Source organism: Telmatherina bonti (genome assembly GCF_933228915.1).
Source record: "Telmatherina bonti genome assembly, chromosome: 10".
Lineage (NCBI taxonomy): Eukaryota > Metazoa > Chordata > Actinopteri > Atheriniformes > Telmatherinidae > Telmatherina > Telmatherina bonti.
The window spans coordinates 8,652,442-8,940,799 of NC_136628.1; the positions used below are offsets into that span (position 1 = coordinate 8,652,442).

The 288,358-nt window shown below is 42.5% G+C and overlaps 2 protein-coding genes across 4 annotated transcripts; one reads left to right on the forward strand and one right to left on the reverse strand.

The window, feature by feature from the left end:
- Positions 1-3,012: 3,012 nt before the first annotated feature.
- Positions 3,013-18,560, forward strand: LOC306761428 (14-3-3 protein epsilon). Of its 2 annotated transcripts, XM_079247580.1 has the most exons (7): positions 3,014-3,238; positions 12,042-12,241; positions 12,649-12,755; positions 14,023-14,229; positions 15,182-15,318; positions 15,509-15,560; positions 17,484-18,560. In XM_079247580.1, the coding sequence occupies exons 1-6, from the start codon at positions 3,175-3,177 to the stop codon at positions 15,514-15,516; spliced, it is 723 nt and encodes a 240-aa protein (XP_079103706.1). In that variant the 5' UTR covers positions 3,014-3,174; the 3' UTR covers positions 15,517-15,560; positions 17,484-18,560. The 2 variants fall into 2 exon arrangements, with proteins under 2 accessions (XP_079103705.1, XP_079103706.1); XM_079247579.1 differs by lacking the exon at positions 15,509-15,560 and having other exon boundaries at positions 3,013-3,238.
- Positions 18,561-29,844: 11,284 nt separating this feature from the next.
- LOC306761636 (glutamate receptor 4) lies at positions 29,845-242,162 on the reverse strand (the record flags this gene model as incomplete). 2 transcript variants are annotated; one of them, XM_079247885.1, is made up of 17 exons in its annotated part: positions 29,845-30,009; positions 33,689-33,826; positions 37,739-37,853; positions 45,587-45,834; positions 48,727-48,925; positions 70,568-70,941; positions 75,400-75,606; positions 87,953-88,063; positions 93,026-93,130; positions 93,920-94,087; positions 99,202-99,360; positions 101,796-101,849; positions 109,952-110,136; positions 135,424-135,663; positions 235,298-235,456; positions 241,761-241,868; positions 242,077-242,162. In XM_079247885.1, the coding sequence occupies 16 exons, from the start codon at positions 241,849-241,851 to the stop codon at positions 29,845-29,847; spliced, it is 2,718 nt and encodes a 905-aa protein (XP_079104011.1). The 2 variants fall into 2 exon arrangements, with proteins under 2 accessions (XP_079104011.1, XP_079104012.1); XM_079247886.1 differs by lacking the exons at positions 29,845-30,009; positions 33,689-33,826; positions 37,739-37,853; ... (3 more) ...; positions 75,400-75,606; positions 242,077-242,162 and adding an exon at positions 87,341-87,373 and having other exon boundaries at positions 241,761-241,851.
- Positions 242,163-288,358: the final 46,196 nt, after the last annotated feature.

Sequence of the window (288,358 nt, forward strand, 5' to 3'; positions counted from 1 at the left end):
TTCTCTGTGCAGATGAAATGGAGAGAAGATCATCAGTTTTTATCAACGTTTAGTTGCAGAAAGTTCTTTTTCTTCTTTTTTATAACTTTATTTTTTCAGGGAGATAGAACAAAGCAATCATTCTTTATGTATTATTTATCTTTTTATCTTTATATTCTTTATATATATTTCTTTATATATCTCAATATTCCAGGATACGTTTCAGTGATATTAATCTTGTACTTATTGCAATCCCTTTCATTTTAAAAACTTTTTAAAGAAATGTAAATGTTTATATAAGAACACATGAACACAGAGGGCTGACTCTCACTTATTTATTCATAGAGATAATTTACAGCGCCTTCTATTTGGTAATTCTGTTGAAAACACATCTTTTAGAAGGGTAACTAAAGAAAATCTGGTCTCCGTGGGCCAATATACCTTACCCATTTTATCCACCATCTTATGAGATGTCAGCTTTTCCATGATGTAAATATCATGTATGATTTTGTATCAATCATCCAATCTTGGAGCATCTGTTGTATCAGAGCCTTCTTCCCTCCTACTAGTTGTATTCTCTGTAAATACTTGTCTGTTGCACATTTAGTAAGTCGTACTGCAGCTCCCAAATACAATGTAAAAACATCAAATGTAAAGAAAGTTGTTTTTCATCCAGTCGTTGATAAACTACAAATCAAATCAAGACTTTATTTATATAGTACGTTTCATACAGAAGCATTTCATACTCGCGCAGCCCAAACACACAACCGCACCTTTCCCTTGATCAAAATAAAACAACCTTCAGAATTCTATGTCTGTATCTGCTTTGACATTGCTGCGAGGAAACGATATCTTCCGTCCAAATCAGGAGCTGCCCCAAGAATGACTACTGGAGACAGGAAAATCCCAGGCCGGAGCAGGTCCGGGCCCACACCACAGCCAAAAGGCTGCAGTACAGGACCCCCCGCCACCAACCCCGCGCCACAATGACCCCGCTGATCAAACAGACGCAAGTCCTGGCGAGGAGGATCCCCATGAGGAAAACACTGGAGCCAAAAAGTTAAAATTATAAAAAAGAAAGAAAACATGAGATCAAATAACTAAATATAAATATGAGAATAAACCTATATTTCTGCAAAACAACAATTAGAACAATAAAATTAAACTTAAATAAAATAGAAATACATTAAAATTACATAAGTCATTAATTTAGGTAAATCAAAGTTACATAAAAGATGATTAAAGAAAATGCTGAAAAGCTGAACAGGACCAATCAGGTATATCGTACCTATACCTGTATACCTGTAACCGTCACGTTTAGTTTATACGAGTAGAGATTTCACAGTTTGATGTTGTGATGTTTTCTTCTGATGTCCTTTCTAGAAACCAAGTGTCTCATCACGGATGTGAACTGAATGACTCAATGTCGTCAGTTGCTTTCTTACTGTTTGGACAAAAACTCTGACTTCTGTTTCTGATGAGTTTACTTTCTGAAACTTTGATATCTTCCTTGTTCAACCTGCATGTTTCCTTTCCAATTTTATTTCTTCTTGCTCCACTTTGCTGGGAGCACTGGGAGCCAGACTTTTCTTACACAAATGTTGGATGAATTTTTTAAGTCTTATAGTTTATACAGGAGTTTTTAGTCCCCCCCCCCCTCATGTTTTATAAATGCTTTGTCAGGTGCTTAGACAGGACAAAGTTGCGTCCTGTAATACAAGTCATTCTCTATATATTCTGCACATTTTGAGTCTTCCTGCACCAATATAGGCTAGGAATGACCCTTTTTTTATGTAAACAAGCTGCTGTTTTGCCCACTGCTTCCCTTTTTTTATGTTTTTGTAAAAGAAGCCCTTTAAATATAATGCAATCTAAAAAAAAGAGAGACATTTTAATGGAATAAAAAAAAATAGCTGAATGAACAAGGAATAAATGTAGTGATTCCACATTTTTCCAGTGGCTGCATGTCACAAGTCAACTATGACAGCAGAAATAGTTTCTGTCTGGTGTGTATATTTCCAGTTTAATATTACTTAAAAATAAATACGTAAAAATAAATAAATATGGTGTGACCGAGTTTTTGAGGGTGTTTAAACTTCAGAGGGGTAATACAGTTGTGCTCATATTTATTCATACCCTTTCATAAAAGAAGGAAAAAAACAGCTGCCTGTAAAATAAGCTGAAATTGACTAAAGTAATAAAAAAATTAAAAATTTATGAAAATCATTACATTATTTTCTAATTCTGCTTCAATGGAAATATTTTTTTTTAAAAAGCAAACAAATCAGATAATTTATTACATATTACATCACTCATAAACCAATATTTAGTTGAACAATCCTTTAATGTCCTGCTACAGTCTCTCTCTCTTGATCTCTCTCTTATCCCCCCTCCCCCAATAACAGTGTTGCATCATTAACATGTATGTCTCCTGTCTCAGCAGGTCTCCCTGGCCGGGAGTGGCAGTTCCTTTTGTCTGTTTTCTTTCTGTCCTCTTCCCCCCACACAGCAGAGGTTGCCTGTCCTTGAGCCGGGTTCTGCCGGAGGTTTCCTTCCTGTTAAAAGGGAGTTTTTTCCTTCCCACTGTTGCCAGTGTGCTTGCTCAGGATGGGAGATTGAGTTGGAGCCTCCAACTCAATCTGTTGAATTTGCTTTCATTAGGTTTTTTTCCCTGCCTGTAAAGCGTCTTGAGATGGCATTGCTGTGATTTGACGCTATATAAATAAAGCTGAATTGAACATTTCTGTTCCTCTTAATCAGACTTCTCCACCTGCTGACAGGTATTTTGTCCCACTGTTCAACAGAAAAGTGCTCTAATTTGTCCAGGACCAATGTGTTGTTTTTTTTTTTCTTTCTTCAACTCAATTAAATGAAAAAACAGTGTCTTATATTACTAAATTATATTTTTACAAATTTTTATTTATTGTTCCTTTTTTTAAGTGTTCAGTTATTTGAGTGACTGTTGTAAATTCAGTCTCTAATGAAAGGGTGTATTTTTGGGGAGGGTGGAGGCGTGGAAGAAGCATGGACTTCCCGGATGGAGCAGCGACGCCATCTTTACGCCAGCGCTACCGGTGGGTCTTCGGCTCAGCGGAGCGACAGAGCTGTTGCTGATCCACCACCAGGAACAGTCGAGGAGCCGATATTCTCCCATTTCCACCGGGACCACACGACAAGCCCCGCTACACAGGCACCATGGCAGACAGAGAGAACTTAGTTTACCAGGCAAAGCTCGCCGAACAAGCGGAGCGATATGACGGTAAGGCACTGGACGCAGAACGCCTGGCCCTTTCTCTCCCCCCTCTGTCTCCCTGCGCAGGGGGCTTGGAGACGCAGGTAAAGCAGTCCGCATGGATTTGTTGGGTGATAGGAGACAAAATGGCGGAGATTTTCCCTCCCCAATGAAACAAAAAAGCCTTTAAATGCATTTAATTGAAAGCAGAAACACCACCAGCGTGTCGGAAAGCGAGCCCCGTTGTGTGCCGTGGTGTTCAGTGAACAGTTATGTTAGTGACTCTGAACGAAGCTAGTCCCCCCTGTTAGTTAGCGCTAGTTAGCAAGCTCACCAAGTTGCTAACTAGCTGGATAGCCTCTCCTCAGTACCGACACGCGTCACGCCAAACATCATTAAAAAATGAAGTCCACACCCCATCCACCATGGCTTCCACACAAACTGGGTTTATTAAGCATTTGCAAGGCTCTATTTTATTCAACAAGCAGAGGAATATTCCTAGAAACCAGCCGCAGTCGGCGCGCGCACACCGCCCCCACCGGGTCCTTTAACCGGTCTTAGATTTCCACCGTTTGATACAAAAATGGCCTTATACCAACTGTTACTAATAATAATAGTATCATTTACGAAACCAGGTGTGAAACGTAAAGAATTGGTTATTTTTGCTGCACTTACTTCTGGATCAGGACTTCAGTCCTGCAAACTGCGGGTCGATTTTTAGGGCTGTGAGGAAATGCTTGTGTCCCGATTCGATTACGATTTTTTGGGTGACGATTTGATTTAAATTGCGATTCTCACAATTCCTAGATATTGCTGATTTTTGTAGATTAAAAACAACAACAACAAAAAAAATGTATAAAACTTTTTTTTTTTTTTGCTCGCCATTTTCATAATTTCAATCAGGAAAAACACAGTAGCCAGATCATCATTCTGCTGCTATAATTCCCAAGAAGACAAGTAAAAAGATCAATAAAAATAATAAAAATGACAAAAATTTTAAAATGGATTATTTTTATTTACCTGGAAAAAAAAAACTTTTTTTTCCCAAAACAAAAATTGTGAAGCAAAATATTCCAATTTTCGATTTTTCAATTAGATTATCCCACCCCTAATATTTATTCAGCTGTATTGTTGTTTTAAATGGTACATTGGCTTGGCTCTCGGTCTGAGTCTGACTCAACAGGATGTTTGAACAGTTAAAAAAAAAAAAAGTCAGCAATGTTGTCATTTATTTCATTTTTGCAATTAATATTTTAAATGTCTTACATTTTGTGAAGTTAAAAACTTTATTGTTACACTGGAAAGAGGAAAATAAACACAAATACATAAAGCAAAACCAACTGTTACGGTTAATACCATTACAACCATTACATTAATTCACCGTTACCAGTACAGGTAATAATAAGGTTTGTCATCTCAGAGCTGTTTACTGCATTATGTTTATTAGTGTATGTCGAGTTTGATCATGATATAATTTATTGATTCGATGGATAACAATTTGACATTTACTTGTGTCACAGATTGTGCCTTCAGGTGTAGATTTAACAAATCACTTTAATTCACATCAAATCACAGAAAGCAGCAAAAATATCCAAACATTTAGTTCCTGATCTTAATCACACAACAAGTTATCATAGTTAAACATCTTATCTTTTAAAATAGTGTGTTCCTTATGAAATAAGACATGTTGGTTGAAAGAACAAATCTGATGGAAACAATTTAACGTGTACTTTATTAAACATGTTTGTTAAATGATGACTGTATAAGGGCTTTGATCAGGGATTTCAGTTAGTATTGATGCTGTTGACTTGATTGTCACTGAATATATGTAGACCAGGACTGTCAACTCATTATTGTTCAGGGATCACAACTCAAGTAAAATGCAATATTAACTTTTTTTTTTATAATAAAAAAATGTTTTAGTACCAGGGTGTTCAAAGCTGCAGGTTTAGGATGTTTCCTGTTACAACACCAGAATCAGACTAACGGGACTTCCATTTGAATGAGAAAACATGTAAAACTTGGAGGACTGCAGTCTTTGTGGACCCGAGCTGAACTCGTCTAAGTGAAAAGAAATACACATGCATTATAGGGCTGTGACGATATGCTTTTGTCCCGATTTGATTTCAATTTTTCTGGTGCCGATTAGAATCGCAATTTAAATCGCACAATTCTTTGATATTGCTGATTTTTGTATATAAAATTTATTTTGCTCGTCATTTTTCTTGATTTCAATTAGGAAAAAAAAACAACACAGTTGCCAGATCATTGTTCTGCTGCCATAATGCACAAGAAGAGAAGTTAAAAGATTACTAAAATAATAAAAATGACAAATTTTTATAATATATTATCTTGATTTGTTTAAATAAAAATAAATTTTTAACAAAAAAATTGATTTTTAAAACTGAAGCAAAAAAAAAAAAATCCAGATTTTAAATTTTTTTTAAATTACATTTTCCCACCCGGAATGCATTATCAAGATCAGTGTTTCCTAAGGTGTTTTTCTGCTGCCTTGGCAGCCTCTGTGAGGAGTTGTGGGGGCGTAAACAAGACACTTGACTGCAGGTTTGCCTTTAACAAATTAAGTTGTATGTTAAAATAGTTTTTTTTGTTTGTTTTTAAAGGCCGAGACTAAAAATAATAAAACAAACTTATGAAAATGAAAACAAATTACTGAGTCAGTGGCAAAATTTGCACCCAGATCGAGAGCACAAATTTTATTTTCTAATATCTTATAGAAGAGCTCCAAGGCCCTGTTGTAGGGAAACTGTGAGGCTGCACCCCCCTGCAATCTCTTTCTCAGGTTAGTCTTTACCTACAAATAGAAACGAGGATGAGATTCTCTCAGCTTTTTACTTCCCAATCATTTTCAAGTTTCTAGTTTGTGATTATATTTAATTTCTCACTTAAGCGCCATCCTCCAGTGCAGAAGTGCATAAAACTGCAGTTCCCCCTTCATCCACTAGGGGCTTTAAAACAGCAAATCCCCATAGACTCCCATGTTAAAAAGACCAACTTCACAGCAGAAATAAACATGTTTACAGCAGAAATAAACATGTTTACAGCAGAAATAAACATGTTTACAGCAGAAATAAACATGTTTACAGCCTGGTTCAAAAATCCATTTTAGGTTTAATATGTCAGGTTTACCTTCATGACAACTTACAAGTTAACACTTATTATCAAAAACAAACCATGAGAAAGTTTAAACAATATTTAGCTTCATTTAGCCTGGAACTGGAAAATCCAGCGTTCTACATTATTTTTACATGAATTTGTCAAAGCTGGAAGATATTTTACCTCATCTGTGTAGTAAACCTGATCATCCGAAACTCGCCTCTGAATAGAAGCAAAAAAAGATATCATCCTACCATGGAAATGTTTTAAAACGTAAATAAATAAAACTTTTCGCAGACCGCCTGGTGGGCCTGACTGGAACCTGCACCATATGTCTGAAACCCTCGTGTTGTTACGCCCTCATCAGATGTGTTTTACTCAGATCCAGCAGATCTGCCCTTTCAGACTTCTTCTTTCACCTAAAACCAGCTGATTCCTGCAAGTCAGCCTGCGCCCAGTGAAATGTTACATATCCAGAACCATGAAAAACTGGTTTTAATGCAGCTCTGTTGGAAACCACAACAGGGTCTTTCTTCAAGGTAGCCATCGTTGTTTTTATGGAGATATTTTCCATCATTTTGTCTCGTATGAAAAGTCATTAACGATTAAACTGTCCAGGCTTCACACATCCAGCTCTCCCTGCTCCGTTTGTCTGAAAAATGCAGAAAAATAACCTTTTCCCAGAAAGAGAAGTCTGTACCGTCACACATCTTTTTAGCTGATGCTGGCGTGTTTCAGTTTCACACCATTCATCTGTTTTCAGTCTTTATCTGCACATTTTCTCTTCTCAAACTTGATTTAACAAAGCAGGTAATGATCTCATAAACAGACCGGTCGGGGATATTTTATAAGCTGATGGCTTTCAGAGATTTTTAAGATGAAAAGCTTTGATTTAAAGTGAGTGAGGTGGAAATCAGAACGTCACCACAGATGGCGGCAAATAATTGCTGTTCAGATGAATCGCCGCAGTACATTTTCCCTACGATCACAGTGGTGTCGTTGTCTCAATACATTCTTCATGATCGTCTCCATTTTGATGGAGTTTTGTCTTTAAAATATACTAATGTTCAAATATCAGCCTCTGACTCCGCCCTCATGTTCAGATGTGGTAACTTCAGGCTCCAGAAGGATGAAGATACCTAACGTGACGATGTCACAGTCGCCTAATTTTACACAACTGATAACAGTTACGGGTATAGATAAAAGAAAAGACCAAGGTGTGATTGTTCAGGTCGGATCAGCAGTCTGTAAAGGTGTTGCAGAGAAAGGAAGAAATGCACCCATGTTTCACCTCCCGCAGGTTGACCAGCAGCTTTGTACGATAAAGTCCAGGAACTGGGCTGCATGATATTCCTGTTTACTAAAAGTAACATTGAAATGAAATGTTCTGTCATTTAGTTTGATTTTTTTCAACTTGCTTTGGACTTTAGTGCAGCATGGAAGTTTTAACGTTGCATGACACAAAAGAGAACATTATTGTAATATTAATATTACAATAATTCGGAGAAATTCGCTGCATCTTTCTGCCTCTACAAGAATCCAGCGACCCTTCATCAGACGAAGCGGTTAGGATGAATGAATGAATATTAGGACTGTGACGATATGGTTTTGTTTCGATTCCGATTTTTTTCGGTGCTGATTCGATTTAAATTGCGTTTCTAAAAATTCTTTGATATTGCTAATTTTTGTAGATTAAAAACAAAAACAAAAAATGTGTGAAACTTTTTTTGCTCGTCATTTTTCCTTATTTCATTCAGAAAAAAACAGAGTAGCCAGACCATCATTCTGTGACTATAACACAAGAGAAGACAAGTAAAAAGATCAATAAAAACAATAAAAAATGGCCAAAATTTCATAATGGATTTTTTTTATTATAAAAAATCAATTTTGAAATTGTGAAGCAAATAATCCCTATTTTTGAATTGAATATATATATATATATATATATATATATATATATATATATATATATATATATATAATGTATATGTGTGTGTGTAGAGAGAGAGAGAGAATTACCTTCCCTCTCTTTATCATCTTCCCACATTTCTCCAGTTAGACACTGTCTAACTGGGTCAACGTCCTGCTCCCTCTTAGCGTTTAGCTTGATGTCATCCATGTACAGCGTATGTTTTTGACCGTCTGGCTGGAACCAGGCTGCATCACTTTTAGCATTCAAGTAATTTACATTTAACGTAATTCTTCATTTCTTAAGGTTAATCTGACAAAGTACACAATTATTGCTGACAACAGCAAAACCACTCCAGAAATGCTTTATTACCTCCTTCAACATCTTCCTATAGTTAAAATGAATCCCCAGAGAAACGACCTGTTCGGTTTACTACTGACTTCTTAACAGCAGAACCCCCCCACCACCCCGCCCTGGACTCTGCTGTATATTCTTATTTTAAGCAACATGATATTAAATCAGGCTGAAGATTTGAAATGACAGCGGTTCCTTGTGTTGGCTGGGATCCTGGCATCCCTCCATGGGTGCTGAGTGCCGTGTAAATGCATTAGAGGCGCTTCAATGTGGGCAGCGTCCTAGTCCTTCCATTATGACAATGCAGAGGGAGGCTCAGCTCCGAGTTTAAATGGTTAAAGATTGAATTAGTTGCTTGTTCACCATAAATGAAACCAGACATAACGTATAGAAATCCATTTTTTTTTTAGATGTGTAACGTTACTCCATCAACCTGGTAAAGCTCAAGATAATTCATCCCCCGCTGCTTCATCTGGGCAAAGAGACACCGGCTGCATCAGATGAAGCTTCGTGTCTAAATCAGGGGTGTCCAAAGTCGGTCCTCTGGGGTCACCGTCCTGCAGGTTTTCCATGTATCCCTGCTCCAACACACCTGGCTTCCATTAAATGGACCAAACAACCAATTAATTCCTGCACAATGACTGATTAGTTTGATTCAGGTGTGTTGTAGCAGGGATGCATGGAAAACCTGCATGACTGTGGCCTTCGAGGACCGGAGCTGGACACCCCTGGTCTAAATCCTTTAGGATATCATCAAACTGTGCTTTTAATTGTTCATATTTGGCCTCTAAATGAAGGTAAAAGCGTTCATTAATGTCTTTAAAAGACACTTGACAGCAGATTTGCCTTCAACAAATTTTTAAGTTGTATGTTAAGACAGTTTTTTTTTTTTTAAAGGCTGATACTAAAAATAATAAATAAAACAAACTTAAGTCAATGAAAACAAATGACTAAATCAGTGGCAAAGTTTGCACTGTTTTTTAAAAGACACATAACAAACATTAATAAATACTTGAACAAATTTTTCTAGAATTATTCTGAAATGCATCTGATAAAATTAAATAAAAATATGAATTTTATACATTAATATGTAACACACTGAATGTTTGGTTTCAGCCTCGTTTCCTTCACAGCAGAGAAGAGAAATGTTAGTTACCTTCTGAAAAAGCAGATTTTTCTCTTCAGTGTTTCCACCGAAGGGAACGACCAGCGTTCTCTCCTGAATTGGCTCCGTTACGGTGGAAAAACACTGAAATGCTGCCTAATTATCGTAATAAACACTGTGGTGCATAAATGTTTGGACAGTGCCGGTAATTTATCGAGTCAGATTCCTCTGGTCACAACTCACTGCTGCCCTCCTGATCTGTGATGGGTTGAATTTGCCTCTGCTTGAGTACAATGGAGGAGCTTTCTATGCCTGTGCCCCGCAGCGTTTTAACTAAAGCAGTGATGTCTTTCTGTGGAGGAACTACGAGTTAAAAGAAGTTTACGTTGAGGCTCCTGGCCCGCTGAAAACAGCTGACTTGATACGGAACCAGATCCATAAACTACAAAAACCCCTTTTTCCTGCACGTAAACCACAGTTCAGAGGGAATTACAGACATACTCCACGTAGAGCAGTTTAACCCAACATGACCAGTGGAAGAAGATGGCAGAATTACAGCTTCTTGTTTGTTTAGAAGTTTCTGCAACGTTTTCCTTTTGTTCTGTTGGACTCCAGAACGGACATCTCCTATAAAACGGATACATTTTCCACCACTTTGGCTTTTTACGTAGCGACACCCGGCTCTTCACTGGGCTGGCTCAGAAATGTGTCCGATTGTGGTGAATCCGCCGCAGCTTCTGGTCTTCATCGGGAATGTCAGACGTGTCGTCTGTGGTCCAGTTTGGAGCAGTAAACTAGAAATGCAGAACGTCTTCAGGGAGGTGGAGGGATGATGGGCTGCAGCAGTGGGAGAGGATTTACCAGCTGCGTTTACCCAAATCCCAGCAGTTTCTGAAATTTACATTCTGCTGCTTCGCCATCCATTTCATTAAAATGTCTCTTTAGCTGCGAAGCAAACTGTGTTTTCATGTGTAAATGACCAGAAAGAATCTGGCCGACATTTAGACCAGAATAAGGACGTCACAGTTACAGATGTCACAAAGTGTTTTCCAGTGTTATAAATGTGTTAAATCACATAAACATCTAGGGGCAGGAAAGTCGAATCAAAAAATTGGAAATCAGGATTTTTTTTTTTTTATATATATATAGATTTTTTTTGTAAAAAAAAAGTCTATTTTTTAAATTTTTAAATAAAATTTTTGTCTTTTTATTGATCTTTGGGTATTACAGCAGCAGCAGAATGATGATCTGGCTGCTGTGTTGTTTTTTCCTCATTGAAATCAAGAAAAACGAGGGGAAAAAAAAAGTTTTGTACATTTATTTAGTTTTTAATCTACAAAAATCAGCAATATCAAAAACTTGTGAGAATCGCAATTTAAATCGAATCGGCACCTAAAAAATCCGAATCGAATCGGGACACAAACATATCCTCACAGCCCTATAAACATCCCTTACACGCCCTTTTAGTTTTATCATTCCTGTCATTGGCAACTTCATAAACTAATATGATGATAATGCAGATTAACTCTCAGAGAAAACGGATAAAAGGCTTCAGTCTGCCCGAACAGATTTCTTTCTGGGAAAATTTGCTTTTCAACTTATCTTTTGGAGAATTTAGAAAACCGTGTCGCTAGCTGTGACTTCCAGCGGCCTTTTATAAGTCTCACTGCTGTTTGGGACACTGCTAGATCATAATGATGATAAATAACAATATTTCACGGTGATTATCACTTTAAAAAAAAGGCGTCATGTTCAACAGTGAAGCTGTCAGAACCGATTTGTTCTATTTTTCTGTTTGATTTTGTGGCGTTCAGTCACCAAACCAGACCGCAGTTATACATAATTACAAATAAAAATTTCATTTCAGTGTCACTTTAATGTCATTTATAGCTACGTGGGTATCCTGCAGGTGGTGAAACATTTTCCCTCCAACTACTTATGTCAGCTTTACCGGCAGGTGAGCCGTCCTTTGCTGAATAACCCTGACTTTACTTTCTATGACATGGTTTCCCTCTCCAACGCGCCTCTTCTGCAGGTATTTAGCAGTAGCGTGGTCTTCATTCTGTGATACGGTTCAGACATAATCCCTCATGTAAAATGTCAGCATTGAGGGATCTTTACTATTAATTAGCCACAATGTTTAATGGAGAAACGACTCAGTTTTATGTATCAGGCCAGAGATCTGGTGCAGACCGAGACGTCTGGAGAAGTCTGCAAGTCTTTCTGACATGAGCAGGACTAGCATGCTAACAGTTGCTAACAGCTAATGGCAGGATGGCTGAAGGTCCCAGTCAGAGCAGATGATTTCACGCCCACTTTCAACGCTGTGTCTCTGTGTGTCTCAGAAATGGTGGAGTCCATGAAGAAGGTGGCCAGTATGGACGTGGAGCTGACGGTGGAGGAGAGGAACCTGCTGTCGGTGGCGTATAAGAATGTGATCGGAGCCAGAAGAGCCTCGTGGAGGATAATCAGTAGCCTCGAACAGAAAGAAGAAAACAAAGGCGGCGAGGACAAACTAAAGATGATCCGTGAATACAGGAAAACGGTCAGACTTGTTTTCACTTCACTGTTTTCATTTAATTCTCTAAAATCCTGGAGCAAATCTTCCTTTTTTTTTGTTTGTTTGACACAAAAGTCATGGAAAAGTGCTGCGGATAGCTCGCTTTCAGATGGCTGTGGTGGGAAAACCAGGCTGGAAGGATTTCTTTTCCACAATTCCTTAATTGGACACCATAATAGAAGCATAATTTAGATAAAATTGATCTTAAAAGTGGTGTTTCTGCTTGTTTTATTCAATAGAGATAAGTGTAGTAATCACCAGTTATTTTAGGGTTTTAAACTCAAACCACTCGCCACAAAGAAACAAATCGGAAGAATACGTGACTAAATCAGCTGGTTTGGAAGCAAAATCCAGTAATGGTTCCCAGTTCATTTGTGTGTTTTGGTCTGCAGGTTGAGAAGGAGCTGAAGTCGATCTGCAACGACATTCTGGATGTACTGGACAAGCACCTCATCTTAGCTGCAACCACGGGAGAGTCCAAGGTTTTCTATTACAAAATGTAGGTGTGACGTCATGGTTGTGCTCTCTGGTCAGTCTGGTCAGACATCTGTCTGCATGAACACACAGATGACAGACAAGTTGATGTCCAGGCTGCCGTCTGACTGAGGAGCGGCTGCAGTTTGGTCCTCTTCATCCAGTCAGAGTTTAACGCTTCTAGTTCAGCAAAATGGATCTGCTTGCTTAAGCATGACTCAATGTTGGTGAATTAAAAGATTCAGATCATCAGTTTCAGAGTTAATGAATATTCAGACATCGTTTTCACACATTTGTCCAGAAACTGCTTTCTGCTACTCTTACCTTTTCCCTGTCTTATGGTAGTCAATAAAAGACCACATTCTCATCTGAAATGATGCATTTTCCCGTTTAAGCAATGCAAAACACTTGGATTAAGTAGTTTTCAGTCTTTGAAGATTATATTAAAAGCTTTTTCAGGATCAGTTTTAGGGCTGCAAGGATTCGTCGACAATAAAAATTCGATGTGTCGTGTTATAAACGCTCACAACGGCTTTGCTGATAAAACACTGCGCCAGGCAACTTAACGCCATTTACCAACCACGACTTTTCAGACAGTATAAGAACTCTAAACACCACGCAAACGACGCAAAGTCCCACAGGAAGGGCACGGGGCAGTATTGTCATTTTGTGCAGCGTCGTCTTAACCAACGAAGAACTGAAAACCGATGGCGGCGCAACCCAAACAGTCGAGTGAAAACAGCTTTAGATCTCATGCTTAGAAAGTTTGGGAGTTTTTCCAGCTAAACAACCTGTCCAAAAAGGTGAAATGTGTAGTCTGCCATGCAGAGTTGACGTACCACGGCAGCACGAGAGTCATGCACGTGAAGAGAAAGCCGAATGGTTTCTGCTAGCATTCCGGATGGGTAAGTCAGCATTACCCAGTAGTTAGGTAGTTTGTCATACCTGTAAAGTATCTCATTTTGGCGCAGAAACTCCCGTTTTTTAAGGTGTTTTTCCCAAAGGGGTCCTTCCTGGATAGTTATTTTCCTGGAAATTTCTCGGATTATGTAACGGGGAGAAAATAAACCGACATGAGGTGACAAATCTCTGTATCCAACTGGTTTAGGAGTCATTTTACTTGACTGGAAATCGGGGTGATATTCATTTGATGCAAATGAAGAAAGTGGAGTAAAAGATACTGGAGCCTGTTAACAAGAAGCCGCATCAATTGGAGTTCAGTGTTGAGTGAATTCAGTGTTGCCGTATGTTCGTAGGCTGATCCCTGTGACCTTTTTGTTTCCCCTGCGCAGGAAGGGAGATTACCACAGGTACCTGGCAGAGTTCGCCACAGGCAACGACAGGAAGGAGGCAGCTGAGAACAGCTTGGTAGCTTACAAAGCTGCAAGCGACATCGCCATGATCGAACTCCCTCCAACGCATCCGATTCGCCTGGGATTGGCCCTTAACTTTTCTGTTTTCTATTATGAAATTCTCAACTCGCCAGACCGTGCTTGCAGGTGAGTGAATGTTTTTCTAACTCCCCTGTTTAAAAGTAATTTAATCTCAAAATTCGGCATATTTAGGGGCGTGTCCTTTTGATTGACAGGTACCCGATCTCCCGCTTCAAGTCAGAAGAACGTAGAACAACGGCGGTTTTTAGCCAGTTAACAGCGTGACTTAGCTTTAGCCCGTTTACCTCCGTTAGCTGGTTAGCTGCTGTTATCTCCGAGTTAGCTCTTAGCTACGGAAAGCTCGGAGTTCGCTCGATGTCAATCATCCACCATGACGCTCACAGGCCCCCTCTCAGCTCCACCTCTTTGCCCATATTTGTATTTTCCGGGAGAGACGACACGCATGTCCCTGCCAAGATGTCGATGGTAGGAACCGCCCACCGAGCTTCAATTTAGCTCTTCAGAAACCTACGGGTGATGTCACAGAGGCTCCGTCCATCTTTTTATGTACGGTCTATGGTCATGTCTTAGCAGAGCAAGCTGAAGCAGGAAACATGTAAAACCTGCTGGACAAGAGCTGGAGACCCCCGCCATCAAAGAAAACGGGTGACTGAGACGTTCCAGGACATATTTCTCAACCAGCGTTGGTTGACTTGGAGGGGGGGGACCACCAGTTCCTGCTGCAGAGAAACGTCCCCACGTCCTTGATTCATGTCCATGTTTGACCGTTAGTTATCGTGCTCCGTATGTCCACACAGTCCAGGTCGCTAGAAGTCGCCCTAAACTCCGGAGCCAGACCCAAACTCCTCCTGGCTTCCTCTGGTCCACTTCCTGATGTTCCCTGTTTGTGTGAAGACCTTGTTTATGTGTGGACTTCTTCCAGCCTCCAGCAGGTCATCCTGTTGGTGTCCTGCAAACCCCCCCCCCTCCCCGCGCCTGTCCTTCGTGGTTAAACTTGCTGTCATGCGGATTGTTCTGCTTCTCTTGAGGCATGATGATCTCCATCTTGTGTCTCCAGGTTGGCGAAGGAAGCGTTTGACAACGCCATAGCAGAACTGGATACGCTGAGCGAGGAAAGCTATAAGGACTCAACACTTATCATGCAGTTGCTACGCGACAACTTGACACTATGGACCTCAGACGTTCAGGGGGACGGTAAGAAAACGCCGCTTCCTCTCCTGCTTCTGATGCTTTTAAAGCCAACAGTTGCACCGAAATAAAAACCAAACTTGTCTCTGGTCTCCTGAACGCTGTGGTTTTTCTAATCATTGCTTTTTGTTTGCAGCCTCCGACTCCGTACTCACAGCCTCCTCTAACCTTCATCTCCCCCCTCATTCCTCTTTAGATTCTTAAGGACAGCCATCTTTCTTCCCTCTTCTCCGTTATTCCAGTGTTTTGTAAGTCATTCCTTCTGTCTTGAGCTCTTTTCACCGTGACTCCTGTCGCACCGCCCGAACCTTCCCTCACTAACGTCCTCACAGCACCGAGCCTGAAGGGAAAACCAGACTAACCGCTACACTAACCGCAAGGCTTCCTCCTCCACCGTCATTCTCCTGCACGTTTGGAACAGAAATGCTCGGTTTCGTTGTCTCAAGTCGTCCATGAGTCGTTTCAAGTTTTCATTTCTCACCAGGAAAACGTAGAAAATCCTGCTCAGTGTTTGGTTCTCAGATCTATTCACTTTAGATCCCAGACGACGACTGGACTGGGAACCACTGGTTCAGTAGTCCCAGTTCTGTCTGATTGAATTGGTCCCATCCTGGTTTTAACAACCAATCTGATGTGTAACACGAGATCTTTGTTACCAAACTGGTGTGAAACTGGGCAACAACTATCGTTAGTTGGCCTTTTTCCCCCACCAGGGGGCGCTGCAGCTTTATGGTCACCTGATGCACGCCCCGCTGGCCTCTCAGGTAAACGGAAACACAACATAACCTGGAAATAAATAAAAACCCGGCGCAAACTGAGGGGGTGAGATGACCTCCACCATCAGGATGGTTTTCAGAAGCCGCCATCTGACTGGGAATACCGCCGCGTCACCAGGAATGTAGAAATGTGGAAAAAGCTTGCAGCTGCCTCACTCCCCTCGCGTGCACAGAAAGTGAGACGTGACAAACGGCGGCGACAGCACACCGTCTCCTGCAGCGTTCTCACGTCCCGGTTAACTCAGGCGCTAACGAGCACAGTTGCGCTTTCTATTTTAATCAGGATGGATTCCAGCCTTTTGTCATCCATGCCTCTTAATTCTTCATCACACGGATGGCTGTGCTGTCTCTATGGTAACCTCTCTAAGCAACCAGTTGTACAGGTTCACAGGGCATCCCACCCTGGGGAGGAAAGGGAAGTCTGGGTTTCCCTGCTGCCTCCTCGACCTGACCTGGATAAGCGGCAGAAGATGGATGGATGTTACCGGTACTGATGAAGCTGAAAACTCGCTTCGCTCTGTGGCGACGACGACTACGATCTCACTGTTTCAGACCTCGGCTAGTCAGAGAGGAGCTTCTATGTCTGCACAGCGGCAGATGATGTCATGCTTGTTTCCAGGACAGTTTTTTCCTGATAAGTCTGCAGGGAACCTGTTCACATCTGATCCTCCCATCTTCCACTTCCCTGAGCTCATGCTGGTCATAGATTCAGGAGGGATCCTGGGAGATTCCCAATCCAAAAGGGATTCCTGCAGCCGGACCTGGTCTGTCTCCTCCCAGTAGGTCATGTCTGGAAAACCTCCAGGCAACCAGGATGGATCCTGATCAGAACCCGAAGTACCTCAGCTGACAAGCTTTCATTATGGAGGAGCAGCTGTGTGCCGATTTCCCTCTGATCGCCTTCCAAAGGAAACTCATCTCAGTATGACCTCCTCCTTCCTGTCTGGGGCCAGGCTCCCAGTTCAGCTCCCAGTTCAGCTCCAACAGCTCGATGCTGACGGCGCTCCGATCCATGACACGCTCCATCCCAACGCCGTTCACAAACAAAACCCAGAGATTTCCGAAATACTTTCATCTGACCGTAGCGGCGCAACTGGCAGGAAGGAACCAGTAGTTTTAAAGTGCCGTTCACGGCGTTAAGCTGCGGCCAATCAGCCGTAACCATGAGGTAAAACCGCCGCTGCTGTCGCCTGCCGCCGGACTACAGATGGTTTAGGTCCAGGTTTTATCATGAGGAAGAGCCGATGCAGCGTTTAGTCAAACGTTTGATCCTGATGTGAAAGGAAATCGGGTTTTTCTGCAGGTGTTTGAAGCAAAGAGCATTCTGGGAAACGTAGCGTTTAAAACGACCCGAACAACCAGAATGACTGCTGCATGTTCTCCTTGTCTCCTCAGCTGAAGAACAGAACAAAGAAGCACTGCAAGACGCGGAGGATGAAGCCCAGTGAGACTGAACAGCCCCAGACGAGCCTCCTCTTCCTCCTCCACTCCTCCCAGCACGAGCTCCCGTCGCCATCCACACTTTCCAGCTGCGTCTCCTCTCTCTACCTTCTCCATTTCCACCTGTCTGTCCCGCCTTCTCCTCCTCGTATGCACGCCATTTCCCCGTCCCCCTGGGGGACGTTTCCACCCCCCGGGGAGGGGGTGGGGGTTCGCCCTCCTACCCGTTCTGCAAGCCCGTTCCCTTTAAGGTTCATGTCCTGTTTTACGGTTTTTATTTTGCTTTACTTTGCTGTTTCATCTGTTGCCAAGTCCGCTTGCCTGTATCTGTAACACACATATGCAAGACGTTAATTTAAAGACGAAACTTTGCTGGTTTTTCCTGCGTATGTGTTTATAAACGGCATCTCGTCCACGCTGTCGGTTTTCAAACACTTCGGTCGACACATTTCGGGAATAAAGCAGCGGTGGGAGGTTTAAAAGGGATGCGTTGAAGCTTTTAGGAAGAACTAAGTGCCCTCTTTTTACTTTCTGGTTACCAGACCTACCCCTGCAGCCCCCCCTCCCCATCCACCCCCACCTCCGAGCACCACTGACCTCTGCTCTCGTCCACCATCGGACCAAGTATTGTGCTGCGAGGCTGTAGCGACGTTCGCTAAAGGCAGATAGTTGAGTAATGGCTTTTTAACAGCGGAAACGCGCGCGCGCGCGCGTGTGTGTGTGTGTGTGTGTGTGTGTGTGAGAGAGTGTGTATATGTCCGTGTGAGAGGGGAACGCTCAACACTTGATTGTAATGCAGTTTTTGCATCGGCACTATCTAAAACCAGTTTGGGAAATGGAGGCCTGCTGTATCTTTACTCCCCCGACTCTTTCAGGTTTCCTCCTCTCATCTCTTTTCCCTCGTTTCTTTTCTGTAAGCGTAACGTGAATCTGATTTGTACTACTGGATATTCTCACCGGAGCCACAAGTACCATCTGTATTCTTACCGAAACACAGCATGGAATTAACATTAAACTTCAGAATGAAAATGTTGCATCTTTGTCTGATATTTTTATTTGTTTTAATCTGATCTTCAGCCACCAGAGGGCAGCGATGTTTCACACACGGCAGGCTCGATCAGTCCAGTTTCTGGGAGGTGAAACCATGAAGAGCACGGAGGTCTAGAGCTGGGTTTTTCATCCACACTAGTGTGCCGTGAGAGATTATCAGGTGTCCTCTGACAAATTACCCAAATTCACCTAAATGGTCTAAAAAGCACCTGTGTGTTCATCCAAATAGCTGCCAGTGAAAGATAAAACTCCTCGTGTTTTTTTTAAATTTTTTTTTTGTTTCTGTTTAAGAGGCTTTGACGAGATGGAATTTAAATTAACAATATGGACTTTATTTAAAAAAACAAAAAAACATTTTCTGGTATTTCTTGTTTTTAAGTGAAAAAAGTGCCTTAGCTTAAAGGTGGAGTATGTAAGATTTTCAATATTAAAAAAAAAAAAAAAAAAAATTAACCAAAAAAAATAACTAAAACCGTTTAGTTTTTTTAAACATGAAGGTTCCAGTCTGTCCATATTTGATGTTATTAAATTACAAGTTTAATTAATTAATGACAAAAACCCTTCTTAAATGTTTGCCTACCAGTAAAAAAAAAAGTGCTTTTTGTCATTTGTCATTAAACTTGTAATTTAATAACATCAAATATGGACAGATTGGAACGTACATCTTTAAAAAAAAAAAAAAAAAAAAAAAAAAAAAAACTGTAATTATGAATGTAGTTATTTTATATTTTTTTTTTAAAAAAAATTGAAAATCTTACATACTCCACCTTTTTTAAAAAAAAAAAAAAAAAAAAAAAAAAGTTGAAAAAGTTGTCCAGAGAGATGCAAAGAGGTTTCACTCTGTAGATGGACACGATGGTGAGGAAGAGGAGCGAGGACATGAATATTTAGGACATGAATATTCGTACCAGCGCCTAAAAGCCACAATAATTAAAAGAAATCTTCAATATGGTCTGAATTTGCTCGTTGACGTGTCGGGGAATTAATGATGGTGAAATGCAGCGATGCGTCACTCCGGAGGAAAAACCCCAGACGGTTCAGCTGCTCTACATGTAAAATCAGACAACTACACATCTTTTAACCACCAGGTTGATTCTTTCACACCAGTATAACCAGTTAGTGATCCACAGGACAAACTAGTGGTTCCCAGTTGGGCTCCATGGAGGAAAAAGGGGAAAACTTTTCTCCTTCTGACTTCACAGAAGTGACTTTACTTTGTATGATGATGTCAGGATTACTTCCACACGTGTGGAAATGTACACGCATGTACATTCCAGTGACCTGCAGATCCTCTGGATGTTTCACTGCAGGATAGCAGGGACTAAATGTTTTATAGATTGAGGTCTGGAAGTTGTAATACATGTAAGGAGTAATAAATATGTTAAAACAAAGAAAGTGTTTATATACTGTAGATGAAAATAATAAACTATAAATGATAAAATATCAATTCTTTTATACAAAGTTGTAAAAATATGAAATAATTACCACCTGAGCAGGTGTAGAAAATTTCCTTCTATTCATAATTGTTAATATATTAATTATATAATCCTTTTAATTTAATCATTACAGTTCATCCTTATTAAAAATGTCACACAGTACTCATGCCTTTATTTTTAATTTTCACCATATTGTGTTTTATAATCGGGCGTGTTGATGAAGGACTCCATGATGAGACAGAATGTTATGTTCTGACAGGATCATTCCCATTCATCCCAGTTTGGGGCAAATGCCAGACATAAAATCATTTTCCTCTCCAGCTCTTCGGATTCCTCATGGCAGTCTGTGTGACGGTTCTCCGTGTATCTCCATGTATTTGTAAGTCATTGTAATAAATAAAGTTCTGTCAGCTTGATAATTATTTAAATAAATGAAAAAATTGGGTTAAAATCCCACTAAAGTATCACAGATTATAAGATCTACTTTAGACATTAAGGATTGTTTGCATATAAGCGCGACACACACACCAGGCAGTTTTTCCTATTTAATGAAACATATGTGCTTTTGGCCGTTTATTGTTTGTATGGGTTTTTTTTTCTGGAACTTGGCCAGAAAAACTTCTCATTTATTGTAAGTAAGAATTTGTCTTAAAGTGACATAATGTACGATATACTTCCATCTCAGGCTGAAATCTCATTCATTCATTCATCATCCTAACCGCTTAGTCTGATGAAAGGTCGGGGGGAAGCTGGAGCCTATCCCAGCAGTCTTTGGGTGAAAGGCAGGGTACACCCTGGACCGCACGCCAGTCCATCACAGGGCCACACAGAGATACAACCACTCAGACCTATATGGGCAATGTAGAGTGACCAGTTGACCTAATATGCACGTCTTTGGACGGTGGGAGGAAGCCGAAATGCTCGGAGAGAACCGTGCAGCCAATGCTGAAATCTCATTCAAACCAAGAATGCTTTCTACCTTTCCTAGCGCCAGTTGCAGCAATGGTGGCCTCCGTGGACCAAAAGCCTCAACATTAGCTGCATTCACATTGAAGTTTTTGGCTAAATAAAGGAGATATTTTAGAAAATGTTGGCATAATTACAGTTTGCAGGAGTTTCCAGTGAATGGTGCTTAATAGAAAAGCCCTAAATCAGCTGGTTTATGGCAGGTGTCCAGGTAGCATCGTTTCAGGTTTTCCACTTGCTGTGGAGGATTTCTACACCCTTTTAAACATCCATCTATCCATCCATACACCCTCCCCTTCTCTGGGGTTGGGTTGCGGTGGGCAACAGCCAAGCATAATCCCTCCAGTGTCCTGGGCCACCCTTCAAAATTTTTGAAACAGGCCGACATTGGTGAATTGTTTGAGTCTGGTTTCAAGCCTTTTCACAGCACTGAAGCGGCTCTAAGAGTTTTTAAGTGGCATTCTTTTAAACCTTGATTCCGGTAACTGTGTCTTTTTAATGCTCTTAGACCTAACAGCAGCGTTTGATACAACAGATCAGCGGTTCTCAACCTTTTTGTAACACAATACCCCTTGTAAAATATTTATTCAGCCAAGCGCCTCCTAATCACTGCAAAGTATTCTTGGTTAAGAACATGAAATACAGCATTTTGTGATTTGTGTTGTTACGGCCCCCGATGGAGTTTGTCCAGGGGAACAAAGGGGTGGCAACATTAACTCAAGGAAACCAGGAAGATGCACAGAAAAGAAGGCTTTATTTAGGACCCAATTGTCCTTAAAAAGTATTAGTAAGTAAGGAAGGAGTCAAACCCAACAACAAAAGCATAAACCAAAGCTGGTAGCACCAACCCAGCTATAATCACAAAAATGTTCACTAAACACCAAACAGTCCCAATCATTCACTCTCAGTGAACGAGTGGCAAGCTGTGGGACCAAGACTCAACCAAAAACAGCTGCCCCGAACGAAGGTCGTTGACAGTCTTTATTCTGGTGCTCAGCAGAAGGTTCGGCGTGTGGGCGACCAATCAGCATCGAGCACATCAGTCTGAGGGCCAGGAAGAAAACCAGGTGTATCCAATCTGATGATGATTTGAAAGGTGAATCAGCTAGATGACAGACCATGGGCCGGAACAGTGTTTGGTTTATTAAACTTTAACCGTGCAAAACAATAATTGTTTTGCACGTCTCTACTACGCTTCAACCAGGACTCTGTTTGTGTTGTCAAGGCAACAGTGACTGACGGATATGCTTTGGCTCCCGTCGGAATGTGGGATTTTGGGAGGAATGAAATGTTGTGAATCTAAATGTAAATTCAGTTTATAAATGTACACTTACATATAACGAAATATATTAAAAATTGATAAAAATTTTTTTACATAAATATATCTTTATGGATGTTTTAAAAAAAAAAAAAAAAAAGATATATGTTTTAAAAAAAAAATTCACGTACCCCCTGGAATGCCTTAAAGTACCCCCAGGGGAACACGTACCCCCACATCACGTCTCGAGCACTGTTTAGGTATTAAAGGCGCTCTTTTGGACTGGTTTAAATCGTACCTCACTGCTAGATGTTTCTGTGTGCAGCTGGAGCAGTTCAACTCTTCAGTGGCCCCGCTGACCTGCGGGGTTCCCCAAGGGTCAGTTTTGGGCCCTCTGCTATTCTCTCTTTATAAGCTGCCCCGGGTGTCAGTACTTAGGAGACATGATATTCCCTTTCACTGCTTTGCAGATGATGTGCAGGTTTACGTGCCATTAAAGGTTACTTCTAAGAAATCTCTTCATGCTCTATTTAACTGCATGAGGGACATCAAGACATGGATGGACATAAATTTCTTAAGAAGAAAGGAAAATTTGGGGTGTCTCCAGTTCTTTTGGCTAATTAGCACCCCATATAACACCACAGGCCAGAAATCTGTGTGTCATTATTGATGGGACACTTAAACTGGACAAGCAGATCAGCTCAGTCGTTAAGGCTGGCTTCTTTCAGCTTCGGATATGAGCCAAAGTTAAACCTTACCTGATGAAGACTGATTTGGAAAAAGTTATCCATGGATTTATCATATCACGGACTACTGTATGCCGGTATGAGTTGTCTTCAGCTTACGGAAGAGTATTAGGGCCAATGAATAAAAAAAAATTAATTCTGAGAAAAAAGTCAGAATTCTGACTTTAATCTCAGAAAATCCCCCTATTTCAAGTGGTTAGTTTGCTTGTTGGTGAATAAGAATCTGGATCCTCAGTTTCAAATACAAAAGCTGTGTATGCAGTAGTCCCAAAAATGTCTTCTGATGTGCAGTAATACAGTACAGTACTGTTGTACTTTCACAACAATAGGAACAATTCTAAATGAATTATTTTTGCGTTTTCCTGCAAAAGGATACACAGATCTAAAATGGATAAAGTTGACAGCACGTTAACTCATAATGACTTACTCCATGTGGCAAATGTAACTAATCTTTTTTAATATTACACTGATCAAAGTCAGAAAACAAATTACACCAGCGTTTGTGAATAACCAATACAGGTGCGTATGTTCATAGGTTCTTGAAAGTTCATTCATTCATTCATTTGCATAATCTTTTTGGACAGTGTGCGATATAATACAATCATTTATTCAGTCATTCAGTCATTAATTCATTCATTTTTCTAACCCGTTTAATCCAAGTAAATGTCGCGGGGAAACTGGAGCCTATCCCAGCAGCCTTCGGGCGAGAGGCAGGGAACACTGAGAAAAAAGTCAGAATTCTGTGATGAAAGTCAGAATTCTCTCAATCAAGTACTGACCAGGCCCAACTCTGCTTAACTTCCGAGATCAAACGAGATTGGGCGTTTTCAGGGTGGTGTGGCCGTAATTGTGTCCAAACTCTGGGCTGCACGGTGGCACAGTGGTTAGCACTGTGGCCTCACAGCAAGGTTGCTGGTTCAATACTCAGCTGGGGCAAGGCTTGGACAGTGGCCTTTCTGTGTGGAGTTTGCATTTTCTCCCCATGTATGGGTGGGTTCTCTCCAGGCAGGGCCGGATCAAAAGTGCAAAGGCCCCTGGGTCCAGAGTGGTGAAGGGGCCCCCTTCTCCACTGCAACATAGTGAAAATTCTGACTAATACACCGTAAAACAACATTTCTAACATCTCTCAGCCAATGGTACCAGTAGCAATGCTCTAGGCACTGTGGTTTAACAATGTGGCTTTTATGTACATTTAGTTTCATGTCCAAACTGCTGGTGTTTGCCCTACATGGGGTCCCTCATGGACCCCAAGTGGATGTGGGCCCCTGGGCCTGTGCCCATAATGCCCATTGGATAATCAGGCCATGTCCTCGGGATGTCTCCGGGTATTCCGGCTTCCTCCCACCGTCCAAAGACATGCATGTTAGTTTAATTAATTGCTCTAAATCGCCCATAGGAGTGAGTATGAGTGGCTGTCTGTCTCTGTGTGGCCCTTTGATGGACTGGCGAGCTGTCCAGGTTGTACGCTATCTTTTGCCCAAAGACTCCTTGGATAGGCTCCAGCTTCCCTGCGACCCTTAATCGGACTAAGCGGTTGGATAATGAATGAATGAATGAATGACTGGCTTGGCACCACAGCATTTGTGACTTTGCTGTATTTGATACTTTTTGCTTCCTCTTGGCCAGGACTCCCTTGAAAAAGAGGTTTTTAATCTCAATGGGACTTTCCTGGTTAAATAAAGGAAAATAAATAAATAATTTATCCGACCTTGGTAACATTCATCAACCCTCTAGAGCCCTTAGGTCAGCTGACCAGATGGTCTTGGGCGTTCCTAGATCCCTAATGACATCGAGAGGAGATCGAGCTTTTGAAGTTGTGGGTCCCACATAATGGTTGGTTTCTATTATAGAATATGTATGAATTGGCTTGAAATGATGTATATGTTGATTTGTGTATGTAAAGTGCCCTGTGACAACATTGTTGTGAAGTGGCGTTATACAAATAAAGTTAATTCGAATTACCTTTGGATGTACGGCCTGCAAATAGCCTTTTAATTTTTAAAACTCGTCCAAACACCCACCTGTTTACCCTTCGGCTGAGCAGTTCATTATTTCTGTTTCTTCTGTTTTTATCTTTTGCTTTTTTTTTCTATTGTCAAATATTTTCCACCACACCGGATCCCCTCAGCTGAAACTTTACCTTACTTATTCAATGTAAAACTCTGCATTACATGTTGTGTGCTATCAAGGAATGAGGTCATATTTGTCTCTTTATCTTATTTTTTATTATGTGTAGAAAGGTTTCCGTTTCCTCCTCTGTCCACACATCCTGCAGCATCTTTACCTGAAACAAGACCCCCTAAATCACATCTGGTGATGTGTAAATGTAAACAAATAAACATTATTATTGCCAGATGCTTTTATATGGACACGCCAGCTCATGAAAGCGTAAAGATGTATTTGAGATTTTTTCTGAATGTTTCCAGTAGTTTTTGCTTCATTTAGGTTTAGCATAAATCTGTGGTTGATGGAAAGCAGCTGCTGATGCACGTCGTCCCATACTTCATGGAGTTTCCAGTCAGGTGAGGAGGTTCCTCATGTCATAAATGCTGCAAACTGCTTTGCCATCCTCAGTGTGTTACCGTGTAGCAGCTACAGTCGGATAATGGACTCACGTATCAAAGTAATAATATCGCTCTACAACATGCTGTAATTCTCAGAACTATGTACTAATTATCTGGGTTTTATCATCTATTTACATTTTAATTTATCAGAGCTCAATGATTCAACGCCTGCAATATGGAGCCAAATCTCTGGGGAACATTTCCACCTTGTTATCCATCTCACTAATAATGAAAGGGGGTCTGACCCGGTACTGGAAGGTAAACCTGAAAAAGTTCATTATTAAAACTTTATTTACCATACAAAAGCATTAAAGGGACATTGCGTCACATGTTCTGTTGTTTACTGCATTTCTATGTGTGTTATTTTTGGCGTACTATGACCTGTGCTTATAACCTGACACATTCTGGTTGTAGGTTACGGTTAGGCTGATGGGGAAGTGACAGTAGATAAGTGCGAGAGACTCACTAAAATCTGTTCAGTTGCCGTTTACCACAATGCAGGAGCCGTTTTCCCCACAGACGAGACGAAGAAAAGGGAAGTTGAAAGGCAGCGTCACCAGAGCCAGTTGCAGAGCCATGATGAGAATCTCCCGTCCCACCACGTCCCAAAGCTGTTCTGCTGGACCGAGATCAGGGACTTTATGTGCAAACGACACATAAGTGGGGATTTTACAGAAAAATACTTGATGTGGATCTGATCGTACAGTCTGCTGTGAGAGTTCATACCCCACCCAAACTCACAAAGTACCAAAACGCACCTTTATGAACAGATACTGTAAACTGCCTGAAGTCAGATGGACATAACTTTATGCATTTACACCTGATCTACAAAACTAAACCACAGTTAACCTCATTTCCTTGCAGATATTATGGCCTAACAAACTTCCATTACCTAAAATGCATGAAAATTGATCAGTTTTCTCTGTTTACGTCACGTTAAGATGATCACACAGCATGACATGATCTTATTGTTCCTGGTGAGGCAGCACCACGTCGGTTCCTGCAGGAATGAATGGTCTGGTTCAGTCCCAAAGTGTCGTTAGGATCCAACTCGGTGTGGATCAGTATCTGGTCAGACAGGTTTCCTTCAGCAGCCAAGGTTGACATGACTTAGATCTCTGCGCCTCTTTTTACTTCATTTTGGATTTAGCAGTTTGTAAACTGCCTGTAAATACCATGGGATCCCACTTCCCAGCTCCTTGTTTAGAGACTGTGGCATTATAAATCACCAATGAAGATAAAATAGATTATCTATCTTGATGTTATAAAAAAACAATTGTATGCCAGAGTGATCATTACAGAGAAACCTCATTATTTAGAATATATTCTAAATGAAAATCAATAAAATCAAACTTCAGCTCCTCCTGAATAATACAAATTATTTCACACAAAAACAAGCAGTAAAACAAAACACAGATTACTCCAGTAAATCTGCAAAACTTTTATATTTAAGTAAATCTTAAAACATTTAAACTGACTGCCGAACTCATGCAAAGCATGCTGGGAAGCTCCGCCCACCGTTCAGAGTGTGTGTTGTTAGTTCATCCTTTTCCCGTCTCTGATTCAACCACGTCAGTTCTGTAATATGTTCCACTTTTTTGTTTATAATTTTACTTTTGTGGTGTGTTTGTTCTTGTTATTTAGGCTAAAAAGCACAAGAATGCTGTGTAATTATTATTTTCATGTAGGGAGGAGGCGGTTCTGAAGCTGCACTCGTTTCCACTCGTTGGTTTTATCTATGAAAGATGGAAGCGTAAAAAAAAAGTCATGAACCTGAATATTTTTGGGCCTTGCTACTTTTCTACGTTTGGTTGTACATCGCCTTTCAGTATGAAATCCACACCAGTCTTTGTGCGTGAGGCTCCTGGTGACTGTGGAGGCCGTTGGAGGACAGTGAACTCATCGTCATGGTGGAGATGATGTGAGCTTTGTGACATGGTGCATCATCCTGCTGGAAGTTTCCATCAGAAGATGCTACACTGTGCTCAGAAAGGGATGGACATGGTCAGCAGCAGGACTCAGGTAGGCTGTGGAGGTTAAACCATGTCATACTGGTACTAAGGGGACCAAAGTGGGACCAGAAAACCTCCCCCCACCATTCCAGCAGCAGCAGCCTGAAGCGTTGATCCTGACGGCAGGATGGATCCATGTCTTCATGATGTTTCCAGCAGATTCTGATCCTACCATGTGAATGTGGAGCTGAACTGGAGACTCATCAGACCAGCAACGTTTCTCCATCTTCTATTGTCCAGTTCTGGTGAGTCTGTGTGAATTGTAGCCTCAGCTTCCTGTTCTTACTGACAGGAGGGAACCCGCTGTGGTCTTCTGCTGCTGGAGACCATCTGCTTCCAGGCTGGACGTGTTGTGTTCAGAGATGATGTTCTGCAGATCTTGGTTGGAACCAGTGCTCACTGGACTTCCTGTTGTCTTTCCATCGTCTCCAACCAGTCTGACCGTTCTCCTCTCATCTCTGACATCAACAGCTGGATGTTTTCTCTTCTTCAGACCTTCTTTGTAAACTGTAGAGATGGTTTAGACCAACAACACACCCGTCTTCAAGTCACTTAAATCTCTTTTCTTCCTCAGTTGGAACTTCAGCAACTCGTCTTCATCACGTCTGCCCGACTACTTGCATTTAGTTGCTGATAAAAGCAAGCGAACAGATAAAGTGGATGATGAGCGTCCAGTTGGAGTCAGATGAAGGTGCCAACATCTGAAGGTCTGACGTGCGAGTATCCGAGGTTTAGGTAACGCTTCTGAGTTTCAGTTATTTTATTTAAATCAGTATCTCCAAAAATGAGTCGATACATCGTGATCTGAAATTCATTTTACTTAAAAAAGATCAAAATAAAGATGTACATTGAAACCAAAAGGAGACGCCATATTACACTTCAGCTCTAAAGACAGATGGCAGGACAAGAATGCAGGACCTGGACTATTTCAGCTGGTCTCCCCCCGCCCGCCGTCCCCACATGGCGGGGGGGAATGAACCAGATCAGAGCTGGGAATGATCTTAGAACCAGTACCATGCTCCGTCTCTAGGTCGGTGTCGCTGAAGATGCGGCGTCTCGTACCTTTTTGCAGATTGTCCCACCGTTTCCAGAAGAGACGGATCCCAGAGGATCCACTTCTGCTGCGGCGTGTTTGACCTCCCCGGAGAATCCACAGTGATTCAGCACTTCCACGTCTCCTCAAACAAACAAACTTTACCAGCCTTTTCCTCCCAACGACTTTAAAGTTCAGGTTTGGACAAACGTCTCCACACAAGTCCAACCAGAGAGGACTCCACCGTCACAGTAAAACCAGGAAAACAGCTTCTGTTTCATCGTACAAAAAATAGCTCAAAGAATGAAAAAAATAGTCGTTACTCCAGCTGCAGAAAGCAGCTCTCTGGGTCTACGTCTGCACAGTGAGGGGGTGTGGCTTAAGGATTGGGGGTGGAGCTAGTTAACATTCATTGTTGAATATATTTATTATTAATTCTTATGCAACAGGTATCAGAGTATTTGGGCAGTCGATACCCTTCACATTTAAAAGAGATTGAATGTTTCTATATAATACAAGACAAATCTGAAGACGACGTCTTCGCGCGGCGTCGTCCGTTTTCTTTATTGCGATGAATAAAATCTTTAAAGATGATTTACAAAAAAAAGAACTGTTTCTTCACTACAATATCTGCTATGTACATCTGTTTAAAAAGCAAGCACGGTGGAGGCTATTTACAGCTAATCTCATTTTGTTTTGCACGGAATATACATATTTACTTATTTTCACAGTTTTCTAGATTTCATCTTATATTCAGTATCAATAGATTTTACTTTAGTTTTGTATGAATACAAATATTTTTCATGTTTATCGTGACGGCGTTCGGCGTCGCTCGCTGATATCTGGTGTGATTGTTGTCTGTCTGTTGACAAACGCTGATCCGTTTGAAAACAATCTCGCTCACGGTTTTCAGTTTTTTCGCCAAATTCACAGCAGTCAAAACCAAAAAGAGAAAAGCAGTTCGAAGTTTCAAGTTTACAGTTTTCTGGTCTTCGTCTTTATCATGTCTCATGATATTCTTCATTTCCGTCACGTCCGTGTGGCCTCACAGTTAAAAACAAACAAAGAGAAAAAGAAATAAATAAAGGTTGATCTGCTTGTGGTTTCCTCAGACCTGGGAGAGAAGTCACCTCTGACCTCCCGTCTGGAGGACGCCTGTCGGCTGCGTGAGTCCTGCTTCTTTTCCGGTTGTTGTTGTCTGTTTTTCTTCTTCTTGTCGTTGCAATAAGGCACTTGAGAGGTTTTTGGTTTTCAAGGAAGCTCAGAGGAGACCAGGGCCAGGCCGGAGCTCTGGCGGATGGGAGGCCCGGCGTGGACGGCCTTGGGACAGTCGGGCGTCAGGACTCGTCCGTTCTCCCCAACGCTGCCCGTGATGGACAGACGGGCCTTGTTCCTCATGGCTTCTGTGAAGGTTAGCTGAGGAGAGACAAAGGTGGAGGTTTGTGGATGGAGGAGGTGGACGTAAAAACACTGAAACTGTTGCAGATTGGAGTTCCATTAACGTCTGTGCGGTCCAGAATTTAGTCCAGAACTAGAGTCTCGCTAGAAAATAAAAGAATCTCTTGGGTTTGATACTAAATAAGTTTGATCATTTAGACACATTTCCAGAAGAGAAATTAATTCAGATTAAAAAAAATAATGTTGCATTAACTCAAAGAAATTTTTTCCAAAAATGTCCCGTAAATAAAGAAAAAGCCTGTAAAATAATAAATAAAATATTTTAAAAAGCAGCCAATGAATGCCAGACATATGACTGACTACAATAAAACAACTCAGTGTTTTTTATTTCTAGGAGCAAATGGAGGGAATCTTCTGAGTAAAGACATGAGGAAAATTTAATAAACCCCTTTTATGCTGTTCATATCAGATTCTGAGACCTTTTGCATCATTTTGAAGTAAAAACTTTACTCAAAACTCTGTTGAATGCAATCTGATGCTTGTCTTCTGCCCCCTGGTGGAGACCTTTTGCCATACAATAATTTTGACATCACACGTTAATGAACAGTAAACATTATTATTATTATTATTATTATTATTAATACTACTACTACTACTAATAAGATAAATGTTTAATAAAAATGTTTATAATAATAATATTAATTATTATTATTATTATCATATTTATTAAAAAATTATTTTGAAGGACTAAATTAAATATGTAGATTTTTAAACATGCGCTTTTTCTCTCCATTATTTTCTTGAGTTGTGCTTTAAAGGGTTTTAAAAATATAAATCTGTTTGTTTTTGGTGGTAACTCGTCAGATGATGTGGGTTTCAGCTGACCAGCTGCGGAGAGCTGAACATGCTGAATGACATGAAGGGTTCACCAGGTGCTGTGTTTACAGACGGACCAGACAGGCTGCACCCTCTCATGATGAAGGATTTCTACGTCTGAAGCTTCTTGTTCATTAACACACATCAGTGCTTTTCAACCTTTGTTGAGCCAAAGAATTTTTTTTTCTTCATTAAAAAGACCACGGGGCACAACACAAAGAGAAAATGTTGAAAAATGAAACTCTGTAACCTTCATGAACATGTGAAGTTGTTCCTGTCATGATGTCTTGAATAAAAATCAAAGAAAAAGGCATTTTATTATCGTTCATATTTCAGTGTGAAACCTGGGTCTGTTTGGACAGAGCTGGTATTTTTACACCAGGTAGGTGACACAGTGTAATTTCCCATTGCACACCTGACAGTCCACCAAGGTGCATGAATGTGTGTCTGTGGCACAGTGGTTGAAAAACACTGATCCGGATCCTTCCATGTGGGTTGGGTTAAGTCATCTGCCGAACTGAGTTTAAATTTCTGAAAACATTTTGCTCTCATCCAGAAGAGTTTTTCCTGGTTTGACGGAGATTTTTCCTCAGTAGCCTGTAAAACTTTTAGTGTTTATGTTAAAGGCTTGGATAGAGAAGACGGGGAATCGATCCCCGCCTAGCGACCAGAGCATCCTGCATCCAGGCAGACTGATGACACCCAGCTTCCTGCAACCAGTCTGGACCAGTATGGGATGGCGCGCTTTTTTGTGTTTTAACAGGAAAAACCTGCTCATGGTGCGGACCTTAACTGTACTGGTCTAAATTTTAGCCACAGGGGCGGAGCTTGACAAGCTGCAATCCTATGATTGGTAGAAAGAATTACGACTTCTTGTGCGACTCAGCAATCAGAACAAAGCAGGAACATCTCCGTGTTTAAGTACACACTGGATTTATGGTTGTTTATCAGCACCAAGTCAGAATTTTTATCACTTCATTAATGTTTTTAGTTGTTTTATTAACCTGCATGCGGTTAAAGAGACAGTATTCAGGGAATGAGATTTTTCGGGGAATGTGGGTGTGTGTGTGTGCGTGGGTGTGGGGGGGTTGTTTGCTCTATGTCCTTGTGTGTGTGTGAGTGTGTGGAAAGCTTGTGTCTTTATTATTTTTAAATGCCTTGTTATCCACTGTTTGTTTTAATCCTTATGACTTGATTTTATCTTGTAAAGCACTTTGTGTTGCCCGTGGCATGAAAAGTGCTCAAGAAATAAAGTTTGATTTGATTTGATTTGTTTAAAGCCAAACTGCTGGACGTCCAACATGCACCTCCTTCTGGTTCTTGTTTGTTTTAAGTCAACGATGTCATCGTACAGCGATGACATCACTATAAGCAATATATGATAATAGTTTAAACTGGATGTCATGCTGATTTTAGAGGAATTAGATGCATATTTTTATAAGATGGTGGAATCTAAATACTGTGTTTGATCAGTTAAAACACAATCCTGTTAACAGAATGAAAGCTTGATATTATAGATGACTTTATAATTACAGATAATGTATTATTTGTGCTATGTGTGTGTATTCATCGCCTCCAATCTGCAAACAGCTGCATTTAAGTCAGAAAAGGCTTCAGAAGAGACATCAGCTCCGTTATGACATATAAACCCATCAGTGACGGGATCATTACACAGTTGCAGGCAGGGGGACAGGGAAGCTGACGAAGCAACAGTCAAGCTAATGAAGAGTTTGTGCTGATGGGGGACACATAATCACGCTGGACAAGATATACACTGACTGAGGACACGTCTGGAAGTCTAATGACTGGGACCTGTGTGAAATATGCAGAGCAGAGAATTCACATCGATAAAGTCGTCTCCTCTGGAGGGTCGTGTCTACCTCCCAGTACGTGCTGGTTTATCGTCTGCTCCTGGCTTCTCGCTAAATATCTCATGCTGTGTTAAGTTTACACTCCATCGCTGCTTTGTCCCGTAGCTACAGCCTGGTGTTCTGGTCCTCACAGGGAGGCAAAGACCGCATGAAGACGCTTCAGGCTTATCATGTACATGTGAGATGGACAAATGGCATGTCCTCACAGGTGAAGAGGTGTGTGTACAGGTAAGATATTGGTCCTCATTTATCATGTCTTTCCTCCCTGCAGCTATGCAAAGTGTTAAATTTAATGTTTACTGTCAACACTTAGAAATAATGTGATTTTTATGCCAATGAAACTCTTCCTTCTTCCTCAGCCATTGATGAAAGCAATCAATCACCTGTCTAACACTGGCGTGAACTTCCTGCCGAGTTCATGGTGACTAATGCCTGTTTGCTTTTGAAACTGGTCTCACGGTTTGATAAATGACCTCTGCCGCCAGTGGAGGCGACTTCATAACTGAGGATGACTCATCGCTTCCTGTCACACTGAGAAAGAGCTCAAAACGCAGACTGGGACATCACATGACCACATGGTGAGCAGATAGGACAGAGAAGTGGGAAGCATTTTGCCACTGGTCACGACAGTCACTCAGCATGGTGAAGCTAGCATGGGGGACATGACGGTTCACTTACAGTCTCTGTGCAGGGAGCTAGCGAAGGGGGGAGCAAAGGCTTGAGAGGACCTTCTATGAAAACCCCATCTACATCTTATCAGCTTCCCCGTCGCTGCCATAAGCATTGAACACCTCACTAAACTCGGCTAGGTTTTGGATGCTGGGCCGTGGACTCTGGTTTTGGCTAGGCTCTGGGCTATGGCGGGGGCTGCCTGAGCGGCAGGGGTAACAGTGGGATCGGGGACGGTTGTAACGGGGGTGTTGGGACTGGGGTTGGGTCTGCGCCTCCACCTTCATTCTCTTGGCCTCGTTGCGTGACTTGTAGCAGAATTCGATGAGGGCCACCAGCATGGCCAGGCCCAGGCCCCCGACGAGGATGTAGAAGACCCCCGCCACGTTGCTCAGGCTGAGGGCCTGGGAGGACTTGTCCTGCAAGCCGGCCGGGAGAGGAACAAAAGCTAAAGTCAGCGCTAGTTTTAGCAGAGGTGGCACACAATCACTGAACACATACTGGTGAGGGTCATTTGGAAAAAACTCACATCAAACACACACACTCTCACGCACAGAGCATCTTAACCTTTCACTGCACTAACTTTAACCTACTAGTTAATGCAGCAGTCATGTTGTTAACCATCTTCTTCTTCTCTAAACAAGTCAGTTTAACCAAATTCCAAACAGGAAATTTTCTCACTTCTCCTGCAGGGATGTTCATTTGCAACCAATGGAAGTTTCCTTCATCACAGTAAAGATCAAGGAAAAATGCAGCTTTTTACCAGTTTAACCAGGTTTCCTGATTTACCCCAAATTTTGGAGTAAAAATTTGGAGTAGATTATGGACCCCGTTAAAGGTCCATTCATGCTCTACGCTGAAGACGAATACGTTGCACTTCGTCTTATGTGCAGAATTTGGTTAGTTTTGATTTGTTTGCAAATTTGTCCCGACAGAAATGGCGTAGTACCACCAAGCACCACAGGGGCAGTAGGGCTGGACGATACGACCAAAATATCATATCACGATATCGCTCATTTTATATCCCCATAATGATATACATTGCAATATAAAATTGTTTGTGTAGTTTAGTGTCAGTCATCAGTTATGTGTCAGATGTGCTTGGTAACAGCAGCAGTGATCTCCTTCCATTTGGGGGAACTATGGCTGTATGACGTTTCATGGGTGAACGCCTATTGAAGCGTTTACATCTGGAGTTTATTATTAACTTTCACTCCACTTGATGCTGCTTTTGGTCGTTGACTCTATTCTTTATTCTGTAATCTTTATCCTGATATTCTTGGCAGGTAAGAAAATGAGTTAGTTGTGTCGGAGTCCGTTGTTGGGACTGTGAGCTAGTCTGTTGTCGGTTCCACGTCGGTCTTTTTATATCCAAACCGCATCCATGCGACAGAAATTTCCTTCTTTTATGAACAAACTCATCAGTTTGGGTTGGCTGGTCATCTTTTAGTGAATTATCCTGCTCTGAAACACATTTGCTACCGTCTTCCTCCATGTTTGTTTATATATTGCAGCATGCCGTAAAGCGCATCTTGACGTAAAATTCTGCAGTAAAGCACCTTATCGTGGCATAAGCGATAGAGCCTCACATGAAACGATAGACGTTTTCTATCTTCCAAACGATATATATCGTCACATCGCCCAGCCTTAGGGGGGCAATGTTGAGCAGTATATCCAATGCAAAGAAAGGCAAGTTTATTTTCAAAGCACAATTCAGGGTGCTTTAAAGAGATTCAAAGTGCTTCAGTATAGCTGACGTGTGATCCTCCTGACAGAAACACAGAAGAAGCAGCTGGGACTGTGACTGCGCTGCCGCTTCTCATTTCTACTTCTGAGCAAGAACATCAGCATGATCTCCTCCGCCATTACCACGTTTACTCGAAGGTGAGCTCTCAATACTGCACTGCCCCCTGGTGGATATGCTGCCTAATGACGTATGAAGGGAAGTATGAGGGCAGTGACATTTCATTCAAACCTGTTTACACAAATAAAGGCTCATTTACACTCTACTTTTAAGATCTATAGAGAATATCCATCTCTTCTGTCCTTCTTTGCATAATATGACATTTTCTAGATGTGTCCCCCGATACAGCAAACAAAGCAATAACACCAGAAACTATAGGGGACAGTGTTGAGCAGTACAATTTCTTTGAAAGGAACAAAGAAGGACCACGCAGACCACGTCCATAATGCCGCTGCCCCTTTAAATGTTAAATGTTTCATTCTGCGAATAAACACCATCATAAACACCCGGAAAGACGCCATGTTAGTTGTATGAAACTGAACTCGAAACTCAACGGTGAAGTCTACGCTCCTGTCTGATGGATGTTGCCTAGCAACAAGAGTGCATGGAACGTATCAGCATACGTAAATGGATTTTAAATATTTAGATTAAATATAAACAACTGCATTTATTTCTTTAACAATTTTGACTTTTAAAAAAATTATTTATTTGTTCATTTGTTAAAAATTCTTAAAAATATATCAATTTAAATGACAGGTTGTAATACACATCTACAAAAAAAACCCTTTGAAATAAATGGCGAGCTGTCCAGGGTGTACCCTGCCTTTCGCCCAAAGACTGCTGGGATAGGCCCCAGCTTCCCCGCGACCCTTCATCGGACTAAGTGGTTAGGATAATGAAAGAATAAATTAGAAAATGATCAGAGAGGGTATGTACATCTTTGCAAGCCACTGCATTTCTAATTTAGAGCCACAGACTTTAAACTAAGCTGACAGATGTTGCTGATCTGAGCTCTTCTTACTCGTTTGACTGGTATTCACCTGGCATTCTACACAATCCGTGTCTTTGTTTCTGGGAAACTTTTTCATCCTTCAGATGAAATCATCAGCTGTAAAGTGAGAAAAACCTGTTTCTGTGATTTTGGAGAAACTGGCCCTTTAATCCCCTCCATGCATGTTAACAGGCTGCCTGTTGACATTCACCATTTCAAGCCCTTTTTATTCAAATGAATGCAGCCGATCTCTCTGAGGTCTGACTCTTGTCCCTAACGGCAAGGTTATCTCTTCTGATAAATCACTCACATCCTTCAGGTTCATTCAATCCATGACCTCTTGCCACAAACATCTGCCCTGTCGTGCTTTGTCTGGTTTGCAGGTGATGTGTGTCCTGTGATGTGTGCTATAAAGGACATGGCTGATGTTGACGGTGCATGCTGCTTTGTTTAAAATGAGGCAGCTCTCTCCATGCTCCAGTGCATCAGTAACGATAATCGGTCTTGAGTGTGCTGCTATAGCTGAGGCATACAGAACTACTGACATCCTGTGTGACAGACAGTCTGAGCATGCTTTCGGCCCATCTTTGGGGATGACCAGTGTTTGTGTGAGTCTTTCTCTGCAGCTGCAACAAGAAGCTCGGCTGCTGTGAAACCAGTATTCGTGTTCATGCCTTGTGTCTGTCATGCTGTGTCCCTCAGGCTAAGCTTCTACCTGCATGTCTGTCTCTGGCTGTTTCTCACACTTCTTATGATGCACCTCATCAGCCAGCCTGCCGTAATAACAGAACAGTACTGCCAGCGCGACAACAGTGTGCATAGAGACAAAGAGAGGAGGGGAGGCTCCCAGGCTGGTGGAGACTGACCTTACTTCCAGAGTCCTTGGGTCCACACTCCCCTTTATCGTACCACCATTTGTTTTTCAGTTTGTCTAAGACTCCTGCTTCACTCAGTTTCAATACGGCAAGGTTTACAGGCGTTCTTCAAATCACGGGGGGGCAGGGAAGGGTGGGGTGGGGAAAATAACATAAATAACATCATAGGACATGTTATTTTATGTTATTCAATCAAAAGAAGCCCAACAAGAGCAGCTCAGTACTCTTCACAAAGTGACGAAGCCAAAAAGGGGTCCCACTTGAGTTACATGTCTCTTTGCTCATCGACTGAGAGGACTGGGTTTACTGGGAGATATCTAGGGGGAGGGGGCAGAGCTAACAGACATATATATATATATATATACACGTGGGACCCTGGCTGCATCGCTTTTCTGGAACGGGAACATACTGCCGGGACCTTTCACGCTACAACCAATCGGCTAATACTGTTGAACCAGAACTATTGGCTCAGTTCTGCTCCCTGCTGCATCAAAACCACCCAAACCCGTCACCAATACCCAGGTTTACCCCCCCCCCCCCGTTAGCAGAGCAGCGAATATTTCTGCTTCAGCAGTACTTGCCCTCACCCCCAGTTAAAACCCAGTTCCCAAACGATCCGCGTTCCTCTACACAATCGACCCGGCAGATGCTCCTGTTACCAACAAACATTTCTCTTTTACCCACATTAAGGTCACATGGGCATAGCGACATAGCGGCTAACCTTCTCGCCACCGCCTCCGCTGCCACACTCTCCTTTGTCGTACCACCACTTGTTTTTCAATTTGTCCAACAGGCCTTGTTCATTGAGTTTTAACACTGCCAGGTTAACTGCACTTCTTGAAAACGATAAAACATATTTGGTGAGAGGGGTGAGTATGCTGTCCAATTTGGGAGGGAAGGAAGAGAGGGGGAGGGGGAAGGGAGGAGCAGCAGTAAGTGAGGGACAAGGGTGGATAAGTGCATTAATCCCATTCAAAGGTCCGAACCCGCGCTAAAACCAAATCTCTCTCCCTCTTTCTGCTTTCTTATGCAAAACAAAGCCGCTTGTGTTGATATTTTAATCAAACTTTATAGTCTGCTGGTGATTTTCCAGACATTTCCAGACTGTTTTAGCATTAGCGTTTGCTAGCTAGCTAAAACTAATTTAAAAAAAAAAAAAAAAAAAAGCAGGTGAAATGTCAGCAATAAAAACTTTTGCTGCTTCTCCAGCTAACTTTCACTCCAAGATCATCTCATGCAGACACGTGGGCACATTCCTATGGTATCTTGTTCCTACAGCGGCCACTTACGTGGACAGAACTTTTCAGCTCTTATGTCCAAAATCCTGTTTACAGCTGAGCTGGGGGTGTTATAATTTTGTATGTGGGGCATTTTGTTTTTATCTTAATTGGGTCACAACAAGCCCAAACAGCAAGGTGAAACAAAAATACATGTAAAAAAACTGCTTGGGCCTTTAGGAGTTAATGCAATGGTTGGGACCCCCATGGGCAAGGCTGGAGTATCCAATGGGCATGATGGGCCCACGCCCACTTGACGCCCATTTGGGGCCCATATTGGGAAAACACCAGCAGTTTGGACATGAAACTAAATGTAAATAAAAGCCAGATAGTTACCCCACAGTGTCTAGTGTATTGCTATTGGTACCACTGGCTGAGAGATGTTAGAAATGTCTTTGCACACTTTATCATTCACAATTTTCACAAGGTTGCAGTGGGAAAGGGGGTCCCAGGAACACTCTTGGCCCAGGGGCCTTTACACTTTTAATCCAGCCCTGTCCTTGAGCCATCATATTCTTGCCAACCAGGAAGGTTTGTATTGAAAATGTCTAGAAAAGTGTCATGAGGTTATGTTTTTCTGTGTCCTTTGTTCCTGGTTTCCTGTGTTATTTTGTAGTTTGTTCCTGTTTTGCCTTTGTCCGTTTTCAGTAGTTTACCTGGGTTCATTCAGTTAATTTGTTTCCCCTGTGTCTTCTTGTGTTCTGTTCATTCACAATTTTCACAAGGTTGTGCGAGGGAAGGGGGGCCCATGGGACACTCTGGGCCCAGGGGCCTTTCCACTTTTAATCAGGCCCTGCCAATGGGGACTAGGGGTCTCCAGATAATTGTAAAAAAAATATTTAATTTGTGATTTTCACTGTCAAAATTAAATAATTAATATGGAGATAAATTGAAATAAGTATCTTAGTTTTTTTTTAATACTTTAAGACATATCCCTTTCATGCATAGTGATCACTATAGCAGACACCTATCTACAAGCTTTTCTCTTGCATTTATTTATGAATAAGGATGGTTTGTTGGTAAATAAGCCACTTCAGTGGATGTTAGTGAGTCATCCAATACATTACCATTCACTGAAGAATAAATAAATACATGGCATATCTTAACCTAAATGCATACATTGTAATTACAGTAGTTTATCTTTGCAATAAATAGGAAAAGAAAATGATACAACTACATTTTGTAAAATAATTACATAATATAATTATGGATGTATGCTTTATACATATAAAATACATTTAAATAAATTAATAAATTGAATAAATGCAAAATATCACAATTAAACAAAAAGTATCATTGCATATGTCTGTAGAGGTAAAATACTGTGTTTATGCATGAAAAGGATAAACAACAAAGTTAATTCAGATCATTTTATAAATGTAAATATGGCATTATCTCAGTGAGAGTTATAGATTTTAGGAATGTAAGTGCTTTGTCACAGCAGCAAAAACTGCTTTATGCTCATTATTCATAAAAACTGACAGTTTTAGAAGTTTAGAAGATGAATCATGAACAAGTACTCTTCATGTTGGGGCGGGCATCACGAACACCAGTGTATGTTATCTTGGTGTAAACGTTGGACAACTCATGTGTTAATGCACAGGGTCTCCCTGTGATGACGTTGTATAAGAGCTGTGGAGCTCAGTAGTTCTTCATGGATGTGATAACAGATACAGTGTGACTGCTGCCAAATATTCTCTGCTTGTGACGTGACTAAAAAACTGAGTTAGCTGTCTGAAATGTTAAACGTTGTGTCTATTTTAACCATCATTTTACCCGAAAGCTGGCAAAGATGTTTGTATCTGAAGCTAAAAAAACAGGTTGGTGTTTTCTTTTTAACCTAAACTATTTTGTTTCCAATAAGTCACTGTAGTTCTGGTTAAAAAAAAACCTAAACAAGTACCATTAACAATGTATTTTTCTGTTAAACCTAAGTAGTTATGTTCCCACAGACACAGTGTGCATTAAAAGTAGAAATGTGAGTTTACCTTATGACAATTTGCTGAAAAAGTTAAAAATCAGTTACTTTACTCTTCTCTTTAATCCTGCAAGGGCTTAAGATGATGTAAGCAGCAGGTAAGGGGAGAAAATGCTAAAAGTTTTCTTGCTAAAATTTCCATTTTCCAGCAAAACTTCCTGCATCTAAACTAATGTGTAACTTTGTGGAGGCCTTGAAGAGAAAGTCGGTTCCTCTGAGTAAACTTTGCTTCACTTAAAAGCATCACAAGCCAGACAAGTTGGCAACCGCTTGCCATGGGAAGGAAATTATCCAGTCTAAAAGATTACATTTTGGCAATCAGCAGCGTCGGTCCCAAAGTATCTGCACCAGCCAACTCCCCGAGAAACAGACACCTCCAAACAATTTGGACCTGCTTTACATACGTCTGTGTGCGTCAGCCAACTCAAATCTCACAGGATTGTCTGAGTATTAAGTTATTAAGGAAAATCACCATTAACTTGCAAAAGCTGCCCTTGAAAAGCGTTTTAAAATAAGTGTGCATCATAATTTGATGGGATTTTCTACTGAAGGCTGCTGTAGCGATGTCTGGCGATAGCACAGCGAGAGGGAGAGATTTGCCTCAGCGTGCGTTCTGACCCACTTCATTTATTTGTATCATTGTGAAAAAATAAAGAACATTCAGCAATGGGAGTGGATTAGAAAACAGAAACCGGCACAGCTAATATTCCCGTTGAAGCTGGCGATTTTCACTGTGGAGCCGTGTGAAATAGCAGCTTTGACCAACAATGCCGCCAGCTCTTGATGCTGCTGGTGTGTTTCCTTGCTGATATCCAGACAAGTGGCTGACAGAAGACGATAATCCCCCAAAACAAGGTGGAGGCCTGGAGGGGAGGACTACCCTGATCTGTCAGGGACTCTTTCTGGTCAAAGCAGCGCCTGGAAACTGTCACCAGCCTGGCTGCAAATCAAACCAGCTGCTTTACCGTGGGCTGGTGTGCAGAGGACTTTACAGAAAACAGCCGACAGGGTTTAATTAACTGTGAAGAGTTGGTCCCTTTGGAACAAATGACTTCATTAAAACACAATAAGCACATATTTATTGCATTCTGTACGATACCGATCCACAAAAAAGTTGGGAGGTTGTTTAAAATATAAACAGAATTTGATGATTTGCACATCTAGTTAACCTTTGCTTTATTGTTTAGCATCGTTAGCATTTCCTCTTCTTTAAAACTTCTGTCTGTAAACATCTTGAAAGCGAGGAGAGCAGTTTGTGGAGTTTTAGTAGAGGAGCGTTGTCTGGTGTACAGTCCTGGATATGATGTGACCTTGCTGGATTTCTTCTTTCATGATGCTCCAGATGTTTTGTACTGGTGAAAGATCTGGACTACAGGCAGACCAGTTCAGCAGCTGGACTCTTCTCCTGTAAAGCCATGCTGTTGTGATGTGATTATGTGGTTTAGTGTTGCGTTGATGAAATCTACAAGAGCTTCCCTGAAAAAAACCTAAAACATCTGTGTATTTTTCAGTACTGCTGCTCACGACATCAGCACTATTTAATTATTGAATTGATGAGGAATTATTATTATTATTGTTATTATTATTAATGTTACTATTACGATTATTATTATTGTCCTCCTCAGTATGTATATGTATGTATATGTGTGTATGTATGTATAGGTATGCACGTGTATTTTCTTTTATTTTTTTACTTTGTTCAAAATAAATAAACTAGCTAAAGTAACCCCATCCCATTAAAGATGTACGCTGATAACAAGCTGGATGATCCCTGCAGAAGACCACCAACATCCAGTCTTGTCCTATGCATACAGAGATTCCTTCAGATCATCTGAATCTCCTGATGAAACTCTTCACTGCAGATGGTGGGACCTTCAAAGTCTGAGGAACATTTTTTCCTGAAATCTTTAGAGCATGTTTGTCTCAGATTGGTGAAGTTCTGTCCATCTTTTCATAAAAGCAACTCTTCCTCTCTGCAGTGCTCCTCTTATATCCAGTTGTTATTAACCTGTTTCCAGTTAAACTAGTCATATTACTAACCTGTTCCCAGTTAAACTAGTCATATTACTAACCTGTTCCCAGTTAAACTAGTCATATTACTAATCTGTTCCCAGTTAAACTAGTCATATTACTAATCTGTTTTCAGTTAAACTAGTCCTGTTACTAACCTGTTCCCCGTTAAACTAGTCATGTTACTAATCTGTTTCCAGTTAAACTAGTCCTGTTACTAACCTGTCCCCAGTTAAACTAGTCCTGTTACTAACCTGTTCCCAGTTAAACTAGTCATATTACTAATCTGTTCCCAGTTAAACTAGTCATATTACTAATCTGTTTTCAGTTAAACTAGTCCTGTTACTAACCTGTTCCCCGTTAAACTAGTCATGTTACTAATCTGTTTCCAGTTAAACTAGTCCTGTTACTAACCTCTCCCCAGTTAAACTAGTCCTGTTACTAACCTGTTCCCCGTTAAACTAGTCATGTTACTAATCTGTTTCCAGTTAAACTAGTCATATTACTAATCTGTTTCCAGTTAAACTAGTCCTGTTACTAACCTGTTGCCAGTTAAACTAGTCCTGTTACTAACCTGTTGCCAATTAAACTTGTTATATTATTAACCTGTTCCCCGTTAAACTAGTCATGTTACTAAACTGTTCCCAGTTAAACTAGTCCTGTTACTAACCTGTTCCCCGTTAAACTAGTCATGTTACTAATCTGTTTCCAGTTAAACTAGTCCGGTTACTAACCTGTTCCCAGTTAAACTAGTCATATTACTAATCTGTTTCCAGTTAAACTAGTCCTGTTACTAACCTGTTGCCAGTTAAACTAGTCCTGTTACTAACCTGTTGCCAGTCAAACTAGTCATATTGATAACCCGTTCCCAGTTAAACTAGTCCTGTTACTAACCTGTCCCCAGTTAAACTAGTCATATTACTAATCTGTTCCCAGTTAAACTAGTCATGTTACTAACCTGTTCCCAGTTAAGCTAGTCCTGTTACTAACCTGTTGCCAGTTAAACTAGTCCGGTTACTAACCTGTTGCCAATTAAACTAGTTATATTATTAACCTGTTCCCAGTTAAACTAGTCACGTTATTCATCTGTTGCCAGTTAAACTAGTCATAATACTAATTTGTCCCCAGTTAAACTAGTCCTGTTACTAACCTGTTCCCCGTTAAATTGGTCATGTTACTAACCTGTTCCCAGTTAAACTAGTCATTTTACTAATCTGTTTCCAGTTAAACTAGTCATGTTACTAACTTGTTCCCAGTTAAACTAGTCATATTACTAATCTGTTTCCAGTTAAACTAGTCCTGTTACTAACCTGTTCCTCGTTAAATTGGTCATGTTACTAACCTGTTCCCAGTTAAACTAGTCATGTTACTAACTTGTTCCCAGTTAAACTAGTCATATTACTAATCTGTTTCCAGTTAAACTAGTCATATTACTAATCTGTTTTCAGTTAAACTAGTCCTGTTACTAACCTGTTCCCCGTTAAACTAGTCATGTTACTAATCTGTTTCCAGTTAAACTAGTCCTGTTACTAACCTGTCCCCAGTTAAACTAGTCCTGTTACTAACCTGTTCCCCATTAAACTACTCATGTTACTAATCTGTTTCCAGTTAAACTAGTCCTGTTACTAACCTGTCCCCAGTTAAACTAGTCCTGTTACTAACCTGTTCCCCATTAAACTACTCATGTTACTAATCTGTTTCCAGTTAAACTAGTCCTGTTACTAACCTGTCCCCAGTTAAACTAGTCCTGTTACTAACCTGTTCCCAGTTAAACTAGTCATGTTACTAACCTGTTCCCAGTTAAGCTAGTCCTGTTACTAACCTGTTGCCAGTTAAACTAGTCCGGTTACTAACCTGTTGCCAATTAAACTAGTTATATTATTAACCTGTTCCCAGTTAAACTAGTCACGTTATTCATCTGTTGCCAGTTAAACTAGTCATATTACTAATCTGTTCCCAGTTAAACTAGTCATGTTACTAACCTGTTCCCAGTTAAGCTAGTCCTGTTACTAACCTGTTGCCAGTTAAACTAGTCCGGTTACTAACCTGTTGCCAATTAAACTAGTTATATTATTAACCTGTCCCCAGTTAAACTAGTCCTGTTACTAACCTGTCCCCAGTTAAACTAGTCCTGTTACTAACCTGTTCCCAGTTAAGCTAGTCCTGTTACTAACCTGTTGCCAGTTAAACTAGTCCGGTTACTAACCTGTTGCCAATTAAACTAGTTATATTATTAACCTGTTCCCAGTTAAACTAGTCACGTTATTCATCTGTTGCCAGTTAAACTAGTCATAATACTAATTTGTCCCCAGTTAAACTAGTCCTGTTACTAACCTGTTCCTCGTTAAATTGGTCATGTTACTAACCTGTTCCCAGTTAAACTAGTCATGTTACTAACCGGTTCCCAGTTAACCAGATTAGTTGTGTCTGACTTCCTTTTCCAGGAGACAAACAGAAGCGTTTTGCTCCTCTTCCATCTTCTTGTCGCTGCCATGAAATACGTTGTTAATGTTTCTATCGGGAATAATTTATGTGTTGATGACATGTGCAACTCATTCCCTTCTGCTTTTATTTACATTTTACAGCATAAATACTCGCTCTATGATGTCTAGAGCGCTCATCAAAAGGGCTCTGTTTGTTGTGTGCTGATCCTCTCTTACCTACCCAGGAATAAAGCGAAGAGAAAGCTATTTGAACACACATACAGCGTTGCCTTTGGTGGAGCCTGTGCCGGCAGGCTTCGATCGCTGAGTGTCCTGACTGGAAGAGCAAACTCTACACAATGATGTTCATGTGTTTTTCAGCTCGTCTGTAAATTCCTCTGTGTGCAGGAGGAGTGAAAAGTCGCCAGAGCTGAGCATTCAGACGGCTCCCAGAAGTCATCGCAGCCTCAGTTAACACGTTAAGTAGCATCAGACTAATCACACTTTCAGTTTAAAATGCAGACTATCTGGTAAATAAGACATTTTCAGGAGAATAAAGTTTGCTACATGCCAATGAAACACATCTGCCCAAAAAGCAAGCACAAGCACAGAAGACTTACCTGGAGAGGAGATCTGTAAGGGAGAGAAAACCAAATACACCCCCCAGCTCCCCCTCCGCATCATCACAATGAAGCTCCACATGCATGCAACATATAGAGATGTGTAAAAGCTGCTCTGGAACAAAACACATAAAAATGCCCCCAAACACCCACCCACCCACGCTGGACAGTAAGTGGAGACAGAGATAGAAAGGCGGCACATCAGGGAAGGTGGAATACCATAACAACACGTAGAACATATTGTTACACTATTCCACCCACCTTAACTGTGAACCCTTGGGTGTGGCGACTCCGTAGCCTTTGGAGTCCAAGTTTCCTCCGACTTTCATGGTGTCGCAGGGCTTGCGCTGCTCTGTGTACTCGTTCATGGTGGACTCCAGCAGGAAGGCGTATTTTCCTTTGGACTTGCGGACCCGGGCCACCCCCTCGGCGGTGGTCTTGGTGAAGACTGTGGGTTCAGCAGACTTCATGTACCCCCACATCTTCTCGTAGACAGCAATCTTGGAGCGCTGTGGGGGTTATGAGGGGGGTGGAGGTTCAAAGGTAGACGTGGTGTGAGAGAAAGAGAAAACGGCTGCATGCAGATCAGAGTGGTGCTTAGATTTCTACTTACATCCCAAATCTCGCAGGATCAAGGTTAGAAATTTCTTTTCTTTCTTTTTCTTATTTTTAAGGTGACAGAACATACCCCTACGCTCACTTTCTTATGTCTTTATACCGTCTTTTTACTTCATCTACTGTTCACATCATTTCACCAACATTAACTTCTTATTAAATTCCATAAATCGTTTCTTTGTGTGGCGCCAGATTTCTCAGCTGTAGGTCGTTTAACCAACATTTGTTGGTTTCATCAACCAACAATTCCAATTCCAGAGTTAAACATCTCTTTGTCCTTCTTCTCCAAACTCACCATGCTGCAAACCACAAAATGCAGAGAACTCTCATATAAATGGAGAATCTGCAACACAGTTTGCACATCTGCATTTACGCAGTCACTCTCAGTAAGTCGTCCGCAAACTGTGGTTCAGTCCCACATGCAAAATTCTAGATCGCACGCGCAAATTCAGATCCAAGTAGATCTGGCCCTGTGTTTTATTTAGCCTAGCTGTCTCCCAATGCCCCGCCCCCCCGGGCATTGTAAGGGAACATTATTATCCATAGCCTTTGTTTGTATTAACTATTTGGTAGCCTAAATTAGATGGAAATAATCAAACATATATGCATTGATTTGTTGTGATTCTGCTGTATTTTGTAGTCTCTGCACATAAGGTATAAAACATTGTATTCATTTGAGGCCTGTTGGAATGTGCAGAATATAGGAAGGTTTACTCCCGAGCTTGTTGGCATGGACACAGAAAGAGTTTTCTTTGAAGTTTATCTGATTTGTGTTAGCCTGACTTCGCTCAAATCTTAAGTTAGAAGTGCAGGTGTTTTATGTGTAGATACAGCTCAGCTTTGCAGGATTCTTTGTGATCTGCCCAGCAACTAGGAGGGGGTCAAGTATAACTTATAATCTTGTGTTACTTCTGCATCTGCAGAGAGCTCTCTCCACCAGTTTGTGTGATTACATGTGAATAAAAAACCAACGAAGACAGCTTTGACTCATTTACTCCCATCCACGAAGATTTTCCAGAACAGCATAACTCTCCTGCACCCTCCTAGGTGATGCACCCCCCCCAGTCTGAGCTCCACTGGAATATGGAATTGTTCTTATTTCTTTCTTAATCCTGAGACTCTTGCAGTGAAAAGAACCACAGGTGTTGCATTAAAAGCTAAGTGAAGCAAGGTTGCAGCCAGTGAAGGAGGAAAATAAAATAAAAGTTGTGTGTCCACAGTGTCTCTAAAACATGGCAAAGTGCTTTTGTTCAGAGGAACTTTCTGCAAAACATGGTGCGAAACATCTCCGACGCTCATTTTTACTGCTCATTTATGAATCTGAGCGAAACATCAGGAAGTCTTGCAGCAAATCAAAGTGAAGGATTTCAGATGTTTGTTGAACAGTTTGTGCATCATGCAGGTTTGCATGAACAAGACCCCGAGATATTTAAACTCCTCCACTTGAGGCAGGACCTGACTCCCGACCCAGAGAGGGCAATCCACCCTATTCCGGCTGAGGACCATGGTCTCAGATTTGGAGGTGCTGATTCTCATCCCAGCCGCTTCACACTCGGCCGCGAATCGCTCAAGCGAGAGCTGGAGATCACGACCAGATGAAGCCAACAGGACCACGTCATCTGCAAAAAGCAGGGACCCAATCCTGAGGCCGCCAAGTCGGATCCCCTCAACACCTCGGCTGCACCTAGAAATTCTGTCCATATAAGTTATGAACAGAATCGGTGATGAAGGGCAGCCTTGGCGGAGTCCAACCCTCACCGGAAACAAATCCGACTTACTACCGGCAATGTGGACCAAGCTCTGACACCTGTGGTATGTTCCTACCCTCACCTACGGTCATGAGCTGTGGGTCGTGACCGAAACAACAAGATCTCGGCGGCTGAAATGAGTTTCCTCCGCAGGGTGGCCGGGCTCTCCCTTAGAGATAGGGTGAGGAGCTCGGTCATCCGGGAGGAGAACAGAGTAGAGCCGCTGCTCCTCCGCATTGAGAGGAACCAGTTGAGGTGGCTCGGGCATCTGGTCAGGATGCCTCCTGGACCTCCCTGGTGAGGTGTTCCAGGCACGTCCCTCTGGGAGGAGACCCCGGGGAAGACCCAGGACACGCTGGAGGGATTATATCTCTCGGCTGGCCTGGGAACGCCTTGGGATCTCCCCGCAGAGTTGGCAAATGTGGCTGCGGAGAGGGAAGTCTGGGCTTCCCTGCTGCCCCCGCGACCCGACCCCGGATAAGCGTTCAGAAGATGGATGGATGGCATGTCTGCAGAACATAAACACATCTGCAAAACATAATAAAACTGCAACATGCAGCATGAGTCGTTCCCCTTTCGGCTTGTCCGTCTGAAGGGGTCGCCACAGTGAATCATTGCTCGGGTAAATTGGCACGTTTAACGCTGGACGCCCTTCCCGATGCAAACCCCTGCATTTATCTGGCCTTGGGACCGGCCCTCAGAGAACAATACCCCTCGGGCTGCAGCAGCAACATGAAGCATGGGATTTAAAACTGTTGTGCCAAAGAAGAAAACATTTATAAAAATGTGCCTTTTCCTTCAGTCCTGCAGCATTTGACATCCACAAAGTGCACAGAGTGCCCGGGCCTGACAGCTGAGTAGAAAAGAGTAAATCTGAATCTAATGTTCCTGATGCAGGACATGATCGCGACACCCCCCCAGAAATAACATTTAAACATTTCACAGTGATTGCATTAAATGTGTCTCCCTGACAGAAAGGCTACTGGGTACCCCTACCTTTCGGGGAGCAGACCACTAACCCCGGCAACGCCAACTCACCCTGAAGAACTCTTTGGTGGAGCCGGAGTCCAGAGTGCCGTAAGCGATGTCTGTCTGCTTGGCCAGATCCTCGGCGCTCTCGATTGGGGAAACCATCCGCTCCACAGTGAGGAAAGCAGCCAGGTTTGCCGTGTAGGACGAGATGATGATGAGGGTGAAGAACCACCAGACTCCTCCCACAATTCGCCCCGATAACGATCTTATAGAGGGGAAAGGAAGGACGAGGAAAGAACGGGGGGGGGGGGGGGGGGGGGGGGGGGGGGGGGGGGGGTTTAAAAAGAGGAGGGGAATAAAGAGGATGGACAGGATTAAAGTAAGAGGAACGGAAATGATGGGATGTAGAAGGAAATGATGGTTTGAGAGTTTTACGGGGCGGGAAGGAGAATGAGATAAACAGAAACAGTCAGGAGTGAGGTGTAATGCTGGTCTACCGCCACAAGGTGGAGCTCTGACAACACTCAGTGCTGCCTGAGCTGTATTTACCTCTGATTAGATCATAACCCCCCCATGCTTGTGTTGACCAGCTTTGGTAAAGTAAAGGTGTAAGCTGCTCCCGTCCCTCCCTTCACACCCCCTCTTTTTGTTTACCGGTAGGATGAAAAGAGCTGCAGGTCCCCTGGCCGGCAGATCAGCAGCACTGCTCTTTTCTTCTGTTTTTCTTTTCTCCCCCCCCCCCCCCCCCCCCCCCCCCCCCCCCCCCCCCTCTCTCTCTCTCTCGCTCGGGGGGGAGAGAGATAGCTCACTGCTCAGGAGCAGCAGAAGGTCGTGAGGAGAATCTTAAACCATAAATGCTGCATTGAGGAGAACAAACAAGATCTCCCTTTGGTGCAAATCAAACAGCAGAGGCTACAAACCCCTCAGGCCTCCATGTCAGATGGTTAGAGATGGGGAGGAGACGGGCATCTGCAACACTCGCCGTTTCCTTGGATGCTATTTCATCGCCTTATTGCAGGCTCGTCAAATTCCATTGTTCGCAGTATACACACAGGACAGTTTACACACAGGACAGTTTACAAAAACATCCTTTGGTTCAGCTGACTCTCCATGTCTGCCCTGTGGCCTGATGCTTAAACGTTGGAAAAAACTCTGATTATCAGCCGAGCTGAACAACTGTTCTGAGCAGGCGTTAAGGGCTACTTTAAAAGCTTTTAATAAATCACAGTTCTGGCTGAAAAAGCAAAATAATCACAGAGGAAGCCTCCGTTTTTCGCGGTCAGTTCAGATGCAAGAGCCTGAGGCGGCCGAGGCTGCAGCCGGTAGGAAATGCTGCAGTGGAGCATGTCTCCAACACACACACAGGGAACTCTGCCCATGAAATAGACTTATTGATGTATTAGCTCTGGATTTGAATACAAATGACTCTTTCTCTCGCTTCAACCCCATTTCTCCCCTCTCCTTCAGAGTCTATTTCCGTGGCATTTGAGCAGAGCGAATTTAACTGTAAAATAGCGACGAAAGAGGTAGAGGGTGTGCCGGAGAAGATGCATGGATGGGTCTCATCCCTTCCCGCCGTTATTTCCTTTTCCTTCCTGCCAAAAATCCTCTCATTCTCTGCATCCGACTGCCCCATCCCTCTCTCTGTCGCCCTGCTTTTTGCATCCAGAGCAGCAGTGGATTTTGGGAGTGTAATAAAGGGACCAGAGGAGGCGAGTCTCTTTGCCATCCCTCCAACTCTCTGTGCTGTGTGTTCGCTGGCTGATACCACTGACTTTGATCCACAGTGACACACTGCTGTGTCTTGATGGGCCTGCAGTAAACAGAGGCAGAAAGGGGGGGGCTTTTCCAGCCCTTGTCAGTATTTTCTTTTTTCCACATTATCTTCTAACTGTTTGTGGACGATATAATTAATCATAGCAGCGACATTTGACTCATTTTAAGCCACTTTGATTCGTCTCTGAGATGCGTTTCATCAAACCTCATTGTGTTAAAGTTTAGGCGTAAAACTTCAGAGACAGTTGCTACGTTTACATGGGAGTTTTAATTCCTCTTTAATGCAAAATAAAAGTTAATTCTGCTTAAAACGACCACGTACACAAATTTATGTTCTGAATTAAACTTAATTCCGATTTAAGTGTTTGGTTTAATCGTATTTTAATTCCGAACTATTTAATTCCTCTGTTATGTAAATCTTAATTCGCTCTAAGTTTTTTTTTTTTTTTTTTTTTTTTTAAAGTCGTGTCTTGTCCAGCATTTAAGCACGCAGAATGACGGTCTGGATGCTGTGTTCTGCTGAGCAAGTTTACTTTGCCAAGGGGAGCATTACTGGTATGATGATCCCCTTAATTTTAATGTTATATCTTTATTTATTTAGTATAATTGTAATAATTCGCTCTAAGTTAATTCTGGTCGTTCTGAGCATGTTCGTTACCTTGTCCTGTCCCGATGACGCGCGTCGTTTTGCCTCCCGTGTTCGGTGGTTTATCTTCCTTCTCCTCCTCAGTTGCTGCAGAAAGTGAAGTAGTATGCTGGTGTTGAGCTGCTACTTCACATTTATAATAAAAATAGCAGCGAAACTGGTTCTTATTATGTAGTTTTTACAAGTTACGACTGAAAAGATGAGAAGCAGGGAGCCAACTTTGTTTATTTCCGGTATACGTCATACGTCACGTGAACGCTCTGTCCAATCAGAACCCTTCCCAACCCGCCGCTCTAAAGAGGAATTAAGTGAGGACGTGTTTCATGTAAACCTTCATTTAGAATTATTATTTTCATGTAAACTCGTAGGAGACTACGTTAATTCAGAATTATTTAATTCTGAATTATTAATTCCGAATGAAAAAACATGTAACCGTACCAACTGTTAAAAAAACAGCAGCTGCGTTTCCATTAAATTTTTCACACAATGAAAGAGATTTTTTTAAGTTTCGACAAACAAGGATTACATTTTGCAGGTGTTTAGTGCATAAGCCTCAGTTGTCGTAAAATCTTGTCAGCAGGACGAGACCATGCATTAATATTGCAGCTTATGCAAGGTAGCCATGTATCGTTATTTTGGGGTGTTATATTTGCTGCGGAGAATTTGCTACAACTGTTTTAAACTTCTCTCCCTAATTTTCTTTTCTAAAACTCTAAATTTTTCTGCTGTTTGTTCCACACCGCGCCATTGTTAGTGGAAATGAACTGGTCATGACCCCCAACGTCACGTCCGTGGACATGTAAACGCGAAAAAAGGGTTTCCATTGCAGTTTTGTGATATATTTCTTTATCAAAACGTCTAAAAAAAAAAGATACATCATGAGAGGGTACTTTTTTTTTTAAAGCTATATTTCAGTCTAATTTTGAAATGTAGCCGTTTCCATTCACGCTTTTATTGAGATATTTATTTTTTGTGCCATTCAAGGTGTCATGGAAACACACCTTGAGACTAGATATTAATAATGTCTTATTTTCTAATGCAGTTTTTGTATGAGCTGTTTGGTTTTGTCTGCTTTAATAATATCCAAAGGAAGTTTGTAGCCTCGACTCCAGAGTCTACATGCATCATGTTCACCAGCAGGGACAGATGAACTGTGCGTCTTTACGCATTTGGGTGCATTTTTATATCCGATCATTTCATGTTCGATACATCTGCAGATGGAGGAAACACCCTGATCAGCTTAATGATGGGCCACCAAGTGATTTTAATTGCAATTATTTATTTAGACCTTTATTAGTACGGCAGCTACTGTCCGACTTATTAACTGCGTGATCTGGCTTTTATAACATGTAGGACTGCTTCGTTGCAGAACATATTTTAGTGGTTGACGTTTTATGTGGAGGAGTAAATATCAAATATGGATTTTCTCAAGTTTTTGCAAATGCTGTTAATGAACAACATTCTGTGTAAAAGTTTATATTTTATTTTGAACAAATTTCTCAAACTTCACACCATTTCTTTGGTTTTATTTCTGCCTTTGGTGTTGCCATTTCGCATTTCTCCAGATGTTGTGCGTATGCCAGGGTCAGGGTTGGTGTGAAGGTAGGGACGTTTTACCGCCAAGTTGTGTTTTTATAAATCCCAAAAGGTGACGATAATTGCCGTACGGCGGGTTTTGTACGTGCGACAGCTTTATAAATGAGACCCCTGGTCTGAGTGCTCTCATGCGCCCCCTAGTGGAATAATCTGGTATTATGCACAGTAGAAAGGGAAGTATATGAAAAACGATGTTCATGACTGAGCCAGAACCTGCAAATTCATGAAGTTTGTGAGTTTATTCTTAGTCTCAGATCTTATTTGTACTGCTGCATATTTTTTGTGTTGGGTGTTTAATTATGTTGTTGTAGCATCCTGATTTCATCCTGTGAACTGTTGGCCTGTGTGCTTGTTGTCTTGCATGTGCAGGTTCACAAACACACGATAAATAAACAATCCCCTCGCATCACGTCATGTGTTTTACAAGGTTTCCGCTGTTAAACTGTGAGTGGATTGGGTTCACTCACTGAGAACAAATCAAGAGTGAGATTAATTAAACTAATACAGGGTTGATATTGGAATGACTCCAGATCACTTTGTACTGGAAAAGTTGGGCCCCAAGGTCAACAAGGCTAAGACCCCCTGGTCTGTTCCCACTTATCCCAGTACAGGATCACAGGAGCCAATCCTAGCTGCTGTCAGACAGGTGTTAGGGGACAAACACCCACTTCAGAAGAATTTAGAAACACTGACTTGACCAGGATGTTTGGTTTGGACTGCGAAATGACACGCAAGGGGAGAACATGCAAACTCCCCGCCGGGGTTCAAACCAGGAACCTTCTGGCTGCGAGGTGATGGTGGAAACCACACAACTGTGTGTGCAGTTTGTGCTGCATGCAGTACGTATCAGTATAAGCGATGTCCACCCCCAACTGGCTTCCCATTCACATTCTGGATCCGCAGGAGGTTTTCCTCCCAGTTAAATGGGAGGTTTTACCCTCCGCTGTCACCCTGCCGATGCTCAGGATGGAGGGTTAAATCACACAGAAGACGAGATGCAGACAAGCCAGGTGAGTAAATTTCACTAACTATGCCAGGGATGTCCAAAGTCAGTCCTCCCACGGCCGATGTCCTGCATGTTTTCCATGTATCCCAGCTCCAACACACCTGGCTCGCATGAAATGGATCCAACAGCCGATGAAGTTCTGCAAAATGACTCATGATTCATTTCAGGCAGGTGTGTTGGAGCAGGGATACACAGAAAACCTGCAGGATTGTGGCTCCAGAACTAGACACACCTGAACTAGACTGATGTGGACCTAATAATGGTTTTGTTCTAACTGGAATGAAACTGGAATAAAACTGACTGGTTTGAGTTCAGGTGAGTTTGTTGGGAATTTGTGCAATAAAAATAAAACAGAACTGATCGAACTATTTCATGCTTTAGCTCTTTATAACACACACACACACACACACACACACACACACACACACACACACACAAAGAATTATGTCAATGTAAAACTCAGATGTAATAAAAATAAATAAATAGAAGTGTTCTAGGAAAGCTTAATGATATATGAGGTCCGTTTTCCCAGGAGTGGAGGAAACGGGAGAGCTGATACGGAAAAAACATTTGAAGAAATAAACTGGAAACAAAAGAGAATTGGCTGCGGTGTTGATTCTTCAGTCCAGTGAGCCTCGGGGTATAAAAAAATAACTCGGTGTAGAAAAAGAGGAACATTTTCACACCAATTAGTCAGTTTTTTCCGCCCAATTAGCAGAAGTTTAAATCATTTAAAAGTATTAAAAAGAAGTAAAACATGGCTGGTGGAGCGTGAGAAGAACTAAACTTTAAGCTGCACATGCCGTTCATGAAATAAATATATTCATTTATCACAAAAGAACAGCTTGTTCTATTTACACAGAGCATACATTATGTGACCATATGTTGGTTCAGCCTCACTGAGCTTTATAATTTAAATCTAATAGTCTCCAAATGTGTCAAACAGAAGCAGCTGCTGCAGCAGAAAATCATCATGAATCTGTTTGACGTGGCTGAAAAAGCTCATCTCACAAAGAGCGCACATCGCAGCTTCAAAGCTCCACTGGAACAATCAGCACAGAGAATATGCTGCATGTGTAATCATCTGGCCACGCGGCGGGAAGTCATTTGCGAGTTTATTTTTCTTCATATCTAAAGCCATAAAAACAGCGTGTCTTTGAGAAAATACGGCGGAGAAGCTTCAGAGATAATAAGGAAGATGAAAGCAAAGCAAATCTCCCATCAGGGTTAAATAAAAGCAGGTTTTGGTCGGAGTTGCTGACCAGACGGCGAGTCCCACAAAGCGTCTGCTGCAGAGATGACCGGCTGCAGAGCACGCTTTCCACGGGATGCGTGGGATGTTTGTTGCTTTGAGAAGACTGCGTTGAGGGAGAAAGGCGTGGAAAGACAGACGCATCTTCGTCCTTGAGCGGAGCCTAAATAAATGAGAAGCTGCCGGGATGATCCACACTGTTTTGACTTCTTCATGACAAAGCGTCAAACTTCCCCTCTGCCTCATGGGCCGTCCTCGGCTGCTGCTTCCCAAGCTGGTCTCTGATCATCAGCTTGCAGGGCAGGAAGCACCAGTCCTCCCAGTCGACTAAACACTGACAACCTGAAGCCACTACCAGAAAACATGGAATGAAAATGTTCAATGTTCCAGTGGGATTCCAGTCCGTTGCCAAGAGGGGTGCATCTTACGGGTCTGGTACATCGCCAGGTCCCCGGAGACAAGCCGGCAACCATGAAGGGCTGGTAGTACACTGCATCCTGGATAGTTTCTGATAATCCCAACTCTCTGACATAATTAGGCTGTTTTCTTTTCTTTTTTTTTTTTTGACTGAACAACAGATGTCAGTCCCTCACAGCAGGACTGAGCTGCCAGCCGTCTCACAGCCAGTAAAATCGCCACGCTGGTTTCTTTTTGTTGCTTGCTGTCAGTTTCAGGGCCTCAACGTGACACGTTACAGTCTGTAAACCTGTTTCTGGACAGAAAATGGGAGCGATACCAGTCTTTAGCACCCGATGCTACAGGTTTGGGTTTCCATCTGCCCTCTGAAGCTGACATATACCTGCAACTTTCATTAAAAACTTTTACAGTTTTACTCTAAAGGCTTTTCTGACCTGCTGTTCAAAAGGCCTTAAATTCACCCCGATCGATGAGACTCTAACCGAGATTATGATGACACAAATATAAGCATTTGTATTTTACTCTTCTTCAACTCTTCTGAGCAAATTTTAAAGTTTTATTGATTGTTTTTAAGTGTTTAAACTCCACGGAACCACCCTATCTTATGGATCTACTGCAGCCTTATGTCCCTCCCAGAACCCTGAGGTCAGCTGATCAGCTCTTCCAAAAGCCAAGCTAAAGACCAGGGGAGACAGAGCCTTCGCTGTGGCTGGACCTGGACTTTGGAACAGTCTTCCTCTGTCTGTGAGGTCCGCTCAGCAGAGGAGGCAATTCCTGGTCCAGAAAGTAAAAGTCCTGTCCAGCAGATGTTCCGACCAGTCACCAAACCAGCTGAATTTATTGAGTTTATTTGTCAGGAGAACAAGTCTGTTAGTGAAAACACCTGTTCTAAATGTGCAGGTAGATCCAAAAACATGGCAGGACTTTTACTTTCTGGACCAGGAATTGCCTCCTCTGCCGCTCAGCCTGTCGGCCAATTCAAGTCCAGACTAAGAACTCATCTTTTTTCCTTGGCCTTTCATCAATTAAACTAGCTTTTTGGGGTATACCCTGGCTTTTTATACTGCTTTTATACTGTTTTGTTTGAATTTTTTTTTTTGTTGTATTTTTACTATTTTTTGTTTAATCACCCTAAGTTTTATTTTTATATTTTTATTGTACTTTAAATAATTTTATCTGTATTTTCTGTACTGTGAGTCACTTTGGTCAGCAGGGGCTGTTTTAAATGTGCTATATAGATAAAATGAAATTGAATTGAATTGGAAAAAAAAATACTCACACCCTTGAAGGTGTTCACAGTTAGCTAACACCATGTTGTTGGCATTGGTGTTAAGTCAGCAGTGTTCAGTAAACACAGAAAAACATGTCTGCAAGGTTTTTATGCTGTTATGTTGTGGCTTTGGTCTGCAGAACAGCTTTGTGTTTTTCCCAGTTTCACCTGTAACAACACGACGGCTACATCCAGCCTTCATCCTAAATCTCACTAAAAAACAGGAAGTCCTGGAAGAAAAATAGCAGGACATTCATTCATTTTTGTACCACTTAGTTCAACTGAGGGTTAGGGAGAAGCTGGAGTTTATCCCACTATTTACTACATGAGGCAGGTGACCACAGACTGTATATAAAGAGAGATGGACGCCACCCGTTTCTGAAGGTTTCTGAAGAGCTAAATTGAAGCTCGGTGGGCGGTTCCTACCATCGCCATCTTGGCAGGGGCATGCGCGTCGTCTCGCCCAGAAAATACAAAAATGGGCAAAGAGGTGGAGCTGAGAGGGGGGCTATGTGCGTGGGGGTGGATAATTGACATTGAGCAGACTCCAAAATTCCTGTAGCTAAGAGCTTACCGAGCTAACAGGAGCTAACCAGCTAATGGAGATAAGCGGGATTAAGCTAAATCAAGATGTTAACCGGCTAAAAACTGCCGTTGTTCTACGTTCTTCTTACTTGAAGCGGGAGATCGGGTACCTGTCAATCAAAAGGACACACCCCTAAATATGCCGAAATTCGAGATTAAATTGCTATTACTTTAAACGGGCGAGTTAGAAAAAAATGTACTCCCCCCACAGTTGTCATGAAGTTTAACCTGACCTATTAAACCTAAAATAGATTTTTGTACCAGGCTGTAAACATGTTTATTCCTGCTGTGAAGTTGGTCTTTTCAACATGGGAGTCTATGGGGATTCGCTCTGTTTTGGGGCCCCTAGTGGATGAAGGGGGAACTGCAGTTTTATGCACTTCTGCATAGGCTTCACTTTTTACCGCTGGAGATTGCCGCTTGCAGGTGACCCCAGGACAAGCCGCCAGTCAATCATAGTTAGCATTGTATTGTAAATTCTACAGTATTTGCCCTGTTGCATTCACAGACATGTCTGTTAGCCTGAAAACCGACCGTTCTGTACCTTTGTGAGCCTGTTACGTTCATGGAATGAAAGAAAAGAGAGAATATTTAAACCGAATGCAAATATTTACTTGAACTGGCCACAAATGATTGAATTAAGTTTAAATAAGACCAGTTTTTTGATTTCCAGCATAGTTTTAACTCCCAGTGAAGCGCATACATCCTTCTTTGGATTTGGCCATCTAGCCGCGATGACGCGGCATCGCCACCATCAGCATTAAACCACGTGGATCAGAGGTGGCGGCGGCTTGCAGGTCCTGCACTTTCCTCTGCACCATCAATCTGCGATACCATGGATTTCCTTTCCGATATGATACCAAGTAAAATTCAAGCCAGATACAATCCAATATCGACATTTTGTAAAAGAACTTAGAAAGTTTACTTCAAGCAGTGTAAACTGAGGGGGAAAATACTGATTTTGCCTTAAATTACCATCAAACGTCTCACTAAATATATACACAATAACTGCTAATTAGTTTGACGAATGAGAATAATTGTTGTCATTATCTATCAATTGAATATTTTTCCATATCTTTAATGATTTTAAACCCCACAACATCAATTTTACTGACTGTTTAATGACCTCCAGCCTCTGCAGAATGCTTGCTGACTAAATCCAGACCTGTTGCACTGATATGAGCTGATCTCAGGGAAAAATATAAGTCCAGCTGAACTCATACAGACATTTATTATTTTCATAAACAGTTAATACTGTATATTATTAAACAGGATGCATTAGCCTGCAGAATGGGCAGAACTCTTAACATAAAAATCCTGAACCTTGCAGACGTTGAAAATCAATTTCCAGAATTCAGCATCAGAGATACATAGTTTCACATGTTCTCCCTCTATAGGACCAGATAGTACCAGGTAGTACCAGGTAGGACCAGGTAGTACCAGATAGTACCTAGTAGTACCAGGTAGTACCAGGTAGTACCAGAAAGTACCTAGTAGTACCAGGTAGGACCAGGTAGGACCAGATAGTACTACGTAGTACCAGGTAGGACCAGGTAGGACCAGATAGTACCAGATAGTACCTAGTAGTACCAGGTAGGACCAGGTAGGACCAGATAGTACTACGTAGTACCTGGTAGTACCAGGTAGTACCAGGTAGTACCAGGTAGTACCTGGTACTACCAGGCAGTACCAGGTAGTACCAGGTAGTACCACGTAGTACCAGGTTGTACCAGGTAGTACCTGGTACTACCAGGTAGTACCAGGTACTACCAGGTAGTACCAGGTAGTACCTGGTACTACCAGGTAGTACCAGGTAGTACCAGGTAGTACCTGGTACTACCAGGCAGTACCAGGTAGTACCAGGTAGTACCAGGTTGTACCAGATAGTACCAGGTAGTACCAGGCAGTACCAGGTAGTACCACGTAGTACCAGGTAGTACCAGGTTGTACCAGGTTGTACCAGATAGTACCAGGTAGTACCAGGCAGTACCAGGTAGTACCACGTAGTACCAGGTAGTACCAGGTTGTACCAGGTTGTACCAGGTACCTGCCTGTCTCCTCTTGCTTGTCATAACGGTGTCATTTTCTTTCTCACGATGCTACATCAGGCCTTATTTACATGAATATGGAAGGCGGAAGAAAAAGTAGTTCCAACCAATTGTGTAGAATTTGATCCAGATATTATTTACTTTCTACTGTAGTCCAGTTTCTGTAATAAACTATATATCAACACCAAATGACAAAATGATCAATATTCTAACATGAAAATCGTTTCCAGAACAGAAGCAGCTGGTATCGGAGAATCCGCACACAGAGTTATCATTCAAACAGAGCAGAACATCTCATCTGTATTGTTTAAATAGAAACACAAGCAGGGTCAAAATCCCACAAGGTTAAATTCCGGCTGGCCATGGATTTCCCATCAGCCTTTGCACACTAGCTACAATGGATTTGTGAATCTGGAGAAAAGTGTGTGAGATTTGTTCACTTCACTGTTGAACTTTGAGAATCTAATAGGACTCGAGATATAATTAAATTAGAGACGAGGTTCTTGTTCCCACAATGCAATGCACAGATGAATAAAATACGAGTAAAACTTCTGAAAAAATGGAAAATTCCTGAAATCTTTCCTGCTCATTTGGTCCTGTTTTCACAGACTTTACATGATGAGCTGTGAGGATGAATTTGGTGAGAAGATCTTTCAGCTCACCTTCATCATCATCATGCTGTGTGGGCTGAACTTTATCTGGTTGGACTGTAAGCTCAGTTTCAACTCATTCTGTCAAACTTCTAAAACCGTCATCGGGACTGATGGGAAGCGCGTCGTGCTCCACTCGGCTACATGACCTTCGGACAAAAACATCTTCAGAAAATCAGGAAGAAACAAGCTCAATTTTATACAATTTACTCTGTTAACATGGAAAACAAAAAGTGACAACTTTTTCAGAATTACACCCTTCTTTGTACGTGTTTTTATCTCGCTCAAAATGCAGAATAAGCGAGTAGATCAGTGTTTTTCAACCTTTTTTGAGCCAAGATACACTTTTTTTTCAAATCAAAATCAAATCAATTCAAATTCACTTTATTTATCCGTTAGGAACTTCATTTGCGGGTAGAGCACAACCATGACAAATAAAATAAAAAGAGACATGTCCACACACACATTTTTTACAGAAAAATCACAGAGCACACCACAAACCAAAATGTTTTGTTTAAAAAAAAAAAACAGTCAATTTTATTCATATAAAGTCCATCTCATCACAGCCTACTGAATAGGAATCAGATAAACACAAGTAGAAGGAATTTTATTATCTTTCACTGGGGCCTGTTTGGACGAACACAGAGCTGCTTTTTAGACCAAATAGGTGAAATTGGCAAATTTTTCAAGGCACACCTGATGATCTCCCATGGCACACTAGCGTGCCACGGCACAGTAGTTGGAAAAACACTGGAGTAGATCTTATACGTTTAACTAGAAACAGGACCTTTTATCTCCGGTGGAACCAGTAACTTTATATCCCAGAGATCAAACCTGCTGGATTCCTGGTTTATTCAGGACCGTCATTCTAATCCAGCCATTAATCATGATCTTTCAGTAGCCAGAAACAATTTTACTTCTTTTATCTATAAAAAGAAATATCTAAATAAAAGAAAACTAGTTTGAAGATTTAAATCAAGTCTCCTCAAGGCCGTCTTTAAATGCCAGAAATGTTTGTTTTTGATGGAAACAGCCTCGTTAGCAGCGGCTACCGTCACATCCAAGACAAGGACGCGAAATCGCTGCTTGTCTTTAAAGCTAAAGGCCACAACTACATGCAGATGCAACGAAAGGCTCCAGCGCAGCCAATAATTTGCAAGAATAGCGCCGCAAATCAAGCCAGTGAGAGGAGGGCTAATGTGAGCAATAAGCCAAGCTGCAGAGAGTCAGCTGGGTAACATTAGCTAATTGCTTCTGCATTAATAGAATAGTGGGAACGTAGCATTTAGGCTACTTCACACACAGCTGTTTTCAGCCTAAATATGCAACTCAAATGAAAAGTTATGCTTCATCTGCAGCTATCAGGAAATCAACATCAGCACCAATCAGTCCATGACGACGACTCGGCACAAGAGACAAAGAGGCGGGAAGTGACTGAAAACACCTGGAACGGCCATGAACAATCACACCTGCGCTGCGAGGCGACGCAGGTGTCTGCCTTGATGTTTGCGTTGACGTTTGTGACATCCTGCAGTCAGAAGAGAAAACACCAGAATAAATTTGCTTCTATTCAGCTGGGATTTGTAGTCAATTAAAAGGACTGTGGTGTCACCGTTTCATTTAAGCTCCCTTCTTCTCCAGTTTCCACAGAGACATTACCATCGGAGACTGGGATATTAATCACTGAATTAATTATTATGGGCGCCTTGAGGGAGCAGAAGGGGGTATTAACCCTTATTAAGAGACAGAGTGAGAATGAGAGGAAGGCGTTCTGTGCTATTTCAAGCTCCACCGTTCCTGTTCCTGTGTTGTAAAATTAGTCAAAAAAAAAGGGAAAGTGGTTATTTTAGTGAGATGATAGAATCAGAGTAGAAATTCAGGAGGCTGAATGAGAATCTAAAGCAGAACATTTTTATTTAGTCTCAGGCATAATTTTATCATTTCATCCAGTTTTAGCAACAAAATAAAATGTTAAAGCAGATTATTTTAATGAGAATATAAAATGTAAAAGTAATATATTATTAAATTTAGGGATGCACCAAGTGTGTGTACTCGTACTTGGTTTTCATAAAAGTGCACTGATACCACGACCGATACCCGATACCACACTAGTCAAGCCAGCGCAGATGTGTTTGATGACATGCTTTGGACGTGTTTAATAAGAAATAAATGCATTGGATGTTAAAATGTGATGTTTTTTGTTACACTAAAAGCCAGATCTTTGTTTCAAAACCACACATTTATAGTTGTATTTAGGTAAAATGTGCCAAATCAGAATAAAACTTGTTGAAATTGTTAGATCTATAATGTTATTATATTTGTATTAGTGAAGTAACTTCAGAAAGGATGGGTCATTTATTACAACCTAATGAAATATTACACAATAATTACAATAATAACCAATAATGCTCACATCAACAGATTTGGTATCGGCAAATATCAGTATCGGCTGATATTCAAATTTCAGATATTGGTGCCGGATCGGAACTCCCAAAAAGTGGATCGGTGCGTCCCTAATTGAATTGTTTCTACTAAATCTGTGAAATCAGTGTACATTTATTCATCTGCATGTCATCTGACTAAAATCTTTAATCGGATTTATCTGCAGGATACATGTGGAATATGATAAATCAACTTTCTGAAATATGACAGAAAAATGTCCATTTTCTTTGTTTTTGGAATGAAAAAATAAGGGAATATGTTACTTGAACATTTGTTTTCTTTTCTTCATGCCAAAATCAAATGATAGTATTAACAAAACTGAAAGTAGAAACACATAACACTGTAAGTCAAATCAGCCATTTTCTCAGCTTTAACGCCAGAGGTGACACTTGCTTTCCACTGGAGGAGGTTTGTATTTGGTTAGTTTTGAATCACAGCAGAAAAACCAAGAAAGCTGTGATATAATAGATGGTATATACGGAATGAAGGAAATTTATTTATCTAGCAACTTTCCCAGATAAAAAAAGAAAGTAATTTACAATGAATAAGAATAAAACACATAAAGATGTAAAAACACATGGACACAATCATAAAAGGCCTAGCTTGACTTAAAGCCGGTGTACCCAAGTCTGGTCCTCGAGATCTACGATCCTGCAACCTGCTGTTGTCCAACAAACCAAATAGCTGAAATATCTCTTCTGCATGTCTTGCAACAGCAAAAATGCAGAAGCGGCGACTTTCCGCTTCATGCTTTTCTGTGTTAACCACGCCCACTTCAAATGTCCGACCTTATGAAGCGCCTCCCATCAACACATTAAACTTGTTTACCTCACAGAATATTCAATAGTAGAACAGTGTTTTGCTTATTTAAGCAATATTCTTTATATCTATATTTTTTTCAACTTCAAACTGGACAAAAGATTAAGTTTCTCCATTTTGCTTGGTTCACTATTAGCCATATTTATTAATGCCTACATCGCTCAATGAGGTGTTTGGGGTTAGAATGCGTATTTTGACAGGCCTATAATGAACCTGAATTCATTATCTCGCTGCTGTCGTCTGTATCTGTGATGTGAATGAGGAGAAAAGAAAATTAAATTTTTAAATTTTGTCCCCTATAACACTGTTATATTTCTTAAAATGTGCCAGTCAATTCATTTCCATCTCAGATTAAAGGTTCATTTATTCATTGAACCAATAACCAATTAGTCAACTGGAAGGTACCAGATGTCTCATGGGCGGGATGTGACAAATAAATTTGTATTTTGCTCAGTCTCTTTTCCAGGTACCTACACATGTTACTCACCAGTGGAAAGCCAAGGTCCCTAAGATGTGGATGATGTTCATCATTCATTGTTCATCTTTCATCATAACTAATTCACACCAGTCGCAGATGCAGTTTGTCTTCAAGCAGGGGTGTCCAGCTCCAGTCCTCGAGGTCCACAATCCTGCAGGCGTTCCATGCATCCCTGTTCCAAAGCACATGAGTCAAACTAATCACTCAATGTGCAGAACTTCTTTGGCTTTTGGGTTCAGTGAATGAAATCAGGTGTGTTGGAACAGGGAGACATGGAAAACCCGCAGGACAGCAGCCTTCCAGGACAGACTTTGGGTACCCTTGTCTCAAAGACACACTACAGAACTTTTCCATGTTTCCGTCACATGCCCCCTATCGCTCTCCATGTACTCCGGCTTCCTCCCACTGTCCAAAGACATGCATGTTAGGTTAATTGGGTACTCTACATTGCCCCTAGGAGTGAGTGGGAGTGGGAGTGTTTGTTTGTCTCTGTGTGTCCCTGCGATGGACTGGCGAGCTGTCCAGGGTGTACCCTGCCTTTCGCCCAAACACTGCTGGGATAGGCTCCAGCTTCCCCATGACCCTGAATTGGATTAAGCGGTTAGGAAATGAATGCCCCCTATCGATGGCTAATTCGGCATCCATCTTGCATCATACCTGACCTGCTAGCTCTCTCCACCCAGCTAAAGACGATCTTACGGTGACTCGTGTTGTCTCTTTCTCTCTTTTAATCTTGTTGCGTTTCTTTGCTGAATCAGCGACGTTGCGTGTTCAACACAACCAGTGAAGCGAACAGTCACGTCACATCCCGGATGTAAAAGTTTTATAGCGCTGGGCAGCTGCGGCTCTAGAAATACACATGATTGATGTCACTGTGTCATCGAACAAGTCTAGGATGCAGAGTTTTAAGGTAAAAAAGTTACATAATGCGTCTTTAAAGCCTTTAGTTTTCTTCAGTAGCAGCTGATGTTCCTGTTACTTCAGCATGAGTACAGTAAAAGTAGGACAGTAAAATAGTTGCTCGACAACAGGTCCTTTATCCATAAAAACCTGAATTAGGTGACAACTGAAGAATTTTACTGGGTTAACTTGACAGCTGTGACAGTTTTGCACCCGTAGCTCATATTAGAACATTAACTTTAGCATGCTAGCTTTAGCAGGGATTTCAGGATGGTTGTTGTGCAAATGCTTTCAACAGTAACAGTAGCTCCACAGTCGGAAAACACTTCTTGTTCTCAACGAAAAAATGTGTCTATGTGTCTGCTCTTCTGTTTGTTCCAGTGTTTACATTTCTTGCATTTGTTTCATGACAGTACATTGATGGTAACAGGATGCTCTGATTTTGCTATATTGTAGTATGCAGGATGCAAACTGCTGCAAAATCTGCAGCAGAAAAATTCTGAAGTGCACCATTGCATAGACATGTCTAAATGAAATAAAAGATTTTCTCACAAAACAGATCAGACCATTTCTTCTTTTCAAACAGGTTTTGCCCTTCTACTGGGCAAAAAAATCAAATGGTTTTATCGTAAAGAAGCACCTAAAAAAGGATTAAACAAGATAAACTTAGCTATAATACTGTTTACTTGCACTTAAATAGTACCATGTAACAATAAAGCCTGATTCAAAGCTCACATGCTACATGCTAGCATAAAACACTATGTGACTTTATATTTAGTAAAATATGAAATGTAAATTAATGGATGAATATGAGCTGACAACTCACTTTACACACACATCTTAATGCAGTTAACTTACTCCATAGTTTTGAAATGTGTGACTTTCCACTTAACTAATTTTGTCTGATTCGATGTTGTCTCAGCGGAAAATTTGCATATTGTTGTTTTTTTAAATTTATTTGTCAAAGTATAAAAACATTTTAAGTATCTGTGCTCAAGCGTAAGTTTTTATTTATTCATTGTCCAAGAAAAACAGCTAAAAAGGATCGATCAGTGAAATCTGTTCAGCGAGTTTCCAGAAGTATCCTTTTACTCAACACTTGGGACAAAAGTTACACTGCAAAAACTCAGCCTTAAAAAAACAAGAAAAAAATATACAAAAATTAGATAAATGTTGCTTAAAATAAGATAAATTATCTGCCAACAGAACAAGAAAATTTAGCTTGTCAAGACTTCCCAAAACAAGTAAAAATATTCTTAAAACAAGAGGAATTCTCTGGCATAAAAACTAAGAATTATCTCACCTTTAAAAAAATAAGCATATGTGTACTCAATTTAAGATTTTTAATCTTACTTAGATTTCAGTTTTTGCAGTGTATCCTCACAAACTTTCTCCTGCATGAGATTTAGAGGAACTCTGAGCAAGTTTAGAAGATGTTCTGGCATGGCTTGCAGACGTAGCTGACATAAACTGACTCGACTGTCATGAAAACGACCCAAATTAACCTCACCAAAAGCTGCTCCTTCAACACAATCCCAAATGTCATCAAGCTAGAAAATGCTTGAGGCAAAGCGTCCGGCTCGTGGACGTCTGACGTGGCCTGTTGGGGTGTGGTAGACGCATTAGTTGACACCTAAAGAATTTCAGGCGCTGAGTTGCATGCAGATGAAGTTTCCACCACTCAGCCAGCTTCTTACTGTAACACATGAATGAACGCTGGAGCCCAAGTTCGTCCCTTTCACCCCTGCCCTTGTCACGTCCTCGGTGCCATCTAATCTTCCTGTGTGAAGGGATTTGCATGTTGCTCTGTCAGGCTAAACTGGAGTGGAAGCCCTCCTGGGCTTGTGGGGGCTCTGTGCTGATGGATTGGGAGAGGCCCATGGGATTAGCAGTGACAGGTGGAAAGCAGCGGGGACCACAGCCAGAGACAGAGAGGGGTTGAAATGTAGACTTTCCATTCTAGTGCTGACATTGTTGTGCAGCTTTAAAGCCCTTATCTGCAGAACACAGGCAGAGATGCGGCGGGCAGCGGTGGTTATGGTGGCGAAGAGAGGGGGGTGGTCTGCACACATGTGAACAAAGCAGGTGTACTCCTTGGATAAGTGTGCTTAATCACAGTCACAGACCTGCTATTATCTCCTATAGGTTGCTTACGTGAGGCCGGGCTATAATTTGGAAGGTGCTTTAATGTACCTCAGGATCCGCCATCTTGTGTGTTTCTCTGCTTCCCTCTGGTGTGGCTGAGGCTGAAAGATACAGGCTGGTTTGGTTTGTCCTTTCATTTCCTAATATCTTACCAACTCTATTAGAGAACAAGTTTTAAAAGGGCTTAAAACAGATAAAAGAAACACTATATGACAAACTTTAAATAACTATAGGAGCCATTACAGCAGTTGCTTAAAATAACCCAAGCAAAGCAGCTGCGGGAACTTTAAGCTTGACAAAGCCATTCAAACTGCTGAGAAAGGCTTTGCAGAAAATGAGAAACCACTGAGAATTACTGGCTTTACCGAGCCACAGGCTTCACTATGTCTCAGAGCAGAGAGTACGAGGAAAGACAGGAAGCTCTTTCATCGCAAAGACTCAAGTCGCACGATAAACAGCACAAGCGCCAATTCTCCACCCTTCCAACCCATGCCACGTTTACTGGATACGGATCTGCTGGTCTGATAGAGATGCACAATTTGGGTGCAGAAATTTTAGCAAAGGGAGGAGAAGTCACAGACACGTAATGGAAGACACATGTTTCATACAAACACGACGGCTAATGCACCTCCGACTGGAATAAACAGACACACAACCGTTGAAGCTAATGCACATCAAGACTATGTTCTGAACAACAGACGGTCAGGCGGTGAGGAACAATACTGCTGAAGATGAGGAAGGAGAGTTAATGTCAATACGAGCTGATTTAAACACATATGCACAGACAATATAACACCACAGCTCTTATTTACTACCTTTGTTATCTGTTCATGCAAGTATAAGTGACATGGAGCTACAGTGGTAAGATCGCTGTGTTTAAATCCCAGCTTAAAGGAAAAGTTCAACATTTTGGGAAACTTATGTGGAAAAAATCAATCAGTCCGACGTCTTTGATGTAATCTAGTTTGTTTTAACATAAATATGGAATCAGATTAGTTTCAGAATTTCCAAGAAAAACTTTTGAAAACTCAAGCAAAAAAGGAATGCGCCCCTGAAAAGAGCCCGCCATGAAAGGTTTGTGTCAGAAATCAAACCAAACAATCAAGAATCAAAACCAAAGACTGTGAAGCGCAACCAAATGGAGAGAAGAGAGAAAGAAGAAGAGGAAACTGCAAACAAAACTACTCGATTTAAGTAAATAAAAGCCGAGTAGTTTTCATGATGACTGATAATTTTTGATTTTGAGATCATTTATTTTACTTACGTTTTAGAAAGTTTTGGTTTTAATTGTTGTTTTTTGCTTGAGTTTTAAAAAGTTTTGCTTGTAGATTCTGAAAAAAATCTGATTCCATACATAAAGACTAACAAGAGAAGGAAAATATTAGATTGACTAGTTATTACAACTTATAAGTTCAGTTATAAGCCATGTTAATAATGGTACTGTCTCTTTAGATGCAGCAAGAAGAGATGCTGCAGAGCAGGGGTGCCCAAACTGTGGCCTCCAAGGGCCAAACTAAAAATGATCCATCGAGCCACGGGCCAAACGCTGCAGCTTTATGGTTGAAACACAAGTAAGTGTATAAAGTTATTTTAATATCGTTGAATAGTAAATACAGTGTATTTTTTTCCTATCTGAGCAAAAAAAATGTTCCATAAAAAATCAATATGGCAACAGAACAATGAAGCCATACTTAGAGGGGCAAGAAACAATATTTACAACCACTAAACTGCAACCAAGTGCAACATGTTATCAACAAGAAAGCGCATATTGAAAAAGGCAAGTTGCTGATACTTAATGGGACACATGAAGTCGATCTTTGGACATTACCAGTCTTACCACGTTAGGTTGCACCTGGCTCTCAGACAAGGTGAACGTGTCACTGAGGTGTGAGTCAGTCAGGGTCCCTCTGAGTCTGGACTTATTGAGGTTCATGACACTAAAAGTATTGTCTTTTCATCAAGCTTTGTAGGGTATTAACATAAAGAGTGACTAAGGGGCCAAAAGCAAAGTGCTAGCGTGCTGATTTTGGCCCATGGGCCCCACTTTGGGCACCCCTGCTGTAGAGAGGAGTTCGGCCATGAAGGCTATGGCTAGATGAAAAGAGGAGCTTCTCAAAAATCTGCTCAAGAGAACTGGATTAAAACACCGTCAGGAACATTTTTCTTGCGGTTTTCAGCTCCAGAGAATTAGTTGAAAAAAAGAAAATCTCTTCTCTTTTTACATAATAAAACTTAAAGTTAATTTATTTAGGAATATCTCAAATATTCTGATTTCAAAGTAAAGATAACATGATGCATCACTAAATCTGAAGCATCCAGAGATTAACACCTGCAGTAGTGATGTATTGGACATCATCCACCCCAGTTACTGCTCTACTCTACACTGCATGATGACATCATACATAGTTAGTTATAAAACAATGTTCAGTCAGTGCTGGATGGTGTACCGGTTCATACCGGAAAGAAGTTTTCATTTTTGTCACGAAATGAATTTTTCTGCCTTTAACAGTCTGAACAACACTGAGAAAGTGGTGCAGGGAGAAACTGTTTGAGGGGGGACCTTTGTCACTGCTGCACCAATAAAACCTGCAGCAGAGCAGCAGTTTGAGGGGGGACCTTTTTCACTGCTGCACCAATAAAACCTGCAGCAGAGCAGCAGTTTGAGGGGGGACCTTTTTCACTGCTGCACCAATAAAACCTGCAGCAGAGCAGCAGTTTGAGGGGGGACCTTTTTCACTGCTGCACCAATAAAACCTGCAGCAGAGCAGCAGTTTGAGGGGGGGACCTTTTTCACTGCTGCACCAATAAAACCTGCAGCAGAGCAGCAGTTTGAGGGGGGGACCTTTTTCACTGCTGCACCAATAAACCCTGCAGCTGGGCAGCAGTTTGATACAAAGTAATGTAAAAGTGGCCACAACATGAGTAAAAACCCCTCAATGTGGAAAAACAATCAATGAAATTTATGAAAATCATTTAATTATCAAATCGTAGCATCCTGAATCGTAATCCAATTGAATGATTTCCGCTGCAGGTTAAACAAACAAACTTCGTCCACTTTAAAGCATGTGTGAGTTGCCATTTTTGTCTTAATCTTTTATCCTTTGGATACTTGTTATTTTCATTTTCTTATAGTTGTTGTTTAATAATCTTCAGCTGTTTTTTGTTCTTTAATCATTCTTATTTGTTCTGTTTTATCCTTTTCCATTGTGCAGCACTTTGCTCAGGTGTTATGTTGTTTTTTTAAAGTGCTTTATAAATAAAATAGCAGGGTACTGAAGATGGACACCTCTGTTATTGTTACCAGTCGTCACACAGCAGGAGGATATAAACAGTGTGTTCAGTTTTTATCTGAGCTTTGACGTCTCACTGTCTCTCTGCAGAACAGAGCTTAAGCTCCAGTTTCACACTTTTTTTTAATGTCTAATGTAAATATTTCCCAAAAAGGCAGAACTAGTCCTTTAAATGCATAGCACATGTAAAAATATCTATTTAGCAGCCAAATTAAAATAAACTTTGGTGTTAAAACTATTTGCTTTTTAAGTGCCAGAGATGTTTAGTGTGACTGAACCCTTCAGGACTAAAGACACATTTATAGTTTCTTTCTTCCTCGTCGCCTGTCACAGCGGGGCGTCCACACTCGCTCCGTTTCCATTTGCTTCAATCAAACACGTTTGACATAATGACCACGGCCTTAATTAGATTGACAAGCGAGGAATTTAAGCACACAGCGCTGACACAGAGAGAGCACCAAGTCATCGCTGTGATTGTCCACACTGACACTCCGGCATGTCTGGAATATCACTGGAGGACATGCAGTTTCCTGTGGGAGCGGTTTTAGTGGACTTGGTGTGGAGGTGAAAGGCTTATGCGGTCTTACCTTGGGGAGATGTCACAGCCCTGCTGCATGAAGGCGCCCAGGGAGAACCAGAGAGAGTTGAAGATGCCAAATTCATTGGGGGGCTGGTCGCTTGGCGGACCGTCGGTGCCCTCTTCGGGCTCCTCGGTGTGCCATTCGTACGGGCTGAAGCGGCTGACCAGGAAGAGCACCACGCTCACACCGATATAGGCGAACACGATGCACATCCAGATCTCGTAGGCCAACGGGTCCAGGAAGGAGAACACCCCCGGTTTAGATTTTTGGGGCTTCTTGATCATAATGGAGATACCCAGCGACATGAAGGGTTTGGAGAAATCAATCACCTCCTCCCGGACTAACGTGATAGTCAAAGGGGCCACAGCGATTTCCGCTTTCTGTAGGACGAATCAAAGCAAACAAGCACCATTTAGCCTCAGATTCAAAATCCTAAACGTCAACAAAAGATTTACCAGCTTCTTCTTCATCTCCTGTAATTACGGCAGCGCTCTCGTCATGAACTTCTTTCTTGAATTAACAAAGAGCAAGAAGTGAAATGGAAGAAATGCTCTCTCCGGTGATCAAAGGCTTAGCTGAAAGTCTTGGAGAATCAGCAGGAAGGATGAAATAATACACTACAGAAATATGCTTACAGCACAGGAAAGGAAAAAAAAAAGTGGGGATATGACTACTTTTCCAGTCTACAGCTGTGGAAAAGTGCATACCAACTTGCAGAAAATCCACAAACCAGATTAGCCTCAGCAACACTCGTGACCTTGTCTGCCTGGCTGGGGAGCAAAGGGCTTACTATCAGCCAGATTTTAAAGTTTCATTACGGCCATCTGACACTTATGGAGCGGAGAAAAACAGGGCCGGGGGGGAAAGAAAATGAAAGAGATTTAAGTTCTTACATCCTCAGCAAAACGCACTAAGATGACAGCCTCGGGGCATGTAGCACGGCGGGTTAAAAAGAGGCTGGGCTCTTGTGGAAGCGTGCATCTTTTCAGGGAGAGGCGAGAGGAAATGAACGGTGTAGGTGGGAAAGTGCTGACAAACGTTCCCGTGAATGCTGCATGGCGTGTTTTCACACACCTTTGCCTGACTTTCTCCGCTCTCTGTCCAACTCACTTTGTTTTATTGTCAGTCCTCCTTACTTTAACCTCCGTGTCAAGTGGAAATGTGGTCACCTTGAAAAAAAATTGCAATCCCTCCATATTTAACTTTGATAGAAGACTTTGAGAGGCAGATAAGTGGAAAAGGTATAAAAGGGCCATTTCTGGCTGGAGATTCATGTGGTCCAAATAGTCCAAACCTGTGTGAAGACAGCTGTGCTCTGACAAAATACAATTTAGCTTTTCCTGTTAAAGGATTTGTACTAAAGTAATTTGGCCCAGCACTTCCTCTGGCCGAAGCAAATCTCTGGAACAGGATGTGTTTCTGCTCACAGAGCTGCTTCCTTGGTTTTTCACCAACCTGCACAGACTTTACACGGAAAGTGCAGAGTGGAGCTTGATGAGACTTGACACATCCCAAACTGTGCCTGCTTGCAGTCGCTGCAGTCCACTTCACAGTGAGTCACTGCAAAGAGGCACAGGCGAGAAAAATGCCAAAAAACTCGTCAGCAAGCAAGAGTTTTTGGTTTCAAACAACATGAGACGGATCAGTTTTATCCTGCGTGGAAGGTCGAAATAAATGCTAAATGCAAAATCACAAAAAACTCCAAAAATCGTAGAAATCTAATGACCATCCTGTTTATCTGCTCTTTAACATAAATATCTAACCAGCCAATCACAAGCCAGCATGTAGTCATGTAGACGTGGTGAAGACGACTCGCTGGAGTTCAAAATGAGCTTCAGAATGGGGAAGAAAGAAGATTTAAGACTGTGAACGTAGCATGAAGTCAGAGGAGAATGGACAGACTGGTTGGAAATGATTGAAGGGCAACTGGAAGTCAGATAAGCACTGGTTATGTTGCTGGTCTGAAGCTCCACATTCAGATGGTACGCTAAGAATCTGTCGGAAACATCATGACAACATGGATCCATCCTGCCGTCAGGATCAAGGCTTCAGGCTGCTGCTGCTGGAATGGTGGGGGGAGGTTTTCTGGTCCCACTTTGGTCCCCTTAGTACCAGTATGACATGGTTTAACCAGCACAGCCTACCTGAGTCCTGCTGCTGACCATGTCCATCCCTTTCTGAGCACAGTGTAGCATCTTCTGATGGAAACTTCCAGCAGGATGATGCACCATGTCACAAAGCTCACATCATCTCCACCATGACGATGAGTTCACTGTCCTCCAACGGCCTCCACAGTCACCAGATCTCATGGAGGTGCAACAGCTGTGTGAATCTTCATGTCAATGTGGAGCAAAATCTCCAGACTGGCTGATCAGTCACATCAAGAATGAAGGCAGTTCTGAAGGAAAAAGGGGTCCAACTCGGTACTAGTAGGTGTACCTGATGAAGAGGACGGTGGTTGGAGATTGATGTATTATTACATCCTTAGTTACTTGGTGAAGGTTAAACATCTACTTTTTACATCGACTGAAGAAGAAAACACTGAAATTAGACCTCCACTAAGAGTACATTATTTATTCAGAAAAAGCTCCTTCTGTCCTCAAAAATATTCCAGCATAAGCAGAAAAGAGGCTCAGAAATCCCTTCATTTCCTCGTGTCCACATCTCTGCATCTCCTTGATCCATATCAAGGTCAGCAGCAGAAAGACGTCACGGCTAAATAAAATGCCATCTCTTTAACAGGCTGCAGATTTCCTCCTGAAGCCTTAAAGCTCCGACCCCCCCAGCGCTACTTTAACAACACTGCACTATTTGCACATTTATTCCAGATGGGTTTAATTATTTACAACAAAGAACACATGATAACAGTGCTGCAGATGCTTTGGAGGATAATTAAGCAGATCAAGAAATATACCGCAAACAAACCTGCTAAGGAACAACACAAACATTAAGTAATCATAAGTGTGAAACTTAACGTGGAACAAAAATGCATTAATCATAGTAATATGTGAATTCTTTTTATGTTTAAATCCATTTTTATACAACTTTCTTTTAAACTGTATGATCATTTTAGTTGCATTAGACCATATTTACACATTTTCAGCAACATTGTTAAGAGCTCACCTGAAATCATTCACACTTTGAAGGGATGACTTTGTCTGGTTAAAAGCAAATCATTTGAGTTTAATTCAAAAGGACAAAGTGGAGTTTTTTTTTAATGAATTCAATCAACATAAAGTCCTGATCAAACCAGAAAAACTAAATTTAAGTAAAGAAGTTCTTCATGTCAGCACTAAAACTGCTGGGATCCATGATGGACTGAGTGTGTTCTGCGGTTTCTGATGACGCTTCAGGATCGAGCTTATTGCAGTCTAACCTGCAGGCGGTTGATTGGATGGGCTCCTGGGAGTTTGAAGACCTGATCTGCACCTTGAGCTCTTAGTTTACATCTACAAGTTGTCCTTTAACGATCTTTCATTGGCCTGTCGGCCCAAAGTTTCCCAGCAGAGCTTGGGAACGTACCAAGATCATCTTCTTCAACGGCTGTTATGATCCATGTTTGGTATCATCTCTCATAGTTTCCACAGATGTCACTGTGACATTACAGCAGCTTTGTGAAACGTCAGCAGTTTGTCATCTTATGTTTATTAAAGGATAAATATATTTCATTGCTCATATTATTACATTAATAGGAAGCTAACCCATTAAATATTAATAATTTATTAGAAAGGGAGTGGGATAATATGAGTTTTTACTTCCTTCCACTCCTTTTTGGATATGCAAATAGAAGGTGTAGTTGTCATTAATGTTTGCTTTATGCTTTATTTCTTTCTTTCTATTCATTTATGTCTGTCCATTAATGTATGATTATTGCTTACTAACACCATGGTCAGTGATAATTCTAATGACAACTGGCGTGCATTGTTTTCATGTATACGCACATGTAGTTCTGTGAGTTCAATTACTGTAAAGGCGTCACCATAGGAACGTGTTAATCACCTGATTCAGATCAGCTGATTTTAACAGGTGAGAGAAACAAGCTGTAGCCTGACAGCTGTTGTTTCACATAAAAACTACATTAAGGCCGATGTGAAATAGTTCCTATACTTTAGCATATTTAGCAAGTGTTGTAAAATAGAAATAAAAAATTGTTATAAAATGTTTACTATGTGGGACCATGGTATAAGCGGTAAAGAACTCGGATCCGTGCATTAGATGGTTATAATGCACGTCTCCGCTGAACGCCATGGCATTAGATGGCTCCTCATTGTTTAATTATGGCAAGCCAAAGGGGCCAACATTTGCCACTGAAATAGCACGTTTGCATCACAGTGCTGTAAAATATGCCATTTTCCTTCACAAAACACATTTTTTATGGCTAAAATACGCTGTTTTGATAAACGTCATAAAAACAACACTCTGTACAGGAACTGTACGCATCTAAGTGCCATAAAATGGCGCTTTTTACACGTGGTCATCCTCATCCTCACAGGTGATGCCAAACACCGACAGCAGTGGCTTCCACCAGCAGGTCGTTTTGCTTTGCTGTCCTGTATGAACTACTTAGAAACAGCCTGAACAACATGTCAATGAGCTGAAAGATGTGGACCAGATGTCTAAAATCCCTGCATCCCAGTCTTTGTATTCAGCACTTAAAGCTCGATGAACTGTTGGAGATTCACAGAAGCAGTTTGAGTTTGTTTCACCTGCCTAACAAGCTGAGAAAAGATGAGCTAGTTGTTCAATAATTTGTTCGTAGAGTTAAAGCTTTAATGCTGTGAATCCTGTAAGGCATAAAACACTTCTGCTTAAAGACTGAACAGAAGCAGGGTGCTTACCCCGTACACCAGCTCCCCGACCATGCCGTTCCAGATCTTCGTCTCTGGGTCCCTGGCGCCGTACTTTCCATCAGGGACGATAGAGATTTTATATTTGATTCCGATGTGTTTGGCGATCTCCGAAGCCAGATCCACGCAGTAACCTTCGTACTGGTCGTTGCCTTCGTACATCTCCCAGTTCTTCTTTAGCATCACATAGGGACCCTCCTACACAGATGACCAGTGAACCAAACAATCAGACAGACGTACACAGAGATATGAGGGCTCACACAGTCACACACCAACAAAAAATTAAAACAAGAGTTGAAATCCAGCTTTTAACACCAACTATATGAAGATGAAAGGTACCCTGCTGAGTTTTATTCACAGTAGTGGTACTATGAAGCAATCATTTAATAAAAGTAGTCTGTCCAAGGTGAGCAGCAAGCATACTGGAGGAGAAAATGCACATATATGCTGATGACTACATGCTATTCCTCTAAATGACAAATGGTGGCAGTACAGCTTGAAAAGACAGATGTGGCAGAAGAAATTTGCAGACTAGAAAACATGAACTTAACAATGCGTTTCATGAAATATTAACTGACTAAACAAGAAAATATCTGTTTCAGACATATCATGTCAAACAACAGGACATACTGAGTGAGAAAACGTGATATTGATCATTAGAAGTAAAACCCTCTGAAGAGGTTAATTACATCAAAACAAATGTCTTTAAAGTTTGTTATATTACCATAATTGTACTGGGAAACATAGTGTTTACCTTATTATGGAGGACCAGAAAGAAACAGGCAGAAAACATGGAGTTTTACTGGCTTCATTATGGTTATTTTGCAGGACAAAAATTGTATTTAAGAATCTGAATTCTTTAAAAGACAATATATAGTTTTGTCTTTAAGTACCTGCAAGGCAAATTATTTTGGAGGTGTTGTGTGTTTATTATAAAATCCCAGCAGGGACCATTAGCGTTCTCTGATGAAGGGGTTTTCTGCTGTAGTGAGCAAGAAATAATTGATTGAAAACAACCAGACCGACATTAGAAATTACTGGAAAATTACTGATCTCTGACACCATAAAGATAATCGAAGAAAAAAAAACAGATCTGGATTGAATCTTGCCAGATGCAACCATTTGAAAATGAAAGTGTACTTGTGGCCTGATCAAAAACACATCAGCATCCTCCAGCTGTGGTGGCAAACAGCTGCATTCATGATCCACCTTGAATTAAATCTCTTTACAATTTTCCCCTTATGACACATTCCCAAACACTCAGTTACAATACAAGATGCTTGAGTAACATCTGGGGACAGTTTAGGGTTTAGTCTTTAATTCAAGGACACTTCAGCATGTGGACCAGAGGAGCCGAGGAGCAAAATGCTAACCGTGTGATTAGTGAGCGACCTGCTCTGCTTTCCAGAGCAGGAGGCATGGTGTTGGGGTTGTGTTTGAGCTGCATACCAAACAGCGGAGTTGACTTGCGTCAACATACCAGTTAAGAGATAAATGGGCCAAAAGGATTGATCCAAACTGAAAATACCAAATTCAATGTGGACACAGTGTGATGCAAGTACAGCTGATGAGTGAGGAGATAAATTTAAACAAAATCACATGGTGGTTGGTAGAAAGAAGGTAGCCTGGCAAGCCAGACTCTCTCAGTGTACCAGTGTAGAGTCTGGGGACTAACTCGCATCAATGGATTTTTAGGGCGGGACAAACAAGTGTGGAGTTAACCAATCAGAAAAATGGCGAACTTGACATCAGTAAAGCGGCAGCCTACAATGTTCGGAAGTGTTCAGTAGCGCGAATGCAACAGAAGAAAATAAACATGGCGTGCAGTACAGAAGACATAAATGACCTGTGTCGTCGTTGCTGTAAAAATCTAAGGCTACATGGCGTTATTGGAAACTCTGTGTTGCTTTTTGAACCTAATCGTAAGTCAGAAGCTAATCCCGCTACGTCCGCGCGCCATCTTGAATGTTATGAAGAATACGTGGTGACGCAAGGCACGAGGCAAGAGTCTCAGATCAACCAATCAGAGTGGCCGGTTTGTTTAAGACTGATGCGAATCTCTGTGTCCAGACTGAGTCGCTCTGCAATCTGGCTTGCCAGGCTAGAAAGAAGGCTGGTCACAAAAAAAAAAAAAGAGGAAGACGAGGACGCTGTTGAGAAAAGAAGAGGCGAGAAAATTTAAACATTTAAGACATGTAAAAAAAAAAAAAAAGAGTTACAGTTTCAATCAGATCATTTTAAATGTGATCAAAGCTAAAGTTGCTTTGTTTTTTGTTAGAAAAGAGAGAGCTGTTGTTTGGCATTTTTGTCATTCCAGTGCCGGGAATTAATCCTACGCACTTTAAATAGTTTTTACTCTAAAAACGTCAGTAAAAACTATTTAAAGAAGTGTGTTGGATTAAATGCATACAGATATAAAATCTGAATTATTTTCCCAAAGAAAACCTGCTTCTGATCCCTGGAGGAAGTGTAGTATCATCTGCACATTTATCTAAACACAACTCCTTCCCCAGCTCACACATGAACATGCACGCTTATCAATCAATCAAAGGTACTTTGTCTGTCCCCGGGGGGAAATTCAGGTTATGTGTTGTCCTGCAAGTTTAAGGTGCAGTCGGACCAGGATAGTCTGGTCTTGGTTTAGCACAACATTTTTCTGGACTAAGTCTGCGCAACTCAAACTAATCAGGCAGTTTGAAGAACAAATTCCAATCCTCCGCAGAGGGGGCGCTGCACCAAGAATTACTGAAGAACATGAGACACCTGTGATGGACCGGGGACATGTCCAGAGTGTACCTGCCTCTCGCCCAATGATTGCTGGGATAGACTCCACCTCCCCCGCGACCCTTAAGCCGTTTGGATAATGAATGATTGAACACAAGAAACACAAACAATGAAGAAGAAACTTTGTTCATCTATTGGTTAATGCAGCTTGTGTTTCCACCATATATGCACATCGTCCCACACCCAATTATGTTTTTGTTGTGTTTACCCACAATGCACTTTGCCTTCCTGTATTTTGTCCACTTGAAGCAGACAGAGGTCGGTATTTACAGGCAGACCGAGTCTGTTTCTTTGTGCATTTACAGTTCCCAAAACAAAGCGGACTATCTGAGGAAACGGATTGGGATCGCAACGGCTGGCCTTTAAACACACAGTTATGTGCTAAATACCACCACTATGTTGCTGTTTGTCAGTTTGTCTTCTCGTAGGTGCTGCTGTAGGTCTGGTTGCTCTAAGTATATTTTACAGTTTTATCTGTTTTCCATCTGTTTTCCAACTCTCCCCCCTTCCCTCGTCCACTTGTCAGGTGTGTCAGGTTCAGAACAAACATGAAACCCATGAAAAACAAAAATAAAGAACACTCAAGTAAGAAGAGGACCCTTATGTCCACAGAGCTTCATTTCCTTTATGTCCATTTGGAAAGCTAATTAGTTTGGTACAACATGGCAGCCGGATCATCATTCTGCTGCCATGATGCTGAACAGCATCCAGGTAAAATAGAAAAAATCTGGCTGTTGTTGCTGCGGATCGAATAAAGTTGTTTTAGAGTCCTGATTATGTTAAATCAGCATGTGATCTCATATTGACTTCTGGCACCGGAATAAAATATAATTAAATCCAAAATGTATGGTGGAGGAATTTATGACGATAACACAGACTGAACTGTTATTGGCTGCATGTCATACAGATCAAACCCGGTCACAGGAGAAGTAGATGTTTTTTATTCATTATTCTTTATTTCTCTCATAACAACACATTTACATTGATTTATTTTTAAATTAAACATTCATTTCTACAACATTAAACAGGACAAAACATGTTTCATATCCACCAGTTTTAACAGTGAATAACCTGCAGCAGGGAAGGTAAACTGTGGTCCTCCAGGTCCTGCAGGTTTTCCATGTTTCCCTGCTTCAACTCTCATTGTGCAGAACTTAACAACATGCTGTTGGATCTATTCAGCTGAACCAGGTGTGTTGGAGCGGGGAAACATCTAAAACCTGCAGGACTGTGACCTTCACTGACTTACAGTAAAAAACAACAATAAACATGAACATCTAACAATAAACCTCACTGTTCGCTGAAGACATCCTGGGAGTTCGCACGAACTTTCCTTTTTACATTTATTATGTACACAGGAGTGTAAATTTGAGCAGATACTTTTAGCGTTCACTTTTATTAATCATCAGGAGATTATTTTCTATCTGAGCTGTGGAGATGCTTAACTGCGAGTCAAAATAAGCAGATTAATCAATCAGAAATGTATGAAAATTCTTTAAATTAGATGGTTTTTGTTGACCTTGTGGGGTGGGACGGGAGATTCAGGATGATCTCATCCTGTACATGCAGAGCATAAACCAGCTAGTTTAGGCGGAAAGGAGCATTAATGAGGCAGAGACTCTGAGAAACCCAAAGCAACCAAGCAGGAATAGATGCAAACATAAAGCAAACGAGAGGTGAGAAAAAAGCTGCAACCACAGCGGATGACTTACTAAAAAAAACCAGTTAGTTCAAACAGTGAAGGTAATCAGTGGTGGCTGCATCTCTCCACACTGTGACCAGCGGTAACTTCTACATCATTAGATCGGCTGCTCCTTGGAAAGCAACCTAAACGTAAGCCTGCCATGCTTTTTTCTCTGCTCATATTTCCAAACAAATGACTTTTGTCATGCAAGGCCGCATGTTGCATATTGAGAACAGGAGCAATTGCTTCTGGAGATGTGTTTGCGTGACATTGCCCCGGGCCAAAGCAAGTAACTCCTCGGTGCGGGGGGAATGAAAACGCTCGACTTAGCCTGCAGCATAACTAAATGTTACCGTAAAGCATAATGAGAGGCCGATTTACCCGTGTCACATCAGAATACAGCAGCCGTCAACAGAAGTGGATGTTTTATTGGTTTTACATGAAATTATTTACATTTTGTGCAGTGCTAGAAAGTGCAGCTCGGTTTGTGGTTATTTTGTCTTCATGTTTTTATTAGTTGTTGTCTCTACGTGTTGTGTATTGTTACGGATGGATCGCCTGCAGGATCCATCCTCGCTTCCCATTGGCATTCTCAAAGTGCAACCCTGAATTTCGAGAGGCCGACTCCTCGCCTCGCCTCTGCAAACTCCCAACAGAACAGCAACAGCAACACTTATTGATCTAAAATGAAGACAGATTTGACACTTTATGGTTTATTTTTCTACTTTAAGCCTTTTCAGCAGCACATCGAGTCCGAGCATTTTCTCAACATAAAGAGAAAGTTTCCAAATGAAATTCTCCAGGAGCAGAAGGAATTGCTTTTCTCTTTCAGGAGGGAAGATTAACAGATATTGTCTTGCTGTATGGCCATAAAGCACAGCAGATGCTGCAAGTCACCCCTGGAGAGGTCCAGCTGCAACACTTTTTACCCTGTTTGAGCTTTCACCAGATAAATGTTCACTAAAAATATGAACCAGGAACATTTCTAACAAACGACACTGTCGACAGACTAGATGTCAGTCAGAATAAAAACTAAAACAGAAATAAATAAACAAATAAACACAATGCTCCAACAGCAGCAGAGAAAACAAGGTTTAGAACTGAATGAGTTAGAGGAGACACCGTACTTGACCAAGTAATCACAGAAACGTATTTTTCAGTCTGCAAGCGTCTCATGGAGTCAGTGTGTTGGTGTTGCAGAGCAAAACCACCTCTCTGACCTGGATTAATCACTTTAACAGGTATATTTTTCTTAGAAATGTTATTATGTGGCTCCATAGGCCTGGAACTGAGGCCAGGTCTGACGAAACATAAATTTAATGAGCCTTTTATGCATTTTCACAAACAGAACAAAGGTTTCAACAATCAGAAACTCTGTTAAAGCTCTGGAGGATAATTCAGCCGAAGTGAACATCGTAGGTATTTTAGTTTTTCAGCAGGATCTGGTCTGATGTGGTCAAAGTCCCTAAAAAGCATTGGATGTGGTCTTTGTGTACATAACAAAACAGAAGCCAACTTCAGCATTATCGTCTCTGAACAGTTCTTCATCCGCCGTCTGTGTCTGAAGGAGAACTGACACCAGCGAGCAGAACGCACGTCCGAAAATATGTCGTAAATAACAAATGAAAACCATCTTAAGTGACTTCCCCTCCATTCCACCTACACAGCCAACATATAGTGGCCAACATTTACAGATAGTCATCAACGTCTCTGCTTAATGGCCGATGGTCACGGGCATCACGTACCAATAACCGTAACTGACTCTTCCTCGATTCGTTTTCACTTTTTTGGGCCCTTCTGAAGTTAGAACAAGTGGTTAATGCATCATGGTGTGTAGATGGTGGCCTACATAACCACAGCAGACTACATTAGCTTACGGTAACCTAGGCAACTGTGGGCTAATGCATCGAATGTAGCATCATGTTTTCTGTTCATCGAGAGTAGCTTCATTGTAAATTTTTTTTAACTTGTAAAATCTAGAGCAACTTTATTCTCTGGGCTTCACACATAATAAGGTGTTCAGTTTTCTTTAAAATTATCTTGCTACCTGTGGGTTCAACTATTTAAGCCAAATTAGGCCCCGCCCCCCTCCCAATATGGCACTCTGAATGCTGAGTTCAGGTGCAGAGTCGATGTCTGACAGCAGAATATCCAACTGCTGCTGCTTTACCGAAGGCGGGAATGCAGGTTCAGTGAAGAAAGTCTGGCGTTGTCCATGTAAAACAATTTAATTCTCTACATTTTTAAACCCTGGCGTTAACAGTGTAGCTGTGGCGACCTGACATGTGTCAGGGAAATAGTGCCGAAATTACATGCCATCATTTGGATAAGTGACATCAAGCTGTGAAGCCTGAAGATGGATATAGAACCGTCTGTCCTTCTACACTTTCCTTTACTTAGGTCATTTCTGGGCTCTTCCAGAAGCAACGCAGCAAACGCACCAGTACCACCACAAACCATGATGGCAGTGTTGAGCAGTATAGCTGACGTACGCCCAGTGAACGCAACAAAGCAACGAATCTGTGACATATTTAATGACTTCTTAGACTAACGTCCTCTTTTCAGTCTCCTTTTAAGTCTTTTTCTACGAATGTAGCTCATAATGAACTCCTCCACCGCCTTCATGTTTGCTGTTATCTGAAACTGACGTCAGAGCTTGGAGGTGAACTCTGCACTGCCCTCTGGTGGATGTATTATCTAACAACCATGACCGAAAGAGGAAAGTGACGTTTGCAACAGACTTTATGAGCCGGCCGCCATCGCTGACTTTCTGCCAGTTCAGGTGACGTCACACAGACAGGATATTATTTTGTGTTTTACAGCTGACTCTATTTTCAGAGTCAAATCTTGTATACTATTTAGACATTATAGAAATAATGGAGACCTAGAATAAGACCACAGTAGCTGACAGCAGATATGTCAATATGCAAACCATCTGGCCTTTGTCAGAACCATGGACTGTATATAAAAGATGGACGGAGCCTCCGTGACGTCACCTGTAGGTTTCGGAAGAGCTGAACTGAACCCGAGCGAACCCAGAGCTAACATTAGCTAACAGGAGCTAATGGGAGCTAACAGGAGCTAACCAGTTAAAGGGATTTGCTCTATGTTGGAGCCCCTAGTGGATGAGGGGGGGGGACTGCAATTTTTGGCACTTCCACGTAGGCTTCACTTTTAATTGCTGGAGGTTGCCGCTTGGTGTACAGAGCAAAATATGAGGAATTATGGACTTTCTTTAATTATTGCAACAAAAATACGGACAGCATTTAATGCACCAAGTCATGGCAGTGAAATAAATAACAGAAACAAGCCAATTATCAAACCATCCGACTTATGAAACATGACGTTTCTTTGAAACAGTAGAACTAATCGGTCACTTTCCTACAATGAAACACAGAAAGATAAAATATTGTCCAACAAATAAAGGCACAAATGTCTTACATGAAGCCTCTACTTGCCTGATAAACCACATTTCAAGTGAAGCATTGCCTTGATTTCCTCTGACAAATCTCAGCTGCAAAAAGGCTGAAAAATGGAGTTTATAAATTTAATGCTGGTGTCCTCATTTAAAAGTTAATTTGCAGCAAAGTTAGAAATGCAATCAGAATGAAAACAGCACTAATCCATATGATTTCTGATAGCGGGGGTATGGCAGCAGCCGGAGGGAGAGGGGTGTCAGAGATGGAGGCTGCAGTCAGTGTTTCTGGCACAGGAAGAGAGCGATGCTTCAGAGGTCTTCACAGCGACGGCCAGCACGGCTGACAGGCTGGTCAATAATCACAAGCACACTGCTTCACTCACTGCCTAATGAGACTAATTAAACATGCCATTAAAACACACACACGCTGCACAGCCAACTTGATACAAATCCATGTGTGGATTTTCATCCACAAAGGAACAGTGTGCTCAGTGTAAAATCTGCCTGTTTGGGTTTGTGTACCAGTGTTTGTGCATTATGCAAGACAAACAATCTGTTGCTCATTCTGTTTGATTAGGAGCGGTGACAAGCATCAGATGGATGACTTTGACCACAAACACAACGCTGTCTGAAGCTAACACACATCAGTGCATCACAGTAAGTCTCCCGTTTTGGGGTCTCGGTCAGCAGCAGTCACTGAGGCAGCAAATCCAGTTTGTTTTCATCAAATGTCTGACACTGATAAAGCAGCACATTTATGTATCAAACATTTTCCAAATGTACAGTAAGCTTTTTATTTAATCAGTTTAAGAGCTCTCGGCCAGCAGTTGTTGGACGTCACAGCCTGGAAAGATGTTTTAGATCATCAAAGTGCTTCACTACTGTTGTGGCTACGCTTCAACCTCTTTAGGCTAATGCTACTGACATTAAACTATAAATAAATGTACTGTTTAACATCTATTTTCATTTTACACGTTTTTTTTTTTTTCTGTTTATAGATGTTTTTGTATGTTTGAATGTTCAAACTGAGGCAGAAACTTCACTTTGTTGCAGTCTGCAAATTGGCCACCAGATGTCACTGTTTCACACAGCGAAGCTTAAACATTCACTTTTAAAAAAAACATTTCTTAACTTTTAATTTCATATTCAATAATCCTTTTTAACCGCAGCATGTCCTTATTAATGATTTAAAATTGAATGAATTTCTCTAAAATGAACATGTACTGTGAAACAGGGTGCTCTGTTTCAATCCTCAACTTAAATCAGAGTTTTGTGATTTTAACTGACTCCTTTTTTCTGCTATATATTAAATACTTTAAATATCTATGTTCATAGAAGTACATGTGATCAATTACTTGACATAAATATCTAACGAGCCAAGTTGACATAATAAAGACGACATGTTGCAGTTCAAGCAGAGAATCAGAATGAAGAAAAAAAGGAGATTTAAGTGACTTTGAATGCAGCATGGTTGTTGCTTTGAGTATTTACAGGGAATTTAACACGCAACAATCTCTAGGGCTTACAGAGAATGTTCTGAAGAGAAAATATCTAGCTGTTGGTACTAGGAAATGGACCTGCTCAAGTGGACGCTGAGCTTATATCTGTGTTTCGTTGAGTCTCTAGACTGCCCTGTGAGGGCGGTACATAGAAACTTCCTTTTTTTTTCTCCTCCAACCCATGTTTACCTCATGTTATTTCTTTCTACTCTGCTGAAAGGCGGCGCCGGATAAAGCTGGCTGCATGGCCTCAATACTGTCCAAACCTGTGTTCTGTGTAATGGTTCTATGTTTGTCTGTAACAGTATGTTTGTCTGACGAGTAGTATTTGAGCCTTGAAATTCCCCTCAGGGATGAATAAGTATTCTTCTATCTTGTATCTTGTATCTCGTAGAAATGGCCATTGAAAATATGTTTCATTTTTGTGTCTTGCTCTGATTTTTGACCACAACTATATGGCTTTAATGCAACATTGGAAAGAAATCCTCCAAGAAATTCTTGGTTTATCACATGTACAAGAATGTGAACTCCCAAGTGCTGAAAGCTACTGCTGCCATCTTGGTCCAAAATACCAGTAAAGGAAACCTAACTTTGTGGTGCTAAAACTTAGCAAACGTATACTAGATTTTATGACTTGCAGTGTTTGTCGTGATGTTACATCATCTGATAAAATCTTACAATAACAGCTGCGCCTACTGCAGCTTTCTAAGACTTCTAGAGTGGGTGTTACGGTGACTTTTCCATAAATAAAAGATAACTTTCATTAATGGGCCTTGAATGAAAAAATTCCTCCTCTCATTATGTTGTTGGGGCATCCATCGGGAAGCATTTTGGGTAGCATGACACCCTGCTAAAAAAAATCGAAACATTTCGTCACTATCCAGGTTTCTCTGAACAGAAACTAAAGAGAAACACAGTTAAAACAGGATCTTTGTGTCCTGTGGCAGACTGGCACGCTGCCAGGTTTAAAGTGCAGTGGAGGAGTTTAAAGTCAACTCACTCCATCACAGCTTCCAGCCTTGTCCTGTCAATATAATGACAGTCAAACTTTGTCCTTGTCCATCTCTGTTGGTGCTTTACCCTCCAGGCAGATGCAGCTGAAGACCTGACAGAGGTTTGTTATCTCGTGATGCTTTAGCCAAAAGACTAAAAAAACAACGACTAGTGATGAAAAATAAAAAACCTTTACATCTGCCACAGCTAATAAGGACATAGTGATATTTGTATAATGTGCTAGAGATTTTAGGTTAGCAATCACCATCTGGGTGATACCTGGAAAAAACATTTCGTGTTTGGACATGAAGTTGATAATTAAAATGAATGGAAAGTGGGTAATTAAAACTAATCATATGATCAAGTGAATCGAGTTGGATTGATGAAATATCCGTCTGTTACATTATATAGACCAGGGCATACGTGGCATTATCTCTTTCATTCCTTATAATGCCTTATGTTTGTTTAATTTTTGGCTGTTTCCATGTTCAAGCCATAAAACTGATCAATGAAACTTTGGGGTTCCTCACAAAGCCATAAAAAAGTAAGATAAAATTTTTAAGAACAGACAGATTATATCTCTGTCTTTTTCAAATCTTACTATATAGTCACAACCAGTGATTATTTAATTTGAATGATTTTAATTTAATTTGATTTAATAATGAATTTCCCTGCATTTAAAAAAACAAACAAATAAACAAACAAGCCAGTCTTTTGAATGGTTCTCATTAAGGAACAACTCCTCAAGATCCGGATTCCTTGACAGATCCATAAATCCCATCTCTAATTTAAGATATAGAGGCAGTTTGGATGTAGCAACACTACAACACTTCATTAAGTTTGTACCAAATTAAAAATGGCTCCCACACACATGCTGATCCAACATCACAAAGCAGGGCTGAGAAGAAGCCGTCACATTGTAACTGGAAAGTCATGCTGCATAGTAACATGATGGATATGAACTGGGATGATTATGAGAGCATTAGTCTTTCTAAGCTGTTTTAAGGCTTAGAGGAAGCCCTCTGAGTGTGTAATATACTGTACATCAGAGTAGGTAGTCACAGAAAGTGATAGATTTAGAGCAAACAAGAATTCAGTTACTTTATAGTTCAGGGTCCATCAATCTTCGTGGAAATGACTTTTTCAAACCAGGATGAGAAGCTGTGATTGGCCACACAATCACTAAAGCCATGACAATGCATGAGTCGAACACAGACACTGGTGTACAGCTGTAGTGGGAGCTTGCTTATGAAGAGACACTGCACTGTAAAGAGTCGGAGACCCAATTCCTCTTCCATAGATGTCCATCTGCGAGCACCATCCTTTAAAAAACTGTCTTTATCCACCATTTGCATTTCATTTTCCTCTCCAGGGGCTCCATTATGGCTTTGAGTGGCTCCATTTCTTGCTCGGATTTTTGAACAGGGCATCCATTAGCATAGCCGCTGTGTCTCTCCTCTCGCCCAGTGTCTTTAGGGCCTCATTTTGGCTCACGCTGTTGTGTCCATCACTGCCATTAAGGGCTTTCATATCCTGCTTGCGTCCAACTGGGGATCAGTTTCTTAAAATGGGGTTCCTCATCAGGGGCTGAAAAGAGGGAGGATTGTGCTGAGCTGTGACTCTCCATTCCCACCTCTTACCTTCCTTCCTCCACTCTGCTGCTACATGTACTCTCAAAACATGGCTGCTTTACTCATGTCAGCCATCTCAGAGTCACTGCTACAGCCAAAGATTCACATGCAAAGCAAAGGCCATTCAGAGTGTGAAATGATTTGACTCTGAATAAATTTTTGCATTAAATGGATGCAAGTGTCAAACATTTGTTGTTGAATAAGTTCAGAATGCAGAAATTGAGATAAATTCCCTTTCTTTGCGAATTTCTTTACTGAGGAGTTTATTTTCAAGAAAGAAGGTGGCTGTCTTTAAACTCTGGCAAGTCAGGACATATTTTAAGGGCTTTAAAGGAACTTAACTCAGAAGATTGAACTGTAAGATTCAGTTTTACAAACATCATCTAGTTGCAGTCACCAAACCTGGGGCTCCTGCGTTGTGTCTCATTTTATTTTTCAGCATATAGCACATCCTCACATTACAGATTACAAATAATACTGCTGCATGCATGTATCTGTGTGTGTGTGCACTGGCAAATGCATGACAGTCTCTTACCATGATGGTAGTCACAATAACAGTGCGGTTCTCCATCCCAGTGGTGTCGTTAGGATGTAGAGGAGAGTCCTGGATCAGCACTAGTTTGTCTGCATCATTCCAATAACCAATCTGCAGGGAAAACAAGATTATTACAGATTTTACTTGAAGATGTGCACACACTGATGTTGCGTATAATAGCATGTACACAACTCTAAGGAGGTTTTTGTGGAGTTAAATAGAGTCAGAACAGAAGAAGCCTCCAACTGTCCTCAGAAGGCATTGTGTGATCAAGCTTTTGATTTTACAAGAGATGAACTGGTTTAACAACAATGGTAAAGTGAAAGACATGGAAGTATGAAGACGGCAGAGTATGAGGTTTAAAAATGGATGTCTGCATTTATGTACGTAAAGGAGTAGAAATGGATTTTGAGAGTTGTTGGATTTGGTTGTATGTGAGCAAATACGCAATTACTAAAAGCCACTTTTGGTATATTATGGCCTTTAATGCTATTTATATAAAAATATTTAATGTTCTTTTTAGCTATATGTTGTAGCTATATGTATTCATTGTCTTTACTCTTGAAGTATGTAGTGATATGATAGTTTTGTAATTTTGCTGCTTCCTTTACCCAGCAGCTGCTAGCAGCAGCTAGCTTCAGAGTTAGCTCCTTTCACTTTACCTAGCAGCTGCTAGCAGCAGCTAACTTCAAAGTTAGTTTCTTTAACTTTATCCAGCAGCTACTGCTGGCAGCTAGCATCAAAGTTAGCTCCTTTAACCTTATCTAGCAGCTGCAAGCAGCAGCTATTTTCAGCGTTAGCTCCCCTCCACTTTGTCTAGCAGCAGCTAGCTTCAGAGTTAGCTCCCCTCCATTTTACCCAGCAGCTGCTAGCAGCAGCTAGCTTCAAAGTTAGCTCCTTTAACTTTATCCAGCAGCTGCAGGCAGCAGCTAGTTTCAGCGTTAGCGCCCCTTTACTTTATCTAGCAACAGCTAGCGTCAGATTTAGCTCCGTTCACTTTACCCAGCAGCTGCTAGCTTCAAAGTTAGTTTGTTTAACTTTATCCAGCAGCTGCAAGCAGCCGCTAGTTTCAACGTTAGCTCCCCTTCACTTTATCTAGCAACAGCTAGCTTCAGAGTTAGCTCCTTTCACTTTGCCCAGCAGTGGTGAAGTCGACGCAAGAGCTGCTATTTATTAATTAGGCTTGTAGCAAAAAGGGACATTCACTGTTGAACAGGCAAATTCCCATGATTAACTTTCTCTGCAACAACTGTCCAGCTGTAATTCAGATCTGCTGACGTGTCTCCAATCTTTGGTTGAAATAACTGATTTAATAATCATATAATCTATGTTTTTATCTTTTTTAAGTTTGAAACAGTGAGATGGGGAAAAAAGAAAAGAAAAAACAACAACATACTTTTATTTTGGTTAAATAATGATTTTCTACTTTACAACTCGGCCCTTACGGTTGTACCACTGGTGTGTGATGAGTTAGGTGATGTCAGGTCAGCCTCCACCTGACTGTTCAGAGGCACAAATACTGTATATTACTGTTAGTCTGAGACATGGATCAACTCAAAATATGTCATGTTGAGCAAACTGCAACTCAAACATGAAACACGTCGAGCAGGGATCACAAATGCTGGACCTCCAGAGCCAATGTCCTGCAGGTTGTCGACGTTGCCCTGCTGCAGCACAATTGAAATTATGAATTAATTATTATTAATTAATTGAAATTAAATGATTCCTTAAAACCCTGTTATCAGCTTCTGCACTAGACTTTCCATGACCATTATTTCTATCAGGTGTGTTGCAGCAAGAAAACATTAATAACCTGCCGGACACTGGATAAAGAGGTACGGAGTTGCTGATTGTTAATATCGAGCAGTGGTTTCCAAACTTTATCCGCGGGGCCCCCTTGTTATTGACGTCAATAATGTCAAGCCCCCCTCCCGTCACATGAACCAAAGAAGCTTATGGTACTAAGTAATGTGTCATTAGTATAGTAGCTGCAGTGTAATTAACAAGAGTTAAAACTGTGCCAGTATTATGATCCATTCTCCTGATCAGTGTGAAACGTTTTAAACCAGGAATCTGCAAACTGCATCAGGTGAGCCGAGTTTTCAGTAAGACGAATGCTGCTTTAGTAAAACAACTCTGCTATATGTGGCAGTTGGATAGTTTTTATCTAAAGCAGGGGTCGGCAACTCCGGTCCTCTAGTGCCACAGTCCTGCAAATGTTAGGAGTTTCTCTGCTGCAACACACCTGGCACTCATCAGACTTGATCAGCAGACTTGTGCAGAGCTTGACATCAAACTCTGCATAAGTCTGGCTAATGAGCCATTGACTTGAATCAGGTGTGTTGCAGCAGGGAAACTCCTAACATTTGCAGGACTGTGGCACTAGAGGACCGGAGTTTCCTACCCCTGATCTAAAGTAATCATCAGGTTTTTCTTTGTGTTCAGGATGAGAAGTTCCCAAGTGTTGGTGTAACTTGTTTGGCTTCATACTTCATATAATCAGATAATATTTTGATACATAAAAAAGACTGTGGTCTCTTCATTGCCCACCATTGATTATTACTATTTCTTGACCTTTACCTGGTCAAGTAGGGGTAGATATGCCCCATCATATTTTCTTCTCTCTTTTTAGTACTTGAAGTCTCTTATGCTGATTAATCATCGTTTCCCATTGGTGCTTAAAAATTTGTCCATTTCCAAGCTGTCAAGTTGTATTTAGCCTTACTGCGCTCCCCCTGTGATAACTCTGGCCCGCCCCCCAGTTTGGGAAGCACTGATATAGAACATCATATGCATTACTGATAATGTGACAAGTGACTCTTTTAACTGGGACCATGCCTGAATATGAATAAAAGGTTTAAAATATTATTTTCTGACTTAATGATGTATTACCTCCGGATTTCTAAGTCTATAAAACATCAGGTAATGAGAATTTGTGCAGTTTGTTTAGTATTGGTCTCATTTTTCCATTTAAAGACAGTAAAGTAATCACAAAATGTATCATATTCACATTGGGTCATTTCATTTTACATTGGTATTCCAAATCCAAATTCCAGACTTGCCAGTGGTTCCAAACCATGACGATGCAGGCAGTTTTAGTTAAGAAGCTGAAAACCCAAAAATAGCAAAACATTTTGGTTTAATACTGCAGCATTTCTGCAGATTTCTAAGCATTTAAAGCACAGAGATGATGCAACACAGTGGTAAACATGGATGTTACAAATCTCTGCCAATGGCATCAAATTCAAAATAAGTAAAAAAATTGGCACTGGTATATTGTATTTGTTTTATTTCCTTTTTTAGGTCAAATATAGGGGTTAAATGATTCATTGATCATTGCACTTTGCTGCATTTTACACATCAACAAATCCTCTCAATCTGCATCATCCAACATGCGAGTTGCAGGAACGACTAGCTGCAAGTCTTATGCAAGATGCAGGTTAAGGATCAATGCTGTGGTGCTTCTTTTTGACTCCACATTCAGCTGATGTTAGGATCATCATACAGAAATCCTTCAGGGTCCAGCTGACTGACTGGAACTGACAGACGGGGCGTGTTGTGGTCACAACATTAGCATCTTGTGACCAGGGAGGAACCGAAAAGAAGAACGGGTCGGGCGATACCTCATGTTATAATAATAATAATAAAAAAAAACAAAAAAAACAACAACAATATGTGGGTATCTGTTGTGTCAAATTGATGAATTGATCTTATAGCAGAACAAGCTTTGACAGCAGCCATAAACAGCTTGAAGTCGGTGAGAGGGGAGGTAGAGGGGAAGAAGAGCTCTGGCACCTCCTGTGTGCTGCAGCATCAGGATGATTGAGGGACATTGAGAATGTCCCTCAACACACACACACACACACCCTCCATGTCCTGACAGGACCCTCTCCGTGGCGGAAGAAGACAGGCCAAAGCAGCTTTTGATTGATGGGAACTCGTCTCCTCTTTGCCCCCCCCCCCCCCCCCCCCCCCCCCCCCCCCCACCAGTCTACCTTGATTGCTTTCTGTTTCATTTCATCCTCTCCCCACTCTCTCACTGCCTTGTTTTTCCCATTTTCCCTGAATTTCATCAACAGACATCCATCTTTCCAGAGGCAGAAGCTTTTTTACAGCCTACTTATGATAATAGAGAATGGCACACTACATATTATATCACTCCAACCCCCCGACGCTTCACATGAAAACACCCTACACACGTCTGTAATCATACAAGGATGTACCGACAGTGGAGGAGTGGAAGTTAGAAAATGAGTTTCTACAATGTCATCAATGCTTAAAGCAACTGAGAGAAAATAGACAGATGGCAACCAGGTGAATTTCTATGTAACAGCACACCTTTGTAGCTGTGGCTCGCTGATATAGCATGGTGGGAAACTGAAAACAAAATTTGTTCCACATTTAAAGAGAACTTTATACAAAACCTTTTTGTCTCTAAAAATCCAATGAGAGCTGAGCTGAAATATAACACATATATATATTATTTCCGATAGAAAAAGAATTTTTGGGTCACGCTACTACCTTGAATGATAAATAAAAAATTGAAGTTGAGCTCTCTCTATCCACTTTTTCCGTGTTTGTTTTGTGCACAAAATCAGAAATCAAATCAAATCTTTTTTTTGTTGTTGTTGTTAAAGATAAAAAAAAAAAAACAAAAAAGGAAAAAAACGAGGCTTTTCAAATGCTAATATCTTGTTTCAAATGAAAAAATAAATGAAAAAATGATACGCAGATTATGCATAAATGCATAAAACGTGTCTGCATTACATTTTTTTTATATACGATACTTCATACTGACAAGTCTGAAAAACTACCTCATGTAGGTTTTACATCAAGTGTAAAAACATTTTAGAGTTATTTGAGAAATTTTCTTAAATGTAGAGTCTGAGTTTCAATCTGTGGATTTGTCATTATGGACAAACAAATGAATCCACTTTTTACAGTTTCCTTTTAAACCATCATCGATGCCCATATTACTGCTGTGTAAACTATAAACACGTTAATATCATGACAAAAGCGTAAAGTATTGCTACCTTCATTCAGACAAATATTCAGCGTGGTGTGATGTTTTACCCTTCTGGGTCCATTATTCTTCAGTTCAAACACGTCCATAGTGTAGTTGACCCTGCGGCCGTAGTGGTCAAACTGGACATTACCTGTTAATCCCTGCAGCCGGACCTGCATACAGAGGAGAACACAAAACAAATACACACCATGACATAATGTAGTTAACAAAAACAGATGCTGAAACAAAGAACAAAGAGGTGCACTGAGGCACAATCTGCAGAAAATGACTGTCAGACCTAACGGTACATAGCTTTACCAGGATTAGATACATGTTCTCACTGATATGCCTATGCAATAATATGAATCAATCAAATCAAATAAATGATACTTTATTCATCCCTAAAGGGAAATTCAAATGAAATGGAAAAAGAATAAAGAAAAGTATCTCTTGTATAGGCTAATCACCGTTTATTACTGTTAAAATGATTGTAGTGCATTATTTTATCCACCAGGAGGCAGAAAACAAGCATCTGATTGTTTACAACTGAGTTGTAAGGAAAGTTTTTACCATAAAATGATGCAATGGGTCTCAGAAATGCATCAAATGTGATCTACAAGGCATTAAAGGGTTAATAATTCAGTATTTTCAATCATATGTTGTTTTTTTTTTCTCCAAGGATTCAAAGCTTCCTTCATACTTCTGCCTGCACTGAGCAACTTCTGCCTGCATAAATGTCTTTGTTCATAAATGTAAATACATGTCAGACTGTCGAGATCAGAGCAAATCCATCATGAAGCCTGTAGAAACGTCTCCGTTATCCTTCAAACAAACATATCTCCATTCCCAACTCTCCTCTCCTTCCCTCCTCTGCTCTTCATTGGTGAGAAAACTGCAGAAATCCTGCATGGAAGCAGATTTCATGTGAAGCATGAACAAAAGAAGAGCAGCGTCTTCCTCACCTGTTTGAGAGTGCGCTCCATGTCGATGCCCTGGTTCCACGGGGCGGCGGGGTTCGCCAGGCAGTCGCCTGCGTTTCCCCTTCTGGAAATATCCACCTTCTGCCGACGCAGGTTCCTGAAGGCCTCGGCCATCACCATCACCCCATCGTACGTTAGTGCTGAGGTGTACTGGGGGACAGAAGGTGATCAGAAACAGAGACGTTACTGGGAGAGGACACATGGAGCTTATGCACATGTTCCAGGAATTATTCAGCTCTGGTTGAGGGAGACAGCATGTGATTTGTAAATTGCAGTGCTGTTACACCTCTGTTTTGGCCACGCAGCAGTGGGGATACACAAAAGGCACAAGATATGAGGCCAATTAAGTGCTGATTTAGCCAGACAGGCGTAATGTTCTACTGGTCAGATCTGTTCAGGAGCAATCTGCTGCCTCTGAGAGTACACAGAGTTTTTTGCAGGGCCAAGCAGTACGACACAACGGCTTGGGTGTTACAGAGGCGCAGCACTTTTACTCTGCTCATTATTTCTGGAAATAGAAAGGACGACAGGGAGAGAAGCGCATATTCTCATCAGTGAACGCCTCCCAATTTTCCCTAATCTATCTGTGACCTGAAGACTTGCCTTGCAACTGATTAGTTGTGCCCACAAAAATCCCCATGTCCCTCCAGAGCTGCACATTTGCCTAAAACTCACCTCTGGCACGACAGAGAACTAATTGACTGAATGACAAAAAGGCAGCAAGACTGAGCGCGAGCGGCAGGGAGGGAAACAGAGGGAAGAGGCGAGTGTTTTGTCCAGCAGAGAGGCAGCCTGGCATTAATTATCCCGGCTAGCAGGAGTTCATTAACTTTGCCTCCGGCCGGGGGTGAATCCTATTCATTAGCCCGCTGCTCACTGTGACATTATGGCTTTCAACAGAGACGACTGCACCCCATCCCCTGTTGCTGTTTGACAGTATGCCCAAAGTAACATCGTCATGGAGACAAACCGTGACGGTGCGACAGCCTTTCACTGATATCCACCTCCTTATCTTTAGGTTTCATTTGGAAACTCTAACATCAGTTTAATATGGTTCCAGACAAATGTGTTATGAAGTGGTCCTTTTCGTTACATGAGTTTTGTTTCACTTTATTTCTTTTCTTTTAGGCACGCTCTGGCCTCTGCAGCTGCTGATTGACTCCAGAGCTGATTATTCACCTGTGTCATATGCCTCACCTGCAGCTAGTTCCCTCATTGACCACCTGCATTTAAACCTCCTACCTGCTCACTGCTGGTGCAAGCTCTTCAGTTCTCCTGTCTTCACTCAGCTCTGGACTCTACCTGCGGCTGCAGAGCCTCGGAAATTATTTGCTAGTGTCTTGTTTTTTTTACAATCTTCTGCGGCTTTCTGCCACAGCCTTTTTTGGTTCTCCTTATCAAGGAATAAAATCATTTAATGTGAGTCCTGCGTTTGGATCCGTTCCTGTATCCGGCGACCAGCCATAACAAAATGCCGCCATGTCCAGCTGTGGTCCTGCAGATGCAACGTCCAGCTCATCCGTTTCTACTGACAAGCAACTTTATTTATAAAGTATCTTAAAAACAGAAGGTACATAGAACATATAAAGACATAAAATACATTTAAAACATCATGAAACTATGTAAAAGCAGGAACAAAATTAAAATAATAAACACAAGACAAGATAAAAGATATGTAAAAACAAATAAGAATGTAAAATAATAAAATAAAATCAACTTTTGCGCTGAGTCAAAGGCCAAAGAGAAGAAATGTTCTGCTTTGGGACTGGAGGTTAGTTGGCATCAAGCACAGTAAAACTCTGAGACACATTTAGGCATTTTTTACATTGATGTAAACTGGTGTGAAAAAGCTGAAGTTACAGACATGATGCTTTCAGTCCCAGCTGTCAATAGATATAGCAGCATATAAAGCAAGAAGAAAACAGAAGTTTGTAGAAATACCACCCAGATCAACAGGGACCAAGACTTTTGTCATCTGCACATCATTCTCTCACGTCTGGAACACACACACAACAGAAACTATTTACATGTTTACAGGTTTTCCAGCCGTGTGACCATTATTATTATTCTTTTCTTCTAACTTGATGATCTTTGGCTGCTTATGATTGGACAATTTGAGCTCTTTGATTGGTGGAAAGTTTGACAGGAAGCATATTCATAATAATTTCCAGGTAAAAAAACAAAGGTCTTGCAACATAGTAGTGATATATATATATATATATATATACATTATTTATTTTATTTTATTTTTAATAAAACTAATGATGTTATCATGGATCACTGTGGATTTATCCACGCCAAAGGTGGCGCTGCACCAGTATTTAGCAAAAGAGAAGAGAAGACCCGCGTGGAGAAGAAAACTCTGTTGCGAGTTAAACATGGAGACAAAACTATGGCTGTTTGGGTTTTTATTGTGTCTTATGCAAGTATCCTGCAGAAATACACTGCAACAATGGACGCAGTATGAACACCAGATGAGGCAGACGATCCTTAACGCCATCATTATGTATTTACCCACAATGCAATGCAACACCAAATGCAGGAAGTGACTCTATTTTGTAGTGCGCTTCCTGTATTTGGTCCGCCTTCAACTGACTGAAACCTGAGTTTGTAGGTGGACCGAGTCCGTTGCTGACTTTCCGAGCAAACAGACTCGGATTTGGATCAAAAAGGCTGATGTGAACGTGCACTAAAAAGAATGAGCTCTCAGAGCCAGCTCGTTGTTGAACGACCCTTCACTACTATGCCTCACTTCTGTGACTGGATCTCACCGGTAACAACTCTTATAATCCATCAAACTCCAGTAAGGAAAAAAAAAACCTCCAGAACCTCCTTCATAAGCTGAGCAGACTCTGCAAGCTTGTAGTGGGAGAGCTGGACCACTTAGCGCCCACATGCTTCATACTGGCTCTGATGGCTTTCATGTCATTTGATGATTATTGGCCTTGCCAGCGAAGAGTCAGAAAAACTGATTACAGATGCTTTTAGCTGCCTCCACCTGTCACATGACCCGCACTGCACATCCCAGACGTCCATCTGGAGTATTTCATGCTTTTTCTCATGATGTTTGACCAGTCATGTCCATCTCTTCCAGACAGAAACATACTAAAAACACCATCAGGAAATAACAAGCTTGTGATTATGCTTGTGTTATTAATATTTTGGTGCATTTTAAAAAGACCAAACTTACGTCAGACAACAAGAACAAATGTTCGGGACAAATGCTTCAGTCAACTGACTGAAGATGCATTTAGACTAATTACATATATTCTAATTAAAAAAAAAAAAAGTAATTAATCATAAACGGCTTGAACAGAAAGATATTCCTCATCAAACTACATCTTCTACGTGTATCTGTGGAAATGACGTTAAATTTTTATCCCTCCACACGGCGCTGCATGATGTCAGTGCACAGTTTTACACACTTACACATCAGATATTACGTAAAAATTCCAGAAGAATTGTGCGGCTTTCCTGTGATTCAGAGTTTTGTATCAGACCTCTCTCAGACCTGCTGTACTCTCACATGCCGAAGCTTTCTGTTGTGACCAGGATGATACAAACACCCCTTCGCAATGTTCCACTTATTTTGGTTTAGTTATTTAAGATGGGAGACAGAAAAGACAGGCCTCAGGATGACGAGCGAAGCTGCTCTGCACCATTAAAACAGTGTCTTTCAACCTTGTTAGCAGCCAAGGAACACCTTTTTTCACTGAAAACTCACAAGGCACACCACAAACCAAAAACAAAAATAATTATTATTAATATAAATTCATCTTGTCAAAGTGTCTTGAATAGAAAGAAGATAAACACAAAAAAAGGAAATGTTATTATCTTTCACCTGGTCCTCTTTGGATGAACACAGAGCTGCTTTTTAGACCAATCAGGTGAAATTTGATCATTTCTCAGGGCACACCTGATGATCTCTCACGGCACACTAGTGTGCCACAACACAGTTGTTGAAAAGCACTGCATTAAAACATGCAAAAACACGATTTTACATATTATCTACACTGTAAATAAAATAGCAAGCATAGCGTAGTGATAATGAGACATAAAATGAGCTGATATAACAGGTGCATGCACACAACTTCATGCTTAAATTTATCATCCTCCATGTTAGCGTCACGTGCATAGGAGGTCTAACATGGTAGGCATCGTTCTAGATGTATAAATACTTGCTGTTGCAGAGGAAGATCCCATTAGCTGCCTACCCGCTGATTCCTGAAACTTTAAAACACTGAGCGTCACTTTGCAAAGTGAGTAAACATGCCAGAGGAAGGCCCAAGTCACCGTAGTGTTAACATATTAGCAGAGAGTCAGGCTGACTGTGACTCAGGCTGTGGACAACTTAGTGGGGAGCAGAGTAATTTAGGCTGAGTGGATTTCCAGGAGAGAGAGCAATTTATCAAGAAATGTAGTGAGCATAAACACACAAACAAACACACACACACACACACAGTGCCATGTGATATCACCCTGTGGTGTAAACTTTTAATTTGAACCACCCCAATCCATCAGCCACACACACTCACACACACACACACACACATGCAATCTGCTTGACTCACACCACTTCCACTCCACTGCATCTGCTTTTTAAAATAGAAATCTTTGTTGGACACACGGAGATTTGCTGGAGGGAGGAGGTTTGCAAAGCGCCATGGCGTGACGCCTTCTTGCCCCAGTGCCATTTGCAATCTGCGTGGCTGAAAAGACTTTAAAGTGGGTCATTCTGTCATATCACTGCATGTGACAGCAGCGGATAAGACAGAGCAGACTGCTGATGGTGATGCCTGCGCCTTGACTGTGATTCCTCATAGCTTTCTACCATCTACTTTCCTCCTGAGCCCAGCGAATGATTCTTATCTCTGCGTATTCTGCTAACGCGTTGTTTACATCCCTCTTTAATTTCCACCATTTCAGCTACACAGAGGGATTATGAAAGGTTGCTTTTGCATCTTTATCACCAAGAAATGGCAAATCGTTTTCTTCAAACACACCTGCTGTACGTACATTTCTGGTTTCAGCCTGAAAAACAAACTGAGGACATTTGGAAGTCATTGGAAATCTTACAGGTTGGTAACACGGCTTCTGAATGAATACTTTATTTTGAGCCTAATAGAAGCGATTGAAGGAGCAAAGCTTAAGAGTTACTCTTGCTTTTGCCATGAAGGTGCTTACAGAAAGGTTCCCACTTCCAGCTGCAGGAATAATGAGACAAACACGTTGCTCAGATTTCGTCATATTTAGACATACACTACCTTGGGTGGGGCGTCCGAGCCCGGGTATTCCCTCTGATCCAGCTTATTCCAGCGCTGCATCAGTTTGATGACCATGGGGTTGCTGAAGTCAACCAGCTGGAAGCCCGTCACGTTGGCACCGCCATGCATGAAGCGCTCCAGGTTGATGTCCTTAAAGCCCTTGAGGGGCAACAAGGGAAAAGAGCTGTCTTAGGCAGCCACACATCCATCAACAATCTCAAACACATATATAAGGAAGAGGACAGTGAATGCAGCAGCAGGTCTTCAGCGGACATGTTGATGACAGGATTTTCTTACATTATTGGAAAATAACAACCTGCTACTGCTCTGGGATTTCTTTACTGTACATACTTGGAGAGTAAGCGGAGTATTCTCTTTAGTCCTGATTAATATCCACATATTTTCACCTTCCCCAGAAAGTTGAGAATTTCAGCTTCTGATCCTGTAATTGGAGCAATTTTCTGGACATTTTCCAAAGATTCAGCTGGTTATAATTTATGGAGAATAAATGCACATTTTGCTACTTCTCATAGAAAAAAAAAAAAAAAAAAAAGATGGATGAAAGAATCCCTGCTCTTCGATCATTCCAGGATGAATACAGTTAAATGTGTTTTAATTGGTGAGGATGCAGGAATTTATCACGATTCAGACAGAATATAACGCTTCGCTTTGACATGAAATGTTTGAGATTTGCCTAAATATAATCCAGAAAGTGCCCTGCGATGGACTGGCGAGCTGTCCAGGGTGTTCCCTGCCTGTCGCCCAAAGCCGGCTGGGATAGGCTCCAGCTTCCCCGCGACCCTGAATTGGAATAAGCGGTTTGGAAAATGAATGAATGAATGAATAATCAGAAAGTCTGTGTATTTTATTATGTGTATTTATGGAAAACAGCTTTGGGGACTGTGTCACTAACTCAGTGGAATAGGAAAACTGCATTTAAATTAATATTGTCTAAAGTGTGAAAGTGTATGAATATTTTTATTATATGAATTTTTTTTTATATAATCTTCAATTTAAACAAATAAATAAAGAAGCTAGCTAAATAAATACAAAAAAAAATAAATATATGAATGAACAGTTATGGTTAAAATTTGCAAATGTGCAGGTAAAAATGATTCTGCATAGTCAGCTTGTGTATGCGTGTATGTGAATGTACGTGTGTATGGGAGTGCACGTGCATTGGGATCATGGCTGACTTGTGGATTGTGGGCCACATCTATGAAAGGTTTGCATACACTGAAACATGGCAAACATACTGGGCACATAAAATCATTATAAACTAATTTACCAACCATGTAAACTGAAGGTTGCATCTTTCTAAGTGTGCCTCTATCCACTTAGTACATCTGCTGCAATGAATATGCAACATGGGACTTTCAGATGCTATTTTGCTTTTGTGTTGGGAGGAGAAAATGTAAATATGTTCATTTAACAATGGCAATCTAATCTAGCAAACCTAACAGCAGCTTTACTCACTAAAACTGCAACTATATTTAACACACACACACACACACACACACACACACACACACACACACACACACACACACACACACACACACACACACAGTGTGTATTACACTTAGTAATATAAGACACTGTTTTTCATTTAATTGAGTTGAAGAAAGAAAAAACAAACAAACAAACAAATCGGTCCAGGACAAATTAGAGCACTTTTCTGTTGAACAGTGGGACAAAGTACCTGTCAGAAGTCTGACTGAGAGGAACAGAAAACACCTGACTGTAGCCGAAACATTAAAGGATTGTGCAACTAAATATTTATTTAGTGATATTTATGAGTGATGTAATATGTGAGAAATTATCGTATTTGTTTGCTTTTTAAAAAAAAGATATTTCTATTGAACCAGAATTAGATATACCAGAACTATATATTATCTATCTAGCTGTCTATCTATCTATCTATCTATCTATCTATCTATCTATCTATATGTATATATATATATATATATATATATATATATATATATATATATAACTATATGTCATAACAGCAGGTGTCGAGAGGCTATTAGCAGCTAAGCCAATAGCAGTAGCTTGGTACCAAACACATGCAGGGCATGATTGAAACTTATCAGCATCATTAACAGACCAGAATTATGTATCATTCTGTACCACATCACCGTATGGGACAACCTAACCTATTAAATATACTGACATTTTCACATTTATGACTCTCCGTGGCTTTGGTTGTAGTAATAATGCGCCTAAACGGTGGGGCGCCAGAGAGAACTTGGTTGTTTGCATTTAAGATGAGCACTTCTAGATGGGAGTAATTCTCACACACTGGGGCTTTAAACATTTATCAAATTGTGAAGCTTTAACCACAACTATTAAGTTATAAACATGAACCAGGATTGAATCAAAATTTATTTTGAAAAACTGTCCTGATAAATTCAGCTTTGATTAGCTGAAACTTGTCTTGATGAGCATTATGAAGGGGTCTGCTTTCTTCTGTTTCAGATATCTGGACATGAGGTCTGAACACCTGGTCAGAGTAACACGGAGGTGAAAGCCAGAGAGAAAAGATGAAAGAGAAGAAGACAGAAAGGACAAGACAGGATGTGTCCTCTCACCAGATTGGCCATGATGTAATGGTAGCCTTTCACATGTTTCCCAACGCTGACAATCTGTGAGGAGCAGAGCAGAGGCTGACGTTAATGTGACTGGATTATAGCATAGCATATGTTAATTACATTAAGTGATGCAGATGACAGGCGAGCCCATGTGTGTTGACACGGAAGGTCCACTGGCTTTGATGTGGAGAAGATCGAATGTCTAAACGAATGAGCAGGTAGTCATCTCACACGGGAGCTGAAACCGCCACATATTTAGAGACAGTTTTACTCAGGATCTGCCACCTGCTGGAAACCCCACTGGACATCCAGGTAACAAGCCAATTTTGCTTAAAAAATACTATAAATTTCCATTAGAGGTGGCGTTAGTGAACACCAGCAGCTACGTTTATTTAATTTCCAACCTTAATTCCAGAAAAGTTAGGACTCTTAATGAAATAAAATAGAAATAATGATTGCAAATGTAATCAAGCCATATTTAATTTCCAGTAGAACAAAATTCAATTCAATTTAATTCAAATTTATTTATATAACACATTTAAAAACAGCCTCTGTTGACTAAACCAAAAAATACAAATAAAATGATCACAAGCAGGATGAAATAGAAAAATAAAAAAAACCAAGATAATGATAAAAACTCCCCAATAAAACAGCAGTGAACTAAAATAAAAGTCCAAATAAAAATAATAAAAATACAAAATATGAAACAATATAAAAAGTATGTAGTAGTGTACCCCAAAATATCAGCTTAAACAAAAGGCCAAAGAAGAAAGATGTGTTTTCAGACTGGACTTAAATTGACCTCCAGACTGAGAAAACTCGACAAGCAGAGGAAGTCTGGGTGCAGCAACAGAGAAGCTCTGTCCCTCCTGGTCTCCAGTCTGGTTTTGGACAGTGCTGTTGGCTGACCGCAGGGCTCGGGGAGTGGTATCAGGCTGCAGCAGATGTTAGACGAAGTGGTCCCATGGAGTTTAAACACCTAAAAACACTCAGTTAAACCTCAATTTTACTCAAAAGGCGACGGGAAGGCAATGGAGGGCGCGCCATGATGGACTCTCGTCTGTTTGATCGTTAGCAGACGAGCTGCAGCATTTTGGACACTTTGTAGACGTTGCAGGGAGCTCTGGTCCAAACCAACATACAGAGAATCGCGATATGAATCGCTCTTTCACAGTCAGCCTGAGGACGATACGATCTGATATTTACAAGAATCCTCAGCTGGAAGAAGCTGTTTGGCCTTGATGAGCGCTAATATGTTTAAACAGAGGATCAATTATCACACCCAGATTTTTAACAGCAGGATGGCAGAAAGAGGACAGAAGACCAAGAACAACACGTCACGTTAAAACTGAGACATTTTTGATCACTTTATGGAAAATATGAGGAAATATGGTTGTGAACCTGATGGCAGGAACACATCTGTAAAAAGGTGGAAACAGGAGCAACAAGAGTCTGGAAAAGTAACAGTGGGGGGAACATTTAGTCACATGACTGGGCATACTGGGTTTCTCAGAAAGAGACTCGGACTTCCTCAGACGTTAAAGATCCCACCATCTAGGACAGGCCTCTTCAAATGGCGGCCCACGGCACAGAACCTACTTCTATGTTGCCTAGCTTATGTAAAATAATACAGATATTAATGAAGAACCTCCAGTCATTCCTACACTGATTAATTAGCCTACAATCCTACAGTTGTGCAATACTTGGTTGCCTAGCAACATGAACCCCAGCGTGTTTTGTTTTGTTTTGAAGTTGTAAGAGTAGTGCTAGCAAGCATGTCGTTCTTTGTCTCAAAATGCAAAATTGACAACAAAAACCACAGATTTAACCCCGCCTGGACTGATAAGTACTTGTTTATTTTTTCGTCACATTTGAGCGCCAAACCGATGTGTTTAATATGCGATGAGTGTGTGGCGGTGTTTAAAGATTATAATGTGAGGAGGCAGCACAACGAGAAATGTAGTTTGATATGACCTTTTTGTGTTAAAAGTTAGGAGAAAAACAGGCTCTGACTGGAGTTTTCATTATTTTATTTAGTGCATTTGCCCTTGTCATGTGGGATTGAATTTAAAATAGAAAAATTAATAAACTACTTATATTTCATAATGTAAATTTGTCTCTTTTTTAAATTTATTTATTGATTTTTACTGATTTATTTTCCCTTAGTTTATTTACTGGCTCTCATCATTTTTTCATTTGACAATCTGGCCCACCTGAGTCGTCCTGATCTAGGACGTCATCAGAAGAGTCAGAGAATCCGAAGGAATCTCTGTATGCACTGGACAAGGCTGAATGCTAGTCAACTTCTGCAATAACAACAGACATGAAGCTCTACTGGAAATAACACAGGAAGACTTCAAGAAATCACTGTGAACACAGTTCACCCTGAAATCAGCACATGCAGGTTAAAGCTCCATCATATGTGAAGAGGACCCAGAAACACGCCGTCTTCTCTGGACCAAAGCTCATTTAAAACGTTCTGAGTGGAAACCTGGATGAAGATGTGGAATTGTTTGTGGACAGCGTATCCTGCAGACTAAAGAGGAGAGGGAGCATCCAGCTGGTTATCGGCCTGCATCTCTGATGGGATGGGGTTGCATTAGTGCCGATGGCGTGGGCAGCTTCCACATCTGGGAAGCTCCATCAATGCTGAAACATCTGCTCCCATCCATTCCTCTTTCAGGGAAGACCTGGCAGATTTCACCATGCTGAACCACATCCTGCATCATCACAGCAGCATGGTGGAACAGGAGAACTGGTCTGCTGCAGTCCAGTTTCACCAGTACGAAACATCTGAAGCATCATGGAAGCAGAAATCCAGTAGAGCAGCTGGAATCCTGCATCAGACCAGACTGGGACAACATTCCAGCAACTGGAATCTCCTCACGTCCCAGATGTTTACAGACAGATGTTAAAAACAGAGGAGATGCTAACAATGCTAAACATCATCCTGAAACTACTTTTTATAGACGTGTTGCTGCATCAGATTTATAACCATCTCATATTTTCCTTCAGACGGTAAAATGTCTCAGTTTCATCATCTCATATGTTGTTTATCTTCTCCTGGGAATAAACTAGGACCTGCTGAGATTCTGCTTTTCTGTACGTTTTACACAGTTTTCCAACTTCCCCATAATGGGGTTGTATTTCTTTTACAGATTCACTGCATTTATAGATTTACAGACAAAAGAATAAAATGAGAAAGTTCTGTTTAACCTCTTAAAATCCAAGCATGTCAAAGCTCTTCTAGGAATAAATGGATGGCTTCGGGGTTGGTGGCTTCATTCAGACGTGACAGGAAAGCGATAGCGTCCGTGCAGCTTTGGCTTTTCTGTTACAGACTGGTGTCACTGGTGAAGTGAGTTAGAAAATAAAGGGAAGGAAAAGGAGTGTTTCCTGTTCTCTCATCACACATGGCTTTCTAAAGCTACAGAACCAACATTAATGAGGCTGACGGATGCTTGGCTCACGTCTCGCTGTGACTCACCGACTACATTTTCACACCATTTTCATCACTCATCACATTCAGGATGCATCACGGCGCTCTAACGCTGAACCGAGGAGTCAGACTTCAACATGTCTGTTGATCATTTAGTCGCTTTTTTTGTTATAATTTTGTCCCTTCAAGCAAAATGAAAATGAAAAAAAAATGAAAAAAATTATGAAAAGAAAGTATATTTAAATGGACTGTTGTCTAAAGAAGGCAGAGCACCACAGCACATTAATGAAGTACTTCTGTTCAATCTTTTAAACATATTAGAAATATAAAATGCCTTTCTGTGAAAGATGCTAACAGAGATGATGAAGAGAGTTACTTTTCACACCTCAGTAATCAGAAAGCAATGATGAACCTTTCTGGACTTTTCTGAAATAAATCCTAAGTCATCCTGCAGCTCTTTCATATGAAGAACAATGCTGGATGTTTAAACTGATGGGATGATTGTGAACATGACAAAACAAGCTAATGATGCTAATGATGTCACGTCAAACGATGCAACATTTCTCCCTGTTGTTTTCTGCTGTGTCCACAAAATGTGGAACAACTAACCTCAGTCAGTTTCTAACGAGTGCTCATCACGTCAACTAGTAGTTTTCATCTAGTGAAAAGCGATAACCAAATAAAAACTGATGCCTGAGGATTAGTGCTTAGCATGCTAAAGCTAACACTCCATCGTTAGCTACAGGTGCGAACAGACAGAAGGCTGCCTACTGTCATGTTCTTAGAATAGTAAGATAATATTAATCAGCTATTTACTGGCACATTACTAAATCCGATTAAATAAAAGTTTAAAAACAAAACAAACTAAAACTTATTGAATAAAGTTGCAAAAATCAATAGTGCTGAAACATTTTTTTAAACATAAAGTTTAAAAATTTGGTAAGCAGTAAAAAAGCGGTTTAGTCTGGTCTCTGTTCGTTAGTTCACCTGGGTTCATTTAGTTCATCCATTTTGTGTCTCGATTTGCTTCTGTGTATTTATACCCGTGACGTGTGGTTTTACTTTGCTGATCCGTGGTGTTGCGCCAGAGTTCAGTCCCCTGCCTGACAGTAAAGTGACGATTTGGGAACCTACTCAGCTTCTGCCTCACCTCTGCATTTGGGTCCACACCTCATCCTGACACGTCTGCCAGGCAGCGCAGTGTAGAAAAGGCTGATTCCTCCTACAGCAGTTCTTCCTCAGAAGCATTTGTGGTGAAACCAGCAGTGCTAAACGTGTCCATCACCATGCGGTGAGACGTGAAGAGCTGATAAGGGGAAGTCAGACAGACTTTTTGTACGCCATTTTGCTGCAGTTCAGAGGAAACTTTCTTGCAGATCTAAAATGATTTAAGGGACTTTCTGTTTACAAAACCTCCAGCCTCTAGTTTTCCCTCTTAGCTCACGCTTTTTTCCTTCTCTCATTAACTCTGTGCTTACATGGTTTGTACAACCTGACTTGGAAAACAGCTGCCAGCAAATTGCCCCTCCATCTGTAAATGAAGCAGGTTTACATCCACAGAGTATCTGACATTCAAAGTAACATCTGCTTTCTTCAAATCCCAGATACGTACTGACCCTGTTAATTAGCCACTAATGAGGTCCACTTATGAATTCGAATCCTCGTCTTGGATCCGGATTATTTAGTGAGATACGGGTGTGAGCAGGATACCTGGCAGAACCAATGTAGCTCAAGAAGATCTTTTTTTATGGAGAGAAATTTTGCATAAAATGAAGTGCATCATGCCAAAAATATCCCAGTTTTCCAGAATGTGCTGCATGTTGACGTCTAACGACAGCGGTGGACGTCTGCTGAAATCTGTAAGGTAAGTTGTTTGAACCATGACAGATGTCAGAGCAGAGATTTAATGAATTATTGAGAAATTCCAGCGACATGAGCTGCCCCGGGGACGAAGGGATGCAGAGAAACAGGAGGAGGAAGGTCCGCATCACATTCTGAGTGTGCTTTTGCCAACTTACACCACTGGAGATCAGAACAGACTGTTTTCAAGCTTGAAACTTTCTAATTAGTACATATATATGCAATACTGAGCAAAACTAACATGCAAGCTGTGTGAAATAACAGAGAGGATTTCTGGAATCTAAAATCAAAACTAGAACCAGTCAGATGTTCAGACGGCGACGACAGCGAACGGTCTCTCTGGTCTGATGTGAAGTACTCAGAGACCAGGACGCAAAAGCACGTCAAATCTGCATCAAGGTCTGTTTTTCAGCCATCAAAGTGACTTTTTTAAAAGGCCTAAAGCGGGCTGTGAAGTGCCGTACATCATGGATGTAAAGTGTGTGAGAACGAGCTCCGACAGAGATGCTGGCGTGCAGCAGCAGGTTGTAAACCAGGCAGGGGGTGTTCGCACCGCAGGAGGAGGGCTCGCTGAAATGGATGTATCATTTGTAATGAAGGATTCACTACTTTTTATACGTCCAGGGATTAAAACTCTCTGGTTGGATCATAAATTCATGAGTCTGGTCTCTAGTCAATCAGACTTTGGTTAAACAGACTCTGGTTAGACAGAGGCTTGTAAAGCAGGTTAAAAGGAAATTGTTCCACAAGCTGCTGGACTTCTGGACAACGACTCTGCTCCCTTCGAAGAGCCGAGTCCAAACGGATCTTGTTTTGGTCAAACTCAGAAATCTCGGTTTGTATGTTCATCAGCATTTTTTATTGATTTTTAATGCATTCATTGTTAAAAAATAGTTATCTAATATTTAAATTAAACCTTTAATGAACACATAAATAACAACAAACAAATAAATAAAAGCTCAAGTCTGAACGTTATGATACTTTAGACTAATTCATTTCTCTACTTCTGCCTGACACCTCGTGTGAACCAGGACGGGACCATCCCATCAAAATAAAATCTCCCAGTTCGGCTCGTCTCTTTCACTACAAAGAATTCTTTGTGAATGACACATTGCAACCAGAATCACCAGTCAGGTAACTGGTGCTCCACAGGGCAGCGTGCTGAGCCCACCGCTGTATGTTCTGTTAATACATGGTTGTACAGCAGCAAGAGAGAGGAATAATGCTGGTAAAATAAGCAGCATAATTAATGATGGTACTGTTTTCATAAAGAAATAATCTGATTAATCTTTCCATTGTTACAGTTACTGATGGTAAAATGTTCACAAAGCTTTGAAAACATCTGACTCCTTAGTTTGCCCCTATGGAGTCAGGGCAGTAACATCGAGACGGCAGTAACATTTTAAAGTAAAGTGTTTTTTGGTTTTTAAACTGTACAAATACAAAAAAGTGCCCCCCCCCCAAAAAAAAACGAACAAACAACAACAACAACAAAAAAAACAACAACCCCAGAATAAAATAGTTCTACATGAATAAACAAGATGCTACAAAGTCATGCAAATAAGACAGTGATGTGTGTTGTGTGCATGTTGTTGCACTGCAAGTTAAGCTACTTATAGCTCACCAAGAAAAAAATGGCAAATGGATAAAATTAATCATTTTAAGCAATAATAATAATAATAAAGATTATTATTATCATTATTATTATTATTATTACTATGATTATTATATCAGCATAATTCTAGTTGCTATAATAATGGAAATAATATTAATACTAATTAGAAATGGAAAAAAAGATAACTATTATCTATAAAGGGGAAAAATAAGGTATTAATTAAAGATATTAATAATAATCACAATAAATGAATGCATTTTTTTTTTTTTTTGTCTTGTCCAGCATTTACACAAGCAGAATGATGATCTGGATGCTGTGTTCTGCTGAGCAAATTTATTTTGCCAAGGGAAGCATTATAGATGTAATGTACCCTTTGATATTCTGGATTCTCATTTTATTTTGCATAATTATTTGTATTACAGAGTTTTTACTGCTGACCGGACCGGAGAGGATAGAAGAGGGACAGAAAGAGAATGAAAAGAAAAGAAAATAGAGAAAACACCTCGTCGAGAAAGAGAAAGAAAAAGAGAGAGAAAAACCTACATATATACACATATACATACAAATGAAATAAAATAATAATGACTAATATTCCCTGCAGAACTGATGTCAGCAGAGGACAACATGGCGTCTTCACTACCAGGTCATGTAGTTGTATAACGATAAAATGAAACTCTGAAAGCCGTTACTGGAATGCTAAACTCTGTTAAAACTAAAATCCACAACTTATTTTAACAAAAGTGTCTTGGTTTGGTGGATGTGTGGACCCAATATGTGGCGGCGGCAGCCAGAGATGCAGAGTCAGGACGTTTATTCCAAAAAACGAAACTGAGGACAAGCAGACAACAGGAGGCCAACAGAAGTAAACACATTGGACCCAGCGAACAGAACAGAAACCGAGGGCTAGAAATACAGACAGGAGGCAAACTAGACCCAGATGTGATGAATAAACTAACAGGACCAGGTGAATCTAACATCAACAAAGGCTACACAGGAAACGAGACACGCAAACTAAACAGGAAAAACTACAGAAGAAAAGCAGGAATCTGGAACTTAGAAAACACATGAAACAAGAAGATATGACAAAAAGTTGTGGTGAGGTCACAGTAAAACGTCCCACAGTCAATCGCAATAAACGTTCTTGTTCACATGACGTTTCTTTGTACAGTGGACCCTACAACGCACGTTTTACAGTAATCGCTTCGAGCTTTAACGCCCCACTTGTGTGTCTGGTGACATCACCTGTTCCAGCATGTTCTGCAGCCGCTCAGCCTCCAGGTCAATGACGAACTTCTTCTCCTGCCGCCGGTCCAGATCCTCCAGGAGTCTCCGGTAGTTGGCGTCGTTGAAATTTTCCACGCAGATGGCGCTGACCTGCCAGTTGTTCTGTCCTGCTTTCTCCATGATGGCCTGCAGGATGGCGTATCCTAATGCAGTCACACACACACACACACACACACAGGAAAGGAGTTAGCTTTTTATTCATGTCCTTGGTGTCCAGAGACGAACTCAGCATCCTGAATAGCTCTGTTCACTGCACAATGCCTTCCTGGTTGCTGTGTTAATATGAATAAAACCACTGACTTCAATCAGTTCCAGCGTATCATCTCAGGCCAAAACACTGTGAGCCCACTGCCAAGAAAACGAGAGAAAAATGTTGCATCTACATGATGTCTGACGGCGATCAGAGCGGGATGGAAGAATCACATAAACTCTCCATCCTTCAGACGGGATGTTTGAGAATGAAAGGAACAAAAACAGTCCAGCCGATAAAAGCAGAGCAGAGTTTTAGATAATCGAAGCACCTCGGTCTTAATTTCAGGTGTTGCCAGCGGTGTAGTCCAGGGGATACTCAGGTACACCCACTAATGCTGCTTTTACAATAACAGTCAACAATCAGCTGACGTTACCTATACAACACTGGTGCAGTTCGCCATCCGCTGCATTTGGCCTGAACACAGAAATATTAAAGATATACAGGATGTATACATGTCTACGAGCCTGTCTGTCACTAGGCTGTGTGCCAGACCTAGTTCAGTCATTCCATAACTCTTCCTCCCTGAAACCGGAGAGCAGAGATCATGTGACAGCAAGCAAATATACTGATGGACTTTTGGTTTGAGCTAAACTATCAAGGAGACATGGAGGTGTGGACCAAAATGCAGAGAAGGAGGCAGAATGCTGAGAAGGTTTCCACTCTTGCTCTCAGTGAAGGCGGACGCTTTTTCTCTGCTCTTCTCTTCTCCCTCCCTCCCACTCTGGTCTGCGACTTTGTCCTTTCTGACTCGGAACCTCTTTTTACATCTCTTTCCCTCGAATTTAGATCATGGATCTGATCGACTGGTCTCTCAATGCAAGTGATCAAATTTGCTCAACCCGAAGATCGGGCAGAAGGAAGCCCGCATGTCCTGAGGGGATGCTTCCGGCTGGATACTTTCAGGACTCATTGGCCAGGTGGAGACCGATGTGTCTGGCCGTTCTGTCCTGGACGTGGAAGATGTTTACATCTTTGGAGTATTGGTGATCGAGAGTCTGCTGATTGGTGCTGGCGGAGTTTTGATCTACCTCAAGACCCGTGAGATTCTGGCAACAACAAGCAGGCTGCCAGAATTCTGTAACGGTATGTGCCGGGCTAGCAGTGCACAGAATCTTGCACTGACCGGACTCAACTGTGAGCAGGATACCAGTCTCGCCCACACTGGTCATCTGGCGGCGGTCCGGGAGCTGGTCCGCAGAATCGACAACAACATGGAGAAGATGTCTGCCAGAATCGGTGGAAATTGACCCCCCCATTCGGCTGTTTGGAGCTGCCTGCCTGAGACCTGCTATGGACTCAAGGCCGAGGGCAAATTGTTTTCCTCGCCTGGAACTCAAACAACTATCTATCTGGGTTCGGCTTCCCAGCGGCCTTGGGCCGGTGCAACCCCTCCTGAGAGCGGAAGAAGAGATGTTCATAGACACTCTGTCCCCCTCCTCAACCACCCCCTGTCCCCTCCCATATGACTCACCGCCATCCTGGACTTTGTGTGTCTTGTCTGAGTTTGTGCTTAAGTGTATGATTTTTTTTTCTCTGTCTCTTCAGACTACGTCATCTATTGGCGCGGCCCAGAGTGACATGAGTGACCTTTTTTCCCTCGAGCCCCGATGATCCTAATGTTTCTCTGTTCTTATCTGTTATAAGGCGGCGACGGTGAATAACTGGTTGCGTGGCCTGAACTTTAGCTTGGTTCTGTATTCTTCTTTTGTCATTAATGTTACATGTCTGTATGTCAAACCTTGGACGAGCTGGCTTGAACCTTGAATTTCCCCTCGGGGATGAATAAAGTATCTTTGATTGATTGATTAAATCTTGGTTTAATGGCTGAACCAAGGCAGACAAGTACAACTCACACTATGAACCAGCAAAGTAAAACTACAACTGAGGGGTATAAATACACAGAACACAATAGGACACGGGTGACACGGAGAAACTAAACGAACCCAGGTGAACATAAAACAAGGCAAAACAGGAAAAACTACAAAATAAAAGAGGAAACCAGAGGTGAGAAAACACATGAAACCAGCACAACATAACATAAACAGAGTAGTCTTAGTCTCAGCCTCGTCTTCTGGGCTACTTCTGTGGTGGAAAATACTCTGGTCTTGAGAAGTTGTAATACATCTAAGAGTCAACTGTCTTACAATGAACATTTTATTATAAACTAATACAAGCACACACTGGAGCTTGGAGAGAGAACTCTCTCTCCAGACGCTGAAGTAACACCCAATTATAAACCATGCTTAACTCCTCCTAGTTGCTGGGCAGACCACAGAAAACAACCATTCTCTCCTCCGAAGCTAAACTGAGCTCACTAAGCATCAATCACTCACTATATTACATTATTACCTTTAACCTTTAACCTTTAGAAAACTGGTCAACCAAGCAGTTGACAAAAACAGATGCCCTGCAGGAAACTCTTCCTGTCTCAGACTTTGTCTGCACATTCCAGACAAGGATCATATAACTTAAAGAAAGCTTTGTGCATAGACACAAAACACAGCAGGATCACAGCAAATCAATGCATATATGTCTAATACTTAATACAAACCAAACTCATAACAATTTCTCCAACACTTCCCCCCCCTGCTTTTAAAGAAAGGGAGAAAAATGGAGAGTATACCCACTGCAACAGCACTGGGTGTAAGACCTAGCTTTCCCCAGCTGGTCTGGGGATAAGGAGGGGGGGGGGGGGTCGCAAAAACACCAACGTTTGTTATCTTGGCGATTGTGGCTCAAAATGTTTGTCAATCATCAATGTAACATACTGAAAAAAATGTGATCAACCAGAGAGATAAATAAAACAAACTGCACCCCAAAAAGCAAAAGCTGCATGAATTACCCTTAATATGTTTTCATTAGTTAGCAACAGCATTTTGCACCAACTGTGCACACCAAAATATTTCCTCTTCATAAATTCTGTTACTTTATTCTATTCTATTCTAGTCATTTAGAAGATGCTTCTATCCAAAGAGACCTACGTGAGAGAAGTGATCAGGTAACAACAGCAGAGGTGATGCTTTAGCTTACAGTGCTGTTGGAGTCAAATTCATTATTTCACATATTATAATTTAATGTAATGGAAAGATAAAAATATCCAAAAGGATTTTGAGCTCTGAAAGTTTATATTCGCTAAAATGCATAATTTTACGTTTCTTAAGTTATCATACGTCACTGGGAAGTTGCTGATTTGTCAGATTGAAGCCAGAGACGTTAGAAGCAACATAGTCTTTTGATCATGTAATCCTGTTTTGTTTTATTAAAAACTAAAAGGAAAGATGAACTGGTCTACTCGCGTTTCAAATACAAAGTTGCTAGACTGACTTCAAAGCGGTGGTAAAGAAGAGAAACGAAGTGCCACTACAAGTGCATTTTGTACAAGCACATTTTAAACCTCCATGGCTCTTGTTTGCAGGTGACTTGTTGGGATTCTCAGCTGCACATTGCAGGAAACCAGTGGCAGTAACTTTGCACAACCTCAGACACAAATAAAAAGTTCTAATAAGTCATAAAACACACAGCGAACATTTGGGATTAAACAGGAAGAATTCTCTGAAGAGGGACTTCAGTTAATTGCAGGAGAAAGAAAATACTGCAGCTAAATCACTTTCCATCTAATAAAACTTCCATAACACTTTGCGTAATCTCTGAACATCTTTTCACTGTCATCTCTTGCATATGTTTAAAGCATCCAGGCAGAAATGTGGCACATGTGAAGTGATAAAGCTTATTGCTCGTAATTGCTGGTTTGAATCCCAAACTGGCTGTTTGTGGCTCATCATCCCTGCCAACACAAGCTCTTCTGCAGCTAAAGGAAAGTGCACTGAGGAAAACTCAGTCAAGCTTTCATCCGTTTCCAGCCAGATCCTGGCTTTTAGTCCAGTCAGGATGGAAACAGGCTCTGCGAGTTGGACGTAACACCACACTGTACGAGGGGAGGGGGAGGGGGGGCATGGCTGTCAGGTTTGTGTGGAAAGAAGATGAGTGTCACAGAGGAAGCTAGGGAGCTGTGAGGGCAGCTGTTCTCCAGCAGGAACAGATGTCCCCCTTAAACGGCCCCTCCTGGTGGCCATCACAATCTGGCAACCCGTCTCCCTTTGCTCCCAATTAGTGGATTAACCTGTGCTCTGGCAACTCTGCTCCCTCTCCACCTCCTCTATCCCGTCCCCAGCACCTTGCTCCCCATTAGAGAGTTGTTGATGCCAAGAGGGATTGCTGGTGGAGGCACCACAGGCATCACACTCACACACACACACACACACACACACACACACACATGAATCATGTCTGAATGCCCTCAGTTGTCCTGAGGGAAGCAACGGTTCATGACATTTCGGCTGCGGGGAAGCCAGACCCCCAAACGGGACGACATTTTTCTCAGTTGTAGAAGAAGACAAATGAGGTTGTGTGTCGAAACCAGAAAGTTGAATTATCGCAGCGCGTGATGCGAGTCTCAGAGAGCGACTAAAACTAATGGCACCCATAATTCTGCTATTTTACGCTTTGATTTGAGGGTTTATGACACTTTAATTACCAAAGTGAAAGCAAATTTACTCTCTGAATGACACCGTTTTTATGCAAAGTTCAGAATTAATTATCATGTTTTATCCTCTTATTATATAAAAAAAAAAAAACTTTAAAAATATAGAATATGCATTTTTTGGTTATTTCATGTAGAAGTGGATTAAAAACAGGAGGAAATAACGTAATTTTTCGCCTGACAGCTGCACTGAAATGACTGATGCTCGTTTCCAAATGCTAAATTCAATATTTTCTGTCAATATTTATGCTGCTGCTTCACTGAAAAAAGTTTCAGATTTATTTATGTGTCTGTGTCTACCTGCACTGCAATGCAGACTATCTGACAGTAATAACATCTCTTCTGCTGGAAATGGAGGTGTGCAGCAAAAGGGTCAAAATGTGCAGGATGGGAAGCCTCTGGTGGGGAAGTACACATTACAACTACTGACCGAAGCTGCAGATGAGCAGCTAGTTTTAAAGTTGTTGCACCAATGAGGAACTTTTACTTCATGTTTGTCATTTATTATGGTTCATGCAAGATGATATAATGTGGTAAAGTTAAATACATGGTTATTACTATGTTACAAACATGAATTCGGAGACAGTAAAAAATGTTGTGGATTAAAATTGGGTAAATTCAACCACAGATGGACAACAACCGCTGATGACATTTTTATTTGTTTAAAACAATAAATAATAATTAGAATTAAGTGAAAATGCAGAAGATGTGTGTGTGTGAAGTCAATACAATAATGATCCTGCAACTTTTCATCTTCAACCGCATCGGCTTGGAGTAAATAACTTCCGTATGACCAGGGCCGGATTAAAAGTGCACAGGCCCCCCTGGCCCAGAGTGTTCTAGGGGCCCCCTTCCCCACCGCAACATAGTGAAAATTTGTGAATGATACACTATGAAACGACATTTCTAATAGCAATAGCAACACACTGGATACTGTGGTGTAAATATCTGGGTTTTGAGTAATTTTTTGCGTTATGTCCAAACTGCTGGTGTTTTCCTTATGTGGGCCCCACATGGGACCCAGGTGGGCGCAATGCCCTTTGGATAATCCGGCTTTGCGTATGACGTTATCAGTCTCTCTGATGGATGCGGAGGAATTTTGCTCCACTCTTCTTTCCAACGTTGTGAGGTTTGCAGTTCTGTCAACGTTCCCACCACAGCATCTCCATCAGGTAGACGCTCTGGACTTTAACTGGACCAAGGCAACACCTTGATGATCTTCCTTTAAACTTGGTGAGATCGATGGACTCACACCCGACTCTTGAATGATTTGGAATCCAGAGTTCATGATCCACTTTATGACTTGAAGGTGTCCTGATGATCATCCCTCCGCCCCCATGCTTGATCATTGGTTTAAGGTGTTTGCATTTATATACTTGGTTTTCTCTAAACATGCTGCTGTGTTTTGACCAAGCCACTCTGGTCTGGTCTGTCCGGAGGACATTGTCCCAGAAGTGGTTTGGTCATATGTAGATTTGCAAGCCTAAGTCATGCTACCATGTCCTCTTTGTCTCCTGCAACCCTTCCCAACAAGCCTTACTGGTTCAGTCTCCTAATAAATCTAATCTTTAAGCTTTTCTTGCCAAGGTCTATTTTTCTACGAAAAATATAAATATAAATAAAAATACAATAGTCCTAGGGATGAGTAAAGTATTCCTAGGAATATGTAAGTGGACCTTGAGAAGTATTAATCTTGTTCCATCCTCCACGAGAAGCGAGAACTGAGTTCTTGAGGCTGCAAGAACAATAAAAAACTTCTTTTTTGTCAGGTCCATACATCCTCCACGAGAAGCAGATCTGCAGCGGGGAGGGGTCACTGCGGGGGCTGATGTCTTCTTTTATGTGCCATGAACCCGGTTGTTACCTCCGCCAAGGAGGTTATGTTTTCCTGGCGTCTTTTTGCTCAAGATAACTCAGAAGGTTATGGAGGGATTTTTATAAAAATTTCAAAAGTTGTTGCAAATGTAAAAATGAAAAACTAATTAAATTTTGAAGGTGATCCAGATCACCGTTTGGATCCAGGAGTGTTTGAAAAGAATTCTTTAACTTTGTGCTTGGCGGAGGTTTCCGCTCTCCGACTGCTTTTCTAGTTTCATATTTAACAAGCAACTTCGTCCGTGGCAGGGCGGGTTGTGCACGTGGCTGAGTGGGGTGTGCATGTGGCAGGGCGGGTTGTGCACGCAGCTGGGTCCGACTGTTTTAATGCCACATGTAAAAATGTTCGTACTTTCTCACCACCTCGATCAGCTGTTTTATTAAAACAATCCGTGTTACCTCCAACAGTAAAAACGCGAAAGCAGCAACTCCGCTTCCTGCTTTTTCAGTGTTGACCACGCCCACCTCAAATGTCTGACCAATCACACGATACTTCTCGGAGCTCCGCAAGAAAAAAGTTCTTCCAGCCCGATGTGTCTTCAAACGCGTGTGCGAGAACAAAATAACGTCATTTTCTTCTCGGAGCCTGGAGAACAAGAACAAAGTTCTTGGATCTAAGGATGTAACAAGCGTCAGTCCCACTGTGATGAGTTGTTTGGGAGGAGAAATGACCAGAACTCTGCAGGGGACACTGATCTTCTCACGTCTCTGCTTGCGGTGCGAACTGTGTTTGATTTGGATGCTGATACTCGGTAGACTCTTTTAGCCGAGTTTCTCCTTGTTGCGTTGCTATGCTACATGTTAGCATTGCTGTATCGGGGGGAGTTCTAACATAGAACAGGTGAAAGAAGACTAGGAAGATAAATTTAATGGAGTCGGTGTGTTACAGTTGCAACATCCCTCCTCTGTAAGGCTGGTAATGAAAGCAGTGTGATGAGACTGAACCTCTGACAGAACAGGAGCTAAGTTCGTGCCGCTGCCCCACAAACACGCTCAGCATCATGACTTTGCATCATGTCCCATCGTGCCACATTGTGTACAAACCGCGGACAGGACGTTGGTGAGCACGGCAAGCCGAGCATGCAGAGGGCCAGCTGATTACCAGCTGATAAACGTGTGGCCCCGGGGCCGTATGTGGAGCTGCAGCCAGCTGCAATCAGCATCAGCATGAACGAGAAAGCCGCAGGCGGGTCGGCGCAGGCTAATGTGCTAACGCTAGCTGAGAGGCCAGGAGATGGAGGAAGGTGGTACAGGTCTTCCCTTTCTGCATGCTGAGCCTTCCTTCTCCTCATCCTCAGTGGTAACACCTCTTCCTCTTCAGACTCAGATCTGTTCATACACACTTCCATCCAGCAGAGGAAGAAGTCGCATCTCTCTCTCTCTTCCTCTTCCTCTCTTATTATCTTGTTTTGATCACTGGTCATGTTTTTATCTTGTTCACTCTCCTCCTTTCATCCCTTTGCTTTTTCTTCTCCTTCATCCTTTTCTTTTCTCGCCTTTGTGCTCATGCTTCCTCCACTCATGTACTTTCCCGTTGTTGTTCAACCCACTCTTTTCATCTCTTTTCCTCCCTCACCAAATCTTCTTCTTTATGTCCTGTCTTTTCATTTTCTCTTCATCTTGTCTCCTTTTTTCTTTTCTTTCTTCTATTTTTCCTCCTCTCTTATAATTTCCCACCTTTCCATTATTCTTGTCATTTCTCCTACTAATCTTTTCTCTCCATGCCATTTCTCTCTTCTTCTCTCTACTTTTTCTTTATTTCGTTTCCTAATCTCACTTCCTTTCCTTTTCCTCATTTTCTTTCATGAAACTTGTCATAATTCTGTCTTCGTTTCTCTGCTTTGCTCTGACTTCCTGTCTTAATCTTAAACCCTCCCTCCTTTTTCCTTTTCTGCACCTCCTTCATCCTTTTGTTCCGTTTCCTCTCCAGATTTATTTTCTGCAGTTAATCTTTCCTGATCTTGTATTTCCTCTTTTCTGTGTATCTAAACTTTGCTTCCACCATGTTCCTTCCATCTCCTGCTTTTCTTTTTATTTCTCCGGCTGTTCTTTCTGCGACTCCATGACTGTTCTCACCTCTCTTTGCTTTAGTTTTATTTCTTTTTCCTCCGAATATGGCTTCATCTCATTATCTTACATTTCCTTTTCTCATTTTGTGTCTTTTCTTCTTCTAGTCTTCATCTTTTCTTCTCATTTCTTCACCTCTCCTCTTTTCTCCTCCATTTTTCTTTCTTGTTATCTTTTATTCCATTTATCAGCTCTTCATCTATTGTTCTACAACCTCTTGATTCAGATGTTCATCTTTTCACTTTTCCTTTTCTTCATCACCATTTCTTCCACCTTTTTTTTTACATTTGTCTTATTCTTACTCTCTCTTTCTCTCTCTCTCTCTCTCTCTATATATATATATATATACACCACAGTTTCTTTGTATTTGTGCCGCTACCATGCAGGGAATCAGACGGGCTCTCATTGACAGAGCTCAGCCATGCGTGAGCTGATTCTACATTATAGTCGATACTGGATGAATGCTTGGTGCCGCCTGAGACTCCAGCGCTGCAGCCTTCACCCAGAAGCTCTGAAAAGCCCTCGCATGCGCACAGCGACACTGTTGATGTGCAAATAAAACAGCACTCCTACCCGCTCACAGTGACATAACACCTCACAACAGAGCTGAGGTTTTGAAATGTTGGAACCTCGTCCTGCAGAACAGCACCGGCCACAGCAATGCTCAGATGAATGACTGGAATCAACTGCCTGGTACACTAAGGACAATTACCTCTTATGGACTTTTCCGATCTGCATTGTATGATCATTTAAAAACAGGCTGTTCATGCTACCATTGATGATGTTTGTCTTTATGTGTTAATTGAATCTGTAACTCTGTGGTATTATTAATTATTATTAATAATTACTAAGGTATTGTAATACAAACTTAAAAAAGGGATGGTCCGATATGACTTTTTCCAGCCGATGGTGATGTTCGATGTTTGTCTCCCTGTAGTGGCCGATATCTGATATTTGATGATATTATAACAAATGTTGCCCTGCGATGGACTGGCGAGCTGTCCAGGGTGTACCCTGCCTGTCGCCCAAAGCCAGCTGGGATAGGCTCCAGCTTCCCCGCGACCCTGAATTGGAATAAGCGGTTCGGAAAATGAATGAATGAATAACAAATGTTTAAAATCGACAGCAAAGCCCACTGAAATGTTAATTTTCCAAACTCTGTTATTGGAAAACATACAAAGTACTGTATTTTGCTTCTTTAATAGACATTTTAGAAGATGCTGATATTTTCTAAAATCACAAAAATCGGCCATCCCTAATAAAGATGTAGGGAAGTAAGTGGTTGTGTCTGAGCAAGATTGTCCTGTGTTTTGTGTTTTGTGTTGGTCTGGTTGTCTTTTGCTTTATTGTTTTTTGTACTGTATTGTTGTCTTCTATAAGTTGTATGTTCCTTTGGTCCCCCTTGCAAACGAGATGTCACATCTCAAGGGGTTTTCCTTTCAATAAATTATCAAATGATCAAAATGTGTGCAGCATCATACGCACACATGATTTAAGAAAATAATAGTTTAACTAGAAGGTTCCTGAGCTTAAACAAACAAGTGTCTTTCAGCTCAGAGCAGAAGAAGGAAACAAAGAGATTTGAAACGAAGTAGAGAAATTTGCAGAGCTAAACCAACTTCTGCTGATTAAACCCAATGGAGAAAATACAGAAGCAAAGAAAACTGTGACAAACAAACAGACATGAAACAAACTGTTAAAGTTAAACTCTTAGACTGCAGGGGAGTCAAACTCCAGTCCTCGTTTGCAGGTATCCAGCAGGTTTCTGTTGTTTCCCTGCATCAACACACCCGATTCACATCAAATGGATCCAACAGCTTTTCATTCATTTCAGTCAGGTGTGTTGGAGCATGGAGACAACAAAAACCTGCAGGGTACTGGCCTGAGGACTGGAGTTGGACGCCTGTGGCTTAGAGCCTCATGGCCTCTTATAAGGGCTGAAAAGTGACACAATTACTGGTAAATATGCATAGGACAGTGTTAAAGCAGAATGTTTCCACACCTCTGTGCTGGTTTTGTTGCTGAAGGATATCAGTAACATCTGTGTTCATAAACTCCTAGTTAGCATGTTGTTATTCTCTGTCAGAAACATTTCTCCTCTGCATAGTAACAGACCATCACCAACAACATAAATATGAACTGCATCAACTCTTCTCTTACTTTAGACGTGTTGCTTCAGGTCTTTTTCTAAAGAAAATGAGCAGAGTTTGAAGAAAAGACAATCACAGAAGCTGTAATTTTCTCCAACATCACTTCACATCTACTCAAAGATGTCAAAGGAAACACAAGCAGGAGGTTTTCGTAAAGTGCAAACCTCTAAAACGCCTCGGTTCTGCTTGTCAGATCAGCTTTAACACCATCTACCTCCAGCCTTCCCATCTGCTGCAGAGCATCTAAATAAAACCTCCAAAAAACAAAAACAAACCTGCCTTTTAGGACTCTTTGATGAATGTAAATTCACCAAATTTTATTGCACTTTTAATCTGATTTGATTTATAAGTGAACGGCTCGATTTGTTGTCTTTACCGATGCACAGTGACCCGCTCGACCCTCTACCAGGGATTCTATACAAACACCGAGCTGGGGGGATGGGGGGGGGGGGGGGGGGGGGTGAGACGGAGTACATAGAGAACTCACACATGCACATGGAGACCATGCAGACTTCCTACAGGATGAGGCTCAACACTACACTGCTGTGATGTCCTTTAATTTGACTTCTCCAGGCCATCGGCCATCGGTTTGGCATATTTAGGGGCGTGTCCTTTTGATTGCCAGGTTCCCAATCTCTCGCTTCAAGTCAGAAGAACGTAGAACAACCGCGGTTTTTAGCCGGTTAACAATGTGACTTAGCTTTAGCCCGCTTACCTCCGTTAGCTGGTTAGCTCCTGTTATCTCCGGGTTAGCTCAGTTAGCTCTCAGCTACAGAAAGCTTGGAGTTCGCTCGATGTCAATCATCCACCATGACGCTCACGGCTCCCCTCTCAGCTCCACCTCTTTGCCCATATTTGTATTTTCCGGGCGAGACGACGCACATGCCCCTGCCAACATGGCGACAGTAGGAACCGCCCACCGTGCTTCAATTCAGCTCTTCAGAAACCTATGGGTGACGTCACGGAGGCTCCGCCCAGCTTTTTATATACAGTCTATGGTTTTGACCCTGCCTGTCCCCAACTACTGCCTCTGCTTCTTCCTTCTGGTATGAGAATTGACCTCCTGTTTCCGAACTTTGCCTGTTCCTGACCCTGCCTCTAGTCTCTGCTCCCTGGATCCCTTCCCTCTCCTGAGACCTGTGTATGACCCTGGACTGCCTTTGGAACCTGAGTACTTGGATTGTGGAGATCATTTTCCCTGGAGGATCACTCTGGGGCTTCCTATTCACACAGCTCCTGACCTCCTGATGACCAGACTAGCAAGACCACCTTCGACACCATCAATTTTTCAATAGATCTATTTTAGCTCCACTGTTGGCTGAGTTTTGGGATCTGGCTTCATAATCCTTCATCAGTCTCTTATGTATCGACTTGGTTACCGCCCTGCTTTTACACCGTAATTTCTTTTACAATCGTTTTACAAACTTCTGTTTTTCTTTTTTTTGTTCAAAAACACCCGTGACTGTCGGGGTCTCTGATAGGGGTGTCCGAAGTCGCAGACAAAGGAGCGCTGTGCTGCAGATTGTGTTCCTGACTCATATTAAATGGATTCAAGAGCCAACAAAGTTCTGCACAATGACTGAGTCAGCAGGTGTGTTGGAGCAGGGATACATGGAAAACCTGCAGCATTAATGACCGGAGCTGGACACTTCTGGTCTGTGGGTTTCAGGTTTTTGTTGGATTTCTGTCCAACAGAATATTTGTTGTCATCTCTGTGCTGCACGTTTGTTTAATTTTCATTAAACCACTCATTACATCTGCCTGCATCCTAACAATGATGCTGTGTTTTGTTTATTCATTCATTATTCTAACCGCTTAATGCAATTCAGGGTTGCGGGGAAGCTGGAGCCCATCCCAGCAGTCTTTGGGTGAAAGGCAGGGTACACTCTGGACAGCTCGCCAGTCCATTGCAGGGTGTTTTGCTTGTTTGTTTGTTTTTATTTACTCAATGAGAACATTTGATTCGGAGAGTTTTGTTTTTTCTTGTTTGTTTTTGATGTTTTTATTAGTTTTCCTGCACTCCTTCGGTTCAAAGCTGGATTGTTTGATTCACTGATTCGCAGTGAAAAAGCTCCTGCAGGAGAGACTGAACATCTTGAGTCATGGCTTGTTGCCGTGCACGCTGCATACATGTGCTGTCTGTCCCACAGCGTCTTGCTTCAGAGAGGGAAACCAAACCTCAAACTGCTGCTGCTGGATTTCAACACCACAGACTGAGCTCTCAGCAGACGTTGCTTTTCCCAGCTAAAGCAAATATTTGTCTGATCATTTAACAGTCTGCAGAAAAAGAGAATACAACATCATCTACTTGCTGAAGATACATAATTAATCAAATGGAATAAACAGATGTGAAGTTTTTCTAAATGTTAACAGAAGATTCAGCTGAGTTTGGATTCTTCTGAAGGACACAAAGCTGTAAAATCGATGTGGCGAGAACATCGGAGGATGAATCAAATGAATTATTCATGTCAAATTTGTGAAAACTATGAAAACAAGACATTCTACAGCGTAGTAAATACTGGAGAGTGTTGTAGCATGAATGAATACAGAAAGACTGTATATGCACGTTCAGACTGTGTTTAAGTCTTAGCTTGAAAACGACACATCTGCACTGAAATGAGCGCATCTCTGCAACCACAAGCTCTGGTTCAGTACTTGTAAGGTCCGTTTCCAGTGAGTTCAGAGTTCACTTCCGATTTTAGACACTGTTTGGTATCGTTAAACATCTGGATGAAGTTGTTTAAAACCATCCAAAAACACGAGAAGAAAAATAAAACAATTTCAACTTCTTTAGGTTTTTTTTTTGTTTGTTTTTAAAGTCTGTGTTCTCCACTTCTTCTTTGTTTTGTTAATTTTGCCAGCTGAATGTCAGCTATACAACTCAACAACGCCCCCGGTGGTTTCTGGTGGTATTGTTCTGCATTAAGTGATGGATAGCTAAGCCCCTTGAAAACCGAGCAAATGATGCGTATAAGTGATGCAGGAGACGGACGGTGCATAAAAAAGTAGAAATGCAAACAGCTTATTAACCGTTGGTAAATTATAAAGCGACGATAAATTGATCTTAAATCTTGTTTCTGTTTTTACTTTGCTGTTTAAATCTGACATAGTTTGTAGAAGAATGAGCAGCAGGAGATGTCATGTTGCTCCAAGATGCTGCTTTCTCTCTGGTTTACAGATGATGCTTTCACACTGCAAGCGAACTGCACCAGGATTCACTTGTAAACGCACCAAGTTTCTAGCAGACTGAAGTTCGCTTCTTGTGTGAATGTGGCACAGTTTCAGAGTTCTGCTGTGGTTTCCTGTTGTATTATGTAGTTTTTCCTCCCTTGTGTGTCCTATTCTGCTTGTTTCTTCCCGTTTGTTGGTTGAGCTGGTTTCATTTTGCTCATGTGCTCCACCTGTGTCTCGTTAAAGTGGAACTATTATGTGCATTTCAGGCTAATTTATTTTTATTTCTGAGACCAGAAGGGCTGGGATTGATGGAGTTATTGTCACAAATGGCTTTATTTACTTCAGACCGACCCTCTCCGTAGGCTGTCAGATCAGCCTGCGGGCAAAACGAGTGGATTGAGACTCTTCCGCATTAAGCCCCGCCTCCCGCCACTGCACTACATCGGGAGCGCGCACCGCACCTGCTTTCCCCGTCATTGTAACATCTCATAAACAGAAGGATTAGGCTAATATGAACTCAATAAAAAAAACAAAATACAATGTCAACACATAGCATACAGCCCTACATGTTGGGACCTGAATCAGACCCTGAAAACGAGTGGAAAACAGCAACCCACAGCAACGAATGCAGCAGGATGTCTCTCTTTGGTAAACTCACCAGCCATCGTTGGGAATAACTTTATCCCACGTTTTCCACCCGCCTGATGTATTTGTACATGCCCTTGTTAACCAGTAGAAGGTAACCAATCACCGAACCTTATCCCCCGGAACGTCACAAGGATTTCCAAGTAGAAAAAATTCTCTAAAATGATGCATTTTTTGTCGCCATGGAAACCAAACGGAGAGCGTGCTGGAACTCAAACTCAAACATGCGTTTAGGTGATAAAAAACAGTGCCGTTCACATGTCTGATGAGGATTCAACACTGTAACACTGTAGAAAGCTCAGAAAATACCAAAATAATACCATAAATAATACCGAAAATACCTTAATAGCATCCCTTTAATGTATAATACATTTTTATATATATATATATATATATATATATATATATATATATATATATATATATATATGTATATATATATATATATATATATATATAACGTTTGGTTTTAGTTCTCATTAGCTAACTTATCTTTTTTCCATCAGGTTATATCCGGTGTGGTCTGTTTGCATCCCGTTCTGTCATGTTTTCCGGGTCTTTCTTTATGTTTAAAGATTAAAGACGCCGTCTTCCTCCTGCCTCATTTTGGCCCTGTGAGAATATGAAGGCCAAATCCTCCAGAGCTCATTGCTGTTTTGGTCAATGGTGTGTTTTACACGAGGTGACACCTCGTCTACAAGTCTTCTTTCTCCAGTTATTGCCTATTTTCAGGTGTTGTGAACCAGAGGTGTGAACAAAATAAAGGCCCGCAGTTTCGACATCACCTCAAGACGGTTTGCACTGCGCTGGTCTTGGATCACAACAGGAAGTTTGTCTGAACCACTTCAGATCCGAGTAGCAAGGACAGAGACTTGAGTTGTCTCCCATCTCTAAATAATCTGCATTGATATCACGTCGTGTCCTTGGTCCATCTGTAGGGCAGCTCTGCCTCACAAACAGGAACGCTTGTTGTGTTTCTGGAGAACACTTGATCAGATACAAGTCGGTTTCGTTGAGAGGAGAGAAGGCTTTTTACCCAGTCAAGCATGTATGACCTGAGATAAGAGAAAAAGAGGCAGGGAATGAGTTTTTCTGAAGAGGGGCCTTCCTGATATCCCCACTCATACAGCCAATCTGCTCAAACATCAACTGCAGTCCCCACAGCTGCAGAGAGAGAGAGAGAAAACCTAAACCTCCGCTTTCCCTGGAAAACGTATGAAAGCGAGATGTGAGATGTGATCCAGGCAGCAGCCCATGTCCTTTCTGCCTTGTAATGTCTTGAAATGTGACATGGGGGGGTGAATACGTACAAACCCGTTGCCTCCGCTGGTGTGTATGTGGCGACTGAGTCCCAGGGAAAATGAAAACGGTAAAGAAAAAAAAAAAAAAACCAGGTAGAGGAAGACAGAAAGGCCCAGAGAAGGGTGAGTTACACGAATAAAGCAGGAGAACAAAGACACTTCCACCAGCGGCTTCACCTCCGTATCGATCAGGAAAACAGCCATTAATCCGGAAGCACATCCATCCACACCGCTGTTTGCCAACTAGGGGGCACGAGGGACGAAGACGCGCAGCTGGAAATATGAGACCAGAGACAGCATTTCGACTGAGAGCTGAAGACGCTTCTCCGATGCTTTGGCTTGATTTTACACACACAGAGAGAAGAAAATGCCGTGTTTTATTATCTACATGGACAGAAAACATGAAAAGAAAAGAGATTCTGTAATTTCTAAAAACCCTCGCTGTCTTGTAGAGATTTGATGGGAAATACCTTGAAAGGTTCCTTTTTGTCTGCTCATAACTGGTTTATCCTACGCAGCAGATTTCTCTAAATGATTCGTATGTCTCCAGTTTGAGCAACGTTACGTTTGTTTCACTGCTGCCTGTCTGTGGAGCTCAGTCTGCCGCAGACTACTTTGTGTCCATCTCTTAGAGACATGGGGGTGTGGGGGTGTTGAGCGGCCATCCCACGTTCAGAGGCTGCAGCTCCTCCACGCAGCCGGCCAGATCCCAGCCTGAGGCCCTTTTCTGGATGTCATCCTCCATTCTCTATCACCCTCCCTTCACTGTCAAGCTAGCGGGTAATAAAGACCACTAGAGCCGGAAAAAACCCAGCGCTGACATAATCCAAGCTTTAAAATGGTCTAACTCAATATTTATTTCTTTATCTTTAAATCAACGAGAGGAGAAAAGTTAAAGCACAGCTGAACTCTTTACCAGGGTCCTTCCTAACTGGACAGACTGATCCCAGAAACTGGACTGACTCCAGGTGTTAGACTGGGGGTTTTGCCACTACAACGAGGAGACTGAGGTGTAGTTTATGCTGACTCTGCAAAAAGCACTTTGAACCAAGCCTACATGTGTTCAGGGGTCTGAAGCGGTGACGTACCGTCCTGATATTAGACCTGGTTTTTATAACCCGTGTGCTGTAAAACAGGAAGTCCGTCCATCTCTACAGGCGTCTGAACCCACCAAACCAAAACTGTAAGGTTAAGTTAAAGACACACTACTGAACTTTTGCCATTTTCTCCTTCAAGCAACCCCTATAGCTAATTCAGCATCCATGTTGCATCCTAGCTGACCTGTTAGCTCTCTCTAACCCCTTATTAAACCACGAAGCATAACATTTCGTCGCATCCCAGTTGTAAAAGTTGTATCATGTGGTTTCTCAGCCTCAGGACGCCGCTGGGCAGCACATGACGGATGTCACTGTGTCATCGAACAAGTTCGGTATGTGGAGTTTTAATGTCAGAAAGTTATGTAATGCGTCTGTAAGAGCTACAAAACTCTTAAAAACTTCTTAAAGACAGCAGAGAAGTTAAAGGTTCTGATTGTATCTGAATGTCGGTCAGGTAGAGTCTCAGTGTTGTGCTGTTTCAGGTACGATATTATTATAGCTTAATTTCTAACATAAGCATCACCTTCACACTCGTTGGATGACCAATCATCATCCTCAGGGAGCAAAGATTCCCTCCAGAGTCAGACATGCTGACCGCTGGGAAATGTTGCTGCTTTGTCTGGAATCTGCTTTGCATCACCGGCAGTGAGCGTCCTCATCGGCTCCATACGGATGATTCCATCATCAACTTGGTGCTTTTCACAGTTTTGTAACTTTGGTGCTTAGAGAGTTAAAATAACACTATTAACTATGAAATCAATGGAACATTTCTTTGTTTTCACGTTAAACCTACATTTTTGTTAAAGAATGCGACACGATCAGCCTGCCAGAATGTCAACGATCAACACATCGCTCCCCTGCCTGCTCATACCTGCCTACCTGCTTATGGCTACATGTATTAAAGATTGTTTTCCTGTTTCAAACAGACTTTGTGGCCCCCTCCTCAGTGATATTTTATGAAGGCGTAGCTGCAGATAGTTTTACTGAAGCACTGCACTCACACTGAGAAACGTTACGGTATATTTTGGCCCAAAGACTCTCCAGCCGTTAAAGCTGGGGTAGGTAATGTTGGGGAGCGAGCAAGATGTGAAAGCGACGCCCTGTCTTGGCTCCTCCCCCTGTCTTGGCTCCTCCCCCTCGGATTTCGCTTCTTGCGTGATCCAAGGCTTTTTTATTCGCAGCTTTTTCCACCAACGATTTTCTCTTTCTCGGCTGTTTAGCGGGGGGAGGCAGAGAATGTCATGAGGTTATGTTTTCCTGTGTCCTTTGTTCCTGGTTTCCTGTTTTATTTTGTAGGTTGTTCCTGTTTTGCCTTTGTCTGTGTTCAGCAGATCACCTGAGTTCATTCAGTTAATTAGTTTCACCTGTGTCTTGTTGTGTTCTGTGTATTTATACCCCTCAGTTTTTGTCTTGAGTTGCTGGATCATTGTGTTAGTCCCCTGAGTTTTTTTTTGGTTCGGATTAAAGCAGTCTTGACTTGCATCCCTGTTTCGCATCTCTGCATTTGGGTCCACACCACACCTTCACCGCCACCGTGACAGATAAACTGAGCCAGGTCGGGGAAATCCTTCCTGCATTTTCTCAGCCATGTTTTCCGTCCGACTTTCTTCTTCACTACTATTTATATGCAGGGTGTGGCTATCAGGTATGCGCTGCTGGAGGGGGAGGAGGGGAGCCGGGAGAAGAAGCTTACGAAATATAAGAAATGAACGACTTTAATTCGGTCCGAACGTTTGGATTGGTCAGAGTTTTACATGATTGCATGATTGTTTATGATTGAAAAATGTATAGATCAGGACGAGGAACCACTTCACCCAGAGTTAAAAAAATGTCTCAGAGCAAGATTACCTACTGTCGCTTTAAATTAAAAAGAATTTTCTATTGTTTCACTTCTGTTTTTCTATTTGTGCATTTTAGGAATAAGAACTTCAGCCAAGTGTGAAAACTGCAGAGGAGAGACAGCATCACAAGGAGTCATCGGAGCCTCTCTCCCTGTAAATCTGACCTAGCGATTAATCATTTCACTTTTGTATAAACAGTGTCCCATTACTAAACCAAATCAGCAGTTTTATTGTGTTTTTCAACATTGTGCAAAGCGACAGTAATTATTAGCAAAGATGATTAAACATGTTTCTGTTGAAAGGGTTGAAAACTAAACATATCTAGAGTCCACAGTCTGTTGTTTGCCATCTGAGATGAGTTTTCTGCTTTAAAATTCAGTAATTACATGGCGGCAGTATCCCAGTAACACACATTTTTCTGCAGATTCACAACACAAGTCGTACACAGACAGTAAAAGCTTGTAGGAAATCCATATTCAGCCAAAATGGACTCTTTTATAGTCGCTACCCTGGAAAGCTTTATGCGAAAGAGATGTGCGTTTCCGCCCATGTCATGTTTACATTTACACAAAGTTGTCGGAAGATTCTGGTCTGTTTGAATGTTGACTCCGCCACCATGATCATAAAGGACGGAATAGGAAGAGATACCCTCCACCACTGAAACTAATCTGTGTTGCACTGGGACGAGAACTGATGCCGGATGTGAACTAGATAATTGGTCTTGGATAAGTTTCATTGTTGTCTCTGGTAATCAGTCAGATTGAAGTTTTCTGGTATATTTTCTACAAATCCTAAAAGTTGTCTTTTCTGAAATTTGGCTCAGAACTCATTGCCATGATATTTCTGAATATTTGCCTCCCCAGTGGCTTAGCTAACTAGTGGCATACCTCAGGGGGCTTCTGGTCCCTTTTCATAATATTCAAATATAAAACACTAATCAACTACACAGAATTAGAACATAAGTAATAATTCAAACATGCGTTTAGGTGATAAAAAACAGTCTCGTTCACATGTCTGATGAGGATTCAACACTGTAACACTGTAGAAAGCTCAGAAAATACCAAAATAATACCATAAATAATACCAAAAATACCTTAATAGCATCCCTTTAATGTATAATACATTTTTATATATATATATATATATATATATATATATATATATATATATATATATATATATATATATATATATATATATATGTGTGTGTTAAGTAATAACAATTAAGTAGAAATAACGGAAGTAATGTGCGTATGACTATCAAGACTTTACTTTTTAAAGAAGTACTTAGAAACTGTCTTTGTTCTCCTGGAAATAGCAGTAGGCTTGCTGCTTTAAGTCGTATCTAAGTTGTAATAGCGTTTGGTTTTAATGAGTGTTTCACTTCAGCCAGAACCCCTTTTAGTTATTATTTTATGTTTGTATTTATGTCTGAGTTATGATATTGCATGAATGACTGAAATGAAGTCAACTCAACGTCTAATGTCTAACCTATCTTTGTAGGCGTCTAATTCAGACACCTACAAAGTCAGAACGAAGCAGCAAAAAAGTAACACTTGCATAACTCACAACCATCTGACGACACCTTCTCTGATTGGTCTGTTGTGTTTCTGTCGGATGTGAATATTAAGAAAAAAATCTCACTCTGAAATGAAACTTGAAAAATTGCTGAACAGAATATTGTTCCTGTTGACTTGACATTTGCCTCTGTTCCATTAGTATCAGCTTGTCTCAACTTAGCTTGGTCCTGTTTCTTTTCCATTACAGTTTAGTACCAGGTCTAAAAGGGGCGGGGTTTGTGTGAAATCACTGTGACGTCAGTGTTGTGCACGACAAGTTCTAACAACACAGGACCTGCAGGCAATCTGCTACTTGGTCTGCGGCTCGCCGGTCGCTGACCATAAATCGTATCCATCTGTTGGAACCGCTTCCAGTCTCGTCTGTTTGATCCACTCCGACCATCGTGGTCCTTGACATGCCGATAGTCACTTTGGAGCTTTTTCAGCTTCTCTTGAAACTGCGGAAAACTCCATTGCTAACCCCAGTCATTGAATCGGAAAGCTCTTGGCTTTTATTTTCATTTCCTGTCGCTCCATCTAGTTCCCATCTGTATCCTTTCCTCAGCAACCAAGCAGAGAAATGTCTCCACCTCAATGCTGGACCACAGAACACAGTTTTTTTTGCGCCATTGGTTGTCATGTAATGTAAACAACTTGCGAGCTGGAGTTGCTCTTCCAGTGATGTCGCCCTCTGACCCTAACCTCTGATTGGCTGCGCCCCTGACCAATAGCGGCATGCAGTCTGGCGACATTACACACAACCCGACTCAGTTCGCTCAGAACCTGGACTGAGGAGTTACAAAACAAGTACCGGTAAACGGGTACAAAAGCCCAGTGGAAAACCCCACAAACCGAGTCGAGGCAAGTTAAGTTGAGACATGCTGATACTGATGGAAAAGGGTCGTTAGCCATTTTATTTAAGACCAAAGTATAAATGAGTTTTTATGCTGATGACAGTAAAAAAAAAAAAAAGCACAGATCCCAGCAGGTTGTTGTTAAAATATTAAATTTTGGACAACTCAGCAGAGCATAAACTGTCACAGTGCAGAAATTTTTTGTTTTTAGATGAACAGAAGTGTTTGTTTTGTTAAAAGCAAAGTGTCCTGTTACCAACGCACTGATCGTAACTAAGATTTAATTCTCTTCAGTCTCACAAATTCTTTCAGTTCTGTTGTTTTTATTGTCCGCAAATCCTTGAGAACAGGTTGTGGGAATGTGGGACTAAAATTTGGTTTTTACTCTGTAAACTTAATTTCTTTCAACTGCTGACTTACAAAGAGTTTTTACAGGACAAACAAGTAGGGTCCATATCCTCTGAGCCTCTTTCCTGCATTAGCTTCCTATTGGACTTTGTAAAATCCTACTGCTCACCTTTAAAGCCTTTAGTGGTAGCAAATATCTCTTACTGACATGGTATGCAAGCTCTCAGCTACTGAGGTCTGCAGTTGGTGACAATGGGAGATTAAGCTCAGCCCCCACCCGATGGTGGACTCATACACCCTACATTTGCAGCTAATTCTTTAAAACGTCCTTCTTTGAGAAAGCTTTTGGTAAAAAGTGACAGATATCAAACTTTTTAATCCAGTGTTTTGTGGAGATGATTGTAATGATTTGAAAAAGCTAAAGGAAGATTTGGGACCAGGATCAGATGAATCTGGGAGCTCAGTGACATCACATATTGTTGCTTTCTCTTTCTAACTTCCGTTTAAAATGTTTTAAAATGTTGAAAGTATCTTTTAACCTCAAACTTTGAAAGAAATAATCTTTTAGTCACTTCTAACTAGAAGTCGACCTCTCACATTGTGCAGGGATTTAGAGTTTTGCTTGTCGGCGTTTGGTGAGTCTGTTCATAATGAAAGAAGAGGATGTTTAGCTAGGATGTGCTTTTGCTGCATGCTAGGAGTAGAGATGCTGATTTGTGTTGGATTTGAAAGCAGGGTAGGTCTGCTTGTCTTCATTCATCACCTGAAGCCCTCTTCTCCCATCACTGTCCTGCCTTTGACAGCAAACCTTTGCTCTTGTGATTGATTTTATTTTTATTTTTGTACATTCTGTACACACAGCGAACAAAAAGGTAGAAGTACAGGGAACACATAATCATTAGCATGTCACTCAGAGTCCAACTTCTGGGACATCATTCTGCCCAGTTAGGAAGTAAATTCCACCTATTTTACAAATGGGACACACAACAGGTGGAAATGAGGCAGTTAGACAGAGAATGACTACTATATAGACATGATCCTGCAGGTGTTAGACTAACATTTTCACTGCTATCATCCTCTCTGGATAACTTTCGCTCACTTTGCTATTGTCCTCCACTAATGGGAGACAGCGTCTGCAGCCTACAGAAGCTGCTCATGCCGTGCAGATCATCCAGGATGGAACTTCAGTTCTCGCTGTGGCAGGAAGGTTTGCTGTGCCTGGAGCACAGTGTGGAGATCATAGAGGAGATACCAGGAAACAGGCCAGTATACCAGGAGGTTGGAGGGGGCTGTAGGAGTACAACAACCCAGCAGCAGGATTACTATCTGCCTGTTTTGTGCAGGAGGACCAGAAGGAGTTACCAGAGTCCTACAAAATGAACTCTAGCAGATGTTTATGATCAAACTGTCAAAAACAGACTCCATGAGGGTGAATGAGGACCTCACCTGTGGAGCTTAAAGCCCAGTGCAGTGCTGCCTGATTGGCATTTACCAGACACCACCAGGATTGTCAGCTTGGCTCCCTGTGATCTTCATGGATGAGGGCAGGTTCACATGGAAAACATGTGACAGCAACATCCTTCCATCCAGTATGACTGGTTTGGCAGTGGGTCAGTGATGGTCTGGGGAGGCTTCACAGACCTCCATGTTTTATCCAGAGGTACCCTGATTGCAGTTAGGTACTGGAATGAAATCCTCAGATTCATGTCAAGCCAGATGCTGCTGCAGTGGGACCTGGTTCCGTTCGATGCTGGACAATGCTCGGCCTCATGTAGCTGGACTTCCTGCAACAGTTCTTGCACAATGAAGACATTGGTGCAATGGATTGTTCAGGCATGAACCCACTCCAGCACCTCAGGGACATCATGTCTGGTTCCAGACTGTCCAGAGGTTGACTGATGCCCTGATCCAGTTATGGAAGGAGATCCTGCAGGACAACCTTCATCATCTCACCTTCATCATATGTCCAGGAATTTCCACAGAAGTTGGCTCAGCCTGTAATTTGATCTTTATGCTTTTATTCTGATTCTGAATCCAGACCTCCATGGGTTCCTGCCTCTGATTTCTATTGATTATTCATTCCTATTTAATTTAGTCCCCAACACATTCCACAATGGGATGAATAACATGGCAGAGGGCATTTCTCCTTTGGTGTGACGTCAACCGCTGGTGCATCACATTTAGATCAGGTCAGTGTAGGGAAGAAGTTGGCAGGATTTGGTGCCCTGGCAGGACAGGATAGTGGCAGAAGCCAGGAGTTGTGCAAGTTGGTTAACAGGGTAGTGTCTCTGCTTGGAGTTGGTCAGCCAGTCCAGTCAAGCTTGTTACATCCTCCACGAGAAGCAAGAACACAGTTCTTTTGCTTGAGGTTGCAAGAACAACAAAAAAAAAATCCTTTTTTGTCAGGTCCATACATCCTCCATGAGAGGCAGGTCTGCAGTGGGGAGGGATCACTGCAGGAGGGTGATGTCTGCTTTTATGGGAAATGAACCTGGTTGTTACCTCCGCCAAGGAGGTCATGTTTTCACCGGCGTCTATCTGCCAGTTTGTGTCCAAGATAACTCAAAAAGTTATGGACGGATTTTCATGAAAGTTGTTGGGAATGTGAAAAGGAAGAACTGATTAGATTTTGGTGGTGATCCGGATCAGCGTTTGGATCCAGGAAGTTTTTAAGGATTCTTTAACATTGTGCTTGGCGGATGTTTGCACTCTTTTGAGTGTTTTTCTAGTTTCATATTTAACGAGCAGCTTCGTCCGCGGCAGGGCAGGTTGTGCACACAGGTCCGAGTGTTTTAACACCACATGTTGTAAAAATGTTGGTACTTTCTCACCACCTCGATCAGCTGTTTTAACAAAACAAACCGTTTTACCTCCAGCAGCAAAAACGCGAAAGCAGCAACTCCGCTTTATGTTTTTCCGTGTTAACCACGCCCACCTCAAATGTCCGACCAATCACAGAATACTTCTCAGAGCCCCGCAAGGAAAAACTTCTACCAGCCGGATGTGCTGAGAACTGTCCTGCAAAAGCAAAATGACATCATTTTCTTCTCGGGGCCTCAAGAATAAAGTTCTCGTTTCTTGTGTCAAGCTAATGAGATGTGAGAGAAGCTGCAAGAGTACCTACTTCGGGATAGGATGTGTATTCTGGATCTTCAGCGAGCTGGAAGTCTGGTTATCCAGCACAAAGACAGTTTTGCGGTTGTAGATTGTGGGTTACGTAATGGTCAGGGCTTGGCAACACAAACTGTGGTTGTGTCTGTGGTTGTGTTTAACACTTGCTTCATGGACCTGATGTTTCACATTGGGAACCTGAACAAGTGGCTACATGCAGTGGTAAAGTATTTGCAGCATTGAAGTAGAGGAAAGTACTGTTGACTTGAATGTAGACAGTGCAGGAAAAGAAGCCACAAGTGAGTGTCAGGATGGCATTTTTCTCAGTTGTGTTGGGTCAGTTAGGAGAAGCTTTCAGCAGATTCTCGGCTTGTTTAAGGTTGGCTTCAATCTGCAGCAGTGAGCTTAGTAGCATTGGTTAAACATACTGCAGACAGTGTGTTTACATGGACTGAATAAAGATTTTCAATTTTCATTTATCACGTTTTGAGGTGTGTTGATGAAGCAATCCCTTTTTTCCAGCAGTGCATTACAGAGTTTGATAGTTAACAGAGAAGAATGACTGGTGGTTTTAATGGAAAAACACTGAACTCGTTTCTCCATCGCATGACTCACCTCGGTCTGTGTCGTACAGGAAGACAAACTTGTTCCAGTCGTAGTGGTCGAGGAGGGACAGGAGCGCCCCTCGGATTGATGGCCGGAGCTGCAGGGTGAACTGGCTCTCGCCCTCCGTGGGGAAGCTGGGAGTGATGAGGGAGATGTGCAGGGCGCTGCAGAAGGACGTCAACGTGTGGACCGATCGCTTGTCGTACAGGCCGAAGATGGCAAAGACACCACGGGAGTACTGCGAGCAAACTGGGGAGAAAAAGAGACATCAGAATTCATCAACATGAGACCATTTTCATTGTGATACATTGTCATCAGGCAGCTTTTCAATGACAAATATAAGATGTAAAAGGAGATTTTAGTGGTTTGGTAGGCGTTGAATTTTATCTGTTTTATTCTACGCTCGTCTGGATGTTTGTCCCCACTCAGCAGTGAGGCTGATTTTCTGAACTCACCAGATGATTTGATTTAACTCTCTGGGGTGAATTCATTCTTATTTAACGGTGACCAGTAAATTGTTCAACTTCTACGTTTTTCAAGCAGCCTACCCAGCAAAGAATGAAATGTTATTAACAGCGATGTGAGATTATCATCTGCAATCCACCTAAAAACGGGCCAGTTGTACCGGTTTGTTATCGTGTAACTTATGTTGTTTGACTTCCTGGTTCCACACAGTTAGCTTTAGCATCATAAAGCTAACCGTAATTCCAAAATCAAACTTTTCATTGGAAAGTTTTCTGGAACTATCCTGTAAACCATATTAATGAAATCTTCCAAAAGGGTTTATTTTGTTGTGTGGTTATAGAGTGCACAACAATAGATGCTAACATTGTTATTTAGCCTGTTAGCATTGGGCTTTGTCCTGTTAACCAGTGAGGTCAAACTAAAACATTTTTATTTTCCTTTGTTATTACAGTGAGACACTAATTCTTTTGTTTATTCTTTGTTGATTTTTCTTCTCTTTAGCTGAGAACAAATTTCCCATGGGACTTCCACGTCAAAGTCAGACAGGAAGTACGTATGTACCGAGTACTTCTACAAGTTTGACTCCAGTTGATGCAGGAAAAATTAATTTTCTGGGTTTTCTGAATGTGTTATTGTGATTTAGACTAAACTGTGTGTAATTTAAAGGTTAGACTTAGGCTGACATACTTGCTGTTAATTGCATGTACATGTGGTTTTCATGGCTTGTGTATTTGCATTTGCTTGGAGTGTTGTTGCACGTCTTAAGAAATGACTGCTATGTGTTCACAAGCTGGAACATAAGAGTAATCAGAAGTTCTTGAAGACCAGACACATCTTGCTTCATTTGGAGGCCTTACATATTATCTTCAATGATTCTGGTGTTGCTGTTGTTGCCAAGTTTGTTGTTTCCTTTACTTCCTACAAATTCAGTAACTCTGTCTAGTCCCTGATGTGTCCTCGAGGCGAATTCTCTGATGACACACACAGATATGAGAACAATTATGCTCACATACATACCTATATGTGTTTCTTTTTCTTTTCACATTTTAACTAATTCTGAAATCCAAAAAAAAAGAAGAATAAAAAAAAAGGCGAAGTAATCCTGCAGCTTATATGGGGGGGGGGGGGGGGGGGGGGGATAGGAGGAGGGTAAACATGGTAGTACCTGAACCCTGAATGGCACCGCTGAACCAACAATATTAAAGAAAGCTATTAAAATTAATATTAAAATTAAAGCTAAAATAATGACACGAAGATCTTCAGCCAAGTTGCGAAGATCTGCAAAGAATGTCAGGCTGTGAATCAGTTTAGTTTCCCTTTATTCATCACATTTCTCTTGTGATGATTTAATTAAGAGCAAGAACGTTGCACAATGACAGGCTCACCTCCCGAGAAATCATTTGTAAATGAGCAAGTTCTGGCTAAACGCCAGAAATCAGCTCACCAGGAAGTGAAGTCTGGAGTTGATTGGTTAAAACGAGCGGCAAAGCCCTTGCTTTTAATGCTCACTGTTTTGAATGACAATTGACGGCAGGGAAATATGGTGCGAGTATCACCGGAGAAATAAACGCTCTGTACCACAACAGAAAACAAAACAACAAGCCATTATGCCGCTGATTACCTCTTTAAATCCTCTCAAAAGGAGCCCTGAATGCAGTAAACAGAGATCAAAAACCCAACCCATCCGTTTCCTCTGATGCTTTCATCTGGAAAGCTGTTCCCTTCCCTCATTTAAGCAACACAAGCAACATTTCCTTACACGCTGAATCAATCCCCTCGCTCTTGTGTAGATATTCTTTTAGTGGACGTATTAGCACAAATCATGTTCAGGCAGAAACGGCTCATGACAAAAAAACTCAGCCTACGTCTGTTGTGTTTGTGTTTCATTGGTCACACTTTGAATTAAACAAAAACTTTGCATTTGCATAAAATATACACAAGCTGCACAAACGCACTCTGTCTGTCCCGCTTCCTGCTTGAGGAGATCTTCTCATTATAGAAAGGTTTGGCTCTCTACAAGAGCTGGACTATAATTGCCCACTTTTTTTCACCCACAGAACAACAAGAGAGAGGAAAGATAATGAGCATCCTCTGCCAGTTTCTGGATACAACCATAATCAGAGTGAGCAGCGAACTGAAGGAAGAGCTGGAGATGTTCCTGTTGTGAAAGGAAAACGAGGGATGGGAGAAGTAAACGAGTGCTGCTTGACTGACAAACCCATTGTTTCCATGCAGGGTGCGGGACTGAACTGTAGAGACAGAGAGAGAGGCTCTGCGTCTTTTCTAATCTTCCTCTGCAACACAAACAAGACAACAGTCGGAGACACGGAGAGGGGAAGCGCTCTGCTTCTCTTCTTCACACAATTAAGGCACATGGAGGTGCTGGCAACCATGCTGTCAAGCCTTACAACACTATTTAAAGTGATGTCTGACTGGGTTTGTTTTAAAATCTAAATTCTTTCAGGACTTGCTTAATCTGGGACATATTTTTTTAATTTAAAAATGAAACCATAAAATTCACGTGGCAAAAACTACATTAGTGTGCTGAAAGGTAGAAAAAGAAGATCCATCTGGAATTCTGCTTTAAGCCAGATTTAGGTTCCGAAATCCACCTTACACTACCTACTTTAGACCAGGAGACCCTGGCTGACAGCGGAGCCAGCAGGAGGACCACAGACTGTGTGTAAAAGATGGGCGGAGCCTCCGTGACGTCACCCGAAGGTTTCTGAAAAGCTGAACGGAAGCTCATTGGGCAGTTCCTACCGTCGCCATCTTGTCAACGTAAGGCGTAATGTCACTCCCAGAAAAGACTAAATTTGGCAAAGAGGTGGAGCTGAGAGGGGGGCTGTGAGCGTGGGGGTGGATGATTGACATTCTATTCTATTCTATTCTATTCTATTCTACAGTCATTTAGCAGACTTTTATCCAAGGCGACTTCCTTATGGACATCTATCAATCTCCGACCTCCCAGTAGCTAAATGCTACCTAAGCTAACCCGAGCTAACAGGAGCTAACGAGGTAACAGAGGTAAGCTGGCTAAAGATAAAGAAAGTTATTAGCCGGCTAAAAACCACGGTTGTTCTACATTCTTCCTTCTTGAGGCAGGAAATCGGGTACCTGTCAATCAAAATGACACGCCTCTAAATATGCAGAAGTTTTAGATTAAATTAGTTCTAAACAGAGGAGTTATGAAAAAAAGTCACTCCCCTCACAGTTGTCATGAAAGTAAACCTGATCTATTAAACCTAAAATAGTTTTGTGTACCAGGTTGTAAACATGTTTGTTTCTGCTGTAAACATGTTTATTTCTGCTGTGAAGTTGGTCTTTTTAACATGGGAGTCTATGGGGAATTGCTCTGTTTTGCAGCCCCTAGTGGATGAAGGGGGAACTGCAGTTTTATGCACTTCCGCATAGGCTTCACTTTTAACCACCGGAGATTGCCGCTTGAGGAGGACTAAAAAGCGGTTGCACACAATATAATTGCTCTCCACAGCTTGTTGTCCAGTTCAGCACAAATATGTTTATAACTCATTTATTTGAATAAAGTACTACTAATAATAAATAATAGTAAATCTGGCGATTTATTCTGAACACAGATTTTCACCTCATGGCTTCATGTGTCCTGATCTCTGTTCCGTTCTGCTTGTATTTATTGTGTCAGTACGGTCTGGTTTTCTGTTTTTTGTGGGGTTTTTTTCCCTTCCATGTTCTGATTACTTCATGTTCATCATCACACCTGGGTTACTTTGCAAGTTTGCTTCACCTGCTCCTTATTAGTTCACCTCAGTGTGTCATGAGTTGGGTTTTTCCCTTTGCTTTGTTTTCAGGGTTCCTGTTTTATTTTGTAGTTTTCCTGTTTAGTTCCCTCGGTTCTTGTTTAGCTTCATTGATTTCCTGTTATTGAGTTCACCTGGTTTCATTTTGTTAATTACTTCACCTGTCTCATTGTGTTCTGTGTATTTATACCCCTCACTTTTTGTCTTGTGTTGCTGGTTCATTTGTTGGTTTTGGCCCTCACCGTGTCTTGGATTAAAGTGATGTCTGATTTCTGCATACCGGCTTCCCGACTCCTGCATTTGGGTCCACATCCCTACAGCCACCGTGACACAGTGTACATAAACCCCTTGTTTTCATTTATTCCTGGCCAGATAGTTGTTGTTGTTGGTATAACAATGTGTGTTTTTCAGCCCGTTTTGCTTGTTATGTTCATTAAACCTTTATTTAATGCACCTGTCTGGCCTGTCAGCCTGCATTTAGTCGCACATCCTCCATAAACAGCGGCTTTATGCCTCCACCAACCAAATAAGCTGTTTTTTTTTTTTTTTTTAAATAATCACTGCATCATTTATTTTCTATTAGATGAGGGAAGGAAATATCTGAGGGATATTTTGTGATAAATGGTGTGTCAGTTCTTGAATTGTGGCCAAACATTGTTCCTCCGTCAAAAAAACCGTAATAATTGTTTTTTTCTTTTAAAGTTTTTTAACAAGATAAATTTGCACTGGATCTCTTTTTTCTTCCATGATTCACATCTGTTGGAAAATCATTTTTACACGTAGATTGCTTTTTGTGACGATAGCTCAGAAACAGTGTGTATTATGTACTTGGATTATGTACGTTTTAACTATAACAGTTTCATAAATCAGATAAAGCTTTGGAGAAAGTTCAGCAATAAGAGATCTGATCCATCTCCATCCCTTCTGTTCATTCTTTCAAAGCTTCCACTTTATTCTGATGTGTATTATGAATACCATCCCCTCCCCAAGTCAACATGGAGCCTCAATCTGCTTCCTCCACGTCCACCAGCAGCATCTGGAGTCTAGATGTGAATCCTTCTGCATTGGCAATGAATGCAAATGATTCGGTCCAAGAAACGTTGAATCCTCTGTTCTCCTCCGTTATTTTTCTCTTTTTCCCTTTGGGATCCATGGCGCATCACACAGCCCCGGTTTGTTTACAACGCCGCCTGCCTGACATCCCGCCCTGCTGATAGATAGGCTACGTGTGTCATAGGCCATGACACAAATCTTCCTTGACAGAAATGTTGAAATTTAATATTTATTCTACACAAATTTTACAGCATTGGAAAACGTTAAGAATGTTTGTGTCATGTTTGTCCTCCTACAGAACCAGATCTAAACAAAAATATGTATCCCTCCCCCATCGTTTTCCATTTTATAAAACATTTTTGAAAAAGCTCCAGGGAGCCACTAGGGCAGCGCTAAAGAGCCGCATGCGGGTTGCCGACCCCTGATCTAGACTTTCAGCCACTTATTATTCATACATACTTACATACATTTAATTGTGTTACCTTGAGGAGACCAAGCCGGTGGAGCATTTAAGACACATTGTTTGCAACTTAACAGCTGTTTCCTCTCTATTAACTATTTGTTGATAGCAAACTAGAATACAGCTTTATTTAAAATAAGATGACTTGGTTGAGAAACTTTGGCAGATTTTCATAGTGTGGTGCTCCCAACGCTGGCTAAACCAGCATCGTCTTCATCCCGTCTCTTCTCTGAGACTTCTCCAGCCAGTAAAAGTCAGTCTTATGCTGACTCTTGTCTTATCTCTTGCTCTGTTTATTTCTCTCTGTGTTTTCCTCTTTTTCCCTGCTAATGGGGTTGTGGCATTCTTGTGCAGAACCAGCGGTGGTAAGTGTTAGAAACGGCCATCATGTTGATGTGCAGTTCCTATAGCCGGGATCTGCTAAACCAGTCCTTTAGGGCCAGTCTCCTGCGGGTTATAAATGTAAATGTTTCCCTGCGACACACCCGTTTCAATACAATACAACTTTATTTATAAGGCACTTTAAAAACAACCATGTTGACCAAAGTGCCACTTTGTGGGCGGTTAAAAAAACTGAATAAATAACAGACATTAGGACAACTTTAAAAAAAAAAAAAAAAAATCAGACATCTAAAAACAATCAAAAAATAAAAACAATCAAATTAAAACAATCAAAATAAAATCAGATCTAAAAAGTCAACTTATTGTGCAGAAAGCCAGCTTAAATAAATGGGTCTTCAGTACAGATTTAAAAGTTTAGAATAAAATTCATCTCCACAGCTTGCTGCAAGTTCTGCACAAGTCTGTCAATAACTCATTTATTTGAATCGGTTCTGCAGTGAAACATCTGATACCTGCAGGATACCGGTCTCCCAGGACTGGGTTTCTTTTCTGTACTGTGATGTGGTGCAACTGAGCCAAATGCCGTTGTCACCTGATGCTCCAGGCTGGAAATAAAAGTTGTGAAGTGCAGTTTCTCAGCTTCAGGGTGCTGCAGAGCAACTACGGCTCCAGAAATGTGCATAATGAATGTCATTATACAATGAAAATGAGTCAGAAGCAGAGTTTTAAGGTCAGAAAGTTATGTAGTGCTGTTTTAAATTCATCCCAGTTGCTGCTGCATTGCATTTTGATGTTGAATAACTGATATTTGCATGTGTGGCTTCACTTTATTCCTGGAGACTGCATACATGGTACAGCCATGCATGTGAACATTTCTATCCTCATCGAGGCATGAGGGGCTGTCAGGAGTCCTGGTAGAGAGAGAACCCACTCAACCAAGAAAGGAGTCCAGAGGTTGGAAAATCCACAAAGCTCACTGATGTCCCCTCGAGGGATGACATCACACGCACACACACACACACTCTTCCCTGCATCCCTCTATGTCTGACTAAACCCCCCATCACTCTGTGCCTTCTACAGTCTTGCAGAGCAAAAACACATTAATATGAGGAAACCTGTGGGTCTGAGATTTAATCCTCCCAGTTTTGATAAAAAACTGTCTCCTTCTCATGTGTTTGCGTTCAATCTCATCCTGTTTTCATCGTTACAACTGAAACAACGCTCACAGTGCAGACTTAGTCTGTCCTAAAACGCCATGACGGAACTGACAGCTTACAAAAACATCCTCACGTTGAGCAATGATTAACTTCAAGCTGCATTAATGATCTGAAAGTGTGAAGGAACCGCTCTGAACCGTTCTGAATAAAGCATGGTGAAGTTCTGGCTCTCTGTTGAGCGAACGTATCACATGGAATATAAGTCTGCATTACATGAGAGCATGGCTGAAAGGAAAAGAAATCCCTGAAGTTTTGAGAACATCAAAGAGACCAACAGAAGGTTTGGAAGTCCGGATGCAGTCCGGCTGGCAGCACTTTCAGCTCCTCTGACGCTGGATTATTCTAGAAAGTCATTCATTATACGTCCCGTCCAACTGTGAACATTACAAAGCACTCTTTGAAGGTCACACTGTCGCTGCCAACATGTGCAGAGAGGTTCTGGCAGAGCAGACAGGACAGTACGGATGTCCAGCATGAAGCCAGATGGCAAGAGATGAGTGTCTCACTGAAACTGGATCCATCCAAACCACAAACACCTTGCCCCATGTCAGCTAACCAGTCTGTACCAGTAGTTCAGGCTCTTTCCTGACTCTTACTCATGATGCAACACCATCAAGATGTCAGACTCTAACTGGTCCTAAATGCATCCTGCAACCTGACAGCGAGCCTTTTACATTTAGATTTGTAATAAACCATTTATGCCACAATAATTCAGATTTTCCAGCTAATTTACACAAAATCAAAGAATTTTCATGCAGTTTCATGATGTTAAAATATTATTAACCTAAACAGTAAAGACATGCAGTGAAGAGATGAAGGTGATGAGGGTAGACACACTGAGAGGGGTCCGAGCAGCTTCATTCTTCATCATTCCTCATCATCCTGACCCCTCAGTCGGGACGTTTCTTCCTTTTGTTTCATTCTCTGTCCAGGTGATCCCACACAGCTTTAAAGTGATCTATTCCAGGTTCTGTAGAGGATCCAGTCCTCCGTCAGACCCGCTCAGGTCCAGGTTCTGTGGAGGATCCAGTCCTCCATCAGACCCGCTGAAGTCCAGGTTGTGTGGAGGATCCAGTCCTCCATCAGACCCGCTGAAGTCCAGGTTCTGTAGAGGATCCAGTCCTCCGTCAGACCCGCTCAGGTCCAGGTTCTGTGGAGGATCCAGTCCTCCGTCAGACCCGCTGAAGTCCAGGTTCTGTGGAGGATCCAGTCCTCCATCAGACCCGCTGAAGTCCAGGTTGTGTGGAGGATCCAGTCCTCCGTCAGACCCGCTGAAGTCCAGGTTCTGTGGAGGATCCAGTCCTCCGTCAGACCCGCTGAAGTCCAGGTTGTGTGGAGGATCCAGTCCTCCATCAGACCCGCTGAAGTCCAGGTTGTGTGGAGGATCCAGTCCTCCATCAGACCCGCTGAAGTCCAGGTTGTGTGGAGGATCCAGTCCTCCATCAGACCCGCTGAGGTCCAGGTTCTGTGCAGGATCCAGTCCTCCATCAGACCCGCTGAAGTCCAGGTTGTGTGGAGGATCCAGTCCTCCATCAGACCCGCTGAGGTCCAGGTTCTGTGCAGGATCCAGTCCTCCATCAGACCCGCTGAAGTCCAGGTTGTGTGGAGGATCCAGTCCTCCATCAGACCCGCTGAAGTCCAGGTTGTGTGGAGGATCCAGTCCTCCATCAGACCCGCTGAGGTCCAGGTTCTGTGCAGGATCCAGTCCTCCATCAGACCCGCTGAAGTCCAGGTTGTGTGGAGGATCCAGTCCTCCATCAGACCCGCTGAAGTCCAGGTTGTGTGGAGGATCCAGTCCTCCATCAGACCCGCTGAAGTCCAGGTTGTGTGGAGGATCCAGTCCTCCATCAGACCCGCTGAGGTCCAGGTTCTGTGCAGGATCCAGTCCTCCATCAGACCCGCTGAAGTCCAGGTTGTGTGGAGGATCCAGTCCTCCGTCAGACCCACTGAAGTCCAGGTTGTGTGGAGGATCCAGTCCTCCATCAGACCCGCTGAAGTCCAGGTTCTGTGGAGGATCCAGTCCTCCATCAGACCCGCTGAGGTCCAGGTTGTGTGGAGGATCCAGTCCTCCATCAGACCCGCTGAAGTCCAGGTTCTGTGGAGGATCCAGTCCTCTGTCAGACCCACTGAAGTCCAGGTTGTGTGGAGGATCCAGTCCTCCATCAGACCCGCTGAAGTCCAGGTTGTGTGGAGGATCCAGTCCTCAGTCAGACCCGCTGAAGTCCAGGTTCTGTGGAGGATCCAGTCCTCCATTAGACCCGCTGAGGTCCAGGTTCTGTGGAGGATCCAGTCCTCCATTAGACCCGCTGAGGTCCAGGTTCTGTGGAGGATCCAGTCCTCCATCAGACCCGCTGAAGTCCAGGTTGTGTGGAGGATCCAGTCCTCCGTCAGACCCACTGAGGTCCAGGTTCTGTGGAGGATCCAGTCCTCCATTAGACCCGCTGAGGTCCAGGTTCTGTGGAGGATCCAGTCCTCCATCAGACCCGCTGAAGTCCAGGTTCCCTCTGACATCTTTTCTTCTCACGTTCCCATGGAGACCTTCCCTGATCAGGCTTTAACCACCAGCAGGTGGATCAGTTGAAGGTCCGGATCCACGTCCCAGGTCCTGGTTCTGCTTGATTTCAGATCCTGTTCATCGACTGCAGATAGTTTTGTATTCCTGACTCTTCTTCTTTCTTCCTCCATGTGTCCAGTTTCTGTCACCATTGTCATGGTTTCTGATCTGCATTCTTCCCCTGCCTGATTGCAGATTATCTTCTGTGCTGCTCATTATTTAAACACCTGCTCAGTGCGAGATCGTCTGTTTTTGTGCAGCTTTCAAGCCTTGTTTCATGTGCCCTGTTTCTAGAAGATTACCTGGTTTTGACCCTGCCTGTCCCCAACTACTGCCTCTGCTTCTTCCTTCTGGTATGAGAATTGACCTCCTGTTGCCGAACCTTGCCTGTTCCTGACCCTGCCTCTAGTCTCTGCTCCTTGGATCCCTTCCCTTTTCTGAGACCTGTGTATGACCCTGGACTGCCTTTGGAACCTGAAAATTAAGGATTGTGGAACCAGTTCCCTTTTCTGGAGGACTAAGCAGAAATCCTATTCCCCACCCTCTGACCCCCTAACAACCAGATTGAGCCTGACCTTCAACACCATACCAGCGTTTTAATAAATCTGTATATATTTTGGACTGAGTACTGGGTTCTATTTCTATATCGTAACAACCATGCTGATGTTGTGCCGCGTTTCCTGCTAACAGCTGACAGAAATTCACCTCGTTGCTGTAAAATCCTTCATTCTGCCTGTTAAACTGTCTGGACTTTGTTTTATTTCCCTTCTTTCTGTAAGTACTTCTGCATCATAGCAACAGGCTGCTGGTGATCGCATGCACCAATCACTAAGTTCCTGAGTTATGTAACTAACCTGAAAAGCAGTAAAAAAAAAACCAAAACAATCAAAGCAAAACGATTCTGGAGAACTGTTGATTAAGTCCACTTTAAATGTTTCCAAGTACAGGCTGGCAAATATTACAGGATTGTTCAAACCTTTAGAGAGATTTGCAAACTACACACTCGCTGATAGCAAAAGACACATCACAAGATCTCTCTCCTGGTCTTATGGTGTCAGCTGTGGATTACAGAGCCCACCCCAGGCTAACTGATTCTCCAGCAGTCAGTTTCTACCATATTCCCATCTTGTCACTTCAGTGTAAACAAACACGGCGGACAAACAGGAAGAAGTAATGATGGCTGTTTTCAGTCTCTTCCTTTCTGAAAAAAAAAAAAAGACGAAAAAAAAAGATTCTGGACAAAGACGTGGAGACGGTGGGAACATGCAAGTGTTTCGAATAGCTTCAGGGATGAGCTGTGTGTTCGATGCTAGCAGCACTGCTAGCAAGTCAAAATATTAGTGACGGTACTGAAATCATTGCACAGAACCAGTCATTATTTTATTACACGCTGAGCGTGCTTGGCCACCTTAACCACCTTAAGTCTGGCTGTTGGGAAGCAAAATATAAGACATTCCTCCTGACTGAAGATTTTACCCCAGATGTGCCCCAGTCTGGCCGTCGGTCTACATGTAGCATCCCTTTTACACACCTGAGACAAGGCAATGTGTTGTTCCAGGCTTCTGCAGGGCTGGATGACATGTGGATGCAAGAATTCAGCCTCTGCGGCCGTTTCCTGTATGTTCGCCAATAATTCTTCCCCATTTATAAGATGACTTGAGCCAGTGGTATAGTCCAGGGTATATGCCGGTATACAGAGTATACCCACTTCTAAATCCCCTGAGATGCCGATTTTACAGTTACCAACGTCTCTACACATGTAGCTACGTCGCCCAGCAGCTAAGCTAAGGTTACCGTCGCCCCTTAGCTTAGCTGCTGGGCGACTTTAACCTGAACATAGACAAAATAAAGCTATTTGTATTTATGTCTATGGGCCTGTCTCTCACTTGTCTGTGTTCCAGTATTGGTTTTAGTCATTTCATAAATTTTCCTCCCTGAACCCAAATAGCAGAAATTATGTGACAATGAGCAGATACACCGATGGATTTTTAAAGTAGATTTTTAAGTTAGTCGACTAAATCGACTGTCACTTTTTCTGAAACAGTGTTTTTCTGGGCTACTTACTTTCTGTTTTTAAAACAAGGACAAAAAATTGAGCGTATACCCCCTTCTTGATGGATCACTACACCACTGACTTGAGCACTTCTGCATCATATGTACTCAAAACTTTGAGTGCTTTAAGTATTTTTCAATGCTTCAAAAATATTGATTTTTTTCTGTAATGAAGTGATTTAACAGTTTTGCAACTTTTTTACACTGATAGGTGTTTTTAACCGGCCAGCAGAAGAAGCAGTGGAAACCAAAATCCACACTTGTCCTACATGATTTTTACAGCCCTCCTGCTACACACCATAAAAAGGTGTGTAAACAGGTTCCAGGGGATTCTAATCTCATATAAAAGCAAATATAATTTGCTGCCAGCAGATTTGAATCAGTTTAGGCTTTGTGCTTTGTGTAAAACAGACCCATGGATGCTGTTGATGTTATGATTTGAAAACCACTTTGCTTTAAGGTGCCTGCAGTCTGTGCAAACTAATGTAAAGCGGCATATTTACTGGAGGTCATTAATGTGAGCGTTGAGGCTGGCAGAGCCAATAAAAAAGTGAGAAGTTCCTTTTTATGGTCAAGAACGTTTCAACTGCAAGCGTCGAGCAAGCAGCAGCCATCACACAGAAGCAGGCGGCTGCCTGGAAGCTTCATCTTGTGCTTATAGATGCATTATTCAATATTTTCATATCAGCAGCTGATCGAATGACTGTGGGATTATAAAGCTCACAAACAGACTTATCACCAGCTCACAGACGTCTTTGAGCATTTTCCAGCTCACTGGTTTGGTTTTAAGGCCTTCAAATTTACTGTTGTGGATCAGTCTCACCGCTGTCAGCCTCACAGCATAGTCGGGTGGACACCGGTCCAGCTGGGTGGGGGTGGGAGTGTTGGGAGGGGGCTGGACTTACGTCCATCACATGGCTAAATATAAGCCTTGTCTGAATCCTGACTATAAATAAATGCTGATGTATCTGCAAGATGGATAAATAAAGGCGCCAACATGCTAAAAGTGCAGCAGGTTAAACGTCTGTGTGGTGTTCACCGCGTGTTCAGCTGCCCCCAAGTGGCCGAATGACAAAAACATCCTGATCCTGATAAAATATCCGCTGGTCTGACATCAGTCAAACTGGATATTTGAAGAGATTCCCAGCATGGAAAAAAGCCTGTTACTCAATGAATGAAGAATCTAAAAGGTCCATATGAGTCCTGCTTGTACGAGAGGAATAACACCTAAGTTCTTCAACAACACCACACACACTTTGATTCAGTAGAATAGTAAAGACACACACATCTCACACTGATGCTGGACATGTCTTCATCCATCTGCAAGTTTCCTGTTCTCTCCTCATGCTTGCTTTTGCAACACTTCCAGGTCTTTGCTTGAGCTCTGCAGACATCAGGCTCCCGCTCAAGCCTGTCAGACAGGATGTGCCGTGCGTCGCAACAAACACACATCCTCGCATGTCAACGCTGCTGCATGTGTGCTCCAGGTTGTTGTTCGATGAAAAGATGAAAGTTTTGGACTCTGTGTGACTAATTTCCCTCAGCACCAGAGCAGGACAGTCTTAATGGAAAGTCAGACCAGTCCAATATGTCTTATTGTCAAAAACAAAAGAAGAATTTATGAGATAGTTTTGATTTTCTTGGGTTTTCTAATCCATAACTGTGACTATATTCTTATCGATATCCAAACATAACATGTACTGCTGAACATTGAAAACGCTTCCAACAGTTTTGCATCAATTTCTGGTAAAAATTTTAGTCAACACTTTGTTATATACAGTCTGATCATTATTTCTTCCCCAGTGGACTCCTTTTACACGACAATAAAATGTAAACAAACACACATAATTTTTTTTAACCCTTTCATGCATCATGTCCACTACAGTGGATACCTATTTAAAGGGTTGTTTTCCAGTATATTCATAAGTATTGTAAGTATTCATAAGTGTATTTTTGCAGTTTGCCACTTCAGTGGCCATTAGGAGAGTCACTCAACACACTGCCACTCGCTGAAGAATAAACTAATATACAAATATATACACTATTCACAAAAAGTTAGGGATATTCAGCTTTTGGGTGAAATTTCACAACAAGCCCAAAATGCATTCAAACCTGTACAGGTGAACTTAATGTGATCTTCTCTAAGCTTTTAAATGCACATGTCCAACTGTTAAATGTTTCAATAAATTTTGCACAAGTTGCTGTTCTCTAACAAGGAGCTTAACGGCAAGAATCACGGCAGGTGTGTGATCCTTGAATTGACCAATAAATGTCCTGGTTCAATTAGAGCTGGTGTTTAAACAGTTGTCCTCATCATGCTGTTCACATTTTGACATCATGAGACCAAGACAACACCTAACAATGGAACAACAGTCCCTTGCCATTGCGATGCTTCAAACAGGACGTTCTCAGACAGAAGTGGCCACTGAGCTTGGAGTGTCACAGAGTGTCATCAGCAGGTTGCAACAGAGATATGGAGAGACTGGAAGAGTCACAGAAAGGCCTAGAAGTGGACGTCCTTTGGCCACATCCCGTGCTGATGACCGCTACATTGTGAACACTGCCCTGAGAAACCGGATGATGAATGCCACTCAACTCCAGGCACGTTTAAGAGAGGTGAGAGGCACCCAAGTGTCTCGTCAGACCATTCGAAACCGTTTCCATCAGCGTGGTCTGCGTGCTAGACGACCTGCACGGGTACCTGACCACACCACCAGGCACAGGCATCATCGTCTTGCATGGGCCAGGGAGCATTTACGCTGGACGAGGAACCGGTGGGCCTCAGTGCTGTTCTCTGATGAAAGTCGATTCACACTGAGCAGAAATGATGGCCGGCAACGATGTTGGAGACGTCAGGGAGAGCGCTATGCATCAGCCACTGTTGTCACCAGGCCAGCTTTTGGTGGTGGCGGTGTTACAGTGTGGGCAGGGGTGTCCACTTGGTACAGAACTGCCCTACACTTTGTGAATGGTACAGTGACAAGCCCATACTACCTGAATAACATCATTAATCCAGTGATTGTGCCCCTACATGAACAGCACAGGCCTAATTTCATCTTCATGGACGACAATGCTCCTGCTCATCGGGGCCGCATCATCAGGGAACGGCTGTTGGAGACTGGTGTACCTCAAATGGAACGGCCTGCACTCTCTCCAGACCTGAATCCCATTGAAAACCTGTGGGATCAGCTGAGCCGTCGTGTAGAGGCTCGAAACCCTGCACCCCAGAACCTCAATGACCTGAGGGCTGCCCTTCAAGAAGAGTGGGATGCCATGCCTCAGCAGGCAATAAGTTGCCTTGTGAACAGCATGAGACGTCGTTGTCAAGTTGTAATTGATGCTCAAGGGCACATGATGAGATATTGAGACGTTCAAATTTTTTGTTGTGGTGTAACTACCATTGTTGTTACCTTTTGTGTTGAATGAATTTTTTGAGATGAGGAAATCAGTAGTGCATCCTTCTACTTAAATGTCTTACTTTTATGATATTATATCACTGTAGCATGAACATATTGCATTTTCCATAAATTTCACCTGAAAGCCAAATATCCCTAACTTTTTGTGAGTAGTGTATATATAAAATTTCATATATAAACATCCATATAATTACTGAGTTTATCTCAGTGATAAACAGGAAAAGAAAATGACACAAATTTGATTTTGGGTTCCCAGGCCTCATTAACTCAACCACTTCCACCTGCTGGTGCCACCTGCCAATTACCAGTCAGTGTCCTTAAATAACCTCTCCTGTTTGTCTCCATAGTTACCAGGTCGTCTTTGCTCCCATGTCTAACTCTCCAGCGTTCATCTCCAGACTGAGTCCCTGTTGCCGCTCTGTCTGCTCCAGACTGCTCGGCCCTGTCCGAGATCTGTCTGAAGCCGTCTCTGAATCCCAGTACCAACCCTACCTGTCTGAATCCCAGTACCGACCCTACCTGTCTGAATACCAATCCCAGTACCAACCCTACCTGTCTGAATCCCAGTACCGACCCTACCTGTCTGAATCCCAGTACCAATCCTACCTGTCTGAATCCCAGTACCGACCCTACCTGTTTGAATCCCAGTACCAATCCTACCTGTCTGAATCCCAGTACCGACCCTACCTGTCTGAATCCCAGTACCGACCCTACCTGTCTGAATCCCAATCCCAGTACCAACCCTACCTGTCTGAATCCCAGTACCAACCCTACCTGTCTGAATCCCAGTACCAATCCTACCTGTCTGAATCCCAGTACCGACCCTACCTGTCTGAATCCCAATCCCAGTACCAACCCTACCTGTCTGAATCCCAGTACCAACCCTGCCTGTCTGAATCCCAGTACCGACCCTACCTGTCTGAATCCCAGTACCAACCCTACCTGTCTGAATCCCAGTACCGACCCTACCTGTCTGAATCCCAGTACCAATCCTACCTGTCTGAATCCCAGTACCAATCCTACCTGTCTGAATCCCAGTACCGACCCTGCCTGTCTGAATCCCAGTACCAACCCTGCCTGTCTGAATCCCAGTACCGACCCTACCTTTTTCTGATCTTGCCTTCTGTCTCAGCCCCGTTCCATCTCTGGATCAACCTGAATCACATCTGGAGGGACAAACACACACATCGGTCCAGTTTGCCCAAAGGAGAACCTGCTTACCAGGCAAGTGGGAGACTGGGGTTTAATTCCAACCTGTGCTGTCAGCGCTTGCTGACTGAGCCATCTGGAGAAAATCTTTTTCTTCCTTTATTCCTGCTGCATCTGTCTCTAAAGCCCCCAGTTAAACAATATATTTTATACATATTTCTAACTAAAGTCAAATAATAATAAAGAGAAAGAAAAATGCCCCTGTAGAGGTAAAATGTTGTATGTGGGGAAAAAATGGGGTATTTGTTGCTGTTTTCTGTTCCTGTTTCACCTCTCCATTATTTCCTGGATTTATATTTAGATTTATTGTCATTTTCTAAGGATATTTTAAACTCCGTCCACCACTGAGCCCGTCATTCTGCGTAACCTAACGCTACCTACAGTTTGTTCAGGGCCTAAAAAACAAGTAAAGTTAAAATAAAAAAGCATCAGAGGGACATTTCACGTGTTTTTAGTCGTGGTATTGCAGAAGCACAAAGAGACAGCAGAGGTCAATAGTGGCAATCCATCAGAGTCAAGCTGTATCAAGCAGACCTGGCTCTGTATGACCTGGTAGTGATGTGACAGCAGTAGTACTGACAGCGAGTGGGCGGCGGCTACAGACAAGCCAGCCTCCCGGACTGGTCCATTTAGTACCACACCAGCAGTGACCCTGAAACAGCATCCACTAGCCTCACACTCCACTGCACAAGCAGGTCAGAGCTGGCATACACCCACAGCGGGCCGCTCTGATCAATGGGCCAGACCCTGAGTGTGTAACACACTACCAGCGCAACACAGGCGCTCCTGCCATTTTACATAACACTTGTCTGAAATCAGCTCGTATCATCACTTCATGCTGGGATAAATGACACAAAGGCGTGTTTTGCTGCCGTCCTGGCTCTGTGTGAGTTAGCCCAAACTTCACAGCACTGACCCGAGCTGAGCTGGGCTATGCTAGGCTGTGCTAGGCTATGCTAAGCTCCAGCATGGTGAGTCTCTGCACACAAACAGCTGAATCTAAAACTGCTTTGTCATCAGAGCGCCGTGAAAGTCAGCAGGCATGTGGATATGGTTTAGTGTCACTGACACACTTTTCCACCCGGACCCCCAGGTGTCAGGCTCCACCCACAGCACAGCGGAGTATGATGGGAATGTTACAGAGCTCTGCAAATCAATATATTGATCTTAGCTTCACAGAGCAAACCTCCATTATTAACCACTTGTTTCAGAGCAGAAAACACATCGTTTGTTCCCTCACTGCGTCGAATTCTGGCCGAATCTTTAGGTCGTTCATCCCCCTTCATCAGAGAAATGACTGATTAATAACATCTTTCTATGTCTGCAGATTTGAGCTATTTTATTCAGCTAGTTTGGTCTTTGTTGCATCAATTAAAAAAGGAGAAAAAACACTCATCTATTGAATTAGGCACTGTTTTATTTCATCTTTTGCTTGTGAGTAATGTTGCTAAATCTGTTTATTTCCACTATAATTTACAGCTCTGACTGGGAAATAAGACAAGCGGAACATTTAGGTTTTACTGAACTTACAGGCCTGCAGGAAAATAGAAAATGATCCAAAGTGTCTCTTATGGTTGAAGCTTACAGTTGATCATGCAGGCTTTAGCTTTAGGTAAAAATACAACAAATTGTTATAAAAATATTTAAGGAAAAATTGCACAAAGTGGGATTCCATTAAAAGATAAAAGCATTTCCAGGTAGTATTTTTTAAATCCCAGTAACTGGAATTAAAAGGCAACAGCAGCTCGTTCTTTACTCATCCACAGCTCTTATATAAATGGAAACAGCAGCTCACTCAGCTGTGAGCAGTAAATTGACTTTTTAGAGACTTTCTAATTGTTGTCTCTCCACGTCAACACCATCAGCTGTCCCACAGCTGTCCGCACGCAGCGTAGTAAACACTCCAAGAGCATTTCAGACAGGAAGAGCCGATCCAGAGTCAGAGAGCAGAAAACGTGAAGGCGGAGGTTTTCCTGGTGATGATGTCATCCTGAAAGTTCACCGCGGTTATAAAAAGCAACGATGCTGGATTCTGCAGCACCTTTTCAGAATTAGCGTGAGTCAGAAGAAGGTTTCTGATCTGTGTCGTAAATATTGTCATACATTTGATGCAGTTTCTGAGACATTTAGCATCAGCTTATGGTGAAAACTTTGCTTCAAACCACATCGAACATGATGTGATACTTGTTCCTTGCCCCTTATTACAGACCAGGAAGCAGAATATTAAACTATAATAATTCTGACCAATCATATGGAACTAAATAGTAAAATAAAATAAAAATAAAAACATCTATTTCCTAATTTTGATAAGAAGCCAAATGAAGACCAGATTGGAATTTTCTGACCATTTTTTTCTTAAGTTAAAAAGTAAGAAGATTTGCTCCGTTGTGTCGGAGGCTCCATCACTTCCAGCTCCACACACACACACACCTGTGGCTCAGAGAGGTTGTGTGTCTGGGACTTTACACCGTACATGTCACACCTCCAGTAGAACTTGGAGTCTGCAGAAATACTCTGCAGCTGTGGGGAAGACCAGTTATAAACAGGAAACTCAGTACAGTAAACTGGTCAGCCAGTTTGTGAGATGGAGCAGAAACATGACCAAACTGGAAACGGCAACATCACGGTCGTCTATGGAAAGAACAGAGCAGCAGGTCCTGTGCTGGGAATAACTGGTTCTGGTTCCATGCTGGGAATAACTGGTTCTGGTTCCATGCTGGGGATAACTGGTTCTGGTTCCATGCTGGGAATAACTGGTTCTGGTTCCATGCTGGGAATAACTGGTTCTGGTTCCATGCTGGGGATAACTGGTTCTGGTTCCATGCTGGGGATAACTGGTTCTGGTTCCATGCTGGGAATAACTGGTTCCGGTTCCATGCTGGGGATAACTGGTTCTGGTTCCATGCTGGGGATAACTGGTTCTGGTTCCATGCTGGGGATAACTGGTTCTGGTTCCATGCTGGGGATAACTGGTTCTGGTTCCATGCTGGGGATAACTGGTTCTGGTTCCATGCTGGGGATAACTGGTTCTGGTTCCATGCTGGGGATAACTGGTTCTGGTTCCATGCTGGGAATAACTGGTTCTGGTTCCATGCTGGGGATAACTGGTTCTGGTTCCATGCTGGGGATAACTGGTTCTGGTTCCATGCTGGGAATAACTGGTTCTGGTTCCATGCTGGGGATAACTGGTTCTGGTTCCATGCTGGGAATAACTGGTTCTGGTTCCATGCTGGGAATAACTGGTTCTGGTTCCATGCTGGGGATAACTGGTTCTGGTTCCATGCTGGGGATAACTGGTTCTGGTTCCATGCTGGGAATAACTGGTTCTGGTTCCATGCTGGGGATAACTGGTTCTGGTTCCATGCTGGGAATAACTGGTTCTGGTTCCATGCTGGGAATAACTGGTTCTGGTTCCATGCTGGGGATAACTGGTTCTGGTTCCATGCTGGGGATAACTGGTTCTGGTTCCATGCTGGGGATAACTGGTTCTGGTTCCATGCTGGGAATAACTGGTTCTGGTTCCATGCTGGGGATAACTGGTTCTGGTTCCATGCTGGGGATAACTGGTTCTGGTTCCATGCTGGGGATAACTGGTTCTGGTTCCATGCTGGGGATAACTGGTTCTGGTTCCATGCTGGGGATAACTGGCTTTAACTGGGAATCACTTGAAAATTTCTGGAAGCTTTTGGATAATTAAGAAATCGAACCAAAGTTTAATAAAAACGTGGGCTTTTAAATGAGATTTTGTTAAAATAAAATCAGTGCGAAGAGATCAGTCTGAAAAGTTAACACTCATCTTTTACTGCTTTAAATAATGTTTTTACTCAAAATTTTACTAAAAAAAAGTTTTTACAGTTATTCTCAAATTACAACTACAAAGGCAAAATACTCTTTTTTTTTTTTTCTTTTAGTTTAAATGAATATGTGTTATGGGGTGGCGGTGAGGAAGGTGAAGGTTCACCCAAATGCAGAGATTAGGGAAACAGGGATGCAGAAGGTTTATTGGAACAAAGGCCCTGAGGAGACTAAAAACAAAGTACAACAAAATGATCCAGCAACTCAAGACTAAAACTGAGGGGTATAAATACACGGGGGAACCAAACAAGAAACAGGTGTACTGAATGAACTGAAACAAGACCAGGTGAACTCAATGAGGAAATCAATAAAGCTAAACAACAAACAAGGGAGCCAAACAGGAAAAACTACAAAATAAAACAGGAAACCTGAACTAAGGACACACGTGTTTCAGTTACAGCTAATAGATATTTTATTTATAAAATTGCCTCTTATTTATTGTTGATTTTAATCTTAATGGTATTTGTTGAAAATAAGAAAGAAAATGTATTTGTAGTAGGAGTGTATTAAACACACATATGAGTTTTTGATTACAATTCCTTTATTTCTACAACCTGGTCAAATTTCAGGAATGAATATGGCATAACAGTCGTATTAAACCTGCTTCCAACCTGCAACACTTTGACAGATTTATGGATTGATGGTTGAAACAAAGTAAAATGATTAAACTGCTTAATTCATTCGGAAGCATTACGAAACATTTAGGAAAAAAGCAAAGCTTTTTATGGCCAAATTTATCCAAAAACCTGATGATAATTCTAACAACATCTGGAAATTTCCAGTCAAACCCGCTCATCAACCCAATACTCTCCCTGATACGACGCACACTTTGCAAATCTGAGTCCATTTAAAGTGAAGTCTGATCATTTCCAGTGTTCTTTATTGAGGAGTGAAAAAAACACATTTCGGGTAAAGTTTCCTCAAATCGCTGCATTAAAAAGCTGAAATCGCCCAGCAAATATCAGAGGCTGCTGGGCGATTTTCTCCATCAGTTAAACGTCTTGCAGTGAGACTTCACAAAGAAGGAAGCAATGCGGGGAGGTCTTTATGAGAATGAAGCCCCTTTTGTGTTTGTAATAGTTTCACCAGGGTAAAAATCGATGCAGGTCTTGTCTGAGCTGTCCAGATGAAAAGAAACCATCACTATTTCACCGGCTGTACACCCTGCTCCCGCTGGGCAGGCAGCCATTTTAAACAGGATCCCAGCAGCGAGCAATGAGCCGCTCACTTCATCTCCACCACTGACGCTTCAGTCAGGCTTACACTCATGTAAAGGTTTACCTTGGTCCCTTTGGGTCAACTTTACTTCACAGCAGCACCACAATCGCACCTTTTTCTGATTCATTTATGATATTAGGCTGGTCATAGCAACCCTCTCTAGATTTACAGGGAAGGAAGCCACGCACACACTGGGAAACATGCAAAGGACACACAGTTCAACCACCCAGCTGAAGCTTGAACCACCCAACCATCCATCCATCCATCCATCATCTATTTATCCATCTATTCATCCATCATCCATCCGTCCGTCCGTCTGTCCATCCATCCATCCATCCATCCATCTATCATCTATTCATCCATCCATCAATCCATCATCCAACCACCCATCCATCCATCTATCATCTATTCATCCATCCATCAATCCATCATCTATTCATCCATCCATCCAGCAATCCATCTGTCCGTCCATCCATCCATCATCTATTTATCCATCTATTCATGCATCCATCCATCCATTCATCCATCCATCCATCATTCATCTATCCATCCATCCATCCATCCATCCATCTATCCATCCATCTATCCATCCATCCATCCATCCATCCATCATCTATTCATCCATCCATCCAGCAATCCATCTGTCCGTCCATCCATTCATCATCTATTCATCCATCTACCATGCATCCATCCATCCATCCATCCATCCATCCATCATCTATTTATCCATCTATTCATGCATCCATCCATCCATTCATCCATTCATCTATCCATCCATCCATCCATCCATCCATCCATCATCTATTCATCCATCCATCCAGCAATCCATCTGTCCGTCCATCCATTCATCATCTATTCATCCATCTATCATGCATCCATCCATCCATCTATCCATCCATCCATCCATCCATCCATCATCTATTCATCCATCCATCCAGCAATCCATCTTTCCGTCCATCCATTCATCATCTATTCATCCATCTATCATGCATCCATCCATCCATCCATCCATCCATCCATCCATCCATCCATCTTCTTGCTTCTTATCTGGGTGTTAAGCTCCCAGCTGTCATGAGGGCAGCTGCTTCAGCAGGGAAGCCCAGACTTCTCTCTCACAAGTCACATTTGCCAGCTAGTATTGGTGGTTCCTGAGGCGTTCCCAGGCCAGCCAAGAGATGTAATCCCTCCAGCATGTCCTGAGTCATCGCCGGGTTCTCCTCCCAGAGGGACGTGCCAGATAAAGCCAGAGCCATGTGGCTCTTCTGGATGTGAAGGAGCAGCAGTTCTATTCTGGATGACTGAGCTTCCTGCTAAGGGAAGGTCCAGATACTTTGCAGAGGAGACTGATTTCAACCGGTTATATTCATGATCTTGTTCTTTCAGTTTCTAGCTACAGCTGGTTCCACAGGTGAGGGTAGGAAGGTAGAAGGATGGTAAAACCAGACCTCTCAGCTCGGCTTTGTCTGCATCAGATCAGACAGATTTAGAGTCCACATCGTGGCAGAAGCTGCACCTTTCCTCCAGTACATCTTCCTTTCCATCCTTCCAGCGATGCAGGAACTCCTCCACTGAGGAAGGACCTCATCCCCAACCTGGAGAGGATCATGGTCTCAGGTAGAAAACCAAAAGGATTCTTGAGAAAAGAGTTTGCTCAGAAGTAAAGAATCTCCTATAAGTCATTTTTAAAGGCCCTACAAACATCCTGGACTTGGACATCAGACTAGTTGTCAGGCGGTGCTTCTTCAGACGATGCTCAAACAAACAAACAACCTGATAGGTTGTGTTGATAAGAAGAGCTGGTGCAAAATAAAACTCTCTACTCAAACAAATAAATACAATATGAAATAAAGAAAAAGTCTGTTAAAGGAAAATGCTAAAATAATATAAAATACAATTAAATATCAAATACTAAATTGATGTAGGCCAAATAATTTTATTTATTTATTTCACAGGAATCCAAACAGAAAAATTCTCAAAATGTTTTTTACAAAAATGATAAAAAAGGAAAACACTTTGATTTGCTTTCTGAGACAAGAAAACAACTAAAGACACGAGCGCAGCTTCACTACATTTTGTTAACGTGAACTTGATTTACTTTAACACTTTAAAGCGGTTCCATGATGCTATTTCTAGTTTTCTGAACTTTCTACAGAGTTATAGTGTTGAATTGTCATCAGTATTCTGATCAGACATATGAGCGGTGTCATTTTTTACCACCTAAACGCATGTTTGAGTTTTCCAGCACTCTCTCCATTCGGTTTCCATGGCGACAGAAATGATTGGTTTCAGAGTTTGTTCTCCTTTGAAATTTTAGTGACATCCTGGGGGAGGGACTCAGTGATTGGTCATCTTCTCTAGGTTGTGCACTTTCACAAACAGAAAGCCACGCCCACCTTTAATGCTCTGTATAACTACTTCTTGCAGTTGACCAATCAGATGCAGCCTGCGGGCCGGACAGGGGGCGGAGCTTTCTCTGTTCCCTTCTTTCTGGCCTTTTTGTTAGTGTTCTCTGATCCATCTTCTTGTTAAAAACCTTTCTACTGACCCATCGTCCATCTTCCATCTGACTCTTCTCAGTGTTTACTTTTATTTTATGCAGGGCCGGATTGAAAGTGCAGAGGCCCCTGGGCCCAGAGTGTTTCAGGGGCCTCCTTCTCCACTGCAACATTGGGAAAATTGCGATTGACATTTCTAACATCTCTGACCTAATGGTACCAGTAGCAACATACTAGGCACTGCGGTGTAACTATCTGGCTTTTATGTACATTTTGTTTTATGTCCAAACTGCTGGCGTTTGCCCTACATGGGCCCCAAGTGGGCGTGGGCCCCTGGGCCTGTGCCCATAATGCCCATTGGATAATCCGGCCTTGATTTTCTGCGTGTGTGTGTTTTATGAAGGCACCAACGGACCCAATCACATCATCATGTCTGTGAGACACCGTCACTTTCCACAGATGTTCAGAAAGATTTAAAGGTGGAGTATGTAAGATTTTCAATATTTAAAAAAAAATTAACTAAAAAATAACTACAATCATAATTAGATTTTTAAACATGTAGGTTCCAGTCTGTCCATATTTGATGTGTTATTAAATTACAAGTTTAAATAATGACAAAGACCCTTCTTAAATGTTTGCCTACCAGTAAAAAAAAGTGCTTTTTGTCATTTGTCATTAATTTAACTTGTAATTTAACAACGCATCAAATATGGACAGACTGGAATCTACATGTTCAAAAAACTATCTAATTATGATTGTAGTTATTTTATTAGTTAATTTATTTTGAAAATATTGAAAATCTTACATACTCCAACTTTAAACTGCATCACCATCAGAATGTAACAGAAAAATAAAACACAAACACCTTCCTCTTTGTGTAAAAGCCCATCGATCCCCCCCGTGGCTGCAGCTGCTTTCTCTCACTGGCCGTGGATGAATCTGGTCTCACATCGAGGGTCAAACAGACGAGCAGAAATAAATTACAAAACATCCAGATATGTTTGACACCAACATGTCGGCTCTGCGTCACCACGTTCGGCTGGAATCTGGCACCTCCAAGCATCCCGCTGCCTCCCTCCATTCCCCCCGTATGAACATGTGTGTCTGACTGAATAAGGCGTTTGCACCATGTGCTCGTGAGCACTCAAGTGGATGTTGCACACATGTACGCATTTGTGCGCATGACTTTTCCTTTGGCAGCTCGCACAACGTGCACAGAGAGGGATGGAAGACAGAGTCCCACTAGACATCATCGCAGCCCCCCCCTCCACATAATGCATGAGTGCCACCGACATAGCATGTGTCATCACACACACACACACACACACTGATGCACACGTGCACAACCCTATGTGCACGCACGCACGCACGTGCACTGTGCAGTGCCATATTCTGTCTGCTTGACTTTGTCTCCCACCATGCCCTGGGTTAAAGAGAGGTGGTTGCAGGGTAGTGGGGCGGGGGGGGGGGGGGGGGGGGGGGGGGGGGGGTCGCTGAAGCTCAGCTCACATCATTCACACACTCCTCTTCATTTCAGCCCTGCTCCAGCTCTTCACTTCTCCTCCACAAAACCCAGGAAGCCTGAGGTTAAATGTTCAGGGAACCGCTCCCATGTACCGCATCCATCAGAAAGCCTGATTTCACAGAGCGCACCTGAAGAACATTTTCCTCCATACTGGATTTACAGAAATCCTGAAGGGAATAGAAGAGCAGCAAATGCATCAGGTCAGAGGCTCAACTCACCAAGATCTGTTAAAGGGGTGCTATTATGGTATTTGGAGTTTTCTGAGCTTTCTACAGTGTTAGTGTTGAATCCTCATCAGACATGTGAACGACACTGTTTTTTATCACCTAAACACATGTTTGAGTTTGAGTTTGAGTTCCAGCACTCTCCCCGTTCGGTTTCCATGGCGACAAAAAACACGTCGTTTTAGAGAGTTTTTTCTACTTGGAAATCCTTGTGACGTCCCGGGGGATAAGGTTCGGTGATTGGTTACATTCTACTGGTTAACAAGGGCATGTACAAATACATCAGGCGGGTGGAAAACGTGGGATAAAGTTATTCCCAACGATGGCTGGTGAGTTTACCAAAGAGAGACATCCTGCTGCATTCGTTGCTGTGGGTTGCTGTTTTCCACTTCGTTTTCAGGCTCTGATTCAGGTTCCAACATGTAGGGCTGTATGCTATGTGGTGACATTGTATTTTGTTTTTTTTATTGAGTTCATATGAGCCTAATCCTTCTGTTTATGAGATGTTACAATGACGGCAAAAGCAGTTGCGGTGCGCGCTCCCGTTGTAGTGCAGTGGCGGGAGGCGGGGCTTAATGCGGAAGAGTCTCAATCCACTCGTTTTGCCCGCAGGCTGATCTGACAGCTTACGGAGAGGGTCGGTCTGAAGTAAATAAAGCAATTTGTGACAATAACTCGATCAATCCCAGCTCTTCTGGTCTCAGAAATAAAAATAAATTAGCCTGAAATGCACATAATAGTTCCACTTTAAAGATGCATATTAAATCAAACACAGAAATCTGGTTTTGCAATTACAGTCAGTGCACATGGCTGCCAGCAGACACCTGCTTCCAAAGTGGGGAGAAAGCAAATGACATATGGATGAAATAAAGCCGCACCGAGGTCCTAAGTCACCACAAGCAGCTCTGCGACAGGACCGTGTTCCTGCTGTCATTTCACCCCGACAGGCTGAAACAAACACTACGTTCCCAGATCAGAACAAAACAAACAAACAAAACAACAAATGTAAGAGTTAATAATGCAACTGGGACCCTCGGAGGGATCACCGAGAGGCCCGGAGCTTTCTTACGTGTCAATAAGTGCGAGCACTGAGGGATGAGTGAGCTAAACTCATCGTAAATCCTTCATCACTTAGCATCCATAAAACATGAGCCGACCAGGAGGTGGAGGGGAGGAAAGTTTAACAGCCGAGTGGGCCGAGCCATCGCAGGGTTTTACTTTACTTCTTTTATTCTTTTTTAGGGAGTAAAGATTTTTTAGAATGAGACTCTGGAGGATATGTGACTGGAAAGCTCTTTTTAGCTAAACAGCAGCAAAACTTCAGTAAAACGTGCATTTTCATTGAATATTCTGATTAAAAAGCAAAATCATGCTAAATGTTTCATGAGCTTCACATACAGATGACGACATCTGGGGCGTTTGGTGTTTTGCCCACGGACTCCTCCGTAAATCAACATATGGACTGGAGAAGACGAGGGTTGAACTGCTAATTAGTGGAGGACCTGCTCTAAATCCTGAGCCAAATGTGCACATGGCTTCATTTCACCCAAGTGTTTCAGTAAGTCAAGCTCGACAACCAGCAGCCACATTCCCGGCAACATGAACCTGCCAGAACTGGAGCTGCTTTCATTCTAACTTATCTCAGGAATTCCCACAACTAAACGGATATACAAGTAGGAATCATGGTGAACCTGGATCATCCTGCAATTCTGCATGAAAAATATGTGTGTAAACCAGATACACAAACCTCTAACAGAGAAGCATTCTTTGTAAATAGGTATAAATATTCATTTCAGAGCCCACAGAGTCCATCTTTCTACTGTAATTTAATCTAATGTAAAAATTTACGACAGACCCAGGTCCGTATAACACAAGCCGAGAGCACATAAAACAGCATAAAATGATAAAACTTACAGTAAAATCTATGAATGACATTTTCAGCAAGTTCAGCCCTACGTCAGATTGTACAATGCTCTGAGAAACTACAGAAAAAAAAACCCCAAGAGATACATCCCAGACTGTCCAGGCTTTAGTCTGTTTTAAATGCAAAAGATACGGTGGCCCTGAAGGGTCACACCAACACAAACGCTGTAACAGTAGTGATGGAATAAATGAAAAGTGAGATATTTGGGGAAAAAAAACTGGAGAAGTGAGTAAAATAGTGGTTATTAATTTCATTATGTATTATTACGAAATGTTAACAGTGATGTGCAAATAAAGAGTTTAAGTAACGCCGCTCATTTCCTGAAACTGTAAAACGAAGTGCGCACACTCTCAAAAATAGAGGTACAAGATAAAGATATTTCTGTACCTATAGGTACATTTTAAAGAAATCTTCTCTCAAAAGTACAATACTGGTCTTTAAGAGACCAGAAGCACACCTTCAGAGTACGAAAAAGGGTTCAAAGTGACATAAAGTACAAATTTGTACCATTTTAACCACAAGGGTACCTGCAGCATTGAAAAATGTTTGTCGTGACAAAAACTAGTGTTAGCAGCAGTGCTATGATTTTAATGAAAAAAAATGTAAAAAGTCGCCTCAAAATAAATTGTTAAGACCGGTTTAGACCCACAAAGGTGGAGAAAAAAAACTATTGCGGCTGTAATGTTACAAACTAGAGCAGAGTTGAGTGATGACAGTAGTACTACTTAACAGTCATTTACTACACCATCAGATGCTGCAAACTAAGTGTATATCCTGTCAGTATTTTGAGTTCTTGAAGATTATTTCTAGATTAAAGATAAGATAATATTGCTAAGTGGAATGGACCAGGCCTAATGCTGTGGAAAACATAAAAAACATAATTTGATAAGGTACAAAAATAGGCCAGAACTGAAGGGTACAGAAATGTCTCTCAAAAGAGTACACCCCCAGCGACAAGCATTTGTACCTTTTTAGGTACAAGCTGGTACCTCTACTTTTGAGTGTGTAGTGCGAAGTGGTGTGCTGTAAAATGAAGAAAAGAAAAAGCATGATAACATTTGTGTTGCGTTGCTGTGTGTTGTCGCTTTTTTATTGCTGTGACACTTCAGGGTCCAGTTAGAAAAAGTCTGAACCAGTATGGCCTGTTGGGGAGGAGAAAAAAAAACCCAACATGGCAGCACAGTGCAGGTTGCAAAGCTTCATCTGAACAAGCCACAAGACTTCTGGAGCAACAAACCTCATTCACCAGCATCCTCTCATCAATCTTTATTATTTGTTAAGTTTTTTTTCCTGAAAATCCTCCATCAGATTCACAACTGTATCTTTCCTCTTAGACTGAACTGTGCAGGAAAACTCCTAAATAATTGCCACAACCGGTGAAGACCTGCAGGTCATGTGCTACCAGGCACAAGCAAAAGGAAAATAAACAGAATGGCAGGAGGTTGAATAAAAACACAAAATGAAAACTATGTGCACGTAAACCGGCTTGTTCCCATTGTTAAAGTGGAAACTTGGTTGTAAATAAAACCAGAGTGAGAGCCAAGTCATATGAAAGCAGCTTGATGTGGGAGCGGGTCATTGATCAGTCCTGAATGTGGGCGTCAGCCTGCAGTCTGATCCCAGACTACAACCAATCACCAACAATAAAATCGCCACGTTTCTCCAAAATCCTTCATTTTCCTCAGAGATGCATCATTTCTACGCTGATTTGAAAATCCACAGTCAGCAGAAGGAGCTCGACAGACCGATGACTGCCAAATACTAACAAAGTGTGAAAAAGCCGTGATGATGTACCGCAGCCTTAAAGACACTCGCACAAAGCCGTCACACAAACTAATCTCAATTTGGACCCATCCACCAGGAAAATCCACACTGATTGGGACCGCATGCTACAACCTTTACTGCAAATCTGCTCCGCTGAAAATTAATTGTCTCTGTTTTCCTTCACCGTTAGCACCGACCTGGAGAGCGAGGGGTTGCTTCACAATGACAGCAAGCCTCTGTTTTCCTGCTTCAGTGCTTTTAATGAGAATTAGCAGCAGCAGGACATGTTGGAGCTGCATTAGCAGTAAGCTAACGTGGCTGAAGCACACACGTAGCAACAACCACTCGCAGGTTAAAGCAGTAAAATCACAGAGATGCTGAATTTCACCAGTTCTGAACCCAAACTGTTGGGTTTTTTTACCTGAAAAAGATCTAAAAAGACAAACTAACAACGTTTTATTTAGGGATATTTCACTGTTTTGATGATCACATTGTGTTAGAAAGCAAATAAAGCACAATTTTGTCCTTATTTGTTTCATCAGTAAACCCATCCATTCTTTTAACCTCCCACCATAACCAGAGGAAAGTGTGTGTGACGCAACATGTTGCTCATTTGCAGCTCATCTTTTTATAAAGGTCCGCTCTCCTCGTGATTTCAGATGTGCTGCTTTATCAGCCTAAATGGCTCCAACTCTCACATGAAGCTGAAGCCGCACAGTTCACTGTGCACACACACACACACACGCGCGCGTGCATAAATACCAACATGCGAGCATGTCACTGAGAAAACCAATAAGCTGCAGAATGGCTCCCCTGACGCCCCGCCACCGCTGCTGCTTCATATCTGCGCGGGCAGATTTACAGCAGCTGCCAGACATTTCTCTGCAGGTAATTTGGCCAGTGAAGTTGTGTGGTTTGTCCAATAAAGACATCAATGTTGCCACCCAGCAGATGCTGTAAAGTCTAAAGCACGCAGGACTCAGTGGGAAATGTGGCACCACAAATGCATCATGTGTATTTACCAACAACCAGGATACAGCCTCCGCTGTGTTTTGGATAAAATCCAGACTTACTGAACAGATTGGAGATGGTGGTTATTGCTATATAGTAAATGTTAGCTAGGCTGCTTGGTTAACAAGTTAAAATCTACATGTTAAACCTATGTAAGCATGCAGATATTGACTCTGTCAGTGGTAGAGTCTTACATGGCACAGAAAAAACAAACAAAAAACTGGGACATTGCGTCTGAAATGCAGCTAAATTCTGTATGTAATTTAGAAAAATGACAAAGACCAGTGGTTTATTAAAACATGTCATGCTGATTCATCATTTCAGGCAAATTAGGATTTCAGAGAGAGTCGGTCTTTGCAGACGGGTTCGTGTGTAAGAGTGTCAGAATTAATGAACATTTTAAAATCTATTTTGGGAATCATCAACATAAAATCCAGAAAAATCTGTGTAAAGAACTGAAAACCAGTTCTGATGGTCAGGAACCTTCGAGCTGCGCTGCATGGAAACAAACATGATCTGTGGCAGATCTGAAATCCAGTCCCAGACCAGAGCTTGAAGCAGCAACAGTGAATACAAGTCCACATGGGAGAAAAGTGTAAAAAAAAGATCCAGAAATGTTGGAACCCTCTTCTGTCAGGCCTTATTTTATTTTATTTTATTTTATTTTATTTCATTTTATTTTATTTTATTTTATTTTATTCATTCATTTATTCATTCACTGCTTAATCGGATGAAGGGTCGTGGGGAAGCTGGAGCCTATCCCAGCAGTCTGTGGGCGAAAGGCAGGGTACACCCTGGACAGGTCACGAGTCCATTGCAGTTATTTTATTTTATTTTATTTTATTTTATTTTATTTTATTTTATTTTATTTTATTTTATTTTATTTTATTTTATTTCAATTTCAATTTATATACATTTATTTTTTATTTAATTTTTTATTAATCTTTAAATTTATTTTATTTTATTTTACAATAATTAAATTTCTGATAATATATCAAGTCAGATGAAGAAAACATTTATTTCTTTCATTTCTATCAGCAAAATTACTCCTGTTCATTATTATTAAACCAGAAGTTGCAGCTGTTTGGGAAACAAAACCTCATCTCATCTTCTTTGAACATACTGGCTGAGATTTCAACGTAAAATTGTTCCTGTTTGTGAAAAAAACTAATTGGATTTAAGTAATTGATGCTGCGAGTTTACAGAGGTTTGCTGCAGAGATTCTGCAGGATGAACACTCTGCAAAGTCCTAAATGAGCGGGAAATCAGAGAAAAGACAAAGAGGAGAGTCATTTAACTCCCTGAAGAGAAGCCGCAATGTGACTGGTCAGCAAGCCGCTGTGCTGGGGCATGTACTGTACTTGTAGTAGTTGTACTGTACTTGGGTAGATGTTGCCTAAGTTAGCTGATTGATGAGAGTAACAAACCAATGAAGAATTATATGTTGCAACCCACTGATGCAGATTAATGTTAGAGATGTTATCTTTACCAAATCTAAATGACCTTCAGCTGTAATGATATCCTGCCCTGTGACTTCTGCCGTCTGCTCTGCTTACAACGCTACATCATGTAACAATATACTTTATAATTCCTCTTTATCTACCTGCATTTTGTGACACCGTTGGTCTTTTGTTTCCTTTACTGAAAATCTGTGCAAAGAATAGATAAAAAGTTATGTAAGTCATTATAATTAATGTTATTCTAATTATATCACATTTAACTCATTCATTAAAATAACATTATGTGAGATGAAAGCAAAACTTTGAACATTATTATTTTACTTTTTATAATTTATTTAACCCAAAACTCACAGCTGCAGTGAACTTTGGGAACATAACGGATGCAGCAGTAAAATCATCACATTTCTAATAAACACCAGTAAAACCAGATTTCCTCTGCAGGGTCTACTGGCCTCGGCTAAACTGGGGAAAAGTCATGGCGATGCTGTAAACGGCTGGTGTAACGTGTTCAGTAAATATCTGTTTCTTCTTGTAAACACATTCAGTGAAAGCTAATCTGATGACGTTTATGCCCCTGTGGTGCTAAGTTTGTTGCTAATACAGACGCTAACATCAGGCTTTCAGTGATTAACCTCCATGTTTACAGGTGGTGGATAAAGATGGATGTGATGGATCCAGCAAGCTGCAGTTTGCTGTTTTTCATCCAACTTCTGCCACTTATCTGGGGTCGGGTTGCGGTGTCAGCAGCCTAAGCAGGGAAGCCCAGACTTCCCTCTCCCCAGACACATTTACCAACTCTGCGGGGGGGATCCCGAGGCGTACTCAGACCAGCCAAGAGATGTAATCCCTCCAGCGTGTCCTGGGTCTTCCCCGGGGTCTCCTCCCAGAGGGACGTGCCTGGAACACCTCACCAGGGAGGTCCAGGAGGCATCCTGACCAGATGCCCGAGCCACCTCAACTGGCTCCTCTCGATGCGGAGGAGCAGCGGCTCTTCTCTGTTCTGCTCCTGGATGATGGAGCTCCTAACCCTATTTCTAAGGGAGAGCCCGACCACCCTGCGGAGGAAACTCATTTCAGCTGCTTGTACATGCTGTATGTGCTGTTTTTCATTTATTTTAATTATTAGTTCCTTGTATGAAGTTTTTAAATCCAAACATAGGCATGAAAGTTGCAACAGCACCAGGTGTGCTTGCCGGTGCTCTTATGGCACTTATTGTTAGCATGCATGTTTGTGTTGCAACCCTCTTCTGTCAGGTTTAATTTAATTTAATTTAATTTAATTTAATTTAATTTAATTTAATTTAATTTAATTTAATTTTGTTTTATTTTTTTTCATTTTATTTTTAAATTAATTTGTTTTTATTTTAATTTTGTTTAGCTTTAAATTATTTTATTTTATTTTAGAATAATTACATTTCTGACAATATATCAAGTAAGATGAAGAAAACATTCATTTCTCACATTTCTATGAGCAAAATTACTCCATTAACTTAATTATTATTAGACAAGAGGATGCAGCTTGAGGAGGCAGACGTTTTTATGTCCAAACATAAGAATAAAAGTTGCAGCAGCACAAGGTGTGCTTGCCGGTGCTGTTATGGCTCTTATTGTTAGCATGCACGTTTGCGTGGCATCATTTCAGTGTTTTGTCTGAATACATGAATCACATGCAGCAGCCAGGAGATCTGGAAGAAAATTATGTAAATAAAAACTTTGCTTTGGAGTCTTAGTCGAGTCAAACTTCACTGTTTATGTGACTAAAATGTCCCAGACTGAAGTCCCATTGTCTGGGTAACGCCATGTCAACCCTGCTCATGCAGAAGTGCCACCGTGCACACAGGCAGTGTGAAGGAAGACGAGCTTAGTCTGGGCACACACTCGGTGGCATGACACCAGATGGCTTGTTGAGAATTTAGTTATTTGCAAGGAAAACTGACTGTGTGTGTGACAAAATACAGATATATGCAATGCAAAATCTTGGTATCCAGTGGTGGAGGATGGAACTTTTTAGCATGTTAGCTAATGCTTCATGACTCATTAGATGGTCAGAGAGCACAGCCTGGGCCTGAGGGCGGAGCTGCACCTCCAGGCCTCCCACTGCTCCTCTTGGTCAGGTGGCTGCTGGTCTGCTGTCAGCCCCGAGGTCCAGCTCAGAGCGGCGCCGCGGGCCCGACTGGCGACCCACACAGGAATATTATCTCTAATAGGATGTGTTTTGGGTCATGGGAGTCCACACATGAGCAGACACATCAACGTGCGTGCACACACACACACACACACACACTGGGAGACATCATGGGAAAGGGCATTTGGGAAGAGGAAGCACACTGGTTGGAGAAACACTGCTTCACTGATTTCTGAGACAGCATATCCACCCACACAGACAAACACACACCATCACGCGTGCACGCACACACACACACACAGGCCGAGCCGGGAGATTCTTGGTCCTGGGGACAACAGTTCGTTTACGGCCAACGCTGTCAAGTCTGCTCATCCTCAGAGGAGCGTGGAACTCACTGGGAACACACACATGCACATAGAAACGCACGTGCACGGGGCCTTCTCCAAGCTCTGTCCTCAGAGCCACTGAGAAAACAGTCAAAGCACAGGATTCATGCAAACAAATAGGGGAATATTCATGACACACAGTCTGTGCTTGTGTGCAGATATGGTGAGAAAGAGAAAATCCGAGCTAGGAGTCTGAAAAAAGGACGAGAGGATGAAAAGAGAGGACAGGACACATAGTGTCGAGTGCTGTCTCAATGGCCACAATACAATCAAGAGGCTCTCTTTGCCTCCCTTCACTGCTGCAGCTTCGCACCCCACCTCTCTGCATGATTGTACCATCCTCTCTGTATTTCATGACGTCACACACTTCACCTCCATTCATGGTGGCATTAGCCATTTAATCCCCCCAGGTGGCTCGTCTTTAAGAGAAAAGACTTATAAAGCCGCACTTCGTGAATGAATATAACATCCTTCCACTTTATTTATCCCCTAATTGTGTGACGAGTCTCAAAATTCTGCAGCAAACTGCCATAAACTGAGATGGAGATCACAGCGGTTGCTGAGTTATTGATCAGGAAGATCATGTTTCTGCTCTTGATAATGTTTTATTTCTGCTGTCTTAACTTTTGGAGTTGGCTGCCTGGACGTTGGTCGGCAGTCTCCGTCCCATAGAGATCTACTGGGTACGGTTGCAGAGTAGTTTTTAATTCGGAATTAACTTTTTCTCTTACGAGTTTACATGAAGATAATAATTCTGAATAAATGTTTACATGAAACACGTCCTCACTTAATTCCTCTTTAGAGCGGTGGATTGGGAAGGGTTCTGATTGGACAGAGGGAACACGTGACGTATGACGTATACCGGAAATAAACAAAGTTGGCTCCCTGCTTCTCGTCTTTTCAGTCATAACTTGTAAAAACTACATAATAAGAACCAGTTTCGCCGCTATTTTTATTATAAATGTGAAGTAGCAGCTCAACACGAGCATACTACTTCACTTTTTGCAGCAACTGAGAAGGAGAAGAAAGATAGACCACCGAATACGGGAGGGAAAACGACGCGCGTCATCGGGACAGGATAAGGTAACGAGCATGCTCAGAACGACGGGGATTAATTTAGAGCGGAATTAATGTTTACATGACAGAGGAATTAAATAGTTCAGAATTAAAATGCGAATAAACCAGACACTCACATCAAAGTTAGGTTTAATTTAGCATGAGGAATTAATTGTTTACATGGTCATTTTTATCATCTTAAAGCGAAATTAACTTTTATTTGGAATTAAACAGTAATTCAAACTCCCATGTTAACGCACGGACTGACCTTCTTCTCCGCAGATAGTTTTGATTTAAAGTCACATGAATGTTGTGGGTTGGAGCATGCTTAATGCTTAAGTCCTGAACTCACTCGAGAGCTGCGATCCCATCTGCCAAGATGGTGGTAATCAATATCTTTAAAGATGATGAATCATATTGTAAAATTGCTGTCAGTTGTGGAGCTGAAAACAGAAAATTATCACCATCTCTGGAGCCAAAATGAAGCTGATCAAACTGTCAACTTATTTTCCGTCTCCATCTTCCTCCAGTCTTCCATCTTATTAAACAAGAATCAAACTGACTGACAAAGTTATCGTTGTCAAGTGGAGTTGTACAAATAAGGATGAAAAAAGTTTATTTGGATTAAAAATACTTTATTAATCCCAGAGGAAATTTGATGCCTTAGTTCTGTCTTCTTATTATTGTTTATTAGAAAGTGTAAATAATAAGTTTACAGTCAAGTTTTGCTCCAGAGAACGAAGGAGGCTGGCGGCACATGAAGAAGCCTCTGTCTGAACACACTGCTGAGTCCTCGCCGTGCTGTGCAGAGAATAAAGCAATCATCATGTTCTGCAGGTTATGTAACGTTCCTCCCCATTCAATCAGAACCAGAACCAGAGTTCTCCTCAACACAGAACCAGAACCAGAGTTCTCCCCAACACAGAACCAGAACCAGAGGTGTGTCCAGCACAGAACCAGAACCAGAGGTGTGTCCAGCACAGAACCAGAACCAGAGTTCTACCCAGCACAGGACCAGAACCAGAGTTCTCCCCAGCACAGAACCAGAACCAGAGGTGTGTCCAGCACAGAACCAGAACCACATGTGTGTCCAGCACAGAACCAGAACCAGAGGTGTGTCCAGCACAGAACCAGAACCAGAGTTCTCCCCAGCACAGAACCAGAACCAGAGTTCTCCCCAGCACAGGACCAGAACCAGGGTTCTCCCCCAGCACAGAACCAGAACCAGAGTCCTCCCCAGCACAGAACCAGAACCAGAGGTGTGTCCAGCACAGAACCAGAACCAGAGTTCTCCCCAGCACAGAACCAGAGTTCTCCTCAACACAGAACCAGAACCAGAGTTCTCCCCAGCACAGAACCAGAACCAGGGTTCTCCCCAGCACAGGACCAGAACCAGGGTTCTCCCCAGCACAGGACCAGAACCAGGGTTCTCCCCAGCACAGGACCAGAACCTGGATGATTCCCAGTATAGAAGCAGTTATTTCCAGCACAGAAGCGGCTTTCTGGAGTTAGTTCCGGCCCTTTAAGTCTGGTTCTGGTTCTACTTCCCCAACAGTTGCTACAAAGCGGCCTTAACGTTGCACTCATTTTCTTCTGCCAATCAGGCCTTAACGTATAGATGCATTAGAGTCCAGAAACTTGCTCCTGCGGCCATGTAGCAATGAAACGCTGTAAGATCTGGGACAACACATGAAAATCGGCCTTTTGGTTAAATCTGCCATATTTTCTAGTATATTCTGTTTCATCATGTCCGCGAAAATGTTTGATTTCCTTCCACGTTCCTGTCCTGCATCCTCTTTATTTACTCTTCATCTCATGCAGGAGTTTTTGTTTTTTCATTTCTTAATTTGGTTTTCTAAAAATAACTACTGAACTTTGTCAGATTGAAACACTGTGCTTCTCCATAACAATGGCTAATATACATCTATCTTGCGGCCTATGTGTACTCTGAGGTCTCTCTAGGCAGTAAAAGTCAGTCTAATGCTGACTCGTTTCATCGCTCTCTGTTCCGCTCCCTCTTTTCCTCTCATATATAATAATGTCCTCTTGTGTTTTGTTGACAAACAGCCAGAGGTCATTTGAAGTGGCCATTGTGTCGCCTTGCACATGCTCAAGATGGGGAATTGGATCCAAGTTAAGATTCGACGCAATCAGTTGGTTTCCCTTAACCAAGCTGCTGATTATGAAATGGTTTGAACTGATGTGACTGTAAAATGCCCGGAGATGGTCATTTTGTAAAGTAACACTAAGCTACGCTGTGTGAAGGAAAAGCTGTCACGTGGTGCTCCAGGCTGGGGCAAAGGTCTCAGACAAGAACTTGTTATAAGTCGAAAGTTTCTCAAGATGGAAACAGAATTTGTTCTAAATTAACTAAACAGGTTTGCTTGTCACAACAAATATAAGAAACCAGGTATCATAATCCGGCTCAAAAGCCATAACAAAGGAGCGGCACGCAATCGAGTTGCAAGCAAAAATGTAACATAATTTATTAAACAACTCAAAGTGCCCAACAAAACCACAACGAGAACGTTTCGACTTGGAAAGTCGAAGTTACAAGTTAGAAGAGAAACATGCAACTATAGTAAAGAACAAAGAAGAAGGCCGTAATGTATTTAACTCCATCGCAGACCACAGCTGTCTACAGAGCTGTCTCTATCAGATAATGTACATTATCGCGACCTCCACTGTCACCTCGTTGATTATTGTCTAAAATAGACGTTGGAACCATAGACTGTATATAAAGAGATGGACGGAGTCTCTGTGACGTCACCCATAGGTTTCTGAAGAGCTGAATTGAAGCTCGGTGGGCGGTTCCTACCATCGTCATCTTGGCAGCGTCATGCGTGTCGTCTCGCCCAGAAAATACAAATATGGGCAAAGAGGTGGAGCTGAAAGGGCAGCCGTGAACGTCATGGTGGATGATTGACATCGAGCGAACTCCAAGCTTTCTGTAGCTAAAAGCTAACTGAGCTAACTCCGAGATAACAGGAGCTACCCAGCTAACGGAGGTAAGCGGGCTAAAGCTAAGTCATGTTATTAACCGGCTAAAAACCGCGGTTGTTCTACGTTCTTCTGACTTGAAGCTGGAGATCGGTACCTGTCAATCAAAAGGACCCGCCCCTAAATATGCCGAACTTCGAGATTAAATTACTTTAAAACGGGCAAGTTAGAAAAAAATGAACTCCCCCCACAGTTGTCATGAAGGCAAACCTGACCTATAAACCGAAAATGGATTTTTGTACCAGGCTGTAAACATGTTTATTTCTGCTGTGAAGTTGGTCTTTTTAACATGGGAGTCTTTGGGGATTTGCTCTGTTTTGCAGCCCCTAGTGGATGAAGGGGGAACTGCAGTTTTATGCACTTCTGCATAGGCTTCACTTTTAACCGCCGGACTCAGAGATCATCTCTGAACTCTGCGTTGCCCTCTGGTGGACATTTTGCCTAACAACCATTCCTGTGTAAGGGTACGGGTACTGGTCTGAAGAAACTGATGTTTGAAACAGACGTACCTACATAATATCAGGGTTTGGACTCTTTGTGTGCTTTAGTTTCAGGTATTCTGTTTTATTTGGTAGTTTTTCCTGTCTAGTTCTCTTGGTTCTTGTTTAGCTTTATTGTTTTCCTGTTGATTTAGTTCACCTGGGTTCATTTAGTACATTTGTGTCACCTGTGTCTTGTTGTGTTCAGTGTATTTATGCCCTCTGTTTCTGTTCGGTTTTTGCTGGATCATTTCGCTGTGTTAGTTCCCTGAGTTTGTCTTCTGAGTTCCTGGGTTAAAATAAATTAGTCTTGAACCTGCATCCCTGTTCCCTGGTCTCTGCGTTTGGATCCACTCCTTCACTGCCATCTTGACACATAACAACGGATGTAAAAAAAAAAAAAAAAAGGAGCATGAATTAGCCTTAAAAAAGATATACCTGGCTAAACAGGACAGATGAAGCTGCTTTCTTGTGCATGCTGAAAAAGGTTGAGTTAAATGATGTGCTTTTAGGCCTGTTGTGTTGCTCTAAATTGGCCAAAGAAGCAAAAAATCAATTAACAAGACTCTGAAAACACATCAGTTTATAATTAATGTAGCAGCCCTGCAGCTTTTACACGGTTAGAAAATCATAATTTAATACCAAACACCACTGAAGTCAGACTAGCTGCATTATCATAGAAATGAAGCCATGCCTTTTTATTTCCTGCCTTTAAATCAGTCCTGTTAGTTATTCCTGTTTGTCGTAATACACTGACAGTGGACGGTGTAACCATCTAGATTCTCTTAAACATTAAAAATGTAAAACAATGTGACACATCAGAAAGCATTGCTGGGGATGCGGTCCCGTCCCACCACTGCTGTCACACGGCTGACATGTTCTGTTGTGCCACTACCTTGCACTGAGCCACTGTGGAGACTCGTCCTATTTTTAGAGAGCGCTGAAAGCAGCTCAGACAAGCAGAAAAAAAAATAAAAAAGCACGCTATATATTTGCAGAGTTACCCAGCAAAGGCGTAGTAGAGGGAGGAGGAGGCAGTTATTTACAACTTAAAGGTAAGCGTCGGCCGGGATTGCCAGGGAATGCCGGGAGGAGCTTCCGCTTCCCTGCTGCCTTTTATAGATAGAGGAAAAGTGGAAAAAAATGTTGCGTAAATTCATCATATTTCACTGATGTGTATAAATCTACGCTGGAATGTCCATGAATTTACATTACAGCCATTAACCAGCAATCCAATAAAATGAGAAATCCAATAGATTTCAGCAACAAGGTCATCGACGACTGCGGATCAGGAGGCTCCCCAGGCCACATGTGGGATGTAAGCTTCCACAGTGCTATCTTATGTTTTTGTTTTGGTTTTTCTGAGATCAGCTGGCCTCATATTTGACTTGTATTTAGCATCTCTGACAAAACAGCAACAGTAACGGTGCATGTTGGGAATCGCCGAGCAGTGCAACAGAAACATCTTCAACGGACGCTTAGTTCAAGGTCAACCTGCAAAAACATGACTGAATTAGGAACAAGATTTCTTCCCTCCATGTTGAGCAGCGAGTTCAGAAAAACATCAACCAGCAGCGTCCTTCAAGCTTTCCAGCACCTCAAACGCAACACACACACAACTGCGTGCAAACTGCAGCCTGTATGCTGACATGGGTGAATAAAATAACAATTCAAGCAAGTAAAAAGTAAAAAATGAAAGGAAAACTGCTGAACACAGTTTTGCTCAGACTGGAAGGGTACGTTCACATCCGCCTTTCTGATCCGAGTCCGTCTGCTTCGTTTGGGAAAACAACATATATCTGTAAAGTTTGACAACTTTTTCTTTAACATTTTTTAGACAACAGTCCGAAGGCACGTTCACATCAGCCTTTTTAATACGAATCCGAGTCCGTTTGCTTGGAAAATCCGCTCCGTTTGGGGAAATATGAATGCACCAAACAAATACTGACTGGGACCAAAGAGGTGGACTCGGTCTGTCTACAAACCCAGGTCTTGGTCCGTTTCAAGCGGACCAACTACGGGAACCAGACTACAAAAAAAGCCACTTCCTCAATTTAGTAAAGCATTGCATTGTGGGTAAATGCATAGCGCTGGCGTTAAGGGTCCTCTGCTTCGTCTGTCGTTCATACTGCGTCCATTGTTGCCGTGTGTTTCTGTGGTATACTGGCATAGTTTCACCTCCATGTTTAGCTCACGACGGAGTTTTCTTCTTCACGCGGGTCTTGTCCTCTCAATTGCTAAATATTAGTGCAGCGCCACCTTTAGTGGAAGTGGGGATATTATCATTAAAGGTTTGACACTTTGGACCAGAGTTCAGGATGAACGTAATCTCAGTCTGAATGGATACACCCCCCTACAACTGAGCCGAGTCCCCAATCAGACCCAGTCTAGTGGACTATCCTGATGTGAATGCACCATTACGTACTAAAACTCTGATTTTTCAGCATCTCAGTTCACACGTTCACCCTTCTGGTAAAAGATTCTTATATCTCTCATCTTAAAGAGTTAATACATTATTTAAAAAATGCAGATAAACCTGAAAACACTGAAAAATTTACCAACGTTAAATTTAAAATGGCCTTAAATCCAACCTTTGTGTCACTGCTGAGTCATCACAAACTGACTCTTGTTCTGGAGCCCCTTCATCTGATTTAAACATGAAAAGTAGCCAAAACATGTCGGTTTGAACTTGCAGCGCATCACCTCTACAGCCACAGCATGTTTCCACCAACCGGCTGGTGTTTTTACAACAACTTCTGCTTCTACAAGGGCTTTGAAGGCCAAAGGTCAACATACAGCAGCAGCAGCTGTTAGCTGTCCAAACACCTGAACCCATCCTTTTCTCTGGAAACACCTGCAGAGTTTAGATGGACATCAAGCCGCAGAGAGAAAATTCACTCCATTACTGTCCATCGCTGCTTCTTCTGTCTGATGCTTTCAGTGTTTCATGCCTGATAACTTCTAGACTCTAAATAAATAATTGGTTCCTTAGTAGAAAATGTCATCAGACAGAAGCTTGACTGTAATATATCAGAAAAACTCTCTCAGATAATGTGACATGAGACACACTTGGAAGCGTCACACTAATTTTCTAGAGGTTCTCAATGAATGTTGTGATGTGTGAACAACATGAATCTAATAGCTGATTCTTTATGAACGAGAAGAGCGACTTGTGTCTGGGAGAACCAATCTCTGGCTCAGCTCTGCTAAGCTCCACCCCGCCTGCACAAATTAACGTGGTTAGGCATAAACATATGAAAGCCATTTCACCAATCACACGCTGGGATAGACTGAGTAAAAAAAAAAAACACGGGACAGACACTCCAAACACAGTAATTATGATGGTTCTGGTTGTCAGCAATACTGAACTGCGTAAAGTTTGGTTGTTTACTTAAAGCTTAAAATAAAGTCTTAAAAATCAGCTACGCTAAAAATGCGAAATGCAAAGAAATTACACACAAAACATGCTTGAAGTGGAAACCTATCGTTGATGACCCATCATTTAAACTGGGACCAAAAGTAAAAGGAGAAACTTTGGTCGCACTAGCCGTGCATGCATGGAGTTATGTGGATGGCAGTTATAACTGTGAGCACAATGCATCACGCCGGACCTGAAAGGAAGAAAGCGACTAAGTTTGAATGAAACTTCATCAATCAGCTTCAATTATCATTCCGACCCGCTGAAATGAACAGATCTGAGAGGCTGCAGGAGAACAGTGAACGACAGGAAGCGGTGATTGAGCGACGGAGCTTGGAAAGCACGGCTGCAGCTTGCAACCAGATGGGAGGGTTAATGAGGAGAGAGTCATGCCTGAACACGGTGCTTCAGTGTTGGGCTGCACCAACGGGGAGCAGCGAAATGCCCAACGGGCATTTTGTGTGTGTGTGCGCGTGTGTGTGTGTGTGTGTGTTGGGTTTACTGTATGTTATGTGTGCGATGAAGGATTGAAGGTTGAAGCTAAAACTGCGTCACTGGCAAACACCATCTGGGTGCTCGGAGCTGCATGGACACCCAGTCTTTTGTCACATCCACACACAGGAACAGCGCCGTTAGCAGTTCTTGGAGAGGAATTGTTGAAGGAGAAAAGCCATTTCCTTAGCAGGGGTTTGGCGCTCCGACACGCAGCCCCGGCTTACTTTCAGCATCACTGTTGTGAAAATGTAAAGTGTAACGGCATGCATTATTAACATTTTAATCACGAGTGACCGTGTTGCTCTCACACGCTCCACCACACAACATGAATCGTTTTCATCATCCCAATCGCGGCACAATCAAAGCCAAGCTCTCACCTTGAAAATGCCCAGCAGTGTAACACTAACATTTCCTTTTCTCCATAAAAGGTGATTGAAAATGGCTGGTTTTTAGGGTTTCCTTTATATTCACTGATGACATTTTGGAGGGAAAACCTTTGATCTATGAGCCTCAGTTATTTACAGACGTCTGTGTTTCTGAGGGAAGCCTGGCCCCGGAGGATCCACTGATCTGTGCATTTTCTGCCAGAGTTACATGAAAGTTACTTTCACTTTTCTGCAACTCTGAATGTGTTCAGGTTAAAATCGTTAGACTGTGTAGGGTTGAGCTCATAAAGGTCAGGACTTTACCAACCTGCAAAATGAACTTTTCTCACTAAGTGAGTGGGATCCAAACACCGCTTTAACTTAAAATTTCTAGCATGAAGCCAGTTTATGCTGTAAAATGTATACAAATCAATTGTTTTCATTTACTTTTCTCTTTGTGTGGCACTTTTGGCCAAATGGGTTGCTAAAGTGTTTAAAGCTGGGGAAGGTAATCTTGCTCAGAGACATTTTTTTTTACTCTGGGTGAAGTGGTTCCTCGCCCTGACAGTATCTGTATATTTTGTAACCTTGAACAAGAAATATAGTTAGACCCCTCAGTTTACTATAAATCTGTAAAAACTCTGACCAATCCAAACGTTTGGGCCGAATTAAAGTTGATAATTTCTTATGTTTTGTAAATTTCTTCTCCCGGCTCCCCTCCTCCCCCTCCAGCAGTGCATACCTGATAGTCACACCCTGCATATAAACAGCATGTTAGGATGAAAATACAAAGTAGTGAGGAAAAATCTGCGAACTAGAAAAACACGCGGAGAGTACAAACCTCCGCCATGGCCTTTAAAAAAAAAACAAAAACGCCTGGATCCAAACGGTGATCCGGATCACCACCAAAATTAAATCAGTTCTTCCTTTTCACATTTCCAACAAGTCCTGAAAATTTAATTAAAATCCATCAATAACTTTTCGAGTTACGTTGAACACAAACAGATAAACGCCGGGTAAAACATGACCTCTTTGGCGGAGGTGAGGAAAAAGCCTTGGATCACACAAGGAGCAAAACCAGAGGGGGAGGAGCCAAGACAGGGCGCCACTTTCACATCTTGCTCGCTCCCCAACATTACCTGCCCCAGATTTAAATAAATAAAGATGGATTAGATCAGGGGTGCCCAAATCCGGTCCTCCCGCTGTTTTTAAGTGCAACCTGTCTCCAACACACCTGAATCAAACAAGTGGCTGGTCAGCAGGCCTCTGCAGAGCTGAATGACATGCAGAAGAGGAATTCAGCTATTTGGCTCAGCTGGACAGGGGTTGCATCTAAAGGTTGCAGGATGGTCGATCTCAAGGACTGGACTTGGGCACCCCTGGATTAGATTACCTCTCCCTGAGCCGTCACCTTATCATAGTAGAGGGGTTTGTGTGTCCTGAAGATCCTAGCAGCTATGTTGTCGGGGGCTTTATGCTCTAGTAGGGTCACCCATGGCAACCAGGTGTCTAGGGGATGGACCAGACTAAGTACGGCTCACAGACCCCTATGATGATTTTAACAATGGCCATAAATATTCCCTTGCCCAGAGATAGGGACGCTTAGGCTGCTGCCAGAAGATGGATGGATAGATGGATTAGATTATTGTATAAACATCTACAACACCCGTTCTGGTAAGGTTGGGACGTTGTGTAAAATAAAAATAAAAACAGAATATGATGATTTGCTAAAAATTTTAAACTAACATTCACCTGAACATACTACAAAGACCAGATATTTAAAGTACTATACTTGTAGGAGCCATTTTGTATAAATACTTGTATATATTGTTTGAGCACTAGGTGGCAGCACTGTACGTTTATGGTCACAACCTATTTAACTCGGAATTTTTGTGCAGGTGTTGGGTGTTGCTTGTACGAAGGTGAATACACAGTTTTTTGACCGTTCATTGTCGTGCATGTTCATTGTTTTTTCCATCATCTATGGACAATATGCTGATAATCATCGTGAACGGATTGGTTTCATGGACAATAAAAGGTCAAATGGATCACTGTTTGGAATTGACATTATTGGACAAACTAATCTTAGCGATCAAACACGTCAATTAAAAGTTCACGCAAGCAGCACCTCAGGCACTTCAAGTAAAAGCTTAGCACCTTTACAATACTTTATTGTGTTTTGACACATATTCCCTCATTTTGAAATAGATGCCTGCAACACGTTCCAGTAAAACTGGGAAAGCAGCAACAACAGACTGGGAAAGTTAAGGAATGCTCAAAAAACTGTTTGGATCATTCCACGGGTGACCAGGCTGATTGGAAAAAGGTGGGTGCCATCACTGGGTATAAAAGCGGCATAATCAAAAGTTTCAGTCAAATACAAGCAAAGATGAAACATGGTTTTGTGAACAAATGTGTGCAAATGTGAGGAAATAGCAAACAAACAAACAAAAAAAAAAGTTTCTCAAAGTACAATTGCAGGATTTTAGGGATTTCATCCACATGTTCAAGAGATTCAGAGAATTTGGAGAAATCATTGCAAGAGAAACAGTTTGTACATTAAATCTTTTAGTGTATTCTGCTGAAAATGGTTAACAAGGTTTTGCAAATAGCTGTTTTCTGCTTTTATTGACATTTTACACAATGTCCAAACTTCATTGGAATTGAGATTGTATGTATATGAATAAATGCTAAATATCTTCCTGGTGCAAATATGAGTGATGCTCTGAGGCTGGTGATTTTCAGGCTGTTCCTCTGGCTCAGAACAAACGACAAAATGTTGTTTGGTAGGTGAGTGGACATTATTTCCTTCTAAAAACCAGAAGCTTCACTATAAAAACTGAAATCTAATAATATTAAAAATCTTAAATTGAGTACACATATACAGTACACATTTCTTTTCAGGAAAGATAATTCTTAGTTTTTATGCCAGAGAATTCCTCTTGTTTTAAGAGTATTTTTACTTGTTTTAGGAAGTCTTGACAACCCAAATTTTCTTCTGTTGGCAGATAATTTATCTTATTTTAAGCAACATTTACCTAATTTTTGTATATTTTTTCTTGTTTTTTAAGGCTGAGTTTTTGCAGTGTTGTTTGTAATGCTGCTGTCAGACATGACGCTGGAGATTTAATGGAAAATGTGGAAAGAATTCTGCAGGAAAAGTGCTCTTGCAATTGTAACATATAAAATACTGTGTGGAAATGAGGACAGAAGCTGAGGCTCCAGGATGAAGGTTGTGTTTATTGAATGTATCCTTAATAGTAAAGACAGCTAAACCCACTGTCCAAGATAATACAAATGAGTCTGAAGCTGCATCTTCACACACACTCGAATGAGAAACTCTGGAAGATAAACTGCTACATTTGCACATTTCACTTGACGAGCTTCTGGGCTGAAAAACGACCAAACTTCGGGTTGCGGACTGTTAAGTTCCTGCAAGCCGTCCAAACAGAACTACCTCAGACTATAAAAGGCAAACTTCAGTATCAAGAAGCGAGTTATTGAGCTAAAGTTGTCACTCGTACATCTGTCATTGTAAGCGACTGGATCAACAGCTCATTGATTTGTTAGTAAATCCTAAAACTGTGTTCCAGACTTGCTTGATTACACAGTGACATCTTTTTAGAGCGTTTCCAGAGCTCATAAACTGGAAAATACAAACATTTCTTCTGGGACGCTGGTTGATGTTTCAGCCGAGTTTCGCTTTAGCATCACATGCTAGCATGCTGTGACGTTTTAAATGCACACTGTGGTGGATTCAGCAAAGCAGACGTTATGAGAGGAGGTGAATAAACAGAGAACAAAACACAACAACAGTCAAGATCTTTTGCCTGGAGAGGTCTCACAGCACAGGTGGGATGCAAGATGGACGCTGGATTAAATGTCAGCAGAAAATCCACAAAGTTCTGTATTGTAGGCTATTCTACCAGTTTCTAGCAACCAACTGGTTCTTCCAGCCGCCATCCGAGCGCCACATCAGAAAAGACCCTCATGATCCTGCACAGTCCTTCTTTTTGTAAAACAGATTTTTACAGTAGAAAATTATTTTGCTGTTGACTACAAGTCAGACGTTACGAGAACTTTGTAGATTGTTTGTCTTTACTAGAAAAAGTGTGCATCAAATCCAGGTTTGAAAGCATCATTTTCCAGCGTCAGGACTAAAAGAAAATGTCTTTAAACCAAACGTTGTTCATGCTTAAAACAAAAAAAACATTAAAATGAAACTTTTAGGATGGAAAACGAGCAAACAAATAAAGCTTGATCCTGGTAAAAAGGACCATTCTGGTTATTTATGGTGATGAGAATTGGATCCAATCCAGGATCACTGGACCATGAAGAAGAACTTCCAAACACTGCAGAGGCTTCTGTAACCCACACAGTCGCACTGCAGACACACAGTGGTGTCAGAAAATCTTATTGCTCCACCATGTTACACTGAGATAAAGTTTACTTGATGTCTGCGGTGGGAAAGTGTTGTAAAATGTCACCTTCTATACTCTGAACGCTGGGCTCAGTATATACCTCCCAACTGCATCTGTTATCCGCTGCGTTTCCTGTTCTTTGCCTTCTACTTCCTCATATTTCTGTCCTCCGAGCTGACTGAACACGTTTATTCCCAGCAGTCTGGGCCTTTTTCCCGCTCTGTATTTGTTCTGCTGCTAACGTGTCTCTCTGGTAGTGGAGAAGAGATGACATGGTGGAGGGTAACTTGTACTCTCTCGCCTCCTCCCTCTGCTGCATCACTTCAATAAAACTGCCGTGAATTGGGTTCAGCCTGTGTGTTTAATTGCTTTTCTCTTTCAAGAGGGCTCCCTGCTGGCTCAGACAGAGGAATTCACTTGATTGGGGTGAGGCTCATTAAGTGCAACTGTGCTATTTTATTCAGGACAGATTTCTTCACTTCACAACAATAATCTGCTTCCATGATATCATCCACCTGCAGCTTTATGATGCTGAAATAATGCCCAGTAATTAAAGGGTAACCACTTCACAACAGACCAAACTAGGGTTCATTAGTAAATAATATGCCATGCTACAAGAGCTGGAACAATGCAGCCAAAGTCTTCATTTGGAAGGTGGGAAATATGAAAATGAGTGCAGTTTTAAAGCTTACAAAATGCTTCATACTTATCCTGTTTTTGTTTTATTACATATCTGGACTCATAAGAATGATAAAGAGACTGATGGTTGTGCTGTCCTGACTTCAAACATTTTACATTTTGTTATTATAGAAGCAAACTAAAAGCTTCTTTTCAGCTTTAATGTTTTTATTTTAGGCTGTGATAACACCTCCTGGAGCAGGAAACAGATTTATAGTTAGATCTAAACTATATTAATAACATTTGTTAGAGAAGACTGTCGACCAAATTACAATAAAACCTGTCTAAGAAGTCATTCTGCCCTCTTCGGTATTCATCCTAACTTTCTCAGATTTCTGTGGATCCAACTTTCTTTCCAGTCAGGAATACCTGCTGCCCTCTGGCAGGCTGTTAAAGAAATATTAGCATAAAATTAGCAATATTCATCACCATCTGTTTCCATTTACTGGATGCATGGCTACAGATTCATCTCTTTCTCTCCATGCAGCGCATAAAGTCATCTCCACTGCGTCTTTTCCACATATCACGACTGCAGTTGGGAGATGATGCGCAGTGCTTTATGAGCTAGAAAGAGAAAATTTACCTTCCAAAGTCATTTCTGTTACACTACATGAATGTTTTTATAGTTTCACTAGGTGGTAACCAGCAGTTGAGCACGTCCAGGCTGCCGTAGCTCTGCCTGTAGAAGTTAACTCTTCTCATCCACCTGGCGTCTGTTTGTTACTTTTATAAGCTGAAAAAGGCTAATTTGGCTTTTTTTCCTGAAGCTCAGATAATCAGGAAAACAAACTCACCTTTCACTCTGTCAGGTTCACCTTGCAAGCTCGGGGTTGGACTGTGGGCGTAAAATAAAGCCATAATGTTCTGCTGTAAATTAATATTTGTAAATAATTTTAGTTGATATTAGTAATTAAAGTCTTATCACGGTGTAAAAAATCTGTAAAATTCAACGCTGAATGTGTGGAATCAGATCTAAATGGTTGTATTTGTGGAAAAAAATAGAATTAATCTTGTAAAGTTCCTGTCCAGAGATACGAAGCATAAAACTGCAGATTTTATGGCAGTCTTTATACCTCTCTCTGATTGGGCGGCTAGTCCAACTGTCCGGTCAGAGAACAGATGCCTTGCTGTCTTTCTTTCCCACCGCAGCAGGATCTTAAAGGAGAGTAGATCCATTGTAAAGATGTATGGTGGTGAAACGACTGTTTTAAAGTGAACATTATAACGTGATGAAGCAGCAGGTTGTGCAGACTCCACCAGGCCGTTGCCGGCGGCTGCTCGGCTGGTAGCCGCTGCTTCAACCAGTCATGTCCAGCTTTACCCCCTGACAGCAGCTCCTCAGAGCCCGAGGATGAAGAGAGAGAAAGGTGGCCGCATCATCTACTGGGCTCCAGTTCATCCCACCACCGGTCTACATGGTGCACCAACGCCCACCAGGAAGCAGCACTTGGTTTTGGAGGAGCTGGAGAAAAACATGGAGGTCATTTTAATGCAGCAGCGAAGACCTCGCTGGAGGAGGAAGTTACGGTTTGCAGGGCGAGTCTGAAGCACCGACTGCTGGAGCCTTTATTCACCGAGACTCAGACTGAATCACATCGTTTTGTCTGATCATTTCACAAACTTCATAACATTTAATAAACCGCTCTGGTTGCACCATCACCTGTCTTTAAGACACATCTACTCCCTTTTAAGATCCTGCAGCGGTGCAGAAGATCAGGAGGCCATCTGCTCTCTGATTGGACAGCTTGATTAGTCAACATCCAATCACACTGAAGAACAAAGAAAAAACAAAACTAACATTTTTCTTGGACGTTCTCATATTCTTGATTTCAGTCTGATTAACAGACACAATTAACTCATAAAGAAGCTGCTAAGTAGAGACAACGTTTTGTGCTGTTTGCATTCTTACACACACACACACACACACACACACACACACACACACACACACACACACACACACAAGCATCTCCAACTCAAAAACATGACAAAAACGAAATGTTTTACGAAGTGAACAGAGTTCAGCAGCGTCTAATGACCGGTCAACAAAATCACTGGCTGTACTGTAATACGTCATTTAATGGTTCAAAAAGTGTCCAGAGTGTTTGTCAGACCGTGTATCAGATCCCAGGCATTCCCTATCATACCTGTCACCCTCCATGCTCCCGGCTACTCAAGTAGATCTATCTTTATCGGTATGTGCCTTGGAGGACAGCTGGACCTCTTCATCTCTGTGTAAATCTCCATCTGAGGCAGACAGCGGTGTCTCTGACCTCATTACTGCCTGTAACAAGCGTTATTGTCACCATTTAGGTTCAAGATTTATCTTCTTATGTCCTTCTGTTCCATTTTCTCAGTTCGGAGAGGGAAGTCTGTCCTGCACTGAAGCTGTTGTGCTGCAAAATGAAAGCATTTCACTGCAGAGCTACTTCCATTGTGGTAAATAACATTAGTTAATTAAAAACACAACTCCTGTTGCATCTCATGAATATTCATTACAAGTCATTTTAGTCTGAAGGATGACTTTTTTAAGGGAATGTAAGATATCTGGAGTGTTTATTCACGCTAGCTACAGGTTTGGAGATCTTTCTGTATCCTTCTGTTCTTATTTTATTGTAAGTAGCCTGTTGTGTTGTAAAATTGCTGCTGAGTTAGCGGATTGAACTTGCAAAGACGAAGAAGCTTTGTCTTCATTCCTGCTTTCAGCGTGTTAGCATTCAGTTTAGCCCAAAGCACAGCTTTGCCTTAGCATAACCTCACCTAGCCGCTAGCATGGCTGTCAACACTTCATGTGCTTTTAAATATGCAAACATGTCTCTCTGCTTTCCTCAGGCCTCTTCCTCCCACCCTCACTCTTCCCAGCGAGAGAAAATCCTTCAGCTTGAGTCTGAAACATCAAAATGTTTCACTGCATGCAGACGCATGGGAGGTGTCCAGAAAGAGCCTGACTAACAGCACAGTGAGGTATACTGTCCTACCGCCATGGAAGCCTGGACGTCACCCACACAGAAACCTTTTACATGTTAACCCAGTACTGCTTTTCCCAACAGGACGGCAGCGAAACCCACAAAAACTACAAGAACATGGAGAAAACAGTCATCCAGCGTCGCACTCCAACAGGTAAGTCAGTGGGATCCTTTGGCCTCTGTGGAAACAAAAACCCAACTCCATGACCCACATGGACCAAAGGTTCGACCCTCCAGGACCTCCTCACATCTTCTTCCTTCATATCATGACTTGTCGGGGCTCATATAGTGGAATAAGAAATATTCATGAGATAGTTTTATGTTAAAGATGTTTTATAACATTTACCCCTTCATTTCCTTGCAGCTGGAAGAAACTTCTTTCCCCCTGAACAATTTCTGTCACACAACAGATAACATAGAATTTACTATGATTTCACCCAGGAAGGCCATTCTCAGTTTCAGCTTCTTGTGAGATTAACTGCTGTGGCTTCCAGCAGATTTTCTGGTCCAAAATCACATCGAAGTATTTCATTTTAATAGCAATTAAGTCGCAATCAGCATCCATCAGGTCTAAGACTCATGGGCACCCCACCACCACCACCTACAATCCAACATGTGATGTGTTAAGCACCTAAAAAATATGAATGTTGTCAATTTTGGTGTAGATTCCAAATATTTCTGTGGAGAAATGAATAAACTGTGTTTCTGTGGCTTGTCACTGTAACACGGTTTAAAAAACCAGTTGATCACAACTTGTCACAAAGTTTCCTGCCGAATTTGGTGTCAATCGAACGAATCCTCTCAGACTAGTTCATTCAAATGCAATGCGTGTAGAAGTGAAAAAATGGGGGTGAAAAAATTAGTGTAAACTCCAAGATGGCAGACGCCCTGTTGCCATGGCAACAGGTGTCTGATTGACTGTTTTGCTTGTCTTTGGGTGCTCCACATGTGTGCCAAATTTCGTTGTCCTACGTTCAAGTAGACGTTCAGAACCCAATTCATTGGGGGGATGTGTTGTTCCTCCAGGTGGCGCTGCTGAGTATTTTTTGCATTGAAGTCCATGTGGACCATAGATTATTGAAATTTTCACAGGGTTTGTGGTGTGTGCCAAATTTCACAACTTTTCCTGGAGGTTTAGGGGGTGAAATGTGAGGTCAATGCGCCTAAGAGAAGGATAACAAACATGTGGAAAACAACAGGACTCAGTCTATACTTGGTGTAGCTCGGACCCTCATTACTGAAAACCAGGTTGTCCTAATATTATGGCTGACACCAGTTATGCAGCATCCTGCTATGTTTCTGATGTGCAGTTGGTGGACTGATCAGTTTTTTGAAGGATAAAAGTTCACAAGGAAACAGGTCATTACATAAAACTTGCCATCCAGAGTCACTGACCATGTACGTAACTGCATGCAACCCAGATTAATGCTGACAGACAGAGAGACCCACTGGAAAGTGGTACATATCCCTGTGGCAGACCTGAGCTATACAATATTTAGTATCTATTAAACCAATATCTGCTGCTTCACTATTAACCTTGTGGTTGTCGCACAATCATTTTGCCACTGTGAATTAACTGCTTATAGTTCCTGCTTTCTTTCTTCTGAAGCTCCACACAGATATTTCTAACCAACCCACAGCAGGAGCTTTTCCATAAGCCCTGATAAGCTTTTATTCCTCAGTCACTATATGCACATTTATGTTGTTCAGAAATAAAAAATAAAGTGGTAATTTCCTAATGAGTCATCTCGATGTTAAAAACTGCATTAGAAGAAAGCAGTTTGGTCCTGCTGTGTTCAATCCCCGTTTACTTTCAGAAAGTTTCAAACTGCTCTACTCCATGACTCCACTTGACGCCTCACTAAACATTATCAGCTGCTTTGAATGTATTAAAGATCCTCAAATCCAGATCAAAGCTTAGTGTTTTTAAAAGAACGCCTCTCAGCTTCTTCCTCTAGCTGAGCTGCGCTGCAGGAATAACAGAAGATAATAGAAAAGGTCACTTATTCTTTTTTGTGGCCGTAAAGAAATATTTGATGTGTAAAAGCTAAAAAGACACAGTGGAAAGAAGGACGCTAAACATGCTGCAGGACTCATTATGAACAACATGTTCCTATTGCTTTGCATTTTTAACCTTTTAACATTCACACCAACAAAAAGAACTGAGAAAAAAAGTTTTTCTGTATTTTTCTGTTTGTTTTGGACAAGATTAAACAGAATAAATGATTTTTAGCAAATAGTTAAGGTGTTAAAAAGTAAAAGTTAAAAACAATGTAACAACAGTGAAACAGTAGTGTTAAAACAAACAGTTTGGGTTTTACATTCCCAAACCAGCTGGTAGAGATGCTTAGGCAGGTTTATTCACTCATTTATTAAAGAAATTCATCAAAGTTACTGCAAATTTACCTCAGCTACATGGTAAACCAGGACGTTATGGGTACATTCACATCAGCCTTTTTGATTCAAATCCGAGTCCGTTTGCTCGGAAAGTCCGCTTCATTTGGAGAAATGTGAATGAATGAATTCTGATTCGGAACAAAGAAGCAGACTTGGTCCACCTACAAACGCAGGTCTCGGTTTGCTTCAAGCGGACCAAACACCGGAAGTGGAATACAAAAAAAGCCACTTTCTGGATTTAGCATAGCATTGCATTGTGGGAAAATACGTATCAATGGCATTAAGAGTCCTCCGCCTCGTCTGGTGTTCATACTGCGTCCATTGTTGCAGTGTGTATCTGCAGTATACTTGCATAAGACAACATAAAAAAACAAAAACAGTGATAGTTTTGTCTCCATGTGGAGTTTTCTTCTTCTTTTGTCCTCTCTTTTGATAAATACTAGAGCGGCGCCACCTTTGGTGGGAGTGGGGTTATATTACTCTAATCAAAATCAAATCAAATCAAACTTCATTTCTTGAGCACTTTTCATGCCACGGGCAACACAAAGTGCTTTCCAAGATAAAAATCAAGTCATAAGGATTAAAACAAACAGTGGATAACATAACTGAGCAGAGTCCCCAATCGGACCAAGTCTACCGGACTATCCCAATGTGAATGCACCCTTACATACCCAGACCTGTTGGTAGAGATGACTCAGGTAGGTTTATTTACACATTTTTTAAAGAGATGAATCAAAGTCACAGCAAATTTACCTCAACCAAATGGTAGACCAGGACATTAAAGGGTTAATCTTTCGGCGCTGTCCTTTTGAAAAGTGTCCTGTGGTTTTGCATATTAAAGGGTTGGTGGAGCTCTGCATTTGGCTGGGGGCATTTCTTTATCTCAGCTTGCTGTTCAGTGTTTTAGAAGAGGGATGCACCTGCAAACTGTCTCTGAAACGGAGACGGAGTCAGTTGTGAATGTCAGCAGGTGAGCTCGCTGTCAGTGGGGATATCGTTAATTAAAACTGCTGGCTGCTGTTTATTTATTCATCCTGCTCTGTGGTTCACTCACCAGCGCTGCACTTAAACGCTTTTAATTGAGTGCATTTCTGAGAGTTTGTGCATCACAGCCAACAACAACAAATGAGAACCCTTCTCACATCTGATCCTGATGCTTTATGGCCCATAACAGTGGTGCTATTATCCAGTACCTCCCAGTACACACCTCCCAGCCAGAGGGTTTCTGGTCTGGAGCCTTTCTGTGGAGTTAGCATGTTCTGTTATTGTGCATGCTTGTGTTCTCCTCAGGTCGGATGACTTCTTCCCCAAAAACAAGCTTGGTATTTCTAGATTCTCCTTACTGAGTGTAGATATGAGCGGTTGTTTGTTGGCCTTGTTACAGACTGAGGACATGCCAGGGTGTACGCTCCGTGCCCGGTGACCCTTCTCTACAATAAGTGGGTAGAAACATGCTTTTATTCTTGTTTAGTTTCCGTGGAATTAACGTATGTTATCAATTTCCGATTTAAAACAATGAAGAAGAAGAAGAAGAAGGTGAGAGGCCACTCAGCTCTGATTGGTCAACTCCGCTGATGAAAGCAAGCTTTTTCATTGGAGGGATAAACATTTATGCACACATGAATGCAATCAAATAAAATCCTGCAAACTGCAGGCGACAAGCACATGTTGGGTACGCTGATGCTAACGATTTGTTTGCAACGTTACAAACCAGTCATTTCTCAACATGCTGCAGAATTTTCAGCCAGTTTCAGGTTCAGAAAAGCCAAAAGAAACTACAACTTTCATGCATTTAACATGTGGTTGAAGAATAATCTTAAAAATGCACAATTGTATGATACAGCTGTTATTTTCATTGTTTAGAACTGGAGTGCTCTAGTCTGGTTCTGGAGTACTGCTATCCTGCACCATTTAGATGCATTCTCCATCACACCTGCATCAAATGAATGTCGTTTCCAGGCCTCCGTAGAGGTGGATGACGACGAGGTCAAGTAAATTCAGCCATTTGTTTGTGTTGGAGAGGAGATGGTGCAGGATAGTAGAACTCCTGCGTCGGACTTGAGCATTCCTGGTTTATTAGAAGAAGATATGAAAATAAAAACCAACAGCTTGCAGATATATTTTCATAATTAGCATAACAGCCGTAATTTTCAGCTTTTAGACGGCTGTGCTGCATTGCATTATGGGATACAGAACGGCTGGTCAGGTGCATGCTGCAGTATTATCCAGGTACTTTTCTCCTACCGCAGATTCCACAGTACTACATATTGCATACTTTGTATAACAATTTGATCAAATCGCTGTGATCTTTGAAAATGGACTTTGTTTTCCAAGAAATTACAAACTAAAAATAACATCAGGAATTTTTTTTTTTCTCACTAACTTCTATGTCTGTTATATACACATCCTCAGTGTTGCATTCTGGGTGTTTGAGGTCTTACAACCTCCTCCAGACGACCCGACCCAGGCTAAACAAACCCCGGCCTTGGTCCAAGCGGCATTCTTCTGCCCTCCACTGCTCTCCCCTCCTCAGCCAGAGCCATCTGGAGGTTTTCTCTGCTGCCTCTACGTCGCTGCATATGGCTCTTCTTCTGTTGGCACCTCTTATGCCCAGTGTACCATCGGCCCTGTGTCGTGGTTTTCTGTCTGTGGATGGTTTATCCCGGCGGTCTCTGAAGGCACCTGTGCCACTTTACCCAAGCAGCAAGGCGAGGACTGCTGATTACCAGTCACCTGTTCTCAGTGGATTCTCCTTTTCCCTCTTAGTTTCCAGTTCCCAGTTTTCCTTGATTCCCCGTCCTTCTAGCTCTTCCTGGTGTTTTGGATCTTGGATTGTTCTTGGAGCTGGATTTTTAATTTCAGACCTACCCTGTTCATCTCTGGTGAGATATTGTACCTCCTGGACTTCCTTACCCTGGCTGGAATCGAATACGTTGTGTGCGACTCTGCAAACGCTCCTAATCATCATGATCTGCGTTCTTATTCTGGATATCTTCTAGGAAGAATCTCTTGCATTCCACTGAAGAGCCAGCTGCTTCCCGGCTCCAGTCTGTGTTCATAAAAATTCTACCTGATCCAAAGGTTTCTGATTTGCCTTTGGGTTCCATCTTTTGAGACGTTACACCCTGCAGGGAATGACTAGAAATCCCCGACTGCCCACGTCTCCCAGCATGCACCTGGTCCCCCACCTGTTCCTCCGACAATCCTCCTATTGATACGTCTGTGTTTTACTTGTAACCTCGAGTTTTTCCTGTGGAGACGTGTTGCATCATTGGTTTATGAATAATATGTCCAGAGGCTTTTTAACAGCTGCTGGGTGGGTCAGAGACAGACTGGTCCAGGTCAGAGACAGACTGGTCCAGCCTGAGACAGACTGGTCCAGGTCAGAGACAGACTGGTCCAGCCTGAGACAGACTGGTCCAGGTCAGAGACAGACTGGTCCAGGTCAGAGACAGACTGGTCCAGGTCAGAGACAGACTGGTCCAGGTCAGAGACAGACTGGTCCAGCCTGAGACAGACTGGTCCAGGTCAGAGACAGACTGGTCCAGCCTGAGACAGACTGGTCCAGGTCAGAGACAGACTGGTCCAGGTCAGAGAAAGACTGGTCCAGGTCAGAGACAGACTGGTCCAGCCTGAGACAGACTGGTCCAGGTCTGAGACAGACTGGCCCAGGTCAGAGACAGACTGGTCCAGCCTGAGACAGACTGGTCCAGGTCAGAGACAGACTGGTCCAGGTCAGAGACAGACTGGTCCAGGTCAGAGACAGACTGGTCTAAGTCAGAGACAGACTGGTCCAGGTCAGAGACAGACTGGTCCAGGTCAGAGACAGACTGGTCTAGGTCAGAGACAGACTGGTCCAGGTCAGAGACAGACTGGTCCAGCCTGAGACAGACTGGTCCAGGTCAGAGACAGACTGGTCCAGGTCAGAGACAGACTGGTCCAGATCTGAGACAGACTGGTCCAGGTCAGAGACAGACTGGTCCAGGTCAGAGACAGACTGGTCCAGTCTGAGACAGACTGGTCCAGGTCAGAGACAGACTGGTCCAGCCTGAGACAGACTGGTCCAGGTCAGAGACAGACTGGTCCAGGGTCAGAGACAGACTGGTCCAGGTCAGAGAAAGACTGGTCCAGCCTGAGACAGACTGGTCCAGGTCAGAGACAGACTGGTCCAGGTCAGAGACAGACTGGTCCAGCCTGAGACAGACTGGTCCAGGTCTGAGACAGACTGGCCCAGGTCAGAGACAGACTGGTCCAGCCTGAGACAGACTGGTCCAGGTCAGAGACAGACTGGTCCAGGTCAGAGACAGACTGGTCTAAGTCAGAGACAGACTGGTCCAGGTCAGAGACAGACTGGTCCAGGTCAGAGACAGACTGGTCTAGGTCAGAGACAGACTGGTCCAGGTCAGAGACAGACTGGTCCAGCCTGAGACAGACTGGTCCAGGTCAGAGACAGACTGGTCCAGCCTGAGACAGACTGGTCCAGGTCAGAGACAGACTGGTCCAGGTCAGAGACAGACTGGTCCAGATCTGAGACAGACTGGTCCAGGTCAGAGACAGACTGGTCCAGGTCAGAGACAGACTGGTCCAGTCTGAGACAGACTGGTCCAGGTCAGAGACAGACTGGTCCAGCCTGAGACAGACTGGTCCAGGTCAGAGACAGACTGGTCCAGGGTCAGAGACAGACTGGTCCAGGTCAGAGAAAGACTGGTCCAGCCTGAGACAGACTGGTCCAGGTCAGAGACAGACTGGTCCAGGTCAGAGACAGACTGGTCCAGCCTGAGACAGACTGGTCCAGGTCAGAGACAGACTGGTCCAGGTCAGAGACAGACTGGTCCAGATCTGAGACAGACTGGTCCAGCCTGAGACAGACTGGTCCAGGTCAGAGACAGACTGGTCCTGCCATAGACAGACTGGTCCAGGTCAGAGACAGACTGGTCCAGGTCAGAGACAGACTGGTCCAGCCTGAGACAGACTGGTCCAGGTCAGAGACAGACTGGTCCAGCCTGAGACAGACTGGTCCAGGTCAGAGACAGACTGGTCCAGGTCAGAGACAGACTGGTCCAGATCTGAGACAGACTGGTCCAGCCTGAGACAGACTGGTCCAGGTCAGAGACAGACTGGTCCTGCCATAGACAGACTGGTCCAGGTCAGAGACAGACTGGTCCAGGTCAGAGACAGACTGGTCCAGCCTGAGACAGACTGGTCCAGGTCTGAGACAGACTGGTTCAGCCTGAGACAGACTGGTCCAGGTCAGAGACAGACTGGTCCAGGTCAGAGACAGACTGGTCCAGCCTGAGACAGACTGGTCCAGGTCAGAGACAGACTGGTCCAGCCTGAGACAGGCTGGTCCAGGTCAGAGACAGACTGGTCCAGCCTGAGACAGACTGGTCCAGGTGAGAGACAGACTGGTCCAGGTCAGAGACAGACTGGTCCAGCCTGAGACAGACTGGTCCAGGTCAGAGACAGACTGGTCCAGGTCAGAGACAGACTGGTCCAGATCTGAGACAGACTGGTCCAGGTCAGAGACAGACTGGTCCAGGTCAGAGACAGACTGGTCCAGCCTGAGACAGACTGGTCCAGGTCAGAGACAGACTGGTCCAGCCTGAGACAGACTGGTCCAGGTCAGAGACAGACTGGTCCAGGGTCAGAGACAGACTGGTCCAGGTCAGAGAAAGACTGGTCCAGGTCAGAGAAAGACTGGTCCAGGTCAGAGACAGACTGGTCCAGATCAGAGACAGACTGGTCCAGCCTGAGACAGACTGGTCCAGGTCAGAGACAGACTGGTCCAGATCTGAGACAGACTGGTCCAGCCTGAGACAGACTGGTCCAGGTCAGAGACAGACTGGTCCTGCCATAGACAGACTGGTCCAGGTCAGAGACAGACTGGTCCAGGTCAGAGACAGACTGGTCCAGCCTGAGACAGACTGGTCCAGGTCTGAGACAGACTGGTTCAGCCTGAGACAGACTGGTCCAGGTCAGAGACAGACTGGTCCAGGTCAGAGACAGACTGGTCCAGCCTGAGACAGACTGGTCCAGGTCAGAGACAGACTGGTCCAGCCTGAGACAGGCTGGTCCAGGTCAGAGACAGACTGGTCCAGCCTGAGACAGACTGGTCCAGGTGAGAGACAGACTGGTCCAGCCTGAGACAGACTGGTCCAGGTCAGAGACAGACTGGTCCAGCCTGAGACAGACTGGTCCAGGTCTTAGACAGACTGGTCCAGATCTGAGACAGACTGGTTCAGCCTGAGACAGACTGGTCCAGGTCAGAGACAGACTGGTCCAGCCTGAGACAGACTGGTCCAGGTCTTAGACAGACTGGTCCAGATCTGAGACAGACTGGTCCAGCCTGAGACAGACTGGTCCAGGTCAGAGACAGACTGGTCCAGCCTGAGACAGACTGGTCCAGGTCAGAGACAGACTGGTCCAGGGTCAGAGACAGACTGGTCCAGGTCAGAGACAGACTGGTCCAGATCTGAGACAGACTGGTCCAGCCTGAGACAGACTGGTCCAGGTCAGAGACAGACTGGTCCAGGTCAGAGACAGACTGGTCCAGATCTGAGACAGACTGGTCCAGGTCAGAGACAGACTGGTCCAGGTCAGAGACAGACTGGTCCAGTCTGAGACAGACTGGTCCAGGTCAGAGACAGACTGGTCCAGCCTGAGACAGACTGGTCCAGGTCAGAGACAGACTGGTCCAGGGTCAGAGACAGACTGGTCCAGGTCAGAGAAAGACTGGTCCAGCCTGAGACAGACTGGTCCAGGTCAGAGACAGACTGGTCCAGGTCAGAGACAGACTGGTCCAGCCTGAGACAGACTGGTCCAGGTCTGAGACAGACTGGCCCAGGTCAGAGACAGACTGGTCCAGCCTGAGACAGACTGGTCCAGGTCAGAGACAGACTGGTCCAGGTCAGAGACAGACTGGTCCAGGTCAGAGACAGACTGGTCTAAGTCAGAGACAGACTGGTCCAGGTCAGAGACAGACTGGTCCAGGTCAGAGACAGACTGGTCTAGGTCAGAGACAGACTGGTCCAGGTCAGAGACAGACTGGTCCAGCCTGAGACAGACTGGTCCAGGTCAGAGACAGACTGGTCCAGCCTGAGACAGACTGGTCCAGGTCAGAGACAGACTGGTCCAGGTCAGAGACAGACTGGTCCAGATCTGAGACAGACTGGTCCAGGTCAGAGACAGACTGGTCCAGGTCAGAGACAGACTGGTCCAGTCTGAGACAGACTGGTCCAGGTCAGAGACAGACTGGTCCAGCCTGAGACAGACTGGTCCAGGTCAGAGACAGACTGGTCCAGGGTCAGAGACAGACTGGTCCAGGTCAGAGAAAGACTGGTCCAGCCTGAGACAGACTGGTCCAGGTCAGAGACAGACTGGTCCAGGTCAGAGACAGACTGGTCCAGCCTGAGACAGACTGGTCCAGGTCAGAGACAGACTGGTCCAGGTCAGAGACAGACTGGTCCAGATCTGAGACAGACTGGTCCAGCCTGAGACAGACTGGTCCAGGTCAGAGACAGACTGGTCCTGCCATAGACAGACTGGTCCAGGTCAGAGACAGACTGGTCCAGGTCAGAGACAGACTGGTCCAGCCTGAGACAGACTGGTCCAGGTCAGAGACAGACTGGTCCAGCCTGAGACAGACTGGTCCAGGTCAGAGACAGACTGGTCCAGGTCAGAGACAGACTGGTCCAGATCTGAGACAGACTGGTCCAGCCTGAGACAGACTGGTCCAGGTCAGAGACAGACTGGTCCTGCCATAGACAGACTGGTCCAGGTCAGAGACAGACTGGTCCAGGTCAGAGACAGACTGGTCCAGCCTGAGACAGACTGGTCCAGGTCTGAGACAGACTGGTTCAGCCTGAGACAGACTGGTCCAGGTCAGAGACAGACTGGTCCAGGTCAGAGACAGACTGGTCCAGCCTGAGACAGACTGGTCCAGGTCAGAGACAGACTGGTCCAGCCTGAGACAGGCTGGTCCAGGTCAGAGACAGACTGGTCCAGCCTGAGACAGACTGGTCCAGGTGAGAGACAGACTGGTCCAGGTCAGAGACAGACTGGTCCAGCCTGAGACAGACTGGTCCAGGTCAGAGACAGACTGGTCCAGGTCAGAGACAGACTGGTCCAGATCTGAGACAGACTGGTCCAGGTCAGAGACAGACTGGTCCAGGTCAGAGACAGACTGGTCCAGCCTGAGACAGACTGGTCCAGGTCAGAGACAGACTGGTCCAGCCTGAGACAGACTGGTCCAGGTCAGAGACAGACTGGTCCAGGGTCAGAGACAGACTGGTCCAGGTCAGAGAAAGACTGGTCCAGGTCAGAGAAAGACTGGTCCAGGTCAGAGACAGACTGGTCCAGATCAGAGACAGACTGGTCCAGCCTGAGACAGACTGGTCCAGGTCAGAGACAGACTGGTCCAGATCTGAGACAGACTGGTCCAGCCTGAGACAGACTGGTCCAGGTCAGAGACAGACTGGTCCTGCCATAGACAGACTGGTCCAGGTCAGAGACAGACTGGTCCAGGTCAGAGACAGACTGGTCCAGCCTGAGACAGACTGGTCCAGGTCTGAGACAGACTGGTTCAGCCTGAGACAGACTGGTCCAGGTCAGAGACAGACTGGTCCAGGTCAGAGACAGACTGGTCCAGCCTGAGACAGACTGGTCCAGGTCAGAGACAGACTGGTCCAGCCTGAGACAGGCTGGTCCAGGTCAGAGACAGACTGGTCCAGCCTGAGACAGACTGGTCCAGGTGAGAGACAGACTGGTCCAGCCTGAGACAGACTGGTCCAGGTCAGAGACAGACTGGTCCAGCCTGAGACAGACTGGTCCAGGTCTTAGACAGACTGGTCCAGATCTGAGACAGACTGGTTCAGCCTGAGACAGACTGGTCCAGGTCAGAGACAGACTGGTCCAGCCTGAGACAGACTGGTCCAGGTCTTAGACAGACTGGTCCAGATCTGAGACAGACTGGTCCAGCCTGAGACAGACTGGTCCAGGTCAGAGACAGACTGGTCCAGCCTGAGACAGACTGGTCCAGGTCAGAGACAGACTGGTCCAGGGTCAGAGACAGACTGGTCCAGGTCAGAGACAGACTGGTCCAGATCTGAGACAGACTGGTCCAGCCTGAGACAGACTGGTCCAGGTCAGAGACAGACTGGTCCAGCCTGAGACAGACTGGTCCAGGTCAGAGACAGACTGGTCCAGCCTGAGACAGACTGGTCCAGGTCAGAGACAGACTGGTCCAGGTCAGAGACAGACTGATCCAGATCTGAGACAGACTGGTCCAGCCATAGACAGACTGGTCCAGCCTGAGACAGACTGGTCCAGGTCAGAGACAGACTGGTCCAGGTCAGAGACAGACTGGTCCAGATCTGAGACAGACTGGTCCAGGGTCAGAGACAGACTGGTCCAAGTCAGAGACAGACTGGTCCAGCCTGAGACAGACTGGTCCAGGTGAGAGACAGACTGGTCCAGCCTGAGACAGACTGGTCCAGGTCAGAGACAGACTGGTCCAGGTCAGAGACAGACTGGTCCAGCCTGAGACAGACTGGTCCAGGTCTTAGACAGACTGGTCCAGATCTGAGACAGACTGGTTCAGCCTGAGACAGACTGGTCCAGGTCAGAGACAGACTGGTCCAGCCTGAGACAGACTGGTCCAGGTCTTAGACAGACTGGTCCAGATCTGAGACAGACTGGTCCAGCCTGAGACAGACTGGTCCAGGTCAGAGACAGACTGGTCCAGGGTCAGAGACAGACTGGTCCAGGTCAGAGACAGACTGGTCCAGGGTCAGAGACAGACTGGTCCAGGTCAGAGACAGACTGGTCCAGATCTGAGACAGACTGGTTCAGCCTGAGACAGACTGGTCCAGGTCAGAGACAGACTGGTCCAGGTCAGAGACAGACTGGTCCAGATCTGAGACAGACTGGTCCAGCCATAGACAGACTGGTCCAGGTCAGAGACAGACTGGTCCAGGTCAGAGACAGACTGGTCCAGGTCAGAGACAGACTGGTCCAGGCCTGAATTTGAACCTGACCAACCATACCTTTCAAGTTCTGGATTTTAAAATACATGAAATTTTCTGGCCCAGATAGTCGTGGTGGGAGGAGGAGAGGCGTCGCTCCGATTTGTACGCAGTTCTTTCAGCGTTTATTCTTCGCAGGGGCGGGGGGGTTTATCACCTCATATCGGTGTATTTTCTCCCTAAGTCGAAATATGGGAGATTTACGAGAAAATAAAAATACAGGAGGACGTCGGGAAAGAGGGGAATATACGGCAGTTTCAGGCCAAAACAGGAGACTTGACTAGCTGTAGTCTCTGAACACGAGTCAGCTGCTCAGGTCATTTTAAACATCCTCTATCCCCTTATTTTTTTACAGTTTTTATTTTTAGGTCCCTTCGGCAATACTTTCCCACTGATCTTCAGGACCGGCTCCAGCTGCAGCTGGTTTGGTCGAAGCTGCTCTCGTTTTCTGACAACATTCCTCCGTCTTTGTTACATTTTTACCAATAACTGACACACATTTCTTCATTTCGTGTAAAACCTCCATGTTCCTGTTGGTCTCTGAGCCGTCGCCGACTTGCTGCCGGGTCTGATGATGTCACGCAGACAGGAAGCTGCAGCGGTCTGAACACGTCGGACTCCCGTCTTGCTTTTCTTCACTTGGCTCAGACATGGTGACAACCTCTTCGATTATTGAGAACTGACCGCAGTCCCACAAATCCACAATATTCTGTGTTTTACAACAGATGTTTCCACCCAGGTTTCACACGTCGTGGAAATCCCAGGACTGTTGTAGGCGACACATCCTGAAGTCCGAGTCACAACATGTAAAACCAGATCTGTTGGCGCCGAGTCCGACATCATGTACTTAAATTCATACGTTCTCTCCGTCTTGTTTAGGAATGAGACAAGAATAAAAGTGGAGAAAAGAGAAAGACAACGGGCTCCGTTTGAGTCTGATATATTTGTGCAGTAACAACACAAGTCTATTCCCCCACTGTAGCAAATCCACATCAATGAGAAGGCCTGTGTGTGTTTGTGTGTGTGTGTGTGTGTGTGTGTTTACCTTTTAGATTAGGCTGATGTCAAACCACATCAGAAAATCTCTCTTCCCCTCTCCTCTGTCCCCTGAGCACACTGCCTTCTTAAGCACAAACTCTCCTCCTGCTTCCTGTTTTCTCTTTATTTTCTGCTCTTCTTCCTTCTCAGTCCCGTCAGCTGCACGTGAACGCGCCACCATTGCTGCTGGTCGGGCGGCGTGCATCCCTGTCAGATTGCTGCATGCGCTCACACACACACAAGCCAGTTTGGACACAGAAAGCTGTGTTCTTGTTGCTAGATTCAGATCTTTAGCGTGTTTCTTCACATTGTAGTTAAAGTGGAACTATTATGTGCATTTCAGGCAAATTTATTTTTATTTCTGAGACCAGAAGGGCTGGGATTGATCAAATTATTGCCACAAATGGCTTTATTTACTTCAGACCGACCCTCTCCGTAGGCTGTCAGATCAGCCTGCGGGCAAAACGAGTGGATTGAGACTCTTCCGCATTAAGCCCCGCCTCCCGCCACTGCACTACATCGGGAGCGCGCACCGCAACTGCTTTCCCCGTCATTGTAACATCTCATAAACAGAAGGATTAGGCTAATATGAACTCAATAAAAAAAACAAAATACAATGTCAACACATAGCATACAGCCCTACATGTTGGAACCTGAATCAGACCCTGAAAACGAAGTGGAAAACAGCAACCCACAGCAACGAATGCAGCAGGATGTCTCTCTTTGGTAAACTCACCAGCCATCGTTGGAAATAACTTTATCCCACGTTTTCCACCCGCCTGATGTATTTGTACATGCCCTTGTTAACCAGTAGAAGGTAACCAATCACCGAACCTTATCCCCCGGGACGTCACAAGGATTTCCAAGTAGAAAAAACTCTCTAAAACGACACGTTTTTTGTCACCATGGAAACCGAACGGGGAGCGTGCTGGAAGTCAAACTCAAACTCAAACATGCGTTTAGGTGATAAAAAACAGTCTCGTTCACATGTCTGATGAGGATTCAACACTGTAACACTGTAGAAAGCTCAGAAAACTTCAAATACCAGAATAGGACCCCTTTAAAGTGTTGTTATGATCAGACTGACGGAGAAGACGTGACGTCACACAGAGCGCCATGTTTTTACGGAGACCATTGATGCTACAGATCTGTGTGTGAGTCTGTTCTAAAGTGACATCAGGAGACGGTCTTGTTTGTCCATTGGTGCCTCATCTGGTACGTCATGCATCTGCAGTGCTGCTCCATCTGTCTGTCTGTCCATCTGTCCATCTATCCATCTGTCCATCTATCCGTCTGTCTGTCCTTCCATCTGTCTGTCTGTCCATCTGTCCATCTGTCCGTCTGTCTGTCCATCTGTCTGTCCGTCTGTCTGTCTGTCCATCTGTCTGTCCGTCTGTCTGTCTGTCCATCTGTCTGTCTGCAACATTACTCAAAACGTCTGGACAGATTTTGGTGAATTTTCGGCAATTTGGGTTTGGGGGGTGATCCGGATTCAGGAAGCTTTTAGAGCATTTGTACACAATCACGCTGATTTCTCAGCCTTTGCATGACTCATGTGCGTACATGTGCACATGTGCACACAAAATCCTTCTGCAGACACTCTAGCATTGCACTCCTGCAACCTCACCTTTGCTCAGAAACAAGCATATAAACATGACTAAATATCCTTCAGCGTTTCCAGCTTCTTCAGGTTTCTGCGTGTAGAATTATCAGGATGTTTCTGCTGGAAGCTGCAACATTTGCACAAAGAAGAACCTTTATTCTGAAATGCAAAACATCGGAATAGGAAGTGCTTGTGAATGTTTAAGGCTGTTGCTGGTGTTGTGGTCCGAAGCGACAATGTTGAGAATAATTTAATAAAAATAACCAACAAATCCTGTGAGTTCCTGCACAGATTATTAAAACTGAGCCAGTCGTAACAGAAGCTGTCCATCATGGACTGTCTTTAGAGGAGGGTGGCCCGCTAAATGACCTGCACAGTACAGCAGGTGGTATTTGAGACCACAACACAAGTTATGTGGTAACTTCATTAACTTTAAGAGTAAAAATGACCTTAGACTTGTCCAGAGAAGCATAAAGCAAACCTGTCCATGTCTAAGACCTTTTCTGTGTCCAGTTCTGCTGCAGAATCACAACTTTATTTCTGCATCCCTTCCTGAAACTATGCAGACACAGTTAAAAAATAAACGCTGTTAAACGGAGTCAGAGAGCATTTATACACACTTCCATTTTGAATTGAAGGGCAGGAGGAAGACACTGATTGGCTGCAGCTGATCACCACGATCAACCAGAAATTTATTGCAAACGTGAAACACGGCTGTCTGTGGCCAACTCCACAGACAGCCGTCGTTTAGACGGGATCTGAAAGGAACTGATGTAAACATTGTGGCTTTATTTACGTTACCAAGGACACATTTTTCCCAACCTGCTCAAAGTTTCATATCTGGCCATTTCTACAACTCTTCTCTTTGTTTTCTTGGTTGTTGTTGTGAGACGGTGGTCTTTCATAATGCAGGTTGGGAACTTTGGATCTTCCTCACCAGGAGGTGCATCATCTGGCCTGCCTGCCTCATTAAGCAACCCCCAGCTCCCCACGGAGACAGGAAACAACACTGGGAGAAGGCGCATGCAGCGGTATGAATGATCTGTTTCTCTGTGTGTGTCTGTGTTTGTATGTTTTGGGGGCATAAAGAGAAAAATGGGCCAAGCGTGATGACGTACAGAAGGCGGAAGTGCACTCAGGCAATGAGCCTGTGGAGCTCCACAAGTATGATAACTTATCTGGTACATCTATAAACCTGTCTTCATTGTTTTCCCCTCACACCTCCAGCTTCCCTCCACCTGTCCAGCGCAGGGGTTAAACAACAAGAACAGAGAAACATTATGCATGCATACGCTTGAAACGGCACAGGAGACAGAATCTGGTGCATGCAGGAAGTCAGCAGATGTCAGACGGCGCTGCACTTTGTCTCCTGTAGGAAAACATTGTTCCGCCATTCTGCACTTTATTTGGCTGCAATCTGAGGATCATGTGATGCCTTTGGAGTCTGTTGATGAATGTGTTCTCCGTTACCACCAGCAGGAGCCGGTGTTACCAGCCCCTCCAGATGATAGCTAACCTTCAACTGATTCAACATGTTTTAAACTCCTTTGTAGCTTTTAAGTAAAATCAGATGTTTTTGTTTCCAGATCCTGACTTCTGAATAAATGCATAATGTCAGCTGTGATGTGCAAACTAATTCTTACACAATGTTCTACCAAGACAAACAGGACCAGTTAAAACAACATGCAGTCATTTCAGCCATTAAAGCTTCCTAACCGGCGTGTTTCCTGCCTGCTGGGAGGAAGACACGCTGCTGCTTTGGCTCCGCAAATCTGCAGTTCCATGTGACATAAACATAAACGATGAAAACCTCAGTCAACATGTCTCAGTGTGGACATCTGTACAGCCACAGGGACCCCCCGTGCTCTTTGAGGCAGTCCTTTGGGGGTCCACAGACCCCAGCTTGGGAATCTTTGCAAGGAAAACATTGCAGAAGAAGAGGAGGCTGGTAATGATCTGCAGCTGACGCAGCAGATTTCTAAAGTTACCATCAGAAATTCCACTTTTTTTCCCAGAAAGAATAAATCAGATTATAAATGCAACTGGGTGCATTTCATCAGAATTTAGTTTTTAAACGGTTCTCATTGATAATTTGTATAAAATCGCCACGAAGCAACAAGATTCTCTCAACATCTTTTTGTTCAAAACAAACCATCTCAGGCTTTAGTTTATTTTTCATTCTTTTATTCGTATGTATTTATGTAGCATTACTCTGTAATTATCTTTATTTATTAACTGTCATTATTTTTTTTTTTTACTTCATTTAGTGCTAACCCTCCATCTTATATAGACAATATATTTCTGTGTGGATACTAAACAGAATCTGGGATTTAAAAGGCTAAATCATATTTTGGTCAGAACATTATAATCAGATTATTATTTCCATGTTATTCATCTAGACTTCAAAAATATGAAATCATGACTATAAACAAAGATAACAACGTTTTTTTTTAAAGCATTTGTCTTTATGCATCTATTATTAAACTATTATTAAATATTTTGAGTCTTGAACAAACTTTTGGTCTTTCGTTGCTTTTCCAGACGCCGCTTTGCTGCGTTGCATCTTACAGCCGAGGCCGAGCATCTCTGCGCGCTTCTTGTTCACTTATCTACCAACATATATGCCTCCACTTGTTTTATAAAGACCCCCAGGTGTTCTATCCAATCATTTGCTTTTTCAGTTCCATCTCAAATCAAACATGCTTCTCCTGTTTCTCCCTCCGTCTTTCTTTCTCAGTTCTTTCTCTTCTCTCCTCCATTTTCTTCCTCCATGACGAGACCAAACATCCCATCAGTCCCAGTCATGCAGCATCACATGGAAATGGCTTTTCTCTGTGGGCCATTAATGTGCATCATCATGCAGTCTGGTTCCCACAGGATCGAGCAAGTCAGCGGATTTGGTCTTCCAGGAGAGGAGGGGCGGTTTAAGATCTCCAGTCAGGATTCAAGGACAATTCATTATCACAGCCAGGGTGCAGCAGGGCATGAGGGGAGCTGCATGTAGCGGGGGGGCTGCAGGAGAAGCGGTTCGATAATACCAGTTTTCATTCTCTGACTGTGCTGAAGTGAGGAGCTGGGAAATGTCAAGGGCATCACATCAACAATCCACTTCTCCTCCTCACTCTCCAAATCTGCTGCAAACAGTCTCAGAAAATAAGCCCTAATGTCCGCTGGCTGAACGGGAGCCGGCGTGCGTTGAGGAGGAAGACGGAGAAACCTGCATGGGATCTGATGTTTCCTGTTTATCCTCCACACACTTCCCTCCTCATGTTACTGCATATTCTATAATGCTTCTGTTCATGTAGCTGATATTTGTTGGTACAAGTGATGAGTCTGTGCTGCTAAAACAGGGATTCTCCAGGATGTTCATCAGTGATGCTCCTGTAATTTGCATGTTACATAACGGGGGGGGGGGGGGGGGGGATTACAACTCTTGTCATCTTGCCCTTCATACTAATCACTTTTCTGCAGCAGAAAATCCTAAAAGAAACTCGGGATGAATGAGGTCAACTAGCAAAGGAAAATGTATTATGGAAGTATTTATTCTGAATAATTATGCAAATAAGCAAAAATCATTCATGTTCGTTGCAAATTTACTTTCTATGCAATTTTTTTCAATAATGATAAAAAATATTTCTTTACTTACAGTTTGGAACTTTGTTTTAAAAAAACCAACTTAAATCAGCGCATTCTACGTCTACTTCTGCAAATCATCAAACTACTACTGTACGTTACCACTGTACTATACTACTGTACTATACTATAGTACCCCTTTACTACACTACTGTACTATATCACTGTACTTTACCACTGTATGATAGTACTGTACTATACTATATTACATCTGTACTATACTACTGTACAATACTAATGTACTATACTATAGTACCCTTGTACTACACTACTGTACTATATCACTGTACTTTACCACTGTATGATAGTACTGTACTATACTATATTACACCTGTACTATACTACTGTACTATACTAATGTACTATACTATAGTACCCCTGTACTACACTACTGTACTATATCACTGTAATTTACCACTGTACGATACTACTGTACTATACTATATTACCCCTGTACTATACTACTATACTATACTACTGTACTTTACCACTGTACGATACTACTGTACTATACTATATTACATCTGTACTATACTACTGTACTATATCACTGTACGATACTACTGTACTGTACTATAGTACCCCTGTACTACACTACTGTACTATATCACTGTACTTTACCACTGTATGATACTACTGTACTATACTATATTACACCTGTACTATACTAATGTACTATATCATGGTACGATACTACTGTACTATACTATAGTACCCCTGTACTCTACTACTGTACTATACTACTTATACCACTGTACTATACTACTGTACTATGCTATAGTACCCCTGTACTCTAATACCTTACTATATTACTTATACCACTGTACTATACTACTTATACCACTGTACTATACTACTGCACTATACTGCTGTACTATACTATAGTAGCCTTGTAATATACTACTGTGCTGTACCACTGTACTTTACCACTGTACTATACCACTGTACTATACTACTGTACTATACTACTTATACCACTGTACTATGCTACTGTACTATACTACTGTACTATATCACTGTACAATACTACTGCACTATACTACTTAAACCACTGTACTATGCTACTGTACTATACTACTGTACTATATCACTGTACAATACTACTGTACTATACTATAGTACCCCTCTACTCTACTACTGTTCTATACTACTTATACAACTGTACTATACTACTGCACTATACTGCCTTACTATAGTAGCTTTGTAATATACTACTGTGCTGTACCACTGTACTTTACCACTGTACTATACTACTGTACTATACTACTTATACCACTGTACTATACTACTGCACTATGCTATAGTACCCCTGTACTCTACTACTGTACTATATTACTTATACCACTGTACTATGCAACTGTACTCTACTACTTATTCCACTGTACTATACTACTGCACTATACTGCTGTACTATACTATAGTAGCCTTGTAATATAGTACTGTGCTGTACCACTGTACTTTACCACTGTACTATACTACTGTACTATATCACTGTACGATACTACTGTACTATACCGTTCTACCCCTGCACTACACTACTTTACTTTACTACTGTACTATATCACTCTACTATACTACTGTACCATACTATAGTATCCCTGTACCACTGTACTATACCACTGTACAATACTACTTATACCATTGTACTATACCACTGTACTATACTACTGCACTACACTTCTGTACTATACTATATTAGCTTTGTAATATACGACTGTGCTGTACCACTGTACTCTACTACTGTACTATACTACTGTACTATACTATATATAGTACAGTATATAGTATAGTACAGAAAAATCAATAATTTAAATAAACAAACCATGAAATGTAATTTGAGAAAAAGTATTTTCTATCTGATAAAACATCTCGTTAAGAGAAACAGAAGTAAAAGTGATTATTTTTGTACAGTTGGATCAATCCAGATCAGTTTCCATGGAACAAAAAACACACTTTGACTCCTTTACGGATCTTTCAGCTGCAGCTCCTTTCTGCCAAAGCCGCCTTCTGTTTCCTTCCTCGTCTATCATCTGGGTGGCTCTGTGCGGCGTTATTAAGCTGCCGTGCACAAACAGCTAAAACAGCCGAACTTCACCTAATCAGCTCATCCGCTCGCGCTCTCCGTCCGCTGACCACTGAGGGGCTTATATGCCGCCATAAAAGTGCAGTAATTGGCCAATCATGTTGCAATCAGGGGCTCTTCTGTGGGATCTGCTGGAGTGAGTTCAAATGCTGCTGCGGCCATCCAACTGCTGAACACACACACACACACACACACACATACATACAGTGGCACACTGATGGTAAACGGCTTGCAGAGAATTGATAACCAGTAATCATGTGTTCTAATAATAGTCTCATCAGGAGACAGGAATGGTGGCAGCAGGGAGAATGGTCAGAGTGTGTGTGTGTGTGTGTGTGTGTGTGTGTGTGTGTGTGTGTGTGTGTGTTTCATCATGTCTGGATGTTTCGGTCTCTGAAGGCTGCAGAGGTGTGAACTGAAACTGCCTGATGCAACAGTTTATTTAACGCAGGACAGACACAGAAAACAGCCGTTTCTGACCTGCTGGGGGTAGAAAGGTAGAAAAGAAGGTAGAGTTTGAGGGACTTTTTTACTTTTAGTAACATTAAGCAGTTACACGTGACTTTTAATGCAAATTTCTGTCGCATGCGAAGAGGAAGAAGGCTGCAAAGGAGCGAACATGGATACACAGGATGGACGCGCCAAAACTCCACCGCTCAGTCAATGTTGCCTTCTGGCACAACGTCTTACGTTAAAAATCACTACTTTGTCCAGCTGGACACATTCCTGCTTGAAGTAATATAAATATGTTCATAATGTTTGAACATGTTAACACCCTATTCTAACACCACACTGTCAGTATTGATGAGTCCGATGGACACATGTCCGTTATGCAGTCGTTCACGGTCCATTTTCAGAATGGTGACATAAGCCGGCTGCAGCAGCATTTATGTGAAATGACATGAACTGAAAGTGTTTCTGTTTCGTCTCTAACATGTCATCCTGTTAGAACCATGAATGAATGAGAGTTAAGGTGAAGAAATATCCAGTGACTGTGGATAAAAGCTATCAGTGAATTCAGCAGTTTCTACCCTCCTCATGTGTGTTTGTGGTCCGTTCAGCAGTGACGCTGGCGGTGAGGGGAGTTTGATGGGCCGGAGTTAAAGAGGCTAAACAAATGCTTTAAAATATTTCTTTAATGGGTTTTTTCTTTAACTTCTACAGTTTGTTTTTATTGTAGCGCTTTTCGAATTGCAACGCTTCTTTTACTATTTCTGGATACAGTTGTGCTCATATGTATTCGTCCCCTTTCATTAGAGAAAAGGCTGAATTTACAACAGTCACTCAAATATCTGGAGACTTAAAAAAGGAAGAATAACTAAAAATTTGCAAAAATATAATTTAGTAATATAAGAGACTGATTTTTTCATATAATTGAGTTGAAGAAAGAAAAAACAAACAAATTGGTCCTGGACAAATCAGAACACTTTTCTGTTAAACAGTGGGACACAATACCTGTCAACAGGTGCAGAAGTCTGACTGAGAGGAACAGAAAACACCTGACTGGAGCGGAAACATTAAAGGGTTGTTCAACTAAATGTTACTTTATGAGTGATGTAATATGTAATAAATTATCTCATTTGTTTGCATTTAAAAAATATATTTCTTTTGAACAAGAATTAGAAAATAATGTAAAGATTTTCATAAAATTTTTATTTATCATTACTTACTTACTTATTTTACAGGCAGCTGTTTTTTTTCCTTGTTTAATGAAAGGGTATGAATAAATATGAGCACAACTGTATGTGCCTTTATTTTTATGTGTAATGAATCTCTTTGTGTTTTACGGACTGGAGATGCTGCAGTCTGGTCCAAAACACACTTTCCTGTGTGGTCAGCGCTGCTGTACATGGTTCAATAAATTCCATAAATGAAACCAAAGAATGACATGTGGAGACGAGGGACACTGAGGAGTAAAACAGGAACTGTATCCATGCAGAAAACTAAACACATACGAACAGTTTTAGTCGTAGTGATGCATCATTTTTAGCTGTCAGTCACCTGATGTTTCAGTGTCAAACAACAAATTTAAACTTAATTCTTGAATAAAGTAACTCCAGAGTCATGTGTGAAGGTGTGCGTAAAGTAAAGTAAAGTAAAGTAAAACAAAATAAAATAAAATAACATAAAGGAAAGTAAAAATAAAATAAAATAAAATAAAATAAAATAAAATAAAATAAAATAAAATAAAATAAAACAAAATAAAATAAAATAAAATAAAATAAAATAAAATAAAACAAAATAAAATAAAATAACATAAAGGAAAGTAAAAATAAAATAAAATAAAATAAAATAAAACAAAGGAAAGGAAAGGAAAGGAAAAATAAAATAAAATAAAATGAAATAAAATAAGCTGCTAGCATGTATGTCGTCTTACACAGCAACAAATGCAACTCATTTTTCCACAAAACCACATGTAGACGATGGAAATGTTTCCAGCAGACGCTTCACCTTGATGATTATAATATAAACAACTAGAGTAATTTTTGATTGATATTTGATTGATGACTGAGTGAACAGTGGTGAAGCCGGATCATATTTTATGTGCTCGCTGCTTTGGTGAGATGCTGTTGTTTCCCTTGTTTCCCACAGAAGGCGTCGTCCATAGTCACACAGGTGAATCAGCATTTCTATACCAGATGCCCTTCCTGACATGGACTTCTGCATTTATCCGAGCTTGGGACCGACCCTCAGAGAACAATCCTCCTTGGAGCTGTAGCAGCGCAGGGGAGCAGGACTCAAACCGCACACCGTCAGGTCACAGGACAAGCCGCTCTACCACCTGATCCAATGACTGAAAAGTGACATAAATGATTAAAACCTCAAACTTCTGTCATGTTTGGACGTTTTTGTGTCTTTTGTTCCTTCCTCTTTTATTTCGTAGTTTCATCCTCATGCGTATTATTTTGCTTCCTCTTAATCAGCTCACCTGGTTTCGATTTTCTTATTCAGTCCACCTGTTCCTTGTTACTCCCATTGTGTATTTATATCCATCAGTAGAAGTTCTGTTTGCTGGTTCATTGAGTATGCATGTCTGTTGTCGCCTGTTTTGTCTCCAACCCGTTCGGTTTGGAATTAAAACATCTTGGTCCAGTGTTCGGCCTCCATCTTTGCTTTTGGGTCCACACCTCCACGATCCATGACACTTACATCAAATTCTCCTGTGCCTGTTATCAGCATGTTATGTTTTGTTGTTGTTTAAAGTGTTTATTCATTTGAGATGATGCAGGTTTGTGCATATTCTGGGAAAACTTTCTTCAGAAGAAACTCTCGACTTTGTTCTTCTTTTTGTGACCGTTGAAGTTTAATGATGATAAATCCTAAAAGCCGGACGTATGACTGACCAGAAACTGAAAAAGATGAATTACAAAGTTTCAGTTCAACTAAAAGATGGACGTGATGTCCATGAAGAAGGCTACATCTCATCTAACTGAACTGTATCATGCTGGAAAACTTTCATATTTAATATCAGACGACTTTCCAACTTTCCCAGAGGTTTTGGGTTGAACTCGTTCAAACTGATCCATGTCTGTTATCTGCCTTCAGATTTGCATATTTAGATGTAACCATGTAAATATGTGTTACGTTCAGTCTTCAGTTGTGTCACATCTGTACTAAAACACGTGCTAACATTTTATTCATTTCATCACCTGTTATGTGTTAAGCTCATTCATTTTACTTCTAGACGTGTTGGTACGCAGGATGTAACTTCCGTTCTCTGTCTTGAGGGTTTTTCTTGTTCCTACTGCGAACCAAAACCTCACCTGAGAGGCAGAGTATTCGCGGGGTCACGATAGATGCCTCAGCTACGTACTAGCATGATGCTATCGCACCGTGACGCCTTTCTTAAAGTGGAATCAAAACTCTGAGACAAAGGAGGACGAGGTCGTCCACCAACCAATGGAACGGTCTATTGGTTTTTTTAACCAATCAAATGATCACAGAGTGTCAAGCTTCACCGTTTTGGACTGGTTAGATTGGTACCCCAAAGACAGGATCCCAACAAAGTAAAACAGTTTGATATCATGGTACCCTGCCAGTTTTCACATGTGGAAACACAAAGAAAGCCGCCGACTAGTGGCAACAAGATTAAACTTATATACTTATATACATACATATATATATATATATATATATATATATATATATATGAACTTATATACAAAACGGTGCGTTTTGTTTCATCACAGAGGTAACTCCATATGCATAAAAGTATCGCATGTGATATCTTCTCTGGATGATATTGGCGTATCAATACGATGATGCTTACTCACAACTAGGCAGGACACACACACACACACACACACACACACACAGTTTAACAGAATAAAGTGACCAGTGTGGTCAGCTGCATGATTTCAACTTCCACTAAACCAGCCTGATGGCGACATCCTGACAGACAAGCACTTGTTTAGTCGCATTTCATCTCTGATAGGAAGAAAAGAGGTGCTGTTGAACGTCGCTCCTGTCATTTAAAAACGTGGTGAGTGTGTGCATGTGCTGTAACAGTATCCTCCAGTGTGTGAGAACAACTCCCCTGGCCAGAGTGTGTTCCTGCTAAAACCCATCTGTGAATTCACACAACTTATTCACTGTGATCCAACAGCAGACCTGCTGCTATCTCCCTCCTGCTTCCCCTCTTTGTCTTTGTCGGCCTCCTAAAATATTCTGGGCGTCTCTGCCTCACAAAGCGATTCCCTTCAATCCGTCAGGCTTTCATTAGCGCTAATGTTGCATGAACAATGTTGATATTAGCAGATGACTGATTTGGTTACTTGAAGGTCGACATGGACTGAAATAATTCTGCAGTGACGCTGTTGAGCCATGTTGTAGACATTCATTTTGCTTTGCTTCTTTTCATGTTTGTGTAAATCAGTATTTACATGCTCAGGGTTCTCCTCAGACGTTCTATCACCTCACAGAAGAAAAGAAACCGAACAATTTTAGTACAAATAAATCAGATTAATGCAAAGTCATTAATCATCCTGCTGCAGTTCAGATGAAGCTAGAGCTTTTCCAGCTCCTGTTTGCTTTAGTTTAGTTTTGTGAAGCTGGAAGCTTGAAGCTGGCTGGTTGTTTGTAACGTAGCTCAGCAGATGGTTTGTTAAACAGAACCATCTGGAAGGTCGTAGGAGAAGTCTGGAAAAGGCAGATCTGCCTACCATCAGCAGAGCTACAGGTACTTCCAACATTTCCTGAAACCAGCTCGGCGTGGATGCTGCTGTCTCATTTCCTCCTGACATCTGAGCAGCAGCCTCAACGTGACGAACACAAAGCAACCAGCAGGATTTGCAGCTCTGGTTTGGAGGAAATCCATCTGAATGTGGTGAAATCCAGAAATACATTCCTCATTCAGAAAGATGCTGGTTCATCTGCTCGGCACCCCAGACGCGTTGTGAGGGACGGCTAATTCCCTTCAAATGGTGCAGGCAATAATAACTCATTAATCTAGCTTTCAGTGGCCAACATGGTCTGCTGACACACTTCAGCTGCTTCTCAGAGGCAAGCAAGCGATCTGTTGGGCTAAATATGGCCGGTTTGTGTCTGTCGCAACAACGTAACTTTACCTGCGTCTTCTGGCTGCATCCCTCCAGATGTTCTATTTATAGTCTAGACCAGGGGTTCCTGAACCTTTTCAGCAGGACCCCCCACTACCAGGTTTACCCAAACACAAGATATGATTTGATTAGCTGCTTTAATAATTAGAGGTAAAACCAGATGTATGTTAATTTTTCTGCAACATAAGTGTAAAATATAAACTCCTTCATGTTATGTGTGGTCTTTCAACAGTCTGCCTGGACTTTAAACTATGTTTCCCACAATGCATTGCACAAATAATCCGACTATACCCCTCAGCAACGCTCCTCCATTGCTTCTGTCCTGCTCTGATGTGCAAGCAGAGGAGAAGGGGAGAAGCTGCAGATATCAGATGCCTCATGTGCTTCTGATTACTTCGCCACCTCCAGGAATAACAGCTGATAAACGACATGTTGCAGCTGTCAGATGATGCTTCAGAGGAAAACTCCAGTCTAAAAACATCAAAGTAAAAAAACAAGTATCTTCTGCAGTAACTTTTTATCTGAACAAACAAACTGCTAACATCCATCTTTCATCCTACCTCTACTCTGAGGTCTCTCCAGCCGGTAAAAGTCACTCTTATCCTGTCTCGTCTTATTGCTCATTCTGTCTCTGTCATCTCCTTCTTTCCTCTCTTCTTCTAACAACTTCTTGTGTTTCTTTGCTGAATCATCAACAGTGTGAGTTCAAATTAGCTGTGTGTTTATATCCGCTTGCTAGCATTTCACTCGGTGCAAAAGGTTAATGAAAACCATTGATAATGTAGCCTCTCAGCATTAGAACGCTGTTGGAAAGCAAGTCCAGACTCTGCGTTTAAAAAACCCTGTTCTATGACAAGGACTCAGAGTCAGGAAGTTGCATTGTGCAACTTTAAGACGATTGATCCATTCATATGGAATCCCAAAAAGTAACTAAAATATCAAAATGTAGCATTTTCCTGATATTTAATTTGGAAAACTGGAGCCAAAACAGACTGAACCACATTCTGGATGTTGAGCTTTAAGACGTTTTCATCATGGAAAACAAAAATACATTTCTATTTGTAGACATGAACGCAACCCAAAGAGTTTGGACAGAAAGCTTAAAAAACAAACATTTCAAACAGAATAATTTATCATGCCAGGTTATTAGCAGGGTCAGAATGGTTCAATTTTAACATTTTCTGCCAGATTTAACTTCTTCCAAGTCAGTTCAAATCCGCTTTAATTCATTCAGCCACAACAGTTCAGCTAGATTTCTAATGAGAACGTTTCAAACCCGGCGTGTGCGTCAGCAGCACTTTCCAACAAAGATTAATTAGTCATATCATGAATAAACGACGTGAATATGCAGGAGTGTGTTAGTGTGTGTGTGTGTTTATTGTTCATCTGTGAACGTGGATGTGCCAGATGTAACGCTGAGGATCCAGAGGACGTGCAGTGCTGCATCTAAAGTCAAGCTTGTCTAAAATGTGTAGCTGAATCTGAGGCATTCAGGGAACATCGGTAAATTGCAGCTATATATGAAGATGAAAAGTGATTAAACTGATTTTTTTTTCTCTGATCAATAAGTCATTACAGCTGCTTTAGAAAAGGTCAAACCAGCTGAGCACAAATATGTCATCTGTGCAGGAAAAGAACAAATAACTGTGACTTGGACTGAGACAAAGATGTCCGTCCTCGCTCAGGTAGATGCAGGAGATCCTGGAGAACCCGCAGGAGAACGCGTACATCTAATCACCATGAGGAATCTGTTCATCGCATTCATCCTGTGCAAACTAAGTTCTTCATGTGACAAATACCTGCGGCTGCTTGTCAGCTGTCAGACGCCCCGATGATCCGCTTCCTGTTTTTCCGCGCCTGTGAAACCTGCACTCGTTAACCCGTTTATGACACGTTTTGTAATGCAAAGCAGCATCACTTGGCATTTTGTAGTTCTGATTTATTGATCACAAAGAAAAAGTTTCTCTTTCTTCATGCTTGATCTGAAGCGCACTGTTTGTTTCACACCAGGAGTTTTGTGTTGCAGCTTCTCTCGGTCGTGTCGTTTCCAACGTTTCTAATCATCGCCTCTGTTTTGGGCTACGAGTTTGATGCTACGCCAGGGGAGGATTATGGTCAGTCTCAGACTCTGCGAAGGTTCTCCAGACGCTGATGGAAAGGTGAACTTTTAGATGCACAGATGTAAGGTTGGAGAAAACAACCCAAGACTTTTTAAACAAACAGATTTCTGTCCATAGAAACGTGAGGAAGAGTTTGAAGACCATTACAGAAACATATGAGCTCATTCAGAAAGAACACCAACATCTTGTCATGCTTTTTGATGAAGGACTCACTCTGCAGAAAATTCAAGTAATCCAAAGATTTTTATCAGCTAACAAGGTTTGGGAAGGAATCAGGAACAGAGTTTGACGATGGACTGGTGACTGCTGTGGAGGAGTGAACTGGTTTTAAGGAAATGGTGGCGATTGTGGGCAGGTTGGTGTCCATTTTATTGATGAGATGCAGCTGTGGCTGGAGGAGGAGGACAAACCAGGTGAGAGCAAGTGGTGCCATGGGTCTTCAGACTCTATGTGGGTGTGTGGGGCGTGGTTCTCTTTCAGAGTCACAGATGTCATTCATCAACCCATCACACAACAGTATATCCCTCCAAGTCCATCCAGCATTCAACGCCAGATCGCACTACGAACTAGTAGGATCTGGTCTCTAGTATTCTTGAAGTTACCTAAGTGCTCTTTCCGTGTTTATTGTTTATTTGTCCTCCTGGAGAATCCAGTCTGAACCCATTGCCATCCGCAATCTTTTGGAGCAAACTCTTCAACCAGTCCTGCGCCGCACCTGGATCCACCTGCACTCCCAAACATCCATTCACCTGTCAGCCGGCCTGCAATTCTATCAGCTCCAGACCACCGCCTGCTCTGTAATAAAGTTTGCTTCAGCACTACATTCCCCGTCTGCTCTTTGGGTCCGAAACCCTGCAAGTGTGACAAGTGGAGCCAGGGCGTGACCAAGCAGCAACCTCCAGGGGTTAAAAGTAAAGCCTATGAGGAAAAACAAGTTCTCCCTTCATCCACTAGGGGCTCCAAACCAGAGCAAATCCCCATAGACTCCCATGTTAAAAAGACCAACTTCACAGCAGAAATAAACATGTTTACAGCCTGGTTCAAAAATCCGTTTTAGGTTTAATAGATCAGGTTTACCTTCATGACAACTGTGGGGGGAGTGAATTTTTAACTCCTCCATTTAGAAGTAATTTCATAACGGTGACGTTCTGCTCTGAAATGCTCCCGGTGGTGTAAGGCACTCGGTGGAAAGCTTGGCGGAAAGCGTTCCCATGATGCCCCATCATCCAGCTGAACCCGGTAAGATCGCCCAGCTCACGGTCAGTTTTCTGACTCTCATTTCAGATTTGAATCCTCTCTGAAAAGACCAAATTCGTAATGGTATGATGAGCAGAATGTGAATCTCTGTTTTCTAGGCTTTGCTGACTGATGCTTAAAACTCTTCAGGCTTTCTATTGATCTCACAAATCAAACAGCATCGGAAGGAGCACATTAACAGTAAACTGTTGTTGTCTCCTCAGAGTTCCTCCTGAACCTGCACAAGCTCCACTAATGCGTAAATACACACACTTGCAAACACAGCCCTGGGGGGTACTTATATAACCCGAGTTGAATCAGGAGGTGGAGGTGCAGGGAGGTGGAGCGGCTAAAAAGTGCTGCAGTCAAAAATGAACGAATGGAAATGAGCAGAATCATACAAAGATTACACAAATGATGTTTTTATTTTCATATTTTACTAAAAGGGTCATAAAATTTTATACCTAGATTACTCCTGTGCTGCAAACATGATGTAAGTTAAACATATTATCATACTTTCAGATGAAGCTGATGGGATGAAGGAAAAGAAAAAAGGCGTTTTTGCATTCAAGCTGCTGGACCTTCTCCACACCACATCATCAATAAATTTAGTAACGTAACACTAATCATGTGTTTTCACCATAGACTGTATGAGAAAGATGAACGGAGCCTCCGGCGGTTAAAAGTGAAGTCTATGCAGAAGTGCATAAAACTGCAGTTCCCCCTTCATCCACTAGGGCCTGCAAAACAGAGCAAATCCCCATAGACTCCCATGTTAAAAAGACCAACTTCACAGCAGAAATAAAGATGTTTACAACCTGGTTCAAAAATCCATTTTTGGTTTATAGGTCAGGTTTACCTTCATGACAACTGTGTGGGAAGTGAATTTTTTTCTAACTCGCCCGTTTAAAAGTAATTTAATCTCAAAGTTCGGCATATTTAGGGGCGTGTCCAGAACACACAGGTACCCAATTTCCCGCTTTACGTCAGAAGAACGTAGAACAACCGCAGTTTTTAGCCGGTTAACAACGTGACTTAGCTTTAGCCCGCTTACCTCCGTTAGCTGGTTAGCTCCTGTTATCTCCGGGTTAGCTCGGTTAGCTTTTAGCTACAGAAAGCTCGGCGTTCACTTGATGTCAATCATCCACCATGACACTCACAGCCCCCCTCTCAGCTCCACCTCTTTGCCCATATTTGTATTTTCCGGGTGAGACGACACTCATGCCCCTGCCAAGATGGTGACGGTAGGAACCGCTGAAGCTTCAATTCAGCTCTTCAGAAACCTATGGGTGACGTCACGGAGGCTCCGCCCATCTCTATATACAGTCTGTGGTTTTCACACATTTCAGGATCCCTTGATAAGAGTTAGAGCAGCTCAGTGACAGGAAGTTACATTTTACATCACAATCACACGAGAGTTACTGTTAGCTTCTACATGTTCCACCTTTGACTTCCCGTCACCACCTCTTCCTTTCACACCTGGATCTCCTCATTCCTCCTCCATCTTCCTTCCTGCTCCACCACACCAATCTCTCATTAACAGCCCCCCCGCTCCCTTCTTCTTACCATCAGTGCTTTTATTAGTCATTATGCACACAAACACCTACAGCCAAAAGCTCTGTGTACTTCCACCAGCGACATGGTACCCTCATACAAATGAGGGGCACAGTCAGCCATTTAAAGGGCAGCAGCATCGAGTCATTCTGCACGAGGCCCACAGATGGAGGAATAATAGACTAGAATAGGGCTAAAGTGCTGCACAGCCTGCATGCATGCACACCAAAAAAAATCGCTTCTGCCCAGCACAGACAGGGAGGTGTTCACACTGCAGAGAAAATGTAGGCTCTCTCGATGCACGCAGGAGTACGGCTTGCATGCTGTCTGGATCTGGAGTGAGTCAGAGCGTCATGCTGAATATAAATGACTCAACGCACATTAAGATGTCACCGTTTCAATGAAGGCGAAGGCCGAGGCAGCATGTAGGAGGGCGTATTAACCCATTCCGCCTCCACGCTCTTTTTAAAACCTCTGTCTGGCTGCGTGGTCGGAAATTACCACAAAAGCACGCCATCATTTGGATGAATGGACCGCAGATGAAAAGGTAACAGACACAGCTGAGGACTCTGCAGCTGCTCACAAGCATATTGATCAGTTCCCATTTTATTCTCTGCATGATAGTGGCGAGAGTCGGCGCAAATCTTCATTTAATTATGAGTTTATCATGACGGCATGGAGATCTAATGCCCTGATTACATACTGCCCCACATCACGGCGAGGTTAAACTATTCAATATCCTGCTTTCATTCAAGCCAATCCTTCTGCTAGTCTCTAAATTAAAATAAGTCTCACCTTTCCCCTTTCCAGTCATCTACACACTGTATACACACTGAGACACTGGTGCCATTATGGATGAACCACAAGCCTTTCGGCTGACAGCGTTATTCTACCTCGGCAACATCAGTTGAATGTGTCCAAATCAAACCTGGTTGTTTTTGTTGCTGAAAGCAAAACATGCAGAAACTGTGAAAGAAAAAAAACGTAAATCTGAACTGAAGAACCTCTGAATGAAAGTCTACTTTTATCTCTGCTCACTCCATTAAAATGCATCTGTGGTGAGAAAATCAGACTTCTTCCTGCTGGAACTGAAGTGGGACACTCTGGTACTCGAAGGCTGCAATCCTGCAGGTGTTAGGAGTTTCCCTGCTGCAACACACCTGAAGCACATCAGTGAGTAAGTAGCAGGATGGCGAAGTCTGATGTTAAGCTCTTCACAAGACTGCTGATGAAGCCCGAGTCTGACTCAAGTGTGTTGCAGCAGGGAAACACTAGAACCTGCAGGAGGATGGACCAGAGCTGCTGGTCCATATACTGGGATTAACCAGTCTCTCCTCCAGCGCCTACAGCTGGTCCAGAACTCAGCTGCCCGCCTGTTAACGGGGAAAAGACGGTGGGAACACATCACCCCCGTGCTGCGATCTCTTCCCTGGCTGTCCGTCTCATTTAGAATAGTTTTTAAAGTTTTACTTTTGGCTTTTAAATGTTTAAATGGTCTGGTACCTCTGTACCTCTCTGAGCTACCGCAGCATCATTGTCCCGTTAGGGGTCTTGGATCAGAAGACCAAAGGCTTCTAGTAGTCCCGAGGACTTGACTCGTGGAGACAGAGCTTTTTCTGCAGTAGCACCAAAACTCTGGAACAGTCTCCCTCTTTCGATGAGGTCTGCTGGGACTTTAAGTGGTTTTAAATCTCTTTTGAAAACTCATCTTTTTATGTTGGCTTTTAACTCTGGAAAGCAGAACCACTAGGTCTTTTCTGTCTTATTTTGTCTTTTAACTACTATGTTGTCTTTATTTTAGAGCTTTTAATGTTGATTTATTTTATTTTACCTGTACGGCACTTTGCTTACTTTGAGGTATGTGAAAGTGCTCTACGAATAAAGTTTGATCGATTGATTGATTTGATTGCTGACCCATGTTTCAGATTAGGGGTGCCTGATTCTGGTCCCTGAGATCCATCCTGCAACTTTTAGATGCATTCCTCTCCAACATGCCTGAATCACATGACAGTTCGTTACCAGGCCTCTGCAGAGCTTGATGACATGAGCATGAGGGAATTCAGTCTTTTTATTCAGGCATGTTGGAGAACAGATCGGTAGACTCGAGGACCAGACTTAGCCACCCCTGTTCTAGATCTAATCCAGGCCACAGCCTGATCCTGTCCAACCCATGTCATTGGAAGACAGATATACATATGTTCTAATGACCTGTAGTGAAGCTGCCATGTTTTTATTCTGAATGTGTCTTTTATTTGATGGAGCAAGCATTTATTTCCTGGATTCAGAGGCGAAGCTGTGCAGCGACTTGGTGGAGAACATTTGTTGTGTTTATAGGTTGAAGTTTAAAACTAGCGTTACGAGTCGAAACACACTGAGAATTACAGAAACGCGACTGATGCTGTAAAATAAAAGACTCGTTAAATGCAGCAATGAAATAAATCAGAAAAAAACTTTCCAGTGCAGCTGTTCTGCTTTACCGCTATGATTCTTCTTCTCTTTGGTAAAGTCGACTGTTTAAAGTCCCTAATAGATACATTTCTGCTGATAGCATGCACACAAAAACCTTCCCTCTGTATAAGGTACACCGACGCAGACGGATACCTCTGTGTTGGGATGAAGAGTCTGATCCGGACGCATGAAACGGTCCCGACCCGCCTCTGTTCTGGACTGAAAACATCCGATCTCCTGTCTCTGTGCTCTGACATGAGGAATGCAGTGAGGGGGGGGCGCTGCTTATCACAGCAAAGTTATGAGGATTGTCTGTTTTCAATCCTTGACACGTCTGAACACACCCCCACCTTCATCACAATCGATGAAGAGGAAGTTAATAAGTCTGGATGCTGCCGTTCTGAGCATCTAAGGTGTGTTAATATGAGGAGAGAAGAGCTTCTGTGTGATTTTTTTCTCTGTAAAAGCAGAAGGTAAGTCTGCGGATGTGACAGGATGAACGACCAACAGGAAGCACCAAGAGAAACAGCTTCCTCCCAGTTTTAGGGCCTTTATAATGAGACGAATCGATTTTTCCTCTGTCAGGTTTAGGAGCCATTAACAAGCTACATAACTAACAAATGTTCTCCACATAGTTCCTCTTCATGCACAAGAACGCGCGCAGGCTTCTTCTGAACCACGCCAATGCAAATAAAACCCAAAGTGCGATAAACTGTAAGAGGCCATAACTGTAAATCTTCTTCACTGACAGTCGAAGACATCGCGCTGCTCCTCCACGCTGCATGCCACAGAACATCTGACAACAGATCAAGCTTGCTCAGTACAGACAGTTTGACACAGCTCAGGGATGTAAAAGTACATTATTCTAAATGAATTTATCTAAAACGTTTCAGACAAAAGTAATCCGAGGTGCTTAAAACAGAGCAAACATCAGAAACAAAGTAAGTTAGAGCAAAAAACAGGAGCATAACAACTAAAACGTGCTTCTCTATGCAGGCAGAGCACATGCTGGGGCAGAGATGTCCAACTCGGGTCCATAAGGACCACTTTCCTGCAGGTTCTGGGTGTTTCGATGCTCCAACGCACATGATTCAAATCAATCGATCCAACTGCTTGTTGTCAAGTTTTGCACAAGGTTCAATTTAGACAGATTCTACTCTATTCTATTCTATTCTATTCTATCCTATTCTACAGTCATTTAGTAGAAGCTTTTATCCAAAGCGACTTACATATGAGTGAGAACAACACAAGCATGGAATCAAACAGTAGAGGACATCGTAGGAAGGTGCTGGTGGACTCTCCAGTTGGAGTCCTTCCATGAAGTGCTACAGGCTTTTTTTTTGTTGTTGTTTTTTTGTTTTTGTTGTTTACTCCCTTCCCACCCCATAATATCACCTATGTTACAATACAAAGAATTAATACCATAAAGTTTGTTGCAAAGAACTGGGCTAAGTTCTCCGACTTTCCAATGAATATAGCTATACCAAGTGTTGAAGCGCTCCTTGAAGAGCTGAGTCTTCAGCTTGCCCTTAAAAGAAGACAGGGATTCTGCAGAGCGGACAGAGTTTGCAGATGAGTCAAAGGAGGGAACGTCTAAAACCTGCCGGACTGTTCAGGGTCTTGTACTGGACAGACTCATTAGAGGCGAATGAAAACAGAAAAAAAGGAAACAATAAAAGCTAACATCAAACCAAACAAGTTCAAATGAAGTAAAAACTATAGAAAAATGTACAACTAGTAAAATACAGGGCTGTACGGTGGCATGGAGGTTAACACTGTGGCCTCACAGCACCAAGGGGGAGGTTCAAGTGATGGCTTTTCTGTGTGGAGTCTGCATGTTCTCCGTGTATGTGTGGGTTCTCTCCGGGTTCTCTGCTTCCTCCCACCGTCCAAACACATGCATGTTAGGTTAAATTGTTAACTGGTAAATCACCACTAGGAGTGGTGTGTGCATTAATGGTTGTTTGTCTCTTTATGTGGCCCTCTGATGGACTGGGGACGTGTTCAGGGCGTACCAGCCTCTCACCCAGTGCTTGCTGGGATAGGCTCCAGCTTCCCCCAAACTCCCCCTCAGCTCTTCAGAAACCTACGGGTGACGTCACTGAGGCTATGTCCACCTCTTTATATACAGCCTATGCTGCCATCACATGGTGCTACAGCCAATCAGGGAGGGCGCCAGGGATGGATCAAGTAGAACCTGAATTGATCTGAAATCTGCCTTCAAATGATGATCTTCATGCTGTTGCCTTGTTTGTAAAAAAGGATGAACATGGGTTGTTTTTTCATTTTTATACCAAAGAGTCAACAGCAAGACTTGCTAATTCCAGCAAAACTTTTCATCTTTGACGCTTCGTCTGTTTGGACTGCTTTGTTTTTTAAATTTCCCTCCAATACCAGAGCCAATGAAATTTCTTGGGGACAATTGGTCCAAGAATGCAATCAGAAAAAGCACTCAGAGAACACGATGCACAGTGCTGCTGTTTGCCGTGTTTTGGCAGCAGTGGAGGCAGAGATGGTGGTTAATTAGTAAATTCACAATAAACACATTTAGTGTAGAAAAACTCAAAAAGTCAGAGGATGAGGAGTCTGGATGAAATGAGAAAGGTTGATAAAATCTATGAAGCAGCAAGTAAATATGAACAAAGTGTTTACAAACTTCAATTCAAGAAGATAAGATCTTCTTTTAAACCTTAGTGAGGAAAACGTCAATAGTTGCCGTGAACATGTTGTTCCCTTGAACATAAGACATCTGATCTTATCCAAAGTTGGCACCAGAGACTGTGTGGCGCCTTTCATCTGACAAGGTCCATCCCTGGATACTTAGCCAGTAGAAATTCCCCCGAATAAACAATCCCTATCATCATGGTTAACAACAAGTGTCTTGTGACCTGAAGGGCGCCGCAGCTGCTTCACGCCAAGCGGAGGGGTTACACAGATAATGTGGTCCGGTTAAGAAGACACTCAGGTCTAACTGACCTCAGCCTCAGAAATGTCAGAGAGAGAGCAGAGAGAATGATACATGAAGTTAATATAAGCATCAAAAGTAACATAAGAGATTAATATACAACATTCATTCATTCATTATCCTAAACGCTTAGTCCGATGAAGGGTCGCAGGGAAGCTGGAGCCTAACCCAGCAGTCTTTGGGCAGAAGGCAGGGTACACCCTGGACAGCTCGCCAGTCCATCGCAGGGTTAGTATACAACATGTAAAATTAAAACAAGTTGAGAGAGCCGTCAGCGTTCAGGAAATTGTGACTGGAGAAAAAAAAAAACGCAAAGTCATCATTTTTCATGAACAACTTAAGCAGAATGAGTGTGAGTCAGAGGATTTAAATGCATCATGTTGAGATGTCACAGAGTTACTGGAGCAATCCCAACATCTAACACACCAGCATCAGCGCTGCCAAATCCTTTCCTTCATCATGAGAAGTGCATGAAGTGGGTGAAAGACTGAAAGACTTTGTGATTTTAACAAGTGGAAGAATTTAATCTTCTTAGAAGAATGAGAATCGTTCAGGAAGTTTCCGGAGAACATGTCGAGAAGCCTTGGAGGCCATCGGTGTCATGGAGGCTTCAGCTTCTCCTCATCCTCTACAAAGTCACTTACTTTCTAACTATACTTGACCATGTTTGGAGATGTTCAACATTTTATTGAAAATTTATTTATTTATTTATTCACTTACTTATTTATTTATTTACTTATTCAAAATTGATGGAATTTCCCTTTGAGGATTAATAAAATATTTTTCATTTAATTTTATTTAATTTCATTTCATTTTCCAGGATTTTCTTCCAGGATGATTAAACACTAATTCATTTAGCTAAAACAGTTAAAAAAAGAGATTTAACTCAGGTTAGAGGTCAAACAGCAGTTACATGGAAACCTTAATAAAACTTCTCATCACCACTAAATAACAGTGTTTGCTTTATTCTGTCAGTGGATGTTTGATGACTGGGATATAACGGGAATATTTGTCATTTTTTAAAAGAATTTTTTTTTAAAGTTTTCAAAATTATTCAGGAAAAGGCGCAGTACCTAGCTTCATTCATTCAGTCATTCATTCAATCAGTCATTCATTCATTTGTTTTCTAAACTGCTTAATCCAATTCCAGGTCACAGAGAAGCTGGAGTGTATTCCAGCGGTCATCAGGCGAGAGGCAGGATACATCCTGGACAAGTCATCAGTCCATCATAGGTGCTGGATCCAATAGTCTAAAAAAACATCAACTTCTCTCATAAAATGTTACAAATACGAGTAGATCTGGTTTAATGTCAGGTACACGTGTTGGTGGTCCCTTCTGAAAGCGGCTCTTCTAATCATTTCTGGATCCAAACAGACCAAGACAGAAGCTTTGGCATGTGGAGCTTCAGGGATGCAGATTGCAAACCGGAGGGTGACATCACGGCGGCTTGCTCTGGTGAAGCTGAGCATTTCTGAATCATTCTTGACAAAATAATAAAATTTTAGTCATGATGAGGTAGATTTGTGTTTCTACATCACACATGACACACATGCTTAGAGTATCGCATCTCGTTGCCCTCTGCAGAATCCTGCACATGTCCAGGTTAAACTCCAGATTTAACAACATCTTTGTCTGGAAACCTGAGAAGTGTTTCACATGTGCTGATGTTCATGTGTGAAATCTGCACATGGTGGCTTTAATGTGGCGTTGAAAGTACTTTAGTTCAAGAATCCACTTCAGACCTTGGAGCTCATCCCAAGCGATGGATTTTCAGGGAAAGTCGTTTGTTTGTGGACAATAAGCAGACAATAACTGTCCCTGCAGCAACACAAAGACAAACAAACGTCCACATCGCCTCTCATTTGTAGGAGATAATTATACAGGCGTGTCACAGGATATTTCAGTAGATTAATGTTCACCAAGCCGTCCCGGCTTACAAAGCTTTCTCAGCAACTTGATGTCCTGGCTTGATGGCAGCGACACCAGTAACCCTGCTGAGAACACTGAGGAAACTCGACTGTAAATCCAACAGATGTGGCGGTTTCTATGTGTCCGAGTCCACAGAAAGATTATCAATAACATCGGGATGCACACTAACGTTTGTCCCCGTCTCCCACCAATTATCGCCATCAGCCTTCCTGGGAGCAGCCACTGAACGGCCTGATCCATCCCGTCTCTCGCCTCCTCCTCCCAGTTGTGCACGATGCCCCTCAACGGCAACGGTGGCTGTTTGAAACCGTGATACGGGGGCCTCGCCAAACGGGGGCTGAGGCGGGGGAAATGTGAAAACGTGGGGTGAAAACAAGCGATGTGGTTCAATCTCAGATTCCCCGCTGGCCCTGAGCTATCACAGCCATTGACTGGCTCATGTAATTCTGCTCTCATTCAGCTTGACCAATCAATGAGCTGCGGACCGACTTCCTGTGACAGTGCAGCCATTAAACTCGAGGTTAGAAAAAAAAAGGCTTTCTCTTGGTGGTGGAAATAAAAAGTCTACTCCCACACTGCAGGACAGCTCTGCTCCTCTCTAACAGCCTCAGTTACATCCACGTTCCTTCAACAGAACCATGTTCCTTTAACAGAAACGCGTTCCTTTAACAGAACCATGTTCATTTAACGGAACCACATTCCTTTAACAGAACCGCGTTCCTTTAACGGAATCGCATTCCTTTAATGGAAACATGATCCTTTAACGGAACCACGTTCCTTTAACGGAATCGCGTTCCTTTAACAGAAACGCGTTCCTTTGACAGAACCATGTTCATTTAACGGAACCACATTCCTTTAACAGAACCGCGTTCCTTCAACAGAACCATGTTCCTTTAACAGAAACGCGTTCCTTTGACAGAACCATGTTCATTTAACGGAACCACATTCCTTTAACAGAACCGCGTTCCTTTAACGGAACCACGATCCTTTAACGGAACCACGTTCCATTAACGGAATCGCATTCCTTTAATGGAAACATGTTCCTTTAATGGAAACACGATCCTTTAACAGAACCGCGTTCCTTTAACGGAACCATGATCCTTTAACAGAACCATGTTCCTTTAACAGAACCATGTTCGTTTAACAGAATCGCGTTCCTTTGATGGAAACACAATCCTTTAACAGAACCACGTTACTTTAACAGAACCGCGTTCCTTTAAAAGAACCATGTTCATTTAACGGAACCACGTTCCTTTAACAGAACCGCGTTCCTTTAACGGAACCACGATCCTTTAACGGAACCACGTTCCTTTAACGGAATTGCGTTCCTTTAACGGAACCACGTTCCTTTAACGGAATCGCGTTCCTTTAACGGAACCACGATCTTTTAACAGAACCACGTTCCTTTAACAGAATCGCGTTCCTTTAACAGAACCACGTTCCTTTAACAGAATTGCATTCCTTTAATGGAAACACGATCCTTTAACAGAACCATGTTTCTTTAACGGAACCACGTTCCTTTAATGGATCGCGTTCTTTTAACGGAACCGCGTTCCTTTACCGGAACCATGTGAACCACGTTCCTTTAACGGAACCATGTTCCTTTAATGGAATTGCGTTCCTTTAACGGAATCGCGTTCCTTTGACGGAACCGCATTCCTTTAACAGAACCGCGTTCCTTTAATGAAACCACGATCCTTTAACGGAACCATGTTCCTTTAACGGAATCGCGTTCCTTTAATGGAAACACGATCCTTTAACAGAACCGCGTTCCTTTAACGGAACCATGATCCTTTAACAGAACTATGTTCCTTTAACAGAACCATGTTCCTTTAACAGAACCATGTTCCTTTAACAGAATCGCGTTCCTTTGATGGAAACACAATCCTTTAACAGAACCACGTTACTTTAACAGAACCGCGTTCCTTTAACAGAACCATGTTCATTTAACGGAACCACGTTCCTTTAACAGAACCGCGTTCCTTTAACGGAACCACGATCCTTTAACGGAACCACGTTCCTTTAACGGAATTGCGTTCCTTTAACGGAACCACGTTCCTTAAAACGGAATCGCGTTCCTTTAACGGAACCACGATCCTTTAACGGAACCACGTTCCTTTAACGGAATCGCGTTCCTTTAACAGAACCACGTTCCTTTAACAGAATCGCATTCCTTTAATGGAAACACGATCCTTTAACAGAACCATGTTTCTTTAACGGAACCACGTTCCTTTAACGGAATCGCGTTCTTTTAACGGAACCGCGTTCCTTTACCGGAACCATGTGAACCACGTTCCTTTAACGGAACCATGTTCCTTTAATGGAATTGCGTTCCTTTAACGGAATCGCGTTCCTTTGACGGAACCGCATTCCTTTAACAGAACCGCGTTCCTTTAATGAAACCACGATCCTTTAACGGAACCATGTTCCTTTAACGGAACCACGTTCCTTTAACAGAACCGCCTTCCTTTAACAGAACTGCGTTCCTTTAACGGAACCACGTTCCTTTAACGGAATCGCGTTCCTTTAACAGAACCACGATCCTTTAACGGAACCACGTTCCTTTAACAGAATCGTGTTCCTTTAACGGAACCACGTTCCTTTAACAGAATCGCATTCCTTTAATGGAAACACGATCCTTTAACAGAACCACGTTACTTTAACAGAACCACATTCCTTTAACAGAACCATGTTCCTTTAACGGAACCACGTTCCTTTAACGGAATCGCGTTCTTTTAACGGAACCGTGTTCCTTTACCGGAACCATGTGAACCACGTTCCTTTAACGGAACCATGTTCCTTTAATGGAATTGCGTTCCTTTAACGGAATCGCGTTCCTTTGACGGAACCGCATTCCTTTAACAGAACCGCGTTCCTTTAATGAAACCACGATCCTTTAACGGAACCACGTTCCTTTAACAGAACCGCCTTCCTTTAACAGTACTGCGTTCCTTTAACGGAACCACGTTCCTTTAACGGAACCGCGTTCCTTTAACAGAACCATGATCCTTTAACAGAACCATGTTTCTTTTTTCAGAACCGCGTTCCTTTGACAGAACCTCGTTACTTTAATGGAAACACGATCCTTTAACAGAACCACGTTCCTCTGACAGAACCACGTTCCTTTAACAGAACCGCCTTCCTTTAACAGAACTGCGTTCCTTTAACGGAACCACGTTCCTTTAACGGAATCGCGTTCATTTAACAGAACCACGATCCTTTAACGGAACCACGTTCCTTTAACAGAATCGCGTTCCTTTAACGGAACCACGTTCCTTTAACAGAATCGCATTCCTTTAATGGAAACGCGATCCTTTAACAGAACCACGTTACTTTAACAGAACCACATTCCTTTAACAGAACCATGTTCCTTTAACGGAACCACGTTCCTTTAACGGAATCGCGTTCTTTTAACGGAACCGTGTTCCTTTACCGGAACCATGTGAACCACGTTCCTTTAACGGAACCATGTTCCTTTAATGGAATTGCGTTCCTTTAACGGAATCGCGTTCCTTTGACGGAACCGCATTCCTTTAACAGAACCGCGTTCCTTTAATGAAACCACAATCCTTTAACGGAACCACGTTCCTTTAACAGAACCGCCTTCCTTTAACAGTACTGCGTTCCTTTAACGGAACCACGTTCCTTTAACAGAACCGCGTTCCTTTAACAGAACCATGATCCTTTAACAGAACCATGTTTCTTTTTTCAGAACCGCGTTCCTTTAACAGAACCTCGTTCCTTTAATGGAAACACGATCCTTTAACAGAACCACGTTCCTCTGACAGAACCACATTCCTTTAATGGAACCATGATCCTTTAACAGAACCATGTTCCTTTAACGGAACCACGTTCCCTTAACGGAACAGCGTTCCCTTAACGGAATCGTGTTCCTTTAATGGAAACACGATCCTTTAACAGAACCACGTTACTTTAACAGAACCACATTCCTTTAACAGAACCATGTTCCTTTAACGGAACCACGTTCTTTTAACGGAATCGCGTTCTTTTAACGGAACCGTGTTCCTTTACCGGAACCATGTGAACCACGTTCCTTTAACGGAACCATGTTCCTTTAATGGAATTGCGTTCCTTTAACGGAATCGCGTTCCTTTAACGGAACCGTGTTCCTTTACCGGAACCATGTGAACCACGTTCCTTTAACGGAACCATGTTCCTTTAATGGAATTGCGTTCCTTTAACGGAATTGCGTTCCTTTGACGGAACCGCATTCCTTTAACAGAACCGCGTTCCTTTAATGAAACCACGATCCTTTAACGGAACCACGTTCCTTTAACAGAACCGCCTTCCTTTAACAGTACTGCGTTCCTTTAACGGAACCGCGTTCCTTTAACGGAACCGCGTTCCTTTAACAGAACCATGATCCTTTAACAGAACCATGTTTCTTTTTTCAGAACCGCGTTCCTTTAACAGAACCTCGTTCCTTTAATGGAAACACGATCCTTTAACAGAACCACGTTCCTCTGACAGAACCACATTCCTTTAATGGAACCATGATCCTTTAACAGAACCATGTTCCTTTAACGGAACCACGTTCCCTTAACGGAACAGCGTTCCCTTAACGGAATCGTGTTCCTTTAATGGAATCGTGTTCCTTTAATGGAATTGCGTTCCTTTAACGGAACCGCGTTCCTTTAACAGAACCATGTTCCTTTAACGCAGTGTTCCTCATTGCGAGGCTCGCGAGTCAGTGAGTCTTGACTTGCGGCTCGTGAAGCAGCAACTGGCTTTCTGAAGATGCGATCAAAACAAGTCATGATGATCCTCAACGTTGCAGTTTTCTCCACAAACAAGAACTTTGATGTCCTAACGGCCCTAACTTACCCTGTCAGAGTTGCCAGTTTTGGCTGATTTCAGCTGCACTGAACTCCACCAAAGAGCTGCTCTTTCGGTAGCTCCGTAAATATATTGAAAAAGTAACACCCACAGCCGGAGGCCCTATTGTATTTTCAACATATACTGTTGCATAAGAATGCCATTACTCCGTGCAATATGTAGGATAACGATTCCTTTCTAAAAAGCTGAATTGGCAACGTAGCAGGATACGTAGCGTGGGAATGTTTTTTTTTTCTCCTCTTGTCTTTGTATATCGATTGCAGCTCTTGTTTAATTAACAATGAGGATCACTGTTTTAACGGAACCACGGTGAATGCAAAGCGAAGGCTTACAAAGTCCTAACATGACGATGGATCAGTATTTCCACAGTGACTCAGTGGCATGTCAGCAGTCACTCACTGGGCAGCTGAGATCTCCTCTAATCTGCTAAATACCAACATGTCTCCAGCTTCTAGACAGCAGTGATGGGTGACATCCTGGAACAACTTGGTTTATTTCCAAAGCTTTCCCACCAACTGGAGGTCTGACCAGGTTTCATCTGAGTCAGACAACATTATCACCTTGCACATGTAATGGACATGCAGTGGTGTATAAAATGATCCTGGTAATAAGGTTAATTCAAACCTTGATCTAACAGGGTTAGTGTCCACAGTAAAACCAGTTTTTACATATTTCCTAAGAGATACTTTTCCTGACGAGTGTGTGCATGATGTTGTCATGCATCTCTCCATCCTTTTTCTGCTTCTTATCTGAGGTCGGCTCATGAAGGCAACAGGTTCAAACGGCCCTCTGGACTTTCCCCAGCTCCTCCTGGGGGATTCCAGGCTGTTCCCAGATCAGAAGGGATACTAAATCCCTCCAGCTGGGTGTGCCCTGAGATCTCCTCGCAGTAGGAAAACTCAGAAAACCTCCAAGGGAACTGGCCAGGAGGCATCAGACACCCAACTCACTTCAGCTGACTCCATGAGGAGCATTGGCTCCACACCAAGCCGCCTCTAGCTCCTTTTCTGGTCCTTTCTTTGGACACGCACCAAATTTGGTGACTATAGATTGAGGAAAAATCAGTAAATCAATATCTACTTCTTTTGTCTCTTTCCCACAAGGGTTCTCATTACTTCTGATGAAGCTCCAATCCATCGGTACATCTCGCTTCATCACACAGTCACTCGTGAACTGGATTCCAGTAAACTGAAACTTCTCTGCTTAGTCAGCGATTCCTTCAAATGTTAATTTGGTTCAACAACCCGTGTTCTTGCAGAGAAGTCCTCAGACCTCAGAGGAACAGATGGAGGAAAACATCAAACGTGCTGAACTAACCTGCAAACGCATCATTATGCCATGAGTTTACATCAGAGCAACCGGATCCTTTAGATCCACAAAGACAGAACTGCTTTAGCCACGTGAGGCTGGCCTAAACCAAGGGTGTTGAATTCAGTCCACAAGGGCCAAAGTCCTACAGGTTTTTGATGTTTCCCTGCTCCAACACACCTGACTCAATTTAAATAGAACCAGCAGTCTTTGAACTTCTGCACAGTGACTCATTTTGAGTCAGGTGTGTTGGAACAGGGAAACATTGAAAACATGCAGGACTTTGGAGTTTGAGGACTGACTTTGGACTCCCCTGACCTGAACAATATTCATCTTTAGCATATAATTAATATTGTGGCTGGGAGAGTACATTGTACACACAATACCTCTGTTGTTTACGTTGCTTACATTCAGCTTGGTTCTCCTAACCTCTTCTTTCCCTTCAGCATTCTGTCTGCTGCTGGCATGACTCATTTCCCCCACAGAGATCAATAACACTTCACATACTGTAATTTCATCTAAGAGGCCATTAACATAGAAAAACCTTACAGACACACTGGTTTTAGACAGAAAATTGTCGGTGCTGAATGCTTATGTCATCATGGCTCCAGCGAAAAGTATAATTATTTTTCTCTGCTGTTGTGGGTGTGCAAATGTGGGGATCAGATGTCAATTACTGGAACAGCTTCTATCTGCACGATGCTGGGGAAATGAGCTACAGGGTGAAGGTGGAAGGTGCAGCAAACGTTCAACTCCATGGAGTCATAGATTACTTATATGTGAATAAACAGATACGTTCATATTCTGTTAGGCAGCGGCGGTCCTGCCCACTAAATGACTTACATTCATTATATCAGAGTATCATCAACTTTTTACATATTTTGTCCATTTCAGGGCAAAGTTCCTAACTTTTTTCTGAATTGCACAAATCCTTCATCATACAATTTGTTGAGTTTCCTCCAAAAGATTGCAGAAGTGCCCCTGAATTTACATTCAAACACAATAATCCAACACACTGAACATGCATTAGTTATCCAGTTGAAATAAACAATGGCAATAAATAATAAAATAGCATAATACACATTTTTGGAGCTTTCAGAATGCACAACACAAAACACTCCAAATGATTCAGAAAGCTATATCGCAGAATAGCTTACTCTAAATGTTAGCATAGTAAGGCAGACACCAAGCTACTCTATTTTAAATGTTTTTAATCATTAAAAAAGTTTAAATGTAAACAGCCAGGTTATAGTGGAACCAAAAAAACAAAGCCAGTTTTTTTAGCTACGCACTGACATATCAGGGCTCAGCAATGAAATTAAAGTATAAGTAGTAACGACATGGCTAATGTGGCTAATTTTAGCTACTATTAGCTAGATGCTCAAAAACACGCGGCTATCTCTTTCACTGCACACTCGGAGAGATGTCGTGACGCTACCATGCACAGCTTTATCTTGTGTCACTTTCTTACTTCCTTGTTTCTCTGAACTGGGTATGTGATGGCTTCTTTGACTTTTTATTTTCCATCCTTCAACATTTGACTCGAATCAGATAATGATAACGTGCTCGCTCTAACGCAACCCACCTCCATCCTCTGCTTCTGCAGAAACAAGCTGCATGTTTTACATGTTTACATGAACAAGAACAACCTTAACAGTCCAATTTGTATGTTTATCACTAACAAAATAAGAGTAGCCTAAGTATTGGTACATCAAACCAAAACTATATTTTCTCACCAGCAGCAGGTGAAACATGTCCCATCGCAGAAAAAGGAGTGTCCATCTCCACAACTTGAATGGGAAATGGGTGGAAATTAAACATTATCTTTTACTCTTGTACACTTATATGAACAGACTGCGCCCTGGGCACTTTCCACATCGCCCAAAGCAAAAGCCGCCCCTGCTGTTACTTATTTTTTATGGGATTTCAATACAGATAACTGTTCATAAATCAGCCAACAAACAGGAAAGACAAACAATTTATTTGGCTTTCTTTCATGACTCTTCTTAACCGAAATCTATAAACGGTTGGTGCAGCTTCAAGGATGCATGTGCTCCATGTGAGCATTAAAAAGAAAACAGTCCATTAAACTATTTTGCGCTCCATCTCCAGTCATCACCTTGACAACCAAGACATGATGCAGCATCCATTCCCAAACAAACAGAAATGCATTTCAATCTCTGCTTAATTTAGCCATTGATTGTTTTAAAGACCAGATCACGCCACAGATAAGGAAATATATGAGGCTGAAGTGTTTTATGGTCTCTGTGGAAAGCCCTGCCCCCCCTGCAGACACACGCACTCACCGAGTAAGGAAGAGTAAGGAAGGAGGAAAGACAGAAAGATCTGTCCCCAGGGATCATCACTAAAAATCACTGCCTACTACCGTTAGCAGATCTGAGCATGGCAGTGTGTGGGATTGTCGTTTGTGTGCGTCAGCTGCTGTCCCCTTTGGCATGTGTGGCTTTGCTCTGATCAGATGTGAACCAGCAGACACTCAGACACAGCTGTGCTGCCACATCATCTGCACTGAGCTGTTGGGATAGAAACACACAAACCTTAATCTGTTTTTTTGTTTTTGTAGATGGATCCCATTATATGACTGTAATTAATCGTATTCCAGCTTAAATCATTAATGCTACTCGTTTCCGCACAAAGCATTAAAAATGGCAGCTTTAGAAAACACAATGTAACATTTCATTGTTTTTTTTCTTTATATTTTTAAATTTAAAAATGGCCTTGTAATCAAATTTTGCTGTGATTTTAGTAATTATGAGACTTTACAAGACCAAAGAGGATGGAAACTGTAAATAATACGTTATTGATTAGGAAACCTGTGTGCAGACAATAATGCTAAATAAATTTGCATAGCTCAACCAGAAAGTTTATTTTAAACCTCTGTTTCAGCATCCGTTTAGTCTCAGCTGGTTTCTATGGAGAAGTTAGATGAATGCCAAACCACTGGACTATTGAAAGATACTTGAATTGCAGCTTTCATGGAGCTCTGAACTCCACCAGGTTAAAATTGGCTTAAAAAGTAGCATGTCTTCTCTGGGTTAGGTGTGGAAATGAAATCCATAAAGGCAAATCTCAGCATACAAGAACAAGTGATTGTTTTAAGAACTAATTTACTCTCATCCTGTCAGCGACCTCTCAAACACACTGCTGTCTTGTTCTACCACAAACTTTTAGCGTCGCATCCAAACCAAACATCAGCTGATTGCATAATGAGTAGAACAATATAAAACACATGCAGGACCTGAACCACACTCCTGTCATTGAGGCTCTTTGTGCATGTCACACCCAGGTGATGGAAAACACTGATACTTTCTCCTGTAGCGAGCAAGCGGATGTGTTTTACAGGCTTTTCTGTGGTACCAGGTTACCTCTGACTATGCTGTTAATAACTAGATTGCAGTTTTTGGAATAAAATGCATTTATTAGTCATTATTTTATTCCCTTATATATTATAAATTCAGTCCAAACATTCTAAATATTTCAACACTTTGCATAAGACTGGAAGAAAAGTACAGGAAAGTATTCCTGTAAGCTGAGTTTCACTGATACATCTGATGGTGGAAGGACAACATGGAGTTGAAGCTCCACACTGAGAACTTGCAAACATTAGTTTAGATTAGCACGCTTCTTGAAGTGCTGCATAGTTTACTGTAAACCAAACAAAATGTGGCCGAAGTAAAAACACCAGTCTGTATATGACTTACAGGCGTTGGTGACGGCAAAGCTGTTGGCCGTCTCGATGTTGTCCACATGAGGCACCAGGTTGAATGGGGCTTCCGATGCGTTCGGGCTGGTGTTGTGCAAGAAGATCGCCAGTCTGAAGGCGGTGTACTCCTGGTCAGTGTTTCTGATGAACAGACCACCTGCCGAGGGGACGGAAGAGACAAATGAGACACAGGTTAGATGTAGGACCTCTCTGCCGTCCAGTGCAAACAATAATTACCTTTGATTAAAAAAATCCCAAGGCTGTAGTTATTTTTATTTCATGCTTAACTCTGTCGGGAACTTGTAGCCTTTTCACATTATTATTTTTGCCAAGTTTCTTTTTTCCTCACAAAATTTACATATTTTTGCAGAAGCAAGCAAACTAATGAAACTGCATCAGTGATTACGAGGTGGTCTATAAACAGGAGACCACCTCAGGTTTATTCTGTGCATCACTTTAATCCATCCAAGTGTCGGAATGACATTTGAAATTGCTTGAGGTGAATATTTTAGTTACATGGCAGAGCATCATTCTTCACCAATACAAAATGCTAAAATGCTAAAAGACTATTCTTGTGTCAGGCGTCACAGCCTCATCATACTCACTGCTGGTAAAACAACAAAATAAAGATTTAAATGGTTTTAGGAGGCAGGATCATAGTAAAATTAAACTTCTTCGACTGGTATTTCAAGCCTGATTGAACTTAGTAAACTTGTCCATCCATCCATCCTCAGCTGTTATCCAGGGTCGGGTCGTGGGGGCAGCAGCCTAAGAAGGGAACCCCAGACTTCCCTCTCCCCAGCCACTTTGCAAACTCTGCGGGGGGGATCCCAAGGCATTCCCAGGCCAGCCGAGAGATATAATCCCTCCAGCGTGTCCTGGGTCTTCCCCGGGGTCTCCTCCCAGAGGGACGTGCCTGGAACACCTCACCAGGGAGGCGTCCAGGAGGCATCCTGACCAGATGCCCGAGCCACCTGAACTGCTTCCTCTCGATGCGGAGGAGCAGCAGCTCTACTCTGAGCCCCTCCAGGATGACCGAGCTCCTCACTCTATCTCTAAGGGAGAATCTGGCCACCCTGCGGAGGAAACTCATTTCAGCCGCCTGTATATGAGTAAACTTGTTTAAAGACATAAAAAACAAATACTGTTTGGTAGTGCTAACATATCTTTCTAAGCGATTACAGATGATAAAATGTCTCCCAGCAACAAGGTTTGTGTGATTTATGAAGTCTGCGACTCTGCTAACAACTCATCAGAGCAGCGTACAACTTGACCACCAGTTTGTTTTAGCAACATCTCGCTATCAGACATGCTAGCACTGCTGATTTCACATCAGAGCATGTCAACATCTGCTAATTACCGCTAAACAGAAGGAAAAGGAATTAGCTTTGCAAGTGATGTAAAATTGTTACTTTATTATGGTTTAAAATAAAAGAGTTGCCATGACAAAGTCATAAGTAATCCTGGGGGTTAGTTCAATGAAAATGAACAAGGGGATGGTGCGAGTGGAAAAATGGGAAAACTTTGGAACAAATGCACAAATCTTTTGACTTTCTGTCAAGATGTTTCCCTTGATAATTAAAACTTCTGGCCTGGTGGCTGCTCTTGGTTAAAGCTAATAAAGGAAATGATGACCTGTCTGCAAATGTATGCTCCAGAAATAAAAGAATAAACCTCTCTTGAGTATTACGAGAGTGTGTATCATATTTAATGATTATCCATTGAGCAGTTGCATCAGATACGGCTACAACCCCTAGGCCCATGCTGTTAGCTTGCTGAAGACACACCCGCTCATGATCAAGGTTTTAAATGAGTCATATGAAGCATTTGGGCTTAAAAATGCTTTTGAATAGTTATAATGGGGTTTCCAGAGATTGTTTCATTGCTTTTGTCAGGAATAAAACATGACTTTGACTGCAGCCGGCCAGAATGTAAAATGCATAATATGTAAAATAACATCCAGCGGTTGCGTCTGGCTCTCTGTGCATCACTGCACATACATGGCAAGTACACAGTATGCTTAAGAGGTTAAACCAGCTTTATCACATATGAATGTAGGAAGAAAGGGTGATAATATTCGCTCAATATCCTGCAGGATCTACATCACTTTTCATCCTGTTTTTTATGCAAGACGAGCTCCAGTGTCATAAATCAGTTTGGCATTAGTGATAACTCTTCCCTTGTCATAGTTTTTTTTTCTACTCCATCTTTTTTTTTGTCCTTTTATATTACAGTCTTGCTCATATATTAGGATCTCAGCTAAGCCATTCGTGGTCGTGAAAATGTCAGAGGTGTTAGAAGCAGTTTGTTTCATACTTCAAAATCTTGACTTAAGGCTATATATCTTGGGATAAGACAGTGTAAATGTCATTTAAAGCAAAATGCCAGTGTGTTCTTTTTATGGCTGACCTCTTTAAAAGGTAAACTTCAGAATAATTTACTGTTCTCTGAAACCCCGGAATACAACTCAGATGAGTTTTGTAAGTATTTTATTTCATACCGACAGCAAACAAAGTGTTTACTTATGAACAAGGAACAGATTTTTTGTAAGAAGGCTGAAGGGAGGCTACACTTTCCTCGCCTCTATGTTCAGTCTCTCGTTGCTTTTCTTCAAGCTTTGCTCATATTTAGATCTCACAACCACAACCAGGGCTCTGATTCACAAATACAGGTTAAAATGGATAAAGTTGGGTATAAAAACTGACAATTTGGCCAGCTTGGAAGGTGATAAAGGTCTTCCCATCAGGATCTTCTCGGGCTGAGTAGACACATTTTCAGCACCTACCCCATTGGGGATCTGAAGGTGCAGAGTCTGGCTGAAAACACAACATGTACAGTTTGCAGGCCACTGTTGGCCAGAATCTGACGTCATGAGACGTCTTTGATTACGCCGATAACAGCTGTGTGTCGTGGCAGCACGACAGCAGCTTTTCCACCAACAATCTGGATGTTTCTGACTCTGTTCACTGAATTTCAGTAAATTATGGACAGAGCCGCACCACCTCTTCTGTCGTTCTGCTGTTTGTCGCAAACTGATGACTTCGCGATACTTACAAGCCGCCTTGCTACGGTGACCCCGCCCACAATAAGGGCGCCTCAATTGTAATGGAACCAATTAAACCAGTTAGTCCGATGTTGGCTTAAATGGAGAAGAGCTTATAGGCACTAGTGCGCCTCAAGAAGAATAGCCAAGAGCGACTTCTTTTCTCTGTTACATGAAACCAGCACATCCTGCCGCGGTGCTTTAAATCTGATCATAATTAACGAAGAAAATACAGACTTTGGAAGAAGATTCGGATGGGATACGTTGTTCATGAAAGTTTCTGTATTTCCACAGCAGTTTTGTAATCAGTAGCACTTGTGCTAGCTTTGCTCCTCCATTATTCATGCTATCCATCGTTATCAACGGAAGAATCAGGAGGTAGATGATCTTTCCAGACAATCTCCCTCTAAATGTGCTCATTTTATATATTTATATATACATATATATATATATATATATATATATATATATATATATATATATATATATATATAAAAAGATGTCCTGCTAAGAAGACCCTCATTTTAGGTTTAGGTAAACTTTATTCATCCCAGAGGATGCCACCATCCACCATTACTAGCTTTAACCACAACCACCCTCATATCTGGGTATACCCAACCCAGATATGAGACTGTATTTAAAACATCAGAGGCGTGACATCCTAAGGATGTTTCTTGTTCACACACGTGTTGCTCATAGCCAATGTGGAACGCAGGGTCCTGGGAACTGAACCCTATGCAGGGGCTACGGCAAGATCGTTGCCTGCAGTCCTACAATAGGCCAACAGAGCGCTTCTCACTAGTGAGTACCCTGCATAGGTCAAATGTGAATTTATTAACATATTTGCTTTATCCAGAGAGGATCACTTCCACACAGCTCAGAGGAAAAAGTGCAAGAATGTAAGCAAACAAATAAAAATACAGCACTGTCATATTCTATTCTACAGTCATTTAGCAGATGCTTTTATCAAAAGCGACGCACATATATACCCCGATATGCACATTGGGGGGCAAGTTTAGGTTCAGTGTCTTGCCCAGGGACACTTTGGCACACAGTCAGGGGAAGCCTGGAACTGCTCCCCCAACTTTCGAGTTGAAAGACAACTGCTCTTCCTCCTGAGCTACATATGTAGTTGTAGGTTACAGCTGGACAAAACAAGCCTGTTTGCCTGCCGTTCTTTATCCTCTATGGCCTCTGGCTTTCTTAGATCACTGAAAAACCAGTAGGACCAACAACAGAAGCCTTTATTTTTGGTGCTCCTAATATTTCTGAACACTGCCACCAAGTGGTAACAAGCTGCTACAACAGCCTGAAAATCTCTGCCTGGCACGAGCACTTAACCACCAGGACCTAAACCCGGCAGTTTTACCATCATGTGTGGCTCACTTTACATTCACAGAAAGGGCAAAATAGTGTTTTTCTTTCTCCTTTCAATGTATAACTTAATCAGAAACAATAGAAAACGTGCGTAGTCTTGTTAAAACAAGCTGTGGGAAGGGCTTTAGCTACGACCTGCAGTCTGTAGCCCAGTTCACGCCGCATTCAACCCTCCCGGACTCAGACAAAATGTCCCAACTCTGGGTGCAAATGGAGTCTCCATGTGTCTGAAAATCTTCTGGGTCTGTCTGACCTCCTCAACCTCTTGTCATGATTTACAGGTGTGCGAAGATGCACGTGCATGAATGCTAATGTGATGTTTGGCTCATCATACGAGCTTTAATGTCACTCAGAAGAGAATCTGATAATTATCACAAAGCTCCAAAGAGCTTCCCATGTTGTTCTGAGAAGCTGTTTGGAATGTGTGTCCATGCTTTTTTTCAGCGTTTCAATCTACTGTATCGAAACGCAGCTCGTGCACGCTGATTTTACTGGATCATTTATCATCAGAAAATCCACCTGCACGCGTGTGATGTGTGTTGGGGAAAACCTGCAGCTGTTTATAGAATAAAGAGGTTAAATGACTAAAAAAAGTCATGTACCAGTTGGACCTGTCATCTTGGAGCACGTTTACAGCGTGCATGTGCATCTGTTTCTGTGTTGCACGCACGTGCACACAGCACATTTCCCACTGTTAATAAGTGCTGTTAATTTATCAGTGACAATTATTTGAAACTTACAAGTGTTGATTGGGGAGATGTTTGTCCTCCCTGAGGCCGGATGGGGCTCTGTGGAGGCTGTTCAAAACTATAAAACCTTAAATGAAGTCTGGCGGGCGAGGAAACACTGGCATCCAGTGTTATTTTTGCACTCCCAGAGGTCAGTCGGCCCTGAGATGGGGAAGTATGATGACACAAAGATTACACCAACAGCCTTTCTCACAACTGCCAGCGGTTTTTGTCGAGCAAATGATAACAAGTAGCGGAAAACTAATATCTTGAGACTGTTTCTTAAATAGCTAAGAGACTGCATGAACACATTTCACCAGTTTGCTTAAATCAGCAACAACTTAACACTTAAATACAGTTCTACAGGTTTAACCCCCCCCCCCCCCCCCCACCATCACCCTGCATTACTGCCATCAGATCCAGGGGTGATATTCTGTAACAGACCCTGCCCTCTGACCTCCCGGGAGGGCCTGGGGATTTGAGTATCACACTGATATAAAAGGACAAGGAGAATCATTTGAACAGCTTGTCATTTTTCATCAGCCTCACAGGCTCTGATGTGCCTCATCTCTGCTACTAGCAGGGCTTCAGTGGAGGGTAAACCTACAAAAAGTGAGAGTAAGCAAATGTTTATTCTCTGAGATGCGGTTTTCTCCCTCCCATATAAACACAGGCAGGGGATTTTAAAAGGAACAAACATGAATGACTGATGTGTGAGCTTTCTGGCTGGGTTTTGGTGGTGATGGTCGACTGGAGGTCACACTTTGCCCTTCTTTCATTCCCTCCTTTTAAACCATCAACCTGCCTGCCAGTGGAAGCTGTCGCATTGATTTATTGTTATGACAAAAACATTAAAGTTGTGAAGAAAAGGAAGAGAAAGACTAGAGGGGGGGGGGGGGGGGGGGGGGGGGGGGTCTGTGCAGAGCCAGGACCCGGGGTCTGCCAGAGTGTTAACAGCAGTCAATGCACAGCCAGCCTGCATGGAGAACACACACACATACACACGCACTCATCTGCTGCAGTGGCAGAGTGCACTGGGATACACACTATAGCCCGCAGATACAAAGCGCATTAGGTGCGCGTGTCAACATGCACGGCACCAACAGAGGACAGAAGCCTGACTGCATGTCAGGTTTTAAAAAGGAACATTTAAAGGATGAATGAATGAATCCCGGAAGAAATCAGCTGTTCCTACTTTGAGGAGTGCTGAGGTGTTAAATGTCAGGTCGGCGGCAGCAGGCAGGGTGTCCACACATCCATCCACATGATTCATTCTCTGCTTCCATCTAACCACATCTCTGCTTCCCACTCACCGATCTGAACGCTGCTCGGGAAAGCTCCCATTGTCAGTCCCCAAAACCCCGAGAACATCAGCAGAATCCAGTCGCCAGAAGAAATCCTCATTTTGTTTCGGTTATAAACTGATGAGAGACATCGAGCAGGTTTAAGAAGACCCCCGGGGCAAAAGCAACATCTCAAGCTTCACAAGAACATAAATGACAAATACAGAGATTTTTTTTTTTTAAATTTAAAAAAAAAATGTGTCAAAACGCCGGTTAAACATCCATGTCTGCTTTTAAGGTGTTTTTTTTCCTTTGATAGTCCCCCCGCAGAGCCGCTCGTTTGCACCGTCAAAACTGCGCCCGTCCGTCCGGCGCTGGAGATTTTGCGCACAACACCAAGCAAGATGAGGGAGGGAGAGAGGGAGGGAGAGGAGGAGGAGGGGGGCATCAGTCAGCGGCGGCCAGTGAGTCTGGATGCGGCTCAACTCGCATCACAGCAAAAACACACATGCGCCTTTCACCGGAGCGGAGCAGCGGGAGGGGGGCGTCAGTCCGCCCGCAGAGCGGCTCCCAAACTCCCGCTGAGCCTCAAATCCCAACAACTTCCAGAACCGCTCACCAAACATCCACAGAGGGTGTCTGGGTGGAGGGACCGGGGTCTGCAAGTCCGCGAGGGGGGAGCAGGAGGAGGAGGAGGAGGGAAGCCTTAACGTCTCATTTAACATGCGCAAGTTTAAAGGAGCGCAGTAAATCTTTTGTTTTTTATGCCGCAAATAGTTTGCATCAGAACTGTTTCATGCGGGTTTACTGGAACTGAGGCTTAAAGATGTTTTTGTACCTGGACCAGAACTGCTTACTGTTCCTTTAAGGTGCTGGAGGAATTTAGTCCGACTTTGTTTAATCCTAAATATGCACACAATTCAGATGCGACGGATTTAGTTCTGGATCCTCTCAGCTTTAAGAAGTCCAAGTTTGGGTTTTTGGGGTGAAAGAGGTAAAGTGAGGTCTACTGAGGCTGAGCTGCTGAAGTTCTGCTGATTTTCCCTCAGACATACCTGGTTGGTTGTGGTTTTTTTTATGTGTGTGAGCAGTCGGAAGCTGCGCTGCAGGATGAGAGCAGGGCAGGACAGCTGACCAGCAGCCAGTCCAGTAGCCAGACCAGCAGTCAGTCCAGTAGCCAGACCAGCAGTCAGTCCAGTAGCCAGACCAGCAGTCAGTCCAGTAGCCAGACCAGTAGCCAGACCAGCAGTCAGTCCAGTAGCCAGACCAGCAGTCAGTCCAGTAGCCAGACCAGCAGTCAGTCCAGTAGCCAGACCAGCAGTCAGTCCAGTAGCCAGACCAGTAGCCAGACCAGCAGTCAGTCCAGTAGCCAGACCAGTAGCCAGACCAGCAGCCAGTCAAGTAGCCAGACCAGCAGTCAGTCCAGTAGCCAGACCAGCAGTCAGTCCAGTAGCCAGACCAGCAGTCAGTCCAGCAGCCAGACCAGCAGCCAGACCAGCAGCCAGACCAGTAGCCAGACCAGCAGTCAGTCCAGTAGCCAGACCAGCAGTCAGTCCAGCAGCCAGACCAGCAGCCAGACCAGTAGCCAGACCAGCAGTCAGTCCAGCAGCCAGACCAGCAGCCAGACCAGCAGTCAGTCCAGTAGCCAGACCAGCAGTCAGTCCAGTAGCCAGACCAGCAGTCAGTCCAGCACCCAGACCAGCAGCCAGACCAACAGTCAGTCCAGTAGCCAGACCAGCAGCCAGACCAACAGTCAGTCCAGTAGCCAGACCAGCAGTCAGTCCAGCAGCCAGACCAGCAGCCAGACCAACAGTCAGTCCAGTAGCCAGACCAGCAGTCAGTCCAGCAGCCAGACCAGCAGCCAGACCAGTAGCCAGACCAGCAGTCAGTCCAGTAGCCAGACCAGCAGTCAGTCCAGTAGCCAGACCAGCAGTCAGTCCAGCAGCCAGACCAGCAGCCAGACCAGTAGCCAGACCAGCAGTCAGTCCAGCAGCCAGACCAGCAGTCAGTCCAGTAGCCAGACCAGCAGCCAGTCCAGTAGCCAGACCAGCAGTCAGTCCAGTAGCCAGACCAGCAGTCAGTCCAGCAGCCAGACCAGCAGCCAGACCAACAGTCAGTCCAGTAGCCAGACCAGCAGTCAGTCCAGCAGCCAGACCAGCAGTCAGTCCAGCAGCCAGACCAGCAGTCAGTCCAGTAGCCAGACCAGCAGTCAGTCCAGTAGCCAGACCAGCAGTCAGTCCAGCAGCCAGACCAGCAGTCAGTCCAGCAGCCAGACCAGCAGTCAGTCCAGTAGCCAGACCAGCAGTCAGTCCAGTAGCCAGACCAGCAGTCAGTCCAGCAGCCAGACCAGCAGCCAGACCAGTAGCCAGACCAGCAGTCAGTCCAGCAGCCAGACCAGCAGTCAGTCCAGCAGCCAGACCAGCAGCCAGACCAGCAGTCAGTCCAGCAGCCAGACCAGCAGTCAGTCCAGTAGCCAGACCAGCAGTCAGTCCAGCAGCCAGACCAGCAGTCAGTCCAGCAGCCAGACCAGCAGTCAGTCCAGTAGCCAGACCAGCAGTCAGTCCAGTAGCCAGACCAGCAGTCAGTCCAGTAGCCAGACCAGCAGTCAGTCCAGCAGCCAGACCAGCAGCCAGACCAGTAGCCAGACCAGCAGTCAGTCCAGCAGCCAGACCAGCAGTCAGTCCAGCAGCCAGACCAGCAGCCAGACCAGCAGTCAGTCCAGCAGCCAGACCAGCAGCCAGACCAGTAGCCAGACCAGCAGTCAGTCCAGTAGCCAGACCAGCAGTCAGTCCAACAGCCAGACCAGCAGTAAGTCCAGTAGCCAGACCAGCAGTCAGTCCAGCAGCCAGACCAGCAGCCAGACCAGTAGCCAGACCAGCAGTCAGTCCAGTAGCCAGACCAGCAGTCAGTCCAGTAGCCAGACCAGCAGTCAGTCCAGCAGCCAGACCAGCAGCCAGACCAGTAGCCAGACCAGCAGTCAGTCCAGCAGCCAGACCAGTAGCCAGACCAGCAGTCAGTCCAGCAGCCAGACCAGCAGTCAGTCCAGCAGCCAGACCAGCAGCCAGACCAGTAGCCAGACCAGCAGTCAGTCCAGTAGCCAGACCAGCAGTCAGTCCAACAGCCAGACCAGCAGTAAGTCCAGTAGCCAGACCAGCAGTCAGTCCAGTAGCCAGACCAGCAGCCAGTCCAGCAGCCAGACCAGCAGCCAGACCAGCAGCCAGTCCAGTAGCCAGACCAGCAGTCAGTCCAGTAGCCAGACCAGCAGTCAGTCCAACAGCCAGACCAGCAGTAAGTCCAGTAGCCAGACCAGCAGTCAGTCCAGTAGCCAGACCAGCAGCCAGTCCAGTAGCCAGACCAGCAGCCAGACCAGTAGCCAGACCAGCAGCCAGACCAGTAGCCAGACCAGCAGCCAGACAGGCAGACTGGTTTTTATCAGACTGAGTCACAACGATGAGACGAAAAGCAGATTTTAGTTTCAGAACAACTGGACCGTTTTTTTTTTTTGTTTTTTTTTTTTGTTTTTTTTTGTTTTTTTTTTTACTTTATGCTGAATTTACAATTTTCTCTAGAAATTTATTTAATCTGGTTTTGAATCTTATTTATATAATTTATTCTCTTCATTTTTTCACTGCTTGTTTTATTTTCAATCTTTTGTACATTTATTTTCATTTAAGCATGATCCGCACCGCCTAATCCAATCAAGGGTGGCGGGGGAACTGGAGCCTATCCCAGCAGTCTTCGTGCAGGATACATTCATTTTATTCATTTAAATATTTACTTTTATTTTCATTCATTTGTTCATTCATTCATTCATTCATACAGGGGCAGACGGTGGGAGCAGCTGCCTGCAGGGAAGCCCAGACTTCCACATTCTCTGGTGTGTCCCAGGGATCTCCTGGTCTCCAAGGTACCTGGGGTTCCCAGATCAGCCAGTAGATGTAATCCCTCCAGTGAGTCCTGGGTCTTCTCCGGGTTCTCTTCCTGCATGGACATGCCTGGAACGCCTCAACAGGGAGGCGTCCAGGAGGCATGCTAACCAGATGTCTGATCCACCTCATCTGGGTCCTCTGGCTGTGGGAGGCCAGAAGATTCTCGCCCTATCTCTGAGAGACAGTTTGCCCCCCCCTGCAGAGGAAACTGTTCAGCCGCTTGTTTTCATGATCTGGTCAGCTCCCGATGCAGAGTCCACATCGCTGCAGGTGCTACATCGATCATTCTGACGATCTCCTGCTTCCTTTTCCCTCATTCCTGAACAAGACCCCGACATACAGGAACTCCTCCACTTCATGCAGGATCCCATTCCCGCCGTGGAGAGGACACTCTGTCCTTTTCCAGCTGAGGACTACAGTCTCGGATTTGGAGTTGCTGATTCTCATCCCAACCACACAGACTTGTCTGCAAATCACTCCAGCGAGAGCTGGAGTTTGTGACCCAATGAAGCCAACAGAACCCCCCCCCCCCACCCCCCCACCCCCCCACACTTCCACTGTTTCATTACATTTTAAATAAATAAATCAGGAAAACTGTCAATAAAAGAACTGATTACATTGATTAAATAACCATTTTCTGCAGAGCAGCAAAGAAGAGATTTCTCTACAGAAAATCATCTGAAAATTCATTTTGTAAAATGTAAAACTTTGTAAAAATACTCCTGGTTTTTGTGAGAAAAGGACTGAACGGATGCCTCACAATTCCTTTTCATTTATTGTCGCAGTTGACTTCAAATCTGAGACAAATACTCCTAAAAGTCGTCATATCTGTATGCTTTGTTATCACAGAGTATCAACCGATTATATCACCAGATCTGCAAATTGTAAAAGGACTTTCAGGTATTAAGTCATATTAGCAGTCTTTCAAAGCTACATATGAGCATAACAAGCGTCTGGGTTTTTAGATGTTTAGGCTGCCATCCACTGGGGGACTTTCTGATCGGCCCACATTCAACAGCGTGACAACAACATCAGACTTCTATCAGCTGCAGAGGCTTGGAGCTCTGATTTGCTTTGGGAGCATTTAAAGACGATGAACAAAGACTATGGAGATGTTTATCTCCCAGTTTGAGCAGGATTCAGAGCATTATATTAGATTCCAAAACACATGTAAATTTCCCCAAAGAGGGATCAATGAAGCCTTGTCTTATCTATAAGAAATTATACCATACCTTACCTTACTATACTCTATTGTACTTTACCTTACCTTACAATACCATACTGTAACCTACCCTACCGTACTGTACTGTACCCAACCCTACCATACTGTACCATACTGTACTGTACCATACCATACCACACCTTACCTTACCAAACCGTACTGTACCTTATTTTACCTTATCATACCATACCTTACTTTCCGTTACCATTCCTTACCTTACCGTACCACACCGTATCGTACCTTACCCTACCCTACTGTACCATACTTTACCTTACCATACCATACCATACCTTACCTTTCCTTACTTTACCTTACCGTACCATACCATACCATATCGTACCATACTTACCATTCCATATCGAACCGTACCTTACCATAATTTACCTTACCGTACCTTACCTTACTGTACCACACCTTACCTTACTTTCCCATACCATACCGTACCTTACCTTACTTTACCATACCTTACCTTACCTTAACTCACCGTACCATACCATACCATTCCATACCTTACTTTACTTTACCATTCCTTACCTTACCGTACCATACCGTATCGTACCTTACTATACCATATCTTACTGTACCTTACCATACTTTACCTTACCGTACCTTACCATACCACAGCTTACCCTACCATACCATACCATACCATACCATACCATACCATACCATACCATACCATACCATACCATACCTTTGCTTACTTTACCTTACCTTACCTTACTGTACCTTACCATACCACATCTTACCTTACCGTACCCTACCATACCATACCATACCATACCATACCATACCATACCATACCATACCATACCTTTCCTTACTTTATCTTACCTTACCTTACCGTACCATACCATACCATACCATACCATACCATACCATACCATACCATACCATACCTTACCTTTCCTTACTTTATCTTACCTTACCGTACCGTACCATACCATATCGTACCATACTTACCATTCCATATCGAACCGTACCTTACCATAATTTACCTTACCGTACCTTACCTTAATGTACCACACCTTACCTTACTTTCCCATACCATACCGTACCTTACCTTACTTTACCATACCATACCTTACCTTACCATACCACACCATACCATACCATACCATACCATACCATACCATACCGTACCTTACCACACCTTACCTTACTGTACCATACCTTACCGTACCTGCAAAGACGACAAGCCATGGTGAAGTTGGTTGAGCCATCAAATTATTCTGATATTAGTTGTGACTTTTTTCTGTGTATTTAATGTGTATTCATTTCATTTGTTGAAAGTCTTCCTCTGTAAAATAATTAATACTAGTCACATGTATTTCCCTCAGGTGACCTCCATGGTGAAAAATGTACTGCTGTAAAATTATCAAACAAAAACATTTTTTTCCAATAAGTCACTCATCAGCTTTGAACCTGCTCAAAACTACCAACTTATCAATCATTTTAAGGAAAGTTAACCTTTAAAAATGCCCATTATAGTATTTCAATAATAGTTACCTCTGCCTAGGAGGTCATGTTTTTACCAGTGTTTATCTATATGTGTTCAAGATAACTCAAAGAGTTATTGACAGATTTCCAAAAATTATCAGGACTTGTTGGAAATCTGAAAAGGAACAACTGATTTAACTGTTGTGGTGATTCATGCCACTGTTTGGATCCAGGAACTTTTTAACGGCCTTGGCAGAAGTTTACGCTCTCTGAGTGTTTTCTAGTTATACATAACAAATGTTAGGGGGATGATGCTTTTGTGGTAACTAGAGGTGTGGCTCTGTCACGATCTTCAGCAGAATGACTTTGATTGTATTAATATTTTTAAGTAATTTCAGAAAATCCATTTAGGGACCTTAATGACCAAAACTATCCCATTAACTTCCATTAAAGTGACATTTTGTAATCTGACAGTCATTACAGTTTAAAATCATTAGTTCTTTAATGTCAAAATTTCATTTGGAAAAAAAAGTAGTAATATTTAATAATTTTTTAAGGATTCCACCAAATTGAACTGCTTTCCATGTTTGGGGCCAGTGCAGGACATCCCTTTACCTTTCTCTTGTATATAAACTCATGGGACCACCAGGTTAAAGATGTAGATCAAAATGTAGATTAGATTTTGAAATCATTTTACCAATACATAAAAAAATCTATAGGCTGCAAAATACATCAATAACAATATAATTTACTTTATTAATTCAAGCTTGTACTCAGGGCCGACTTACCATTAGGCAAAACTAGGCGGTTGCCTAGGGCCCCCAGTTCTTCAGAACCCATAAAACCTGTCATACACTTTGGTTTATTTATTACTTAGTTACTTATTGCAAAGATAAACTATGTTTTTGGCCCCCTTTCTAGTCTCTACTATATTGGATAAATCCAATGTTTTGCACATGCGCAGAAAGGATACAAGAAGACCACAAACCATGTGAAAAAAAAATGGCGTGAAGAGGAAAGAAATAATAAGAAAACAAGATAAAAAGAAAAGAAAATGAAAAGGAGCTATCCCACAGCGATGCTGTAAAGTGAACAAAGAAGGAGAAAAGCAGAAACCTGACCTGAAAGTTACGTGACGTGATGAAGTGTTTCTATGCTGCAAGTAAACCAACAACGTCGACATTGATGGGGAGGGTCTGTCATGTAGAGGGGAATGATGAGTGAGTGTGAAAAGTGTCTGTTCTATACAAGAAATATTACTTTATTCCTTTAAAGATGGGAAAGCTTATAGATCATTTTGAAGTAAGCGTTGAATCTCCTATCTATTTGTGACAGAGGATGTGAAATCAAATATTTTGTTTTTCTTTTTTTATACACTAAATTTCCAGGAAAACGTCAGGCTTCAGGGCTCTTTCTAAAATCACACATACATTTTACAGGTAATTTTGGCAGGTGTTTTTAGCCTTTAATGTGTTAAGTTATGCATTCACAACAGTAGAGACTTAAGGAGTTGATTGACTAGAACCTGACCAATATATGAGCTGGCTGATAAAATTGGCCCTTTATAGCCTTTTTCAAAATAATCATTATCAGCTGTAATTTTGCTGATCAAATGCCAATTTTTTCTTAATTTCTCATCAAACGATGAATGCTGCTCAATATTGGATTGGGAGTTATATTTCTTTGTTTTGTTTGTGTATAATACTCGGGGGGAAAACCAAGCGGCAACCTGTGGTGGTTAAAAGTGAAGCTTATGCAGAAGTGCATAAAACAACAGTTCCCCTTTCATCCACTAGGGGCTGCCACACAGAGCAAATCCCCATAGACTCCCATGTTAAAAAGGCCAACTTCACAGCAGAAATAAACATGTTTACAAACTGGTTCAAAAATCCATTTTAGGTTTAATAGGTCAGGTTTACCTTCATGACAACTGTGGGGGGAGTGAATTTTTTCAAACTCGCCCATTTAAAAGTAATTTAATCTCGAAGTTCGGCATATTTAGGGGCGTGTCCTTTTGATTGACAGGTACCAATCTCCAGCTTCAAGTCAGAAGAACATAGAACAACCGCGGTTAAGAACGTTACTTAGCTTTAGCCCGCTTACCTTCGATAGCTCGTTATCTCCGAGTTAGCTCGGTTAGCTTTTAGCTACAGAAAGCTCGGAGTTCACTTGATGTCAATCATCCACCATGATGCTCACAGCGCCCCTCTCAGCTCCACCTCTTTGCCCATATTTGAATTTTCCGGGCGAGACAACGCGCATGACGCTGCCAACATGGCGACAGTAGGAACCGCCCACCGAGCTTCATTTCAACTCTTCAGAAACCTATGGGTGACGTCACGGAGGCTCCGCCCATCTTTTTATATACAGTCTATGGATAAAACATGAACAACAATAACTCCTTTAGTATCTTTTTTTCTTCAAGAGAACGCCATGTGAGAGGATTTTCTTTTAAAGAATTTACTGAATTTTCTTTTATACTCTCCGAAGTTGCCATCTTGGTAGGGGTTTGTCGATTTTCATCAATCCACGTGTTTACATGCGAGTTTTAAGTCCTGTTTAATTCCGAATAAAAGTTAATTCCACTTTAAACTCATAAAATATGACCATGTAAACACTTAATTCCTAATGCAAATTTCTAATCGGAATTAAACTTCATTTCGATGTAAGTATCTGGTTTATTCACATTTTATTCCAAACTATTTAATTCCTCTGTCATGTAAACCTTCATTCCGCTCGAATTTAATACCGGTTATTCTGCACATGTACGTTACCTTGTCCTGTCCCGATGACGCACGTTATTTTGCCTCCAGTGTTCGGTGGTCTATCTTTCTTTTTATTCTCAGTTGCTGCGAAAAGTGAAGTAGTATGCTGGTGTTGAGCTGCTACTTCAAAATTGTAATGAAAATAGCAGCGAGACTGGTATTTATTATGCAGTTTTTACAACTAACAACTGAAAAGACAAGAAGCAGGGAGCCAACTTTGTTTATTTCCAGTACACGTCATACGTCACGTGCACCCTCTGTCCAATCAGAACCCTTCTCAACCGGCCGCTCTCAAGAGGAATTAAGTGAGGACGTGTTTCATGTGTACGTTTATTGGGAATTATTATCTTCATATAAACTCGTAGGAGAATACCTTAATTCTGAATTATTTAATTCAGAATTGTTAATTCTGAATTAAAAAACACCATGTAACTGAACTCAATCTGTGCCTCTTCCGCTGCTTTTCTTCCTCTGCTTTGTGCCATTACATTTAAGCTTAGCAGATGGACATCAGGGCTGTATTATTGAATGACAGGTGTAATGTCAACATGATTGGCCAGGGGCGCAGAGAGAGGCCTTAAGTCACATGTTTGCCAAACGCTTTATCTCTCACATACACACCCATTTGTCTGGTGCCCCTCACCAAGGAAATGTATTTATTTATACAGAAAGCAATTGAACATAATCTGATTCTTGTCTTCACCACCCTAATAGATACCAGGAAGCAGAAGACTACGCTGTAATAGTTTTGACATATCACATGGTGGATAAATAAATAAATCATAAATAATCCTCCCCCCTAAAAAAAAAACAAAACTATTTTATGTAACATTTTGTTAAAGGGTCAGGTAAAAATATTGAGAAAAAAAAAAAAAAACAGGACTTTCCAAGCATTTTTTCATAGGCTGGGCGTTATAGGGTAAACCTGGAGCAAATAAAAACCTCCACGTGGTCACACTAACACACTTTGGTCATGTTAAGACTGTGGTCATACAAACACAGTTAAAAAATGGGTTTTTATTGGAAACTGAACTCAGTCTCCCTGAGGATGAAGGTCTGAATCTCACTACGTTTATGAATGAGGTGGGTGAACATGTGTGTGAGAACAAGCGATGGATCTCTGCCACAACTCGAGTTGAACAGATGGGAAGCCTGCAGTAGGTTTTTCCTGCTCACATCAGGGGTGACAGGGAGTGATGTTCAACCGCTGTCAGGGAATCCCGAGCACAGGCTGCCACCCTCCACATGCGCCACATGCACATGTGTGTTCGGTTCCTGAAACAAGATTTAAAAAAAGGTGTAACTCAGGGGAAATTTGGTCATTCTTGCGTGGACTGGACTGGAAGATTTTTTATTTTATAGTCTGGTTAAATGTAGTTTTAGAAAAATCCACTTCCAGATTTCTGTTTTTATGCTCTTCATGTCACTGTTACCGCTTAGCTCATCTGGTAAAAAACATTGATTCCTCTTATTACACAAAGAAAAATCTAACACACTGTTGGATTTTATTTTGTCCTTATGTTTAGTAATGCCAGTAGAAAGTAATTTGTTCTTTAATTACTGTAATAATGCAGAAGTACTGACTTCAGTCTGTTTCATGAAGAACGCTGCCACCTACTGGACGTACAACGTAAGCAGCCACTTCGCTGCGCTTTGTTCTTTAACCACGCAGTGACCACTGTTTTTTTCCTATCTTCACATCCACCTTCAAAAAGCTTCATCTATAATTCTTTCCTACTGTTGGTGTGACTTTGTCTTTTTTTCTGTTTATATGTTTTTTTTTTTTTTTTTTTATCAGGATTTGGACTGTTTGTGTGTCTTTGTTTCTGGTTTCCTGTTTTATTTTGTAGTTTTCCTGTTTAGTTCACTTGTCTTGTTCTTGTTTAACCTTTGTTTCTGTTCATGAGATCACCTGGGGCCTCATTTACGAAGCTGTCGCACACACAAAACCTGGGGTACGCCAATTATAGTCAACTTTTGGGATTTATTAAAACACGACTTGGCGGTAAAATGTCCCTACCTCCACGCCAACCCTGACCCTGGCGTACGCACAAAATATGGAGAAACGGGAAACGGCGACACCAAAGGCAGAGAATAAAACCAAAGAAATGGTGTGAAATGTGATACATGTGTTCAAAATCAAATATAAACCTTTTCGCAGAATGCCGTACATTAATAGCATTTGCAAAAAAAAAACCAAACAAAAAAAAAAAACAACAACGCACATTTGATTGTTCCTCCACCACGTAAAACATCAACCACTAAAATCTGCTCTGAAACGAAGCAGTTCTACATGTTATAAAAACCATTTCACACAGATAAGTCGTACAGAAGAAGTCATAATAATAAAAGTCTAAATGAATAATTGCATTAAAATGACGTGTCGCCCATCATCAGGCTGATCTGGGTGTTTCCTCCACCTGCACATACAGAACATGAAGTGATGGTTGGATATAAAATGCACCTAAATGTGTAAAGGCGCACAGCGGCTTATCTGTCCCTGCGGATGAACATGGCGCATGGAGACTCTGGAGTCGAGCCGGCGTCCTTCCAAAGGGAAGTGACTGACAAGTCGCGGCTGCTCACTCCTGTTTCCAACCCAGAGCGCAGAACAGAACTATGTTCTCCACAGCCAGACACGCCGTGCTGTAGCGGCCATCGGGCAGATGGAAGCAGGTGGAGGTGTCTCCATGCCCAGGAGGAAACCTGTTGTACAGCTGCAGATGTGTGCAGATAGTGGAGACGCTACATATCATAAATGACGTCAGCGCTTCACCTGCGTTCACATGATCAATCATCCAATCTGAATGATTGTGTTGTCAATCATCCTCTCACGTTGGAACCAAACGCTGCTGCTTTACGTCTAGAAGTGATGCAACACATCAGAGGTGGAGAATTCTCATTAATTCACAAGTTTATCATTAGTGTGGTTTCTGTCAGGGTGGTGTTTATTTCTCTCCATCTCCTGCTCCTCCTCCTTCATGGCAGTTATTGGTTCCTCTGCGAGGACACCGCAGCTCGGACACAAGGTGGAACCACTGCCCCCCCCCTCCGACCACATCTGCAGCGCTGCAACCCAGCCGGGACACACAGGAACACCAGTATGTTCCCAGTAAATAAACTGGAGTCAGAGACGTCTCATTTATATCTGTTAATTTTATAATCTGAAACAAAGGAATGAAGCACTTCCAGCATCATCTGGAGCATTTTGTTCCAGCGTATCTCTGGACTCCTTCATTTTCCCGCCAGCTTCTAATCTGTGGAAGTGGGCAGTGCCCCCCCCCCCCCCCCCCCCCCTCCTCCTCCTGTGGACCAAGATGCACTTTCTCCCTACATTTTATTGTCTGACCACTTTATTTTTACTTTTAGGGTAAGTCCAGTCTCTGATGAGATGCTGACAGCATCTGTCCCCTGCTAACGCTCCTCTGTCTTTCTGGTGGTGCTGATGTCCCTCCCGTCTCCACCAGATAAAATATTTTTACATTTCACAACTTCATCGATTAGAATTTCTACCTCATTTTCCACAAAATTCCACTTTTTGGCTTTTTTCACGCTAAACCTTCATGGAAATGAGCTCGATGAATATTTATCAGGGGTGCTCACCTGACCTTTTATGGCAAACACGTGGGCGTGACAAGATGTGCGCAACATTTAGTGTTGATCCTGATTTATGAAGCGAAACAGACGTGGGACGTGCGTGCGCACTGCTTTGTAAATCGGGAAGTTTTTTTGCATTTCCTGTTTTCCGTACGTACGCCACCTGTAGTCAGCGTTGCTATGCAGAGTTAGATAAATGAGGCCCCTGGTCCTCAGCTAAGTTATGACACCTGTGTCTCATTATGTTGTCTGTATATATTCTCCTGCTTTTCAGTTCCCAGTTCCTGGATCATTTTGTTTGAACCTGCATCCCTGTTCCCTGGTCTCTGCGTCCTGGTCCACTCCTTCTCCGCCGTCATGACATTTTTTTACTTAACTGGGTGAAGCTGACTGTAATTCTGTAACACCATCTAGCATGGTTAACATGTAGCATTTGTCCTTTTACTTAAGGTACATTTGTGTCCACTTGTGGCCGATATTATAGTTTTGGATTAATTATTTGCATAGTAGCTATTAGGGCTGTGACAATATGCTTTTGTCCCGATCCGCATCCAAATTTTTTTTATTTAAATTGTGATTCTCTCAATTCTTCAATATTACTGATTTTTGTAGATTAAAAACATAAAAAATGCATAAAACTTTTTTTTTTTTTTTTTTCCAATTTGAAAAAAACAACAACACAGTAGCCAGACTATCAATCTGCTGCTATAACGCCCAACAAAACAAGTAAAAAGACCAATAAAAACAACAAAAATGACAAACATTTTATAATGGATTATTTTTATTTATTTGAAAAAAAAAAAAGAAGTTTTTTTTAACCAAAAGAATCAATTTTAAAATTTTGAAGCAAAGAAAATCCAGATTTTTTATTTTTCAATTCAATTTTCCCACCCTAGTATCTATCTTAAATCATGATTTTATACAGTGACTGAATGCTCTTTGTTGTATTTTATGTATTACAGTTTTACAAATCAAAGTGAGGAATGTGAGACGTCAGTAAAAGCTCTGAAGAACATGTTACGTCTCATTAGTGCTTACTAAAGGCATATAATCAGCTCTCTGCAGCTGACAGCAGACAAAATGAGTTGATACTTTAAATAAAAAAGTAAATGAAAAAATTTAAAAAAAAAAAAAAAAAAAGAGGTGCATGAAGAATGTGTTCTCCAGATCTCTGTCTGTCGTCTCCATGCTTGTATTAAAAGTTTGGAATTCACATTGTCAGTCTGTCCGTCTCTTCATTCCCTTAGTCTAACATGTCCCATGATTTTTACTTTGTTTTCAGCCCAGTAAGAAACTTCACACTGCTGCTGTTTGGTTCACTTTTAGCGTCTCAAAGTCCAATTCCACTGATAGTCAGAACCTGAGACAACATTGTTGTGAAGCTGAATTGATTCGAAAATTTAATTGAATCTGGAGCAGTGAGAACACAAATTCAGACAAATTCAACACAAATTCTACGATGTAGACTTAAGAAGTGAACTCGTGTGTGGTGCGCTGAGGTGATCACCGCAGCAGAACATGTTGGGTTGCCTCTCCTGCTGCTCGTACTGGACACATTCTAGTTGTGTATCATGCTCAAAAGAGCAAAACATCCCATTTCTAACACATCCTGGTATAATTATTTATTTACACTGAACAAGCCATTTTCTGTCCAGGCAAATTAAAGAGCCAGATTTTCTTCTTCTTTCTTGTTGGTCAGCGGTTGTTTCGAGGAAACTGCACCCCCTAGCGAGCAGCTTCCGTAACTGCACGAAAGGCTTGTGGCAGTTTGATTTGCTTTAAAGTGCAGTATAAAAGCAAACCAAACCAGGGTATGAAAGTTTCCTTAACTCCCTACCACGTCGAGCTAAACCCCCCAGATCATCTTGTAAATGAGCCCAGAGTCTCAAACCTTTTAATCTTCAGACATCACTTTCTCCTGCTTTTATGGATGATTTCAAACTAATAAGAGGTGAAAAGTGGAAGTTTACGATGACCTTAAGGTCATTACATTTTTCTTTATTATTTCAGTTTATTCATAAACATTTGATACTGGGAAAATCACGACTGCAACTTTGCAGTACTGTGAAAATGAGGGTGAATTTGAGGTTAGAACAACAAAAATTAAGTTTATTTACAAAATATATTTACATACAAAATTAAGTTTGCAGAAGATTTTAACATTTCAAAACTCAAGTTTAAAGGTTTTAAAACCTTTTTTTTTTTTTTGCAAAATTGCACACAGCAGGGTTCAGATCTCATATTACAAGGTTTCAGAAGGTCTTTGCAAACTAATGTGGTGGGACAGCAAGGAAGTATCTGAAACTCTGAACATGTCGACATGAAAGCAGCAAAGCTGGAACGAGAGGTTTGAATCTGAAAATGTGAGGCTGAAACTCTGTAATTCGCATGCTAAAAAATAAAAATTTAACGACAAGGTTATGCTTGCAGAGATTTTTTTTTTCAGACTTTTTAAGGTTTCAAAACTTTCAAACATGAACTTTCAAGCTTTCAGATTTTTTTTTTTTTTGGTTATAGATTATGGCAGGATCATCAAATGACTATATTTATATGTAAATATATATATATATATATATATATATATATATATATATATATATATATATATATATATATATATATATATATATATATCCTCTCCCTGAGCCGTCACCTTATCGTGGTGGAGGGGTTTGTGCGTCCCGAAGATCCTAGCAGCTATGTTGTCGGGGGCTTTATGCCCCTGGTAGGGTCACCCATGGCAAACAGGTGTGTAGGGGAGGGACCAGACCAAGCACGGCTCATAGACCCCTATGATGACGACTAACCTGGGCATGAATGTTCCCTTGCCCGGACGCGGGTTACCGGGACCCCCCTCTGGAGCCAGGCCTGGAGGCGGGGTACGAGAGCGAGCGTCTGGTGGCCGGGCCTTCGCCCATGGGGCCCGGTCGGGCTCAGCCCGAAAGGGTTACATGGGCCCGTCCTCCCGTGGGCTCACCATCTGCGGGAGGAGCCGTAGGGGTCGGGTGCAATGTGAGCTGGGCGGCAGCAAGGGGCAGGGACCCTGGCGGTCCGATCCCCGGCTGCAGAAGCTGGCTCTAGGGACGTGGAATGTCACCTCTCTGGTGGGGAAGGAGCCTGAGCTTGTGCGCAAGGTTGAGCGGTTCCGACTAGATATAGTTGGACTCACCTCGACGCATGGCTTGGGCTCTGGAACCAGTACCCTCGAGAGGGGCTGGACCTTCTTCCACTCTGGAGTTGCTCATGGTGAGAGGCGCCGAGCAGGTGTGGGCATTCTCATCAGCCCCCAGCTTGGTGCCTGCACGTTGGGGTTTACCCCGGTGGATGAAAGGGTAGTTTCCCTCCGCCTCCGGGTGGGGGGACGGGTCCTGACTGTTGTCTGTGCTTATGCACCGAACAGCAGTTCAGAGTACCCACCCTTTCTGGAGTCCTTGGAGGGAGTGCTGGAGGGTCCTCCTTCTGGGGACTCCATTGTTCTGCTGGGGGACTTCAATGCTCACGTGGGCAATGACAGTGAGACCTGGAGGGGAGTGATTGGGAGGCATGGTCCCCCCCCTCTGAACCCAAATGGTGTTTTGTTATTGGACTTCTGTGCTCGTCATGGATTGTCTATAACGAACACCATGTTCCAGCTTAAGAGTGTCCATATGTACACCTGGCATCAGGATTCCCTGGGCCGCAGTTCAATGATCGACTTTGTAGTCGTATCGTCGGACCTGCGGCCACATGCCTTGGACACTCGGGTGAAGAGGGGGGCGGAGCTGTCAACTGATCACCACCTGGTGGTGAGTTGGCTCAGATGGTGGGGGAGGAAGCCGGTCAGAGCTGGCAGGCCCAAACGTGTTGTGAGGGTCTGCTGGGAACGTCTGGCTGAGTCCCCTGTCAGAGCGAGCTTCAACTCCCACCTTCAGCAGAGCTTCGAACATGTCCCGAGTGAGGCGGGGGACATTGAGTCCGAATGGGCTGTGTTCCGTGCCTCTATTGCTGAGGCGGCATGCTGGAGCTGTGGCTGTAAGGTAGTTGGTGCCTGTCGTGGCGGTAATCCCAGGACTCGTTGGTGGACACCAGCAGTGAGGGATGCCGTCAAGCTGAAGAAGGAGTCCTATCGGGCCTTCTTGGCCTGTGGGACTCTAGAGGCAGCTGATGGGTACCGGCGGGCTAAGCGGCATGCGGCTTCGGCTGTTGCCGAGGCAAAAATTCGGGCATGGGAGGAGTTCGGCGAGGCCATGGAGAAAGACTTCCGGATGGCTTCGAGGAGATTCTGGTCCACCATCCGGCGGCTCAGGAGGGGGAAGCAGTGCTCCATCAATACTGTGTACAGCGGAGGTGGGGAGCTGCTGACCTCAACTCGGGACGTTGTGGGTCGGTGGAGGGAATACTTCGAAGACCTCCTCAATCCTACCAACACGTCTTCCCATGTGGGAGCAGAGCTGGTGGACTCAGGGGTGGACTCTCCTATCTCTGGGGCTGAAGTCGCTGAGGTGGTCAAAAAGCTCCTTGGCGGCAAGGCCCCGGGGGTGGATGAGATCCGCCTGGAGTTCCTTAAGGCTCTGGATGCTGTGGGGCTGTCCTGGCTGACACGCCTCTGCAGCATTGCGTGGACATCGGGGGCAGTACCGCTGGATTGGCAGACTGGGGTGGTGGTCCCCCTTTTTAAGAAGGGGGACCGGAGGGTGTGTTCCAATTACAGGGGAATCACACTCCTCAGCCTCCCTGGTAAGGTCTATTCAGGGGTCCTGGAGAGGAGGGTCCGCCGGATAGTCGAATCCCGGATTGAGGAGGAGCAGTGTGGTTTTCGTCCTGGTCGCGGAACAGTGGACCAGCTCTATACCCTCTCTGGGGTCCTGGAGGGGGCATGGGAGTTTGCCCAACCAGTCTACATGTGCTTTGTGGACCTGGAGAAGGCATTCGACCGTGTCCCCCGGGGGCTCCTGTGGGGGGTACTCCGGGAGTATGGGGTACCGGACCCCCTTGTACGAGCTGTCCGGTCCCTGTACAACAGGTGTCAGGGCTTGGTCCGCATTGCCGGTAGTAAGTCGGATTCGTTTCCGGTGAGGGTTGGACTCCGCCAAGGCTGCCCTTTATCACCGATTCTGTTAATAACTTATATGGACAGAATTTCTAGGCGCAGCCGAGGTGTTGAGGGGATCCGACTTGGTGGCCTCAGGATTGGGTCCCTGCTTTTTGCAGATGACGTGGTCCTGTTGGCTTCATCTGGTCATGATCTCCAGCTCTCGCTTGAGCGATTCGCGGCCGAGTGTGAAGCGGCTGGGATGAGAATCAGCACCTCAAAATCTGAGACCATGGTCCTCAGCCGGAATAGGGTGGATTGCCCTCTCCGGGTCGGGGGTCAGGTCCTGCCTCAAGTGGAGGAGTTTAAATATCTCGGGGTCTTGTTCACGAGTGAGGGAAGGATGGAGCGTGAGATCGACAGACGGATCGGTGCGGCGTCTGCAGTAATGCGGACTCTGCGCCGGTCTGTCGTGGTGAAGAAGGAGCTGAGCCAGAAGGTGAAGCTCTCGATTTACCAGTCGATCTACGTTCCTACCCTCACCTATGGTCATGAGCTGTGGGTCGTGACCGAAAGAACGAGATCTCGTATACAGGCGGCTGAAATGAGTTTCCTCCGCAGGGTGGCCGGGCTCTCCCTTAGAGATAGGGTGAGGAGCTGAGTCATCCGGGAGGGGCTCAGAGTAGAGCCGCTGCTCCTCCGAATCGAGAGAAACCAGTTGAGGTGGCTCGGGCATCTGGTCAGGATGCCTCCTGGACGCCTCCCTGGTGAGGTGTTCCAGGCACGTCCCTCTGGGAGGAGACCCCGGGGAAGACCCAGGACACGCTGGAGGGATTACATCTCTCGGCTGGCCTGGGAACGCCTCGGGATCCCCCCCGCAGAGTTGGCAAATGTGGCTGGGGAGAGGGAAGTCTGGGCTTCCCTGCTTAGGCTGCTGCCCCCGCAACCCGACCCCGGATAACGACCCCGGATAAGCGGCAGAAGATGGATGGATGGATGGATATATATATATATATATATATATATATATATATATATATATATATATATATATATATATATATATATATATATATATATATATATATATATATATATATATACATATATATATATATATATGTGTGTGTGTATGTATGTGTACAATATGTATATATATTACATATATAATATATATGCTTGATATATATTATTACGTTATTACACGATTTTGTAGTCGATATTTATATATATATATATATATATATATGATTTTCAGTCAGTGATGATGCAGTTTGGTTCCGTAAAGCCTGAACTCTGTTGCTGCTCTTCCATTTATCTATTTAATTTATTAATTAATTAATGATTTCTTCTCTTTCTCCCCATTTTCTTTCTTTAACCCTTAAGAACCCAGCATGACATCTGTGATACATACTTTTTCTGAGACATTTGGCACTTTATGGTATAAATTTAGCTGAAAATCCCCTGGAACACAACCTGATTTGTGTCTTCAGCCCCTAATAAACACCAGAAAGCAAAAGCTTAAACAATAAACATTTTGACATATGGTAATAAAAATCTTTTTTTTGTTTGTTTTTTTTTAATTTACATTTTGTTAAAGGGACAAATAAAGATAAGATCATTTTTTCATGGAATTTTTACCATATCTTTTTTTTCTTAAAATCTCCGAGTGAAGGCGGATGTGTTTGGGAAACCCTCAGCTGCAGTTTGACCATACTTGTCCTAACAGAACAGAGGCATCCCATAATGCCTCCTCTCCTAATAGCCTCCTTTCCCGAGTTCAGCTGTGGGAGACCCAGGACAAGAAAGAGGAGGAGGAAGAATGCCAGGCAGTAGAAGGAATATGAAATGACTGAATTCTTAAAAAACATCCTGAAAGTACAAAAAGAGGCAGGAAAAATAAAAGGGTGAATTTGATGAAACTCTAAAAGAGAGCAGGTCATCTCATCAGATGGCCTCAGTGACCGTCTTCCACTTGTTCTCTCCATCTGGCACATCATCGAAGGTAAGAACAGTTTTACAATCCCCAGTCAAGCCGAAAAGGCCGCACAGCCTTTTCAGTATAACTTGAAAACTGTAACTTGTGAACATTTTTGTGGGCATTACGTTTGAGTTAGAAACTCTTATAACTAAATGATCCTTATCTTCCCCCAGTAGAGGATCAGTAAAACTTCCTGGATCCAGTCTGTGATCCGCATCAGTCCCAATAAAGACTTGTCTTGTGCAGCGTTGAAGCAGCAGAATGATGGTCTGGCTGCTGTGTTGTGCCGAGCCAATTTGTTTTGCCAAGAGGAGCTTTAGCGATATAAAGATCCCCTCAATAATCTCAATTCTATTTTATTTGTTTGCTTGTTTTGAATAATTGTTTGCTTTTACAGAAATTACATGGTACTGCTGGACCTGATTGGAGGCGACAGAGAGGAACGGAAAGAGAGAAAGGAAAAGAAAAATAGACGGAAAACAAGGAGGAGACTCAGATACACCACATAGAAAACACTCAATCTGACCACAGGTTCCAGACTATCTGTTGCACCTTTACAGAAACAACAAAGGACCCCCACATCGCCCCCTTCTGCAGAGAGATAAGGTCAACAGCTGTCAGAAACACAACAAGCTAAGAAAAAGCCATGTATTTCAACTAAAACCAGAAACACACACATAGAACATTAACTGAAAGTGGCCGTTGGTGAGGAAACCTGCAGGACGACACAGTGATGGCGTCAGTATGCAGAACATACAGAGTGTTCCAAGAAGAGTGATCTTGCCCCAAGGGGACCCTCAGACCAGGCAGAGGGCCCACACAGCGCTCACAGAGGGCCATCTAATCACTTGTTCCTTAGTGGTCAAAGTAGATTTCCAGATACGGGCCAGCAGCTTCTTCTGAAGACAGCAGCAGCATCACAGTAGAATGCTGCAGACAAGAAAGTGCAACCTTCTTTTAACGACAAAGCAACCCGAGCACTGGTAGAAGTGTGCAATCATTGGTACTTCATGATTCAGATCAATTTCGATTCATGATTCTACAATTTAGTCCTGCGATGGACTGGCGACCTGTTGAGGCTGTACCCTGCCTCTTGCCCAATGATTGCTGAAAAAGGCACCAGCATCCCCGCGTCCTTAATCAGACTAGGTGGTTAAGAAAACAGATGGATGGTTGGATGGATGGTGCTACAATTCCATTATTAAATGATTATCAACTTTTTCATGCATCTTTTTTTTCTTGCTCTGGCTATCTTTATACTATTTTATAATCCATTCAGTATTCATTCATTCAAGTAATCAAACAACAATACTTCCTCTATGTTTTATTTATGTGAAACAATAAAGAAATTCAACAGATATTAAGCATATTTGTCTCTGAATGTTTCTCAGATATCTCCATGAAAAACTTGTTAGCATTAGCCAGGAACAGCAAGCTCCTCTAACTGGGCTGGAACCATAGACTGTATATAAAGAGTTGGGCGGAGCCTCCGTGACGTCACCCGTAGGTTTCTGAAGAGCTGAATTGAAGCTCGGTGGGCGGTTCCTACCATCACCATCTTGGCAGCGTCATGCATGTCGTCTGGTCCGGAAAATACAAATATGGGCAAAGAGGTGGAGCTGAGAGGGGGGCTGTGAGCGTCATGGTGGATGATTGACATGGAGCGAACTCCGAGCTTTCTGTAGCTAAAAGCTAACCGAGCTAACCCGGAGATAACAGGAGCTAACCAGCTAACGGAGGTAAGCGGGCTAAAGCTAAGTCACGTTGTTAACCGGCTAAAAACCGCGGTTGTTCTACGTTCTTCTCACTTGAAGCCGGAGATTGGTACATGTCAATCAAAAGGACACGCCCCAAAATATGCACACACACACACACACACACACAGTTGTCATGAAGGTAAACCTGACCTATTAAACCTAAAATGGATTTTTGAACCAGGCTGTAAACATGTTTATTTCTGCTGTGAAGTCTTTTTAACATGGGAGTCTATGGGGATTTGCTTTGTTTTGGAGCTCCTAGTGGATGAAGGGGGAACTGCAGTTTTATGCACTTCCACATAGGCTTCACTTATAACCGACAAAGGTTGCTGCTTGGCTGGAATGAAGCTGCTGCCACATGTTTGTAGTTTTACTATTAGATTTTATTTTGGTTTTTATCAGCTTTAAGTCTTGTTCAGGTCATATCTGTTCTTATGTCCATAAAACCAAAAGGTTTCCAGTTGCTAGCCTTTAAACTCAGCGAGTAAATATCTCATTTGCTAAAAGTAGCAGCAAGGCTAGCTGCTAGCTTCCTGGTATCGCTGCTGTTTATTGTTTGCCACCCTGTTTGTGTCCCTAATGTGTTCAGGCAGCTTCTTGTCACACTTTCCAGATGTGTTTCTGTCATTTATTTGTTATTAAAAAAAAAACTAAAAAAAAAACCTTTTTGAATATTCGCAAATCGTAATTGAATCAGCATGTGTTACATCGAGATGAACCAATTTAGTTTTCCCACCAGTAACCACTGGGGGGGATTTAGGTTTGCCACAAACTCTAATCATTTATTAAATCATGATCAGTATTTTAATTTTGTTTCAATCTGTGTAGTTAGTTGTACTGTAACGGAGTGGGGGGCATGTTACATGTAACTGTCGTGTTCAGTGTCACTGTGGTCATAAAGCACTTGGTTACCTGCAGTTCTGACATTTACAGAGTGTCATTAAACATATCCAATGGGCAGATCAATCAACCTGTCAATTAAGGCAATGAAAGTCCATTTATTCATTTATTTTCTAAACAGCTTAGTCCATTTAAGGGTTGCAGGGAAGCTGGAGTCTATCCCAGCAGTCACTGGGCGAGAGGCAGGCACACCCTGGACAGGTCGCCAGCCCAAAGCGCTGTTTCTTTATTGTTGATCAGTCCACGTCTATCTTTTCTTCTGCTTTGGTGTTCTGGTATGGATCAAGTCCTGACCATCTTCCAGCTGTTTTCATCAGAGGTGTGTCTGGATTCAGCCTGATGTCCCGTCCTTTCAATGCTTCGGTGGCCAGACAGAAACTATAGACAAAGTGGGAATGTCGTAAAACGTCCAGCAGGAATCTTAAATGATGACAATGACAGATAGAAAAAAAACTTCCTGTGTCTACAGACCATCCAGGCCAGTTGGTGGCTTTATTCAGTCACGCTTCGGAAGAAATCTGGAAGCAAATCCATGGAAAATTTCTTCTGGGGCATTGTGAGGCGCTTATGGCCACCACCCCCTCAGCGACTCTGTGGACAGCAGTGGAACAAGTCTTCATAAATGCTCTGGAGAGCATTTTCTATCGTGCTCCAGTTGCCAGCCAGAAAAGAGGTCCAAAGGCACTTTTTATTTATTTAGATGAGAAAGAAAATACTCAGATAATTTTACTCAAGTTAAAAACAGCCTTGCACGGTGGGAACTGGACTGAAAACAAAGTTTATTAATCCACCATGGTCACCAGGCTTTTATAAGCATTTTACCAGCAACATATAATCATTTTAGCGTGTGATGGGTCTGATTTCAAATTTAAACTTGAGATGTGCATTCAGATCTGTAAAGTATCAGATCTGTAAAGTTTTTAGGAGCAGCGAGCGTCCATAGACTGAATGTAAATTGTTACACAACCAAGAACTATTAATCCAGCTGCTCGGGAGCCACAGGTACAGGTGGAAGCAAAAGAAAATCCTACATCACATCAATGATTAATGTGAATGCCGAAGGGAGCTGCAGGGTTTGCATCTCAAACCCTGCAGCTCCTTCGGGAGATGTGTGCTACGACTTTTGTCGTTTCAAATCTGTTTAGTTTTTGAGATATTTAGGATTTGGTAAAAAAAATCATTCAGCCTTGTGATTGGATGAAAGTCTTTCAAACCCACTGTGCATTGGACGTTGCAAAAATGCAGCTCTGCGATTGGTCAGTTTTTGCATAATGAGCTGAAAAGTGCTTCAACAGGGTTTCGGAGCTCTGCACCGGTTTGCAGTGTCTGCTTCATCAAGTTCCTGTCCCCATTGTCTTTCCTGCAGAATGTTTGGCACGCTACTCCTCCTACACCTTTTGCCTCACTTCATCCATTCAAATGACAAACTGTTCAGCTCATTCAGGAGATATGTGCTATGATTTTGGTTTTTCTAACATGTAAACCCTTCAAGTTGTTCACATTTTTGCAAAATGTTAAAATCTTCTCCAGTGATTGGACCAAACGGAAGTCAGCTCAACAACTGGTCCATTTTGTGCACCGGGACACAGGTACACATACAAGGCACGGGTTCAAATGCAGCATTTAACATATAGTTCTATTATTGGTCTTAGCTGTTGCACTTCAAGGAGCAAAGGAATTTATTTGCAAATGTCCCAGTTAAATATGAAGGATTTGTTCCAACAATTCTCCCTGCAACATTTCAACACTTTGATAAATATTAAACATATTAAACAAAGTTTTTCACATTGAACAATAACGTCTGTCACATCTTTACTGGGGTTTAGTTCAACCTCACACATGTTTTTGCGTTCCCACTGATTACACCCTGCTGGAAGTGAAAAAAAAAAAGGTGTTCCCATCCCAACTGGAAAATATTTGAACGCTTTTCCTAGGTGTAACTAAGAGAGCTAGTGGTGTAGCGAGTAAGTCAGTTTGCTTCAATACAAAAGTTCATGGGTTCAAACCTGATGTGGGGCAATTAGAAAAAATGTCAGATGTTCTTTTTTTTTTCAATTTCTTATATTTACGCAATTTCATTTCAATCATTCAGCATAGTTGAATAAAGGGGCATTCACAGTTGCTATTATTTCAATGATAGCTGTTTCTAGTTTTTATTTCATTTTATCTGGGGAAACAGCAGATATACAGAATGTGGCCTATAAGTCCACAAGGAACATGCAAACTCCACTGTTTAAGCCTCCCCTCTGCCAAGGAGCGAACCAGTGACCTTGCTGCTGTGCTAGCCACTACAGCACGGTGCAGGCCCTGGGTTAATACCAGTCATGGAAAGAAATTTTGTAAAGATAAATAACATTCTCTGCCTTTATGTGTGGAATGTGTTAAAACAGCATTTAAAAAGCGTGAACACGTTCTGTCCAATTCATTCATCGTTTGATGAAAATATCATTTTAACATCTTCATTACTGTTGTGTTTACATTTCAGGAGCCAAATATAATGTGACACATCTAAAAAAAAGCAGAATCTAATCCATCTCCAGCTTACTGGAGTCGTGCAGATCATAAAAACGTCTGTAATATAATCGTAACGAGTGCAAGACTCACCATTTCCAAACTGCCAATTGCCACGCTCCGTATATCGACCAGGATGCATGTGACTAGCCATGCATGATATTAGTCATGCAACCTGAAAGGAGGGGGGGGGGGGTGCAGACCACAGCTCAGCCAATGGCGATGCCAGCATCACCAATCACTGTAAATGGGTCCTGTGGACTTTACTGCATGGCATATCAAGCAGGATTACATGAGCACACTTCCACTGCAGACGACTTCACCTGCAGGGAGATGTCGGAGACAAACAACAGAGCAGAGCAAGAAAGAAAAAAGAGAGCGATTTCCAGCACAAAGATAACCCAGGACCAGATCACATGTCAGACTGGAGAGGTGAGTCTACACAATGTGTTGTAGTGATTTCCACAGACAGACCGTAAATGGGGGAAAAATAAGGGAAGAGCTGAGGATAGGAGGTGATTTGACTACAATGAGCAGCCCCAGTGCCAAAGCAGGCAAGACCGAGGAAAGAACGGGGGGAGGCAGACTGAAGAAAATAAAGAAAATGTAAAGCGACAGGAAAAGACAGGGGATACAAGGCCCTGCAGCAACCCCTGAGAAAAAGACTGACTCACAGGATGCTTCACTGGAGAAGCAGCGATTTCTGCTTCCACATTAGACTGTCAGTGTTTCTGCCTTCATCCGATCCATCTTCTGCTTCCACATTAGGAGCTGTGGCACAGGTGCAACAAGTGCTGTGGCTGAGAGGACATCGTCTTGTCCACAAAGATCCACTCAGTGCACAAAAAATTCTTATAAAACTTCAGCTGGTGAGAGAAACCAGAACAGTTGTTTGTTTTACAGAAAATCCTGTGGAGTCAGTTGTGTGTTATTCTGAAATCAGGGTCCAAAGCAAGGTCAGACCTGCAGGAGGACACAGGATCATCTCACATACATCAAGATGTATGGTTTTCATCATAGATTATGTTCTGATGGCTGAGAAAGCCCCGGAGGCGGGGCATTATTTCTGCATCCATGAATTAAACTCACCAGTATTTCATTTAAGACTCTAACCAGCCTGGCTTCATGCCTGATGCAAACTGGTTTTGGCAGGAAAAAAATGACTAAAGAGGCGCAGTGGAAGTTACCAGAAGGCATGAGCTCCATGGTTCTCATGAGCGGTTCTGCTGAGTATGTCATGGAAGTTTCTCTTTCAGAGCTCAAAATTTGGGCAGATCGACCAGGAAACGTACCCTTCACTTATCTGCAAACACACAACCATCTCTTATGATTTACAGAGAAGGTCTGTTAGAAGAGAAAATATGCAGTTAGCTGCAGATGTCTGGACCATGATGTAACAGAAGACCACCGCGGGTTCCCTCCTGTCAGTAAGAACAGGAAACTGAGGCTACAATTCACACAGACTCACCAGAACTGGACAATAGAAGATGGAGAAACGTTGCTGGTCTGATGAGTCTCCAGTTCAGCTCCACATTCACATGGTAGGATCAGAATCTGCTGGAAACATCATGACAACATGGATCCATCCTGCCGTCAGGATCAAGGCTTCAGGCTGCTGCTGGTGGAATGGTGGGGGGAGGTTTTCTGGTCCCAGTTTGGTCCCCTTAGTACCAGTATGACATGGTTTAACCAGCACAGCCTACCTGAGTCCTGCTGCTGACCATGTCCATCCCTTTCTGAGCACAGTGTAGCATCTTCTGATGGACAACAGATCAACTTTGAGATGTGGTGGAACGGGAGATTTTCATGATGGATGTGTGGCAACTGTGTGATGCTTCACGTCAACATGGAAAGTTTCCATCTTGTTAAATCTATCACAACAAGAATAAAAAAAGGTTCCAACACAGTACTAGAAGCTGAACCTGATGAAGTATCCCGTGTGTGTAAATTAATGATTATTAATTGCACAACACGATATAAAATTGAATAATTCTTTGAACAGAGAATATGTTGTTTGTTTGTCTTTTAGATGGTGTTGAATTCAAGCATAAAACAAACCAGGAAACATGATGAGACAAGAACAAAACTTGACGCAAAAGCAACAACGACAACAGGAATTACAACAAAAAACTGGTGAAAGAGAACCTAAACCAAGGGGTACATATACACAGAACACTACCTAGACATGGGGAGTGAATGAGTAAAATAAAAGAAGTTAAAAGGAAAAGGAAAGTTAAGCAGAACGGCAAATATGAGGGAGGAAGAACTACTAGTACAAATGTACAAAACTGTACTAAAACCTCACAACTGTGAAGATGGCCTCGGTTCTGCACCTCAGCCTGAGAACAAAGAAATTACCATCATATTTACCAGCTATCAGGTCGCCGTCTACCACTGCAGCTTCACGCAGTATTTGTAAAGAATAGAAGCAGCTTGCGCCCTGTGATGGACTGGCGAGCTGTCCAGGGTGTACCCTGCCTTTCGCCCAAAGACTGCTGTGATAGGCTCCAGCTTCCCCGCGACCCTTCATTGGGATAAGCGGTTAGGATGATGAATAAATGAAGCAGCTTGCTGCTTTTTGTTAGAACCATCACACATGCAGGAAACACAGGAGTCATGGCAACCAGCTAAATAACAAAACAACAGAAAACTAAAGTTTACAAAGCTGAACAGAGAATTGTAGATATGATTTATTTTTACATAAAATACCAGTTAATCCGACTTATTTTACAGATGGTGATAAAACAGGATAAAACATTCATTCATTATCCTAACTACTTAGTCCGATTAAGCGTCACGGGGAAGCTGGAGCCAATCCCAGCAGTCTTTGGGCAGAAGGCAGGGTACACCCTGGACAGGGCCACACAGAGACAAACAACCATTCACACTCACGGGCAATTTAGAGTAACCAATTAACCTAACATGCATGTCTTTGGACGGTGGAAGGAAGCTGGAGTAGAAGCCCACACATACATGGGGAGAACATGCAAACTCCACACAGAAAAGCCACTGTCCAAGCCTCACCCAAGCTGAGGATCAAACCAGCAACCTTCTTGCTGCTAACCACCATGTAGCCCCCACACAGGATAAAACATCAAATCAAAAACAACATAAAATGACTTCATCATCACTGCGTCACTTTAAATCACCAGGCTCTACTCGGCAGGTCAATTTCTGCATCTTCAGCAGGAATGTCCTCATGTGCAGCTCGGACCCTTGCCATCACCCATCTGTGTTAACACGGGAGTCTTCATCAATCCATCAAGCTGCTTCATTCACGGTGTCACGGCTTCACTAATTAACGGGACAGTAAATCCTTGACATTTTTATGCTGAGTTATCAACCATTTTTGGTTCACTGACTTCATTAACTGTTCATTTTCATGCAGAGGATGAATATTTCACGGCAATTTACAATTATGATCAATTTAAAGCAATTCATTAATTTTTCTGGCTTTTGACAGGTATTTTCTGATTGATGAAGCGACGCCTGCGTAGTAGCTCAGACGGGCATCTTAAGCTGCTCTGCTGCATCCCACATGATCCGCCTCATGCTCCACATACCGCATATCCATCTTATACTTCTGATCTGGGTGAAGTATTACGCTGCAAAGTTTGCATCTTGCTTTCATCCTCTCAACAGCATGATGCCTTTTATTACAACCCCTTCACCACCCCAACAACCACCTGCAGTCTCCCTTCATGCCACTCATATCACTATCATGCATGAGCAGAAAGATGGCATCTGAGTCTCACAACAAACTTCAATTGTTATCTTTTCTTAGAAATTCACAACTTGTCTGACTGAAATGGTTGAATGGCAAAACTCATTAATTTCTTTCTCTGCACATAAATTGGAAGGAATTTTAATGAATGGTTCATTTGCAAAGTGAAAAAAAAAAACAAACATCTTAGATTATGAAAAGGGAAGTGACTTTTAAGTGCCACAGACTGTCTCTGAAATGTGAAATATGAAACAAGAAGGCTATAAAAATACTGTTGTTTAACTGTTCATATTTGAATCAAATTGTTTTGCCCCAGCTTCCCAGGACTCAAATGCTGGTTCCCAGTGGCATGGAGGGCCTTTGAGGCTGAGAGGAAAGGAAATCACTGGGAGAATAAAAATCATGTCTGAGTTTGTATGGTAACCCACTTTTAGCTCCTGTCTGTGAGTGTTTGGAGGATCTAGAGAGGATGTCAGGCTTACACATCAACGTCAGCTCATCTGTCAATCACATCATGACGTGCCTGTGTTGGCTGTCCAATACACGAGATGCTCTTCAAATATTAAATACAAAATGATATCTCTAACTTCAAACGCAGAAAAACACACGAAAGTGAAGCTCAAAGAGGCTATACAACTTAAGGAACTGGCTAATAGCTGATAAAAGATTCACTATCCTGGCTGGATATTTAAAAACTGCAACACCACAGTCAAAGACTACCTAGAAATACTCCCAAAAGCAGAAGAGCTAAAGACAGAAACATCTGTTAGGACCATAGATCGTACATAAAAGCAGACAGAGCCACCGTGACGTCACCCGTAGGTTTCTGAAGAACTGAATTGAAGCTTATAAGGTGGTTCCATCTTGGTAACATCAAATGTGTCGTCTCTCCTGGAAAATACACAAATGGGCAAAGAGGTAGAGCTGAGAGGGGGGATTTGAGCATGGGGGTGGAGGATTGACATCTAGCAAAGTCCGATCTCACTAACGCTAAGAGTTAACCGAGCTAACTGGAGCTAACTAGCTAATGGAGGCAAAGCGGGCTAAAGCTAAATCACACTGCTAACTGGCTCAAAACCGCAAGATAAAAATTACTTCTAAATTGGGGGGATTATAAGCTTTATATGTCCTGTTTTGGAGCCCCTAGTGGATGAGGGGAACTGCAAATTTTGCATAGGTTTTACTTTTAACCGCTAGAGGTTGCCACTTGGTTAGGACACTTTTTTTTTTTTTTTAGTAATGCCTGTGATTTCCTCATGAAAAGCAACAATGAAATTATCCCACAATGTTATCCATAACTGTAAGTGTTTGTGGGGATCCTTGGTGAGTGTCAGGCGCTGGTAGAAAGTCAACTCCTTGTGTAAAGTCTTATCAGGTCAGTAGGTGCAAAAACGTAAGATTAATTCGCATGCCGGTGGCTACATACTTCAAACAAGAAGCTGTGTCCATCCCAAAGCTAGCTACTGATCTGATCAATGATACGTTGCACTTTAGTTTAACAGCCAACTCTGGCCAGTGATTCCACCTGGACAGTAACTCTTGAACCAATACACTCACTGGAACGTCTATTGTTTTAGGTGTCCATTGGCATTGAAAAGGCTAACAACAATCTTCTCTAGATGAATGACCTATTGAAATAGATTCCTCCTCTACTTGAAAGAGTTGGTGTCTAATTCAAGGTCAGAGCTTTATACAGCAGGAACAACAACAAAGTCAACATTTGGTGGCAGCAATATACAAAACAACCGGCCACTTTACAGAAAAGAAAATATGCAAATACAGCAGCTAATTCTATTAGCTAACCCTAACCCTAACTAGTCATTCAGATGGATATAAGACTCCTGCTCATGTTTCATTGTGGTTTAGCCAATGCCATGTGTTCAGTAGTCTTAATTTTAGGCTTTGTTACTTCATATTTAGAGATTGATTCTTCCCCTTTTGGAATGAGGTAGTTTAATGAGTGTAAGTGTTTCCAGTCTGTCAACTAGTCTTCTGATGTCTGAGATTACTTTTATTAAGAAAAGCTAAGCATTTGCTTGTCTCACAATTATTATTCTTGGTTTTTCATGTCACTGACACATAAACAACACTTTAATAATGTTATAACACAAAGTTTAGTGTATTCCATCTTTTTTGGCTTTAACAACTTTTTACTATAAGCACTATATAAACAGTTACTTCAAGTTTAATCATTAAATATGAGCCAAGTATATGTTAGCATAGTGTTAGCATAGCACTGTAGTCACATTTTACAGAAGCAGACAAACAAACAAGTGATTGAAGGCTGATATATATTTTGTGGTAGATTGGGAGTCAGACCTCCAATTGTGGAAAATTCCGCAAAGTATAGCATTTTCAGGTCAAAGGTGAGTTAAAACCAGCAGATGCAGATAACGTTAACATGATGTGGAATTAAAAATGTTTTCATGTTATAATTAGGAGTTTATGTTACTGTGAGGAAACATTGATGTTGTATGACTGTTTACTGACACCACAAAAGAAAATAAAAGTCCATAGCTTTTGATTAACACTGACACTTTTGTCACTTTTGTCTCATTTATCCAACCAACTTTACCAACTTTGCTGTTACATTTAGAAAGAACAATTTGCTGTTTAACACCAAGGTGATGCTACACAGCCAAGAACTCTTCCAGTTATGTGGTTTGATGGCAACAATACATTTATCCTATCATTCAGGGTCAGCAGGCAGTTTGGAAAATAAAATCCTATCACTGGGAAGCTGGTTGGAACATCCAAGGCACAGCAGTGGTGTAGCATTATTTCAACATGAAAAGCTAGCTGCTAGCTGTGGTAACGGCCGGTAGCGGCACAACTGCTTTGTTTGTCTTTTAGCCACCCACCACAAGTACATACTGTGTGTGCAACTAGCAATTTTTCTAATCACCGATACACAGTGGGATAAAAGCAGATGCTGCAATCAAAATCCCCTCAGTTTGTGTATTGTTGTTTTTATCCACAGTGAGTGGATGAAACAGGTGACACGTGGTCTTCAGCATACCACTGCATTCAACTAGACAATTGTCTGTAAACAAGACATGTCCTTCCTCTATAATCCTACAGAACATCTCAAAGAGCCAGTCTTAATATCCATCTGCATGCAAGGACCACTGAAGAGCTGAGCCCTGAGGATGCCATGTCAGTAGATCTGTCAGGATGGCTTCAAATCATCCTAAATATGGATTTACTATCAGAGCTTTAACACACTCAGACACTTCTTCCATTAGTAAACGATGACAGCATTTTTCTTCTTCAACATTGTGTTTTATGTCACTGCATTTCAGGTGAACTCAACCAATAAATGTTGCGTCAAATGGACAACTGGACAAAGTAGGAAAAGTACATAGATGCTTTGTTTGGATGCTCAGTCTCAGCTGACTAAGATGGTAATAAAGGCTAATGAATTTAGTTGGCCTTGAGGGATCTTGAGGAAAAGTTTGACACAAGGGTGAACCATCCATCCGGGAAATAACGTCACAATATATAATGTCCTTTTGTGAGAATTTCCTTCAAGTGAGAAAGTCATTTATTTTTCCATGTCTTGCTATGCATTATTAAAAGCAAATCCATGTGAGTAAGTAATCATGAGGCTTTAAAACTTTCATTATCACGCTAGTACTTCCTGTACCTAATTTATGGTTTTTATTTAGCAATGAAGAATGGCTGTAAATAAAATCCAGGAAATGATGCAGATTTCACAAATTCATTCACAAAACAACAATGTTCTTATGCCATTCATGCTTTCAGCCAAACCAGTATTCCAAGTTGTTCATCTCCAAATATCCAGTCATCTAACAACCGCATTTGCATGAAAAAGCTCACTGGTTTGGAGTCCTGGCTGGTTAGGAATCAAAATATTATCACATTTTAGAAGCTTATTTAATCATTTTCACAGTAACCCGAAGCAACATTTTACTTGCTGGTTAGGATCATTTCCATGTTGTCAAGCTGATTTTTTTCAGCTTATTTAATTTCAGCTGCTTAGAGAAAGATCTACAATATATGCAAATCGCTTCCATGTCCCATTCTGTCCTACTGCAGTGAGAAGAAACCATTTAGCCCTGATTTCACTGATGTAACATGGCAAATCAGCTTCTAGTGCCAATTTCATGCTTCAAACGGGTCAACTTCCAGTAGGAGAGCAGAAACAAAGCCAAAAGTCTGTTGTTCTGACAGAAAATTTCAAATAAATGAGCCTATTTTTACACAAAAGAGCACTTTCACAAGTTTACATCAGATACCAGAAAGCAGATAAACACGCAAACAGCTCAACGTTGACGATTTAACACTTTAAGGTCCGGCTCTACCATTTGGTCGAGGTAAATTTGCAGTGACTTTGATGAATTTCATTTGAAAATATGTAAATAAGCCTGCCTATGCATATCTACTAGTTGGTTTGGGTATGTTGTTACATTGTTATTAAAGGGGTGCTATTATGGTATTTCGAGTTTTCTGAGCTTTCTACCGTGTTGAATCCTCATCAGACATGTGAACGGAGTTCCAATATAGTTGAGTTCCAGCACGCATCTCCATTCGGTTTTCATGGCGACGAAAAACGCGTCATTTTAGAGAGTTTTTTCTACTTCAAAATCCTTGTGACGTCCCAGGGGATAAGGTTCGGTGATTGGTTGCCTTCTACTGGTTAACAAGGGCATGTACAAATACATCAGGCGGGTGGATAAAGTTATTTCCAACGATGGCTGGTGAGTTTACCAAAGAGAGACATCCTGCTGCATTCGTTGCTGTGGGTTGCTGTTTTCCACTTCATTTTCAGGCTCTGATTCAGGTTCCAACATGTAGGGCTGTATGCTATGTGTTGACATTGTATTTTGTTTTTTATTGAGTTCATATTAGCCTAATCCTTCTGTTTATGAGATGTTACAATGACGGCGAAAGCAGGTGCGGTGCGCGCTCCCGATGTAGTGCAGTGGCGGGAGGCGGGGCTTAATGCGGAAGAGTCTCAATCCACTCGTTTTGCCCGCAGGCTGATCTGACAGCCTACGGAGAGGGTCGGTCTGAAGTAAATAAAGCAATTTGTGACAATAACTCGATCAAACCCGGCCCTTCTGGTCTCAGAAATAAAAAATAAATTAGCCTGAAATGCACATAATAGTTCCACTTTAACTTCTTTTTAACATCTCAACTATTTGCTAAAAAAAAAAAAAAAACATTTATTCTTTTTATTCTTGTCCAAAACAAACAGAAAAACACAGACAAATATTTCTCTCTTATTTTTGTTTGTGTGAACGTTAAAGGGTTAAAATCTCCCTTTTCATCTCACCTCACTGGAAAATGCTTTGGCCCATACTGGTGAAGACGGGGGAGGTTCAGCGGTTGCTGGAGGAGAGAGGTGGATAATATAGCATAAAGATCATAATTCTCTTATTGATCTGAGCGGATCCAATGCACCAACAGGCAAACTGAACTCATAAGTTGTTTATCCCTGCAGGCTAAACAGAAATTAATTAGAAGAGCAAAGATATTCCAGTTATTCTGCAGTGGAAACTGTTTCACAACATTTATTTTCTTCGGCCCTGAGCCACCTCTTGTTGCACACACCAACCCGTTGTCCGTTGTGTTACCCTGTCATACCCCCAGGGTGGTGCATGCATGTTATATTTGTGCGGGCACACATGTGTGCAAGTATGTGACGAATGAAGCAGTGAAAACATGTTTGTGGTTCCGTGTTATTTGCAATCTCGGCTGCTGCTTCAGGCAGGACTACTCCGTGCTGTGAGACGGAAACAGTCCTGCCTGATGTTTATGATAAATACCCTTTTCTTACCATCAGCCACCCAACAAATACACAAATACAACTCACATCCAGGTTGGTCTCCTCTGAGCGCACATGCATGACATTTGCTGGGGCAAAATTCATTTACGGTGCTGGAGCCTGTTTCCTTCCAAACTTGCAGCGTGCACATGTCAGCAGAAGGCTACGGGGCATACGCCACGAGACCGGGCTTCCAGGAGGGAGGCAGGTTGAGGCGCTGATGGGATACCTGTGTAATTTGAAGATAGTCGTCTCATTTAGGAGATAAACGTTGGCTCATTTAAGAGGCTTATCAGATGCTGCGTGGTGGTTTATAACACTAACATGGATATTAAGACTGAAAAGTTAACAGTGTAATTAACTTGTTCAAGTTTGGAAGTAAACTACTAGCAAAGGTGATTGCTCACATTTAATTGGCTAATGCATCAACCTTGCAGCGTAATCACACTGTGCTGGGCTTTGAAATGGATGATTGTTTCTACACAGAGTTCATATCAGTGTGTGGAAAGTTCCAGATTAAAGTTTATTTTAACAATCTTACAGGACATGAAGCACAGAAAAGAAAGAGGCAAGAGAGACTCCAAAGCTGTCTCACAACAAGGTATTCACTAACTGCCACAAACATCTGGCTTTTATCTTCAGCAGTAAAAGTAATTAAAGTATTCACACCCAGTCAAATGACGAGGTGGTATTACCAGGATAGACATGCACGACTGGCTGCTGCACTGCTGTGATCTCTCTTGTGCACTTGGCTGCCGAGCACCCTAAGAGGAAAGTTCCTGTTGTTTCTTTTTTTCAAGGCAACTTTATTGCAAACCATCGAGTTAACAACTTAAGTCATGAACAACTATTCTTTTTCAGCAAACATCACTTAGTACAACAAATGGATGGGTCCAAGAAACTGGAACATAGCAATACACAACTGATACACATGTGCACAACAACTTAAATCGGGGAAAAGCAGAAGAAAAAAAAATTGATAAGGCAACTATGACGTGAACAAGTTTCAAAGCACCCAGGTATTGCATGACATTACAACTTATAACTTTATTTAAGCTCACACATCCAAAGCACTTCTTATTGTATTTTAATTCTATAGACTAATCAAATTTCTTGAAGTCAATGAGAAATTCAACAAAGGAAGGAAGCAATTTGGAAAATTCATTATATATTTATTATCTATATATTGTTTATATGGAATTTAGCAATCGGGATTGTTAGGTTCACTATATATTGAATAATTGGAGATTTATTTTCTTAGTTACTATTGGCTGTTGCTAGAAATCACTAAAAGATGTCACCATTTCTTTGTATAATTAAGCGACTGCATGTAATTGTAATGAATGCTGTAGGAGAGAGGAATAACATCATATGAAGGCCAAATAGTGACCAAAAAATTCACCTTTAATAACTAATGAACTTTTTTAAAGGATATTATTAATATCTTTATGTACAACTGTGGATAAGCAGCAGCATTGCAGATTGATCCACATAAACAAAACCCAAACAGAAATCTAACTAAGGCCTGTAGGAGAGAGGAATAACATCGTATGAAGGCCAATATGGTTTGAAGGTGTTTCTAAAGGAGGTCAGTGATAATTTCCAGTCTTTCTATTTTACAGGCGTTTTGCTCAGAGTTGCTAGGCTGCACCATTAGACTTAATACTTACATAGTTGTCCTGGTTTCCTCATCACAAAGCAGCATATTTCTCATTATGAACAAGAAAATTTACTGTTATTTGTAAAGGATGTCTTAATACTCCCATATATTCACAATTTTAATAGATTTTTTTATTCACAATGAGAGTATTGCATATTTAACATTATGCGTCAGCTAAGGTTAGGCACCATGGCAACATATACAGTCTGAAATGATGGATTATTAAATTACACAGGTGGATGAGCATGAGCTGGACACACTTCACCGCAGATCGGTAATATTGAAAGGCTGATCTATCCCTGAGCTAAAACTTTAAATCAGCATGAGCGTCAGGTGACGCAGATTGGCAGAAGGTTCGCTGTTCCCCTGCAGTTAAAAACACAATGACAGGAACTACCTTCCCGTCTGCAGGTGCCTTTTAACACTTGTTTCCCAGAGCCAGATTGATTTTTTGTTGATGTTTCGCAAGACAGTCCAGGTTGTGGGGGAGAAAATATGCCTGAATACTGCGAGAAGTGATTCTTATGTTTCTGGTTGAACAAAATTATATGCAAACATCAAGGCAGAAATGTTCAAGTTGGTGCTTTCAGGAAGCACCAAATGTATCCCATTCACCTGCATGGATGAATGGAGGCAGGTGGCATTTAAGTGGGTCTTTTCAGACATATGTGATTTTTGGGGGGTGAGAAAGCATAAATGCAGCCTTAATGTTTAAACAGACTCAACTGGAAACCCACCAACCTTGGTCTCCAGAGTCCTTTCAGCTAAGTTCCAACATTTTTTCCTAAATAAGATTTGACCGCTTTTCACTGATCTACTACTTCATTGATCCATATTCTCACCCAAGGCTGATAGTTTCGAAGGGGGTTGGTGAATCCTTCCTGTTCCACCTTTTCTCCCCCTATTCTTACTCTACTCTTCCTACTTTTTTTCATTGTCTTTTCCTCTCATGAATACAAAATGTGGAGTCCCTGCAATGCGCTTGGCTGCTGCCACTGCAGAAGGTCTTAACCATTAGTGAGAATAATCCATAGCTATGAACTCCAGCCTTTTGCTCTGCTCTGTAAGCTTCTTTCCGTACTCTGCAACCTCCAGAGGGGGGCTGGAAAGAATGAAAGCCACCATTATCAGCTGTTGGGATGTGTATGACTTAGAGCATGAGTCATTATGTGCTGTAGAGAATCTGACCTATAAAAACTTGGGACTTTGAGGTTAGCCCATTTGTATGCTACCCACTGTTTCCTCTGTCCTGGAGTCATACATCTGACAATGAAACACAAATGCCTTTGTGCTGCACTGACAATGAAGGTTGCATTTGTTGCTGTTGCTCATCTTTGTTAGATCTGAGCAGCTGTGGGAGCAATATAACGCCAGTGAAGACAATGTCTGCCAGTTGGTTCAGATGCTAGTCCAGACCAAAGCGCTTAAACTACTACTGGATGCATTGCCACGCAGTTTCGGCTGCTGATGCTGGTGTGGCGTAAAAAGCACTGAAATCATTTGGTCATTCTTTAAAATACCTCATAAAACAAATGAGAAGCATGTCTCTAACTTTTATCTTTAAGATTAAAACTGTTATTTGCTTCTCACATCTAACTTCAAACTGATGGTGACAAAACCAACCATTGCCTGCTGATTCATGGATGCATCGCAGGGGTAATGTTGTCACCATCGTCATTTATTTCCTTGAGAAGTTTCAAACAGAACTTGTTGGCTGTTCCCATTTGCCTTGAATCTCACAGTACCACACACTTTGTACCAGAGTCTAGCATCAGTGAAGTGGCTGCTTGGTAAATTGTTGGTTTAACACCTTCGTATCAGGTGCTGTTTGGAATGGGATAGCCACACATCAAGACGGCAGATATAACCTATAAGGTTTCATACAGTTAAATGAGTATACCAAAGTTAGAAAATCTGGATATATCCCAACTTGAGGCATTACCAGCCCTTCCATTTGACCCCCAAATGATTGTTATAATTTTTCTGTGTTGCTAAAAGTATTGAGTCCCCCCTTCAAGTCATTGAATTCAGGTGTTCCAAATGAGGACTATAAAAGACATTTGAGGGAGACTGATGGAGACAAACTTGACTGGTCTGCACGGAGCTCTGACTTTTACCAGACACAACATCATTAGGAAGAATTAGACAAGGGGAGACTGTGAGCCAAGTCTTCTTGTCCAACATCAGTGCCTGACTTAGAACAATCAAAAATATACATAAACCTACTTCTAAACCCAGTGGAAGGCCTAACTAGTTCAGCTGGAGCTACAAAGCATATGAAACCCAGTGGTTTAAGAATAGGAAGTCCCAGACATCCCAGTACTTTTAATGTATGACTGCCCATCTAACATTAATTATGCACATTCCTGGAGCCTTTGTTACCCTGCAGCGTCTCAAAGCTGAGAAAAAACACTAAAAAGGGGCACTATGAGGCTATTTCCAGTTTTTTGAGCGTTCTACAGTTTTATAGTGTTAAATACTCATCCGACATGTGAGCGGTGCTCTTTCTTATCAACTGAATGCATGTCTGAGTTTTCATGTTTGGTTTCCATGGTGACGGAAACGAGAGGTTTTTGAGAGTTTTGCTACTTCGAAATTTTAGTGACGTCCCGGGGGAGGGACTCAGTGATTGGTCATGTTCTCTAGGTTGTGCATGTTCACAAGAAGAAAGCCACAAACACCTTGACTGCTCAGTATAACTACTCCTAGCAGTTGACCAATCAGATGCAGCCTGCAGGCAGGACATAGGGCAGAGCTTTCTCTGTTGTTTGTTACTGGCAGAGGCTGATCTGAGGGGATCAATATAAAATGAATGAAGGGGTTTGTGGAAAATGCTTGATTATTTCTTACCCTTCTGGACTTCCATATTAGAATACATTAGATGGAAATGTGCATAACAGAGCCAATTTAAGCACCATGTTACAGCTGCAATTTGCTTTGCAGCGTCACATCATATGCTAGCAACTGGATATCAACTATGCATTTTAACATGCACCATGGATGATTTAGAAAAGAAACACAAGAAAAACAGAGTGGGACAGAGCAAAAGGTAAGACAAAAGTCGAAATAAGCAACATCAGAGAAAAGACAGGATTCAAGACTGATGCTGCTTTAACCTTATTAATATAAATTTGAGTCAGTTCAGTAATTGTTGCTTTATGAGCTGGGAAGTTAGCACCATGTAGAGGTCAGGGTGGATCAATGGCAGGGCTTCCAAATTTTTTGTTTTAGGGAGCCTTACTTTCAGGCGTGCACATCAACTTTAGGCATATAAATACTAGCACATTGCAGCACGTTTAAACACAGGCCTACTCCTTAAAACGTAACTACCGATGCAGATGATGCAACCGGTGACATCTCATATAGGGATGAAAAGTTATCTTAAGACTTAATGACTACATAAAGGAGCCAGTTAGGTGGTTGCTTACAATTCAAAACCAACTAACAATGCTGCTATCAACAGAGTTTATTAAACAGAACTGATCACCTACAAAATTTAATACATTATATGACTTAAGACTTCACAAATTAATGCTATTCTTACGAGAAACATCAGGAAAATTATGGAAAATAAAATGAAACAATCTGAAACTGAACTAAAACTCCCTCATAAGGTTCCTTAGTGCTGAACGCAGTAGTAGATGCATTAAAGGCCGGACAGTTTGGTCAGTCTCCTGTTTTGGCTACATACATAATTTGGTTTATTTTCAAAGAGTTTAGCAATCTATCACTTGATGCCGAAATAGGAGCAATATCACCATAAATCATGGGGGCAGTGTTGAGTTGCAGGCTATAGTTGACACAATGCCAGAGGAAGGAACAAACTGGAGAAGAAGAGGAGGAACAAGAAGAAGACAACACAGAGGTGGCCTTGGCGCTGCGGGGTGGGCTGGGCCGGGGTGTCTTGTACCCGGGGTGCATGACTGGTGCACTGGGGTGCAGCCTGGCTAACGCTCTGTGGCAATCTGGGGGTCCTGGCCCTCTGCTGGCATGGGATGGGCCCTCTGCCTTTGGGAGGTGGGGGGGTTGCCTTTGGGCCCCTGGGATCCGCGCTCTGTCTGATGTGGGCGGCCGGTGCCCGGCGGGGCTGGTCCTTGCCGGTCTGGGCCCAGCTGGGGCTCGTTCCCCCTGACTGGGACTCTGGCTGAGGCCCCCCTCTGCCATCTCCTGGGCAGACGCATGGCTGACTCCAGAGTGGAGCGGTTGGGGTCTATGCTTGGGGGTGGCTACCGGTTGTCTAGGTCTTGAGGTTCTCCTGGCCTGCCTCTTTCCTTTGTGTGGGCGGGGTTACATTGGCATGATCACTCTTCTCTGAACACATTCCACTCTGTATGTTCCCCAGCTGCCCTCCTGACATCTTCATCATCATCTGGCTCCAGAAGGTCACCGCTGCTCATGCAGATGTTGTGGAGGACGGTGGACGTACTTCACATCCTTCCAGAGCCTTTAGGAAGACGGACCTCCACCTGGTCTCTAGGATCCTGAAAGACCTCTCCACACGCAACTGGCTTCTGACAGGCAGCAGTTGAAGCGAGCTTGCAGGTGGATTCAGACAGGCTGCCTGAGGAGCATCATGAGGAAGATGGACTGCGACAAGCAGGGGGAGATTCAATAAAGGATTCAATAAAATGTTTCTATAACAACTTTGCTGCATCTCTGTGTCTGAGCATCTTCTTTACAGCATTGCATTCCCTACATTATCATTTATAATCCGTTTCCTGTTGCCAAATGTGCACAGCATCAGAGTAAACACCAGTTAAAACAGATGTGTTTAATGTAAAGGAGAAAAAGCTGTTTTATTAGAGTTTTGATTTGCACTTTATTATACTAATAAGTATGTGGGAGACATGCAGAGACACATGACAGTCTGATGTTGCTTTGTATTGTTAATAACTGAGATAGCTCACTCTAGTGTAGGCCATTATATATGATGATGTGATACATAAAGTTATGCTTGCTGGATTTGTTCATTTATTTTTTACAACAAAAAGAATTTAGTGGGACGAACTGTCCCTGAAACGATAAACCAATAATGATGTGAGACTGGCAACAGGTACGCACTCTGGGCACGTATACAGGCGGGTCATACACGTTACAAGTCAATAAATGTACGTACCAACTCATGTTCAGCCAATCGGAGGAGGATCCTTCGTCACCTTTAATGCGATGTAGTTTCATGAGAGAAGCTAATTCATTCTCGTAATTTAGCGCTTTGTTTTACTTTTGGCGGCAGAAGAATTGTTGTCATGTGCGAGTTCGTCACTACCGGTTAGTGCACTACGTCCATGTTCCATTTGGGACAGCACTTACCCATCGTAGTGCGCACTACAGAGAAAAGTGCGTAGTGCGCACTATGCACTGCATTCCAGTGCACTAATGAATTGAGACACAGCCAAGGACTGAGACACCTTTTTAGAAATTATCCACCATTGTGTTTACCTCTGATCTCAAGTTTATGATCTCATTCACACAAGCGCCTGCAGTTCAAGCCAATATTGGAGCGCTCCAATATGGTGTGATAACGCAACACATCCTCATATGTCAACGCAAGCGTTTAACATGTTCAACTTTCTAGTCTGTTGCAGGGACAACACAGAGACACAACAGAAATTGGAGTGATCTGTAACCGAACATGCATGTCTTTAGACATTGGAAAGAAGTCAGAGTACTCAGAAAGAACCCACAGGGAGAACATGCAAACTCCACACCGAAAGACCGCTGTTCAAACTTCCAACCAGCTAAGGCTTTCACCAGCAACCTCCTTGCTGAGTGGCAACAGTGCTATCCATTACACAACCATGCAGGAGTTCAGTATAAAGTCATAAACATTTTGCAGGTGTAATTTGATGTTTGTAAATGATTTCAGGGTTTATATTTGTATATCAAGTTTGCAATCCTGCAAAAGAAATCTGGCCAAAGAACTCAAAATTGTAAATATGCAGAAAAGGATTTGAATGGTTATAAAAATAAATATATTTTTTTATGTAGAAAAGAATGGAAGTTTTTTCTTTTGCAAATATCCTGAACAAAGATGCAAAGTACAAAACTGTCCACAGTGGGTAACTGACAGAAAGCCAAATACATCAACTGAAATTGTCCTTTTCTTTCTGTCAGATTGGATGATGACTGATCAAACTGTCCAATCAGAGAGCGGCCAGCTTCCTGTCCTTTCACAATGCTGCAGGCATTTAAAATGGAGTAAATGTGTTTTTGAACATGGGTGATGGTGCAAGCAGTGGTTTATTAAATGGCACTAGGCGTGACAGCCTCCGACAGCCTCCTCTGAGTATCAAGTTTGCATCCACATTCAGATGCTATACTGAAAGAAATAAGAAACTAAACATTAGGCTCCTGCCATACTTCAAATGGCTTGGGCCCTAATTATGCAGACAATTTTCAGCTAAATCAACTGATCAACCCTTTCATGCATTGGTCCAGTACAGCGGGCACCTATTTAGTAGCTGTTTGCTAGCATATTTGTGGGTGAGGATAGAATATCTGTACATTTGCTGCTTCAGTAGACATCAATGAGTTATCCACTACACTGCCACTCTGAATGTTTATAGATACATTGTAATTACCAAATTTGCCTTTGTAATCAAAAGGGAGAAAAAAATAATGCAGCTATAGTTTTATAGAATATTTTCACGATATAAATTTTTTGTGGAAAAATTCAGCAAAAGAAAATTAAAATGACTTAGAAATAAAAAAAAAAACTACATCACTATATTTATCTGTAGGAGTGAAATATTGTCATGTGACCTTTCAAAAGATTAATTTAATTCTAAAGGCTTGTGTTGACTAAAGGAAGTGTAAATACTCTGGATCAAATTTATGTATTTGGCTTTCTGTTAGTTACCTACTTTGGTTAAGTACAACTAGATTTACATATTTATAAGTGTTAAAGTGTAAATGCTAGATGTGGTTGGACTCACCTGGATGCATGGCCTGGGCTCTAGAACCAGTACACTGTAGAAGGGCTGGACTTTCTTCCACTCTGGAGTTGCTCATGGTGAGAGGTGCCAAGCAGGTGTGGGCATTCTTATTAGCCCCTGGCTTGGTGCCTTTACAATGGGGTTTACCCCAGTGGACCAAAGGGTAGCCTCCGTCTCCGCCTTCAGGTGTGGGGGGGGATGAGTCCTGACTGTTGTCTGTACTTCTGCATCGAACAGCAGTTCAGAGTACCCACGGATGATCAATTTTGCAATTGTGTCATCGGACCTGCGGCCACATGCCTTGGACACTCCGGTGAAGATGGGGCAGAGCTGTCAGCTAATCACCACCTGGTGGTGAGTTGGCTCAGATGGTGGGGGCGGAAGCAGTTCAGGCCTGGCAGGCCCAAATGGGTTGTGAGGGTCTGCTGGGAACATCTGGCAGAGTCCCCCATCAGAGCGAGCTACAATTCCCACCTTCAGCAGAGCTTCAACCATGTCCCGAGTGAGGCTTTGGATAAAGGCGTCTTCTAAATGACTGTAGAATAGAATAGACAGGGACAATTAGACTGAGTGGGTTCTGCCTCTATTCTTAAGGTCGTTAGTGCCTGTCATACTGGTAATCCCAGAACTCGTTGTTGGACACTAGCAGTCAGGGATTCCGTCAAGCTGAAGAAGGAGTTCTATCTAGTCGTCCTGGCCTGTGGGACTCTGGAGGCAGCTGATAGGTACCAACGGGCTAAGTGGGATGCGGCTACGGCTGTTACCAAGGCAAAAACTCGGGCATGGGAGGAGTTCGGCGAGGCCACGGAAAATGACTTCCGGACGGCATCAAGGCAATTCTGGTCCACCATCCGGTGGCTCAGGAGGGGGAAGCAATGCTCCGTCAATACTGTGTACAGTGGAGATGGGGAGCTGCTGACCTCAACTCGGGATGTTGTGGGTCGGTGATAGGAATACTTCGAAGACCTCCTTAATCCTACCTACATGTCTTCCGGTAAGGAAGCAGAGCTGGGGGACTCAGGAGTGGACTGTCCTATCTCTGTGGCTGAAGTTGCTGAGGTGGTTAAAAAGCTCCTTGCTGGCAAGGCCCCGGGGGTGGATGAGATCTTCCTTAAGGCTCTGGATGCTGTGGGCTATCCTGGCTGTCAGGCCTCTGCAGCATCGCAGGGACATCAAAAGAGGGACAGTGCCTCTGGACAAGCAGACTGGGATGGTGGCCTCCCTATTTAAAAAGGGGGACCGGACCGTGTGTTCCAATTACCAGGGAATCACACTTCTCAGTCTCCTGGGTAAGGTCTATTCAGGGGTCCTTGAGGAGGAGGGTCCATTGGATAGTCGAATCTCGGATTGAGGACGGCAGTGTGGTTTTCGTCCTGGTCGCAGGACAGTGGACCAGCTCTATACCCTCTTTGGGGTCCTGGAGGGGGCATCGGAGTTTTCCCAACCAGTCTACATGTGCTTCATGGACCTGTAGAAGGCGTTTGACCGTGTCCTCCGGGGACACCTGTGGAGGGTACACCGGGGGTATGTGGTACCAGACCCCCTTGTACCCCCTTGTATGACAAGTGTTAGAGCTTCGTTCGCATTGCCGGTCCATTAAGTCAGATTTGTTTCCAGTGAGGGTTGCACTCCACCAAGGCTGCCCTTTATCACTGATTCTGTTCATAACTTTATAACTCATAACTAAGGACAGAATTTCTAGGTGCAGCCAAGGTGTTGAGGGGATCTGGTTTGGTGCCCTCAGGATAGGGTCTCTGCTTTTTGGGGATGACGTGCTCCTGTTGGCTTCATCTGGGTGTGATCTCCAGCTCTCGCTTGAGCGATTTGCAGCCAAGTGTGAAGTGTCTGGGATGAGAATCAGCACCTGAGACCATGGTCCTTAGCTGAAATAAGGTGGATTGCCCTCTCTGGGTCGGAAGTCAGGTCCTGCCTCAAATGGAGGAGTTTAAATATCTCTTGTTCATGAGTGAGGGAAGGATGGAGTGTTAAATCGACAGGTGGATTGGTGGTCAGACTCTGCGCCGGTCTGTCGTGGTGAAGGAGGAGCTGAGCCAGTCGATCTATGCTCCTACCCTCACCTATGGTCATGAGCTGTGGGTCGTGACCGAAAGAATGAGATCTCGTATACAGGCGGCTGAAATGGGTTCCCTCCGCAGGGTGGCCGGGCTCTCCCTTAGAGATAGGGTAAGGAGCTTGGTTATCTGAGAGGGACTCAGAATAGAGCCACTGCTCCTCCGTGTCGAGAGGAGCTAGTTGAGGTGGCTCGGGCACGGGTACTATGAACGCTCTGTCACGGTGGAGATATCCATCTGACGGACTGCTGCTTCACTTCACTGCACTTCACTGTGAATGTGACACCATAAACATTTTTGCAATCTCATGCAGATTGTTTGGTTAGTTTAATCGCTACACAGTACGTCACGGAGTACATTTATTTTCCAACAAAGAAGTTTGAAGCCGTTTGCACACCAACATCATTATTCCTACAAGCAAACCAATATGTTTCCTAAACACATCAGATGCAGCACTGTTGTGTTCGATAGACTACACTGTGTGACAACCCGCTGTATTGGATGATGAATTGTTTCTAATTACATTTCCAGTTTCCCCTTATAGGAGTAGTTAGTCCTATTACACAGAGCTGAGTGGCGCATTGCTGAGCACCAAACAATGTCAGGCAGCCATCGATTTCCAGATGCACAGAAACACAAGTTGTTGCATTTAATTATTCAAATGCAACTTTAACTATTTTTCCTTCTTATTTGACTAATATTGACTAATGGCACCATGCAAGTGGAGAAGATGTTCTGTTGGACTGCAGCAAATATATTCATAGTAATGGCTACACTTCTATGAGTTCATTAGTGATCCCTGGTTTGAGTGGAGGTGGTGGTTCACATATGGCCCCTAGAGGAGCATTAGAGGAGTGTAGCTCAACATTAAATAATGCTAATTAGGGCACTTTTAAAGAGCATTTTAAAAGGTTTATTTAAATGATTTCCTGCGGCAGTGTGTGCCAGTAAATGACAAGCAATAAACGGAGACTGGCAGTCAATAGAACACAGAAGCTCTTTTAATTACTAGTGTCATGTTTAGTGCTATCATCCCACGTTCTGCAAAGAAGATGCTTTTGTAATTAAACTGTGATCAATATTGCCCACAAACAGTAACAGTAAATACGGTAGGTTATCCTTGTGATCACAAATTGAGCACGATAATTGGGCACGAAGGTCTTAACTGTCACATTCAACATTTTCCATGTGCATGTCCTGTTCAGTCAATCATTTATTTATTATTTGATGCATATAAATTCCCTGACGTAAAAACAAATTATACATATTTAATTTCCTGAGCTGTTTTTCTTGAGTCCAACAGTTTGTGAAGCTGAAATAAAATGTGACCTTC

Coding starts and splice junctions, on each gene's coding strand:
- LOC306761428 (XM_079247579.1), top strand. CDS start 3,175: ATGGCAGACAGAGAGAACTTAGTTTACCAGGCAAAGCTCGCCGAACAA. Junction 3,239..12,041: donor ACAAGCGGAGCGATATGACG/GTAAGGCACTGG, acceptor TGTGTGTCTCAG/AAATGGTGGAGTCCATGAAG. Junction 15,319..17,483: donor CTCAGACGTTCAGGGGGACG/GTAAGAAAACGC, acceptor TTGTCTCCTCAG/CTGAAGAACAGAACAAAGAA.